The sequence below is a fragment of the Chelon labrosus genome, assembly GCF_963514085.1.
Source record: "Chelon labrosus genome assembly, chromosome: 23".
Lineage (NCBI taxonomy): Eukaryota > Metazoa > Chordata > Actinopteri > Mugiliformes > Mugilidae > Chelon > Chelon labrosus.
Window position 1 is genome coordinate 5359016 of NC_140356.1, and position 288358 is coordinate 5647373.

At 42.3% G+C, this 288358-nt stretch overlaps 13 protein-coding genes across 20 annotated transcripts in view; 6 read left to right on the plus strand and 7 right to left on the minus strand.

Annotated features, from left to right (window-relative positions):
• Positions 1-78354: 78354 nt before the first annotated feature.
• Positions 78355-87080, minus strand: pfkfb3 (6-phosphofructo-2-kinase/fructose-2,6-biphosphatase 3). The gene is made up of 14 exons (XM_084573282.1): positions 86642-87080; positions 84782-84907; positions 84495-84591; positions 84334-84400; positions 84169-84243; positions 84024-84080; positions 83780-83904; positions 83481-83688; positions 83207-83353; positions 83012-83116; positions 82775-82904; positions 82527-82654; positions 82125-82313; positions 78355-80159 (listed from the first exon to the last, which is right to left on the minus strand). The coding sequence occupies exons 1-14, from the start codon at positions 86709-86711 to the stop codon at positions 80106-80108; spliced, it is 1578 nt and encodes a 525-aa protein (XP_084429408.1). The 5' UTR covers positions 86712-87080; the 3' UTR covers positions 78355-80105.
• Positions 87081-92534: 5454 nt separating this feature from the next.
• rbm17 (RNA binding motif protein 17) lies at positions 92535-106353 on the minus strand. Of its 2 annotated transcripts, none has more exons than XM_084573114.1 (13): positions 106311-106353; positions 105742-105889; positions 104770-104886; positions 103378-103544; positions 103004-103128; positions 102838-102888; positions 102084-102222; positions 100080-100231; positions 99694-99744; positions 97875-97951; positions 97507-97605; positions 96980-97052; positions 92535-92838 (listed from the first exon to the last, which is right to left on the minus strand). In XM_084573114.1, the coding sequence occupies exons 2-13, from the start codon at positions 105862-105864 to the stop codon at positions 92735-92737; spliced, it is 1278 nt and encodes a 425-aa protein (XP_084429240.1). In that variant the 5' UTR covers positions 105865-105889; positions 106311-106353; the 3' UTR covers positions 92535-92734. The 2 variants fall into 2 exon arrangements, with proteins under 2 accessions (XP_084429240.1, XP_084429239.1); XM_084573113.1 differs by having other exon boundaries at positions 104755-104886.
• Positions 106354-107639: 1286 nt separating this feature from the next.
• On the plus strand, positions 107640-125368 carry il15ra (interleukin 15 receptor subunit alpha). Of its 6 annotated transcripts, XM_084573456.1 has the most exons (10): positions 107640-107965; positions 109552-109752; positions 111949-111981; positions 114223-114270; positions 115929-116129; positions 116732-116779; positions 119313-119402; positions 121897-121983; positions 122118-122196; positions 122277-125367. In XM_084573456.1, exons 1-10 carry the CDS (start codon positions 107884-107886, stop codon positions 122359-122361), a joined length of 954 nt encoding a protein of 317 aa, XP_084429582.1. In that variant the 5' UTR covers positions 107640-107883; the 3' UTR covers positions 122362-125367. The 6 variants fall into 6 exon arrangements, with proteins under 6 accessions (XP_084429582.1, XP_084429583.1, XP_084429586.1 ...); XM_084573457.1 differs by lacking the exon at positions 119313-119402 and having other exon boundaries at positions 122277-125368; XM_084573458.1 differs by lacking the exon at positions 115929-116129 and having other exon boundaries at positions 107702-107965; positions 122277-125366.
• A 233-nt stretch (positions 125369-125601) lies between these two features.
• fbxo18 (F-box DNA helicase 1) lies at positions 125602-145511 on the minus strand. Its single transcript, XM_084573742.1, has 21 exons — positions 145204-145511; positions 143184-143351; positions 142372-143012; positions 142053-142189; positions 141348-141495; positions 141078-141259; positions 140919-140993; positions 139743-139834; positions 137978-138146; positions 136950-137163; positions 136773-136860; positions 136591-136686; positions 136362-136498; positions 136154-136250; positions 135498-135664; positions 134473-134569; positions 133584-133778; positions 130570-130695; positions 130371-130477; positions 126309-126443; positions 125602-126218 (listed from the first exon to the last, which is right to left on the minus strand). Exons 1-21 carry the CDS (start codon positions 145220-145222, stop codon positions 126063-126065), a joined length of 3246 nt encoding a protein of 1081 aa, XP_084429868.1. The 5' UTR covers positions 145223-145511; the 3' UTR covers positions 125602-126062.
• A 271-nt stretch (positions 145512-145782) lies between these two features.
• nudt5 (nudix (nucleoside diphosphate linked moiety X)-type motif 5) lies at positions 145783-150761 on the minus strand. The gene is made up of 8 exons (XM_084573334.1): positions 150048-150761; positions 148910-148977; positions 148768-148820; positions 148586-148693; positions 148330-148425; positions 148036-148137; positions 147601-147654; positions 145783-147509 (listed from the first exon to the last, which is right to left on the minus strand). The coding sequence occupies exons 1-8, from the start codon at positions 150102-150104 to the stop codon at positions 147400-147402; spliced, it is 648 nt and encodes a 215-aa protein (XP_084429460.1). The 5' UTR covers positions 150105-150761; the 3' UTR covers positions 145783-147399.
• Positions 150762-150825: 64 nt separating this feature from the next.
• Positions 150826-160993, plus strand: cdc123 (cell division cycle 123 homolog). The gene is made up of 14 exons (XM_084573332.1): positions 150826-151308; positions 151579-151650; positions 151973-152036; positions 152570-152602; positions 153755-153850; positions 154072-154178; positions 154459-154510; positions 156637-156712; positions 157003-157125; positions 157414-157442; positions 157552-157656; positions 157746-157883; positions 160287-160370; positions 160865-160993. Exons 1-13 carry the CDS (start codon positions 151235-151237, stop codon positions 160347-160349), a joined length of 1032 nt encoding a protein of 343 aa, XP_084429458.1. The 5' UTR covers positions 150826-151234; the 3' UTR covers positions 160350-160370; positions 160865-160993.
• Positions 160994-164088: 3095 nt separating this feature from the next.
• camk1da (calcium/calmodulin-dependent protein kinase 1Da) lies at positions 164089-219169 on the plus strand. Its single transcript, XM_084573926.1, has 11 exons — positions 164089-164420; positions 192790-192921; positions 196356-196430; positions 207449-207587; positions 207966-208092; positions 212876-212951; positions 216217-216329; positions 217765-217843; positions 217985-218072; positions 218563-218830; positions 218948-219169. The coding sequence occupies exons 1-11, from the start codon at positions 164323-164325 to the stop codon at positions 219070-219072; spliced, it is 1320 nt and encodes a 439-aa protein (XP_084430052.1). The 5' UTR covers positions 164089-164322; the 3' UTR covers positions 219073-219169.
• Positions 219170-230976: 11807 nt separating this feature from the next.
• Positions 230977-239794, minus strand: ccdc3a (coiled-coil domain containing 3a). The gene is made up of 3 exons (XM_084573402.1): positions 239218-239794; positions 238582-238759; positions 230977-231408 (listed from the first exon to the last, which is right to left on the minus strand). Exons 1-3 carry the CDS (start codon positions 239622-239624, stop codon positions 231103-231105), a joined length of 891 nt encoding a protein of 296 aa, XP_084429528.1. The 5' UTR covers positions 239625-239794; the 3' UTR covers positions 230977-231102.
• Positions 239795-242079: 2285 nt separating this feature from the next.
• optn (optineurin) lies at positions 242080-249814 on the plus strand. Its single transcript, XM_084573196.1, has 13 exons — positions 242080-242088; positions 244136-244260; positions 244457-244665; positions 244780-244923; positions 245077-245240; positions 245339-245432; positions 245534-245649; positions 245780-245929; positions 246021-246105; positions 246220-246378; positions 246852-246994; positions 247271-247353; positions 248651-249814. The coding sequence occupies exons 2-13, from the start codon at positions 244140-244142 to the stop codon at positions 248761-248763; spliced, it is 1581 nt and encodes a 526-aa protein (XP_084429322.1). The 5' UTR covers positions 242080-242088; positions 244136-244139; the 3' UTR covers positions 248764-249814.
• Positions 249815-250347: 533 nt separating this feature from the next.
• On the plus strand, positions 250348-258701 carry mcm10 (minichromosome maintenance 10 replication initiation factor). Of its 2 annotated transcripts, none has more exons than XM_084573283.1 (18): positions 250348-250612; positions 251111-251154; positions 251250-251582; positions 251680-251898; positions 252012-252155; positions 252247-252451; positions 252575-252740; positions 253036-253203; positions 254286-254402; positions 254511-254707; positions 255106-255200; positions 255937-256050; positions 256160-256630; positions 256796-256926; positions 257041-257154; positions 257270-257415; positions 257539-257581; positions 257687-258701. In XM_084573283.1, the coding sequence occupies exons 2-18, from the start codon at positions 251148-251150 to the stop codon at positions 257768-257770; spliced, it is 2754 nt and encodes a 917-aa protein (XP_084429409.1). In that variant the 5' UTR covers positions 250348-250612; positions 251111-251147; the 3' UTR covers positions 257771-258701. The 2 variants fall into 2 exon arrangements, with proteins under 2 accessions (XP_084429409.1, XP_084429410.1); XM_084573284.1 differs by having other exon boundaries at positions 252015-252155.
• Positions 258702-258978: 277 nt separating this feature from the next.
• On the minus strand, positions 258979-265138 carry ucmaa (upper zone of growth plate and cartilage matrix associated a). The gene is made up of 5 exons (XM_084572972.1): positions 264986-265138; positions 263941-264000; positions 263760-263855; positions 260753-260851; positions 258979-259400 (listed from the first exon to the last, which is right to left on the minus strand). The coding sequence occupies exons 1-5, from the start codon at positions 265041-265043 to the stop codon at positions 259312-259314; spliced, it is 402 nt and encodes a 133-aa protein (XP_084429098.1). The 5' UTR covers positions 265044-265138; the 3' UTR covers positions 258979-259311.
• Positions 265139-268427: 3289 nt separating this feature from the next.
• Positions 268428-275217, minus strand: phyh (phytanoyl-CoA 2-hydroxylase). The gene is made up of 9 exons (XM_084573462.1): positions 274395-275217; positions 272858-272913; positions 272385-272495; positions 272002-272170; positions 271590-271671; positions 271163-271344; positions 270934-271083; positions 270709-270843; positions 268428-269298 (listed from the first exon to the last, which is right to left on the minus strand). Exons 1-9 carry the CDS (start codon positions 274458-274460, stop codon positions 269245-269247), a joined length of 1005 nt encoding a protein of 334 aa, XP_084429588.1. The 5' UTR covers positions 274461-275217; the 3' UTR covers positions 268428-269244.
• Positions 275218-276296: 1079 nt separating this feature from the next.
• cdk17 (cyclin dependent kinase 17) overlaps positions 276297-288358 on the plus strand; it is a 42853-nt gene continuing 30791 nt past the window's right edge. Inside the window, exon 1 of the mRNA XM_084573594.1 lies at positions 276297-276555. The gene's annotated coding sequence lies outside the window, so the exon portion shown is untranslated. The remainder of the gene's footprint in view (positions 276556-288358) is intronic.

The following is a 288358-nucleotide window of genomic DNA, read 5'->3' on the forward strand; positions in this document are numbered from 1 at the left end:
GAGAGAGGCTTTTTTTTATTTGTGCATGTGTGTGAGAGAGAGAGTACAAGAGCGCTAGAGAGTTGTCGGGTTAGATTGCCCAGTCAGATAACTCCTCAGTTCCCATATGGGAGTAGGAAGGTAACAGGTAACACTAGAATAAGTGGTCCTCCTGGAATAAATAAAGGCTTCTCTTCAATGAAAGAGGAAGGGGAATTGGGAAGGCAATTGAAACGTTTATAGAGTTGAGGTGAGCCCCTGAGTGAGCCGATAGTTTTGGGCCTCGAAGCAGTTAAGAAATAAAGCAGAATTTTGATAAAAAAAGTAATATTGTTACAGAAACTTGACTCGGTACTTGCAAACATACAGCAGGAAAGATTTACTAACTATTAGCCAAGTTTATTAGGTGACAAAACACTGACCAAGTGAGGATAGAAGGAGTAAAGTAAGACAAAAACAATCTATAGTTGTATTTCCAGCTGGTGCCCTTAAACGTTTGTACCAGGAACGTTCAAGGAACACAGCACCGGCAAAGAGCAAAGTTTAGCTAAAATATTCCTTTTCTCTATAACGCAACTATACAACAACCTGCTCCACTCCGGTCCAGTAGATGGCAGGACACCATATATACCACCATATAAGGTGGCGAAGCCTGGTAGGAAATTCAATCTGTGCTCATGGAGATTGTGACTGATTTACTGCTTTGCAAACGGGGTTTGAGTCAACACTGGAAAAGAAGTGAGCACAAGTAGCGTAGCAGACTGAAATCACCTGAAACCTGGACCCAAAGCAAGTAAAAACGTTACGAGGGATTGCAGAGACGACTGTTCCACAACATGGCGGAGGGGGACTTCTGCATTGAGGCACAAAATGGTGCTAGACTACCCCAGTCGTTCATGTACATTTGAAAAGTACAACCTTCCGAGCAGGGACTTTGTGGGGGGTAAAATAATTGACCTGGAAATGAATTTAGACCCTTGTTCCTGAAGTGGAAGTGCATTGAGTACTTTCAAGGGGTACTAATCTCTGCAAGGAAGGATGCTGCAGTTGAAAATGGCCTTTTAATGTGGATATAAGTTACTCTTACTTTTGTTACTTGGTCTAAATTGGCTGTAAATATGACCAAACTGCTCTACTCTATATTACAAATGAAACCTCAACCCGGCTGAGGAAAAATGCTCATTCTGAAACATTTCCTATGGTCATTAAACCTAATGTAAGACCTACAATGCATGCAATACACCTGGGACCTGTGGACTACATCAGGTCAATAGAACAACACTTAAAACGTCTGAATTTGCTTGCAGCCAAGCCAATACACATGAGGTGAAATTGTCCCACACAGACACGGTGCACCTGTTATTTGGTAGTTTGCAGCATTTCACGCAGATGACACAAGGTGTTATTGTACTTCAACTTGGTTTCCGGCTTGTAAATATGTTAATCTAATGCTTCAGATCGAGAGTCAAAGTAAAACAAAGAAAGGTTTGTTCAGGTGACTGTTTAACGGTCAGGGACCCGGCTGACAACAGAAAGCAGAAACCCTGATCTGTTACTTCACATTCAGCGATCATTTTTCCAAGACACAGGCCGTGGCAGAAATTGAACCTAGGTAAACAGGGGAGAAAAAAAAAAAATCCCCTCCCTACCAATACATTCTTCAGCTGGCACTGTGGCTGCAGATTTTCTGAGCTGTGGCAAATTAAGTCAAGCCACAACATGTGTTCTAGATAGTTTCTGTGAGCTCACATGAGAAACCTGAGCAAATAACAGAGAGTAAACTGTTGCTACCCAGGACTTCTGCTTAATCGCCATGACATATTTGGATAGACGCTAATACATAAGGAAAACAACCACGCTTAGCTTACTGTAAGACTTAGGAGATTGTCGGTCTCCCTTACTGGTCTGAACTTGGATGGATTGCAGCAAAGTCGTGCGCAGCATTTATGTTCCCTAGGTGTTAAACCCTCACTGTGGTGGTGCTGTGAGGCTGACATTTGTGGTTTTGAGTGAAATATGTCAATGACAGAAACTGGGATTGCCAAAGAATACAAATGTTGATAGTTTCCAAAGGGCTATTTTATTTGATCCAAAATAGGTTGCATGGCAAGTGTAGCTACAGTGTTATGTGGATATGTGATTTGTATGAGCAGAACATTTTTTAGAGGACACAGTGACTTTGACTTTTGACCACAACACAGGAAGTAAAGCACCATGACAGGACCTGTGTAGACGGATGGACAACACAAATATATAATGCCTAAAAAGTGTGTCATGCTCGCTATACACGCACACTGTAAGTGCAAACTGAAGCACATTTTTAGACTTCAAGGCTATTTCTCTCTGTTTCACTCAAGCACAGGCACACCGGTAGAGTACTTGTTGGTCCTGAGGATTTCTAAAAGTGCTTTAGGTTCAGTGTTTAAAGACTTTTGTGGCCTGCAAGTCAGACCAACTTCTTTTGCCTACATATTGTGTTAGTGATGGAAAGTTGGTTCTGGAGTCACTTTATTGGGAAGGCCAAAGATCTGTCAGGCCGAGCAAATCGTTTTGATGGACCATATGTGGTGATGGACAGAAGAGTGACAGCGATGTAGTAGTAGTCTGAGCGCCATAGAGTGTAGTTTGTTTACAATAAAATGGCTCTAATTGCTTATAGTACTGTCCCAATGCATGCAGATGTGATGAGACAGTTGTGGAGCTGTTATTGATTGAATTTGAGGATGTTTTTTTCAGGTAGACATTCAAAAACTTTCCCTAGGGGGTTAAACATGTGCATTTAGGACAAAACTATAGTGAATTATCATACTTGTGGTACACTTTTGGAACCGCCCACCGATCCATATGGACAAATAATGTTCAATAGGACTGCAATAGAAGGTCAAACACAGACTGGCCAAACATGCAGAGCACCCGCTCTAGCTGGGTCAATACTGTTCCCTAATCATTGTCTTATCTATCTTCAGTGTGGGTGCAGTGAGTTCTGCTGGTAAATGTAAGGAAGCCCAGATCTATAAAATAGTGCCATCGCTCCATTCCAGCAGTAACGGCATAATGCAATATCACCATTAGTGTGTTTTCACACACGGACACTGGGTCTGATTAAGCAACAAGTCATAAAGGGCACGCTGAGAACGGGAGAAACATACAATGGAGAGGAAACGGGTGTTGCCTGCCGAGAATTACGTGGGAATTTAGAGTGACAAAACAGTGGGTGATAAACAGTTGAGGTAAATGCAGACAGGAAGGGTGTAATGCATGAGGACAAACTATGTTGTATAGCCTTGGCCCTTGAGGACAGACAGGGAGGGATTTAGTAAATGTCCTCTTCCACTAACCTGGCAGTAGTTTCGTGTCTTACCCTAAGCAGTGACGTGCAACACGGCATGGCTGTTGGGTTGGTCTCGCCCTGACCTCATACCAAAGTAATAACCCCAAACATATTCAACAGATGAAAAAAGTTGACTTGAAGAAAGCACAAGTTTTTACAACCATCAAGCATAACGATAATATCACTTAAAAGTGAACACAGTGACAGCAGAAGATCTACGTGAACCAGACTTGCATATAAAGCACCTATTGCTTTGTCCTGTTGCGTGTCACCCCAGGGTGAGTGATGCTGGCCATCTGGGGTCTGTTGCAGGGTGTGGTCACACTGGTGGTTGTCGTGAGGGGCACATGAGAGTGTGATCTGCTGTTATCGTGTTTAAAAAAGCCAGTCTTGCAAACTGCAGGTTTTTTTTTTTCTTTTTCCATTAACTGAACTGACTACGTTAATAGACTGTTTTGAAACATTTAGGTTTATTAGAGATTCATTTAAGGTACTCCTCTGTGATCTTATGTTGCTGAGAACTCTTTGTGGTTTCGCCGCACCTGTGTCAAACACACAAAGAGAACAGAAGCAATGTGGTGACAATAGATCATGGAGCTGTAATGAGAAGATACGCAAAAAATAACCTTAGGCGACACAAGTTGAACTAATCTTTGAGGCTGGGACTAATGGAAGCAACTGATACAGCAAATTAACCGTGCTTTCTTGGTTCTGACAACCAAATTCACTAGGCTGATAGCAGACTTGGAGTGTCAGTTGAACTCAGATGGAGTGGCGGCACGTTTGCCGGTGTTTTCTTTTTCAATAGTGATGGCAAGAAGAGCCATTTCTTTGCAATCCCTAATGCACGACTTGAAACTGTAAGCTACTCGTCCTACATGTGGACTAAAAGAACACTGGGTGAACTGTTACTGTTGAAGCATAGGCTAGCCCATACACTAGCGATATATTTATGTTCTGATTGTTTCAGAAATAGACACACAGCCTGGAACTTCCAGTCAAAAAGCTAAAATAAAATAAAGATTCAGTCAGCTGCTTAGTCAATCGGGGCCACGGGCAAAGACGTATAGCACATGTTGCTGCATCACGCGACACTTACCATCAGAACCGCTCCCCCACCCTATCTTGGCTCAGCAATCTGTTAGTAGATATAATAGGGCACCGAGAGGAGATGTGGTGTATTGTGAATGCACTGTAGGCATCATGTGGTTAAGGAGGTTTATTGTTGTTGTTGATCATTATGCCCAAAGGTAGCTATCTGGGGCCCTCCCTTCCTCGATTGCTTGGTTTGCCTGTCTCAACAGCCACATTTATAACAGTTCTTGCTCGGCTACACAGAGCAAGAACGGAGGGTGGCAGCAGTAACTTTAATGCAGAAGACCAGGGCCCGTATTCCTAAAGATTCTTAGCGCTAAGAGTTGCTCCTAGTGGCCAAATTCTAAGAAAATTCTTAGAATCATGACGTTTCCCTCCTAAAGTTAGGAGTAGCTCCTAGTAAAGATAAAAGCTATTCCTAAAGAATCTTAGCTCGTAAGAGTGCTCCTAAGGTGAGATCTGCTAAGAGCAGGGAGGAGGACTTTTAGGAGCCTTAGGAATTTCTTAAGCAGAGGAGAAAATGGCTGAAAGAAGAGGCAGGAGAGATATTCTCCAAACACTGAATGACAATCAAGCTTGTTACAATCGCAATACAGTAGTCCCTCGTTTATCGCGGGAGTTACGTTCTAAAAATAACCCGCAATAGGCGAAATCCGCGAAGTAATCAGCTTTATTTTTTACAATGATTATAAATGTTTTAAGGTTGCAAAACCCCTCACTACACACTTTATACACTTTTCTCAATAACTTGCAAACATACCGCACGATCAAAGATACTGTATATGTAAATTTGGCAGGCTGAACGCATTCTGTACTGTACAACAGACACCGTACGGAGGAGATTGATTGATAATGGTCTACAGTCCCTTAGCCAATCAGGACGCAAAAAACAATGCGCTGTAAAAAAAAAAAATAATAAAAAAAAAAAAGCATGCAAAATTGCACTAAAAAAATCCGCGAGGCCGCGAAAGGTGAACCGCGTTATAGCGAGGGACTACTGTATCATCGGAAATAAAGTCATCACAACACTGAGGTTTTTAGCAACAGGAAGAATGCAAAAATGCAACAATGCAGCAGTGATGACTTGGAGCCAAATCTACTCTAAACACTTTTATTCTCATTGACCAGTTGATCCAGAAGCAAACACTGTTCCTCTGTCCAGTTGGGTTTCCTACTTCATTTCTTCTCCACTGCTGTATTGTTTTTGGAAGATTTGAACATCAACCAACCCTGCTTCTTCTAGGCCGGTTAGCAATCACAGAAATTGATGAAAGCTGAGCCATTTTACTCTTGTTAATACCAAATAGGTGAAGTGATAAATGTTACCAGTGTGGTAAATGAATGAAAGCAAATAAATAGAACTATCAGCATGTGAATACTGTGCAAGTGAGCCTGAGTTTAATCACACATTTTATAGGATACTTTTTAAAGTATAGCGTACTATTTATTTATTTTTATGTAAAGTATTATTTATAATTATACAGTCTTCATAGAGATTAGATTCTGTTATTAAGTCTATTAATTTGACGGTCCATTCTAGGCCAATTATCACCAAAAGTGTATTTTTATCTAGCTTTTAGGATCAACCAATCACACCTCTTGAAATGATGACTCATACCTAGCAACGGGGTCAACCACACCTCCTCACTAAGATAAGAGTTTCTGTCCATTCCTTGCTCAGAGTTCTCTGAGAATTTTCTGGAATCACTCCTAAGCTAAGACTCCTAGCTAGGAATTTTTAGGCTAAGATAGGAGCTCTCTGAGAGGATTCTTAGAATCTTTAGGAATACGGGCCCAGGTCTCTATGATACCTCCATAGATGTTGTTACAGTTCATATTGAATGTCTGACGGATGGAACCAGAGGGCATGAGTGTCAAATCAAGGTGAAGTTTCAGTGAAGTTGCTGCAGGCAGTGTAGGTAGAGTTAAAACTGACAACAACCGCGATGTTGCTAAAAAAAAAGAAAACAGGGTAAAGTGATACACCGGAGACAGAGAGAGAGGCCAAACGTCGACTTCAAGGAAAAAGGAAAAGAGAAAGGAACAGGCTTTCATTGTCAAGCTAACTTCCCGCCTCTTGTTCTCAGGGCAGTGTGGTGTTTTCACCTGCTGGAGGGTCAAAGGGAGCAGGAAGCCTCCTCTCAGGGTATAGGAGGGGTCACAGGGTTGAGGCCAACGCCCGGATTGTGTTATTGCCGAGACTGTGTTCATGCATTTGAGTGCTTTGAGTTAAGCAGCGCAGGCAGATTAATTATTTATCGGCAAGATAGTTTGCTCTTTGTCACGAAGCGTTTGTGGCCGAAGTGTTTCTTCTCTTCACTGATGTATGTGAGAGGAACCCATTGCTGTCCAGTGCCACAATAATTTAATACATACTGTTTAAAAGTATGTATTAAAGTATGTAAAGTAAGGTTTAAATGAATTGAAATCTTTCAGTAACTCACATTTCTCATGACTATTGGCTTTGCCTAGACATGTTTGAATTAGTGCATCTCAAAAGTCAACAAACCTCTACGTGACGTTTTGGACATGTGTACTGTTTCTGCAAAACTTCCATCTGGACAGTAACACTGTATCTTCCTCATTCTTCATGTGTGTAAAACACTTTTCCAGTGAATGATGTGCAATTTCATAGCACCACCCCTTACAAAATGTCATATTACCACATGTGCTTTACCTTCTGTTTATTTGTTAGTTTTCTGTTTGAGTCTGTTTGGCAATGTGCCACACATTCCTTACCTGGAATCACTGTGAATAACTGCTGCCTGTCATTGTCCAAGTCCATGCCAAAAACATCAAAGCCCAACTTGTTGGAGGAAGCGTATCACCGGCTCAAATGTGTGCCTTACTGCCATACCTTTCTGTACGGTATCTTTAGTATCTGCTCTTGAGCGATGCCATCCACACCCTGTGAAAGAGTTGTTTCCAGCCTTCACAGAGTTCTCCGAGAGTTGCGACTGCAGCTGCTTGATGTATGGCCAAACGGATGCAGTACTTAACTAGCTGTGGTATTATCCCATTTCTGATTGTCAAACTCCATACTTGATCTGCATCACAGCAGCAATTAACTCAGTTGGTTTTAATTACATAAAATGAAAAGCAGTATCCAGTGGGGAATGGTGCAATCTGTTTTGCAAGACAGACTTTCAATGTGAAAGGTTATTAACCTAGCATACAAATCAAGTATTAACCTGTCGGGCTAATAGATGAAACCAAAACAACAAAAACAACAGGTCCTCACTTGAGGCTGGCTCCAAAAACAACTTATTTCCCAGTTCACAACAACTGTATCGTGGGGAGATTTTCATATGCTACACCTGGATAAATTGCATAATTTAGGGTATGGATGCTTAGACTGACAGGTGGGTGCCCTTACAGGTCGCTATCTCCCTGCCTCAGCATCCCCATCCCGCTTAATCTCCATACATGCTTCCCACATTTTCCCATTTTTGAATCAGCTTGACGCCCGAAGCCGAGATGGCGACATCCAGAGTCACCGACACTGAGCTTCAAAACCGCTCTTCAGGATTAGGTGACGTCTCGGAGGGTTTGTCTGGCTTTATACACAGTCAGTGGGTGACTTTGGCCATTATTTGCAGTATGGTTGTCATGCTGCACCAGTATCCAAGTGTAGAGTCTTAATCCAACTTTGATCATGTTTGGGATATGAGTGTTTACACGGAAACATAGAAAAATCTGGTTGTTCATATTCTCACATACGTAATAAATATTAGCGTCCTAGTTATTGATGACCACATGCTGTTTATATAGGTAATCTTCACAACACAAACCAGCAATGGATGAATGAAAAACACTGAGGATATGCAGTAAATGTGATAATGTTAGCTAAGAAACTTATATTTGATGCAGCCATCTGTGGAAGCTCAGCATCCATTCCACAAGCAAATGTCAATGGCACCATCTTGTGTAGTGACTCGGAGCCATTTCTTTGGTTTTGATATTTGGCCAAGTAGTAATGTTTCTTGCTTCCTCCATGACCCGACTTTGCCCACACGAATCAGCATCCTGTAGCTTGATTATACCGACCTGAATGACAATTGTTTTCTATCTGAACTGCCAAGCATATCTTACTAGAGCAAGACACTTTCATGTGCATGGTTTCTTTCAGAGTACATGATGTAGTAGAACCGGGTTTCTCAGTACCCACTTAAAGGCTTATCCAGGTTTCTAAACTTGGGATATGAGGTTTGCATTCACAAATACAAAAACTGGATATTTTAATTACCAGTCAAAGGGTGTAATAAAGCATATGATGTTTTCCTTTTCAATATGTTGACAGAAGGAGTGTTTAGCATTGATTTTAGTCTTCTGTTGAGAATCCAGTTGGAACCAGAAGGCACATATCAACACGAAGACCTGATATCTCACAGGAAAACTGCTCATCTGTAAGAAAACAATAAAAGTTATCAAGAAAAAAAGATAGAAAACTGATGTCAGAATAAACACAGGACATAGAAAACAACTGCAACTGATGACTGCAAAACCCTTAAAGCTGTCAGTGACATTACTCTATTTGATAAAAACTTGGACAGCAGAAACAGAGAAAACTACTGTATACCACAAGAAGCAGCCTTCTTATCATCCGCAAGAATCAGACGACTAAATTGGAATTTGCCAAAATATAAACTGACAAGGTTTTATGGGTGGATAATACCAAAAATAAAGCTTTTCCAAAGAAAGTCAGGAAGTGGCCATGGTCCAGAGCATTCCAGCCCATCAGTGAGGCATGGACGATATCCTGCCAGCGTCAGGCTCGCTTGCATTCATTGATGAACAGATGACGGAAGCTGCAGGATGAATTCAGAACCGTACAGACACTGTTTGTTTGTACAAAGCAGTGAATCCGATCGTTAATGACTGGACCATCATGCTCCAACAAGACAACGAGCTCATCAACCAAAGTTTTTTTATCAGCGACAAAAAAAAAGACACTGGAAGGTCTCGGGCTCGCTGAGTCTATGCCCAAATTTACATTTACTGAACCGGCGAAAAGTTGATTGAAGTCTACTAAAACTTTTTGTAATCACTCAATTGCAGAACTGTCATTGGCATTCATCTCTCAGCTCAACTTTTTCTCCCATTGGCGTGTTTTGATCTCAAACTCAAACACCTAGAATAGCAAAACAAGTTTGACTTTACGGTACGAAGACACCCATTAACATCCACTCTCGTTTCCTCCACTCCCTTACTAAGAGAAAGGAGCATGTGTATATGTGTACATGTGTAATTATAGTGCATCCGTGACACTGCCTGTCTCCACATGTTTGACGAGTCCCTGTAGAACATTCCAATTAGACTAATTGCACATTTGATATAGTTTACATCCTGTTCTTTGGTGGCTTGATTTTGTCAGCCAGCGACAACCTTGCCAAGAACTCTTTGAGTTTTTAGAGTCATTAAAAAGTTCCTTCTAAGTTTTGATTTTAAGTCAAGTTTTCATAGACTATTACCTGTTTAGGAATAGTTACCCTTGGGCTGTTCCAACTAGATGTGGCGGTAGCAGCAGTAAGTGGCAGAGTATACTTCAGTCACAGTAAATTGTTTAATTGTGGATTAATTGTGGATTGTGGACAAATACCAGGCCATCGCTCATGACTCGTTTTTTGTGCCGTAAGTGAAACAATCCTTGCCATACCTTGGAGAGTCCATTCAACCATCAGCGTGTGTGTGTGTGTGTGAGGAATTCCTTCAACACACAATAAGCATGGTGACTAAGGCGTGAAGCATTTTCGCTACGCTTTCATCAAGCCAGAATGTTTTCTTTGCGGATTATTATCTGTCACTTTGTGTTTTCTGCAATGTTTTAGTTAGAGATAATCTCTCTAGTGCTCTCTCTCCGAGTTTATTTTCTTTGCACTGTTCATCAACCCTTCAACTGCCTTTGAAGGCACAAGGAACTCCCAGGCACTTTTTTTTTCAGCTGGCTATACCTTCATAGCTGGTGCTATAGTGAGAGAGTATTTGTCTCACATTGTCAGATATCTTTTCAAGTATTATTTGCTCAGAGAGCGTTTTCCAGCACCGCCCTGCTTCTCACGCAGAGTTTCCCCACAGTCTTACCTGGGCGTGAGCAGCATGTAAGCAATGTGTTGCTTTCTTATGTAAAACCTCAGCAACAGTCCATACGGATACCATTTAGGCTGCGCATTCAAGAGAATCATGTCAAGAGGAATGCAAAGTTTTTCATTAATTCACTGGTCATCATGAGAAAAAAATGGGCATGTTGTTGATAGTTTTGGGGAGGTTTCATGCTGTATTTGAAGACAGAGACAAGGAAATTCTGTTATTGTAATGCACGCTGAAAAAAGCAAAAACCATCTCAAATCATGGTCTTGCAGATTTGATAGTTGAAAATGTGTCATGGAACAAAACAACATTAGTTGGAGCCAATTCCAAGGAAATTGTCTAAGATTTACAACATTACTCCAGTAACTGACACACGCTGAGTCAGTAGTTATTAATACCACAAGCGAAAAAACGTACATGTGTAGAAAAATCAGTCATTGGGTATTATTGATGCACTGTGCACCTTCATTGAGGAGGTTTGCGGTTGTCATTGCATAGTACGTCAAAAAGTAGCCATCTGCGGGGCCCCTTTCTCATTTTCTTTCATGGGGCCCCAAACAATTGCTAGGTTTGCCTGTCCTGACAGCATGCCTTTGTTAATACCAGATGTTCCGGTGAAGATGTGCTGAAAATGTTGTGGCACTGCCAACGTTATTCTCGGAATGGCAGTATCAGTATCACTTTAACTGGTGCCATTAACTTAGTATATGTCCCAGAGGATGAATTCTACTAATGTTGGTCAGCCCAAGACTTCATCTGTTGCCCCAAACATGAAAAAAAATGTATTCATTCAGTAAAATAGTAAGAAATGGAAGCTATTGTTGACAATTGTTGCGTCATAGAATATAAAACCTACTTTTCATTTAGCATCTTTATCTGGTTAACCTTTCACTATGACAAATACTTTGCTTTAGCTAATAGCTTATGACCAAATACCTGCAAAGCTAATGCCATTCCAATCCCATTAACCCGTTATAGGATGAGGAACCATATTTTGTAACTTCAGCACACATTTTAAATTGCATCCCCGTGCCTCTCGGGGAGGTCGAGAAGCATGTGGTTTTCACCCAGCCAGTCAGCAAAGATCAAGGCAACATTCTCAGGTCAAATCCTGGTCAAATGCAGTCTGCAAGGTCCACCTCTGCATGAACGCTGAGCATAACTGCTTTATTAGGTACCATGAAGAAGTGGCCTAATGCTGTCTAATGTGATAATGTGTATGTTGACAAGTGCCTGAATCAGAACTAATGTTCTAATGGTCTAAATACATGATTACATTTGTTTACCACAAGGAAATATATAAATGGTAAAGTCAATGACCGTGAAAATATGTCATTTCTACATGAAAATGAAAAATTTAGTCTGTTCTAGTCTTCTTATGCCCTACAATAACACTCTATGACTGAATTTTTGGGTTCATAGCTGTATTTTGTTTTTATTGCTCATTAGTGAATGTTAGCATTGTAACACGCTAAGCTAACATCATAAACATGGTAAACATTATACCTGCTAAACCTCAGTTTGTTCGCATTTTCCTGTGATCATGTTTGACACTAGCAATTAGCTAAAAGCAACACTACGCACAGGGCTATATCACAGGGCTGCCTGGATATAGACTTTTAGGCCCCTTTTCAGAGCTGGTATTAGCATACACCCTGAGTGCAGGTGGCCGAGAATACATATAAGATGCACTGAGGAAGCATTTAAGATCCAAATACTAAGACAGTGCTGTACAGTGTTAGGTGGTGGTTGATAAGAGACAACAGCTGATTGCAACAATATTCTTCTTTGTCCCAAAGCAAGAAATTGAGATTGGATCGCAAGTGTTAGCTTGGGACCGAAACACCAACAGTGCACAGTGTTGTTAAGACAACTGGTTCTAATGTGTGATGCTACCAGGATACAACAAGGTGATATCTTAACCTTACAATAGGTGGACCATATGTGGGCATCACTTTTTTTCCAACACTCACTGTTAGATAAAGAGAACTGAGCTTGAGGTGATGAGAGGGATGCTGGGATAGAGAGGTGGAGTCAAGAGGGTGAGCAGACCGAGAGAGCGATCGACCTTGAGCCCACAGACATGCACACAGCCCCATCACTGGTCTTATCAGTGATTAAGGGATGAGGCATTGTGTATTGAATTGCGTCATCATCCCCCCTCCTTCCTTTTAATCACAGATGACATTTTCTCTGCCCACACAGTACCTTTCTGAACGACCCAGATACACTTACCTCGAATGAAGTACATGTGTTTACGCGTGACCTTCTTTGTGTCCTCTAAACTACCCTCTGATTGCACACTGCCCTAAAAAGCCAAAGAGTGCTTAATATATTTGTGGATTAGTAAGATCAGGAAGAAATAAGAGTATTATGTATATTTACATTTTATCCTCTAATATGTCTTTTTCCTAAGACTGCTGATTTACCTGGTGGGCACCAAATTGAACTAGCCTCAACTTTGAGGTGACACAATTGAGGTTCCTACCACCAGATTCACTGTGCTGATTGCAGGCTTGGACCTTCAGGTGAACCCAGATGGAACAGCCATTGGTCATAGCTTCATTTGAAAAAGTGTTTGGGCAACAAACACTCACGCATGAAAACTGCCCACCGTCAGCTTGGCGTCCCAAAGCCTTTACATTTTAGCAGAAAAGTTTTCAAACAGTATTTTCATCTTCAAGAAGATGGATTGCCAAATAAACATGTAGCTAACTTCAGTTGTTGGAGAATTCTGTGAGTTGAAGATTTGTCAAAAATATAGATTTTTAACCTAAGGGTCACGCTGAGCAGCTTAGGAATCCTTTGGGGTGGGACATGGGAACATCATGTGTAGCATACCTTAAGAGTCTACGGCAGTTGGCCACATTGCACTGATGTGCATGTGTGTTTTAAAGATATTTTCAAAAAGATAAGATTTTTTTAAATCTTATGCAAGTCTGGAAGACCTTTTGTGTGTCCGTGTGCGCAACACATAGTAAATTAATGACTCCAGAAATCAAAATTTAATTAGTTAAAGGGGAATTCCCGTTTTTTACAACCTGGACCTTATTTCTGGCATAAAGTACGATTGTTTACTCACCCATATAACTTTGGTGTCAGTCGTTCGGAAGATATTTAGATCCAGCGGAGCGCCACGTATATCCATATAGTGGGAGTGACTGGGGCACTGAAACGCAGCCTCTAAATAACACATTATCTGCCTCGAAATTCATTTCACCAATATTTTGTTATCATACGTTAGTGCTATTCCCCGTTGAGTCCGGAGTTACCTGTTGTCGTGCAGCGGTTTGCAGCTGTTCCTCTCTCTGCCTCCGCATCCTCCTTTCAACGAGCTCCTCATCCGTATACTCTGGCTCAAAATGGTAAGGATGTTCATCATAAACAAAGTCGTCGCCCACAACCTCAGAATCGGAAAAATATTCAGCCATGTTGCAAAAAACTGGCAGTAGCAAATTACAGGTAAGCCGCACAGGGTGCAGGCGGCGCTCAGAGATGACATCATCCAGGTCAGAGGTTAGTAGGTCAATCTACAGACCCCGGGTGATGATAACAGGTAACTCCGGACTTAACGGGGAATAGCACTAGCGTGTCATAGCAAAATATTGGTGAAATTAACGCGTTTCATGGCAGATAATGCGTTATTTAGAGGCTGTATGTTGGTGCCCCACTCACTCCCACTATATGGATATACGCGGCGCTCCGCTGGATCTAAATATCTTCCGAACGACTCCAAATGACACCAAATTCTTAATGGGGTAAGAGATGGTGACTGAACACCAAGCAAAGAAAACACACACACAATATGGGTATTTTAAGGTATGCACTGGCACTCCAAAACTCCAAAACTCTAACAGGTTTTCTGCCACATTCCTCCTCAGCTAACGCAATCAGACCTGGCCTATCCGCAAACATATACATTCATAAACACACGACTTGTCACTTGCTCTGTTTGAGTTCAAAATTTATCTCTCCTGTTCCATCTGTAAACCAGGAGAAGCAGAGTGTTTTTTCTGCACAGCTGAACGCTTTGTCTGCTCTGCTGATGAGGCAGAAACACTTAGAAACCCCAGCCGAGAAAGGCTTACCTTTGAAGCTAATTTCTGGCTTAACTCTGTGTTGTATTTTACATAATCTCAGTTGTTGTTTTTTTTTGCTACTGTGGTCCACCTTTTTGCACACTGCAGCTGAGCAAATGTAATGTTAATTCACTGTCATACCAGAAATGTTTCATTACGACACTGATTGGGTACAATTCGCTCAGATAAGGGCCAGTGGTGAGCATGAGCTCCACCACAACATTTGTAATTAATCCTCTCCCAGTACGATATTTCCAGAGCTCTTCAATAAATTCCCAAGGTCCTCAATAAAGGTTCTGGAGACTGGCGGAGATTCAGTTTAAAGGGTTTTATTCAGCAAGTACACAAGTCAAAAACAAGCGACCCTTCTTGAGCTGCTCGGAGACAAGTGATGAAGCTGTTTGATGTTTGAGTTCACCTGGTAGCCCACCATAGAATAGCAATCCTATCGCACCATTTTAGGAATTAAGCCAATGTTACAATTCACATTATTTCTCAATCAGAAATCCTATATTTTCTTCTTCTCAGGATGGCTACATTAATTGCTAATGTAGAATAAAACAATATCTCTTCTAAGAATTTATTCTTCCAGAGAGACCAGGTCAGACGTTCAAAAAGCTCATCATTCCTAAAACTTGTTTGCAAAGGATGTTGGATTACTTAATTTTCAAGAAATTCCATCGTCTTTCATTTCAGACGAGCGTTAAACGTCCCCACAGCTATGCGTCCTAACACGCAACACTCCTTTCCAGCAAAATCATTTTAGTAATCTTCCATTGAAGGCAGAACAAAGGTGCAGCAGTTAAGTAGTAAAATCTTTAATCTGCCAGGTCTAACAGCACATTTTACAGCTCTCCAATCTTGTTGGCAGCGCTCTGGTGTTTTTATGCCATCCACTCAGTGGCAGCCGGAGTAGATAAGTACACAGCTGCCTCCTTTTTGGCTCCGTCTCTGAAAGAGGAATTGTTTGGAAACTGCCACTGCTTAGACCTTATGTTGAATGTGCTGATAATTGGCTGTTCCTGTGCCATAATGAAATGGTTTGCCTTTGCCTTCGGTAATAAAGCCGGATTGATGGAGAACAAATGCACTGGAGTGCTACTCTCAGCATTTTACCGTCAATCATTACGTTTGGCAGAAAGAGGAATGACAAAGTGATTCCAGTTGATGAAATATATTGATGAATTTTTTTTTTAATAGTTTTAATAATTTATTGAGAGATCATAATTCCAACCAAAGAAAGACATAATATTCTGAGATAAACCTGTAGATCACAGAGTCAGATTCTGTTATATATTCGTCACTGGCGAATCAGCAGCAACTGTGTATTCACAGACGTTTCCATCAGCAATGGCCTACTCACCAGAAAATAGCAGCATGATATACTGTAACTATTGCAGCATAGTCTATTAAAAGGTAATGTATCGGAAACAGACTTATGTTGTTTCACATTGTGTAATTGGGTCCTGGTATGTTGGTGTTTATGTGCTTTAAGCAGACTTCATTATGAAGACCTAGATACCAGGTTATAAAATGCAGAACTGTACCACCCATACAATTCTAAGTCTTATCACAATTTAGACAGCTGAGCTATATGAAAAGGTTTGTCTCACTGACTTTCTTGAATAGGTTCTTGAGGATTTTTCTCCTTTTCTCCATCCAAGTAGCTTCTTCAATCTGCAAGTTTCCTCTATGTCCTCCCTCAGCAGTCAGAGGGTGCCGATCCCAAAGTGCATGGCAAGATGTCTGTGAAGGTTCTCAATGATCCAGGTGATGGAATATCCCAAAAAACATGCCAAAACAAGTCCTACTGGGCTTGTAGGGTGTCCAATGGTTTCTTTCTTTGAGAGTTTCCTGGAGATGTAGTAGCTTCTTCATGAAGTCCAAGACTAGTTGCCCTCGGTACAGCTTGATTTCTTTGTGTTTGGGAACATTTCTGCAAAATCCGAACCCCGAAAAACTTGCTACGCTCTTTTAAAATAAATCACAGCCATAAAATGTCACTGTTGAAACGATATGGCATGTTCTTTTAAGAACAAGAGCAATTGTTGTCAAGTAAAATTTCCTTTTCTTCTTTCCTGTAGTAACAGTCCTCGGCTGTCCATACGTAAGCCAGTCTCTGTATCTTTTGTTCGTCTGGGTTAATAAGCACTCCGTTTGAATGCACTCACAAGCAATATAAAGATAAAGATGTCATTATTAGAGTGTGGTCCGGAAAGTGGAACCACTCCCCAGAATAGTTCCTCGTTTCAGTGCGACGCGGCCGCTGAATAAAGACCAGGGAGAGGTGCTTGGGCTAAGAGGGTGATCCATCATTTACACTCGATCAAACAATACTACCTGACTGACGTAAAGTATGAACAAATAACCATGCCGTTTCCTTTTTTAGATGACCAGTTTGGCTGCCTCTCCACCGAGCAACAATAGCCAGTAATCTCAGTCCAATACACACACATACACACATACACACACACACCGGGTGATTTCAGCTCTGCCAAAACAAAACCAATAATGACGGGTGAATGTGGGGTCAGTGTGCCTCGTTACGTGTCGGCCTTCTGGGACTGCATTTTATTATGCAGAAATTAGATTATAGTTGATAATCTACACAGGGATTTCCACAACTGGAAGTTTTTTTCTGGCTCACTGCTGATGGGTTTTGCGTGCTCAGCCCAAAATGAAAAAGATCATACGCGGGTCATGCCACAATCAAATTCATTCCATCAGTTTGTAAAGCCATCCCTGGAACTCATTGTCATCTCCTGAAAAGCAGTCCATTCATGCTTGCTACTTGTGGAGCACAGTGGATCCTTTTGGTCCACAGGTCCCTTAGGGTGACACATGGCTCGGGCTGGTTCGGTCGGATTTGGCGCGAAATCGCAGGACGCAATCACAGGACAAACACTGGGAGGCAAGACTGGATGGAATAAGAAATGTTCACTTTAATAAGGCACACTTATAACAAAGGCACAGCAGAGCTGACGCAGGGTGATTTAAAGAGGGTCCAACAAAAGCAAGAGCTCACACACATATGTGAAAGTAATCGAGAAACTGGACAAAGGTGACACTAATGAGGGCGGAGCAAATAGTGAGAGGGAACCAGTGTTGCCAGATAATTATTGTATTTATACTATAGTTTCATGGCTTATACAATATAAAAGGGCAACATGGAGCAAGCCTCCATGTTTATTCCTTGCGTTATTGCTGGTCCATGCACACATAATAGCTTAGATTTTAAATGCACATTCCTAGTGAGTGATTTCTTTCAAGTTGTTTCAGTACATGCAATAGCTTGGGTTAAAATACAATTATTTTAAAGCAACATTTCCCATCTGGCAACACTGGAGGGAACTCACAAGAAGAAAAAACAGAAAGATACAAGGAACTTTTCAAGGACAACAACAGATACAGTTTTAGATGTTGTTGTGGTAGATGAGAGTGGAGCGGGTAATGGGACTGAGGGTGGCTTAGCTCAGGTGGTAGACTGGCTTGGCTACAAGTTTTGGGGGTAAGTGGTTCGACCCCACATGCTAAAACTGCTCCTCTTTGAACGGGTGATCAGAGTAGAAGAAACTACTGTGTGTAGCTCCAGATCACTGAAAGCCCTGCACTCAGCTGCTGTAGTTATACGTAATCCGAGGTCATTATATCATACGGCACAGACTGTAAGATATTGTGCTATGTGCCCAACGAGAATGCCCACTAGCTTTACATGGCTTCGGGGGGCAAGATAAGCTCGCCCTTTTAAAGGTCAGGACTAAAACTGGATAAAGCTTATATTTAGGACTGGGTGAGTTGACCTTGAATCATCCCTTAGTTGCTGAGGGACTTTCCAGGATGCTCTGAGCACAACTCCTCTACTTTCTTCCCTCTTACTGTTCAATGGATTCGTGTGCTGCTACTACATTAACTCTACAACGATCAGCCACAACGTTAAAACCACTGACAGGAGAAGTAAATAACATTGACCATGTTGTGACAATTCAATGTTCTGCTGGGAAACATTTGGACCTGGCATTCATGTGGATGTTACTTAGACATGTAGCATCCACCTAGACCAGACCAGACCAGACACCCCCACCCCATAGCAATGACACTCCTTGATGGCAGCAGCCATCCCCAGCAGGATGCAGCCTGACACAGACACACACACAAAAACACTTTAGGAACAACTAAAAAAAAAACATGAAGAACAGCACAAGGTGTTGACCTGGCCTCCAAATTCACTAGATACCAAACTGATCAAGTTTGGGATCTAGTGATCTAGACGATGGACTTTCTTGAAAATGAATCTGTGGGATGATCCACAGAGGCCCCTCCCCTCAACCCATAGGACCCAAAGGCCCCCACAAACGACATTCTGTTGTCAGACAGCACAGGACACCCTCAGAAGACCCATGTCCATTCTCTGATGAGTCACAACTGTTTTGGAGGCACAAGGGAGACCTACACAATATTAGGAAGGTGGTCATAATGTTATGCCTAATCTGTGTATTTCTCTTTCGTTGTTCTCTTCTTTTTCTCTCTCTTTTTTCTGTCTCTACCTGGTTGTCCTCAAGCAGATTGATTCCCATATGAGCTGGGTTCTTGTCGAGGCTTCTTCCCCTTCAAAGAAAGCTTTTCCTTGCGACCACCGCCTTATTGCTCGATTTGGGGGTTTCAGGCTCTGGGTTGTGTTATGCGCCTGGAGACAATTTGGATCATTACTGACGCTACATAAACAAAACTAAGCTGGTTTGTGAGAACTAGTGCCGTGACAAGTGCGCGGGAATATGCCGAATTCTCACAAAAGATTAGTGAATTACTCTAAATATCCGTCTATTTATTGAATGTGAAACACAGCACAGAGTGAATCCAGATGCGTCTTGATTAGCCGAACGTGAACAAACCTATCCAAAGCACTTTCTCTGTTATCAGGTCGCGGGTTTGGTTTGACAATATGCCACTTTGACTCCTTAAATAAAACTAACACGCTCGGATGAGGCCGGCATGCTGCAACACTCCACTCAGTTAGTGTGAACTGAGACCTCCTGCGGTTTTATGGCCGCCCCAGTTTGCTCCGGGCCGGTTACTCCTGTCAGTTCTCAGCGCGGCTCGGCGGGATATCTGTAGTCGATGATTTGACCGGCAGCTGCTCTCTGCTGACATTCTAACCCAGCACCAAGTGTTCTGGCCAGCGGATTACTACAGCTGAAATTACTAGAAACAGAGTTTCATCTGTTCAAAAAATACGCGTCTGAAACTTTTTCCAACTAGTGTGGGCTTTTCTATTTGTAAAAAAATAAATAAATCATGCAGCCTTACAAGGAAATGTATGAATGCTAAGTAAAACACACATCATTTAAAAAGACAACTTAACGATTTCAGAAAATGACTGATTGCGAAACACGAACATTAAAAACATTAACACAAGTCAAACCACAGCATACCTTCAGAGTGAAGGCATTCAAAAGTAAATGTGATTTTCGAGTGAAAAGCAGGAAAACTAAAATAAATGTGAGGCACTTTAAATGCTATCCCCCTCCCACACACACACATACACAAACAAACTCAAAGGAAATCACCCCATCATCTAGCTGTGGTGCCGAAGCCCTAAAAGTCCATGTGTGTGACTCCCAGACCCACGGCGCGCATGTGAATATGTAACCCAAACGACACTTTTCAGCTCTGACCTCAATGATTGCTCCTGCTGTCTGTCAAGATTTAGTTTTTACTCTTTCGGCGTCGAACACACACACACACAGAGACAGATGTTGGGCACAACCAGAAACAGATTTTTTCAGGGTCACTAAATTGAAAGCAGAATCATCAAGTCATCTAATTTCCATTTTCTTAATCACTACTGACAGCCCTCCCTCTCGCTTTTTAGTCACTTTCACAGGCATACCACACACTCCAAACCACACAGGGAGAGTAAAGCGTTAAGGAAGGTCAGAGGAAAGCACTGGCAGTCCAAAGTTAAAAATGTGCTCAGTAAAGCTAAGTGTAGGGTGAGGATTTCTCCGTCTGTTCTAATCCTTTTTACCCTGCAGGTGACAATACACATCATTAAGTCTACTCCAAGCCTGCCTGTGACCCTGATCCTAACCCTGACCCTGACCCTAACCCTGACCCTGACCCTGACCCGTAATCCCTTCCTGGACCTCTGGGCATGCCCAGTTACTCATCAGCCCCTGGATTGTGTTTCCGATTTGCATCTCCCTCCATTCTAATGTGCATATTAAAGTTAAACCGAAAAAAGTGTAAATGCCAGAAATAGAAAAGCAAGAAGTAGAAAAGTGAGTATAAGTATAGGTCACTCATTACTGAAGAGAAGAAGAAGAAAAGGGTGGCAGACAAAAGGTAGATCGGAGTGGAGCAATGAACTATGTCCTAAGTTAATATATGAAATAAACAATGATGAGTTTTCATCACAGACTGAGATGTGAACAGGCCTCTGTTAATCAAGTCACCTCAAACTGCCATCTTTTTCTGCATTATACTCCTCTCCTCTAATATTTGCATAACAGTAGCAAATGGAAACATTCATTTGAATTGTCTGTCTGGAAATTAGAACTTCCTAGAATCTAGTTTGTTCTTCCTCTGCCCAGTGTGACACTTCCACATCACTCAAAGATTGATCTCTGTAAATATCTGGTATTTGCATGTGCAGTGATCTGTAGGCAGGGGATGAGATGTCGCTACCAGGGGCTTTCCGGCTTCAGTTTGTAGTCGGAGCAGTATTGGGCAACCATGTTTCAGTGGACCGTGGCTGCAGGCAGGTAACCTGTCTATGGGGAGCAAAAGAGGCGGATCTTTCACGGCCCGCCGGCAAGTAAGAAAGTAAGCAAATACCTTAAACAAAACCTGTTAAGTGAGTGTAAGCTGGCTACTTGTGAAACAATCCTTTTGTAGACGTCGTCTCTCAGTTTCAACCGCCGTCTCGGGTTGCTGGTAAGACTGTAAACAACGACCAGAGTACGGAACAGGAAGCCTCGGCCAGGATATCTGTTGGCGACACTGGAAACAATGCCCCCAGAGGCTGAGTCATCAGATGCCCAAATGCAGATTGTGTATTTTTTTTCTTACTCTGTCCATTTTGTATATCATGACTATAGTGGATGTAATCCACACTTTTACACTAACAATGGATCAAATGACATTGTGAAAGCAGCATGACAGTGTGAGGGGTCAGTAGTAATCAGCCAAAAGAAGTTATCTGTGATGATTCGCTGATAAATATTTAATTGTTTTGCAGTTTGCCGATGGTTGAGGTGGTTAAAAAAAAATAAAAAAACATTTATTCTCATGTCTAGTCTGAACCATAGGGAGAGCCTCTCAAAAGTGAAGCCAAAGCAAGTAGCGCTCCACCTGTTGTCAACCTCCAGTACAGGTCATAAGCTCCACCTCTTCCATGTTGATGGATGGGCCAAATTAAAACACTAAAATACACGAGAGAGTCTGGCGGAAGTGTGGGCAGGTCATCGATATCGCGGCTCCGCCTGGATCCACTCTCGGACCGCACTGCGCAGGCTCTGGCTCCAAACTTGCAAGATAGTAAAGAGGATAGGAAAACAGCGTACAAATAAAATAGTGTTTGGCCAATGCAAGGAAATGGGGATGCAGTGTTCATATTTATATACAGCCTATGGTCTAAACAGTCAGAAGGCCTTTTTACATCCTTTTACGTGCAAAATCAGTGATGGAAAAAAGACACTGGTATTAGCTTCCACGGGGGTGCACTGTCAGGGCAGGCAAACCAAGCAATTGTTTGGGGGCCCGTGAATAAAATGAGAAAGGGGGACTGTTTAAACCGATTGCTTCCTTTTGGCATATTTTGTAGACTACCATAAAACCTCTGAAACCTATAAATGCCCTTCGGCACATCAACAATACCCCACAGCCATCCCCTTGGGCCCCATCTACTATGACCGATTTTGCTAGTTTCTGCTGGGAGGTTACCACATGAATTTCTTTGCCTGGGGCCCACCAGAACCTAGGATCAGCACTGATCTTCCTATGATGCTGCACATCTCTTCTGGGCCTCTTGGCTGTACTGTTTCTAGTGCATACAAAGGAAATAAAAAATCTGACAAACTTAGTTTATTTTCAGTAAAATAGCGTCTCTTAACAGGCTCTGGTCTTGTATCAAATGGCGTGGTTATAATGCGTGTAGCTAACCTACGTGCTGCCCCAGACAGATTTACGGAAAATAGTCTTGGCCCCATCGCTGCACCAAATGTGGACAGCTGGAAGTAATATTGTGGGGGGCGTTTATTTAAGTTTACACTGAATATTCACAAACAGTCAACACGAACCTTACAAAATAATGTGCTACGAGACATGGCCTGGCAGTCAACACCAATACGACCAGATGAGACGATGTATCATTTCCATCGCAATGAACATTTCCGTCAGTGTTTGTGTCATCTGGAACAATTCATTGCTTAAAAGTGTTTACTGTGTCAGCTCAGGAAAAAAGGGCAGGAAAAATAACAATTTCTTCCTTGCGAAAGCATCAATTCTTCATGAGGGTACACAATGAACGCAGTCTTCTTGACTTTTAGTGATCCATTCCTACCCGAATGCATAATTCTCCAGCCTGCTCATGATACCACATACATTCAATCATTATACCAGCTAACTCACCTGTAATAGAACTACTGTTGTCAGTTATATACTCTTCTTTAACCCTATAACGGTAGCGTTATTAGCATGTTGCTGTCAGATGTATGACATGTTCTTGCCTCCGTCGCATTGGTGCTTGCTCAGGAGTTTTCGGGCTCTGGGTTCTGTAAAGCGCCTTGAGGCAGTTAGGATTGTCACTGTACTGGCACTATATAAATAAAATTGAGTCAAACTGAGGTTATTTCACTCTGTTCCTGTACAAGCAGCTTAGCATGTGATTCATGGGTTGCGCGTGTCTGGGATGCTGAATAGAAAGTATCACATGTTTGAGTGGGTCAGGTCAAAAAGTTACAAAGCACTGTCACTTTTTGACCTGACTCACACTTTCTATCTATCTATCTATCTATCTATCTATCTATCTATCTATCTATCTATGCATCCAAAGTACAGCAGTTGCTTGGATTGGTGGCAGTTGAAACTTGTTGCATGCTATCAAGAAACTATCAAAAACCACCGAGCACAAGGGGTCACACTACATTTCAAACAATACCTTTATTATTAGTAACATTGACATATATTCAATATTAATATATGGGAAAGACAATAAGCCTGCATTTTATTTCAGGGTGCGGTAAGGGCAATGGGGAACCACTGTAATAAAGTATCTTTACTCTGACCTTATGCCTAAAGAAACAGCCTGAAGCCCCATAGTCCTCTGATTGAAATAATGCAATCATTGTTTGTTCAGTCAGTTATATCTGTACGTAGTGAGTGGGGAATATCCAAAGCACAGTCGTTCAGGGGTCACATGATACACAGAGTGAGACACGTGTGTCCTCTGAAGACCCATTCAAGGTTCAAGTGGAATGCATCATCCTGTCGCTCCCTTGTCCCACTTGCCTTTCTTTCAACATATGCATTGTTCATAATGCAATCGGGCCACCATGCAAGGTCTTCTTATTTTCTTTCCTGTGTTTTACAGTGAATTATAAGAATGTGTGAAACATGTGTGAACAGTAAAATGTGGAAACAGTGAGTGTGCTTACATGTGCAAAAAATACAACAAGATTTAAATCCTGGGTGATTAGGTAAAACCTGCAGTTACTAGATGTAACAACGTGATTTTACAGTGCAGCTAACACACTTCAAGCAAAGGCAGAAATACAGGAGCCCAGCAGCTGGTGTATGTATTGCCAGTGCAGCAAAAAACCTCAAATTGATTCAATGACAAGGTACGTTAAAAATGCAACCACAATCGGATTTCATGCTGCATAAGTTGTTTTCAATGCAGCGGCAAGGCACAGTAAAGTAAGTTACGTTATATGTTATGGGAAGAGCCGGATGTGTAGCCTGACCATTTTATTAGTTACCATGTCTTGTTCTCCAGAGACATTTTTTTAGGAATTATAACATTGTTTCCTCTGACTGTGCCAATAAAAGCTACCTTGTGTTTTGTCAGGTGAAGGGTCTAAAAATCAAGTTGCAGCAGTAAATGTTCAGATTACAATAACACATAAAAACAGAAACATGTCATTTAATCTCTGACTTTTTGTTTTATGTACGCAGGCTGACAAAATAAATTCTGTACAATGTAAATACTGTCCACTGTTAATGGAGCCCCAAACAACTGCTTGGCTTGCCTGCCCAGATGGTGCGATCCTGAGGAAGATAATACCAATGTCTTTTTTCCATCACTGATTTTGCATGTAAAAGGCCTTCAGACTGTTCAGACCATAGACTGTATATAAATATGCACAATGCATCCCACGCCCTCGCATTGGCCACACCGACACTACTTTCCCGGGCATACAGATGGCGCCATCTTGCGAGTTTGGAGGCAGAGTCTGTGTAGTACGGTCAGGGAGTGGTGGCTGTCATTTCTTTAAAGAACAGATTACATGTATAGAAATTTACTTCAAACTAGGGATATCAAAAAATATTTCATAGCGATTAATCGCTTGGTTTTCATAGTTAATGCGCAATTAATGGAAATTGATCGCACTTTTTAAAAATTTGTAACAATAAATGTACTAGTTCCTACCACTCCTGTCAACATCTCAGCTGCTCAAATTTGTAAATTTGTTCTTTCACGCTCTGCACAAAACTTTCTGTTCTCAGCTGCATGCTTGATGCTGCATTCACATCGACAGTAAATGAAGATTAAGCATCTGGCAGGGCTTTTGAAGTCAAAGTTGTTGTTCAAACAAGCCGTTTCTTAATCCATTTCTGCTCTTTGTTTCTGCTTGCAGTATTGCCAGATACAGCTGATGGCTTCCAGCCCAAAACCAACCACCGACCACCAAACCCACCCAAAATATAAGGCAGATTTTTCATTTAGCACTTCGAACACTCAAATTTCTTACGCTAGTGCAGCCTATCATAAAAAACAACAATGCTGTCAAATCATAGAAACAAAGCAGAACCCAACCACTCACATATGGCTACAACAAAGCCATCTGATGGCGCCATGTAGTCCAGTAGCAGATGGAACTGATGAAGATGGTAGTACTTTTGTTGCCAAATCGGCATGCTAATCTTTTTAAGTAATTAAAAAAAACTAAAATGATCCCAAAGTAGCCGTCCAAACAATTTTTACCTGCAAAATTGTTTTGATGATTTTTTTCTCAAGCGTAAGTGCTTCCTGACTTCCCAAAATACAGTCTGGGCCAAGGTCGTTAATAGTTTGTGTTAATGCTTTATCAGTGCATTTATTCTGACAGCCCTACTTTAAATGCAGTCTGTATAGTGTAAAGACCTACCCTCCACCCTTCAGATGCATTTTCTCCAATGGTGTTCTACAAATTGTCGGTGTGTCTTGCATTTTTTTCAAACGTCTGGTCAGGATCTTCAGGATCAGCATGTCTTCAGTAGGCAGTAGGTAGCTTCTCTGGCATGAAAGGCAGCTTTAGTCCACCTTCTACCAAGTCTACCTTCAACAATCCAACTTCTTCTCCATCTTCTTGGGTCATTTTGCCACCTGGGAAAAGTATACTGCTCAGTTGCAGGACATTAAATGGAAGTACCTGGTAATGTCCCTTTGGTTCATTTAGATGCTGGTATTCATTCTTCTTTACATCTAGCGACATGCTATCTGGCCATGGCTTATAGGCCACATGGCAAGTTTCTTTACTTTGTCTCTCGTTCTCCACAGTTTAACCACACGCCCTTCCAAGAACTCCATCATGTAAGTATGTCTGCGGTGTTTGTTGCATTCATTGACAGCTGACAGCAGAGGGATTATAATAAATGAGTGGAAAACAGTGTGGAATGTGATGCCACAGATATCTCTCGCTAGAAACAGGGATGTTTTTGCTCAGCACTTTAAAAGCCTTCCAAACCTCTGCATTTCTTATAATCATGCCACTCATGCCATTGTCCAAACACATTTTTTATTAGATGGATAAACCTCCTGAGATGAACTGCATAAAACACTTCCCATTTGCCTATTCAGCAGTTTAATTGAATCTTTGACCCAGGCAGCTCAGCTCTCTGTCACAGAAACTTTTCAGTTCTTTTCAATTTTCCGCTCTCTCTGTTCCCAGGGGGTGACCCTTCCTCCTCTTCCACATCCCTGATTCAGAACAAGAAGGGCTGTAACCCCAGACACACACACATAGTAACCTCAGCGCTGCCTCTCAGGATCAATTACTGAATTAGCATCTCAGACCGGAGTGCCAGGAACAGAATGGGAGCGAGAACAACAGAGGTTATTTTGTCAATCTTTACTCTTTCCCTTCCATTATCGTTTCCCTCGTGACTTCCCTCTCCATCGTCTGGTTCATTCCACCGCCAGCGCCCTGACACATGTTGCAAAGATTACATCTTAAGAGCACGCATGGCATCAGAACACATTTACATTTTCACGAGATGAAAACTATTGATTTTTTTTATTTTTGTTTTTGGAAGCAGGTGTGTTGCTAGTACAAAGCTGAATTTAGTTTTGAAAGTCCATGAAATACCATACCATACATAGACACAAGTTCTTTGCTATTTAACTGACTGATTAGAAACACACCATCAGAGTGAACTGTAAAGAAAGAATTGTTCATTGACAGTAGCATGAATCCATTGCTTTTTAATTAACTGTACAGTGTCATGCCCTAGAGAGGCTATACTGTGTAAGTGTGAGTGTGTGTTTGTGTGTGGTCATGTCCTTATTAAGTTGTGGGGAGCAATTTTTCATGTAACATTGTGGGGACATTTTGACTGGGCCCCACAACGTTTGGAGGGTTCAGACTTGGTTTTGGGGTACAGGTTACAAGGTTAAGGGTCAGGGTTCTGCACTTCTGAGATGGTTAGGGTACGGGGCTAGGGAATGTAAGGTCAATGAAAGATAGAAGCATGCGTGTGTGTTGAAGGGCAAATGGTCTTGTATGTATATAGCACTTTTCTACTATTGTTACTCACTGATTCACCAACCCACAAGCACACACACATAGTGACAAGCACTGGGAGCAATATGGGGATCAGTCGGACAACCTGCATTACCTACTGAGCCATAGCTACCCAAACACTTTCATCACAAGAGGAGGAAACATCCACACCATATTTAACGTTCACGTTCCTTATCAAAGTGGGGTCTCAGAACTCTACGTTGGTTGCTCCTAAAAATAAAGTCATACACCAGTATCAGGCACTGGGAGCAACTTGGGGTGTCTCGCTCATGGTCATTTCGGTATTTGGTCCACTGGAGATAACCACTAACTGCTAACCACTTCACGCACAACACACTCTACCTACTAAGTCACATCCTCTCCATTGCTGATCTGAAAACTGCTGCGTTTGTAAAAAATTCAGACAGCTTAAAACATAAGTTTTAAAAGGCCAAAACTTTAGTTTGAAACTTCTATTATTATGCATTATATTTCCACTCGTTTGGTTTACACTGTTGTTATGCAGTTGACTGTACAACACTCACTTTTGAGAGATCTGACCACACAGTTAACTGACTTTTTTTGAGTCAAGCGATGTTTCCCATGTTGTACTCTGCTGTGGTTTGAAGACCTAAAACAGATGGTCAGAGGCAAGCTGGGTTACTTTTGCTACGCTTAACCTAGCAGTTACAACATCCCCAAATTGTTGAAAGCAGCCTTTAAGGATGTCCACATATCTATGAAATGAATTCAGATGTTTCCTTTTAGCAAAGTTGAACATACCTATAAGAATTTCGACTGCAATAGTAAAAGAACTTGCTCATAAAAATGTTCCAGAGGTGTTTGAAAAGCGTATGTATGCTGTATGAAGGATTCCATAGATAGAAGACCAGTGGTTCTGGAAAGGTATTCCACCAATAAATATGAGCATATACCTACAAATATAGTACACACGTCACAATGTGAAACAGAAAATGGAGGACAACAAACGGTACTAAAACACAATATCATGACGCATACACAGTTTGATTAGAGCACGTACTGTATGTTATTTATTTCAGGCGACAGTCAGGTGAAGAAGCTGCAGACACACACAATGATGGCGACAGTCCTCCACATCTTTTATGACCGTTTTTAGATGGATATCTTGTCTGATGTATATGTGCTGTATCTGCCCATTTCTACTCAGTAGTTACACTCCCATGCCAGAAGTTGCGCATCGGATTTGACATAGCAGGGCACGCTACACACACACACACACGCATACACAGTGAGTGTGAGCGGGCGGTATGCTAAAAGCAGTTGGCGCAGCAGCAAAGAGGCCAAGTTTTGACAAGTCCCCCTCTCTGTCCCACACGCTCTCTTCTGCCTCGCTCTTTCCCTCTGCCCATCCGTCTCTCCCCGTGTCATCCCCTCCTCTATTTTCAGACGTCACTCTCCTCCCATCTCCTCTCCTCCCAGACATGTCGGCAGCATTTTTTCCCAGGGAGGACAGACACACCACATGAATTATTTCCATGGCCCTGTCCTGCACGGAGAGGCTGGGGGAACGATTCAGGACAGCAGAAGTCACTCCACATCCTCCATCTCACAGCAGGAGAGCTCTGTTAGCGGTTAGAGGAATTAAAAAGGCCTTCAATCCACATCATACCCTATATTCTGTATCTTCAAATTTTGCTCGTACCACAGGTTAAATAGTATTCCAAGTAGCATTGGAAATATCATTAAATTGCTTTTTGCACACAGCTAATCCTAACTTCCAGTCAACCATACATGGAGAGGTAAAACCCCTCTTGGTAAATAAACCTCTCTATCCAGCTCCAACTCTTTATTCACCAACAAAGACCACCCATAATTGATGTAAAGAAGTTTACTGGTTGACAGGAAGTGAGAGAAATAAATGGATGGATGAGAAGGATTGCAGGGGATGGGATGAAAAGAGTCGAAGGGGTGGGATGAAAAGGTTTGAGGGGATGGGATGAAAGGCAACAGTGACAACATGATTAACAGTTTTATGGCTGTGTTCACTCCATTTCTTGAGGTTAGAAAAATGTTTTCATCTTCAGTAAAGATCTGCTTCTATTCTTAACATGGTCTAATATTGACTTTCTTTTTAACTTAGTCTCCTGAGAACATTATCTCTGAAGCTGCTCATTGCTCCACTATGTTTTCCAGTTTTTACACAGTCCTCGCATAGGTAATTTGTGAAAGCAGCTTATTGAAGATGAACAGTTACTTTTCATTGTGGAAAAGCAAAGGAGGGGGGGGGGGGCTTACATAGAGGCAAAGTCTGTGTAGGGAGGAGATCAGGTCAGGTCAGATGGATGGGACAACACAACATTTGACTTTTTAATGCAGGAGACCGCTCTTCAGTTCCCCTTTCAAACTGAAAGAAAAGTTAAAGATAACTTTTTAGCCAAGAGTCTAGCCTCAGCTGTCCAGACACTGAACCAATTATGGCCAGTTTGGTAACCACTGAGGGCACCCTGTCAACTTTTTTTTTCTTTTATACCAATGTGCCTACATAATCTAGATATGACAGCCAGAATTCACTATCTTGACACAAATCTGCCCAAAGTTGTTCCTGTCATCATTTCTTTTGGCAATGAACGTTACATACTTTTAACCGCATGTTTGTTATTATAACCATGATCACAAATCACAAGTTGGTTGTGTGCCTAAATCTAGCTGTACAGGAGAATGCAAATGCTGGGATCAGTCAGACTGGATATTAAAAGGAATTTACCCTGACATTTCAGTCGTACTATGTTTGTGTACTATCCAACTGAGCCTCTAACTGTCTTGAGAATTGGGCATCAATTTGGGCTGTATTTGGTGGATAGGGCTGACTTGTTGACTCGTTGTAAACTGTCACTCTGGTGCAAAGAAGGTAGTGTATAGTGGGTTTCCTGTTGGAGTTGAAATGACTGCTGACGAGAGCAGTGAGAGTGAATCAGAACTGTAAAGTTGAAGGTGTGAAAATCAAAAAAATGAGCTGAAATACTCTAAAAACTAATTACGGTTGAGGAGAATGGCAAAAATGTTGATATTTCACCACTATGAGTGAATTTTCACATGACCTACTGTACTTACAAGCAGTCAAATGATCTGTTGTTGACATAAAAAAAATGTTAGCCAAACCCAAAACAAACTCACCGACTTGGTGTTGGAGCAAAATGTGCACAGAGAATGAAAAATGAGGTGGAAGAGCAGGACAAGTCGGCAAATGAGTGCAGAAAAAAAGATGAAGGGAGTGAGAGATAATGGGGAGGAAGCGAAGTGTTGGAGCTGCTGGCTGACAGCAATGACAAAACTCTGACGGGGAAATGTCAGAGACATAAACATAATGAGTGATTATGGCTTCCACGTAGGAGTATGTCTGTGAAGGTTCTCAGTCATCCAGGTCATGGTATATCCAACAAAGGTTCAAAAAAAGGCAACTGGACTTGTAGAGAAAACAAACAGATTTATTTCACTGTAAGACATGCTCAACCTATACTGGAGGAATCAAGCAAATACCAAAACCAAAAACCACAGGGAACTTAAAACAGAAATACACCCACTTACTTACACAACTGATGACAAAAGAGAAGAGCAGTGAAAAATAAGCATGTGCAACCTTATGAATGCCTCCTACGTGAAATATCCAACAAAGGTTCAAAAAAAAGGTAACTGGACTTGTAGAGTTTTTTTTTTTTTTTTTTTTTTTTAAGAAGACGTTTCACCACTCATCCGATTAGCTTCTTCAGTTCTGGGGGACTGATGGGAAGTCTGAGGTTTAAATAGGAACTCCTCCTGAAAAAACTTGCTTGTTATGCTAATAACCAGAAACTGGTGCAGCTAATTACCATTAACGACTGGGTACTTACCTGTTGTTGAGGGGGGACTGTTTTGTCTCCCTCCTCTTCCCTATGAATGGTGCTCTAACGACCCTTGTCCGTCAGCGGCTCCAGTGTCAAGGTGTGAATGAGATTGAAACTTCTTGGGGACAGAAGTTAAAACTGTATTGTAAATAGATGGCAGATTAAATCTCAGTCCACCTCCTCTGTTTAGTGAAGGTTTTTCCAGTCTGACAATAGATGGCTTCCTTTACTCCTCTTTCAAACCATCGGTCTTCTCTGGCTAATATTTAGACGTTGTTATCTTCAAAGGAGTGTCCTTTGTCCTTCAGGTGTAGGTGGATGGCTGAATCGTTTCCTGATGAGCTGGCTCTCCTGTGCTGGTACATGCGTTTATGGATGGGTTGTTTGGTTTCCCCAATGTATAAATCTGTACACTCCTCACTGCACTGAACAGCGTACACCACATTACTCTGTTTTTGCCTGGGTGTTTTGTCTTTTGGGTGGACCAGTCTTTACCTAAGTGTATTTCCTGGTTTGAAATAAACTGGAATACAATGATTTCTGAAAATTCTCCTGAGTTTCACGGACACTCCAGCCACGTAGGGGATGACGATGTTTTTCCTTTTGTTGTTCTCCTCCTCGCTGTCCTTTGTGGGGTATCTTTTTGAGCCTTTCACAAAGGCCCAGTTGGGATATCCACATGTCTTAAGTGCCCGTTTAATGTGTTTTTGCTCCTTCTCCTTGCCATCCAGTCTTGTGGGTACAGTCTGTGCTCTGTGCTGGAGCGTTCTGATGACCCAGACTACCTCTGCTGATGTCCTCCTGAGTGAACTTGATATTGCTGTCCACTGCATTGATGTGCTGTGTGAAAGATTCCACTTCCTGCGTCTTGATTTTAACCCAAGTGTCGTCCACGTACCTGAACCAGTGGGTGGGGTGTTTCCTGTGAAAGAGTTCAGGGCTCTGGTCTCGACCTCCTCCATGTAGAGATTGGCCACAATAGGTGACACTGGTGACCCCATTGCACAGCCGTGTTTTTGCCTGTAGAATCCTCCATTAAATTGGAAATAGGTGGTCGTCAAGCACAGATCGAGTAACACGCAGAGTTGGTCTGGGGTGAGGGTGGTCCTACCAGCCAAGGAGTCATCCTTTAGTAGTCTTTCCCTTACTACTCTTGTGGCTTCTCCGGTGGGGATACACGTCAGCAGCATAAACTCAGTCACATACAACATCGCTAAACACCTGGCATCCATCCTGTCTCCGTTGGTGGGCAACACTCCCCGCCACATTGAAAACTCCAGGGATTTCGTCCACAAAGTTAGCAACATCACACTGGGTCCACACTGGCTCAATTGATGTAAAGAAGTTTACTGGTTGACAGGAAGTGAGAGAAATAAATGGATGGATGAGAAGGATTGCAGGGGATGGGATGAAAAGAGTCGAAGGGGTGGGATGAAAAGGTTTGAGGGGATGGGATGAAAGGCAACAGTGACAACATGATTAACAGTTTCATGGCTGTGTTCACTCCATTTCTTGAGGTTAGAAAAATGTTTTCATCTTCAGTAAAGATCTGCTTCTATTCTTAACATGATCTAATATTGACTTTCTTTTTAACTTAGTCTTGGTCTCCATTATCTCCTGAGAACATTATCTCTGAAGCTGCTCATTGCTCCACTATGTTTTCCAGTTTTTACACAGTCCTTGCATAGATAATTTGTGAAAGCAGCTTATTGAAGATGAACAGTAACTTTTCATTGTGGAAAAGCAAAGGAAGGGGGGGGGGGGGGGGGGGGGGGACTTACATAGAGGCAAAGTCTGTGTAGGGAGGAGATCAGGTCAGGTCAGACGGATGGGACAACACAACATTTGACTTTTTAACGCAGGAGACCGCTCTTCAGTTCCCCTTTCAAATTGAAAGGAAAGTTAAAGATAACTTTTTAGCCAAGAGTCTAGCCTCAGCTGTCCAGACACTGAACCAATTATGGCCAGTTTGGTAACCACTGAGGGCACCCTGTCAACTTTTTTTTCTTTTATACCTATGTGCCTACATCATCTAGATATGACAGCCAAAATTCCTGTACAGGTGAATGCAAATGCTCGGATCAGTCAGACTGGATATTAAAAGGAATTTACCCTGCCATCTCAGTCGTACCTGAGCCTTTAACTGTCTTGAGAATTGGGCATCAGTTTGGGCTGTATTTGGTGGATAGGGTTGACTTGTTGACTCGTTGTAAACTGTCACTCTGGTGCAAAGAAGGTGGGTTTCCTGTTGGAGTTGAAATGACTGCTGACGAGAGCAGTGAGAGTGAATCAGAACTGTAAAGTTGAAGGCGTGAAAACCAAAAAAATGAGCTGAAACTCATTACGGTTGAGGAGAATGGCAAAAATGCTGATATTTCACCACTATGAGTGAATTTTCACATGACCTACTGTACTTACAAGCAGTCAAATGATCTGTTGTTGACATAAAAAAATGTTAGCCAAACCCAAGACAAACTCACCGGCTTGGTGTTGGAGCAAAACAGAGAATGAAAAAGAGAATGAAAAATTAGGTGGAAGAGCAGGACAAGTCAGCGTGTGAGTGCAAAAACAAGATGAAGGAAGCGAGTGATAATGGGCAGGAAGCGAAGTGTTGGAGCTGCTGGCTGACAGCAATGTCAAAACTCTGACGGGGAAATGATGCATGGAAAAAGAAACATAATGAGTGATTATGGCTTCCACATAGGAGGCATTCATAAGGTTGCACATGTTTATTTTTCACTGCTCTTCTCTTTTGTCATCAATTGTGTAAGAAAGTGGGTGTATTTCTCTGTTTTAAGTTCCCTGTGGTTTTTGGTTTTGGTATTTGCTTGATTCCTGCAGTATAGGTTGAGCATGTCTTACAGTGAAAGAAATCTGTTTGTTTTCTCTTGTAAAGGCTAGTGTCTCTGCAGGCTGTGCGATGACAGGGAGAGCATCTAATTTCAGTTCAACACAAGGACAAAGATCAGGAATTTCAACCCGTAAATTTCCTTTACAGCAGCAGAAAAAATGTTGGGTAAATTTACACAGGGGTTTTGTATAATCTTATCACCCTGCCAGATACCTTTTGCTACTACGTGACTGCGACTTAATTAGCTTTGAGTCCAATGTCAACATTCAAAGCTTCATTCAAAGACTCAACCTGAGACATTTTTATTTAAATAATGATGATTACTGATTATTACTTCACGGTCTTTGACCAGGTAGCTGAATGGTGATTGAGCCAATGACCCACTGATGAATTTATATTAAAATCTTTGCATTTACAGTATGGAAGTTGGTGTCTTTGGAGACATTCTGATTCTAAATCACAGTTATGGAATTCGGGATCCATCTCCCAGCAGTTATCTTTCTGCCAGACACAGTAGGCCACACAAGGGAAAGTGTTTGGATCTAAAACACAGATTGTGGAGGGTGCCACTTTAACATCTGAACAGTCATTATAGCATGTAAAATGGCTCAGGCTGTTAGGTGACTTCAGAGTTGACCTTAAGGGACTCCTTTGTAGATCTTCAGTAAGTCACATAAAGAACATGGCACCCTTCACTATTTACAGCCACACGCCTGGAACAACCCAAAGTTTAATTGATCCCTCGCCTGCCTCCCACCAACAACTAGATCCATTTGTTTTAGTGCATAGCCACGGTGGAGCTACTGCTGTCAAGAACTGAAACCAGAGTCTCTGCAGTTGATAGTGAAAAAGTTTTGAGGAAAAAAAAAAACGTGACTTCCGTTCTTCATAATCCTTAAAATCACAGCCTACACAGCGACTGCAAATAACCACATGCTGCTGCTATGATGTAAGACAGTAGCCTGTTCTGCAGCTGTTTTACGGGGGAAAATGACAAACTCCTATTTCCCAGGAGAGAAATAATACATTTTAAGAATAAGTTATGGGACCAGGAGCTAAAATTAGTCTTCCTGCTTGTCACAAAATCATCAGGAATCCACGACAAAATATGAATTTGACGCGAAAAAGCATACGTGATAACGTCTTTAGATTGTGCCTATATGTGAAGTGTTTTTTTTAGCCAGTAGTCAATGATCACAGCACATCTGATTTATTAAACTTAATCAGTTAAATCTGGACTCCTTTTCCAGTTTTGTTTGGATACAGTCACCCTGGTTCACCCCTGCCAGTTGTGAGTGAATCAAAGATTTGGCATATGGGAAAATGAATAATGTGGCTGGGAACAGCTCCTAAATTCTTTCCCATGTAGACAGATGACATGGATTGGTTCTGTTTTTCCTTAGCATACTATGCTAAAGCCTGCAGTGGCGTGTGTCCACTCAGTTATGTGTGCAGAAGTGCAAGCGATTATAAGTACGCGGCATGTGAAGGGAGGAACATCATTTCCAGCAGCTATGACCATCAATAGAAGAAAATGTTTCTGCAGTCTAACTCTACCCCACTGGAGTCGGCTCTCCGAGATCAAAGAAAGCTTAGAGGGGGGTTTTGGACTTCAAAAAACAGCTGTTAGAGGTAGAGACAAAGATTCAGTCATGACAGTAGGAAATATAAAGCACAGGACTATGTTTTGACAGGTTTAGTGCATCATTTTACCAAGGACTGTGGTACACCATCTGAGGTCTGTGGAGTCGATTTGGGCCCGCAAAGTCACTGATTCAATGCCCCTCCATGGCCGAGGTGTCTTGAGCAAGAATCTAACCCAAACCATTCTACTGTGTATATGGATAGATGAGTTAAATGCAGACAAAGAGTCCCCCATGAGGGATCAATAAATGGAAACTAAATCAAATTAAACCAGTGATGAACACAATAATGAACTGGTGTATGTTGTTGCATTTGGACAAAACAAAGCTAAGCTAAGCTAACAGATGGAGGCAAGTCAGCTTTATTAACGCAGTACTTCTCATCTAACTCTCGGCAACAAAGCTCTTTTAAGTCAGGCCAATGTATCACATTTTATTCCATTCATTCCAAAATGCAGCCACATTTGGATGCTTATTGGTTGCGACACTGAAGTGGAATGATCTGAGGGTGTGCAGTTTCATTTAAAGTCTGCGTTCTTTATTTAGATGGTGGGAAAGTAGAAATCCGGACAAGCTAGCTGAGTCGCAGCAGAGGAATCACAAGTGGGATTCAGTCCCAGGCCACTGGGAGAACATGTGTCTGTGCAGTATCTATGGAGACAAACTGCATGGGAGAGCCAGGAGCGAGTCCACATGGTTCCGATCAGAAAGAGGACTGGATTATTTCTGATCAAAGATAGCACCTTCAACGCCAACATCCAAAGTCATGTTTCAGGTCTTTGAGCTCCAGTCCAGTCTGTTTCTGCACCTCAGAAGATGAGAAAGACAGAGCTTAAATGTCAGGATGCCAACAGAATCATTATACAAACATTCTCCTTTGACACACAATGAGATTTTTATAGTACCATACAGTTTTTAAGAAAGACACAGCGTATCACAGTGGGAAATCAGGGGACATCAAAGATGTGCCCAAACCACTTCTGAGGAGTGCTTCAAGCTCCTGTCTTGTGTCAAAACAAGTCTCAAACTGCTGATAGCAAGCGTGTCATTGTTCTTTGACATCTTAGCAACAAAAGGAGCCTCAGATTTTATTCCTCTGACCTCTAGCAAGCACAGTCCCTGTTATGTAATCAAGATTTTCATAGTGAACCTCTTTCATGCGCATTTATTGAAATAAAACTAAACTGCCCTCTCTGCAGAGGTTTGATTCCAGATATTTCTACTGTTATGTCATTAAGGAATTGTGAAATATGGAAAAGTAATATTGTGACTTTTTTCCTTTTTGTTCATGGCTTTTTCTTCATGTGTGGATCATGTACTGTATATAGTCATCACATCTAAAACTCCTTTGTTGGGCAAAGGCAGAAATACATCTTTAAATTTTGCAGATTTGGAATGCCTACAACCCAAAAAAAGTTTGGTTTTATAAATATTATAGTTGCAGCCCTGTCCGCCTCTCTTCCGATGACAGCTGGAATAGGCTCCAGCACCCCCAGGACCCTCCAGAGGACAAGCAGTTGCAGAAAATGAATGAATGAATAAATGACATATTCTGACTGCATTTTCTTCTCTTGTAAATTCCTTGAAAATTTCCTTTTAAACCTCAAACCACTTCCGACAGTGGCAGCACCACAAATATCGTGGCGCGTTCACACTAACAGCGACAAAAGCAGTCTGGGTTGCCAGCGACAGCGTCACCAGTGTTACTCAAGCACCCGCTAACGTCACTGATGAAGGTGGATTGATTGTAAAATAACACATCGACGGGTGCTGCAAACGCATGGGACTGGTTGAAGCGTCATGGCTCCCTGAACCATTGTTATAAGGCTGATATAAGTTCTTTTTGAGTCGCTGACAAAGGATAAAAGACCGCTATTGATTCTACTTTAATTCTATTTCGGCATTGCCCTGAATGTCTTTGCCCAAAAAGAACAAGATTGTTCATTTGTAACATTCAACTTGGCAGTGTGAGAGTGACAAGCTACAACATATCTTCAGTGGAAGCCGGTGGTGGAAATTGATTCATAAAAAAAAAAAAAATCAAGTAAAATCTATGAACCCTCTGCATATTCTAATTTATTGTCTTATATTTATTAAAAAGCTGGTCTGTGTTCAGACAGCAGCCATTACAAAAGGACTCTATTATTGATCATTAGTGAACCTCGTGACGAGCATCCTGGTTTGACCTAAGGTGTCAAAACAAGCTCAAAAGAAGAGTGTTTATTGGATTACATTTGCATTAAAAATGACTGTACTGTACTGTTATGCAATCACGCTCACCTCTTCAGACATGTAGGGCAAGCAGCTAAAAAACTCGAGACCACCTCTGATCACTGACATAATAAGGAACAAAAGTGACCTACATTCCTCTTTCTGCGTTCAAGTCTTTATCTGTATATCTGCTCAGTGATACGGGTTCTCATACCCTATAAAATGACAAAACGCTCAAAGGCTGAACACGCGTTTTTAAGTCTCAATGCTTAAATACAAAAATTGTTTTTCATGCCATCCTCTCACCACATGAACCTACTGAAATCATTTTTGGAGCCCGTGGTGGTTTTGGTTGACATTAATGGAGCGAGCGTTACATAATCAGAATCGCAATGAGAAGCGCCTTTCACGAACACAAGCGGCCCATGGCGCTGTCCTTAGGCCGTGATCACACAAAAAGCCCATCTACATCGATAATGAAAAGGCTCTTGAGATATCAGATTGCTTGCTGACTCCACTTATCTACATAAAATAAACTGACGTAAACAAATTGCCCTTATAGACGTTGTGCGGTTGTTCATTCAAATGGATCGGGAGATAAAAAGATGTCTTGTGTTTCATCAGTCAAGTCACTTTCGTCTGGACTTGAAATATTTCATTGTATATGTGATTTAGCTCAGAATTTCACTTTGTCAATCAGTTTACGGCCAAATAACTACAGCTAAACTAAACTAAACATTCACAACAGTCTCTGCGGGAGTCACGTGAGATCACCGAGCAAGATGGTCGCATAGTTGGAGCTCTCCCGTGAACCCATTAAAGTTACCCGAAATTCGCTACTAAAGTGTGTGCAGTTGACATACTTGATTTTATAATTTGGTATTAATAGCCTACAATTTTAGTGTCTGACGGCCTGAATTGTGCACTATGTCGTCGTCGAGAAGAAATACTGAAAAAAGCGTTGCAGGAGCTAGCAAAGGAGAGAGTGAAAATGTGTTAGCATCTATGCAGCAGTCCTTGGAGAAAGCTATGGAGGAAATGGGAAGAGTTGGAAAGCTTCTAACAGCATTACAAGCGGACATATCAGAAATGAAGGATGCCAATGTTGGGCTACAAACAGATTTGGATGGTGTTTTGCTTAGGCTGGATGAAGCTGAAAATCGAATCTCTCAGCTAGAGGATGACAACCATGAGCTCCGCCAAAAAGCAGATAAATCAGCTATGAAGTGCGAGGAACTACATCGGGCTGTTGAGGACGCTGCCAATAGAGACAGGCGACAAAACCTGCGGCTTATTGGCCTGAAAGAAAAACTAGAGAATGGAAAACCGTCAGATTGTGTGAAGACTATAATTTCCGAGGCACTTGGGGTTGAGCTTGATGGGTCGCAGTTGCAAAGAGTGCACCGCGCTCCGGCGCCTGTGCCTGAAGACGGCTACCCTCCCAGACCAATAATAATTCGATTTCTTAGTTTTCTGGAACGAGAGAGAGTGTTGACAGCTGCAAAGAAGAAGTACAGGATCAAGGAGGAGATCGTATGGAAAGGGTGCAAGCTGTCATTTTTCCCAGATATGACAAGAGAGACGGCGGAAAAGAGGAGAAAGTTTAAAGATGTGAGGAATCGTCTACATGATCTTGACGTGCGTTTCACCCTAGCGTATCCAGCGGAGCTGCGCTTTACATGGAAGGGGAAAAGAATGAAGTTCGACGACGACAGAGAGGCTATGGACTTCCTTAATAGAAAGTCGAAGGGGCAAGGATCGCCGAACAAGACACCAGAGCAGGAGCCTGCAGTTGAGTAGCCTAATTTAACTATAGCCTACTTGTTTACCATTGATTCAACTAATTTTCGGATTCGAGGGCGAGGGGCTGATACAATAACGTAAAGATATTTCTTATCATGCCCTTTTTATTATTTTTTATAATTATTTCCTTTGTTGCCCGCTTGTTTTTTGCCCTGCGGTAGAAGAATAATCTGCTTTCAAAGACGGAGTAGGCTGACGCCAAAACAGGCAGCCAATGCGTGGCGCCTCCTTTTCTCCTGAATATTTTCTTTCGTACATACAAAGCACATCGTTTTAAAAAATAGGATAGCTTTGCCAAGATATGTAGCCTGGGCTAGATTCTGTGTAGAGATTGAGGCAATTATTTTTATGTTTGTCTTGGACTGCTTAGAAAGGATGCTTTGACGGGATTGGTGGTGGGGTTTCTGATGATGACCACTTCAGTGCGCCTCATGGACCGTTTTGGTGGAGGGTCTCTCAAGGAAGAGAGAAGGGTTAGATGGGGTGGGTATGGGATTGTTTTTCATGTTCCCTGTTCTAAAGGGGTTTTGTGTGTAGTTTATTGTGTGTTACTTTTTTTGATTGGCAGCTGGGCAGCACCCTGTCTTTTTTGTTTCATTTTACCCTTATTTTCTGTTGATCACTTATATAAGACTGTACCTTATCATTTCTTAAGTCATGAGTAATTGTGTGAGAATAGTGTCCTGGAATGTGAATGGACTACAAAGTCCCATTAAGAGAAAGAAATGTTTGTCTTACCTTAAGTCTCAACAAGTTCACATTGCTTTTATACAGGAGACCCATGTGACTGAGTCAGAGGCGGTTAAGTTAAAAAGAGACTGGGTTGGCCAAATATATCATTGCTCATATTCCAGTAAAAAACATGGAGTAGCTATTTTAGTGCATAAGAATCTGAATTTTCTCTTTATAAAAGAGCAAAAAGATGAAGAAGGAACAGTTATATACGTAGAAGCTAAGATTAATGGAGTAAAAGTCAATTTATGTAACATTTATGCTCCAAATGTGGAAGACCCAGGTTTCTTTCATAACATAAACAAACTAACAGGAAAGGCAGATGGATATACAGTCATAGCCGGGGATTTTAATCAAGTACTAGATGGAGCCTTAGATAAAACCACTTTTTCCAATCACATTCCAAAAGATAGAATGGCCATTGAGTTGTTGATAGAGGATATAGGTCTCACAGATATTTGGAGGCTTGTTAACCCAAAAGATAGAGAATACGCATTTTACTCTCACAAACATAAATCTCACTCCAGGATAGATTACTTCTTGATCAGTAATGATCTGGTTAACAGTGTTTCTGACTGCTCGATAGGCCCTATAGCACTGACTGATCATGCAACAGTGCATCTAGGATTAGTAATGGGGACAGATGGCAATAAAGGAAGTAGGTGGAGAATGAATGTTTCTCTGCTTCAAGACCCATTATTCAATAGCCAAATTGAAGAAGAACTTGATAATTTCTTCTTGGTGAATATGGGTACAACAGATAGAGTAGGGACAGTTTGGGAAGCCTCCAAAGCTTATATCAGGGGAAAAATTATAGCACATTCCAGTAAGAAAAAAAGAGAGCAAACGCGACAATTAAAAGAGCTACAATCACAACTCAAGGACTCTGAGAATTTATTGGCTCAGAAACATAGTGATCTCCTACTGAAGCAAGTATGTGACTTGAAATTTAAACTAAATGAAATCTACAATAGAAAGGCAGAGTATGCCCTATTTAGACTTAAAAGTAATTATTATGAGAGTGGGGAAAAATCAGGAAAATTATTAGCCAGACAGATACGCCAAAAAGAGGCTAGTTACGTTATACCAGCGATTAAAAATAACAAGGGGGACTTGGTGACAAGTACTAGAGATATTAACAAAGAGTTTGAGAGTTTCTATAACCAGTTATATAAATCTGAGGTTAACCCGGGAAGGAGTGAATACGATACTTTTTTCTCTAAGATTCAATTGCCAGTAATGTCAGAGGATCAGAAGACGTTTCTAGATCGCCCTATATCAGTAGATGAAGTCAAAAGGGCAATTTCATCAATGAGGATTGGGAAATCACCTGGTTTGGATGGTTTTCCATCAGAATATTCTAAGAAGTATAGTGACAAACTGGCTCCCATCTTAACAGAAGTGTATAGGGAATAATTTTCAGTGGGTAACCTGCCAGATACGTTTAATGAAGCGTTGATATCTTTAATTCTTAAGAAAGATAAAGACCCTATGGATCCAGGGAGCTTTAGGCCTGTCAGTCTTATTAATGTGGACTGCAAAATCCTGACAAAAGTTCTTGCTACTAGGCTAGAAAATGTTTTGCCACTTCTAGTACATCCTGATCAAGTAGGCTTTATAAAAGGCAGATCATCTTCAGATAATGTTAGACGTCTACTTCACCTCATGCAGATCAATCATAATAACAATACGCCTATTGCCGCCATATCGTTGGACGCCCAAAAGGCATTCGATAGAGTGGAATGGAGCTTCCTGCATTACACTCTCCGTAAATTTGGATGTGGAGACAGTTTTGTCAAATGGGTGAATGTAATATATTCTGACCCAAGGGCAGCAGTAAGGACAAATGGCATGATATCACCCTTCTTTAAGTTAACACGTGGGACTAAACAAGGAGATCCTCTCAGTCCACTGCTATTTACAATGTTTCTGGAACCCTTGGCCACTGCCATTAGGGCTGAGAGCAGTATTAAAGGGGTTTTACATGGGGAGGAGGAACACAAAATGTTCCTCTATGCGGATGACATTTTATTGACTATTGAGGATCCTCTAATATCAATCCCTAACATTCTAGCCACAATAGAGTCTTTCTCAAAACTGTCAGGCTATAAAATAAACTGGCAAAAATCTGAATGCATGCCAATATCAAAGGGATGCAATCAATCTATATTAACCAACTTTCAGTTTAAATGGGTCCATACTGGAATGAAGTACTTGGGTATTAAGTTGTGTCCAGACTTGGAAAACATAATTGCTATGAATATGTCACCTTTAATTAAGAAAATTAAGTTGAACTTGGACAAATGGCAGCTGATTAATCTGACTCTATGGGGGAAAATTAGTATCATAAAAATGGTGGTGGCTCCACAATTTAATTACATATCTATGATGATACCAGTAACAATTTCTGATGGAATATTTAAGCAATATAACAAGTTAATTACAGAGTTCTTATGGAATGGAAAAAGGCCCAGAATTAGACTAAAGAAACTACTATCCTCACGAGATTGTGGTGGATTAGCACTTCCTAATGTGGAACTGTATAGCATAGCTTTTGAGATGAATAAACTAGCAAGACATTGGGGAACCTACTTATCTGGTCCTGGGTGGATTAAGATGGAGGAGGTGCTTGCATGCCCATATAGTGTTGTTGAACTATTATCACAGAAAAATACAGAAAACCAGACAATGGGGAGAAACTTAATTCTGCGGCATTCACAATGGGCATGGGCAAGAGCACACAAGATATTGGGTATCTCACAATACAAACAAAGCTATTCCTCAATATGGAATAATCCCTTGGTTTGTATTGCAAAAAAAGTCCTTTTCTTGGCAAGCATGGCTGGTGCAAGGAATACGGGTAGTGAAAGATCTGTACAGGGAGCAATTATTTATGTCATTTGAGGACCTTAAAGAACAATTCCACTTAACAGATAGAGGGGATTTTTGGAAGTATTTGCAGCTGAGAAGCAGTGTGGGGTCTGTATTTGGATTGAGAAGAAAGGAGGAAAAAGAAAATGTGATACAGGGTTTCCTTGAGTCTCCACATATTCTGCACTCTGCCTCAGTATTCTATAAGAAGATGTCAAGTATTGAGACCAAGATGTGTGAAGGCTTAAGAATTATATGGCAGAACGATTTTGGTCTGGACATCGATGAGGACTCATGGCAAGATGTTGTTTCAAATTTAGGAAGGGCTACAAGAGATGCTAGGAATAAACTCATCCACTATAAAATTGTTCATAGATATTATTTTACTCCTAATAAATTATTTAAAATGGGGTTAACCAAGGACATAAATGCTGGAAGTGTAACAGGGAAGTGGGTACATTTCTCCATGCTCTGTGGGATTGTCCCTTAATAAAGCCTTTTTGGAAGGCAGTGCTGCAAAAGTTTGAAAGCTGGCTCAGACAACCCCTGCCAGAATCCCCACAACTGTGCTTGTTGTGGGATACATCTCAAATGCTACCTAACCTTGCTAAGTCAGAAGCTGGTGTAATGGTAACAGGTTTCATGGTAGCAGCTAGAATTATTCTGCGTAAGTGGAAGAGCCCACATAGACCAGAGGTTGCAGAATGGCTCACACTTATGACAGAGACAGCCGCTTTCGAACTTGATTGGGAGGGTGCAGAATAATCCAAGCAGAAATAGCGAAGCATGGCTGTATTTTGATTACAGCATTGGTACAAAAGATACTAGTGAAAGTAATGAATTAGTGTATATGGGTATACATTATGTATAGTTGTAATTGTGTATGTAATGAGGAAAGGGGTGCTGCGAGGGTTCACGTGAGCTGCCTTTAAGTTTTTTTTTTGTTTTTTTGTTTTTTTTTATATGTGTATGTGTAGGTATGGGATGTTTTGTGACATACCTGTGAATTTTGTGTTTGTGAAATTGTAAAGTTACTAAAAACTTTAATGACAAAAAAAAAAAACAACAGTCTCTGCTGTATCTAGCAGTGGTTTGTGCTAACTAGCAAATGTTGGCCTGTTAGCATGCCAATATTTGCTAATTAGCTAAACAAAGAACATTGTAAATGTACTTGCTAAACATCAGGGTCATTGTGAGTATGTTAGCATGAGATTAGAGTCTAGCTTAAACTGTCACTGCTCCATAGAAGAGCCTCACTAAGCTGCTAGCATGGTGCATAGGCCAGTAATATGGTCTCTCAGAACATGTTCTTAAGATGTGTTGTCCAACCACAACAGAAATCTTAACTGAAAAGTGTAATGAACAGCTAGCCATATCATTTAAAAGCAGGGAACACTTTAGAATTCCAGGGTGATATTGTAAGTGTTGCATTGGGTTGCTACTTAGGTATTTCGCAAATACATATTACCGATACAAGCTATTTATACTTACACACATGAACAGTCGTATTATATTTGCAGTTCAGCAGTTTGGGGTTTTCTGTGTCAGTGAAGCAGTGAAGATTGTCCAGAGCTCATATGTGGACCCACATGTTCCTGAAACCTGCTTTCTGCTTGATAAGAGACTGTAGCATCATGCTCTATGCTACTTGCATGTAGTACGCTGATTAAGCTACACTTGTATGTTTAGGAGTGGGAGTAGGCAGAAGAGACAGACTGTTCAAAAATGTTGGTATGTCTACTTAACTATTTTCTCCACCTGCCTTTTTAACCTTTCTTGGTGATAATTGGCAGTTGGCAAGCTAGCTTAGAGTTGCTTTAGCATCACCTGCTGCTGCTGCCTACTTTCACAGCTAAAAGGACCCAATACCAATTCTATTATCGGAATTGAGAGATCCTTTGGAAACTAGCGCTAGAAAAAGGTGTGCAACTCCCTACTCTTCTCTCACCTCATCACGGTGTAATGTGGGCTGGTGTTGGATTGTCAGTTTGATAGGATTACAGATAATGGCCAAAACAGACAGATAGACCATCCATATGACCTGCATTTTGGACAGGCCATAAATTCGTCCCCAGAAGTGTTTCTGTATCCATCTGACACATGCCAGAACACACATGCTTCTTTTTTAATCAATCCAACTATGTTTTCATGCTTCACTCTACTCTGACTGTGTGCTGAACTCTGCACACCGTCAAATCACAAGTGACCTGCACATGACACTGTACCTGAATGCATCCTGCAGAGAACTGCTGCTGCTCTGCGAACATGTGTGCATTCCCAACTTTTTTTTTTTTTTTTTTTATGAGGTTGGACTTTTGTTGCACATCACACACCCATTTCTCTAAATGCATTTCCTGTCCGTATAACCCCTCTTATACTGCCAAGTATGACGCCAGACAGCTGTCAGGATGAAGCAACACTGTGTTAAAGTATATTTTGTGAAATATGTTGGTTTGACCTGTTACCCTAGAAGACTGATATCAGTTTAATCTCTGCAGTAGATGCTTAGTTGATCCTCTTATGTGATTATGGGGTTGGCAGCAGCAAACAGGTGGCAGCAAACTTTTCTTTTTTTTTTTCCAGCAAGGATAATAATTTGCACACATCTCTCGGGTAACCACAGCGGAACCTCAAGGTTCATGGCTTCATTTATCACGACTGGGAGCAGATGCTGCGTTGGGTGAAGATCTGCCACAGCAGATACTAAACAGACCTCTGAGCCTAAGACCTGAAAATACTTCAGATTTTATTTCATCTGAGGTCATCTGCAAAAAGATGAGTAAGCCTTGTGGTGACTGTGACATCAAACACAGTATAATGACCTGGGATGTGTGTTTCCTCTAGGGCTGTCAAGCAATTAAACCCCAATAACCCTAAAGGTAAGTATCTAGTTATGTGAGTTCCAGGTGGGCAAAACCCACAGATATTGCTATTCAAACCCCAACTCCCCACCAGTCTTTTAGAACTCAAGAAACTACTTCGATGAATGAAGTGTCTTTGTTTCAGCTTGTTCTGCACAAATGTCAAATGGTTTTTAGAGACAACTGTTCATCAACTATAACTCCACCATAGCTGTGATTCCCTAGATATGTCCTGGAGCCATTAGTAGTCTGCGCATCATGGCTGTTACAACACAGCTCGTGTGCCTCCCATTCATGAGGCCTTTCTCCGTCATTCACCAATTCAAATGGGTTTAAAGTGTTACTAATACAATCTGATTCAATTTAAGGCTAGAGCGGCGTGCACTGATTTTGCAGCTTGAACTACGGGTGATTCCTAGGGTTACACAGCCCAGTCCAACAGGACTGGAATGTGGTGTGGACTCAGATTAGGTCTGTGAGTATGTATTCACCATTACTTGTTACAACACTTTTGAACACAAGGCAAAGACTTATAAATTGCTATGAATTGACAAGGGTGGTGGACGAGGAGTGGGGCACTGTCCCCAGAACAGGACGTATCCTCCGGCTGTTGTCGTGACGATACACACGACACAGACTAATCCATCAGGAAGTAGAGATGAGTGTTAATCACTGCCGGCACGCACAGATTACACACACACACTAACTCAAATGCAGACACACACATACATGTGCTTGTTTCATATTCATATGCTTTCACTAGTATGCTACATACAAATTGTAGTGTCTCACCCTGATAGATATTTAAGACATTCATTACTTTTCATTATACGTTTTTTTTTCCACGGGAAGTCAAGATAAGAGAACCACAACCACAATTTCAAGGGACCTTTGTGAAACATGCACCATTACTTCTGATTTTCTGCCAAATGAAACACAATTTAGATGCTAACAAGGGAAGTCCTTAACGGCAGCCTTATGACTGATCTGCCTCACCAGTCACAGCTGTGCCATTGGGGGGTCAAAGTCAAGTCGTTTTTATTTATTTATTTCCATCCTATGGGTGAATACAAGACATAATCCGAAGGTCATAATCTAGCAGAGAGGTGGCAGAGCGGGCCGTTAATCCTCCTACAACATCATCAGGGAAGCCCCCGCCATCAAAATCTCCCCACACACACACGAACACACACATCCCTCTTATCCCCGCTGGAGTGAACATATCCGTTTGGGCTTTACGCCAGCTCTCACTACTCTGATGAAGTCGGATTGTGGAAAACTGGGCAGCGAAGGGGAACGCGGTAGTGTATGGGAGTGCAAAGAGGACGGAAGAAGAGAGGAAATCGAGGGGATGTGGGCGGGTTTGATATCAGGTCTCTTTAAAGTCAGACATGCGGATTATGAGGCCTTTTCATGTGCTGAACAACGGCCGTCCATTCATAAAAAGGTTTGCACGTCACAGTAATTATCCTCTAGCATTTGTCTCAGTGGGAGACTCCATAGTATGACGTCAAAGTGTCTGGATTATACGGACAGCTGACGCTGTGGTGAAGGCAAGGACACATGGTGAATTTGCTGTATGTATCTCTCTGGATTCATTAAAAGGTATGAAGTCTGTTGCAGAAAGCTCTTTCTTCTTGAAAGTCCAAATCTCTTCCCAAAATAAACAGTACAGCAACAGGAACTTGGATGTGTTGGATGCAATCTGTTTTGTGGACCTTTGATATCAGCCACAATTGTTTAGCATGACGTTACCTTTTAGAACACAGGACTGGCTGAAGCAAATCTATTCTCAGACTATGAAGTCTATGCTGCAGTACTCTTTTCAATTTCCCCTGTGTGATTTCTGTGAACTTTGCCAGTGCTGCGAGGAATGGACTGCTTTGCTGGTCTTCGGAACAGTAATGGGATCCATGGCCCAGCCTATTACGTGTTTCAAATCAGATTTACAATAAATGCTGTGGAATTTTCCATTCACCTAAGACTCATTATGGCTGTTTATTCGTAACAAATCAAGAAACAGCTCATGCGATTTTCATACCAAGAACAACACGCCGGTAGCCATGGCGCCAATTTGTATGGCGTTCATTTCTAGACATGTTTCTAGGTGCAAACCCAACTGCACGTATATTTTGTCCCCTTTTTCTGTACGTCACTGTACGTCACTGCTGTACGTCACTGAAAGGAACTAAGATCAACTGACTGATCCGGGATCTGTTCATGCTAGTGACACTAATCCAGTTCAGTTCAGTTCACACAAGACTATGATTAGAGTCCCTGGATTCTACCATCTAATATCGCTACACATACCCAAAATCATTGGCTAAGCTATATTTTCTATATCAATACTGGAAGCCATGATCAGCACCAGCACAGAGCTATCAAAGATTATTGGCTGATGAATCAAACATTCAGTATTGAACAGTTCCAAGTAAATAACAGCACTAATCTTTGCACTCTTACAGTTTCATGGAAAAGTTTCTGTTACATAACTCATCTTTTGTTCAGGTTGGAGATTTTATGCTGCAGGACATTACCCATGATTTAGTGGAATAATGACATACAAGATCAGATGCCGGGCTTCCACATTCGGCCCGTTGTCGAGAGGGTCGTTGGCAGTTGATATGCCGAGGATCGTGCACGACACAAAATAAGTTACATAACAAAGGTTTCCCTTCTTTTCTTCTCCTTCCAACGGTTCTTAGGAATGCAGATTGGGGCATTGTGGTTAGATTGGCCGATAAGGAAGTCTCATTTATTTAGGGCCATTCAAACTGCTTTTAAGAGTAGTAAATATTACAGTGCTACCCTTCGGGAGAAGGGGACAGAAAGGCTGCCTTTGTTCTGTGGGGATTTCCAAGTTTCAGTAATGCATCTATTGATAAACCCAAACTAATGTAAGTCAAACATTAGAAGACTGCAGTTTATTGGAAAACAATTTGCCATATCGGTGTTTCTGAGTCTTCAGTCATCTATGTTGGAGATAGACTGAGCAGTAGCCAATTTTGAAACAAGTGCAACTGGATTTGTAGAGTTTCTTGGAGACATTTCGCCATTCATCCGAGTATCTTCTTCAGTTCTTCAGTTTCTTGAAGGATAAGTGGCAAAACGTCTTCAAGGAAGTCCAGTTGCCCTTGTTTTCAACTTTTTTTCTGATATACATTGACCTGGATGACTGTATGTACGATCATGCTTGGCAATAAAGTCTTTTCTGATTCTGATTCTGATTCTGAGAACCTTCACGGGCACCTGCAATTAGAGGAAGTTGTACTCTGAGTGGTACTCTGATGGCCCATCGATGGTCAGAAACTCCAGACAACTTTGGAGTAAATGGGGGTGAAACGTTTTGGGGGCACAAATGTTAAAATTGTGTTGTAAGTGGCTGATTAATGGTGTCTCAGGTCCACCTTCTCTGTTTGGAGGAGGGGTTTCCAGATTTACATGGATGGCTTTTTTCAAACCATCTGTCTTATCTGGCTAAAATGTCTACATTGAGCCCTTCGGGTATAGATGGACTGCCGAGTCACAAGTTTGTGAAGGGGTTCTTTTGTTTCCACAAGGGTTAGGGTTAGGGTTTGGCAATGAAGTGCGCTGGGATGACATAAACACCTCATTTAGAGCAGAAAAAGCTGCTTGGATGAGTCATGAAAACTCAAACAACTCAGTTCGCCTTTGTTTTAGCTTTGTTTTTGGACCCTGATGACCGAGAATCTTCACAGATGACGAGATGTTGGTATGTGCTCCACAGTGATTATGTTTATGGTGGCCTCTGTAGCCCACTGCAGCAACGTGCCAATGTCATTTTCCCATAACAATCATACAGTTGAGCTTGTACACCATGTGAACACAACAGCCTTCGACCTCTTACATGAAAACAACATAAACATATCAGAAAGGTGGTGAGTTTCTTCGACACTTTTCTAGTTATAGTGACTTGTATTATGTATTTCAATTCTGTTATCCCCGCATTTCACGTTGTTGCTATTTCAGATATATTTACTGCTGCATAATCCTAAAGTCCCTGTTATGGAAAATATCTTTTTTTAGTCCTCTGTACACAGAGAAGACAAATAATGAAAATAACAGATACAGCTAAATTTTCCCAAATTTGTTTGGCTCCGTGTCCTTGGAACTGATATGAAGAGAAGGGAGCGAGTGGGTCTTTCAGCTATTTCTCCTGGAAGTTGTTCAACTATTTCTGAGTGATTACTACCAAACTGGAACACAGTAGGAAGCTGTGGGCTCAGAGCCAAGGGCAATACATCTGTCAGCGACATAAGCTCATTCTGCCACTTGTTTCCTCATGTACTGCAGCACAAAATGCTCTCTGAGTCACACTGTATTACACTTGAAGAAGGCCTGACACCTGCCAGGAGGTTTCATTCTACTGTTTGGGAGAGGGAAATTACAAAATCATTGGCATCGTAGTGTTTATGAATGCTTTGGGGGGAAAATCTAGTCCTCATACTCATCAATCATCTGAAGCCCAAATTAAATAATGAAAGGAATGAGAAAGACAGGCAGATCACAACACAACGGCAAAACGGGTGACGTTGTAAAACCTGCATGTAAAGCAATAATCCAATATGGTTTCCACCTCTTTGTCTGACATTTTACTGACTCTCACAGGGGACACAAGCAGCTCCTTGAAAACTCAGGACTTGTCCCCAAGTACATAATGAAAAAGGTATTTCCTATAGTACTGCTCGTAATATTTTTTTCTAACAGCCTCGAGTGCTAAAAAAGTCATACATATGAAAACATAGAATACGTTCATGTTTATATTTAGTGATAAAATTACATATTTTTGTGCCTGATTCCTTTTCCGACCTGCATCCATCCTGGAGGTAGTCAAACACATGGCAGCTCTTTCCCTAAAAAACAGCAGCAGGAGATTGTACAGACATCTGACCGACTGGCAGAGGACAGGACATGAATTTGATGATTTCATGTATTTAACATTTTTAGGAAAAACACTTCTTTACATAGTTTCTGGTCAGTATTTATACTAGTTTAAAAAGAGGCTTTCATAGGACTAATATAAATATTTCTGACCCACCCTGGAGAGTTAGCTCTTTAACACTCCTCTACTGTCGACAACACCTCCGACTAATGTCTGTTTACTATACAACAACCTTGAATCCTGACAGTTAAATCATCACCCTGCCTGTCTTGTGACATTGATGGGTTTCCTTCCTTGAATCCAGGGTCTGAAGAGAAACTGGGATGAGCTGCATCATGAGTACCAGGGCCTCCCTCTCGTCATCGATACGCTGTCAAAGAAAGCCCACAAGGAGCGGCTTGAAGAAGCAATGAAGCAGCTGGAGAAGGACATCAGCCTTTTTGAGAGGTTCAAAAATATCTACATACCCAATAATTAGGACATTCGGGTCTCGGAAGAGATCAGATTCGCTGTGCTGAATGTCTTCCTAAATATCCCATGAGAAAAATAAAATAATTTCCTATTATTACTGCATTTTCTGGGATCTGTGAAGCTGAACCATAAGTTTTAGTTTTTCATAGTACATCAGATCACCCTGCACTTCAGCTTGAAATCACAGGTATGTAAATAAATTAAATAATGTAGGCTTACATTTGTCACAATTATCTTATGAATCATATAAACCCAACAAAATATATATATATATTTTTTTTTAAAGGTTCTAGCAGAATAATCTAGTCTCCTAATCTAATAAATTGAGGATTTTTGGGTTGTTGTTTTTAAACTGTTCAACCCAGAAGAAGAAGTACACAGGAAGCGCATTATTGACTTTCCTTCTCTAGTCCGATGCTCTAGTCATAGACATACATACAGATAATATATATGTATATATGTCTATAATATACAGTATATATGTATATATGTCTATGGCTCTAGTCATGTCCGATCATGTCACGTCTTTTATGTCTTGTCATTCGTGGAGGTTAAAAAAGCAACAAGCCTGTTTTTCCAATGTAAGGAGTAGAAAGTACAGATATTTGTGTACAACTGTAGGGAGTAAAAGTAAAAAGTCATCAGAAAAGGAAATACTCAAGTAAAGTACAGATACCTGAAAAATCTACTTAAGTACAGTGACGAAGTATTTGTACTTCGTTACTTTCAACCTCTGCTGTTCTCCTATTAAAAGACTTGACTAGGAGTTCAAACAGCAACATCCCGTTTCTAGGAACATGACTATTTTCTATACTACTTTATATTGCTGCATTATGGGGCTCCGGGACTGCCTAAATTAAATTAGAGAAATAAAATGAATACAGAAATATGGCACACCAATAAAAGTTGACCCCTTGTCAGCCTTGACTCTCATTGATATTTTGAATGGCAGAAGCCTCATCTACATCACAAAGCAGAAATACAAGAAAAATAAATAAATAAATTTGGGAAAATTTGATGGATGATAATACAGGTAACATATTAAAGAAATAAATACATAAACACGTAATTTGTACATGAATCAATCAATAAATAAAAATGCACAGTTAAAAGGGAAACAAAATAATGTTTACATTTCATATATTAATTCGTGCCTACATTTCTTTTTTAATGTTATTTCCGCACATTTATTTCATGTTTATTTGTTGAACAATTTATATATTTATGATTTTGGCGGTTCTGGTCCTCCATACGACATCACTTTTCCAAGGAAAATGTATTTTTTGTCTCATTTATCTGACATTTATCTGAAAGTGAACTACTATTAAGTCCTTGTTTTAATTGTTTTATTGTTTTTATTGCTTTTATCGATTTATTGTTTTACAACATATGTCGTATGTTCTTATTCTTATCTACAGCATCTACATCTACATCTTATGTACAGCACTTTGTCTCGGCTGTGGTTGTTTTTAACGTGCTCCTATAAATAAAGTTGAGTTGAAAAAAATACATTTTGAGGAAACATAGAGGCAGAAACACAAAAGGGGAAAATAATAAAAAACTACTTACATAAATATTATTTTTAAATGAATCAATTAATAAATCAGATGGTCAGTTATAAAACATAATCTTTTATTTTTCATAAATTAATCCATGTCTACATTTATTTCTAATCTTCTCTTTCTGGAGCATTTGTTGCATCTCATTATATTTGTTGAGTTATTTATTAATTTCAGATTTTGACGGTTCTGGTCCTCCATACGACATCACTTTGCAGTGTAAAATATTGTTGTTTTTATTCTCACTTATTTGACATTGTATGACATTCTCTGCAGATCCAGTGACTAAAGTACTTCTTACATTTTGCACTTATATAAGAGTATACACATGACTTGAATCTTGATTCAGTCAAGTGGATAGAAAGTATAAAAAGCAGGCAAAGAAAAAGAACAAAGATGAACTGGCAACTGGGAAGGGAACTAGGGAGACTAAATACGAGGGGCTAAATAAAAGGGGCATCAAAGAGGCACAGGTGAAACACATCAGGGTGAGGCAAACAATCAGGGGCAACAACCACAAGGGGGAAGAAAAGACATCTGAAATGACAGAGAGTTAGGAACTTAAAAAATGTAAGAGGAGATGCCCTAAACACAGAGATACAGTTAGTCGTGGCCATGTGACACAGACCAGCTTCCAACAAATAGATTCTAACACAACATTGGCTACCATTACACTACGGACAGAATTAGAGCATATCACTTAGAACATAATATGTGTCACTAACTGTCTCTCTGCGTGAGACTTTCATCACTGTTCTCACAGCAAAAATAGAAAGCACATTAATCCTCCTGACAGGCGGAACAGTGTTTTTCACCCTCTCACTTTCAGCTTCATAATAGTCCCTGCAATTGTTCTCGTGGAAATGAGCCTCTTGATCGTGCCAAAGATTGCTTACAGGGAATCAAGTGGTTCTGGAATAAATCCAGCTTTTTAAATAGTTTTCTCCAACAGCTTCATGAACCGTGGAATTCACTGCACCGCGGCAGAGCACCGCGGCAGAGCACCGCGGCATTGTTGTTTTATTACTGATTTGAAACACAGAATGCTTCAATCTTTTATGTGTATATCATATTTTACATATATCTAAGCTGAACATTGTTACACGAAACTGCATTAGTTAAAGTTACAATGCCAAAATGACAAGCCTTGTTCATTTCCATGTTGACATTTTGCGTCACTTTGATGATTAAGACACAAATTGGTTGACTTCTATTAAAATGCAGCAGGTTTTGTTGACCTGCTGTGCATCCAAATGTATGGCACCGACAAACACAGCTCAAATTTGCTAGCCTTTAGCACCACCTAGTGCCTACTAATTGACTGTATTAATAATTATTGTAGTCAACACTGGCTGCTTCGGTTTCAGGGTCCTGATACTGCTGTGTGTGCCGACTAACTGACTACAGTGTTTCTTCGATTCTGATTGGCAATTCCAACTTTTCCAATGTTTACACGGACAATAAATAAAATGACCTGGCTATATTTATGTATTCACAAGCCCTAGAACATCACTCAAGATGTGTGCAAAGCGGTGCTGCCCACTGTGGAGCATCAGCTCTGCGAGATTTGGGGTTAGGGGTTAGAAGAAGAATTATTTCCCCCACTATTGACAACAAATTAGATTTAACAGAAAACTGTCCACATAAACGTAGCCTCTGTCACAGAGTCATGGCTTACAGGGAGGCTTGAATAGTACAAATCCATTGGTAACATGCCTAGACACATGATCGGATGAAAAATGACCAGATGTGGAGTTTCCACTTACCATCCATATAAAAATAAAGCTGAATCACACAGATTATTGCACACTTTAAAAGCTATAACTTATACTGTATATGGTTTTCAGCATAAATAAGCACTCCTAGTCATCAGGACTGACAGTGGACCCAGACGGGAGGCGCCATCAAGTGCTTCTTCTGGTGCCCATGTTAACTTGTGATCTGCAGCACCATGGGCAAATCCTGCAACAAAACCCACTGACAGTCTATAATAAACAGTTTACATGAAACTATTATTTATATTACACGTTACAAAGAAACACATCATGATAAATTATAAAATATGCATCGCATCATAGTCAACCTATTTGGTTTTCCAGGTCCTCTCCCCATTGTTCTCCTGGAATTTCAATTTCCTTGATGTCTTTTATAGCTAACAGTGCTTTAGAAACAGATAAATCACCAAAAACTATAGATACAATATACATTACAGCTTTATTTATTCACTTTGTTCTTAGTATTCAGCAAAGTTTTGGCTAAAACATGTTAAAACATGTGCTTTGTATATACATACATCTTTTCTTTCTTATTCAACAGTAAACTTCAGAAAAAGTTGGATTTAGGCAGCTTTTTTTTCCCACCCACAAATTCATCCTCACCGTAGTGATAATCTCTGAAAAGGTCATAGCAAAGGTCCCTGTAAATGGGAACTACTGTTTTTTACAACCTGGACCTTATTTCTGGCATATAATATGATCGTTTACTCACCCATGTAACTTTGGTGTCATTTTTAGTCCTTCGGAAGATATTTAGCTCCAGCGGAGCACCGTGTATATCCATATTGTGGGAGTGACTGGGGCACCAAAACGCAGCCTCTGAATAACGCATTATCTGCGTATCATTATCAAAACTCGTTCATTTCACCAATATTTTGTTATGATACGCTAGTGCTATTCCCCATTGAGTCCGGACTTACCTGTTATCATCATCCGGGTCTGTAGATTGATCTATTGATTGTAGATCGCCTGGGTTTCAGGCCGGGTTTTTGTAAAGCGTCTTGAGACGATTTGTATTGTTATTGACACTATATAAATAAAATTGAATTGAATTGAATCTACTAACCGCTGACCTGGATGATGTCCAGGGCCGGTTTTTGCTATGGGCAATGTGGGCGACTGCCCAGGGTGCAACCTATGAAAAAATAAAAAATAAAACTCGCCAGTTTTCTAGACTACCGCTCATTTCCATGTCAAGTTAGTGGAATGGGCGCTGGGGCGCCCTCATTGTCATGTCAACTTGCTGCTGAGAGTCACAGGTTTTGTGTGTCAGAAGAGGCAAGGGGGAGGGGGGCGAGGGATGGACTGATCCCAGGCCACACAACACAAACTGCTTCCAAATAAATTGTATTTCATTCCTAAAATTAACATAGACCCATATACCTACATGTAATTAATTGGGTTATGTGAGAAATGAAAAAAAAAAAAAATAATAATAATAATCCAAGGGATGGTTCGCCCAGGGCGCAAATTTAGCCAGGACCGCCTCTGATGATGTCATCTCTGAGCACCGCGTGCACCACACGCGGCTTGTTTACCTGTAATTTTGTTACTGCTAGTTTTTGGCAACATGGCTGAATATTCTGAGGTTGTGGATGACGACTTTGTTTATGATGGATGTCCTTGCCGTTTTGAGCCAGAGTATACGGAAGAGGAGCTTGTTGAAAGGAGGATGTGGAGGCAGAGAGAGGAACAGCTGGCCAAAGAACAACAAACCGCTGCAAGTCCGCGAATAGATAACAGGTAACTCCGGACTCAATGGGGAATAGCACTAGCGTATCACAACAAAATAATGGTGAATTGAACGAGTTTTCGCGGCAGATAATGCGTTATTTAGAGGCTGCGTTTTGGTGCCCCAGTCACTCCCACTGTATACGTGGTGCTCACGCTGGAGCTAAATATCGTATGAAGGACTAAAAATGACACCAACGTTATATGAGTGAGTAAACGATCGTATTATATGCCAGAAATAAGGTCCAGGTTGTAAAAAACGGTAGTTCCCCTTTAAGTCTCCACGAAGCGGTGAAAAGGGCTGGAGATAAAATATAAATGGAGGAATATTACTTAATCTCTATGATCTCTATCACACTTAAAATAATAAAATAAAATGTAGGTATAAAATGGGCTACAAAGGCAGCCTCCAGGTGGACCGCATTGGCAACCCTTGGTGAATTGCAAGATTTGAAGAATTACTTTGTTCGTCCAGCAGGTGGCAGCATTGCTGCAAAGTTCCTTCCAGCAGGGAGGGGTGACTGAGTTCATATGCTCTTTCTCCATTAATCATGTTTAGTGATGGAATCTAGATGAAATGCAGCTGTTGTGGAAGCAAATTAAGCTGTATTCCTTTTCATTTTCCATATTTATTTATTTATATTAAATTGCATTAAACAAAATGTGCAGTTCTTACTATAAATACAAAATAAAAGCGTGGTTTTATTTCAGGTAAGAGTCCGGACCCCCCCCCCCACTGTGACGATTTAAAGGTCAGGTGGCTGCATGTCTTCCTTTTCTACTTCTTCTTCTTGTATTTTTGTTTAATTGTAGTAAATAATAACCTGTAATTACAATTAGACCATATTTCTGTTTTACCATAACTTTACATTTTCCAGAAACAAAGAAGAGCAGTCTCTTCGCTTGAAAAGGAAATGACTTCAATTCTGCTTTGTAATAAATTACAATAAACACTGACGCTGCATTGCTTGATGCACTCTTCCGCGTAGCTGACCCGCAATCCTGTTACTCAGCACATTTCCTACCTGACTTTTTTTTTTTATATTTATTATTCCTGTCTGTAGCCGAGGTGCAAACACAGTCACCTTGCAGCTGAGTTTGTGTGCAGTCACAGCTAGTGCAGGATAAACAGGATGTTGCCTCATTTCCAGACGAGGCTGCAGTCATGAGACTCATCTCCTCATACCGAAAGTCACACCAAGACACTTTTATTAAGGTTAAAAGTGCAGAAGGGCTTTTTCACCTCAATTTATTTGAGTATTGAATGCACATAGTGTTCAGTTACTAATTGTGAAATTAATTCTTTTAATACCGGCCTGTGATTGGATTTCAGCAGCAGCCTCTCTGGGATGTATTTTTGTGACATTTTTACTTTTTGTTACAGCAGTGGGGGGGGAAACAGGATGTGTTAGTTTGTTTAACTGATTGAATGATTGAAACAACCACATCTGAACAATCCGAACATGTATTCGTGGTTTATATGATCAGTGTTGACATCACTTTGACTCAGCTTCTGGTTTATTTTTTTGGTTTTACCTCTAGGGGGCGTGCTTTCCATTCATATGAAGCACAATTGAGTCAAACATGCACACTGCAGAGGAGACCACTCGGTTTTCCTTCCTGTCTCATGAGTCACTCCCTTGTGTGGTCAGTAAAAGTGAGTCATGCTGGGAAACATTCCAAAATAGTTTATCACTTTTTTTTCACCCTTTTTTTCTTTATGTCCTTGATAATAATCTCGGAGCTCGACGCATGTCTGGGAAGGCTTCCAGTTCAGATTAGATGGCATTATGAATTTATCAGGACACAGACAGACCATGAGACGGTCAGAGGCACAGATTAACCGTGACCTGCTACTTTACATGCACACACAGAAGCACAGATGCACAAATGAGTGGGGTCATAAATAACGATAAAGAAAAGAAATCCAGGTGTGGAATCGTTTTACTGGATTTGCTCAAAAAAGAAGCCCCATATAACCATTTTACCCCAAGTTAATAGTATTTAGTATTGCCCGTTCTGAAAGGGTTCCAACAGCATCTCCATTTGCTCTGTAATTAATTTCAAATTACACAGTCCTTTCCTGCAACTGCCTTGAGCATTTACTGTTAAATATCACTTCCTTGTTACAGGGGGGGGGGGGGGAAACACAATCAGTAATTAATGCATCAAGCAAGCAGATGCTAATGTTAGCATGCTATTGTTAAAATGGAACGTAATCAGACATAGTGTCATGAAAGAAACTTATTAAAAGCATTTGAACCCTTGATTTCCATTTCAAGTGACCCCCTCGTGCAGCAATGACAACAATGAAACAGCTGACCAGTCGTCTGCTGTAGTATGGGGCAATTTTAGCCAGTTCCTCAGTAGAGAACCGCTGTACTCTGCACTTCTAGCATCATATTCCACTAATCATTTCATGCTGGAGTTAATAAAACGTGTCAGCTTTATGCTGCCTTCAAACGAAACCCGTGAGCTTGTGGTTATGACACAGGAAGTCATGTATACAAAATGCTTAGAATTCAAGTGGTAACATTAGTCATGAGAAGCGGTAACTTAAGGTTGGAAGTCTAAAGGCATAAAGGATGAGGCATTTGGGAATATCAGTATTTAACTCATACATATTCTAAAACTACAAAGTAACCACTATACAACCAAACTGCAATATATTCATTGATATTGATCTATTCACTTCCGTCATTTCATGAAATCTGACCTCATCAAAAATTTCCAGTCACATGACTGTGAATACTACAAAAGGCCAAACAAACGTGTGACAGTCACCTCATGAGTAGAACATTATCGGAGAGGTCCAAGTTCACGAGTTCACGAGTTTTGACATGTTTGCTAATGTTTTCAGAAAGGGCGGAAGTAAATGGTAAATTAATATGTTGTAATGTATTCATATAGCGTTTAGCATTTAGTGTCTCAGGAAAATGTTGATATTCCACACTGCCTCACCTTTGCCTTTCACACATGTAGTTACCCTGTCGTGACCGACGGTTGCCTAGCAGCAGTAATCTCACGACTCGCGCCTGATGTTACCACTTGAACAGCAAGCATTTTGTGTAATACTGACTTCTCATGCTGTAACCACGAACTTCTGCGTTCCATGTGAAGGAAGCGGAAAACCACAAGAGAGGAATGTTCATACAATCGATCGCATGTTGTGAATACAGTAAACACAACCCCATTTGAGGGCAGCAGTACAGTAGCCTTGCACAAAATCACCACTAACATTTTATGCCAGCACGTTAGAGGTGTCTGAGCTAAGCTAAACATTAGCTGCATATTTGTTGTATCGATATGAGAGTCTCATATCAGAAGTTACAGAGGCTTAATTAGGTAGATATGGAGTAGTGCCAGTGAACATAGTCAACACAGGTCACCAAACATCCAGATAAATGGTTCATCTAACACACCAACCTGCAATCATCCCACACAGCTCACTGAGTAATATGCACCACATAACAAAGAATATCACAGGTTTAAAGAAAATGACAGCCTCAAAGGTTTAGTTTGTCTTCATCACTACCACCCACAGACAAACACTCACTCCAAAAACCTTTCAACAGTGCATCGCAGAAGTGAAAAGAAAACGCAGGATCGTCTTTATATCTGAAGATTTTGTTTGTATTTCACATGATCATTAAATTGGCAATGTCAAATTCACTGATGTAACCCACATTGGCTCACCGACCTTTGTATTACTATGTAAATTATTTTTTAGAATCAAAATGCCATTTCTAATAGACTTACATAGGTTTGTTTGCTTTGTCATATTCTTTGCAATATTCATAGCGCCCCAGTTAATTTCCCAGGATGCCTCCCTGCATTCAACAGACTTTAATTACAACACCATCCGTTTGTGCTCACAGCAGTAGGAGGAGGAGTGGGCAGCTGTGCATCTGAACCAGTGACCTTCCGGTTGCTTTTCCAACCACTGCCCCACAGCTCCCCCAGTCCATCCTGCTGCTGCTGCTATGTGTGGATGGACTCATCCTCTTATTACCTGTTTCACTTGTTTATTCTGTGAGGTAAAGTACATGAGAAAACATGCATAATGCTTTCCCACTCTGGTGTATGTTGAATACAACATGCTTTTCTCTACACACGCTTTTCCGGAGCTCTATCATCACTGATTAGTTTGAATGTGGTTCGTGCAGACAGAGGTATTTTGACATTATGCAACTGCATGCAAATTGTTCAGGAGCACTCTGGTTTCATTCTGCTTTTGAGACACACTGCCGATGGCCGGGTTTTATCAGCTCCCGGTGAGCTACAGCAACGTGCTGTCTCCTGTATTGACTTTCGAAGGTCAAAACAGATAGCGGGCTCTCATTTTCATCGGCTTTACATTCTTCTGCCGCCACCTTTTCTGCTTTCTCTAACTATTCGCCTGAAATGTCAATAAACCACATAGGACTTAACTATATCTTTATGACTAAACAGGAAAGAACGTGCAGTTGACCTCGCCCGTGTGACGTCCGAATTTAGTGATCTGATGATCAAACAATGTCATGTTTTCCCGTGGTGCGTGGCTGCAGAGGAAACTGCATTATATTAGGACAGTGTATTAATATGCTACAAGTAACTGTAAGAAATTGCTTGAACTTTATACTACATTTTATGCAGTTTCAGTTAAATTATAAGTCTAATTTGAACTCTTGACTGTCCGAGTTGTGTGCGTTGGCAGAGAGACAACCAAGGTCTAGCGCTAGTTTCTCTGTCACGTCAGACTGCAGCATATTTGAAGCATTAAAGTCAAATGTTTGATTTATACTACATGCATGATCTGCATTTGATGTGCTCAACGCCCCGTTTAAAGATCTGGGTTACATTAGTGGGCCGTGCATCCTGAGCTTAAGAGGATATACAGCAGCTAAGAGCAGGCACTGTCATGATATGTGCTGTGTTAGGGCAGCACTCGCACAACGTATCAGTGGATTAAGAAGATTAAGAAGTGTGAGAAAGTCAAGGAAAATGAGATACGATGAGTCCTGCAGAGTGGGTCTGGTAGAAGTTTCTTTCTTTTTTTTTTTGTTTGCAAGTGTGAAATACCATTGGTTTGCCAATCTGCTCACAGTTGAAAATGCGGTACCACTGCTGATAAAGGCAACGCAACTTAACTGAACATAGGATACATTTTAAATACTAAGGGACAGTTTTAACATTTTATGTTAACATTTGTAACGTCAAGGACTTCTGAATTGCGTGGTTTAGATGTTGAAGTAGAGAGGATCAGAGAGGTTATATGTTTCCTGGAACTGATCTAGCTGCTGTGACGCTGTCTCCAACCAGCAGCTTACCAGACTCTGCAGCTACAGTTAGCTTCTTTTGCTTTGGGTGATTTGCATTTATATGAATGAGGCACTGTGGCGCCTAAAATCCACCCCCAGGGTAACAGCTGTTTTTATCCCATGCGCGGGCAAAATAAACTGAAAAAATAAACTCATTCTCACCCCACACGTGACGATAAAATAAATATGAACCCACGCATATCCGACTCCTGGTATTTTTCATAGATATAAACGCGATAGCTGAGTGTAAACTTGAAAAGGTCAGGATCAGTTGAGATTTCTTAAGAGTTTTGCAGAAGTTGTCGTAACGCTGGGACACTTCTGGCTCTCTCAGCCTGTTGTGAAAGACACTGATGTAAAATCATTTATTTCAGCATCATCAAAGAAATCTGACGTTTTCTTTGTGAGAACGCGACTTTTTCCTGTTGGGTTCTTCCTCAAAGTTAATGATGCATTGTAGTTGAGAACAATGCAACGGTTGGAATGAATCAGGCTGATTTGGGGGATTTAAACCTCTGACGCAGGCAGCTTGAACAAACGGGGGTCAGGTTGAGTATCAGGCATTGTGGCGTCAGACATGAGGAACTGACATACAAATCAGTGAGTGTTTGGGAAAAGCAGTTCTGACATCAAAATATTGCTGACCTTGATGCAAAGAATTACTGCTCATTTTGTGTACCTCAACTGAGTCTTTGATAATGCTTGAGGGTGAATTTGAAATCCCTTTTTTGAGCTATTGTAACACATTCAGATTAATCTCAGTGAGGACAATAGCCTTCTTGTTTTCGCTCTGATAGAATTAGATTTCATAAACAATAGACTTAATTTGAAACCTTGTGGGGCACAGTCATCAATATCAGTATGACTGCAAAGGAGGATTCTGCAGCTGCCACAGTGTTCCTGGAAAGATTGTGCAGTAGGTCAAAGGATTTTGCAATTAAGAGTATCTAAGCAAGCAAACAGAAAAAAAACAAATGGTTTCAGTAAATTATAAAGAGCTGAAGTAGCTAGATAAAGATAATAAAATAAATGGTTATTCGTAAATGGCCCAAATTGTTAGCTAAAAGTACTGGATAAGGTAATATGAAACTGCTGAAATAGTAAACGGCTAACAATAATTTTGCCAAAGTTGGAATTCTTGGCTACAATAGACAAATAAACTGCTGAAATACTTAGCCTAGCTAAAAATAGCTTGTATTGTTTGCTAAGAGTAATCCTTAACCTGTTGATGTAATTAGCCTAGCTATAATAATTTAAAAATGTTTGATTCGTTAGCTCAAAGAAACTAATAAACTGCTGAAATAACTGGCCTAGCTAAAAATAACTTGTAAAAATTCGTATTGTTTGCTTAAAGAAATGAATAACTTGTTGATACAATTAGCCTAGCTAAAACAATTGAGAAAATAATTGTCTAAAAGAAACTAATAAACGGTTAGAATTATTAGCCTAGCTAAAAATAATTTTGACAAAGTTTGAATAATTTGGCTTCAGTGAACACAAACTGTTGAAATCATCAGCCTAGTTAAATATATTTTTTTTAAAAAGTTGCAACAGTTGTAGAATAGAAACCGAAACTATCTGCAGAAATAATTAGCCAAGCTAAAAATAGTTAGTATTGTTGATATAATTAGCCCAGCTAAAATAACTGAGAAAAACAGTTGTCTAAATTAAAAGAAACTAATGAATGGTTGGAATAATTAGCCTAGCTAACAAAAACGTTGAAATAAACTAAAGTAAAAAAAAAATAAAATAGATAAATGTTACAAATAACATCATTTAAAACCACTGAAATAGTTAACCAAAAGAAACTAACTGTTGAATCCTTTGCCAAGCTGAACGTTATTTAAATTTAAATATTTAAAATGAATAGTTAAATACAGCTAAAAATAAGGTAGAAACTAAAATAAGTAAATGGGTAAATGAGTGGATAAACAATCAGCTCAAAGTAAAGGATATGTCATTGATTTTCAGGGTGAGGTAGGACCCAAATGCTGGACACTAGGCAATGAGGCAAAAGTTGGCAAAAAATGAATTTAAATAGACAAAAGGAAACACAAAGCACTGCATAAGGCAGGAGATCCAAAAAACAAAAATCAAAACCTTCCAAAAAGACAAGAACATAACAGGACAAGACCTGAGCTTGAAAACACTGGGAACACAGGGGAAACAATAGAAAACACTGTGACACGACAAAGGACAAAGGAAAAGGCAGGACTATATATATATACACAAGGGCAGTGGAGACACAGGTGAAAACAATCAGGGCGGGGCAGACAATTACTCAGGTGGGAAATCACAGGACAGGAAGGTGACGAGAAACAGGTGAAACCAATCAAGACGGGGAAGGCAATCACAAAGGGGGAAGGAACACAAGACAGGAAACCAAGAACTTAACAAAAATAAAACAGGAAACTGAAAAACATGAAACATGAACGAAACTCAAAACATGAACACAGGAAATCAAAACGCAGAACCATGACAGGATAATTATTGATGGAAACATCAGCATTCACTGACAATTCATTGGTTTTGCCTCATGCACTGCTTATATCAGCACTACATATCGAAGAGGCAACAAGAGAGATGTTGACCTCTGAACTGTAGTTCGAACAAGTTTTGCAAGTGGCATTTCAAAATTCACTTAGAGCAATATTACAATAATGAAACTGTGTTTATGAAGTGTTGTTCTAAGACACCACTTCCCATGTGTGTCAAGTTTGCTTTTTCTAAACTTGGCTGTGGTACAATAATGTCAGATTCAAGAGACTCCTCGAGTAAGATACTTACAGCATGTACCTCCTGCTGCTCTGCAGTTGCATAAGATCATTAACTATAAGCCTGCAGCGTAAGTGAGTTGTTGTTGTTGGTACACAGCACAAGAGGTTGGCACAATTGGCTCCATGGTTGCTTTGCCAGTAACTCTTAGATGGATCTGAGTCTGTTTGGTGTATCTGGGTCTTGATACCATCATTCACCTTTGAGGCTGAAACATATATCAAAATTACTTTTACAATGAAGCCTGTAGTCATGTAACGTTGCTGCTTTTATTGTGTGTTTAGAATTCATTTTACCCCTTTTTTCTTCCATTGTAATATTTGAATTTCCTTCAATCCCTCACTGGTAGTATGATCCATGGACTTGGCCTCCTGCTGCACTTTGCTACAGCACACACACACACACACAGGCAAGGCCGCACACAAATATACACACACATGCAAAAACAATGGGTGGAGGCCACTCAGAATCAATGAGGTCTTGGTGTACCAAAGGATATGTCACCTCGTCCGTCTGGGTCACAGACTGAGGCAAATTCAATTCATTCCAGTGTTTTTCCTTTCGCTGAGCACACAGCGAGTCCTGTCTAAACACAAGCTGCTGCCCGCAATTTAGTCTACGCACTCTTTGACTCACAGGCTAGACAATCTGGTTGTCCCTTTTTGGGGAGGTGGTACTTTTTCAGTGTCTCTCTTTGTATAATTTAATATTGAGAATTAGTCTCAAAAGCAGACTTTGTTTTCGATGAGGTCATAAATGCAAACTTTTGCGAAGTGGTAAAACATTGTATAGATTGTGTAATGGCAAAGGTCAAAGCTAGGCTATAAATCAGGTATGTCAATATATATTTATTGGCACAGTTGGAATTGTGAACTTGTCATCTTACCGCAAATTGTCCTTTTAGCCATGTAAATATTTCCTGAAACCTGACACTATCTCATACCTCACTGCATGTTATGACCAAAATATTCCTCAGTTGTTGTCACGCCGACCTCTGATCATCACTCTGAGCTCATACCTCAGAGTAGTTTTTTTTTTTTCCAATATTCGCCCATAAAGATGCTAGCGCTGGTTTAGATTAATGGGCCCGATGTGCATGTTCACCACTGACTTACCATGTGACATAGCATGCAAAGTGTGATTCATAAATTACATGCTTTGATTAACTGAAGTGTGCATCTACACAAAAAATAATACACTATGAAACTAATGGAACACATGTAGTTCACATTGTTAAAGCTTTTCCTATAACGTTGGGAGCCAACAATAGGGAGCCTATCCCAGATGTCACTGGGTGAGGGAAGGGGTACACCTTGGACAGGATACCGGTCTATCACAGGGCTAACACATACAAACAGTCATTCATGCTTGTATTCACAAATACAGACAATTAAGAGTCACCAATTATAAATGCGAACTAAAGAGCACGTCTTTGGACGGCGGGAGGAAGCCACAGCACACAGAGAAAACCCGCAGAAAGTCAGACCCTTCTTGCATCAGTGCTAACAGCCCAGATGCCAGTGGCACAGTGCCACTCTCAGAGAGGAAGTATTGCTCACTTGTGTGAAAGTGACCGGAATTCACAGGAACAGAATTTTGTCAAGTGAAACTGCTGTGTTATTTAGTTCTTCATAAATTACTCAAAAAAAAAAAAATAATAATTCATGACGTTAGCACTGATGTCTCACAGCAAGAAGGTTCCGGGTTTGAATCCATGGGCTGACTGGGACCTTTCTGTGTGGAGCTTTTCTCCCTGTGTCTGCGTGGGTTCTCTCCGGGTACTCCGGCTTCCTCCCACATGCTCATTAGGTTCACTGGTAATTCTGAATTGGCCGTAGGTGTGCATGTGAGTGTGAATGGTTGTCTGTCTCTCTGTGTTAGCCCTGAGATAGACTGGAGACCTGTCCAGGGTGTACCCCACCTCTCGCCCGATGACAGCTGGGATAGGCTCCAGCCCCTCCGCGACCCTTCACAGGACAAACGGTTACAGAAGATGAATGAATCAATGAAAAACTTCATGAGTTCTCCATGAGAGCTAACCTAAGATACCTATTTACTTATATACCTATATGCAGTATGCGTGAAGGCTCATAGATGTAAAAGCGGAAGATCTCGCCTCACTTTTGTCGCTCTCAAACAAGATATGTTTGACACAAATGGGCGTTAAGCTGTGACAGATTTTTATCTTAAAGTTGCACAAACCAGTCTTGTAAACAGGTGTTGTGCAAGTTCACACTAAACAAGAACTAGCTAGTTCAGTTCACACAGACAAAAGTGAACTACTTCCAGTTAATAATTGACATTGTTTAATTTTGAACTAAGTTCATAGACTCCAAAATGAACAGTTCACGTTCATTGTTTCCGTTTTTTGTTGTTGTTGTTTTTAAATGAGTAGCTTCAAGCTATTTTTGTTCAAAAGAATCTCTAACTGACCTGCCCATCCATCCCCAAGCCATGATATTTTTTCCACCAGGATCTGTGCTGCTTTTTTGAATAACCATTGACTGTATATACTGGGAAATAACTCAAATGTTTATGTGGATCAGCTGCTTCTGTGGTGCCGGAGGCAGCTTCTCTTCCAGCTGCAAAAGCCATGCTGTATGCCGTAAATCACACGTCGGCTGGCAGCTCTAGAAATACTTTTTTTATTTTCCTTAACGGGGGTGAACGTCATCATTTCCCACTAGACTGAGCAAAACTCAGGTCTACACTCACAGCTGGAAAAATGACACATTCAGTTCACAGTTCACAAAAATCAGAACTTTCATGCACAACACTGCATATAAACTATAGGTCATATAATTACCCATAGTTCTGGCTGTGGGGGGAAAAAAAATCATCTCTGAACTCATTGCGTTGATTTCACAGCCTGCATCTTTGCTGTTTTGCTTCAGCCATGCCACACTGATCAACTCATCTTCAAGCCAATGCAGGCAGCTGTTTTTCTTGGCAATGTTTCTGATACCTGCACAGCATCTATGGACACGAAGGTGCCCAAACCTGGCAAATAAAACAGAACATTTATCAGCTAAAGGATAACATATTTCTTTCATGAATTGCTTTTAACCAAGTCCATAGTCTCAAGTCCATAGTCCAAATAAATGTATATAACAAAAACACTGTAACTTTAAGTCGATTCCTGTGCAAACAACCTGTTGCATCCATAGCTTTCCTCAAGCAAAAGCTCAGTTAGTGCTGTTTCAAAGTTGGCTTGAAGTGTCTTGTAAATTTCCTGTAGAATCGTAGCCTTATCCTACCCTCATGTCGTATCAGAATTATTGTACTAACCATTGTGTAGTCCTGATTTGTAAATAGTGTCCATCTCAACATCCACTTCAGAATTCTGGCTGGGAAATGCTTTTTTTTTTTTTTCTGTGAAAGCTCATACATTTTCAACATGGCACGTAACACAATATGTAAATAAAGAAATATGGATACTTTACATTGGCCAATGACTGTGAATTTAATAAAAACTCTCTTTACAAATATACTGCATCCTGTATCTGCAGGGACATTGATGTGTTTTATGTTAACCAGGTTCCGGGTTTGAATGCATGGGCTGACTGGGACCTTTCTGTGTGGAGTTTGCATGTTCTCCCTGTGTCTGCGTGGGTTCTCTCCGGGTACTCCGGCTTCCTCCCACACGCTCATGAGGTTCACTGGTAATTCTAAATTGGTCGTAGGTGTGCATGTGAGTGTGAATGGTTGTCTGTCTCTCTGTGTTAGCCCTGAGATAGACTGGAGACCTGTCCAGGGTGTACCCCGCCTCGCGCCCGATGACAGCTGGGATAGGCTTCAGCCCCCCTGCGACCCTTCACGGGACAAAGGGTTACAGAAGATGAATGAATCAATGAAAAACTTCATGAGTTCTCCATGAGAACTAACCTAAGATACCTATTTACCTGTATACCTAGTATATGCAGTATACGTGAAGGCTCATAGATGTAAAAGCTGAAGATCTCTCCTCACTTTGCTCTCAAACATACAACATTTGTGTCAAACATACCTTGTTATGTTTGACACAAATGGGCGTTAAGCTGTGACAGATTTTTATCTCAAAGTTGCACAAACCAGTCTTGTAAACAGGTATTGTGCAAGTTCACACTTAACAAGAACTAGCTAGTTCAGTTCACACAGACAAAAGTGAAGTACTTCCAGTTCATAATTGACATTGTTTAATTTTGAACTAAGTTCATAGACTCCAAAATGAACAGTTCACGTTCATTTTTTTCCATTTTTTGTTGTTGTTGTTTTTAAATGAGCAGCTTCAAGCTATTTTTGTTCAAAAGAATCTCTAACTGACCTGCCCATGCATCCCCAGGCCATGATATTTTCTATATTTTCTCATCCTATATCTGCAGGGACATTGATGTGTTTTATGTTAACCAGCAATGACTGTCAGCAAAAGCTGAAGAGGGGACCGACTATGGTGGAGCCAAGGAGGAAAAAGTAGTTATGAATGTAACCTAAGTTCTATGATTTCACCGTCTGTGCTGGTCGGGAGGAATGAAACATAACCTAGGGAGTGTCCAAGATAAGATCTTTGACTTTTCTGTCATCGGGAGCACTGAAAGGGCCTACACTACACGCACTCTGTGACAATGTAATGACTCCCACTACCAGAAGAGGGAGACAAAAATTCTACACTGTAGCTTTAATTGTGGTGTTAGGCCGGGCATACACTGTAAGATATTTTAAATCCTTGGATTCAGCCCCATCTCAAACTGCACGACTAGATCGCTGAGTTCAAAAGTTCACAGCCTACGAATCATGTTCTCACACCATACGGTCTGATGCTCTGATGCGACTTGACTGCTCACACTGTACGTCCATATACCACACGTCGGACTTTTGTATCCGGAACTGCAACGGCAAAAAGAAGTAGAAGAAGAAGAGGAACCCGGAAGTGGGAGACACACATCGAAGTTGTTTTGACGTAACTTCAGCGATCGCACATACTCTGTGCGAGAGGTTGAGGCAAATCGGCTCGTGGCACTGCTTCTACTGTGTGATATCTTCACGAGGAGCGACCAGGATTTCAAACAAGTTTGATTTTCTTGCGAACACACGATTTGTGATCGGGAGGTCGTCGTGAGGTGTTAATCTCTGCTCGTTACCCAACGTATACTGCACTAAGCACGAAAGGCGATTGAGCCGAAATTCGGCCCGATTCAAAAAATAGTCGCACGAGTGGCAAATCGTCTGAAAATGAGCCGACAATCGCACAGTGTATGCCCGGCTTTAGTTGGGTGTCAGCTGGGAAATAAAACAAATAAAAAAAGGAAAAACTGACAGAGCACCTAGAAGTATTTGTGCGTGTAATACTGTCAGTGTAGGGAAGTATGTAAGTGAATAAGTTTGTCGTTGTGGTAAAAACACAATGGCATTACTTGCAAAAGTGACACAAAGTGACGATTGTTTATGGGCGGCAGAGTGGTGCAGTGGTTAACGCTGAAACCTCACAGGAAGAGGGTTTTGGATTCAAACCAGAATGGGTTAGGGCTATGGCTGGGGCTTTTCTGTGTGGAGTTTGCATGTTGTGTGGGCTTCCTCCCACAGCCCAAAGACATGCTTGTTAGTAACTGAGGATTCTTAATGGGACATAGGTGTGCATGGGAACGGTTATTTGTGTGTTAGCCCTGTGTTAGACTGGTAACCTGTCCGGGGTGTACCCTGCTTCTTGTCCAATGATAGCTCGGATAGCCACCCCACCCTCCTTCCCCTCCCCCCACGACCCTCGGGAGGACAAGCGGTAATTGAAAAGGAATACGATTACTTCTCAAGCCCACACTAAACAAATAACCAACTGTTACACTCCGAGCGGTGAAGTAGGACCCAAATGCCGGACACAGAGGGAGACGGGAGCAGGACACAAAATGACTTTAAGAAAAACTTAGGAACAAAAGGCAGGAAAATCCTAAAACAAAACCAGGAATCACTACACTGAAATGAAATACTAGGAACATCAACAGAGGTGAACTCACAAGGGTGAGAGCACAGGGGCCAACGGCAGGACTGTATATGCACATGGGCAGAGGGGTAGATGAGACACAGGTGAAACTGAAGGGTGAACTTTAAATGTGTCAGTGTAGAAAGTGTGACAGCAAATACTGCAATCAGTTTGTCCGTAACGCTTCTTGCAACAACATGTGGCTACAGCTGTCTGTAATGGAAACAAGCTATTCAAAGGCGCTTTTCCCATAGACGACTCCGCCCGTAGAGGTTCAATCCAAATTGAGCCAATTCGATTATTTCTGCTTGTGAGAATGTTATTTCCGTGCGTGTTGAAATCCTGCCAGATGTCCCCATCTTTTCTCAGCCTGCATGTAGGTGTGTAACTATTTCACCCACCAGTTGTGGCTTTTACTTCCCTCCACATCAGTGGCATGACTCCGCCTTGCATTTCTCTCTCTCTCTCTCTGTTTCTCTCTCTGTCTTGCTGGGACTACGTGAGCCTCCACACATCACCCTCCGGGGATGAAATATTCATGCAGAGGGGGAAGGGGGTGGAAGATGGGGAGAGAAGCTGGAGGAGGAGGAGGGATGAGAGTGGGGTGTGTTCAGGTGGACGTGACTTTGCTCACACTTCATCCTCTTAACTTTTTCCCATGATCCCATCCCCTCTTTACTCCTCATCACTTCTTCTCTTCTCCCCTTTTGTCTTCTCTCTTTCCTCTTCCCCCCACTCGCAGCAACCCTAGTGTTGTTGTTTGGATCCTATTAGTCATCCATCTCTAACCCATTAACTTGGTGGGGATTTAGAAAGAGTCAGGACACTGATATAACAGGAAGTAAGCCGTTGTTGTCTAACCATGTCAGCGCTCTGACTCGCTCTGGCCACCTTGGCACCTTCCTCTGCTTTTGAGGTTTACCTCCTTTTCAGTCCAGCGACTAATCCAGTGGCTGTTTGTGCCTGAAGGGAATGATGGTATTGTGTCAGCTGCCAAGATATTTGCCACCTCAATCTGACCTATTTGCTGTGCTTGGATGAGAATATTTGCAGCTTTTATGCCTTTTTTCATGAAATGTTCAAGCCACTTTCCAAATGGACCAGTCAGTCGGTTAAATCAGCTATTATTTGTTTCTTATTCTTTCTAGTCTGGATGTCCCCGGCTCCCAGCAGAGTGTTTCACATTCCATGTAACCACAGCATCCTGGTTTCAAATCCACTCGGGGACTATTGTCACCGCTCATCCCTCTCTCCCCCTCTGTACTTCCTGCCGTGTACATTTTTGTAATGAAGGCCACAATGCCAGTAAATTTTCCAAAATAGGTGCTTCTTCCACAAAGTATGCATCACATATTCTCATATCCTTCTGCACGACGCTCATGACATCATGCCGCTCAGTGGAATCCCTTATTCTGCAATTTTGGTCCAGTCTTGGTCAACTGGAAACTGAAGCCTTTGAAAAAATAATTGTCATGCACAGTTCACATGTTCTTCTGCAATTTCTTTTCCTTTTCCTTTTTTGTTTTTACAAAAGTGCTGAAACCCCGACCAGTGAGTTTCTGAAAATCTTCATCCTGGAAAGCTTTCCAAAAGATCAGTTTTCAATGACCTACCGGATTTACATGTGGGCATAAAGCCAAAAAGCACAAAAGCTATGATTTAAAAGAAAGTATTTAGCACATAGCACAAGCAACCAATCAAAGCTTTTTTTGTCAAAAACTAATTAATTAATTAATTAATTAATTAATATTAAAAAGACATAGAGTCAATAGCAAATTCTAAATAAAGGATTTTCCTAATTCTTTAAGTCAACATTTCCAGCACAGTGGTCTTCAGCCTTCTATGAGATTAAACTATAAAGTCACAAAACAACAATTTTATATTTTGTTTTTGTTTTTAATCTAATCTAAAACTTTGCTTTCAAAGGCAAAATCTTTAGATTAAAATTACTACAAAGGTTTGTTAGAAACTAGTCAAGTCAAGTCACGTTTATTTATATAGCACACTTAAACGCAATTAGTTACTGAAACTAATACTACTAGAGAAAGATGTACAGTAAAGTTAAAGATGCCAGTTAATATAATACTGAAAAGAAAAAGAAATAAATAAACAAACAAGGGGAGAAATTAATGGACATTATAGGCCAAAGAAAATAGATGGGTCTTTAAATTTGATTTAAAACTAGTGATGGTGGGACAGGACTTAATTTCTATAGGGAGATTATTCCAGAGTCTAGGGGCAGCAACAGAAAAAGCCCTATCCCCTTTAGTTTTTAGGATTGCATTTGGGACTGAGAGAAGATGTTGTGAGGAAGACCTCAGTGGCCTAGAAGGACAGTAGGGACTTAAAAGGTCACAGATATACTGTGGTGCCATTCCATTTAGGGCTTTGAAAACAAAAAGTAAAACTTTAAAATGAATTCTGTATTTGACAGGTAACCAGTGGAGTTGGGCCAGCACAGGACTTATGTGCATATGTTTCTTTGTTCCAGTAAGAAGCCTTGCTGCTGCATTTTGAACTAATTGAAGTCTAGCAAGGGTAGATTGGTTCAGACCTAAATACAGAGAGTTACAATAGTCCAGCCTAGATGTAACAAAAGCATGGATTACAGTTTCTAAATCAGTATATGACAGCCAGGGCTTTAATTTAGCTATTGTTCTTAGTTGAAAAAAGCTTCCCTTAACCACACTACTGACTTGCTTATTGAAATTCAAAGAGGAATCTAGGAAAACACCTAGATTTCTGACCTCACTGTGGCAATTTACAGCCAGTGGCCCAAGTGCATTTCTTATCTTAGGAACAGAGCTGTGTGGACCAAAAATAATTATCTCTGTTTTCTTTTCATTTAATTGTAAGAAATTTGCAGCCATCCAACTCTTTATGTCATTAAGGCAGTTAAACAGGCTTTCCAAAGTGCCAGAACTTTCAGCTGCTAATGGCAGGTAAAATTGAGTGTCATCAGCATAGCAGTGATATTGAATGTTATGTTTGTTAAAGATGGAGCCAAGAGGCAGCATATATAGGGAGAATAGCAACGGGCCTAAAATGGAACCCTGAGGGACACCACATTTGATAGGAGCAATAGACGAAGAGCAATTACCTAATCTAACAGAGAATGTTCTATCCTTCAGATAAGATGTGAACCAATTCAACACCACCCCTTGCAGACCAACTTCAACCTCCAGACGTTTTAAAAGGATGCTATGGTCAATGGTGTCAAAAGCGGCACTAAGGTCGAGAAGTGCTACCTTACCGCTAAGGTTTAATTTTGGTTTTATGTCCAGATTTGCGATAGCCAGGCTTTGCACAGGAGAAGGGAATTTGATGAAATTGCTGCAAATGAATAGCTTTAGTTTCAGCCATTAAGTGTTGCAGTCAGCGTCCGTCAGAAGTGGACTGGCATCGACAACATAGAGGGGAGAGTCATCTGCGTAGAAGTGGAGCTTTATGCTAAGAGCTACACATTACACATGACTTTACAGGAGAAAGCACATGACTACAAACCACTAGCCATTACATGATGCCACACACTACCTAGCCTATATAAACTGTTAAATAGTTAGTTCCTAGCTGCTTTAGGGTAAACCTGCTAGTTCTGCCTAACGTCTCTTTGATTTAATCTAAGTCGTGTCCCATCTTCAGAACACAATGTTTCATTTGCATCTAAATGAACATATTTATACACCAGCATTTAAATTATACATGATAATTTGCTGGTGCACACCTAACAGGACTCGGGCCTCAGATGCAAGACCTGCTTTTTACGATGGTCTGCAGCAGAACACATTGTGCTCCAAAATAAGGTACCACCAGCTGGCTCCTTGCAGGCGTGAGCAGCCAAGCATCATCATGGATGACCTGCTATCTATTGGAGCTAGTCATCCCCTCAGAGTATTTTGGCAGGAAAACAAAAGCTTGCTTTTCTGCTCTGGCCCTCACAGCACAGGTCTACATCTGCGCTGTAGAGGACTCTACCTTTACGTGTTACAAATGTACATGCCGTACTGCTTTCTAATTAACTACCCAGGATCAGTAATTTAATTAGCAAACTCAGTTTAAGTATAAAAACCCTGTTGTGTACAGTGTTGTGAACTCTGTACACCCTTGCATGTGAAAGTGAATGATCTGAGGTCTTGGGACAAACGTTCTGCTTATGTGACACTAAAGGAAGCTGAAAGTGAAAGGACGTCACGCACTTTACTCAAAACAAAACCATTCACTTTCACTGTACTTTGGTTTTACAATGACCCGAAGACATTTATAGGTGTCATTCCTTGTTAGTAGCAGTGGTGATAATAAAAGATTAAAGCGCTGAAGACTCACTGCAACAAGCTTTTGTCTTTAAAGTCATAACTGACAATGCAAAAAAAACCAAAAACGGATGACTCACTACTACAATTTTTTTGGGGGGTGAGGGGAACGATGCAGCGGATCACGTAAAAGGGCTTTTGTTTCACCGGCAGTGTAATCAGGGATAACTCGTGGTCTATTTAATGTGCTCCGCTCCATTCAAGGCCCAGCTGAAAGACTTATCCTCTCCATTCAGTGCAAAATCTCCCCATCAATGGCCTCCGCACAAAGAGGGAGGGATGAGTTTTCACTCCACCGTACGGATAATGGCACAAATACGCAGTAACAAGAAAAAAAGAAGGGAAAAAAAAGACACAAGTTCAAGTTTGGCATGTATGCTCCATAGCAACACGTCGCTTCATAGTCATATTGTTAATAGAAATTAAGGCCCACACTGAGCATTCCTTGCTTGGAGTCAAGAACCTGAAGCAGCCATGACTGAATGACTGATGTCTTTTAACCAAAGCTGCCTTCCAGATTAAATTTCAGGTATTATAATTACTGCAGTGAGGTTGGACCAGTAAACTTCCACTCACGACAGACAACATGCGACGTTGCTGTGCCTCTGTGACGTCGCCAGACTGATTATCGATGAACAGCAGCCATAAACACATAAACGTGCATTTACCGATAGTGCTGCGAGCGGGCAGAAGGGCGCGTCCCTGCATTGTCAGATCATCAACCTCATTTCAAAGTATACTTTAAACAAGGTAAACTGGACGTTGTTTTAGCAGTTAGTTATTGGTTTTCTCAGTCTTATTTTCTTATTCATCAAGAGCCACAATTTGTGTGCCTATGAAGGGTCAAGGGGTTCGTATTTGGGTGTGTCTCTGCAGTTGTGCATGCATGTGTGTACATAAACTGTGTATGGGACAAGATTACTTTTAGCTCAAGTGGGACGGGAACACATGACTGGTTAACTGGTAAGATCTGAGCAGGAGGAGGATGAGATGAGTCATGGCAAAGAAGCGACACAGATGGACAGCGAGACGTGAGGCCCCCGGTCACTTGGTAACTGTAAATCAATTCAGTGAAAAATAGTGACTAATGTGTTAGCAAAACTGCCCCCCCTCCGTCACCTCCAACGTCCATGTCGGAGTTTAAAGTATTCTGGCGTCCATTGTCCTATTAGGCTCATCTGCATCGCTCTCTCTTTGACTGATTGGGATCGCACACAATCCTCCGTCAGTGCAGCATTAGACGACTATTTGTGGAGCATGCCGGCTTAGCGCAGCCCGGTAACACCATTCAGACGTCTGACACAGCAACTCCTCTCTCCCACAGAGATTAGGCACGCACAAACACACATCGGCAGCAACGGCGAGCCACATGCAAGACTTCGTTAGGCTGTAGCTGCCAGCTCAGCATGCCGTTAGTGCGTGGAGCTTTTCCATTAAGGCAAAAAAAGAAGCAGGAAATGTGATGCAAAATTCCCTACATTCATAAGACACTTGCATAGGTAAAGTGGGCCAATGTGAGCGACAACAACATGCAAATTCAGAATGCAAAGCAGAGTTTCAGTGACACTGCAAATGCTGAAGAGTCATGTCAGGAGTTGAATGTGTGTGTGTGTGTGCGTGTGTGTGTGTTACTGTGGGGCATCAGGGAGGAGGAGCAGAAAGTGGTGAACCTGAGAGCAGTCACATAGGCCACTCTGACCACAGGATCAGCAAACTGAGCCAAGAAGCCAAGTCTGCCCATGATTCAGACCACAGACTAGAGGAAATACCGCGTTGCACTGGGAAATGCAGGGCAGTATGAGTGTGTGCGCGGTAGGAGGGAGACAAACAGAAGAAGAGGTGTCAACATGCATCCGGAATGACACATTTTAAGTTTATTTCAGGGTGTATTTTTGCCAGTTCATTATCAATCATCCTTGGAAAGACAGCTCACAGCAAGCTCAGCTGTCTTTGAGGGAAAATAGTTCACCTCTTATGAAACCAATATTGGAAATCAGGAACAAGAGATTCATTTCTAATCTTGTCACCAGAATTCTGGTGAACTTCTGCCGCAGCCCGCAGACATCTGGTGTAAATTAACCAGTGGATGAGAGCCACACCAGCTGCAACAGCTCTGATGGTTAGAAAACAGCGAGTTTCTTGATTTGTAAAGTTGTCTTTCAAAGTGACGGGTTCAAAATATTTATTTATTTATTAATTTTTTCAAAATCAGGTTCCACATTGTCAGTCTGACATTTTCAGACAGCTGTTTTGAAAATCAGGTCATTTGCTAACGCTAATGCTAATAATAATAGATCCAGCCTGCTGACAGATCTGTGCGTTTCCTCTAACAATGCTAGCATGCTAACGTTGAGCAGTGTGCACCATCCCAGCTTGGCGTTAGCATGCTGAAATTCTCTGGTAGGCAGTAAACACGAGTTACAGCTAAGGATGAGCGTACTGGAGGAATTAGATCTGTTGGAAGGAATAACGGAAGCTGTTGCAATTCCTTCTACAGAAGTCGGTCATCACGTAATAAATTTGATGGAAGTCCTCAGAGCTGCTAATATTATCCATATGCTGGCACAAGAGGTTCAAGATCTCAAAGCATGGCGTAAGAAATCGGCTACAAATGTAATACACCATGTGGTGGCTCTTTGAGATCTGAAGTACATATGGGGGTTAAATAGTGCCCAAAGAGCCTTTGTAACAAGTTGAGATCTGTGCATTATTTCAGAAATTCAGCCCACATACATGAGTCATTTCTTAACTATTGTTAAAATAAAGCTTAGGCAAAGGCGCAGTGAAGAAGATCTGTCTCCTCATGCGCTAATCTCCTCTGCTTTTCCACGCCGTCTTCATTCTTCGCTCATTCTCGATATCTACGTCAACACTCTCGTCCAGTGATCTGTTTGAGCTCCCATTCCTCGTGCTTGAAATTCATTGTAAATCTGTCACTCTGCCTTCAGGCTGCCTGTCGTGCGACCCTCCTGCTCTTCTCTATCTCCACCTCTTCCTGGTCGTCCTGTGACTCCTTATCAGAGATCTCCATCATCCACCTGCTGGCTTCATCTGTTGCTAGGGCAATGGAGCTCCGGGGTTGGGGGGGATCCTGTCCCCGTCATTCTTCATAGCCTGGGATTCAGCTCCATGATACTGTTGCTCTTCTAATTCTAAACCTCGAAGATACTTTGCTCTCTCGTGTAGTTATCTCTCTCTCTCATAAAGTTATTAGTCATTCATTTCACCAAGCACTCAGGCGTGTTGTGTTTTGTTTGTTTGTATTTTTTTTTTCCTACAATGGGCATGACATCACTGTACTTCTAAGAGCAAGGATTGTTTTATTGTATGCTTTCACAGGCACTTCCTGTTTGCACTGTCACAATTAGACTGGTAAGCAGCACGTGAACCACACCGTGTGACTCATGTGAATGGATGAGATAGTGCAGGCAGGAGTGCCAGAACACGCTGCGTACAGTACACAGCAGATTAGATCCATATATGGGAACACAAAAGCCGGCTGGAATATTAATGTCGGATATGGGCAGACGAAAACAAGCAAACAGCAAACACTGCGTATTTTCCCGTTGTGAAATTTATTGGTCCAGCAGATGCAAAAATCAACTGCACAACATCTTCTCATGCATAGTCCTCAGATTACAACAAAGGTGCCTCTCGCTCCAAGCGTCATTCAAAACTACATAAAAATAAATAAAGAATATAATAAAACAGTGTTTACAAAAAAACTGATTTCAAGTATCTCAAGCAAACATGTTAAATGTTTTTTTTACTCATTGAGAGAGAGAAGTGAACTTCTTTCCCAACAGACATGGTGCTTTCCATTCAGACCCAACACATAAGTACAAAAAGAGTTACACACATCTTCATTAAAAGACTCCCATGAGAGTACCAAGTCATCCATCCATCCATTTCCAGTTATACCATATGTACACTAAGATTTACAAAGTTATTATTAAAAGCACGCATTGTTATAACAAAAATATAGGTGCTCACATTTGTGCGTAGCAGACGACGACAGCAAAAGGTCAACAAAAACAAAAGTTTCCCGTCAATGGAAAGAACTCTCTTTAATGATCAGAATGCACTGTAGTGCTAAAACTAAATAAAATGAAAAATAAATATTTAAAGTGTGAAAAGTTAAATATTGAAATGATATGGGGGAGTTTGTAGGTGGCGCCTCCTCGAGCGACCAAGTAGAAAATAGCGAGAGAAGCAGCGTCAGGCTTGCGAAACAAGCACTACAGGCACTCTACGGCGAACAACCGCCTCCATTACTGTGAAGTAACGTGACATGGAAAACACACCGTGACAAATTAATCAAACGAAGGACAAAACCTATCACCACTGTGCAAAATATCGCTTATTTTGTAGCGTGTCAGCATATAAAAAAGGAGTCAAATATATTGTGGCGCATTTGTGAAACACACATGAGACGCCAATCCTTCCAGAGAAGTGCAAGAAAGTTTACAGTGTAAACTAATACTTGATCCTCTTGTTGTTTATCACAACCATATGTACATGGTTGAGCTGAAAGTATTATCTGGGCATGAGTTAGTCTTTGGTCTTCCTAAAATTTTAAACCACCATGAATTGGTTTTACAAAGAGCCATCTGAACTGTAACAGGAATGACACTTCAAGGTATGAATGTCTCCCAAAAATAACTTAATCAGTCTCAGGAAGAAAAAAACTGTCTAACAAGAGCAAGAAAGTGACAATTAAGAGCCTTGCTCTGATAAAACAATTATATAACCATGATCCTGTATAGTAACTTGAGTTCTTAGATGACAAAATGATGACCCTCGACGTTTTTCCGACAGATAAATGTTGCTTTTAGGAAAGTAACGCTCCAATTTTACTTTCCCTTGTCGTTTCATGTTGTTTTCTGTGAGTTTGTCAGTGATCCCGTTCCTGGCTTCTCGGTCCACAGGACACATCGGTGCAGTTTCACTGGCAGGGCTGCAGGACTTCACGGCGGCCGGAGGAGCTCCTCCTCAGGTTCTGTAAACACACAAACAAAAACAACAGACTTTAGATAACTCCTGTACTGCAGCACACCAACTGTGCGCTAATTAGTTGCCAGAAGCTCACCTACGACGCAAGCCATCACCACTGTATAAATATCCCCTGGCCAAATGATAGCGTCAAGTGGTGCGTAATCCCTAAACAAGAAGTTACATCACCTGTGTTTTCCAATTTCCTCCACGATATTTTTAGAGGACGCGAAAACTAGCACTGAGTTCATGAGTGTGTGAACAGGCTGCTGTAGCCGCACCACGTTAATCCTCAGGTGATTATGAATGAAGTCGACAGGAACACACACGCAGCAGTGTTATTCACACTTTCCACTGCACCAGCACAACTAGTGCAGGAATGCCGTCTCCACCCACGCAGTCAGTGACGGTTATTGAAACTGCGCGTTTATTTAATTATGTGATGTGGCTGTCTATAGTCAAGGGCATTTTCACATGACACAGCCTAGTGAATGTTATGGGTGGCAACTATTCTTCAAAAACCTCTAAAGAGTATCTGAATAAAAATTGAACTAAAAATATCTAGATTAAGCCAGCTGCAGCATGTTACGTTAACGCACTGCTAAATTAGCTTGTAAGCTAGTTATTAGTTGATAGTTTGGCTCCTGGTAAAATGCTAACTAATTAATTAAGAATATCTAGTAGAAGCTAGCATTAGCATGAATTTTAACTAATAGCTAAATGAGCAAGCAGTTTTTTTTTTTAAGTTTCACACTTTTTTTTAAGTTTCGCACACATAACTAAGACTACTAGTGCGGAAGCTAGCTTTAGCATGTTACATTAGGCCACTGCTAAATGAGCAAGCAGGCTAATTAGTATTTAGTTTATTGTTTGGCATTGATAAAAGTATTTTAATTGTTCATAACAAAAACACTACTTTTCTGAATCAAATAATGCTAATATAACATGCTAACTAAGTCTGTCTAGTGGAAGCTAGCTTTAGCATGTTAGATTAGTGTCTCGCGAAGAGTTAATAGTGCCACAGCAGCTTAAATTTGTGGTGGGGCTGCAGGGAGAACTAAGAAGCAAAACTTCTACACTGCGATTACCTTTGCAATACAAGCGTAACCACCTTTAGATAGTGCAGGATGGTGCATCTTTAAGCAGCACAAGACAGACCAAAAATAAACACAGATAAGATCAGCACAGTCGGAATGAGTCAGAGGAGCACAGGGACAAGCAGTCTGGAGATATGACATCAGACAGGAATCACTGGAATGGTAAACTGGGAAGTGGGAGTACCAAAAGAACAAATACAGTAAAAGGTTTTTCCCTTCCTCATTACTTCCAGGACCAGTCCAAAGTATCATTAACAATGAGTCAAGGCTAAATCAGTAAAGAACTTGTAATAAATGTCATAAAAATAAGGTAATAATATAATAACAGCATAATTGTGTGTTTATTACTATTTGCTGCCCGTATCAAAGATGTTACTATTTTAAGTACAATATGAGCAGTGCCATTCCTTAACATAATTATATTAACAGAGATTTAAGTTGAATGAATCATCGCTTTAAGTACTGTCGAAGTTGAGGAAAAGAAATTGAACACAACAAGATAAAAAAAGATAACGGACGGAGGAGACTGACACAGCAAGGCAGCCAAAGACAGAACAAATACTTACAGGCAAACTTTGCCCAGCCAGTGCTGTAAGGTGCAGAGGAGAAGGAGGAAGCAGAGGAAAAGGGGACGAAAAACAAGTGAGTAAACATACATGCAGAGGCTGTCGGGAAGGAAACAGATGTTGCCGAGAAAAGAAAGGTTTCCGTGTCATAGTGTCCTAAAGGGTGTTCATAGGGATTTCCATTGTGATTAAAGAAATAATTGTCTGCTGTTTTTGGTTTTTTTTGGTATAAATGCTTCCAACCAAGCTTCAAAAACCCATATTGGCTGAATCCTAGGATCTACTGCTTGAAAGTTTTTGACAACCCACCTGTCCAGCCAGCGCGAGAGGGAGATGTGAGGGGCTGCAGAGGGCCAGAGAGGCAACAGAAGGGGGCATCTCCTGGATCGGAGGCTCGTCCAGGTCGTCGATGCGTGGTTTCTTGATGTTAGACTCTGGGCTGGTCAGAGGAGTCACACTGTTCCTCCTGATCAAAGTGCCAGGACCCCTCTTAACCTCCTGCAGGGATAACAGAGGATGCAAGACTTAGACTAGTCAAGCAAATACAGCTTGGGGTTTCATGTAAAAGAAATGAATAAACAAGAGTAAGAAAACAGTGGTGGTTAAGCTTATATTCTGTTACAATATTTCCCCTGCAGTTCTATCTGCTCTGACTAATACAGGAAGTGGTAACGTATTGAGTTCAGTTCCCGGTAATCACACAAACATTACCTCCGGTCGGTCTCTGTGGGTGTTGACTGCTTCCACATTCAGAGAAATGGACTCCACTTTGCACCCATAGGCCACTGGGGTGAGCTTCAGCACAGTGTGGAGGGGACACTTTAAGTAGGTCATCTCATCTGGAGTTATAAATGGCAAGAAAACATAGATTTAAATAGAGATAAGATCGAGTTGAATAACACAACTTACATGTAGACATGACCCTAAACTGTGAGGCTGCTGTTAGCTGCAGGACCCACCTGCACTCTTATCCAGGAAGTAGGCGAGTAGGCAGCGCATGACGGCCTGGTGGCAGATAACCAAGACATTCTCCTGCCTCTCCAGTTCCATGATGACCGGTTCCACCCTCTGGACCAGGTCCTGGTAGGACTGTGATAAGGAGAGCAGAGTTGATTATAGATTTTGACGAATGCAGAGTATTTTATCATGGAGAAGAGGATACGATAATAAAATATAGCTGTAGCCTATTCAAGTACCTCTCCAGCAGGGTAGCGGTAGTAGTATTTGTCTTCATCTCTCAGACAAAACTCTTCTGGGAATTTCTCCTTCACCTCGTCATATGTCATCTCCTCACACATGCCCTAAAAAGAAGACAAAGTATTTAGTTTCGCAAAGTTCGGCAACAGCAAAGATTGTTGTGGACTAAAAGTGAGTCTCAGAGTGACACTCACAGCATCAATCTCATTGAGAGCCTTCCACTGCTCGTATGGGACACCCAGGTGCTCAGCGGTCTGGATGCTGCGGCACAGCTGACTGGTCCAGACCTTCAGGTCCTTCAGCTTCTGCTCCTCGACAAATCGAGCCAGGGCAGCTGAAAACTACAGCAGGGAGGGAGCAGCAGTCAGCACCGGATGCATCTCATCGTTCAAGATATATTTCAAATGCAAAGAGTCAACCAGCACCTGTCAACATCTATTCTGTGGTCTGGTCTACAGTTGTTTATACCTGTTTGCCACGTGCTGAGAGGCCAGAGTCCCCACCCAGCCGTCCCTCCAGGTTATCTGTGCTCTCTCCGTGTCGACAGAGGTAGATGGTTCGTGGCTGGACGTGGATGTTCATCAAATAGTAGACAATCTTACTCTGAATGTGATCCTGGATCCGGTTGACGAGAAAGCGCCGGCCAACATCTATTACCTTGATGAAGGAGTGATCCCTAGAGGCAGGCGGCAAACAGGACGATGTGAGTGATTTGTCTGTAGGTTTGTATTGGACGAGTCCTGACTAAATCTTTGCTGCGGATTTACCGGTCATACTGATCAGGGTCCAGAGGTTGGTAGCTGGTTTTGTAACATTCAATTCTCCTCTGGAAATCCAGCATGGCGTCAGTCTTGTTGCAGTCCCGGTAGTCTGGACAGGACACCTTCACTTCCTGCATAGGGAGGAATACTGTCAGACGGCAAATAACACGCCTGATGCCAGAGAGTTAACAAATTTTTAGGTTGTTTAACACAGCCCAAAATGTAATACGAAGTCATGTTTGTGACTCACCATGATGTTCGACGCAATGACGCTGGGATCATCGCACACAGACTCGATGAAAAAGACCTGGGCAGAAAAAGGAGGTGTTCTTTTAATGCGCTGCACTGGCAGTGATGTCCTACCTTGGCTCATCTGGTTGCGTAGCAACACGTACCTTGAAGCTATTCTCATTGCCAAACTGGAGGATCATGTCTCGTCTCTCTCTTGTCGTGTTAGTGGCGTCAAACACCTGAAATAAATATCAGGCAGCTCTGTAAGACGATGTTGCACGTGAGGATAACGCTTTGGAAAAGGACGAGAGGCTCGACGGGAAACTCACCGCCACTTGGCCTCCTTCGTCCTTCAAGTAGGATTTGACATCCCTCAAGGCTGCTAAGGCACACTGCCTAAAGTACAAACAATGATGCAAATGTAAATTTTGTTAGGGTAAAAAAAAAACATTACAATATTATTTATAAAATGTTTATGATTTGGACTTACTGTCTGATTTTCACAGCACACTCGTTGTCAGGCTTGAAGAAGTCATAGGAGCTGTAGTTCTTAACTGCCTCCCTGCGGTACTCTCCAACGTTGAAGACTACACACACGAGAAGAGAGAAACAATTATGAACACAGTGTCCTGGAGTTAGAAACATGAGCTGATGCTGTCCTGGCAAGGCACTTCTAGGAAAAGAGTGTCACTGGGTACCTGATAAGTTACTGAGAAAACTGTACTAGCATTTAAATGTGTGTTGGCCGTGTGTTGACCGTGCAGGAGTATCATGTACCTTTGGTGGGCATGCCGATCCAGTTGAGGTAGCGGGTGAGTTTTTTGGACATGTATGTCTTGCCTCGAGCAGGCAGACCCACCATCACGATGACGGTGGGGGGGTTGACGAAGTGCGGGGCGCCAGCTGCAGCAGAGAAGGATGGCAGAGGTGAGGTGCGTCCATTTACAAAAAAAGTGAGTATTGCACTTAATAAGTCTTTTAACTGTGGACATTACACAGTAGTCCCTAAGGAGAAAGAAGAAGGATGGGACAGAATTTCTAACATTTGTGTCACTGAATGATCTGAAACCAAGGATGAATGCAACCTGCCTGGAATGATTTATTAACACCACCAACCCATCATCTCTATTTCTCTCCAGCGAGCATGTGGCTCCCTGCTGCAACCAGATTCGCCTTTGACTTCCACCTCAGTGCACATTTGACCCACTTTGTGAGCTCTTAACTGCCCTACATGTGCCAAGATGAGTTGTTTTCACTTTACCAGAAATACAGTAACCCCACCCCTCAAGCATGTGGGGATCCCACACCATGCAGTGTGTCTCTGCAGGCTGTTTCATGTTACCCTGGCCGCAGAGCGTAGGAGTGATGGCAGAGGAATGCAGGGGGACTGGTGCTACATGTAACGGGTCTTCTGTAGATCAGTGAAAAAGATTTGCTGCAGATCGTTTTACTGAAGTCTAATTCACTCAGCTCCTTTCACTGCGGTTGCAAGCACCAGCGCATATAGTTCATTGCCCGATATCTCCCTGAGGGCTTTCATTTACACTTCCTCACAGCGTAGCAAATGTTTTTTTCCACAACACAAGAGCCATGGTGCTTAAAAAGAAAAAAACAGATCAAACTCTGTTTTGATGTTGCGACACGTGGTTCATCCTTACGGAGCCTATCAGATCTCTTCTCCTCCATCTCAGCTACTGCTCAGCTTTCCTTTGGCACTTCCTCTGCACTTCACTGATCATCATTTTATAACTGCTGCCCTTATAGAAGACCATTAGAGAGTGATTGGATAAAGGTGTCAGGTAAATAAACAATGAGCTGCATTATCAAGTGAGCAAATCCAAATGCAGCTAGTTAGTTGGCTGTATAAAACATTTACACTTGTGTTATTAAGAGGGCTTACGTTTTACTCAAAACGTAAGGTTCCTTAAATATTTCTCAACCAAATATTTTAAATTTCTATTTTTAAGTAAAACCGATAATTTGGGTTTAGGACAGTCGCTTCAATTGTCTTTTACTGGTTTAAATTTGAACATATTTGACTTTCGTCTTTTTGAACAGTCAACTCTAATAAGAAATTATTTCCCGCCGAGTATCATTTTTCTAAACACTAATCCCTCACTAGTTGTCTCTTTGCTATGGTCTGTTGAAGACAGAAACGCTTGTTTACTACACACGCTCAAAACTTAGGGGAAAAATTGATCACGCACGGGTTTTACGCATTACGCATACGGGGAACAACGGTAACCATGGTGACAGCAGCCTCGTGCTGCTTGTGTCAATGAGGACCACCAATCAATGACTCGGTAATTTAAAGACGGGTGTAGTTCAGCAGGTGCATTTAGACTCTAACCGGCTCCATCACCACAACCACTGATATATTACAACAATTAAATCCCACGAAAGGTAACACGACACCACGTTATTGTTGAGCAGTAATGGCAGTGGCAGACGGAACCACAAATACGCATGTCGTCAGCAATTATAAAACGATCTGCTCAATAATTATCACTCTCAATAATGATGTAAAAATAATACTTAAAATTACAAATGGGGGGGGGGGGGGGGGGGGGGTTCTTCTGTAGCGAAGCACACACAAGAAAGCTAGAAGAATATAATCTAAATATTTTAAGGTCTTACCTCGCCGCTTGTCATCCTTGGTGGGAACCCAGATCTTTTGGATCCTGTTCTGGGTGAGCTCTCTGGGCATTCCTTAAAGACTGTGGAACTGCACAGTACACGGGAACCGAGGGTCTTAGATCCCGAAAAGGCTTGGAAACAAAAGAGCCGGTGTCATAGCTGAGCCGGAATTTCGTTTCGTTTCCTTCGGATGCTGTTCAGTGTAGCTACAGGGTTCGTTGAGTCGATCTGATCTGCGGTCTCCGGCGCACATCCGCTATTTAACTCCGCCCGCCCTCCGGGAGCAACGTGACTGCCATGACGAAATACGCGCGCGCGCACGCGCAAACACGTACACACTAGCGTTTTTATTATATACACACACAGAGACACGCGCAGGCTGCCACGGCGCCACTCCGTGGTCAGTATTTTTATTTTTATTTTATTTTTTTAAATAGAATAATTGTTCTTAACATGAGGTTTTTATTAACATTTAAAATAGTCACTCTATAGCAGCAGCTCCATGTTTATATTATAGCCTAAAGATTTTAAAACAATTTTTAGGCTATTCATTCATTTTATAGTTTGAAGCAGTCCTTTGTCTGTTTCTAGTAGAGTTAATAAATTTAGCTTTTTTATGCAGGATAATTATAGTATAAACAGTTTCCGAATTTTTCGAATTATTTTTTTTTATTTGTTTATTGTCTAATGCGACATTATGGCTTATTACGATAGCAGAATTCAGTGTTTGAAAACAACACGGATGTATTCCTCCAAGTCTTAAATTGAATTCCACTTTAAACATTTTCAAGAAGTTCTCTACTGCTAACGCAGTCTCACAATCAAACCCGGAGTAAACGTGCAGAGCCTCACATCAGCTCGCTCTGCTTCCTCATAATGGGCTGTCCATTGAGTCATAAATGGATGAAAGCCTGCATATAACCTGTGATTGGGCATAAACCTTAAAAAAACCCGCATTGACCAAACACTCTTTCATCTATCTGAAGACATCTGAAGGAAAATGCTAAGGTACAACCAGACTCCCTTTGAAATAAGCTCAACCTGAGAAACTAAGTATGCAGGGTAAGTGTTTCTTGATTCACAGCCAAGGGAGCTGGAAGAAGTTTTATAATCTCCTGTACAGTGTTAAAAAAAAAAAGAAAAAGAAAGAATGTTCCCAATTTGTCAAAAGTGTTATAACACTGTTTTCTTGAACCATCTCCCCTCAGCATCCAGGCAGCCTTATTTAATACTGACTAAATATAACAGCTGGCGTTCTGTTTGGTTTGCAGTTACAGCCTGAACCGTATGACACCCGGCCGCAAACGAACAGTTCAGACTGAGAGATGAAGACACAAACATGCAAACACATACACTCACACTCTGACCCATTACATTGCAATATTTTTTTTTTTCCAAACATGTATCAAACTTTAAAAGCTTTCTGACAGTCTGCGAAGCTCATACCGAGTTCAACGTGGCAGTTATTTTTATTTTAGGCACCTGTCACGTCTCTCCAAAAAGTGCCCAGTCACAAGATTAAACATCTGACTTCTCTGTCCCCAGTATAAAATATTATTTCCTGTAGTGTACTGACTTTCATTGCACCTGCACTGTAAAAAAAGACAAAAAAAAAAAGTATCCAGATTACTTGAGCTAATGCGGCATTTCTTCAGGGTTGTGTGTGGTGTGCTGAAATTCTTCTATTGCCTCAGACTTGCAAACTGAACCTTTATGTCTTTACCCCAAATAATTATTCTTTATGTCAGTCCAATATGTTTTCTGTTTACTGAATAGAGTTTCTTATTCAAATTGACAGACTCGTTTCTGTAGACCACCTGAACAATGGGGAGCTGGCAGATAAAATAGATATCTGTAAAGTTCTAGTATTTGTACCTGACAGCCTATTAAATATTAAAATATGACTACAGTTTTTTTTTTTTTTTTCTTTTAGTGCATTTGGGTTAAAGGGGAGCTGAATAGGGTCTGGTTATGAACTTTGCCACAGTCTGAAGTGTTCAGGTGGAGAAACTGCGGTTGTGAAACCAAACCAACTCTTTGCCTCAGAAAAGAGAACATGAAAGATAAAGTTTATTTCTACACAGATACAGTTGTTGGGTTTTTATAGGATAAGATTATGGCCTTCCTTGAGTTTACTTGAGCACAGAGTTTTACTCAATACACCGAAAGAAGAAATCAAGAACAAAGGGATGGTGACTCAATAAAGTTTAAGTATCCTGGGTTAATTTTCTCACATACTCCATAGAGCTGGGTTAGAGTGACAGCACTGTAGATTGCAGTTTGTCTCAGGAGGGTAAACTGTCTTGGAACAGATTTCCATAAAAATAGATGTCAGGCCACATGGGGCTTGGGCTGTGTCCAGTAATTAAAATGATATTTATGAGGAAAACACTTGATTAAGTTCTTGGATTGTAATGAAATTCGCTTTGATTGACGTTTCCTTTCTGAACACAAAAGGCTTCCTGGTTTGTAAGACATGACATTTCAATTAAAAAATACACAGAAAGTATGTAAAGAAGATTAGGGCGGGAAAAAAAATGCCATAAAGAAGAGAAGATACTTTATTGTCCAGTGCAATGTAAAAGACAAATGTTCTTCGTATTTGACCCATTCATTCATACACACCCAAGGTCAGGAGGTTGGGATCGGGACCGTTTGGAATGATAGTCATTGGGGAAATTGCAAGTGTAGCTGCTTTCGAGATTACTGAGAATTTTGTTAATGAAAGGAAGAAGTGATTTCTTCTTGGAAGCCAGCGTAGAGCAGATTTATAATTAGCCACATTTTAGCCGTGTTTCTGTGGTGGAAAACTATTTTTTTGTCACTTTGTCAATATGGGACTTGAAGCTTAGATAAGGAGCTATGGTAGCACCGAGGTTTGTAATATCTGCAATTAACAGTTTGAATTTATAGCTGTTGCATCATTTGGCTTGGCAGAGACATACAGTTGTATATCATCAGATTATGAAACGCAACACCATATTAGGTGCATATACCCATCAGCCACACCCACAAGGCACACCCCCTTTTAGAACTGAGGAGGATACTTGGAAGAGTGGGGAAACGTCTTCACAAAACCACATGCCCTTGTTTCTTCGTATTGGGCCTTCATGGAACAGATTCAACAAGGTGCCGGAAGCATTCCTTAGCGAGTTTGCTCCATAATGACACAAGAGCAGTTTTTGCACTTGCTGCAGATTTATCAGATACACACCCTTGATACTCATCTCCTGTTCCGCCACATTCACATGTGGTCTGCTGCATTGAGACTTGGTGACTGTAGGGGCCATTTGAGTTCAGTCAACTCCCTGTCAGGAAACCAGTTTGAGATGTTTTTAGTTTTGTGACATGGTCCTGCTGAAAGTATTAGAAGAAGGGTACACTATAGTAATACTCACTTGGTACTAAGGGACCCAAAGCGTGCTAAGAAAAATTATACCACCACCACCAGCCGGGACCACCAACGAGGCAAGATGAATCCATGCTTTCATGTTGTTTACACCGATTTTTAACCCTACTGTCCATTAGGTAACAAATCTTCTACTGTCCAGTTTTCGTGCGCCCTTGTGAATTGTAGTTTCCTTGGTGAATTGATAGCTCAAAGTTACTTAAATCACCTTTCTTCCCCATTCTGATGGTCGGTTTGAGGCAGATCATCTTTACCATGTCTACATGGTTAAACTGAGTTGCTGTAGTGTGGTTGGCTGATTATACATTTGCATTAACGGACAGTTGAACAGGGGTACCCACCTACTAAAGTGTCCAGTCACCAAGGGGCAGGCAACATAATAATACATTTTATTTGTGGGCACCTTTCAAAACATTCAAAGTCACTTTACAAAATCAGCAATGCTTTAAACATCATAATAATTAAACAAACAAGCAGATTTAAAATGTATATAGTAATGAGGTAAAGGGAATGCAGGTTAAACACCTATAGTAGGAATGGCAATGGACCCAGGCAGCTTCCTTGTGGAACCTCAAAGCCGGTGTCATATTTCTCAGAAAAATGATTACTGAGAGAAGTAAAAACCTTTTGAATAAGTTTAACATACAGTCAGACCAACATTTTGAAGACAACTGATAAGAGGACGAAAAAAATCCAAAATGATTTCAGTGAGAACTGGTTCCGTGCCTTTTTTTGTCCAGATAATTGTTGTGACGAGTCAAATTCTTCGAAGACATCATTTTCTTTGAAAGAGAAATTCATTTGAAAGCAAATAAAATTTTCCATCATTAGATATTGGCCTATAGTTGTCCTGAGTCTTGTCTCAGGTCCTCAGTCGAGAGCCTTACTGCCAAAGCTGGCCTTCTTCTAAAATGGTTTTACAAGACCTATTATAAAGACATCTGGGCAAATGCCAGTTTTGGTGATAAAGGACATGACCATAAAAAGCTATTGAAGACGTGATTGAAGAATCACGTGGGACTGGCTCAATACGTTATGTTGAGAAGCTACACTTGGAGACAACCTTGTATGGTGCAGTTTTTGTAATACAGGTGATTTTACCTTTTTGTAGGGACTTTTGTGGTTGCCCTCAACAGTATTAGTAGCACTAATTGCAGCATTACATTTTATTCAAGAACAAGGAAAATTCGAGTATTTCCATTTTCTATTCTAGTACATTTCAGGGAGTAATACTAGTTTTTAATCTTGCCAAATTAGGAGTTAGTTGTCAGATATTGATTTGAAATAAAGGAGCTTATTTAACACCATAAATAGGCAGCACATCCTCTTGTTTGAGAGTCACTTACGGTACTGGCCGACATGTTATTCATACAGTAACTCGATTAAATCCACTTCAACCAGCGACCACAGCCCAGTCCAATAGTGTAACAATTCTTCCATTGCTGTTTTTACCCTGCAGTCTGACTAGTTTTAATTCATTTAGTGGGTTAAAAACTGTCTAACCTCAATTACTGAATGGAATAAACGGATAAACGGTACGTCTTTACTGGAAAAGATGGAATATCGTCCTTTCTGTCATCTGTTTTGGTCTTGTATATTTTTTTCTTTCCCCAGGTCAACCTGCTGTGCCATGCAAAACAGAAACGGTGACCCTCAGCCACTTTAAGCTACCCGTGTCGTGACCCCACCCCCGACCTCGTCTCGAGTCGCACTCACTGGTATTTAGGTCAAGGCTTAATGGGCAGCCTGATAGCCAATCACTCCTCTGTGCATGTCCAGGACACGGTCTCACCACTGGCCTTACGCCTGGGTCATAAACAAACACGGACCACAAGGACCACACACACACACACACACACACACACACACACACACACACACTACATCTACAGGCCTGCTGTTGTTGATCCTGAAATCCTGCATGTACACTTGAATGTTTTTGCATTGACTGTATGCAGCTCGTAGAAAATCTTGGGCCTCAGCTTGGGCCTGTTAAATCGTATGACTCTGCCCTTTTGGCTCTGCACCTCTGCAGCGTGCACGAAAGAACTACTTCTTGGAAATGGGTCTCTCTTCTCTTCTCTGTTTCTCTAGCCAACCTGTTTCCTTGATCAGAATTAAACCTTCTCCGGTGGGATCCCTCCTGACGTTTTTCACCGGAACCTCCGGGGCCCTTCAGGCGCACTTACGTAAGTTTTGAATGAGGCTGGGGTTGCGTCCACCGTCCCAGTCCCCTTCCCATAATCCAGCAGGGCTAAGTTAAGACTAGCACACCCTGGGGATGTGTTAGCATTACAAAGGAACCAGCATTATGTCAGATAGAATTCAGACTGGAAAACTAGGCTTCTTGGATATTGGATGCTGTCCCACCACGTATGAGGATTTCTGGAGAATGATGATTACAAAAACAGAAGCATGACTAAGTAGCATGATAAATACTGACTTCTGTTGACATACAGCTGCAGAAGAAAACAGTAAACGGGATATAGTTTATACCCTTTATTTTGTCTCGACACAAAGGTATTTTTATCACAGGAAAAAAACTGACAATAATCTACAGGATGGACTTGTTATCAATACCCACAGACACTGCTCTTCAGGAAATATAAAAAAAAGGTTATGTACAACTGGGGAGATGACGTGTGCTCTTGGTGTCTGCATTCCTTCAGCTTCCCTGGGAGATATCAAACCTGCTCGCCGAGGTTCAACACCCGAAACTTGTCTAGGTTGTAGAAGCAGGCTTTGACGACTCGCCCGCCGAAATACCGTCCGTTCAGATCCACCACGGCTGCAGAGGAGTCACAAACACAATCAGCTTTAAGTTACTCTGTGATTAAGATCTGTAGTTTTCATTCATTCATTCATTCATTCATCTTCCGTACCTGTTTATTCCTGTTAAGGGTGATCTGTAGTTATAAAATGTTCAATTTTTTTTTTTTAGTAACCTGCATCTTATTCTGGGGCGTTCCTTTATATCCCAGGACGCCTTTCTACATGTTGAAAAAGCTTCAACACAATGCATCCTGTGTGTCTCTACACTGCATGCTGTTAAACAATGGTGCAGCATATCAAAGCCCTAGTGGCGACAAACATTTGAAAGTGATGTCACATCAGTTATCCAAAGGAAGAACATACAGTAAGTAAACCAAACAGTTACGATTGTTTTAACATGTTTTATGGACAATCTGCCCCTGCGACCTAAAAAAGACAACTTTAAACGATTTAATTGTGTAGAACTAACTGTTGGGAAAAACAGCTGAATCACGCTGACGGTTGCTGGCTTTGGCCCTCATGCTTGGCCCATTCTAGTAGGAATGTGACATGAGTGTCTGACATGAGTGTCTGTAAAAAAGCACAACTCAGATATTCATACGGTCCTCCTCAATGATGGACCTCGTGTTGTCTCTGTATCCCAAAACACTAAAAAGCTCCAATCCATTTTGCTTGAAGGACGTTCAAGATCGCCTCAGTCATCACTCTGTTGTACAGTACACAACACAGTGTGACGACACTGGGTGTACAAAACAATATTGCACTGACTAAATTGTGTATCACCGCCACTACACGGTTATTTATACAATCTAATCTTTTCCAAGAATAGTTACGGTTATTTTTGGAAATCACAACCACGGCAGCAACTATAAAATGTACAAAGCCACAATGTCCAGTGGCGATCCTAGGTTCAGGGGGCCCAGGCAAAGACGTATATGTACCATCCCTCTAGTCCAAACTAGTGAAACCTGTCGCAGGGTAGATACAATAAAACCATTCATAACATTATGACCGCCTTCCTAATATTGTGTAGGTCTCCCTTGTGCCTCCAAAACAGTTGTGACTCATCAGAGAATGGACACGGGCCTTCTGAGGGTGTCCTGTGGTGTCTGGCAACAGAATGTTGTTAGTGGGGGCCTTTGGGTCCTATGGGTTGAGGGGAGGGGCCTCTGTGGATCATCCCACAGATACTTGATCAGTTTGGTATTTAGGGAATTTGGGGGGCAGGTTTTTTTGTGGTCTAGGTGGGTGCTACATGTCTAAGTAACATCCACACGAATGCCAGGTCCAAAAGTTTCCCTGCAGAACATTGAATAGTCACAAGATGATCAGTGTTATTTACTTCTCCTGTCAGTGGTCATAATGTTATGCCCGATCGGTGTAAATGAGGGGCTGTGGTGTATCATTAATGCACTGTAGGGCCTTCATGGGTTTAAGGATGTTTAGAACTGTCAATGCAAAATATGCCTAAACGTTTAGTAAACTATGTTTTCTCACGGGACCCCAAACCATGGCTTGGTTTTCCTGTTCTGACTGTGTGTCCCTGACAATGTCGCCTAAAAGATGCCTAAAGAATAGTTTTGAAACTGAGTGTGTCTCTCTCTCTCTCTCTCTCTCTGAACTGAGGTAGTGGATAATGCCTAGGCAGACAGCAAATAACTTGTGAGGTCACCCACATGTCACTGAAAGTCACTAATGTGGAAATTGGCTATAGGGAGCAAAACCACTTTTTGTAGCAGGTCGCATTGTGTTTATTTCTGTTGTGAACTTGGGAAATTTAACACAGAGGTCTATGAGGATTGACTCAACTTTTGGATCCAGCCTCAATTGGCCTTTCAAGGATCTGCAGTTGGTTTATTTGTTCAGCCCTAGAGCTTCCTGTTGGTGGCAACACAGACTGTACAAATATGGACAACGTGTCCACACTTCCTTGCACTGGCTACACTGACGCTATTCTCCCAGGGGTAGGGGCAGCGCCATCTTCGAGTTTGGAGCCAGAGTCTGCGCAGTACGGTCTGAGAGTGGAGGCATGCGGAGCCGTGATATCGATGACCCACCCACACTTCCGCCAGACTCATTCGCGTTTTCGTTTAATTAATACTACGCTCTGCTCTACAGCCACCAGTTACAAAGAAACATTGGATTATACACTTTTTTTTTTTTTTTTTTTTTAATGATTCTTCAGTTCCATGGGACCGCTTTACGAAGCAGTTGGCATGGCAACTGGTAGTTGTCATTATGTCACATCCTGTTTCTATAGCATCAAATAACTAATCTAAAACTAAGCTTATCCAAAAAAATGACACTTGAACATGCATCATCATTACATTAACTAACTAAAATGACAGAAACCATCCTTGAAAAAAATTATATATAAATTATATACATTTAAAAGTATTTTAGTGTTTTAGTTTCCCAAGTCCCATCCACTAACTGGAGGGGGGTAGAGCTTATGACCTATACTGCAGCCAGACACCAGGGGGCGCTCTACTTGCTTTGGCTTCACTTTTGAGGAGCAGTTCTACCATCCTATGGGTGGCAACCACAGACATATATACATAGACGCCTCATTGAGCGCTGGACTGTACGTCAACGTCGCCGCCATATTGGAGGAGGCAGCTCTGTACCGCGAACCAATACGAGTCAATGGAATGAACTTTATTAAGCGTCTTCAACAAAGTACTATAAGCATTTACACATTCACACACGAACGTATATATTCAGGAAACCGATAGGAACCAAAAACGTCTGTGACATTCTGAGAAGTTAATGTTACAGATGTTGTTTTTGGCTCCTATCGGTTCCCTGAATAGATACGTTCGTGTGTGAATGTGTAAACGAGAGGCATTAACTTACAGCACTTTGTAGAAGACGCTTAATAAAGTTCACTCCATTGACTTGTATTAGTTCGCGGGACAGAGCTGCCTCCTCCAATGTGGCGGCAACGTTGACGTATCGCAACAACGGGCCAACCCGCTCAATGAGGCGTCTATGTATATATGTCTATGGTGGCAACATCGTCTCTGCTGCAGTGCATTGTGGGATGTTTATGCCAGCACAGCATCCACTACTTGCTTGCATACTGCAATATTTTCCAAGAAACAGAACACTTTCTAGTGTTTTTCATACTAAGGTTTCAGACAAACTAAAATTCTGACTACAACAGCAAATTAGTAAACTATTCCTTGAACTGTTCCAAGTTTCTACTTTCAACTTGATAAAGGCATGGAGCTACCTGTTTTATATGTATACAACTGCGCACCCATCCAGAACACGTTCAAATAGAGTTTACGCTGCAAGAACAACCTGTCAGTGTTAGATAAATGACAGCTGACTTGATGGCACTTAAAGACGTTTCATCATGAGACCTGATAAAGTGACTGAATCAAAATTTCATGGTGTTACAGAAGAAATCAGGTTAAACCAAGTCTCGTGTTTATAGCTGCCCCGTTGGACATAATAAAATGATAAAAGGATTATCGTCAACGTGTTAGTAGGTGAAGTGGCATTCAGATCTCTTTATAAAAAGAGATCTGAATGCCCCTGCAGGGAGCAATAAAATGTTTCATCATCATCTACAGAGACACTATAAAACAATGTCTTATGACAGAGTACTGCTCTTTGATCGTCTGTCCTGCTTTCTGAGAGCTGTGATACGAGCGCGGTTCTGCCGGTGCCGCAGGGACACGGCTGGGTTGCTGGGCCACATATGATGTAACACCACAGGGAGCAGAGTCTCACCTGGTTTCTGATCTGGGCCAACCCATTTAGAAAGGGACACACTTTCACCCACAGTATTAGAGCAGTTATACAACCGCACAGAGGAATATTATGCTATTACATAAAGTTGATCTCGCATCAAGAAACCGCCACAGGTGTAACGACGACAGTTCAAATGAACGGGTAAAAGTTCAAACACATAGTATATGAGCTGATGTCCCTGTTCAAGGTCAGTTAATCACGTTACAAGATGAGATTCTCTGAGCTCATGTGACATGTGACCCATTTTGAGGTAGCGTGATATGATGCAGGTGCAAAGTGCAAAGTTCATACAACTTGTGATCTCTTCTGATGGATTCAGGATTATATATACAGCAAAAAATAAAACTATAAGTAGCGATGTGGATGTACCCATAGTACAACATGTAAATACTGACCTTTGATGGCTGACTCCACCCTTTCAAACTCCAGAAATATCCTGACAGCTTCATCATCTGGCACATCTGCAATCTGAGAGAGGAACATGTCTTCAGAAACTCTGGGTCAAAAAGATGCACTTGAACACATCGCAAAGACTACAGCCATCGGCCTAGATGGCCAATACTGAACCATGTTTATCAGCCGGTCTACAGTTTATTCATTCTAGACTAGAGGATCATTTTGATCGTACTTGTGTATTTGAATGTTCAGATTGAACTTTGCCGCTTTGTTTTCTTTTGTTACTTCTCTTTCTCTCCTTGTGCAATGGTTCTCTAAGCTGAGCAGCCAATCGGTGAGATCTCTCTCATCGACTTGCTACTTCCTACGCCAGTTCAACAAAGTGTGGCAAGTGCCAACGGTGCAGCGCGTGACTCATCGGCAACCAAAAAACGGCCAGTCGGCGGCTTGGTGCATCGTGGCCCTTGGCCTTAGCGAATTGATGATCAGCAAAGACAAATAAAGTGACTTCATTCACTTCTCTCACCTCAAAAATAACACATTTAACCACTTTGCCGTATTTCTCGCACTCTTCTTTCGTCTCTCCCTCCAAGTCTTCGTCCACCTCTCCCCGGCCCACCATGTTCTACAAAACAAACAGGGACATTAAACTCAGCACTGTATCAGAGAATAATGAAATCCAAATAGAGTAATCATTTTGTAATATCACAATACAAGTTACACTATTCTACAAGATCTTCCTTTGCCTCCATATTCTCACTTCGGACTGATTCCTGTGTTGTAACGTTAAATGTGCCACTTATGCTCCATTTCTTTGAGAAATATTTTGTGGGTGAAAGGTCAGGGACTCGATCTCCGTTATTCTGCAATGCGCACACAGTGACACACACATACCCTGAGGAGGACCACTTTGGTCGGGTTTTTGAGGATCTCTGTGAGCGGGTTCGCCTCAGACTTCTTGGAAGGGTCCGCTGATTGGATGGAAACAGATGCAAAAGTCACACGTTGTTTTTTTTCTCGTTCTTCCGACAAAGAATATTCTCGAGCTGCAGGTATGCTGGATGAAGCAACCCAAGCAGCGCGACGATAAGCTGAATGGTATATTGTTCAAGACAAGGGGCTTGATTCAACACAGGTGATAAAAGAAACAATTCAGCCGTTGTTTTGCGATTGCTGAGCTGACGTGGTATCAACTCTTTCTGTCAACAACTTGGCCGTCTTTGTCATGTCTGAAAGAAGTGCTTTTATTGTGTTATACAAGCTGAGAAATCTGACTCCACATAGGTCACTCAAGGGCAATGATACGGGTAGTATACCTGGAAAACGACCAAGCAGCAGAGGTCTTGTTCACTCGAATACGCAGAACAAATAAAAACCTGAAACGACTATGTGACTTGCTGATTGACAAAAAAAGATTAATTACTTGTCACATGTCAAGCAAACAGGCCTCGCACTAGGCTTAGGTTTGAGGTTTGGATGCGTCATTGAACCAAACAGTGAATGTCACCATGGCAATTGTTGTGAAGTTGTGATCTGTTGGTGAAAACAATACTATGTGCAGTATATTTAAACCTTTCAGCTAATTATTTGCTTTACCTCAGACACTTAGTAGAATAGCAGAAGTTGGAGGCCAGGGCAACACCTTGTGTTCTTAATGTTTTTTTTTGTTGTTCCTAAACCAAAAAAAGGTCAAAAAAAGGCAACTGCACTTGAGTTTTTTTTTTTTTTTGGAGAAGACGTTTCACCACTCATCCGAGTTGCTTCCTCAGTTCTGCTACTCGGATGAGTGGTGAAACGTCTTGTCCAAAAAAAAAAACTCAAGTGCAGTTGCCTTTTTCGAACTTTTTTGGATATACCATGACCTGGATGACTGAGGACCAGACTTGTTCCTAAACCGTTTTCGTGTGTGTGTCTGTGTGCATCCTGCTGGGGATGGCTCCTGCCATCAAGCAGTGTCATTGCTATGAGGTGAGGGTGCCAACATTGAATTGTCACAAGATGGTCAATGTTATGTACCTCTCCTGTCCGTGGTCATAATGTTATGCCTGATCAGTGTATATATAAGCTGACTATGTTTTCATTTATTACATTACATTCTTCATTCTGTATAGCATGTAGTACTTATAGACACCAACTATGAGTAACTCTATTTAGAATTACTAAGCATTACTAGTCTAACGTTGACATCTAGTGGCCAAAAATAAACACTACACCCAGTAATCTGGGGCAAAAATTACACATGTTCGCTTAATGTGGGAAACATGGTGTTAGAAAAACAAGTTGTATTTAAAATTTAAGCTCAAATAGTTCCGTTTTGGTTATGTTCCTTGACTGAATGAATCCAGTGTTGTTAGTAACTTTGACTTCTGTTTTATTTCCGGCAGATTAAAAACTCCACAGCCCATTTTGTTCCATGTGGAACAAAATGTATATTAGGATTGATGTTTTGGAGTCTGTAAAACTATTGCGTTGAAATGAAAATGTGGCCAAACGATGTTTAGCACTGTTAGCAGATAAATACACATCATTTCATCTGTAGTTTATGTGAGCATACCACCTGGTAGACAGCCCAGTCAGATTTTATATGGTCAATAAAAACCTCCTCTGAGTATGAACTCTAATCTTTACGCCATGAACACATGTGTGCCGTGGATTTACCTTCACTTGATCATTAAAAGTGAGAAAGTGAGAGAAAATGTGAAGGGGGGCCAACCTGCAGAGTTTCCGCCTGAAGTCTCACCAGCAGCTGACTGGCTGGACCCTGCTGCTCAGTCACACAGAGAAACACACACACACACACACACCACACACAAACACACAAAATGAATTAAATCCTTGCAAACAGTCACTGAAAAACAACAAACTGGTGCAAATATGTGCGAAGATATAAAGAAAACAAATACATGAAAAGTCAACGCGGACTGAGGCGAGCTTGAGGCGGCACAGGCAAAGTGGACATTTACACAACTGACAGATAAATCAGCTAAAAGGCAAACAATGTGAACGGAGAAACGGGAAAGTAGGGAGGGATATAAACAGCAGAGCATCAGCTGGAAAAAAATAAATAAAAAAAAGCACAAACACAAAACAGACACTTACATTTTTCTGCTGCGTCGCCTATGATGATCTTTCCGCCTCTCTTGCTGGTCTTCTCCACAGACAGGGCCGTGCTCAGGCCTTGCTCGTGCTTCCCCAGGCCCTGGCCTTCTTTGAAGCCATACTTCTGCATAATCTTATGGGCAACCGTACCTCTGTGGACGAGGAAGAGTTGAAATAACTTAAAATTGTTGACAAATTCCAGCTTAATGTCACCAGTGTAATTTAAAAAGACTTACCACAAAAAAAAAAACATACTAGTGGGTAGTCTTTTCTTAACTAATGCAGAACTATATGCTTCTTTCACTAGTAATTATTTATGTGACTGCTGACCATGTACAGTTGAGGCCGAAATTATTAGCCCCCCTATGGAAATTTGATTCTTTTGAAAATATTTCCCAAGTGCTGTTAAACAGAGCAAAGAATTTTTAACACACGTCTTTCAAACATCCGCCTTTTATTTTGGATGCTTACATTATTTTACTTTCCACACAGAAATTAAATTATTTCATAAAAACCAAAAATTAACAGGGTCAAAATTATTAGCCCCTCTGATGGTAATTGTCAATTGTGTATCCTTTTTGCTGGATAACAGCCTGTAGTTGTTTGTTGCAGTTTTAAACAAGTCCCTGACACGTCTCCTGAGGAATACCAGCCCATTCTTCTTTGGCAAATCTCTGAAGCTCTTCCAGATTTGATGGCATTCTGGCATGGACCTTGGTCTTTAGTTCACCCCACAGATTTTCTACGGGATTCAAGTCAGGGCTTTGTGCAGGCCATTCAGTAACATTCATCTTTGGTCTTCTGGAGGTAGTTCTTCACCAGGAGTGACGTGTGTTTTGGGTCGTTGTCGTGTTGGAAGACAAAGCGATGACCCAGACCCAGTTTTGCTGCTGACTGCTTGACATTTTCTTTAAAAATCTTCACGTATCCTTCTTTCTTCATGATTCCTTCCACCTTGACCAGATTCCCAGTTCCAGATGCACTAAAGCATCCTCACAGGATAATACTCCCACCACCGTGTTTCACTGTGGGGATGGTGTTCTGTCGGTTATACGCCTCACCCTTCTTTCTCCAAACATAAGCAACGTCTCTGTGGCCAAAGAGCTCTCGTTTCGTCTCATCTGACCAAAGGACATGCTTCCAGTATGCATCATCTTTTTCCAGGTTGTCCTTAGCATACTTCAGTCTGCCTTTGAGGGTCTCTTCTGTAGAAGTGGAGTTTTTCTTGGTCTGCAACCTCGCAGTCCATTCCTGTGCAGAACTCTAGTGATTGTCTTCTTTGAGACTACAATTCCCGACAAGGCTAAGTCATTCCCTAGTGTCTTGGCGGTTGTTCTGGGGTCTTTAGACACATCTCTCACGAGTTTTCTTTCCAGGGTCTTTGAAATACTTCGCTTCCTACCTCTGCCAGGCTTGTTCCGTACAATGTGGCTCTCTTTTAATTTCTTGATGATGGTTCTCACTCCACTTCTTGACACTTGGAAACGCTGTGATAACTTTGTGTAATCTTCTCCTGCTCTGTGAGCATCAACAATTCTCTTTCGCAAGTCTAAACTGATTTCTTTTGTTTTTGGCACGATGCTTCCTCAAGTGCCAGCCAAAACCCTTACTGGAGGATTTATACTGTGTGTAAATTGGGAGATAACTCTTAATTTTAACTTGATTTTACAAGCTTTGAGCAATACAAAGTCAAAGCACATCATTGCACAACAGTGGTTTGTGCTATGGCTAAATAAAATGGTCAGTTCTTAAGGGGGCTAATAATATTGACCGTGGTAATTTTTTATTTTTTTTTAACAATTCTGTTATTGTGTGCAAATTGAAGTAATTTATGGTTTCTAAAGAAAACTAGTATGTTTAGAAATGCTATGTTGAAAATTCCATGCTCTACTAAAAAAGCACTTGGGAAAATTTTGAAAAAAAAATTAATTTCATAGGGGGGCTAATAATTTCGGCCTCAACTGTATAGCTCACTGAGTCCCTATATATCCGAGTACCACTCACCCCATGTTGGCCAGGAAGGAGCTGGTCGGTCCAGGCGGAGAACGAGGCCGGTCTGAGTCCTCATACATGGGCGGAGGGATGGCCGCCTTGGAGCCTCTGGCGGGCCGGCCTTCGTCCTCGTAGGAATATGGAACGGAGCCTAAACACAAACACTAAACATGAGCACTGTTGACACGTTCTACTGAAGATGAATTTTTCTTTTCATTGATGTTTCACTTGAGTCACTCATTGCTTCATACTGTTTACTTTTACTGAGCCAGAGGTTCTGCTGCTATGTCCCCTTTCACACCGTCTCAGACTGATAATGGCTGAAAGTTCAGTGTATAACTCGTTTGCCTATAGTCCCTTCTCTTATTTTAACACTCTCCAACAAGGAAAAGCCCCACCAACAGGTGAGTTTCACTTTTATTTGGAGTCTCACAAATTTTTCTCAGACACCTCATAGGTTGTTATTCTTCTGATTTCATGGAACCTAGGTTACATCCGTAACTCCAGTTTTTTCACCATAGGCTGAGCCATACTGATCCTAGTAGCTTCGAACTGCTTCGTCTTTGTTGCTATGGTTGCTCCACTCATCAGATTGGGCAAACAACAGTTGCTGCCTGATGTACAATGGGGGGACATAGGAATGACACAACATACTAGCACAACACACTTACCTGATGCTGATCAGCTTAACTGTGTGAACATTGTAATAAGATAATGTATGTGTGCACTATAGTTTTAAAGGTGTGACGTGCTGGATATGACTTACCATCTCTGTCAACAAGTGATGAAGGAGGGGCGATGGCTGCTCCACCCATACCTGGGAGAGAAAGCGAAAATTAGATTTCCTTTTGATTACAGACTTGTATTACTAGTTAGTCAGGGCCAAAATTTCCCAGTTACGTTCTCTCTCATTCAGTATTTTATGCACTCACTTCGTTTCCTCCTTTCTTTCTCGTAATCCTCATCCTCATCCGAGTCTTCCTCTGCTGCCGGGAAACGAGAGAAACCACTTGGAGCTCCGCTCGGCGCTCCACTGTCATGCCGGTCTTTTCTCTTTCTGCAACGCACAAAGGATTTAGTCCAGAGTTTATTTGGCTTCTTACAAATTACTGTTACGTTAAAAAAATAACTAAAACCCACAGAGAATTTTTTCGTCTGTTCAGCTTTATCAGGATTCCTCAGGCTCCAATAAATAACAAAATAGTGGACTGATTTATTTCACAACATTCTCTAATTATAAAACTACAAGTCCTCGTGCGCTAGTCATTATCTGGCTACTAGAGCATAGTAACAAACACAACAGTACTTTTCTCTCTCCTCGATCTCCTTCTGCCGCTCCTGCTCCCTCTGTCGCTGTCGTTCTTCTCTGTGTCGCTTCACCACCTTCTCGTAGTCGTTGGGGAACATGGGGTCGTATTCATCTTCCAACGGGATCAACACATCACCGGACGAGAAACCACTGGGAACTGAATCCTGAAACAGGCACGAACACAGTGAAAGCCCAAAAAATAACAGTGAGGCAGAGATGGTATCCATTGCTTTTTGTGCCCCTCGATCACAACCACTGCTCTCACCCTGCATTTTTGGTCAATGTAGGGCTGGGCGATAAAACGATAACGATATCTATCTCGATAGGCACGTGATCGATATCAATAGAAAATACGTTCGATAGAATGTTCGATAGTTTCACTTGAACTCTGTTAGAGAAAAATAGGAAGAAAACCCAGAGCCAGAACTGCAAGTCATTATGGGGGATGTAGGCAGAGGAAGGGCTTTAGCCTCTCGATCTATCACGGCCCAGCTAAGCCTGGTTGGTGGCATCAACAACAACAAAAAAAAAAAGAACGGCGTGGAGTGAAAGGAGAATATGAGTGCGACAGCGCGAGAGGAGACTGTAGATAAAAAAGGAAAGGTCACGTCACCAGTTTGGCAATATCTGGGTTATTTTGAGTCAGACAAGAGTCAGACCGATGTTGATTAGTCGGTTAAGAGTCGGTTAAGCTTCGTTTATCTGCCGGCCGAGTGAGTGGCTGCTGACTAGGTTAAGCAGGGATCCACGAGCAGCGGTTATGAGTCGGTTAAGTTTCGTTTCTCTGCGTATTGTGCGTAAGTGAGTAAGTGGCTGAGTGCCTTAGTTTGCTAGTGGTCAAGTCAGGTGGTACGTTTTGTTTCTCTGCTGAGTGAGATGTAAGATGTTTGAATGGTGCCGTTTATTGATTATATATCAATCAAACGTGGTAGGACTCAACTGAGCCGGTCAAACAGACTCTAGATTCATGATTCGTGAGTCATCTTTGATGGCCAGTTATATGAGCCGATTCTTTTTTTCCACCGCTACTGAATATTAATTAAAAAGACAATGAAAAAGTCTAGCGCAACCTCTGATAAAGAGGTACACGGCAGCAGTGCCATACGACAAAACACCAAAGCGATATAAGAAAATAACGGATGCAGTGGCGTATCATTTAGTGAAGGACATGCTCCCGCTCAGCACAGTTGAGAAGTCTGGGTAGAATAAGTTAAAAAATGAATCAATAATCACCGACTGATATGAAACACTTATGTCGTGATCCATTTTTCAGCCATATCGCCCAGCCCTAGGTCAACGTACTGCATATTTGAATCAATTCTAAACCAAAACACAATCAGCTGATCAACAAAGAAAACGTGGATTGCATTAAACCTGAGTGAGACGGACCTTGAGTCCAACGGCGGAATGCGGAGGAGTGTCTATGATCTGTCGGTCGTCACTGGAACCCCCCCTCTTTAGATCAATGACAGGGGCCAAGACAGTGGTCTGCTTCATCCGCTGGGTCTACACACACACACACAAAGAAAATCACTGGTTTAGAGTCTTTTCTTGTTGTAATTGTACAGTGCTCATTGGAAAACAGCTTGCAGCTTTCTTGAGAACTACTCATCTTAACCCTCAGTCACTACTTCAGGCAGAAACGACGTATATATATATATATATATATATTTTTTTTTTTTTTTTTTTTTTTTTTTACAGGTAGATAGAGTCTCCTTTAGAGTAGTTTCCCCCTGAATGTAATTGCAAATTGTGCAATGGTTGTTTCATAATAATAATAAGAAGAAGAAGAAGAAGAAGAAAACCTTTATTTGTCCCACAATGGGGAAATTGCAGTTTGCAACAGTATGCAGAAATGACAGAGATAGAACAGATAACACTGCGGCTGAAACACTAATCTTAGTGTAGTAAAGTTTTTCAGTGCTTTCCTGTCCTGACTCTTGTGGAATCGTAATAGAAAACAACGTCATTGTGCATCAGCAGCACGGCCGCTCTTCCCAGCTACTTCAGTCAACTGGGTCCCCAGCAATGCACCCACTTTAGTGGGAAGTAGATCGGATGAACGGTTGGTTAGAAAAGTACATGCACAGAGACAAACGGAGATTTCTTGCTTACGTGATGAGGTGGTATTCAAATTATGAAAAGCAACTATGCACATCATCACACATCTTTGCTATGGACTCATCAGCATGGAGCAGCATTTGTATATCTTTAACATACATACATATCTTATGCACGTTTATTTTTTAATATATGTGAATGAGTCGTTTGTTCTCATCACTTTGTTACACATTCACGTATTTACTCTTTTTTAAACTATTTTATGTAATACTTGCAGACAGTTATGTTGCATATGCCTACCTTGGCCTGGGTCAGAGCCGCCTTCTTCACCTTCAGCTGGGACTGCAGCAGCTTGAAGTTCTTGGACCATCCTTCGGTCTTGGTGTCGCTGGCACCCACACCGAGGTCATCGTACAGCGACATTGCTGCCGGTCAGTGCTTCTGTCGGCTTCAGACACAACAGAGACGTGTTTACTTTTTTATTCACCTAAACCAGCTTCGAGAGCATCAGTAGCACCATGCCGTTTGTCATATAATCAAATAATGTCAAATAATAATAATAATAAAAAAAGACTGAGACCACTAATTACAAAGCTGCTTCCCAAATTTCAAATCAATAATTTCTCAGTGATATTCAAGTCAAGTTATCCAGCACGAGAGGAGAAACTAGCTATTAACGCTAGCTAACTAGCTAAAGCTAATATTGCTACTGAACTGTCTCCCCAGAAACACATGAGAGTGAAAACACCCATTTAATCGTTCATGCAGGTGCTCATCCCAGCTATGATACAAATTACCGTAAGTTAATTAAAGGTAAATTGGGCATAAAATAACATAAAATTATCTGTTTAACAGTTCATTCGGTGTACCTCCTCGCTGTATGTGTCTGAAAGCAGTGGCACAACAACAGAATCCAAGCGCGACACTGGACAACGTTTGACGACACTTTACGCCCTGCTCGCGCCATCTAGCGGCTTGGATGACTTGAATAAATAGATCGCCTTTATATTTTTTTTGAAAGTTTTGAACTTTATTAAAGTTAACACAGATACAGTAAAAAAGAAAAAAGAAAAAAGAAAAAAAAAACAATAAATAAATAAAGGCAAATAAATAATTAAATAAAGTAACAAAATTAAAGTGGAGACGATCTTATCCATACTACTGTATGGGGTTGAAAGGACGAAATTTTGATTTCAGAAGTGGGGGACACACTTCTATTTTTAATAAAACTCTAATCTTTCAGTTCACTGTGTTTTCTAGTAGTTCTTCTAGTTTTCTATTGCTACTTTTAGATAGATAAATGTCTCTGTTGCAGCAGCAATGTACAGGCATTCAACACCATACATAAATATAACAAAAAGCTAAAAATCAACAATAAAAAATAAAGAACTAAAAAAAAAGAACAAAAATCTATACACAATATTTACAAAAAATTAAGTTTAATGTTCCCTTTTTTGGTTTGACTGGTTGTAAATCACGTAGCAAAACATTATCACCCAATTCTGTGTTTCGCCTTGGTAGTCAACTTCACTCCAACTCAGTACCACCAATTTTACACTTATTTATGGAATATATGATAAACAGAGCTCATTTAGGCTACATAGCACCACCAAGTGATGGTGAGCAGGTCAAACTGGCATCACAGGTGGAGACAAATTGAATAAAATGTCGGCACGCACATACGTACATGGTCACCGTTAATGTAAAGGAAACCTCTGATATTACAATCCTTCTAGCTGACGTGACCCAGGCAGAACAAACGAACAATTTACTAACCGGCCGCAGACTAGCAGACCTCTAAACTAAAGGAAACAGGCTTCAGCTTGAGCGGCCGTTTTCCGCTTGGTCCTAGCGCTTGACGCGTCTGTGTTTACTGTAGCGTAACATTGTTTTTGGACGGTAAAGAGTGCAGGGGACCAAAACGGCCTTTTGAAAAAGTGCCGGGGACATGTACCCTGTGCCCCCCCCCCCCCCCCCCCCCCCCCCACCAATTACGTCCGTGAGCACAGGAAAGAAACTAGTAAAGAAGAATGGCATTCTTGGACACACAAGAGACAACTTTAAGGACTCTACAAAAAAATACATAACAAAGAATTTTAATTTGTGTAAAAAGTATTTGGCAAGTATTATTTGTTAAAGTAATACTTGCCACTGGTGTTATTTTTATTCATTTAATTTATTTATTTTGCTGAACTACAGATATGGTGCTTGGGGTCAAAGGGCGTGCGACAACTTCTGAAAGAGAGAGAGAGAGAGAGAGAGAGAGAAAGAGAAAGAGAGAGACAGAGACAGAGACAGAGAGAGAGAGAGCAGTGAGAGAAAGTGAAAGTGCGTGTGACAGGAGTAGTGCTTCACGGCAGCTAGACGCCTCGCAGTGAGGATGGTCTTAAACGGTCACACTTGGCTTGGCGAACATGTTGTAGGTCACCGCAGAGCTGTCAGATGGATCCGGGTTCGCTCTCTTTCCCCTCCGCGATGGTCGTGATGGTCTGTCTGCTCGGAGCCGCGCGGATCTCCAGCGGAGGTATGCGCACCACAAATTAACTCCATTTACGCGTCAAATCCAGGACCCCCAGTCTATAAACACCAGTTTGGCTTGAGCGGACTTGAACGGAGCAGAAGTAGTAGCAACTGAATAAGGAGAATGTGATTTTATTTATCTAATATCCGCTTTTTTATATAATTATTTATTTACGCGGTCTTTGCCACTGCAATCTGAGATTGTGGTCTAACAAACATCCCTGATTCTATAAATTCTATAAGATTTAGTCAACAACAATTACACAGACTCTAACAGTAACACTGTAATAACAATGTACATATATGAAATCACGTGTTTGGGGGAGTTCAGACCAATTAGTCTTGTGAGAAGATCAGGGACTTGACACAGAGTCATGTCTCATCAGTCTAAGACTTTCATTTTGACAGAATGTCAGTATGAGGAAAGACTGTTTTAGTTCTGGAATTTTCAAAGAATGTTCTGTATAGAAAACACAGACGCTGCTTTAACTTCAAAGTATCCGAAAAGCGTTTTTTTTTTTGTTATTTTTTTTTTTAAAAAAAAGGCAACTGGACTTGTAGGGTTTTTTTTTTTTTGTTTATTTTTTTTTAGAGGACCTTCGCCACTCATCCGAGTTGCTTCTTCGGTTCTATAGGGCACTGGTGGGAAGTCTGAGGTTTAAATAGGAAGCTCTGTGGGTATAACCCATCACTTGCGTGACTTGTTTCAACCAGAGACCAGTGCAGCTAATTTCCACGGTTAGATACTCACCTGTCGTTGAGGGAGGGGGGGCTGTTTTGTCCCTGTCCTCTTGCCCTATGACTGGTGCTCTAACGACCCTTGTCCGTCAGCGCCTCCAGTGTCAAGGTGTGGATGGGGTTGAAACTTCTTGGGGAAAAGAAGTTGAAACTGTATTGTAAATAGATGGCAGATTAAAACTCAGTCCACCTCCTCTGTTTAGAGAAGATTTTTCCAATCTGACATTGATGGCTTCCTTTACTCCTCTTTCAATCGGTCCTCTCTGGTTAAGATTTTGTTATCTACAAAGGAGTGTCCTGAATCGTTTCCTGATGAGCCGGCTCTCCTGTGTTGGTACATCCATTTGGCGGATGGGTTGTTTTGTTTCCCCAATGTACAAGTCTGTACACTCCTCACTGCACTGAACAGCGTGCACCACATTACTCTGTTTCTGCCTGGGTGTTTGGTCTTTAGGGTGGACCAGTTTTTGCCCAAGTGTGTTACCGGGTTTGCAATAAACTCAGACTTCCCACCCGTTCCCTAGAAATGAAGAAGCGACTCGGATGAGTGGTGAAACGTCTTCTCAAAAAAACTCTACGTTGCCTTTTTTAAACGCTTTTTGGACATACCATGACCTGGATGACCGAGGACCTTCACAGACTTTAACTTCAGTGGCTCATGATCGGTCTTTCACCACATTATATCTGAAGTAATAATTACTCTATTAATCATTGGTACCTTGTCACTTATTAATCCAGTCAGGCACCTGAAAGTGGAGCTAATGTAAAGCAAATGGTAAAATAATTGTGTATGGAATTCCCTGCTTCAGTTAAAAGAATATTCATTTTGGAATATTGTTTGTTTTCTTTCAGACGAACAAAAGTGTAAGTGCCCAGAAATACCTCAATGGCCTCAAACGGAGACTCCAGGAAAGACCTGCTACGAGGTCGGCGGCAAATATCGGTACAAGTGTGTGGACGGTCGTGTGAGGGAAGCAGGAACCTCCAATCTCATCAAATGCGAGCAAAGCGAAGGGACAGTATATTGGACCAAACCCACCCTCAATTGTAAACGTAAGATTTGCTGTTTGTTTTTGTTCATGCATTTGAACTGCTTATTTATGAAGCCTTTGGCTAGAGGATGCATCTAATTGAAGGGTTAGGGTTAGGGTTAACCCTGTTGACGAGTCCAGCAGTTTCAGATACTGTTTGTCGCGGCAGAGTGCCAGGGATTTCTGAGCTGCTGAAATGTTGATATGACACACTATAAAAACTCATGACACTTAATCTTGCTTGTAATGACAGTCGTGAGAGCTGTGGTGAAACTCTGGATCAAAGTCCATCCTGAGACAGAGCTCCCGGTTCAGACCTTGCATTAACATCAGCCCCGGGCTATCAGATCACAAGTAACCAGCTTAAAGTGGCAGGATGCACTGAGGCTGCATTTGTACGATGCGACCTCTGACCACATTTGCAGGTGGTCTGTGACACATTTAACACACCCTTGAACACACTATGAGTCACACAAAACTGGGTTGATCTGTGGAAGAAAAAAAAAAACACACGCACACAACCACTATTACAAATGATCGCCTCGTAAGGAAAAACAAACATAGGGGATGTCTGAAATATTCTGAAATATTCTGTCCATGTAGACTTCACAGCTTGTTCCAAAGCATACATCTTGTCCCCACGTCATGGCACACACACGACAAACAGCTGTTGGTGTTTCTGACACAGATTCACTGGAGACGGCAGCTGTGAACGATGTTGGTGTTCATTTGCATAGAGAAAAACGAGTCTGGAGAGCGGCTCTCAAGTGTGGAGGCGCATTTTGATGCCACATGGGCCCGTATGGTTCAAGGCTAATTAACACTAACCCCACGATCTGTTCCATAGGTAGGTGGCCCCTTTAAGAGACGGTGTAATGTAAGGCGAGATGACGGACTTTAGATCGCTTCAGACTCGTGTAACCGGTGTTTAATCCAAAGAAAACATACAATACAGACAAGTGCGTGCCAGGAGGGCTGCAAAAATAACTCTCAGATCAAGGTCCCGTATGCTGCTGGGATACGATAACTACATATTGCGATGCAAATTAAACAAAAGATTATTTAGAAAAACTGACAGAAAGTACATTCTGTACAGCGTCATGCTTGACTCATAACAATACGCTGTTGTCTAAATGCTGTGCACCAATGCATGTACCCACATGTACCTACTTACACCCTTCAGTCAGATTAAAACCACTGATAGAAGATATAGAAATAACTTTGACCATATTTTGACAATGCAATGATCTGTTGGGAAACTTTTGGACTTTCATGTGAATGTTACTCAGACACGACCCACCCACCTAGACCAGACGAAACACCCCCACCCCATAGCAATGACACTCCTTGATGGTAGCAGCCATCCCCAGCAGGATGCAGCCTAAAAACGCTTTAGGAACAACTCAAAAAACACGAAGAACAGCACAAGGTGTTGACCTGGCCTCCAAATTGACTAGATCCCAAACTGATCAAGTATCTGTGGGATGATCCTCAGAGGCCCCTCCCCTCAACCCATAGGACCTAAACGCCCCCACTAACAACATTCTGTTGCCAGACACCACAGGACACCCTCAGTGTCCACTCTCTGATGAGTCACAACTGTGTATCACAAACTGTTTCATGGGTGTAACTCAGTTGGTTTCATTTCATTTTTTATTGTTCAGCTGTAATGCTGTGGACATTTGTCACCTTACAGAGATCATGCTGTGTGTTTATAATAGTATCTGTTTAGCTTCTCGCTGAACGAAGCCTTATATCTGTTCATTTCTTTTTTTAATAAAGTTAAATCCCGGGTAGCAACAGTTAAATCATCTTCAGCAAGCAACAGACAACCCAGAAGAACATTAACATTTGTTGTTTCCGTATTAAAACATCATCCCGAGCTTAGAGTAGTATATCATCAGCGTAAAGTGAAATGTTCTGCTCGGTGTTATGGATAATAAATTAGTTGTTAAGTGGCTTGGCCACTGATCGACCTTCGTCAACTCTAGGATACTCAGCTTGGCCTCAGAAATGAATTTATCCCAGTGTGTTACAATGTGGTCTTAACTACACAAAAGACATGATTGAGTTTCATCATGGGAGGTGTAGGATACCTTGTTTTGGGAACTTCATCTGTAGCAGGTTCCCTGACTTTTTTTTTGTGCTCTAGGAATGCATTTATTTCCACTTTTAAGTCTTTTTTAAAAATAACTTTGTCTCATTTGTTTCCTTTCAGCTGACCCGAGACTGCCCATCAACACTGTACAAAGTAAGTGTCTGTTTCCTGGAAACAACAAGATTGTTGTTTTAGCTATAAAAGTGACACACCATTAAATTTGAATGAGGCTATTTATTGTAAATGAGTAGGAGAAAAGTGTGTGTGCACCACACAGATAAAAATATTTAATCCGCCACTGGGTGTGTGGTGTTGCATATTTGAGCTGTGAGCCAGTGGTTTGTTGCTGAAAGAGATATGTGAGGGCAGAGAGTTACGTGGAAATGGTTTCACGTTTTTTTTCCCCCACAGATAATGGTTCTTAAAACATAGAGACAAAAGGACTGCAGCTGAAAATTTGCCAGCTGGCTAACACTGGCACATTTTCTATTAAGTTGATTGATGCGCTTGATGTCCTTTTTAAATAAATAAATGGAAATGGGAACTTGATTAGTACGCTCCCCAAGTGCATGGCGAGTTATCTGCATTTTAAAATTGCTGACTTTTGTATATTGTATGGCTCTCTTCCCAAGGAAGTTCAATGGGTTTAATGGTGCATTTGATGACAGACCTGCAGTAACAGGTTATTTAGCTCTGAAATGGTTTTCACTGACATTATATTAACCCTGGGACCAAATGCAAATTGTCACTCATTTTTTGTTTGTGTCATCAAGAACATCTCAGTGGAATTCAGTTGTTAATAATGTTGTCAATAGAACACCAATGACCAATTTTCAACTAATAAGTTGCACTTGAACATGCCGCTAAGAGGACAGATATCGGTCAGCTTGCACGTGCGTTCTGCATGAGGATTTTCCCCTCATGTGGGTGCAGAACGTCTGTATTCACCGCTCAGAAAGGGGTGACGACAAAGCTAGGCTCTGCCAGGAAGCCAGTTAGCCATGATGGTCTACATTTTATACATTTTGTGTACTGGAATGTTAAGATAAGAAGAGGATGAAAAACTAGAATAGCCATTTATGTTATTTTTATCATGTGCTGGTCCACTAAAACGAACAGCCAGTCTTTTTTCTTAAAGGGGAGTTACCGTTTTTTACAACCTGGACCTTATTTCTGTCATAAAATACGATCGGTTACTCACCCATATAACTTTGGTGTCACTTGGAGTCATTCGGAAGATATTTAGATCCAGCAGAGCGTCATATATATATAGTGGGATTGACTGGGGCACCGAAACGCAGCCTCTAAATAACACATTATCTGCCGCGAAACTCGCTAGTGCTATTCCCTGTTGAGTCCGGAGTTACCTGTTGTCTATTCGCGGACATGCAGGGGTTTATTGTTCTTTGGCCAGCTGTTCCTCTCTCTGCCTCCGCATCCTCCTTTCAACGAGCTCCTCATCCGTGTACGCTGGCTCAAAACGGTAAGGACGTCCATCATGAACAAAGTCGTCGTCCACCAATTCAGCCAATCTTGCAAAAAACTAGCAGTAGCAAATTACAGGTAAACAAGCTGACCGTCGTGGGTGCGCGTGACGCACAGAGATGACATCATCCAGGTCAGAGGTTAGTAGGTCAATCTACAGACCCCGGATGATGATAACAGGTAACTCCGGAATGAACGAGTTTCGCGGCAGATAATGCGTTATTTAGAGGCTGCGTTTCGGTGCCCCAGTCACTCCCACTATATGGATATAGGCAGCGCTCCGCTAGATCTAAATATCTTTTGATCGACTCCAAATGACACCAAAGTTATATGGGTGAGTAAATGATCATATTCTAGGCCAGAAATAAGGTCCAGGTTGTAAAAAACGGTAATTCCCCTTTAACTAGTGTTAATTGTCATTTTAGGCGCACACTCTAAAACATAGCTAAAGTAAAGCACGGGGTAAAATAATCAAACAATAATCAAATAAAGTTTCCCGCTTCAGTTAAGCTACAGTTTTAATTTTTGCCACCTGAGCGTGTGGATCCCTGCCCCCACTACGCTATTTTGACTTGATGATTTTTCTTCCAGACAAAAACAATTGCACATGCCCCGAAATATGTCAATGGCCTCTAACACAGCCTCCAGGGGAGACCTGCTTCTTTGTCAAGTCCACAGTACTCAAGGCTTGGGTTTAGAGACAACATAGGCAAAAGACGTGATTCAGTTCCGTCATGGGAATTATAGGATCCATAGGGGAACCTGATTTGTAGCAGGTTCCCCAACTTTATTTTTTTTTTTATTATTCAAGAATAAGTCTATCGCTGTTTTATTAGTTTATCCCTTCTATTGCTATTTATGCTTATGAGGCTGTTAAAAAATAGTAAGGTCTCATTTATTATCTTACAGCTACCCCAAAGAGAAATGCAACACAATCGCCAGGGAGCACTGTACCAAGTAAGTGTCTGCTCGTGGTAATCGACATGACAACGCTGTTAAGATACAATAGTGACGCAGCATGTTATATTAGGATGCTCATCATATGTGAGCAGGGGAACAAATGTGCGTACACTGCACGTGTATAAGAACATTTAACACTGCGCATTGGGGCGTGTTTGGGCCAAGAGCCGGCACTGCTGATGGTGAGGGAGATATGCAGGGGGGAGGGCCTTTAAAGTTCAAGACAGCGTTTTATTGGACGCATGCTAACCTATGCCCCCAAGTGCAGGATGAGTCATCAGCACTGTTTTTTGATTTGTGCTGTCCTTATTGTGATGTTCGGTTCTATATATGCGCAAAATAAATGCAGTTTAAAAAAGATTTCCTACAATACTGGGCCAGATTATAGATTATATCCCAGTATGTATCATATGAAAACACTTTAACATCAAATTTGACTTAATGGGGATTTAAATATATATGATAATGTATATGATATGCGATTATGATGGTCTAATTTTGCAGACAGTCTCAGCAATATGAAACAGTCTGTCCAGATAATTTTTACTGACAGTGGCAGAAGCAGTAATGTTTGTAGCAGTGATCACAATCACTGCTTCCAGTGGCCATATTAATATTGTTGTAGTTAAGCTGTTGCTAGTTGCAGGATATGGTCTTCATAAAAAGGTAAAAAGGTATCAGCAGCACTAGTGGTTGAATTATTATTTTTCTTTTTTTTTTTTTTTACTGAAGTAGGAATACAGTGAAAGTACGATATAAATTATTCAAGTGTACAGAGGGTAAAAGTTAATACATCATCAACACTGGATAGATTTCTCCTCAGGGCGGTTCAAGAGAAAGGCCATTGTGCTTCATAACAGCCCTATAGTACTTGGTTCTTTCTCTGACAAGTTTTTATTGGCGTTATATAGAACCTTGGACCTGGGAGTTACATTTCAATTCAACAGCAAGAGCAACAGCGAACAGATTCGGCAATGGCAAACACATTGGAGCAAGAGTCGGACAACGAGACAGATATTGATTACCCCCATCCTACGTTTCTCAGAGGACGGGAAACAAAGCCTCCGACGAATGCTAATGCTGCTTTGTGTTTGACGGATCAGTCAGTAACCTTGAGATTGTCAAGCGTCTGCCACGATTCTAGTTAAAAAGGTAGCTTGTTGTTACTGTAATGGCGCGTAGTTGTGTCGTGTTGTTGCAGGAACCAGTTGATTAACAATCTTTAAAGAACTTTACAGTTCACTTCCATGAGTAGAAGTACAACAGTGGCCGTAAAGGTAGTAGCGGAACTAATGATAACAGTAGCAGTACAGCAGATGCACCTTTAGCTGTAATAGTTGTAGAATTAGAAGCTGGGTTACAGCTAATTTGTGTGGTAATGGCAGCGGTTGAATGTTCCTATTGAAAGAAGTAGGTATCAGCAGTCGAAATGTTAACAGTGTATAAAAAACTAACAAATCTTGTACGTATTTTCCGCTTTTGTAATTTACGTGGGCACACACTCCAAAACATAGCTGAAGTAAAGAACGGGGTAAAACAATCAAAATCAAATAAAGTTTCCCACTTCAGTTCAGCTACAGTTTTAAATTTTGCCACCTGAGCGTGTGGATCCCTGCCCCCACTACGCCATTTTGACTTGATGATTTTTCTTCCAGACAAAAACAATTGCACATGCCCCGAAATACCTCAGTGGCCTCTAACGCAGCCTCCAGGGGAGACCTGCTTCCAAATCAATGGCACATATCGCTACACATGTTTGGAAGGTTACGTGAGGAAAGCAGGGACCTCAAATCTCATTAAATGCAACCTAAATGGAAGTGCTCTGGTTTGGACCACGCCCTACCTCGAGTGTATACGTAAGATTTATTTTATTTTAGTCCATATAAAGTGTACAAAGTGTGTCACATCCTTCAGAATATCCATCTGATTGACAGATCAGACTCTCTTAATTTCAGATGTTAACATTTTCACACCTCCAACTCCAGCAGTTGTTTTTGAGTGCTAGAAATTCTAGTTTCTGTGCAATTTCCAAACCTCCTGAGAGGGAGATTACTTTAGCGAACATCATTTTAATTTAGATTTAAAGTGATTTAAACAGGGACATGCCGATGACATACATGAAATAGTATGTCATCGGCATATAGTGAAATACTGTGTTGTATAGTGAAACGGCTGTGACTGCCCCGTTGAAAAATAGCCTCGATCAGGGGTGGGGGTGGGGTGGGGTGGGGCTCAAGGCTTGGGTTTTGAGACAACATCGGCAAAAGACCTGATTGAGTTCCGTCATGGGAATTATAGGATCCATTGGGGAGCCTGATTTGTAGCAGGTTCCCTAACTTTATATTTTTTTTATTATTCAAGAATAAGTTTATTGCTTTTTTATTAGTTCATCCCTTCAATTGCTATTTATTCTTATGAAGCTATTAAAAATAGTAAGATCTCATTTATTATTTTACAGCTAACCCAAAGAGAAATGCAACACAATCGCCAGGGAGCACTGTACCAAGTAAGTGTCTGCTCATCGTAATCAACATGCTACAATAGTGACACGGCATGTTATATTAGGATGCTCATCATATGTGAGCAGGGGAACAAATGTGCGTATGCTGCACGTGTGTAAGAAGAATATTTAACACTGCGTATGGGGCGTGTTTGGGCCGAGAGCCAGCACTGCTGATGGTGAGGGAGATATGCGGGGGTTCTATATATGCGCAAAATAAATGCAGTTTAATACTGGGCCAGATTATAGATTATATCTCAGTATATATCATGTGAAAACACTTTAACATCAAATTTGATTTAATGGGGATTTAAATATATATGATAATGTATATGATATGCGATTGTGATGGCCTAATTTTGCAGTCTCAGCAATATCACTCATCCTTCCACCATTACCATCCCACTCACTGAGTTCTGTATTTGCATGAATGTTGGAGTCAATACCATACTAAATGAATAACCCATACTAATCACAATCACTGCTTCCAGTGGCCATATTAATATTGTTGTAGTGAAGTTGTTGCTAGTTGCAGGATATGGTTTTCATAAGTAAGTAGCAGCAGCACTAATGGTTGAATTATTATTTTTATTTTTTTTACTGAAGTAGGATATAAATTATTTAAGTGTACAGAGGGTAAAAGTTAATACATCATCAACACTGGATAGATTTCTCCTCAGGGCGGTTCAAGAGAAAGGCCATTGTGCTTCATAACAGCCCTATAGTACTTGGTTCTTTATCTCTGGCAAGTTTTTATTGGCGTTATATAGAACCTTGGACCTGGGAGTTACATTTCAGTTCAACAGCAAGAGACTACGGTAATCATTTTTAGAATCACATTCGGCAATGGCAAACACATTGGAGCAAGAGTTGGACAACGAGACAGATATTGATTAACCCCATCCTACGTTTCTCAGAGGACGGGAAACAAAGCCTCCGACGAATGCTAATGCTGCGTTGTGTCTCACGGATCAGTCAGTAACCTTGAGATTGTCAAGCGTCTGCCACGATTCTAGTTACAGAGGTAGCTTGTTATTGTAATGGTTCGTAGTTTTGTCACGTTGTTGCAGGAACCGGTTGAGTCTTTAAAAATTTTTTTACAGTTCACTTCCATGAGTAGCGGTACAACAATGGCCATAAAGGTAGTAGCGGAACTAATGATAACAGTAGCAGTACAGCAGATGCACCTTTAGCTGTAATAGTTGTAGAATTAGAAGCTGGGTTACAGCTAATTTGTGTGGTAATGGCAGCAGTTGAATGTTCTTATTGAAAGAAGTAGGTATCAGCAGTCGAAATGTTAAAAGTGTATAAAAAACTAACAAATCTTGCACCTTTTTTCCGCTTTTGTAATTTACATGGCATGTAATCCAAGGGTGTGACTGACTTACACACTGCCTGGCCAAAAAAAACAGTTGCCACTTGGATTTAACTAAACAAATAGGTATGAGCTTCCTATTTGATAATTACTGCATGAGTGATTATCTTTCAGCTGGCAGCAAGTTATTTAACCCCGACTGATGCAATGAGTAACTTCTCCTTTCTCAAACAACCATGTCGAAAGACATATCCCGTGGTCAGGGAAAAGATGTTAGTCTGTTTGAGAAAGGTCAAATCATTGGCATGCATCAAGCAGAGAAAACATCTAAGGAGACTGAACAGACTATTAAAATTTGGTTAAGAACTGTCCAACGATTTATTAGAAACTGTAAGGAAAGTGGGGAACCATCGTCTTAGAGGAAGAAATGTGTTTTGATTTATCAGGATTGGCAATCACTTAAACATTTCGTGAAATCAAATCAAAGAAAAACAACAGTAGAACTCAGGACTATGTTTTAACAGTGTGTAGCTACAGTTGTGAAGCCTTAAGAAAACCACTAATCAGTGAGGCTAACCGTAAAAAAAAGGCTTTAGTTTGCTAGGGAGCATAAAGATTGGACTCTGGAGCAATGGAAGAAGGTCATGTGGTCTGATGAGTCCAGATTTACCCTGTTCCAGAGTGATGGGGGCATCAGGGTAAGAAGAGAGGCAGATGAAGTGATGCACCCATCATGCCTAGTACCTACTGTACAAGCCTGTGGGGGCAGTGCTATGATCTGGGGTTGCTGCAGTTGCTCAGGTCTAGGTTCAGCAACATTATGTGTCCAAAGATTTTTTACTTCCCTGATGGCACGGGCATATTCCAAGATGACAATGCCAGGATTCATGGGGCTCAAACTGTGAAAGAGTGGTTCAGGGAGCATGAGACATCATTTTCACACATGAATTGGTCACCACAGAGTCCAGACCTTAACCCCATTGAGAATCTTTGGGATGTGCTGGAGAAGGCTTTGTGCAGTGGTCAGACTCTCCCATCATCAATACAAGATCTTGGTGAAAAATTAATGCGACACTGGATGGAAATAAATCTTGTGACAGCACAAACAATGAGTGTGTGACCTTTTTTTGGGGGTGACGGAGTTGGACTTTGTGATATAATAAGGAGATGCAGTCATGCTTTTGGCACTGAAAACAGAAGTAAATTTTTTTTTTTTATCGGCAGTGACTTCCTCCAGCCCACAGACAACATGGAGCGTAAGCAGCTTAGCTACAGTGACTGGGGAAACAGAAAGAGAGGAGACAACCATAAATGGTAAAGACTTCACATCACTCTCTCTGCAGTAATACTATAGTAGCCGAAAAACTGGTGGGTACCAGGAGAGATGATTTTATAGAGCCAACCACAACCCTCTGTCTTGTTCAAGGGCTCACCTTGTCTGTCAGACTATGATGCTTAGTCTGTATTAGTTAGTTGTTAAAGACTCCTAAAAAATAAATATTAAATAGAAAACACTAATAAAGAAGAAAAGTCAAAATATAGGAAGTGGACTACACAAAATACCTTTAAAACAAGTTTTGTACCAGTATTGTATTTTTAGTGATTAGTGTAGTTAAAAATATCAGGTGCAGGAACAGGAAGTTCTGGTTTCACTTCAGCTCTCTTCAGAATCCATTTTAATTCTATGTGCTTTATCAAAACACATGGTACATGTACCATATTATATAATTTTTTTTTTCTCCATTTTTATCTAATCAGGCAATGTTTGAGCAGGAGATATTTTTATTTATCTGACATTCATCATCAGATAAAGATTAGCCAATAGCAAACACACAACTAAAGCCTGATATGAGAAGATTGAGAAGATTGAGAATGAGAAGGAAGTTGCAGGAATCATAAAAAAAATGTAATTTAACGTGTGCAAAGGGAATATGAGATATACAGCTGAAAAGCGGTTTGCCCTTCAGTTCATTTAAAAAGGTGCACATTGCCTGTACTGTATTTACTAGATTCATATATGAGCAGAAGTTATCGGCAAACACAACATGGATATTTCTCAGTCATTTTGACAACACATGCAAACGTTCGTGACACCAGCAAATACAGAAACGCGCTGCAAGAAGCGCAAACGACAGCGGACATGTTTCCAGGGGACCTCAAATTGTTGACGTTTTTTATTCTAGCATCCTGATTGCATGATTCCTTTTATTAGCTTGTCAGTTCAGATAAACTGGAGACATACAGAATAAATTTAAAGATTGTCAATTATGAATAACATTCCTTCTGAGCGTTTTCATCACTTTTTGGGGTACCCTGGAAATACTTCTGTTGCTGCTTGTGCTGCTGCTTTGCAAAGCTTGTGGAATGTACATTTGCATTATGTTTCTGTGTCTGGCTGTGTTGTGAGTATTTGCATCCCATGTGTTGTCAAAATGATCTTGACCTTTTCTTCACTTGGTTGTCTATTTGCGAGTGTTTTCTTAGGTCGCAGTGTGTTGAGATTTACTGGCCACTGCATATTTATGGTTTTGGGGGATTTGAAACTAGTCTTTGGTTAAAAAAGTAAAATAAAAAAAGAGTCAGGGTCGAGTCAGAGCCTGGGCTAGGGTGGAAACAAATGGACACTGAAGTAATGAGCAAGAAGGACGTTGTTATGTGTGTTAAGTGGAAATAATAGTAGACCAAGAATGGAGCCCTGTGGCACTCCATTACTGTTGGTAAAAAGACTTCACTGGGCACCAGCAGCAGCAACAATGTGACTTCTCTCTGCAAATGAGGGATGAACCAGCGGAGTGAAACTTGACACAGTATCCTCTTTGTGCAGTAACCTCTTTGAGAGGTTACTGCACAAAAGTTTCAGGGCAGAGACAGTTTTGCTGACGCAGCTCCTGTTGCTATGGTGTAAGCTGGCAAAGAGTCGAACACTGTGGCTATAGTGAGTTTACTTTAAAGTGAATTAACTGATTCTAAGATGTCTGCTTAAAAAAAGGACATTTAGATATTAGATCTTGAGATTACTGACATCATCAGTAAAAATACTATTTAGCACGTTTCCGAGTGCAAATTGTGGCCGTTAAAAAGGTTTGAACAACAAGGCCTACTTATGGATATGGACTGTGGTTATATCTGGACTTAGGGTTTCATTAACTTTTGATCCGGGCAGAGCATTATGAACATTTGCACCGGTTAAAAAGAAAAAAAGGATGGGAACAAATTCCAGTCAGATGTTGGTATACCTTCTTTTCAGTGAGTCTGAAGATTCTCAATCAAGTCATGGTATATCTAAAAAAAACAAAGCTAAAACAAAGGCAACCGAACTTCAAGCAGCTTCTCCAGACTAATGGGTTTTGGTAATTATAAAGACATTATTAGAAACATCTCTCGTAGCTGCTCTCCTAGAACTCACATGACGTAACGAAATGTCTTCATAAAAACTCAACAAGTCCAACTGCCTTTGTTTTAGCTTTGTTTTGTTTTGGATATGCCTTGAGTAACTTTACCACAGCCACACTTACTGTTTCTCAAGGATATAAATCACGACTGAAGATGAAGACTTGTGTTTCACACTGACTTTAATCTGTAACTGGGTCCGATGTTTTCCCAAAGTTTGATAAGTCTGTAAAATACCTGAATATGCGCTGAAGTTGTTTTGAGATCTGGGTGCTGCAGGAACACCCAGAGCACCACAGAAAGTCTACCATCCAAGAAAATGATTTTACGTCCAACTCGCGCTGCCTTTTATTTGCAAGTGTTCTTGAATGATTTTCATGCGGGGAAAGTCTTATTCAAACCTTTTATTTTCGCACAGCAACGTTACAGACACAGGCGCCTACGGTGAGCAACCAGACAGATACGAACTCCACATACAAAGGCGCACTTCATGAAGCCCACAAAGGTAAGCCGGAAAGATTTACAAATCTAAATCTAAGTTTTGTAAAATAGGTAATATATTTTATTGCTTCCAGTCAATCAGGAGCATATATACTTTTGGGGGAAATGCACGTTTAATTTTTTCCATCTTCTTGACAGGAACTGTTCCAGCAGTATGCATCAGCATCTTTATTGTGATGGCCTGTGCTTTGATCATGATCTACGTACTGTATCGAAGGTAAGCTAGAGCAAAGCATCATAAAGCCTTGGTGAACCTCTTACTATTATCTCGTTCCTGACTGCCCCTTTAAATTTCAGGAAGTTGAAAAACATTGTCAACAGTCAACAGTCAACAGATGAGCCAGACGAGCTCCAGCCCATGAAGGGTGCACCAGAACCGTAGTCCCTCCACCGTTGGCAGTGTTATTGGAAGGATGATCCGTCCGCATGCAGTGAAGAATACAATGACTGGCTTGATGTGATATGATTTATGGTTTTGCACATTCCAGAGAAGCGCAATCTGCCTCTTTCTATCTCTTATCAGATATCAAGACAAATCTCGGAAACGTATAAAGGGGCAGTCCGCTCACCATAGGAAAATATTTAAATGTTGTTTTCCTGTCCTCAGTATGAACTAATAAGCAGTACTGCTGGCTTCCTCCAGTTTGATACAGAGTGAAAGTCCCAGTACCGACTCTAGAGAACTAATCTGCGACCGATACAAATGCGTAAGGTCAGGTTGACTGATCAAGCCACATGGCACTGTATGCTAAATTATACTTAGCTTTAGCTATGAATGCAGCCACTGTACGAAAGGAGCGGGACGGAGAGGTTACATAGGCTTGTTGTTTTACTGTATATAGAATGCTTTGTAGGCCAACATTTAGTAAGATAAGCTTTGTTTCTATAGGGCAAACAGTTTTAAGCGGCTAATTGTCAATACAATGTACAGGATGCTTTATCTGCAACAGTCATTTCTGCACCACAGGCTTCGGAAATAATATAGCTGAGGAATATTTTACTGGACTGATGTGATCCCAGGGATCGAAAACTCGCTGCGAGCTGAACTCATAAGTCGCGGCCACGATTTTTCTTTTTTCCCTTCCAGAGAGTCACCGTGTCACGATATGAGTGAGACGTGAATCATTCTCCTTCCAATGTAAAAACTCTCATTCTTGTGTGCCTTGAAACGACCACAATCAGTAGGAGTGCGTGACTCAAGCAGCACAGGTGCAGGAAGGGGATGCTGGGAAGCATGAGACAGACTAATTGTTTATGTTGGCCTTCTCATGGGAGCGGTAACAAAAGTGAAAATGGAAATTAGAAGGGCTTGGCCGCAGTTTCGGTTTTAGCTGTATCTGACAATTAGTGTTCGGCCAGTGAATAGCCTTTGAAAGACTGACATTGTGTGTGAGCAGGCCACAGATCTTAAGGTGAATGTTGTACAGAATGAACTGGTCAAATTGGAAATAAAAAAATAATAATAATAAAATGTGTGCGCAGCTACTTCTTTTAGTCATTCATGATTTTATACGGTTGGCAGGTTACCAATGGAAGGAGGTGGCCTGGATGCAGGACTGACGCGCAGTTTATGCTTGTGCGCAGAAAACAGCGCCGTGAACTGACGCGCACCTCCCCAGAGTTTGGTTGGTGTTTTTTTTCAGATAAATGTTTCTCACCCACGTCCCAGAGGCACAAACCATGCTTTATAGTCTTGATGTCAGATACAACAGCGGAGGTCTACTGGAGTCCATGCCATGCTTGAGCTTTTCCAGAGAAACAAACACGTTAAGTTTCTCTCTCATTTCCGCCACATCCGTCATCTGACCCAGTTAATGTGCTCCGCTCGTGCAGATGGTTTAGTTGGCCTTGTTTGATTTCTGGCACTGGAACTCGCTAAAATCCAGTCAAACGGGGCAATTGCAGGTTTATGCAGTTAAATGGTATGTGAAAACATTTCTTGCATACATTCCAGTGCCGGTAAAAAAAAAAAAAAAAAAAAAAAAAAAAAAAGGTACGGTAGTTAGTTTTCGGTAGTTAGGTACGGTCCCCTAATGCTTTTAAAAATAGAATCCTGAAAACGAAAAAAAAAAAAAAAAAATATACAAATCTTCTGGTGCTGCAAGTTTCCAGTCTCTGCAAAGCTTTCAGGGTTAAAAGGTGAACAGCCACATATCTCTATTGGGCTGGGGTTTCAAGTTTAACTGCACCTAGCTTTTACCGTATGCTCTGAGTCACGGTCTTGACATCCTCTGGGAATTTCGCTGTGTTTTTCTGCATCCATTTTACCGTCAACCTTTACAAAGCATGATGCCGTCACCACCGTGCTTCAAAGACGGGATGGTGTTCCATTTGTTCCTTTGTTCTGAGCCGCTTGGTGTGTTCTCTTATAGCCAGGAATACAGATTAACCAGTGATATTCTAGACACAGGTGTCTGTATGCTACACCCACATGAGACACATTCACCACTCTCAGGGGATCTCCGTTGGAGACTACCCACACCAGATGTCTGGATTTCTGTTGTATTTGTCGCTTTGAAGGAGAATACTCGTCGTTTTACATTATATATTTTGAATTAATCGATATTACTTTGTAGATACCCAGTTTTTTTGGTTTGTAAAAGAAACAACCAAATGACTTTGACCATGATTCCATTTTCTAAAGGGGTGGATCCTTGTTATAAGCACTGTAAATATTCTACAAACGGACCTCGCTGTTAGTTGAAACCACCCTAATGACTACACTTTTGCCTCACGCACAAAAAATGGTCGAGCGGCATTTAACACGTGGACCCCGTGATTATCTAGCTACTGATGGTAGATAGTAAACTGACCGGGGGGTTATCAAAATGCAGAGGAAGTTACTTCAGTTTCCTCTGCAGCCCCGCTTCTGAAATAAGAGATAATATCTGTGGCTATGACAGACACGATGAAAGTGACATCAATTTCCAAACGCAGGCGTTGTTAATGCACGTGTCAGATGCAGCCACTTGCACACTCCCCACTTCCCCAGGTAAAATTTGAATGCTAAAAATAGAAACGTTTCACTGTAAGGTTTTCAAGTCTGGTTACTTTCAACAGTAGTGTCTCCATATGAAGAGACAGCCGAGAACCTTTTATACTTGCAGGGCATCTATTAATCGCCACATTTTGAGCGACCACATTAACTAATGTATGAGCCGCTGCTTCTGTTTAAATGCAGATAAACGGAGCGGTTTTTTTCCCCTCCCAAACGCCTCACACTGAGGTGATAACGTGAGAAAAGCGCAAAGACCGAGATAAGAAAAGTTCCACAGCGACCTCACTTGTGTAATACGTTATGCGTCAGTGCAAAACACTTATTTAGCAGAATTCTGGGGAAAAGTTCCAGTGGGAAGAATGCTTCGAAGTGGGAAGTTCCCACCCTGGATTAGATTTTGTCACAGTTCCTTCCTCCTCCTGCTCCTCCATTTGTACAATTAATAATATGTCAACAGAAGATTTCAGCTTCAAGTAGGACGAATCAGTCTCGGGTCAGTGTTACTTCCTCATCCTCTCCTTCCCAGATTTTGTTATCTCCCCTAATGGAATTGTTGTTTGATGTCTCTGGGACACAAAAACTAAGCGCAATTATAAATGAATACATAACATCAGCCAAGATGGAGGCTATTCTCCTTCTGCAGATACCACTAAATCCAGCGAAGGCATTAGTGGATCGCCTGTTTTCCAACACACAATGTGGATTATTGTTGATACAACAGAAGTAGTTCAAACACGAAAAAGTTGTATAAATCCTTGTATTGATCACTGTAATGCTACTGACTGATTTAAGAAGACATTCATAACATGTAACCGCAAAAGTGCAGGTTATATTTTTTCAAACAACAATCGCTTAATGCTCTGCAGCTAAATGTTGTGACTAGGCAGTTCAATGCCCGTCTTATAGGAATCACACTGAATTCAAATACAAAAAGTATAAAACGGTGACACTGCAAACACGACTCGTCTCTTACAAAGACAAGTAAACGCAGTTCTTGGCCCGTTTCATGGCACGTCTAGGGTCACCTGACATCCCGAGACGACACCGGTGAGGCTCCTAGGTCCTTTCAAATGAAATTAACGGTGTCAGAAAATGACAATTGCGTAGTGGACTGGTTCGTTGAGCCTCCGCGGTATCTCCGCCATGGAGAGCACGTCGTCGGTCATGAGGAAGGCGCCGGGCCCGATGCGCGTCCACACGCACCTCTCGCACAGCGGCCCGTGTTCGGTCACGCCGTCGGTCTGCGCCAGGACAAAGGAAAATAAAAAGAAATAAACAAATCAAAAAATATCAAACCAAAATGACGCGCTTTGCACTGCTGGCGTTCTTACACATTTTAATCGCTGTTTGCACATGGTGAACGCCGAGCCGGGGGTGATGCAGTTGGGACAGGAGGAGATGGAGCACGGGAGAGGCTCGCTGTCCGGCAGCGAGGATCTGGGCATCTCCGACTTGAGGAAGTACTCCTGAAAAAAAGGAAATACATGGCAGAGAATTTAATTTAGAGTACAAAAGTCCCTCTTTAAATAGGGGACGTTTAGAGAATTCCTGCACTCTTCACTTCAGGCTAATTTAAAGCATGAAATCTGTTTTTGATTTTTGTCAAACAACAAAGAATCCTGTGCTTTGTGACTGACTTAGTTTTTATTCTGGCTGAAAGATCACGGCGTATGAAACCGTGTCAATAAGCAGGCATGTCCAGCTCCTGACATCACCACTTAGTACTTCAGAATCGATATCCCACAATTACAGAGTGTGCTGAGCTGCACTAGCGGGGGCAGAATATACTCCAGAGAGTCTGTCTTCTCCAGCAGATGCATCTAATGGTGTGTTCAGTGTACAGCCAAAAGTCATTTTCAGGGAAGCTGGTTATATGAAACCACCAGTTATTTCCCGGGGTGGGTGCGACTCGTATCAGATCCAAATTCAGCTGGTATTTGGCTAACAACCGGAATCCCAATCAGAAAAGAAAACTAACTACCTCAATCAGCACTCTACTAATGGCTTTACGGTCTATGTCTAGATAAGGTTATTGTCATGTGAAGTGGCAAACCTGGCACAAGGAGGAAAACCACAAATGGATTCCCGGGGTGGGCGTGACTCGTATCAGATCCAAATTCAGCTGGTATTTCAATCAGAAAACAAAACTAATTACCTTGATCAGTACTCTACTGATGGCTTTACGGTCTATGTCTAGATAAGGTTATTGTCAAGGGAAGGGGCAAACCTGGCACAAGGAGACGCGGTTATTTTTGCAGCAGAAAGTACTGCAGTTTTTAGCAAAGGGCTATGTCCAGCCCCATGAAATCAGTCTGAACTCGCACGGCACCCAGAATCAGACTCGAGTCTGTATCTTTTTAAGAATAAACTCTGACTGCATGAAACATTGACTTCTCTAGTGATTCTTTGGGACTTTGAAGATATTCCAGATACCACCAGACTCCAAGTACAGGCTACAGCTGGCCGTGCCTGGTACCTCGCATGTTCACACTAAAGGATATACATGCTAAAGGAATGCGGAAACTGTGCCATTGAAAAAATGGATCTGCCTTGTTCAGCGCCTTCTATTCTAATAAATTCACAGAAAAGTCAGACTCCAGTCAGAATTATCTCAAGCAGTTTGTCCTTTTTTTTTTTTTTATGCAATATACTGTAGCGGGTCACACTTGTCGCTCGTAGTGTGAACACAGATTCATCAGTGTTCTATTATGCCTCTGTGCAAGCAACAGCTGAAGCCTAAGGCACTGTGTTTACAAGTGGCGCATGTGCTCGTCCATCCGTTCCATCCTTATCAATGTGGTATCTCCAGAGCGCCTGCGCAGTTTCTTCAAATTCGGCACAAACGTCCACTTGGACTCGGTCAAAGGTCACCGTGAGCAGACAAAACACATCTCAGCACACCCGACACTCAAACACTTCCCCTCCCTGGATGATAATGCAGCGTTAAGTTCAAGACAGCTGCTGAGGCGGTGTCAACAGTTGCTCTTCCTCTCGTCATCCTTGGCCTCTTTCCACTAAAGAGAAGGGCAGACCCTTCCCATGGGCTAAAAAAAAGAACGAAATAATATATAAAAAACGCCACACAAAGCCTGTCTGTTCACTTACATTACAAACTGTTGTGGTCCAATAATTCTTCTTCATCAACAACAGATGTGTCTCTGAGTACACTGACTACACGTCCAAGGGGGAAGAAACTCTACACCGACGCATCTTACAAAACAGCTGGGTTTAGGTTTGGTGTAGCTACAAACACCACCAAGAAAATGAGTTTTGCTGAGGCTGGACCACCAGGAGCAGTACAGTAATCACTTTATATTTGAGTCCAAGTGGACATGTGTGCCAAACACTGTGAATGTGCTCCAGAGATATAGAGCTTCTATATAGAGATATAGATGTTGTGCACACAGCTTGTTTAACAGAAATGCTTCCTGTTAAACAAGCTATGTGCACAACATCATTTATCATACCATGAAGTTTACAGTATACAGAGCCTGCAGGATAAGGCCAGTGGTGGGCCTTCAGGGCCAGCTCGGCCTTCTCTGCTGGCCTAAACTTTATCAAAATCACTGACTTACATTTTAATATTTTCCCATTAATCTTATTAAATTATTCCCAATATCCTATTCTTTTCATTTCATGGCTTGTCTGTCTCTCAGCTGCGGTGCTTCTGGCAGCGTAACTTCGCATTAGAGCTTTTATCCAATCATATTTCAGCCATCACGTGTTGCCGGGGTCAAAGAAATCTGCCCGGGCCTTCACAATTAAAACTGCAGGCGGCTGGAGCTTGAAACACATTGGAATGACGCCGTTCCTTTAACCAGTCACACTTCAAGTTCGTACTCTTAGGTCTCCTCTGCGGCCTACGGTAGCGTCAGCGTTTTCGTGCCGCTCCGTTTAAGCCAAGCTAGTGGTTCATGTTCATCTGTCGCGAGCTCCACAAGCAAACGGTCCCTGTTAACGTTTCCATAGCTATTTTTTGAACCCACGACGGCGGAAGGAGGAGAGGCCATCGATTTGGTTGCAGATCCAATCCTGGAGATGGCTAGCCTGGCCCAGTCGGGAAAAGGGTGTGTCCGCCACTTTCAGGTCAGCAGCTATGAAGCGCTACCTTTGGCTGACAGACTCTAAATTGTTTCTTAAGTTCTAGTGAGTAAAATGAATTATATTTACATCCTTTATGTATATTTTTGCCATTTTATTGGGTCGACGTTGATGCTTCTGCTGGATTTGACGTATGTGGTGCTGGTGCACAGCTGGTGCTACACTGAGTGAGAGGAGACTTTAAGAAATGCTCTAAGTGAGTTTCTTGCTTTAGTAATGGCATTCACCTCACTATGAGATACCCCACTTACGATGTAACATCCTGTTTTATTGCATATCTGTATGATGTTGATGGTTTCCATAGCAGTGGTGTCATAACAATCGTATTAAGAGGTGTTTTGAATAGGAGGGCATTGAAGGCCTCGGTGGAAAATATGTTCCACCGCAGGCTTAGGTTATACAATGACCTTAAAGACGAGCTGCAACAAGGGTGGAAAATTTATCTATTTTCAGAATTAATTGACTAATTGTTCGCTCATTACTAAGAAAAGTAAGAAAACAGGCCTTTTAATAGATGACATTTTGTTTTATAACGGTCAGAAAAGCATGGCTTTAATTCATGTCTCTATTCCAATGAGTGTACCAGTAACACTTCAGTCTATGTTTAAAGACTGTGCTCCAAAGAACGACAATTTGTTTAGAATAATGAGTAGAGATCATTGAAGAGATGCTTGTGAAGCTCTTCAATCTCGCTAAACTGCACTTCCAGAAACAGCTGGTTTGTTTACGTCAGCACAGTTCAGAGAAAATAATTTATACAACTGTCTGACAGCAATAGAAACAACAAAAGAAGAGTGAAATGTACACAAATTCAGCTGCAGCCGACTTCCATCAACTTCGGTTCTTCTTCTAAGGAGTTTATCCATCACCGCCACACATGTCACAAATGAAAATGCACAACGCTAGCTGGATCCACTTAACATGAGGTCATTAATGGGAGCTCAAAGAGCTTTGAAGTGACTGAAAGTAAATCCCGAAAACCAGTTGGTGCATATCTAACCCAGGCTTCAAAAAGTCTCCTTTTTTGAGGATTATTAAATGTTTAACAGGAAGTAGTCGGTTAGTTTTGCTGACTGTGCTTGGCAAAGGAAGCGCAGGAAGTGAAACTGTGTTGAGAGGACAAAAGAAAATCCAATAACGTAGTCAAGGTGACTGGACAAAAAGTTCGGGAAACAAAATGTCGTGGGTTCTTCTTGGTTAATTTTGTATTTGTCATGTGTGTCATATGCACAGACGTCAGTGTAACAGCATAAGCGACTAGAACAAAAAGCAAGTTGCACTGTGTGTCCTACCCCAGCCACGGTGAGGATGCGGCGGATGTTATTGGTTATGATCAGAGAGCTCTTGGCACGGGTCACAGCCACATACAGCAGGTTCCACTCATCGTCAGGAATTTTAGCTGTGCAGGGAAAGCGGAGACACGTGGTGATCATGGAATCGTGATGCGAATGCTGCGCAGAGAACAGAGGACGCTTAAAAAGAAAAACAAACCAAATGAGAAGTCGGGATGATAGCGCAGGTCGTGTCTGGAAGAGGGAATCTTGACAAAGTCATCGTTGACTATCACGGCCTCAAATTCCAGACCTTTGGCCTTGTGCACAGTTCCAATTATGAAGTCTGGGAAGAAGAAACAAAAACAGAATATAGGGGTTGAAGGGGACGCATCAGCGCCAAAAAAAAACAGTTTTAAAAGTGTAATCTTCAACTAAAGCTATAAAAACCTCCACAGCTTATCTAACCGCACCCTAACCCATGACAATTGCTGACCTTAAATCAACTTACTGACCACATCTTTTCCCATTAAACTTTATACGGTTTTACTTAAAACAATACACACAAAAAAACTTTTAACTGCAGATCTAAAATGCACAGGTGGATGGACAGGTGCCTTTTAACTACAACTAAATAATAATAAATGTGCATGTCTTAAACTTGTTATTCTTGCTGGGAGAAAACAAATTACATTTTACTTAAACCTTAATATTAAAATTCAAGTACATGTTGCTTCAGTAGAAGAGAACTGTACAAATACACTATCTCAAGTAAATATACAGAAGTCAGAAGTTGACATAAATGCCATGAATAAATTTTTTCTCTTTTTTCCCTCCTTTAAATTATTTAACTTCTGTTTTGGGTTGACATCCACAGGTCAAAAGACACAGTGCCTAACCAGCGACTAGCGAGCCAGGCCGATGAGCGCACAAGTATAAATGGCTGGCACCGGCGTAGGCTACGTGCGTAGGGTATTCCGTCTATGTCCCGCAGAGGTATAAACTTATAGTCAGATTTGTAGAGGTCCACGCTTGCACACATTTTTTTTTTTTTTTTTTTAAATTCTGCCAGTTCTGTATTTTCTATTGGACTGAGGCTAAGACCTTGCGACGGCCTCTACAATGTTGCCAAAATGTTGTATGCTTGGGTCCGTTGCCCATTTGAAAGACCCACGAGAGACCTGCTGACCCGGAGCTCTCTGCACTGCAGAAGCCCCAGTCGCAAGCCATCAACAACCCGAAAAAGCTCCATATTGGGATATATCGTATATTATACCATGGTCTGGGTGAATACTCGATTCTGATTGGCTGGAGGGTGTGGGTTAAAAAGTGATAATGTACACCTAGGAAAGACGTTCCGTCAAATTGCCTGATGACAGTTCTAAATTATTGCGCTGGCTCAAACGCTAGATGGTAACCATGGCAACGGAGACTCAACGTTATTTCACAGTTTATTCATCGCAAAACAGACAAAACATGAGTGATTTTATCATTACTTTTTACTTATTTGGTGAGTTTGACAACTTTGAAGACTGGAATGCAGCACAAGGAAAAGACAGAAGAGAATATGAAAAGAAAAAGGGGAAGCGACACAAGGAGGTGACACCGGAGGAATTGAACGAATTAGAGGATGACAAGGACGAGATAAACACAAAGAAAACGATTTAGGAAACTATCTGTGAACTTTGATTCTTTGAAACAAAATTTCGCATCATCCTCTGGACACACACAAGTAGCACTGGCCTTCTGAAATGATACTTCGTATCACATAACGTAAGGTTAAGCCATCATCTCACTTCCCATCACTGATCAACTGCTGCGGTCGGGTCGCTATGGCCAACGCCTGCATACGGGAGATATTAAATAGTGCGCTCGACTTGTAAAAATAAAAAAACGCTCACGATTTTAACTCTAAAACACGTTAAAGTATTATCAATTGATTAAATATTTATTTCTTTCGTAAGTGACCATGGTATAAGCGGGATAATGCCCTTCGAGGTGTCCATTAACAGAAATTAATGGACTTCGCGGAAGCAACCGTCCTCCGCTTCGCGTCGGACGGTTCACGCCTCCGCGTCGTCCATTAATTTCTGTTAATGGACACCTCGTCGGGCATTATCCCTTACTTGATATTCAGCCTAAATATATCGGGATATGACTTTTGGTCCATATCACTCAGCCCCATGAGAACATAACAGAGACTCCCGGCAACACAACATATAAATAAAACACTTGCGACTTCCTTCCTTACACTTCCTGCCCGTCTTGAGACGTTGCATCCATATATGCACATTATTTTCCTTTCTGGTGATGCCATCTAGTTTCTGAAGTGCACCAGTCTCTCCTGCAGCAAAGCCCCACACAACATGATGCTGCCACCCCTATGCTTTAAGTCTGTGATGGTGTTCTTCGGATTGCACCTCATTTTTCCATCCAGGCATAATGGTCGTAGCGGCAAAACAGGTTACTTCATTAGACCGGGGGAAGTTTCTCCAAAACCAAAAGATCCTAGGCCTGTATGCAGCTACAAAAACCGTAGTCTGATTTTATGGTGGTTTTGTAGCAGTGGCTTCTTACTTACCAGGGAAGCCTTTCAAGTTTTGTCAATGTATCGTCATGTCAAACAAAGAGGCACTCACTGAAAGAAATCATTCCCCCCGTATTTCCATGTTACTACATGCAAACAGATCCCACGAACAGACCAAAACCCACAATTAACTGATTCTGCTTACGAGTATTGTCAGTATAGCCCAAACCGGATCTTTTTCTTCACACTTACCACAGCAACCAATACAGACAGATTGGTCTAGACACACAAATGCAATCGGATCCCTTGCAAATTGCCTTTCATGTTCATAGTTTGTAGCTTGTTGTTGTGCTGTGATATAAGCTATTTCTAATATAATTTTTACTTGTGTTTGATATGAAGGGCTGTAATCTTTTACAGTTTTTGTTTACTTTTTTTGTCACTGAGAGACGGACAGTTGATTTTGAGTTTTTCATCAGAAAAACCACAGACGTAGATATACGGGTGCTCAGAGTGAGATGTCACTACCCACTTCCTTTTTCCAAGTATATACAGTCACCCTCTAATCATGGAATGAGATGACATAAGTAATAGAGATATAGTCACGTATTCATATTTTGCAACAGCAGCTCAGGCTTGACAGATTTCTTTCTGGATATACGCAACGTCCAAACGCACATCATGTGTGTGGATGTGTGCGTGAATACCCGCTTTGTGATGGTCCATTTCAGAACACCCTTTCAGGCGCGTCACTAGTTCGGGGACACGTCTTCTGTATTTCTCCACGATGGCGACTTTGCCCTCCAGCTCCCTGTCCTCAGTCTGTATGGCGTACATCTTCAGGGCCCAGAAGGGATTCTCACTTTTCTTCACAAAGGAGCGAATAATGGGATCTCTGATAACTGAAACAAGAGACAATTCAGTGTCAAAAATGACGTTTTTTTGAAGGACACTTATGTTACACTTGAGGGGCATTGACATAGGAGGACTCCAGCTGTGATGAGGCAACAAAGACCGTGAAGTTTCAGTCAAATTAAGTGAGTTGTAGCGAGGGAAAGGGAAAAATGGACTGGTACCAAATTGAAATACGACACGCCCACGATTTTTGTTGCTACAACCAAATGCACCATGCTTTTACATTTCAAATAAAGTGACAACGAGAAGTGCTAGCCCCGTCCATACACCAGCATGTTTTATGTTCCGCTTGTTTCATTCACGGTGAAAAGAATTATACACGTGGGTTATGAGAGTCTGGAACGTCTACTAGCGACCTGCAGTCAACTACAAGGCGAGACTCAATGAGCATCGCTTTACATGTGGACAACTGATAATGTACTAGATAGCAACATGTCAAAGCAAATGGCATTTATTTAAGAGAGAGCACGAGCACATTTGTTCAGCAAGATATTTAACAAAAATGTTTGCTCTGTTTTGGAAAGCACAATCTAGCAAAAGAGTCGATTTACTCCTGCTAAAAGATCGCCTTTTGTCACTTGAAACATGTTCTGGCAGATCTCCTTAAGTGTGCATTGAAACTTCACAGCCAGTCCGGGCATCACTAGTGCATGCGCAGTATGAGTGGCGTACGAGTCTTACATCTAGGCTGCTGGTCTGGCCCTGGGAACGGAACCCTCGGATGCTGCATCAGGCACCAGATGTCCAGGATCTTATCGAGGCCGATATTTTTGACATCCTGCAGGGAAAGATTAACATCGTGTAATTATTTATTAAAATATTAATCTTTAATGTTAAACAATTTCGAATTAGTTCTAATTCACATGTTTCCTTCTTTTTCCAGACAGTGCAGCCCTTTAAGATTACACAGACTTGAGAACTTTGATGTGATCTGACAATAACTGGCCTCCGCTGTCTGAAGTAGTTCTGAGAGTTGGGGCAAAAAGACCTTTCCAAAAAATATATCTCTAATCAGATGACTTCCTTTTTTTTTTTCAAAACAAATACATTTATTGTGTAAGAAAGTCCTATACAGACCTCTTAGTCATGATGAAACATGTTCTTTTATAAATTTTAAATAGATCTCAAAATTAACACCAGCCGTGATGTGTTTTATCACAGTGAAGTCATATTATTAAACTTAAACTAAAACAAAAAGCAAGACTTCTGCATCAATTTGACAGCACAGTGCAGAGCATATGCAGACCCTAGTGCCGTAGCCGACGTGCACCTCCCCAGAAATGAAACTACACACCGCGGCGACGCAGACCGCAAGAGCTGTGACTGGTCTGCTTGGTAGTAGCGTTTCTGCTTTAGTATTTCTGGCTGCTTCTCCACCTCTGCAAATTTCCAATTGATTGTTTTGGATCAATAAAGATGGAACACATCGGGGAAAGGTTAACTGAGGAGATTCGGAGATACAAACATATGTGCGACGCGCCATTGTTGAAACTGAAGCAGGAAGCCGACTGGGTGGCGTTTTTACAGAGCGAGCCAGACTGATGAGTGCACAAGTATAAATGGCTCGCACCGGCGCTGGCTATGTGCGTAGGCTATGGCGTCTACGTCCTGCAGTACTCTAAAAGAGCCTGAACCAAACACGTTCATGATGTAAAATACACCTGCTGCTACATCCGCGTGTCAGAGGACGTTGTTTGCACACTCACTCCTACGAAGTGGATCCTGCAGTGTGGGTTGGTGTCAATCAGCCGGACGGCTTCGCTGAACACTCCCAGATTGCATCTGCACAAGATGGCTATCTTCCCCAGGCTGTAAGTCACACCCGTCCTCAAAGCCTCCGCAACCTTGTCTGTGGTCTCATCAGACACGCCGCCTACGGAAGGAACATGTTGCGGTGGCAAGTTAATACTAAAGGTATTAAAATCAGAAAAGGACACTTTATTTCCAAGAAGACAACCTGTTGCGGTACTTACCCTTCAATTCAATTCAATTCAATTTTATTTATATAGCGTCAATAACAATACAAATCGTCTCAAGACGCTTTACAAAAACCCCGCCTGAAACCCCCAGAGCAAGCCTGAAGGCAACGGTGGCAAGGAAAAACTCCCTTTTAACAGGAAGAAACCTCGAGCAGAACCCAGCTCATATGGAGGGACCCATCTGCCTAAGGCCAGCCGGGTACAGACAGAAGAAAGAGAGAAGAGAACAGCAAAGAGAGAAGAGAACAGCAAGATAAACATACATCTGTCATAGATACACATATCTGACTAAAGTGTACATGTGGAATCTTATGATACAAACTGATGATGTTACATGACAGTTTGAAAATGTAAGAGGAATCATAGGCAGGTTGGAGAATTACCCTTCTGTTTTCCTCCAACAAGAATCTTCTCAACCCTCTTGCAAACGTTGAGGATGGTGGCACCCACATAGGCAATCTCAGGTCCAAACCGAAAGCTCTGGACAAAGATATAAGTGGCAAGAATGATTATTTTGCAGAAACCTAATTCGATCAATAAAAAGGTTGAATCGGCCTTTCCTAAAACTGCTCCCGTTTAATTTGTGCTTACCTGCGTCAGGTAGTAGATGTGTGTGTGGTCAACAGTGTGCAAGGCATTGACGGCTCCCCTGAAGGTGTAGATCTGCTGGTGAGGATCTCCCACCAGGATTTTCCCACAGCTCTGAGACAGCAGCACATCCATGACGGCTAGAAAGGAAGAAGACAGAGTTACAATAAGACAGCCGAGCAAAATTATCAAAAAATTTAAAAAGGCGGCATAAGAAGGGCTACTTCAGTACCGGGAGTACAGTCCTGAGCCTCGTCGATGAAAAGGGCATCGTAATGGTCAGACAAGCAAGGCTTGGGGTGCCGGAGCTGCCACAACTTGAGGTAACCTGGGAATGAAAAGTTCCACTGACCATCTGTGCTACATGATATTATAGCAGAATTACTTATATTAACTCATTTACAGCTGGCGTACCATCATGGGTAATGTAATAGGCCTGTTTTGATTTGTCGTAGGGATCCTTCATTTTCCTCCAGATCTTCTTTGCTTCATTCATGAAAAACTGAATGTCACAATAAAAAGCATACAGTTTAGACGGAGCCACAGGGCGCTCTCGCTCGTTATCAACTGAACACACCAATACGTTCATACCAGTTTTTCGTCTCCGACTATATCAGTCCTGACGTTGTTATGGGATACATAAGTGTTGGGAACATGTCTGGTGGTGATGGCCTCGTCGGTCGAGGCCATGAAGGTGTTGAGAGTCGTGGCTATCACTTTGGCCCTGACGAAGCCGCCGTGGCCTTTGGGCAGAACGCAGTTGATGGCGAACGGCTTCACGCTTGGCGCCAGCTTCGTTTTGTACCTGGCACACAGAAGATCACAGGCTTAGACCACATCATGAGGTTTTAAAATAGAATATAATCACTTACATCAAGAAAAAGAGGGGCTATTATAGAAATAATGTTAGCGTGTGTTTTAAAATTTCCTTTTGGTTGTCAGCATGAAAAGTTTTAGTAGTAAAAAAGTAATTAAGCCGAGGAACATTTAGACCAGAGAAACACAGGGCTTGGGAAAATTAGCCCAACAAGAGGTTTTGGGATAAGTGGAGACATGCTGTAATCCAAATCAGGATCACATGTACATATTTTCCTGACAGCTGGATGACATCTGTGAGAATTAATTGGTGGCAGTGGTTTGCAAACTTTGAGCGCATTTAAAGTAAGAAGTAAAACTAAACTGGGTGTGTGGCTCTAGGAAACAATGCCCTGCAAAAAGATCTCAGAAGACTTGTGACCTTTCAAATGCAGTCTTAGTTTTTGTTTTTGTACTGTTGACTGATCTGCACTTTTGCGTCATTCATGAAATAGCGATGCCGTTGCTACAGGGAAAACAAGGACAAGCTGGGGCGAGCTTGTAAGCTGGCACCATGATACTGACTGAAAGCTCTCACAGAGGTTAAGAAGTCAGAGATGTGGCCTACAAAGTATTTCATGAGAAATTAAGAAAATTATCTTTTAATTTCTGGATTTTGGAGTGTGTGTCACGACATTCCCAAAGCAGAAGACTTGCACACCCCCTATGATGTTCAGGCAGATTTAAAAAGTCCCCTCTTTGTCCATTGTACGCACTCCAACGACAGAAGCTGAAACACTATGAGTTTACGACGTAGTTCGCACCTCCATCCGACATCTTTATAGGCCAACGAGTGGACAGTCCTGCACTCCACGTTCCTGGGAAAGCGGCGCGTTGCCTCGCGAGCCACTGAGGTGTTGAAGGCCACATACAGGAAGTGGAGGTGTGGTCGCTGCTCTGCATACTTCACCAGCGTGGTCGTCTTCCCTGTACCTGTGTGACACGGAAATATCTTTTGAGGTATACCACAAATATCACTGACCCACGCAACACCTCCTACACATCTACGCACTTCAGATAAATATGTGCTATCAAGTATCCACATCAGGATGCATAGATTAAATAAGTGCAATGATGCCCAACTGTGAGATACGTAAGGGATAATGCCCGACGAGGTGTCCATTAACAGAAATTAATGGACGACGCGGAGGCGTGAACCGTCCGACGCGAAGCGGATTAATGGACTTCCGCGAAGTCCATTAATTTCTGTTAATGGACACCTCGAAGGGCATTATCCCGCTTATACCATGGTCACTTACGAAAGAAATAAATATTTAATCAATTAATAATACTTTAACGTGTTTTAGAGTTAAAATCGTGAGCGTTTTTTTATTTTTACAAGTCGAGCGCACTATTTAATATCTCCCGTATGCAGTCGTTGGCCATAGCGACCCGACCGCAGCAGTTGATCAGTGATGGGAAGTGAGATGATGGCTTAACCTTACGTTATGTGATACGAAGTATCATTTCAGAAGGCCAGTGCTACTTGTGTGTGTCCAGAGAATGATGCGAAATTTTGTTTCAAAGAATCAAAGTTCACAGATAGTTTCCTAAATCGTTTTCTTTGTGTTTATCTCGTCCTTGTCATCCTCTAATTCGTTCAATTCCTCCGGTGTCACCTCCTTGTGTCGCTTCCCCTTTTTCTTTTCATATTCTCTTCTGTCTTTTCCTTCTGCTGCATTCCAGTCTTCAAAGTTGTCAAACTCACCAAATAAGTTAAAAGAAATGATAAAATCACTCATGTTTTGTCTGTTTTGCGATGAATAAACTGTGAAATAACGTTGAGTCTCCGTTGCCATGGTTACCATCTAGCGTTTGAGCCAGCGCAATAATTTAGAACTGTCATCAGGCAATTTGACGGAACGTCTTTCCTAGGTGTACATTATCACTTTTTAACCCACACCCTCCAGCCAATCAGAATCGAGTATTCACCCAGACCATGGTATAAAATGAAATAAATGACACCTAGCTTCGTCTCAGCGTTGAAGTTAATCAAATATGGCTTTAGAAATCCAAACTAAGTAGTCACAACGTGGTAAAGAGGTGAGGATGTAGAACAGTGGGTAGCAGAGACAAACTATTTAAAGGAGAAACAACACCCTCCCATGATGTTTCAACTATTGAACATCTCCGTTATACACAAACCACACGTGGAGGGCTAAATGTGTCACCCTCTGCTTCTGATACCTGCATGCCATTTATAACAAAGTTGCACGCATTTTTCATTTTTTTTTTTTTCCTACCAATAATAGGCTGGTTCGGAAATGGGTATCAGGACGACATTGTCATCATGACTGTGCACTAAAGCTGTGAGAACAAACTAGCTAACTGAAGAAGAGTTGCCTGCATTGCCCGGATGTCCGTAGGAATTCAACTTTTAATGCCAACACCTGCCAAACTGAGTGAGAATGCAGGACCTACTGACGCTACCCTGTTGGTGGGAAATGTGCTGCGTGTGTTATGAATTCATTTCAGTCTGCCACGCTGCATTTGGTTTCGTTAAAGGTTTACGAGGGTAATTCAGTGTACCTGCAAACGCTATTATCTTGACCACGTGGTCTTGCTGGATGTCGTGGCTGAGGACCTGCTGCTGTTCACGCGTGAGGAAAATCTGAGGCCGCCTAGCAGAAACACAAACAGAGAAACACTTGGTAAAGATGTTAAAGCTCCAAAGACAAGTATGCATCAATTTACTATAGGGGTGCACAATAATTATCGGCACGATAATTATCGGCCCGATATCTGGAAATTATGACGTCATTCCGATTAGTCAGATATCATAACGAATGGCCCCGATAATATATAATATATATTTTTGTCAGTACTGCGGTGTGAGTGGTTGTTTTAATCAATTGTCCAACTCCCACATGAGACCTGAACGGCCTGAAGTGAACGCTGTGTTCAAGTGGCATCGGTATAATCAAAAAAAGAACATTCTGGCTGAAAAAAAATCCATTAAAATACTCCCTCATGTCGGAAAACAACTCGTCATCTCGGTCATTATTTTGGTAGCAGCTGCCATTACCCAGGATGTCACACATAAACCACAGAAACATAAAAGGTCGGAAAAAACACTCTCAAAAGGCTAACAGGGAACTTCCATCACCACTTGAATGCGGACGCTTGTAAACAAACGTTTGTAAACAAACAACATGGCGGCGGCGGCGCCGGTGTGGGACTTTTTCAAAGTTTCCGAGGATGACGTTTCTCTGGCTGTTTGTAATAAATGTTTAAAGAAAGTGCCACGAGGTGGAAAAATCAGCTTTAATACCTCGAACATGAAAGGTCATTTGAAACATAGCCATCGATTCGATGGGGTTTTGAAGGCGTATTAGGACGCCAGCACGGCTTTTGCTCATTAGTCTTCCTCATGTATGTTTATCAGTATCGGCCTTTGGAAGCGGAAAGTTATCGGTTATCGGTATCGGCTTTTGCATGCCTAATTTACTATGAGCGACTACAGGCTTGTAGCAACTTAGTCGGTGATAATGGATGATTTTAAGCACGCTAAGCTTTGTGTAAGAGGTTTTATTACCTTTTTAAAGGATTGAGTGAACCAAATGTTTTTTTTGAAACTTCCAGAATGAAAAACAGACCTCGAGTTCTTTAACCCTACCAAATCTTTATTGACGATGAAAAAAAGATGCAAGCTAAAACAGTAGCGTGCATTTATTGCTCTGTAAAACTAATGAATTTTGACCTCACCTGGTCTGAGGAGAGCTGACAGAAAAGGGACCGTTCTCCATCAGGTGGAGCACGTAGTAGATGTTGTAATGCAACCTGAAGAGACAAAAGAGAAAAGAGTAAAGTGTGCTCGGAAAAGAATATTGGGCCGTTATAGATGATGTCTTTTATGGGTCTTACTTGTTGCTAATTTGGATGTTGTTCTTTGCCAAAGCAAGCAACATCATGGCCATGCGGCTGAGGTACTCAGTGATGGCCAGGTGAGACATGCAGCTGGTGAGAAGAGAAACCAAGGCCTGCACGTCATCAGTGCTCTCACTTAGGATCAGTATGGTGGCCATGGCTGCATACGGGTTAGGACCCTGAGATCAGACACAAATTAATGCAAATTAGCCCATATATTCTCCAGATAATTCCCCAAGATCCTTTAATTGTGTGCATGAGTCATACCTCAATTCCAAGGTTAAAGGACTTTTGAATATCAGGAATACGTAATCTGATGGAGGCCTCTGCCTGAGGGAAAAGGCGATGTTTCCTTACACACTCCAGGACGTCCTCTGGTGCCACGCGATCTCTGACCTTATGCTGAGCCATTAAACTTAACACATACACACAAATGATAATTAATTCAATAGACAACTAAAAGGTTTTCCTCACACCTTTGTAATTGCTTGTATATTGAGAATTTAGTGACATCTAGTGGTGAGTTTGCATACTGCAACCAACTTTACTGTATTTCTGCCAATGGATCCCCTAAATCCAACACACTAGAACTTTAAAAGGCACGGAAACCAAACCGACACCGAAGAACTAGTGGCAAAGAAGGCTGAATGTAACGTCACATCATATGTGTCTGGGTCAAATATTTGCACTTGAACACACCACAAAGATTAATAACTAGCAGTCGGCCATAGTATTTGTGGTGTGCATACGGCCGACCATTGGTACATTAAAAAAAAAAAAAAACATAATCCTAATGCTACTTAGATTTGTGTTTTATAAGCTGGTCCATTTAGTGTGAATAGGAGATTATACTGCTGCCACGGGCCATGAGATACTCAGACTTTTTATCATTTAATGAGGAGTGAAAGCTAAGATTAGTTGCAGCCCAAGATAATAATAATTTACAGAAACTCGAACTGATCAGACACTTACACCACAAGGTTTCGTATGCTGTGCTGTGACAGTGCTGGGTCCGTGATGCCACTGTTCTTCAGAATAGAGACGATCTCCTCCGTGGTTTCCTTCTCTTGCATCATGTAGCGGTAGTATTGTTTTTTGAAAGGCACAAACTGTGAAAAGGAACATGCTGTTAACCTTCAGGTGGATGTGATCAGAGGTGTAACAGAACACACAGTGTGCCTGCTGAATCAGGAGAAGAGACTGTTAAAACGTTCCACAGCTCTTTTGCATTACCCCACACTGCCTTCTAAATACAAAACGTAACTTAATGTAACTCTGTTGTGTGTCTAACCATGGTGTCCTCGACAATGTTCTTCCAGCGATGGCAGACGAGGCTGACATTTCTGTAGAGGTCCTGAGCGGGGACATGGCACAGTATTTGCCTCAGCACCTCCTCGGGAAGGTCGTCTATGCAGCCCTGGGGTTGCAGCAAGTGGTTTCCGCTGCCCAGGAGCCCGTAGTGGGCGTCAGGGAGGGCCTCCACCTCTTCTTCATTGAGAATGCTGCACTGACTGAATTCGTCATCACCCCCAAACATCTCCGCCGTCATTCCCTCCAGGTAATCCACCTCCTGCTCCTCTTGTGGCTCTGGCACCATCGCAACAGCTAGCAGACTGTCATCGTCAATCTCCTCCTCCTCCTCGGGGTCCGGCATTATCACAGCAGCTAACAGGCTGTCATCGTCAGTCGCCTCCTCCTCCTCTTCTTCTTCTTCTTCTTCTTCTTTAAGTTGTGGCATTAACGGGGCAGCTAACAGGCTGACATCATCATCCTCCTCTTCCTCCTCTTCTTCTACCACACCGTTCACCTCTTTGGAACTTGTGGATGTGCAGGGCAGGGAGGATTTGTGCGGACTGGAACGGATGACGCCATTCACAGAGAAGAAGGCGTTGATGCTCTTCTGTTGCCCTGATGGACTTCCAGAGGCAGGTGCTGATAAAATAAAGATTTTGAAGGACAGAGACAGAGACAGACATCAGCGTTGTGACTTCCTGTCCCAAAATGGCAGTAAAGGCTTTCACTAGATGAAACAGCACCTATACATTTTCATTTCATTTCAAGATTTGTCACGAGGTTTCAAGCTGAATGTTCAAAGCGTATTACCACACTTCCGTCTTTTGGTGGGCGTCCTGGGGTAAAGTCCCCAATTGGGGTCCCGTTGGCCCAGGCCCTGGGTGGAGGTGTGGGGCTGGGCGAGGACGTCTGCAGCCCCGGCGCTTCGAACCAGTTCATCACACTCCTCTGTATTCAAGTGCCTCCTCTTGGCTTTCCCTAGGAAACCACACAATATTAGGCAATGTCAACACAATACAAATCACGTATTAGGATTGTGCTTAGCAATGACTATTTTAATTGAATCTACAGCGGTATGCCAAATCAGCTTGAACACAAAATGTTTGAGGGTGTGAAAAGTTGTTCTGGAGTCTCTGTGTTGGAAGCTGCTCCTCCGAAGATCTGCAAGGCCAATCTAATCTACTGAATATTTTGAAAGGCTCTCACCACTAGTGAACAGACATCACTTACTGTGATTATTCATAGAAGCGGTAGTATGTTTTGAAAGACAGAGGCAACAATGCTGAGTAGGCGGTCTTTAACGTGACCCAGGAATCACTGTGTGTTCACACTACCAAAGGAATGTGGTCAAATGAGAGATAGGATCTTTCAAATGCGACCTCGGTGTGTTCACACCTGTAGTTTTCACTGGTCACTTGTGATTGGATGCCGCAGGACAGATGTCAATGCAAGTTCTGAAAGGGGCCAGGGACAGTGACAGACCTGCTGTTGCTCAGTCCTATAATTCTGGGTTTCTTGAGGACCCTCTTGAGAGTGTGCCCTCGTGACTTTGTCACTTGTTTGCGTTCACCGTCCATTTCTCTTCTCGTGCACTCGGTCAGTCTGATCTCCCTGTTGCCAATTCTAAAGGCAGAAAAGCCATTAAAAAGGGGCAGGGCTGGTGCCGAAGATGCTGCACACGCTGCAAAAACCAACCTTCCAAACCTGTGGTACCACTCTCAGCTCGAGGCTCGGGTTGAAGACACGCTCCATAACTCCGCACAGTTTGTTTGCACAGGGCCTAAGGAGCCTGGAGCTGATACCATCCGATCCAGCTGCTTTCCCCGCTTTTATCTTCCTGAGCTCTTTTCTCACCTGGTCTACTGTGAAGGACAGGGGTGGGGGATGAGTGGCTCCATCTTGGTGTGAAGTGGTTGTATGCGTCTGGTCTGATGACCCAGAGGTGTGAGGGGCCGAGTGAGGTGAGCATAAGCCAGGTGTCAGCAAATGAGGGACCGGCTGCATTGGGGGAGGAGTGGGTGCTTGATCAAACCTACTGAAAAGTAGATTTAGATCGTTGCCAATCCGATATGGTTTCCAGGCTGATATTCTGCCTCTGCAGCTGCTCCTCCATCTTCCTCCTGTAGCTGGCCTTTCCCTCCCCTGATCTTCCTTCTCAGCTCCCCCTTATTCCCCAATCTGAAAGCTCTCTTCTTCTCCTTCAGCAGAGCTTTTAATATCAGGGTTAATCCACGGATTGTCATTTGAGAAGCGCCCTTACACCCTGGAGGGAACAGTGTTCTCAAAGCAGAAATTTATGCGGTCCGTTATGCAGTCTGTCATGGCACTGATGTCCTCCCCATGTGGATCACAGAGTTCTGTCCACACAGTGGTGTCGAAGCAGTCCCCGAGAGCTGCCTCGCACTCCGCAGGCCACCTCTGCCTGTGCACAGTAGGCTTGTACACAGGTCTAAAAGTATAACGTTAGCCAAGTTACTTCACCTGACTAACCTACATGATCTAGTTTAATTTTATAGTAGTTAGGCTGGTAGTTGATTTTGAAGGGGCAAAACTGAGAGTACACCCACTTCTCCAGACCTGTGTGAGGCTTAGGGCCAGGGTTCCCTTCCTTTCCTTCTCTACACAGCCTCCTTGAATGAATGCCATCTCTTCATTAAATCTCAACCACAGCTAGCTACTGCTGCACGAGGTTTGGAACACGTCTTCTCTGCAGCACTGGTTCGTTTTGGATATTAAACATGCACTCGGCGAAATAATGCTGAGACCAGAATTATAACAAGCCCAATAATTGAGCAAGCAGGCAGTCTTTGTTTGAGGTTTTTTAACTCACCTTTAACAGCCACCTCCATCTTGGCGTCCAGCGCATCCGTCCGTTACCAGCAAAGCTCTGGACTCGAAATGTCAACAAAGGTAGCTTCCATAGGTAGCCCCCCTGCTTACGTTAGCAAACAACGACAGCTGCTAGCTTAATAATTATTTTGACATTTGCGTTTCTTCTCCCACAAGTCTTCAAACAGCAGCCTATAAAAAAACTCAGACGCGCTAATGTCACCAGACCAACTTTTACTTTAACACGAACTTATTAGGGAGAACATGCACGTTCGACACCAAACAAATTTCAGTTTCGAGTTCTAAAGTTTATACAGAGGAAGAAGCCACACGATTGGTCGTTTTCTTCTTCTTCTTCGAATTCTATTTGCGGTTTACAAAAAACTCATTATCGCCCCCTACTGGAAAACAATATTATACGCTTGGAAATGGTAAAACCTCTTTGAATTCAGTTATACCGCTTAAAATGACTACCCTTAAATAATAATAAATTTCTTTTAAAGCCGTGTTTTTATGTTAAAGTGATAGAATATAATGCACATTTTGCTGAGTTCGATCATGCCCTCAGTTTATGAGAGAAAAACAGCCAGAAACATTAATTTCGAGCAAAGGTAGTTTCATATTTATTAATCGGTCAGTAATTTCTAGTTGCTAGGGTAAATACAGCATTAGTTGTCCAGTTAGCTGCACCATAACAAGGCTGGAGGAACAGCAGTGACTGCTTTTAGTCAATACAGTACCGTCATTGTACATCACATTACATTAAGAGACAAATTCTTTTCATACTGTTAATAAACTAATCAAGTATGTCACAATCCTTATGACAAGCTATTTATCGTCAAATTGCTTGTCTGCTTCCTCCAAAGTTAGTAAGTGCATTCCTCCATTGCCCAGAGTGTGTTTAGACGAAAGCCAGAAGGAAGACAAGAACTTGAATGAACCTATGGAAGCCACTGGTGCCACTGTGACGAACAAAATAAATAAATTGTTCAAGTCATTATAACATTACAATGAGAAATTTTCCCAAAATGATGAGTTAGTTCTCAAAATAATGAGTTACTATCTCAAATTAATGAGTTAGCACCTAAAAATTATGAATTAGCATCTCGAAATAATGAGTTACTATCTCAAATTAGCAAGTTAGCATCTCAAATTAACAAGTTAGCATCCCAGAATAATGAGTTACTATCTCAAATTAGCAAGTTAGCGTCTCAAATTAACAAGTTAGCATCCCAGAATAATGAGTTACTATCTCAAATTAGCAAATTAGCATCTCAAATTAACAAGTTAGCATCCCAGAATAATGAGTTACTATCTCAAATTAGCAAGTTAGCATCTCAAATTAACAAGTTAGCATCCCAGAATAATGAGTTACTATCTCAAATTAGCAAGTTAGCATCTCAAATTAACAGTTAGCATCCCAGAATAATGAGTTACTATCTCAAATTAACAAGTTAGCATCTCAAAATAGCGAGTTAGCATCTTTAAATTATGAGTTAGCACCTCAAAAATAATGAGTTACTATCTCAAATTAACAAGTTGCCATCTCAAAATTATGAGTTAACGTCTCAAAATAGTGACTTTTTATCATGTATCAGTGCATGAACAGTTTTCCCTGTTGGATTCTCTTTATTGTGAGAAAGCTGGAAGAATACATGATTAACAGTATTTATTTCTTCATCGAATTGGCACAGAGTGGCTTCCATTGGATCTAACTTTGGGTTTACAGTAGGCCTTTAAGGAGACCGCATACATCAGATTGGGAGTAGGATGAAGCAAATTCTTCTCCAAACAGTATGTCAGAACATGTACAGGAATGTTATTCAGTCACTAAATAAAAATGCCAAAGCAATCAACTTCTTAATTCATAAAAACGTCAAATTAATATTTGTCCTTCTAAGAACACAAGACTAAAGCCTGAAAGATATTCTGAATTAAGAGTGCAGACAACTAACTATTGGTCACCAGAATACACATCAAGCCAGGCATGGTGGCATCTCCACTCTGAGACACAAAAATGGTCCAGTACACGTAGTGTAAATAGGACTCCTTCCTACTGGGTTGTAGAATTTCTGGTTATAATTTGACTATTCAATTTCTTTCCGAGGCTTTTTTGGAATTTTCTACTACTGCGTAGGAGCCCTATGTAACATGACAGACTACTTCTTCCTCCCGCTCTCATCCTGAACAGTTTCCTTCACTGCTTCAGGACAGGGAGCTCCCTGGGTTTAAAGAAGGCCTGAACCATCCCCATGGCAAAGATGTAAACTTTGGCATCCACCACAATTTTTTCTTTCTGCAGCAGGTCTGTGGGATAAAACAAGTGTACGTTAGTGTATTTCCCACAGTCCAAATGCCCACGTTGCGAAACCATAATCCTGAAATGCAGAAGACTCACCGTCTATCTTCGTCTGAAACTCATCAAGTGGTAAAAGGATAACTTCAACGAATTCTGGAAAGAGCGAATGAAAGTTTGTGTAATGATCTGGACTTGGATTGATGATTATTTTTGAAAATGGTAAGGTTATATTACTCACCTCCATCACCTGTGGAACCGGGAAAGAACAAAAGAAGAAGATTAACAAACTAGACAAAGCAAGTATGACAGGCATGAAGCATTAGGAAGACATTATGCCATATCCAAGAGTGTTTTCACATTCACTTCTTAGTGCAGATGTGCAGAGAAAAGAAAAATGGGAAGCATATATAATAAGCAGGGTTCTTACGAAAGAAAATTCGAACAACATGGACTCTTAGATCACTCATACTGAATGAATTAGTCATACAATGAATAAATAAATAAAGAATATATGATTAAACCCTGTCTTCTCACCTAGCTGCTGCGTTGGGTTGACATTCTCCATTTCGTCTCCATTGATGTTGACCAGGACGATCTGGGTGGTGCAGTTAGACAGACCGGGGTCCAGACAGGTCACTGCAATAACAGCAGCGAGGTTACTACCACAAGATAGTCACACTTTGAAAATCTATCTCTGGCACTGCACTTTCCAAAGAGAAAATATAAGATTCGGACACTTGAATCTGTGCAACACACAGAGGTGATAAGATGCAGCCAAAAGAGGCAGCTAATGCAATCAAATGTACGGTGCAGTGTGTGTAATGATACCTGGAGTGACTCCTACTACTTCCCCTTTGTAGCCGGTTTCTTCCTTCAGCTCCCTCAGTGCAGCCACCTCTGCAGTTTCTCCCTCGTCGATCAGTCCTGACCACAGCAGAACATAAGGAAATATTAAGAAAACATAGACGTGGGATCAGAAACTACGGAAACTTACTGGAAAAGTAAGGTGGCGGCCTCAAAGGCTTCAAAATTTAAAGTTTCAGAAGCAGCAACACATCAGATGAGCTTAAAAATAACTTCTGACCTGCTGGAAACTCCAGAGTGCAGCACCCCATGGGAGGACGAAACTGCTTCACCATCACTACGCAGTCTTTATGAAGCGTCCGCTTCAGCAGAGCGATGATTCCCACGCCTGCAAGGGACACAAGTGTTAAACACCTTGAACAACTGTATTGAATGCTGAACGGGCAGAAAAATAATGCTCACCGTCTGCTTCCGTGTTGGTCTGTCTGGTCGTTCTTTTCACAGTCTCCCAGGTTCTGGGGGACGAAGGCAATGATTGAAAGACGTTTAAAGGGAACCTGCGTCGTTTTTTTAAAGCAAACAGCAGTGACGGATAGAAACGTACCTGGTGTTTCCAGCAGGGTCCACGTAAGTCGTCTTCTCCAGCTTCAGCCATTTACCTGTTGCCAAAAGCTGCAACACAGACATGGATTGGCTCAAACTTAATCCAGAGAAAAACACTACCAGTGTTCACAATGCTGCAGCCAGGTATCTGACTCCCATCATCCCACTGCTAACTTCACTGCCATTCTTTTTGAATTGGTTTTAAAGGAATTTAATTATATACGGCAAAAAAAACACCGCTGCCTTTCTGCAAGAAAGTTTGCCACAAGATCTAAGCAGTGGATCAGGCTCGATCTCAGAACCACAAACTCCATCCGTGTTTTTTGTTAAAGAAATGGAATACCAGTTTGCATTTCATTTCGTTTTGATAAAATATACAATACATTGTTAGACATTAAACCAGCAATTACAGATCCACCCCCTTATAAAAATAAGGGTCAAGATGGGATCAATCACGAGTGCAGTTCAGAGTGGTATGTTTTGGATCTCCCTCACACGTGGGCTAATCTGCGCGGTCTCATGAGACTAATCATGCAGTCATTTGAAAGTGGAAACTATTGTTAAATTAAATTATTTTTTACGTTACGCAAATGTAACCTAAAGTATCCGTGATGTTTAAGTCAAAGTACCAGCAATTTACAATCTTGACACTGATGTAACTATACCAGTATTTTGCAAAAGTGTTTTTGAGTTAAATAAATAAAATTGTATCATTGCTGCAGCCACATCCTGCATGAAAACTCCAATTTAAGCAAATCACAACTAAAGGAAACATACTGGATTAGTAGCTCAGACCGACATATTTTTTATATAACATATAATTAGATTATCAGCACTGAAGCGTCAGTGTGTAAGCAGCTGCTGGAACAGGCAACAGATGTGAACTTTATTTAATATAGAGGGACAGAAGATACATCAGACACTATAAAAGGGAGTTGATAGAAGAAGAAGAAGAAAAGATCTGATCACAAATCTGTTTTTGGACTTTACCTATGAGCTTTGATTTTTGATTGGATCATTGATTGAAATGAAACCATGCGATAGGCTTGGATTTAAAAATCACTACTTGGTGCAGCCTCTAACAAACACAAAGTAGTAGTGTAAAAGATTAATGTTGAAAAGAACTATAGAATACACACCTCTTCTTTCACTATGTGCGGGGTTGTAGTCACTTTGGGCTCCTCGGGGTTGCTCATTGTCAGATTCTGTACGACTGAAAATGGAGGACAGTCCAGTCAGAAAGCCTTAAAACAAATCTAAACACATGTCAATGCGAGCTCAGCTGATAATTCAAACAAAACACGCAGTACAGCAGCAACAGCTCTGCAGAAATGTTTAGCACTCTAGCATTTAGCACACTGATTCATTCTGATTGTGAGCCGTTAGCTTTCAGCAGGGCAACTCCGAACAAGTTCAATGCCCCTCCATTATATTCCTTCGTTTAGCTTTTCTCTTGGTTTCTTTTGTTTATTTGAGGGTAACCAGCAGCGACGGTATAAAGGCACCAAGGCCGTGTATTTTAAACCTTGACGAAAAATGTAGAATGAAGAAAACTAAAGTTAACTCACGTGAAGTCCCACCCGTGCGTAACCAATAGCAAAGACAGTGAATGAGCAGCGAGGAGTCGCTCTGCTACCACTTCCTGGTACCGCAAACGTCAAAGTGTACTTTTTTTTTTTCTTCTCTGAAGTGAAAGCGTAAACAACGCTCGAGATACTAAAGCATTTGGTGTTTCGTTGGAATTTAGGAATATTCAAAGTAGAGATTTAATGTCTATTTTTCAGTTTTTATTAACAAATAGTGAGCAAATACGATTAGTTTAACAAATTTCAATTAGCGTTTAAATATAAGCCTAATTAACTGACCACATAATCTATATAATATATACTACTTTATTTACTTTAATATAGGCTACTTTATTTGTTTTAATTGCATTAATTTACAATGTTACTCTGAATTTCTCACCCTTAAACACGCACAGCAGGCGTGTTAAGGTTGACATATGCTTGTTAAAAGTGACGACTCTTCATTAATAAACGATCTATGTCGCTAGTTAGCAAGTTTACGTCATGTCACGCCTCTGTGTGCACCTCTAAAAGTCGTCCCTCTCTGAAAACAGGTATCTATCAAATATAACTCCTGTAAAGACAAATTTCTCCACTGCTTGTCGATTAAAACCCAACACACAAAACTCTTTATAATATCGCTAATGGGGAGCTGTGTTATGTCGGAATTTTAATACTCGGACATTAAAATTAAATTAAACATTTGAGGGATTCGGAAGATATTTACCGACGAACACATTTCCGTTACAGGATATTGCAGCATGAAGAAGGAGCAAGTTGTCAATTGTCAGTTTTCGGTTTGGTATCCGATTTTCAAGAAACATACGATTAAAAGGTAAACGGCCGCCTTTAGTAGAGGAGGTCCAAGAAATACTTTCATTATTGTTGCTGCAGAACGCTCCTCAGTTAGCCGACAGCTAACGTTAGCTACCAGGCATCTTGTCATCTCTGACTTCAAACCCATCTTCATATGTATCTTGTTTATTAAGACCTAGTCAGAGCAGCTTCTTTGAACTCCTTTATTCCCGACACCTCCGTCGTCTTGTTGTCTTTTGTTCAATATTTACATGTACCTAACTATGATGTTAATTGTCTTGTCTTTCAGTCAGATTCTGCCACTGCCTCAGAATGTAATAGATTATTTACTGGACGATGGGACACTGGTAGTCTCTGGAAGGTATGAGGCTGCAAACACACGCTCACACATTAATGATGTCCAAGTTGTCCTCATTAGAATGACAAGAGATGATGATTTATCTTAGTGGTCGCTGAAGTCCTTTTATTTTAACTTACTGTGAGGGATCTCACTGGGGAACCAGGGGATCTCACATGGTGTACCACAGGTAGATCCTCAGTTAGTCTGAGCGTCAGAGCAGTTTGTCTCAATCAAAAATCTGCACATCAAGTAGCTCAGAGCTGCTTTTTGGCGTCTCTTCTTTAGCTCGGATATGTGGGAGCCTCTAAATTTAACGTCTGTCCTCACTTTGTTGTCCTGACAGTGACCATAACACACAGCAGACACACACGAACAACAGCGACTCGGACGCAGAGGAGGACGTTCAGGTAAGATCGCAATTTGACAAGAGGCTTGTCCAGTTGTTTTTCCAAACAGAGCAAAAGGAAATTATTTAGTGATGCACTCATTTACTAACAAGGGCTGAAGGGAAGGAGGAAAACTGTAATAAAGATGGAGGGGCCTCTGAAAAAGCATCCCTGGGCATTTTTGGCTCAGCAGCCAAATTTGTATTGGTTTTAACAGCTTGAAATGCGTGCAATAAGTTGTGTGGGTACACATACCAGTGGAGTTTAGAAAAAGAATGATGAACAATAAAACTGATATGTGTGTTTATAAAAAGTAGACATACAAATAAAGTGATGATCTATAAGAGGTCATAGGCTTTAATGCTCATAGTTTGTTGTGTGGAGTTTTAGCTGGTTTTCCAAGCCTGTTATTAGGGGCTAATGTCATTACATAGAGTGACTGAACTCGGCATCGTCTACGTCCCTAGACATCAGCCCAACGTAAAGTTTGCATCAGGTCAACATGTCCAGTTGTTACTCTCCAATCATGTTTCTCATTCTCTGCTCCCCTCTAGTGGTCAGACGATGAGACAACAACCACTGTCACTGTAAGTACACCCAGTAAGCATGTCATATTTGCTTAAATCTGAAGCCTGCGATGCGTTATGTCCATGTATGACCTGGTAATGTGTCTTTGTTGGCTGACACCTATCTGTTAAAAAAACACAATAGCTGAAAATAGAACATGCAGAAGCAAAGTAACCTCAGTATTTTAAATAGGCAAGTCATCCACTGCTTTCAATGGAAACATGTGATATCCAAGAAGAGTGGGTCATATTGATATGTTTACTCTCTAAACCTTAAAACAGTGGGAGGAACCAGGATAAAAAAAAAAAGCTGCAGTATAAACTTAAGTGATTTTTAGTGCATTGTATATTCTTTCAAAGACACTTGGACCACATACAGTGATGCTTTCAAGTATCTGCACAAAGAGACACCAAAAGCTGCAAAAGTAAGCGCGCTTCCAGAATTACAAGTTACCTCCGAGAGCATCTGTTCATGAGTGTTTCCACTTAATGCCACGAGACTCAGCTGATTGCGTTTAAATAAAATGAAAGGATTTGTCACAGTCTGATTTTCACAACATGTTGACACAGACAAAAAGAGCTCAGAAAAAAGAGAGTTGTTGTTGCTCGCCGGGCTGGGAAAGGTTAAGAAACCATCTGTGAGGAGTCATGCAGCCGGACAACAACCCCAAGCGCACAAGTTGTTTATAGAGATGTTGTGTTGTTTTCCGGTAACTGCTGATCTGTCGTCTACAGCGGCAGATCAGCAGTTACCGGAAATGTTTATTTTCGGTCACTGCTGCGCAAGGGTGTCGCACTGGATACGGATACTTTATTACTTTGTTGTTGTTGTCTTTTAAACATTTTTACACAATTTATTCTTTGATATTTAGGGATGCATTGTGGGTAATGAGATGTACCTTTCTGTCTGCTTGAGATTTTTAATCAAGCTGGGCTTGTTGGATGGAAACCAAGCAATGAACCACCAGCGTATTTTAGCCCCCTTAAGAATGATGATTAGCTGGGTAATACATTTCGTTGCATCCAGCCTGCATCCAGATATTACTTTTTTTCCATTTATGCTGCTGTATATCGTACCTAGATGTGAAATGTCTTAACACCACCTCAAAGCTTGTGGCGTTTGATCCTAAATGCGGTGATTCTGACGTCACGGTGTGGGTTTGTGTGTGCCAGGCTCCAGAGTTCCCAGAATTCACCTCTAAAGTGCTGGAGGCCATAAACGCCCTGGGCGGACGCGTATTCCCCAAACTCAACTGGAGCGCTCCTCGGGTAAAACACACCACACTGAACTGCTGTTTGCTTGGCTTAGAAGTAGCGGAGCATTAAAGCTAATCCGTGTCGACGTTAATTCTTTTTCATTTGTACCCTAAGTAAATCAGTCGTTGCTTTATTTTACCTTGAAAACTAAGAACTGCTTCTTGAGCCGCTGTCAACGTTAAGGATTAAGGCGTCGTTGAGTAAGCGCGTCTGTGCTTTTTTTTCTCCTCCAGGATGCAAACTGGATCGCTCTGAACAGCTCCCTGCAGTGTAACAGCCTCAGCGATATATTTCTGCTGTTCAAAAGTTCAGACTTCATCACTCACGACCTCACGCAGCCGTAAGTCCCGTCGTCAACACGTGCGCCCAAACACTCTTTGGCTTGTTTTACATTTAGACGACGAAGCGAATCGGAACACGTCCAGGTTCTCTGAGAGATGTGCCGATTTGAGCGGGCAGTGAAACACACTGTGTAGACTGATGCAGATTCACGCCTCTATGATCTATGTTGGTTTTAAAACTTCCCTTTTAAACTTTTAGCGAGCAGCATGAATACTCTGACCATACATTCATTATTCTACAGAACACTACGTTCTAATCAATTCATTTATTTGGTGCAGGTTCCTCCAGTGCAGTGACCAGGACTCCCCAGATCCAGTCATCAACTATGAGGTATCTACAGCCTTCTTGAAAAACACTATAATACCTGATTATCTAGCTTATTGTTATTACGCTAGATCTCAGAGGCTTGTTTTAGGATGCTTTCACACCTATATTTGGTTTTAATTCAGGGAGTAATTGATAAATTATTGTTGGAGTGTTGCATTTTCAACAACGTTCAGACCAAAGACTGTGTATAAATATGGACAATGTGTCACCACTTCCTTGCATTGGCCAAACTTAGTGTTTTTGTTCTGCCCAAGTCCCACCCACTAACATGGAGGGGGTGGAGCTTATGGCATATACTGTAGTCAGTCACCAGGGGGAGCTCTACTTGCTTTGGCTTCACTTTTGAGGATCAGCTCTGACACATCCTCAACGTTACATTCTTGCAAACAAAACCAAAAAGTGTTGAGATTGGTTATAATATAATTGCTCTGCTGTGGTTCATACACAGGAGTTCTGTTTATAAAGAACAGTTTTTTTCGGAATACAAAGTTTACATATATACACTGATCAGGCATAACATTATGACCACTGACAGGAGAAGTAAATAACTTGACCATCTTGTTACAATCCAGTGTTCTGCTGGGAAAATGTTGGACCTGGCATTCATGTGGATGTTACTTAGACATGTAGGACCCACCTAGACCAGACCAGGCACCCCCACCCCATAGCAATGACACTCCTTGATGGCAGCAGCCATCCCCAGCAGGATCCAGCCTCACACAGACACACACACAAAAACGCTTTAGGAACAACTCAAAAAACATGAAGAACAGCACAAGGTGTTAACCTGGCCTCCAAATTCACTAGATCCCAAACTAATCAAGTATCTGTGGGATGATCCACAGAGGCCCCTCCCCTCAACCCATAGACCCAAAGACCCCCACTAACAACATACTGTTGCCAGACACCACAGGAAACCCTCAGAAGGCCCATGTCCATTCTCTGATGAGCCACAACTGTTTTGGAGGCACAAGGGAGACCTACACAATATTAGGTCATAATGTTATGCCTGATCGGTGTATGATGAGAAGCTGGACTGCTTTTGCCACGCACTTCTGCAGGAGCAGCAGTGTGCTGCCAGACTCCCCTGTCAGGAGTACAGCAATACACACTTTCGAGTGCTCACTCTTCCAAAGGTAGTTTTATCGGTTTGTGTGTAACGTGTTCCCACTCCAAAATGAACCACTCCAGGGGGCAATTGCAATTGGACTGAGATCCTCTCTAACAGGGCTCAGCTCGGTTCATTTGTTCCAGAATGGTGTGGGATTGCCGTGTTCTTAACAGCAAAGTCAAACCAACCTGAAAAACAAACACTCCTTGATTTCAGAACAACGACCCTAGGTGTGAGAGCAACGCTTAGTCTTAATGCTGCTGGAAGAATTCACATAATTAGGAACCATACACTGATCAGCCGCATCAATAAAACCACTGTCGGGTGAAGTGAATAACATTGATCATCTTGTTACAATGCAATGTTCTCCTGGGAAACCTTTGCTCCTTGCTATAATTACTTGGACACATACCTTTCGCCTAAACGTTGCTGCTGACCAGGCACCCCCACCCCATAGTAACACTCCCCGACGGCGTCAGCCATGTCCAGAAGGGCAATGCACCCTGCCACACCACAAAAACTGGGTAGGAACAGCTTAAAAAACAGTACAAGGTGTTGATCTGGCCTCCAAATTCACCAGATCCCAAACTGATCAAGGATTTATGGGATGCACTGGAGCAAGCCTGATCCACAGAGGCCCGCTACCAACTTCCTGGTGCCAGACACGATAGAAAACCCTCAGAAGGCTTGTGTGCATTCTCCTGTGAGTGTTTTGAGGACTCAATATGAAGCGGGGAATGTTTAATGTTTGTGAATGTAATCCCTGTAAGCCGTGGAGCTCAATTTGTTTACAACAAAATGGCTCTCATCGGTTGGTTGGAGGATTATCCAATTGTGTGCAGAGGTATTTTTTCGCTGTATCAGTTGAGAAGTGTCCCATAATTAAATCAAAAATGCATTGTTACCAGACTCTGTATATTCTGATACTCCAGTGGAGTCACTGAATTCAAAGGTCAGAGCTGGAGATGAGCACGGTGGGCCCCCTCTAACGCTTGTGTTGTCTCCTGCTCCTCCTCAGCTGGTGCTCAGAAAGTGGAGCGAGCTGATTCCGGGCGGAGAGTTTCGCTGCTTCGTCAAAGAAAACAAGCTGATCGGTAACGACCCTCACACTCAGACCAAAACCCCGGCACCGCAGTCATTTTAAAACACGACTCGTTCTTTTTTACTTCTGCGCCGCATTTGACACCCCGAGCCGCCGAGCTCGATGAAAACGGGTGTCAAGAGAGCACTGTTCTTTGAGCTGAATGTGAGCGAGACGGGAAACGCTTTGGAGAAAAAAAAAATAAAAAAATCTCTTAGCGGTACATTTGCTCGGCCGTCTAATTTAGAAACAATTATAAAATGTAATTTGAGCTCCGCTGATGGTGGGTGTGTGATCTCTCAGCTATCTCCCAGAGGGACTACACTCAGTATTACCACCACGTCCTGAAGCAGGAGGAGCAGATCTGCCAGGCCATACAGGAGTTCTTCAACCAGCACATCCAGTACAACTTCCTGGACGAAGACTGTGAGCAATCGACTTGCTTTTTGATTCATTTTTTCCTCTCTCTCTTTCTCTCTGAGATGGAAACGAAGTGCTTCTGCAGCTTTTCTCCATTTTAAAGTCATGAAATATTTACTGTTAAAAATGGGCTGTTGAGTCTGGAGAAAATGCAGGGAAAGATTAATTATGTTTAGCCTAATTGAGATTTTAATGTTTAATTTGAGTTGGCATTAAAAGTTCCTGCAAGTTTTTAATTTGTTTGCGTGTGACTAGCAGATACAGTAACTATACTGATGTTTTTTTTCTTTACAGTTGTGTTTGATGTCTACAGAGACAGCCAGGTAACTCACAGCTAAACTATTATATAGTGACATTTAAAAAAAAAACAAAAAAAAAACAGCCATTTTCTTATAAACTTTTTCATGCCGTACGTTTCTCTGTGCGTTGCAGGGAAGGGTGTGGCTCATTGACTTGAACCCGTTCGGAGGTGTGACGGACTCGCTGCTGTTCAGCTGGGACGAGCTGACGTCCGGTGAAGAAATCGCCCAGCAGCAGGTGAGTCGCCGCGTCACGCCTCGACCCCGCTCCGGCGGCTTTGCTCTCCCGTTCTTTGGCGCTCAGCCGGTTTCTGTGCCCGTTTGCAGGAGGGCCCGGCGTTCCGCTGCACCACCAGCGAGGTGACGGTGCAGCCCAGTCCCTGCCTCAGCTACAGGATCCCGCGGGACTTCGTTGACCTCTCCACCGGAGAAGACGCCTACAAACTCATCGACTTCCTCAAACTGGTAGGTAGCTAGTGATGGCCAAGCTGCGAACGGTGCCGGGAAAACTGCAGTTCCTCAAATGACCACTTGAGACCTGCTCTAAAGGTGACTCCCGTAGCCCTCCATGATAAAATATCCCAACTTTACACCATAAATAAACACGGTAACGACCTTCATCCACTTAGCCTGCATTTCAGGCCAAGATGGCGGCCGCCAGAGCTACCACACTGAGCTTCAAAACCACTGTGGAGGAGTCCTTTGCGTGACGTCCATCTTTATGTATAGTTTCGGTGGTTAGATTAGCCAGGTGAAGATGGAGAGAAGGGCAAGGAAAACGTAGAAAATCTTTCACATTTGTTTATTAATCCCAAGCCATATTATTTCATTGGAAATTTTGAACTACATGATTGTACATTAGCGATTCTTTTGACTCGTTTTGTGCCAAGCTAGTCGCTTCATTTAAAGTACTATAAATAGTCTCCTATTGATTTTTTGCCAGCTATTCAAACACTAAAATAAAGTGGAGGGTGATTAATCCAACTATTGTTTTTTTTTTTTCTCAAATGGATACTTAGCTAGCTGCTGAAGGAACGCTAACTTTGCCTGACTAACATTAGCATCAGGTCAACAAAACTTGAGACATGCAGACAAGAGGAACATGCAAGAAAAAAAAAAACAATCCGCAGTGTGATTCAAATCTGAAGGCCATAATCCCGAAACCAGTTTTGTTGTTGTTTACTCCGCCAATAACCGTTAGAGGTATTTAATGGACGCCATTTATGGACGTCAGTCAGCTTTGGCTAGCAAGCGTGAGTGAGAAATTATGGCTAGTGGCAATGATAATGTTAACACAATGTTAACACAGGCCTCATAAAGGTAGTTTATATATATATATACACACACACATACATATAAGAAAGATCTATACATGTCTCTAAGCCCTCTCGCATTAAAATTGCATTTTGCCTGCTGAGAAACTGCATGCTAATCATGCTAATGGTAACGCTAACGTTAATTTTGTGCTTTTAACGCCACACACCCTGTTGTCCCTCCGAATAAACCAGACACTGGGCATGTGCCACGTGCCCTGCGCTAACTCATATCAGAGACGACTGCAGCGTGAACAGGCAGAGCTCCGTCCTGACAGACGGAGTCAATAGAGAATTTAATCAGGGCCATTGATCAGCCGCAGGATCGCGGCAAGAGGCTCTGCACGATTACTACAAGCTCGACAACATTTTCCGTCCAAAGGAATCGCTCCGTTGCCGTATCAGCTGTCACGGTCGGTGACTTGGTCTTTAACAGGAGGAATGACTCCTGAGTGAGGACACTTCAGTCACAACTGTGACATTTTTCATTATCCACTTGTCTTCCCTCTTTCCACACTACAGTTATTGTATTAATGTACACATTTAAATCTTATGCAGACTGTTTATTCAGGCACTTATCTCACAATACAATATACACACAAGGCCGTTTAAAGCCGCATGACTCTTTGGGGTTGTCATTAAGGTTCAGGCAAATTCTTGGTATTATAATTCAGATTTAATTGAATTCAGTTCCTCTCTACCTCCCTGTTTAATGTCCACAGGATGTGCGTCTCAGTAATTCTTATTTCCCTTCTGACATTATGAAGGTCACCACCGTTTATGTAACTGTAACAGCTCAACACAGCAAGGGCATTACTGTATCCGTGGAAATGTCTCCCATAAAATAAAACAGAAAACGTTTCAGTTATCTTTGTCTGGGCTGTATTTATACAGCAGCACAGACTCTATTGAATAATCCTAGAATCAGTTTAAGGAACGTCTGGGGAATGCTACATGCCTCTGTGATCCGTTTCTGAGTCTACACACTGCTTCTTGATACTTTTATCATGGAGGTGACTACAGTACAGTACAGTACAGTACAGTACAGTACAGTACAGTACAGTACAGTACAGTACAGGACTGAGTATTCATAGTATGTAGCGTAGAGAACGTTATAGATGAAAGTGACACGGGGGCGGGACTGAAAATGGTGCCATTGCAAATCCATATGCTGGTTCAGCACCACGGACAGCGGCATGGATTTCTCAGCGCACAGCACAGCACAGTTGGCTCCTGATATCACGGAGCCATCGGGGCCATGGATTTGAAAGCAGAGGCAGTCAGATGAAGGGTAAAGGCAGAGTAGACTAGAGCAGCTCTGCCCTATGTCACTAGGGGACTGAGAGAGGGGACGGCAGATTTACAAGGAGAATTAAATTAAATAATAGTAATTAATTCATTTAAATGAATATAAATAATAATATATTATTATAAATACTGAAATATAAGTGACTTCTATGTATTTTAAACCATTAACTGAGGCTATTAAGCATTAAATAGAATGCAAAAAATACATCGGGCTTAAAACTACCTTTCTCCTTTCTCCTTTCCACAGAAGAAAAGCCAACAGGAAGAGTCCGAGGAGGAGGAGGACGAGGAGGAGAGCGCTCCGCAGTGACGTCCCCGTCTTCAGCCGTCTGTACGATGTCGCCCGCATGAAGCGACTCTTCCCCCTCTGTCCTGTTTATTTCCCTCTGTTTTAGCGTAGTTTCTGTCACGCTCTCCCTGGAACTGTAGCTGGTGTCCCTAGGATTTCCCGTTACTCTAAAGAAACGTGTTAAATGAATAGATCATATGAAAAGCTACTTAAAGATTAACTGTTGTCTGCCTCTGACACTCTGACAGAGGCCTATGCCGTGTCGCTAGGCGGGTTATTTTAGTTTTTTTGTTATTATTTCAGTTTTCTAATTGCTGACGGTGTAAGGAATGCCTGCTTTTATACTTTCTAATAAGTGTGTTCAATAGTTTCTGTTCCCTTATTGCTGTCCAAATACTAGATTCAAAATGTACCAGGGTGCACACTCTTGTTGTGTCTACGTGTTTTGAGGCTGACAGACTTCTGTTTAACACTAAAGCCCTTCATCAATGAGTCACCTTTGATTTTTTTTCTTTCTTTTTTTTTTTTCTTTCCAGACATCCCCGCTCCTCCATCTCTCCCTGCCAATTTTCTCTGAGCAGTTTTGACACACTTATTGCTCCCAGCCACTCTGGGCGTTCATTTTGAGTTTTTTTTTTTTTTTTTTCCTCCCGTCATGCATCGCTGTAGACTGTTGCTCCAAAAAAACACCATTAAACTTCTTGTCGTGTATCGACTCGGCTGTCAGTCTGGTGGGTGCTGTAAACTAGCACGTTAGAAATTGATTACGCTGGGAGCTAAATGAGCTGTGCGTGCTCAGCGCAGGGCAGTTCATTTCGAGTTTTTTTTTTTTTTTTCCTTTTTTCTCCTTTTGCTGGATTGATAGAGCAATTATTCTGAAATGGAAACAGCGGGTGTGGTGCGAGTTATGGCTCCCTGGGTGAAGCGCTCGCCGTGGACAGAAAGCGGTGTGCGGGGCGCAAATTGTGTGAATGTTTCCGGTTAATCATCATTATGAAAATGAAATCTTGCTGTAAGCGCGCCGTGCAAACACGGAGGAGGTGCCCTGCTTTGACCTGCCATGGAGGATGAATCCGTACTCATGGTCTGGCGCGTTAAAGGCACAGCTCAGAGTCTGTAGTTTCCGACGGTAATGCAGTGGAAAATGCAAAACCGAAATGATGACTTCCAGCCTGCAATCAAAAATTGAAAAGATGCTTGGGTGCACCAAGCTAAAATGAACCCGTGATGCAGAAGCTCTGCCTTCATGAAGCCCCTAATGTTGCTTTCAGTGACACTCTGTTGTATTAAACCTCATTGTTTTGGTTTAACTGTGTATTTTTATGTAAATTAAAGCTGCACCGATTAATATTTTCACATTAACAACCGATCAAATGACTACATGCCTTTAAAAGCTGTCGCTGACGGCGATGAAGCCACGGAAGATCAACCCGCCACGCCGCACCCTTCATCTACAGCGAGCGTTTTTTCAATGTGCAGCTTTAACGTTTCGATTCTTTTCCCCAAGTGGTTGGAGGAGAACCAAGCGGAGCAAAAATGAGAGCCAATCACAAGTCATGTAGCATAATTAAACATATGCTATTGGTGCACTGTAAAAGGCAAACAATTGCTAACATGTGTTGCTTAACCACAATGGACAAACGTGAAAATTTGCTAGCTTACACTCCTAGACTTTGGATCGAAAATATGTTTCAGCCTAAAAAGCTTTTCTCACCAATTTAGTAAAATCAGCTAATGAGATAATAAAAACACAAAATGGATCAGTTGACCAGCCTTTATAACCAATAATATTATGTTAAAAATATCTGTAAAAAGGTCTAGTGTATGATTTTTGAGCTGTCACAGATGGGAAAACCCAGGCGTTACCAATACCAAGGCCCTGAATCAGCGAAATGGGATTCAGCCACAGACCTGTGGTTTGTTGAGCTGCGCTGCGCTGAGATGAACTAATGTGACAACCCCAGCTCCTCGCTGCGGTGCAATAACAATATTGTGGTAACGGTACAACAGTATTCCATCAGCAGCTAAGGAAGTTGGCATTGAACGGATCCGACATCTTTTACATCAATCCCATGCTCCCTCATTGGTCCTTTGGCTCAGCTCCTTAACGGACGGCTGAATTATTTCTGTTTGTTTGCGACATTCAAACGTATGCGCTCAAGCTGCAAGCAATAAGCGCCCCCCCCCCCCCTTCACCCTCCTTGACCTTGATCCTCCTTTTAACCATCGCTCTGACGCCCTGCTCTCCTTCCTTTGCAGCTGGGTAATCATCTTTCATCAGTTGGGGAGGTCAAATTTGCTGACTCAGCATAAAGGATGGGGGGGGTGGGAAAGGAGTTTTCCTTGGCTGCTGCTGCTGCTGCTGCTGAGGAAGAGCTGCAGTAGTTTGCAGCCGGAATACTCATGAGCAGCTGAGGCTGCAACACATTGTCCTCCCCCCTCCCTCTGCTCACCGTCTGTGTCTCCCCTCAGGATTACACGCACACAAACGCAACAAGGCCAGAAGTAGTAGTAGGGTCCCCTGTGTGCGTGTGTGTGTGTGTGTGTATGTGTGTGAGCTTTAACTCGGCATGGGCTGACCTCAGCCCTTGCAGCTGTCATAGTCCGGGGGATCACCTCTCCTCTGCAAAAATTAATCTCTGTAATCCAGGTGTTATGCGGGCCACTTAAACCCAGGTGGACGCGCAGCTGCTGCCCGCTGATCCCGGCTGAGCCGCGCAGACGCCTTTGGGGATGCCAAATGGAAACGGATGCACGATGGTGGTTGCTGTCAGGGAGTTGGCGCATTGCGAATTCACTGCTCCGGCGTCCTGGCCAGACACACACTCTCTCTCTCTCTGTCGGACAGGGTGCATCCGCAGCAACACACCACATGCCTTTACTGTCACAGCAGCACGTGCTGCCACCCCAGGATCACACTTTGTTGTAGCGGTCACAGAGAATAACCGCAGTAGAGAAATTAGAAACAAGAGTTTTAACACAGTGCATCTCATGTGGAAGATTGGAACTCCCCAAATACGCGCCGACGTCAAGTCAATTACCCCCACGTTTAGACAACTGCAGGTGGCAGCGGAGCCGCAGTCAAGCGAGACGCAGGTAGCAAGCCCAATACAGGAAGTTGACGGGCAACGTCTTCAAAGTAAAAGCACGGCATAAATTAGGCGTTATTGCGGAAATTTGTGGACTTGGTCTCGTCGGATGGAACAAGAGATTCATTGTCCCGTCAAGCAATAACATCAGAGGAGAAGGGTCAGGTGACTTCTCACTTTTGAAATTTCTAACAGCATACAAAAATGTTTTCTTGAACGTTGATGTTGGTTTGTTGTTGTTTTGTGTGTGTTTTATTTTGTTGTGGTTGCCTTGTCATTTTTCGCATGCACTTCTGCTCATGTTTGTGCATTTATAGTCATTGTGCTCATTAATTGCAAGAATGTATTTACTATTTGTAGTGTTTGTAGAATTATTTAGGATTATTCACCGCCTGAGTATAATGATGATGATGCGGTTGATTTTGTATTTTGCGTCTATCTTAGCAGGGGTCATGGCTGCATTAATTGCAACTTGTTATTAAACAGTCTGAAAGTAAATTGCTGCCAGTCTACGTTGAGTAAATCAAGGGGATTTTATTTTGAAAGGTCGGGACGGAAGCGCGGTTGTTTCTTCGCGGTTTTGACGGCTGCTGGAGGAGGAGGGGGAGGAGGGAGAAAGAAGAGAGAGAGAGAGGGAGAGAGAGAGAGAGAGAGAGGAGGGAGGTAGCAGGGACACGGTAACCTGCAGGAGGACTCACATGGTCCTGCTGCAGCGGAGCACAGACCACCGGGACTCTCCGAACCTCTGACTCTCAGCTCGGCTCCAGTCCTCTTTCTTCTTTCTTCCCCCCTCCCCTGCACTCATCCTCCTCCTCCTCCTCCTCCTCCTTTATCCTCCTTTTATTATCGCATCCCCTCCTGCCGCAGCCCAGTCTCGCTCGGACTTGGGCCGGTAAAGCAGCGCCATGGCTCGGGAGAACGGAGACGCCGGGAGAGGGGAGACGTGGAAAAAACAAGTCGACGACATCAAGAAGATTTTTGATTTTAAAGAAGTCCTCGGAACGTGAGTACCCGCGGCTCTGACTAACTTCACCTCACGTACCTCTGAGATATCCCAGTGACATCCTCTCTGGGTCCCTGTCTACATTTGGGGGCTGCTCGGAGAGTTTTCCAGTGACCTTTCTGCACTTAGGGCCATGTTTAAATGGTGTTACAGTAGGGACTCACAGTGTTCTTCGTTACTGACCTCACACGCTTCATCTGCCTCTTTATCAGTATCACTGCAGTTTTCCTTTGGAGGCTTGCTGGGTGTCTGGTTGCTCAGCAGGGGGGCTTAATCACATCGCTGCTGGTTAGCAAATGTTTATTTCTGCTCCGGCATCACTGTAAAAATTTGTATAATGCAGTTTATATTGTTTTAATCATTTCTTATACGACTTCGAGTGAAGCTAAAGTCCCCTTTTCGTAATGTACAGCATAAAACAGGAACTTTAACATTATAACTGATAATGGCGGTATAATTTTGTCAACCATTTGTCATTACATTTAAATATTTAAGCCGTTACTTTTAAGTATTTCAGCACTTTAGCTATTAATATATTCGTTAGTCATTAACACTGTCGGTTCTTTTGAGTTGTTTTTAAGTCTTCTTTTTTGTCTTTTCACCAGTTTAGTCATTGTTTTTAACTATATCAACTCGTATGCCACTAATGTTAGCTTTTCAATTTCTTAGTCGCAACTTTGACTCAAAATCTTGAGTTGCTATTATGACTTTTAGCCACTTCACAAACCACAACTCTCGTTGGCCGTTACTTTTAGCAATTTTAACTCCTTCAGCCTTACTTTTAACTCTGACAGCTCTCTGTCAGTTACTTCTAGCTGTTCTAACTTGTTAGTCATTACTTTTTTTCTATTTCTATTTATTAACCGTGTCTTTTTCACTATTCCATCTCCTTGAACGCACATTTAGCTTTTCCATCTTGTTAGCCGTTATTTTTAGCTATTCCAACTTTTAGCCGTTGCTTTTAGCTTGACTCAGATTTTGAGCTTTAAATTTAACTGATTTCTTCTGCACCATTTTTTTATTCTGATATCATCAGAATTTGCTGAACAAATTGCTAATGATTGACAGTTCTTTTGTAGCCTGCTACTTTTAAATAATGATGGGCGTCACAGTTTTGAAGCTCAGTGCTGGTGGCTATAGTCGTCGCCATCTTGGCAGTGCCTGACTCCAGCTAACTCTCAGATAGTTCAAGTCTGTTTATTTGATTTCTTTCGTTTTGTTTATTGTTTTAGTAAGAAAGTCTTGTAAAGAATTTTATTGTAGGGCACATGACAATAAGCATCTTGAATCTTGAACTCATTATCCATTTACTTTTAATTATGCCATCTTATTAGCCCTACCTTTAACTATTTCAACTTATTACCCATTACCTTAAGCTATTCTAACTTGCTAGCAGTTACTTTTAGCTAGCATGTTAACTAAACCATCAATTACTATTAGCTGTTTAACAAAGCAACATTTTTCATTTATGCACCCCTTACTTTTAGCAATCTGCTGACTACTATTTTTCATACATTTTCAGTGTTATGTTGCTCGTGAATAGGCATTTCAGCAGACTTAATATGCGACAGTTAAGCAAGGTTTCTCCTGATTGTAAGTTACATGGTATCAACACATCAGGTTTAATTTTTATTATTGCAGTTTTTAAAATATTGTGTTTTAGGGCTCTGTAAATTGTCTAATCAGTGTTTTGCTTTATTCGATAGAATGGTAGCTATGTTGTGAAATTCTTATCACTGGCTTTTGTTTTTGTTAACAAATCTACTCAGTCATTTCTGTGGTAAATTAATACGTTCCATAATGAGTTTATGGTAATTTGATCATGACCCTCATTGTGTTCTTGTGGCATTCCCGTAGTCAGTCCAGCTGTATGTAATGTTTATTTATGGGTCTGTTCAAAGACATAGAATGAGCATGATGCTTAATAGCGAGCTTAGGCTACAATGATGTGAGGGTGGAGGGGATTTTCTTGTTGATGACAGCGAGGCTTTAACAGACCACAGGAATTTCAGTCTTTCAGAAGCGACAGCGGCAGTTTCACTGATGTACTGACAAGCTTTTTCTAGCTGAAATTAGACTCTTTCATGTACTCTCCTACGCCATCTTGGGAAATATCCTCCTAGTCTTCCTTGCCCCCCCCACCCCCAATCTCCCCTTTCCCTTTTCATTTAAACAGCGGCAGTAAACAGGTCCACTCCCCCTAAATCTCAGACAACCAGTCTCTCTAAGCTCCTGCGTGGCCGCTCTGGTTTCCTGCTGTGAGGAATGAGCAGCGTCTGTTTGGACTGCAGCCTGGAGGGGAACGCATGGGGCGGATGCAGATTGGGATTAACCGCGCACAGATTAGGAAAACTTCGCCTAAATAAAAGGAAGTTGAGGGATGTTGTGTAATGACTAAATGAGGATGGACGGCTGGCTGTCATGTGGTCTGGTAGAGACCAGTATGCGAAACGCACAGACACGCACAGCCACACAGGATAGGATGCTTAAAGGGCTCAGTGATCCGAGTCGGCCATGTTGCAGCCACACATTAGCCAGAGCTGCTGACGGATCTTTGAACTTGATGCATCAGCAAAAAAGGGGAAAGCAGGGAGGGTGATTGTGCACGTGCTTAATGGTGGAGTGATTCGCAATGACAAGAGGAAGAAGAGGAAGAGGTGGCAGCGGCGACTCAGGTCCAAACTGATTAAATTTGTTGAATGTGATGAAGCGGACAGAGTGCGAAGGTTTTCACTGGCAGCAAGTGGTGGCGTTTTGGTGTAGAAGCTCAGGGTAGAAAACTTGAAGACTGGTCAGTGTTACTGCAGTGTTGAATATTATCCGTCTCAGCGTTTCTGAGCTGCATCTGATCTGACAGGATGTACTGTCACAGTCCTGACGATGAACCTTCAATGACGCTCAGACAGCCTTGCCTCTTCGTGTGCATTCATGAGCACCTCTTCTGTTCTGGGTTTTAATACAGTTTTTGTGTCACATATATTGTTTGTCCCCTAACACTGGATAAACCCCGTAAGGATTATCTTAGGCTGCAGCTGTGCGTGCATGGGTGCGTGTTTGCAATCATGCACACGAGGCTCTTTTCGGTGTCTTATTACCCCACCCCTCCCCGGTGTGTATGCTGTGTGCGTCCCTGACGCTCACCGCTCAATAATTCAATACGAACAGGAGTGTCTTCATTGTGTGTACAGGTGTGTTTGTGTGTGTGAGCTTCTGGTAGGCTACAGCCCTCAGCAGGAGGGATCACAGGGAACACAAGAGGAACAAGAAAAGGTTTTTTTTTTTTTTTCAGCGATTAGGTGTTCCAGTGTGGGCTTGCTGAAAAAATACAGCGGATTTAGCTGGTTTAGAGTGGATGTAGCTAACACATACCATAACGTATATTCCACATAGAAGAAAGCTAATGATGGGAACAGCTTAGATTTTAGGGTGTGCTACTGGCTGAAGGAGTTCCAGGAGTTTTGGAAGGAGTTTTTGTCTATTTCTCTTGAGCTCATTCATCTGTTGAACTCATTCAAAACAAACCAAAAATAAGAAATGCAAACCAAAAGAAAGGATGAACAGGGTGGGATATTTTAATTTACATCCCACACAGATTATGCTAAAAAGGGAGCTTTTCTTGTCACCGAAACTTCTTGCTTGGAGGGTCTCAGGCTCTGGATAGTGTGCAGCATTTGGAGACAGTTTTGATGACGCAGACAGTTTATGTATCATTGGTGCTGTAAGATAAATGGAATTACCTTGGATTGTCTGCCAATTTTTATTTACTGTCGAAGTGAATCAGTATATGTGTGTGTGTTTTTGAATTTTGTAAGTCTTCATGCAGGTGACAGCTGCGGCTAGAGACATCATGTTTTCAAGTTGACTGTCCATACGTCCATGTGTTTTTGGGTATAACCCAAGAATCCAGGTACTGTATAAGAAAAGTTCACACTATCCAATACAATCCAGTACATAGACTGTATGAAGATGGACGGAGGAACAGCTCCTCAAAAGTGAAGCCAAAGCAACTAGAGCTCCCCCTGGTGGTTGACTGCAGTATAGGTCATAAGCTCCACCCCCTCCATGTTAGTGGGTTGGACTTGCCAAACTAAAATACAGTACACGCCAAATAATTTTTTTTCAAGGATGGTTTCTGTAATTTTAGGTAGTTAATGCTGATGCATGTTCAAGCGTCAATTTTTGGGATAAGTTTCGTTTTAGTTAGTTAGTTGATGCTATAGAAACAGGATCTCCATGTTTTGGAGTCTGGTATCAGGGTTGGACGTGAGGCACTAAATGGACGTAGTGGACGGTCTTTTCTAGTAGGCCTACAGGAAGTCAAAGTGTATGTGCTGGGTGAGTAAGAGACAGAAAGCAAAGCGGTGGCCGTGATGGTGAGGCATTCCGGGAACATCACTGAGCCATCTAGGGCACGCTGCCCTTAATTGATGCTCCAGTTCCCTGCTGCTGGCACCGTTCTCTCCACTGTTTCTGGGACTTAACAGCCAAACCTTTACGTGTCTCTGTATCTCCTCTTTATGTTTGGCTCCCTCTGTCCCCTCGTCCCTGTCTCTGCCTCGCTTCTCCTGACAACGCAGCGCTGCGACGCCAGCGCGCACAATGCAGATTTAAAAGTTTCTTTGTCCTTGTTATAAATAGCCTCTTAAAAATAGAACAAAAGACAATTGTTTGCTTCATCAGTGGACTGACGGCCCACGTTTTTAACAATGTGTGTAGGAACGCGCGTGCCTGGATGTGTTGTGCCGTTGGATACACAACCACACGTGTATTTGTATGTTTCTAATTTGACGCAAGTGTGTGCACATTTACACAAGTTTCTCCACTCGCAGTATGCTGTCAGGCCTGTCCTCCGTCCTCTAGCTCTTCTGCTGAGTCCTTCTGTCAGGTTGGTAAACTGTGACCGGTTGTTGAGTTGTTAACAACACAAACAACACTGTTATGTTGCTCATGGTACTCCATGCTTTACTTGTTTTATTTGTCAACTTTTAGGCCTAAAATGATCTTTGCCAGTCAACCTGGGTCTGGCTATATAGCTAGCTGTGTGCAAGTCAACTTTTTAGCCAGATTATCTGAACCAGAATGTAAAACTGAGTGTGAGACCAAAAGTCCTTCAAGAAAAGCATTCTTCCACAGTTATGGCAATGTTCAGAGGTTCGACTTAATATAGGAAAATGTCTAATATCTGTAAAATGTCTTTAGGGATACAGTCTCCTCAATGTCCTCTGTTATTGGGCAATGATTCTGAAGCTAAGCTAGCATCCTCAGGACAATAGAAGAATACACTTTTATACTGTTACTTAGACACAATCTTACCTTTCCGAAACATCGTACTGAACTCATGACCACGATGTCTCCAGCCGCAGCCGGTGCTTGAAATAAAAAGGCAGTTACAGGAAATCAACCTACTTAATTATTTATTAGGTAGTAATTCAATTGGCTGGAGGTCAATCTGGGACCACGCCTTGAGACAATCACACTAATTGAACCCAATTGTAGACAGTTAAATAGCTTGAAAAACTCTCTTGCCAGAGGACAGAGTGGAATCTAGGATGTAAATCTAAAGATAATAGAACAGATATGTTTAAAGCAGACTGAGTGTTTATAAAAAAAAGTCCCGAAAGGCCACGAGATCAGATCTTGAAAACCTGTCAGGTTGTACTAGTTAACGTGATGAGTGCAGTGTTATTCTTACTGAGAGGAACTGTGGCTCAAAACCTGTACAAAATGAACTATTATTATTGACCTTGTTGTTGTTGTTGTGTGTTTGTTGTGGTCGTCTTTAAGTCATGGATGAGTTGAACGTTTCAACGCAGATTAACACTGAATATGCTGATCTCAGGTATACACACAAACTGAGCTGCACTAAAGCAGCAGGGAGGAAAAAGTCACTTTTCTTCTTTGTACATGGAGCAAAATAAAACTCGTGGTTAGCTGTCTTAACTTTCCTCATTACCAAATGCATTTAATGGGGAATTGCGTTTGTGTGTTTGGTGTGAGAAGGGTTACATGCATCTCTCCACCCAGATTGACACGTGCACCCAGACCTCTGAGTATTAATGATCATAAACTTTAGTCCATTATCGGATCACCGCTCTATTTTAAGCCTCTCTGCGACCACATCCAGCTTATAATGGCCCCGAGCTAAAAGCCTGTTGTCTCTGTGCTGCGCTGACACACGCTGCTCTGTTCCACAGCTGCGTGCGCACTGGTGTTGCGTAACAAATTCAGAAAGGTGAAGAGTGTGGAGAAAGTTCATCTAGGAACATTTGATAGTTAAGTCTCGGAGAAAAGTCTGGATTAAGTCATTCCGGTCTTTAAATGTAAGTAAGGGCATAAAAGCAATTCCCCGTGCTCTAATAAATGTTTTTATCCTTTTGCTGCCAATAGTTTGACATTTAAAACATTTTTTATTGTAACCTTTCACTTCTTCACTTTATTCCAGTGGCATTTAATGTAGATGTTGTTGTATTTAAAAATGTCTGATATTTTTCAGGCTTGGCGTTAAACGCTGGCTGTCAAACGCGTCATGTTTTTTCATTTTTGTTTAAGGCACCTAGCCCTGATATTTCACGTCATTGTTCTCATTTTTGGAAGACAAAATCTTGTTTCTTTATGACCTATTAAATGCCAGCTTTTTCAAGGAAGTCAGTTAAACTGCACAGAGATTTCCCATCCTTTGCTCTCTGTCACTTTCAAGAGATGCGTGAACTCTGCAAGGACACAAAGTACTGCAGGTGGCGAGAGGAACTCAGCGATCATGCCTCAGTTTGTTTCTCCTGTGCGGAGGATTTGCTTTTAGTCCTGTTGCACAATCCCAGAAGGTCTCGACCCAACATCTGTTTTCCGAGAGGTGAATCGGGGATAGAGCCTGCTGCTGCACAAATACTTGTTATGATGAATTTAGCAGTTGGTGGCTGACCACATATCAGGGATCAAGGGCGACAAGGGTGCTGGGAGTCCGTAGAGTTGCGGCGACACGGCCAGTGTTGCTAACTGTTTTCCTTCAGGCTATTGGCCTCTCAAAGCATCATTAGAAGTCAGCTGAGGACATTGTCTGGTAATTTGTTCCTACACAGTATATTTGTTAAACCGCTGCTCTCTGGACAGGGGAGCGACACTTTGTTGAGTAAGTGCAGTTTGTTGTTGCAGCTTAAAGCTACACAAATATTTTCATATCTTCAATTCAATTCAAATTTATCTATATAGCGTCTATAACAATACAAATTGTCTCAAGATGCTTTACAGAACCCAGAATGAAACCCTCAGAGCAAGCACTAAGGTGGCAATGTCAGGGAAAAACTTCATTTTAACATGAAGAAACCTTGAGCAGAATGCAGTTCATGGAGGGGGGGCTATCTGCTTGAGGCTCCTGGGTAGAGACGGACACAGAGAGAGGATGGATATAACTGATGAGAGAGAGAGAGCAAAGTAGTGGACAGGTGCTCAGTGCATCATGTGAAGTCCCCCAGCAGCCTAGACCTATAGCAGCGTAACTAAGGGATGGTTCAGGTTCACCCAAGCCAGCCCTAACTATAAGCTTTCTCAAAAAGGAATGAAAAGCATTCCTTTATATACTCTATAAGATGCCACTTGTTGTAACACATCCACCCAGAAAATAACTCTATTTTGCAGTTCTCCTTAGATCTGTGAAGTGTCTTTCTCTTCATTGTCCCTTCTGCACCTTTAACATTTGGCTTCATTGATCTCATCAGTCTTGTTTCCACCTTCATTAGGTTCCTTTATTTGGCGAACAAGCCCTGATTGACCTACTGCAAGCTGTGTGCACAGCACCAGTCAGCAGACAAACAATGTTAGCGATGTCAGTGATTTGATGTGTTAATAGATCATTGTTTGTTAACAGTCATTCTAACTTTATAAGTCAATATTATATCAGGATTGCATTTACAGGTTGTTGGGCTGGCCCCAAATACCTCAAATATTTGTTGAATCCCCTAAAAACCTGCTTTTAAATCTCAGGTATTCATCTCTGATCTTAAACACTCATTGCGAAGGAGTAAAGGTTAAAGTTGAGTTAAAGGTTAAGGTCATGCACTGGAGCAAATAGCCCGCCGTGTTAGCTGGCTGCTAGCGCATCGAGTAGCAGTTATTTGAAGTTAGTGTCCTTAGCTGGCATGGGAGCTTGGAGTTGGGTGGACGTGTTCCAACAATGTGCCTTCGAGTCAAGCACAGCCAAGATGGTGGCGGCCGTCCCCTCACACTTTGCTCTTCAGAAAAACAATAAGTGCTTCTTTTATATACAGTCGATGCTCAGACTGAGGTTATGTCCTCTGTATTGTTTTTGGGAACTGTCTGGATTCAGTGACCTACGAACATTTAGCAGTGCAAACAAAGCTTGTAAACAGCAATTACAGCCCCATGTATCATACCGCTGTGATAATGTAGTTGCTGAAGGCATAATAACAACAGATGTCTTTGCAGTATTTGACAGTATTTATGGTTGCTAGTCAAAAATATGTGTTGTGATGTACTCGGTATGCCTTTAAACCTGGATGCGAGCCCCGTTAACCTAGTTTGCCTCTAAGTGGAAAGGAATGTAATCTGTCCTTTGAGCAAGGCATTGAGAGCGAGCTAGACATCGAGGCAGACGCCGCCGACATCGAGCATACCTAGATAAATCAAAATTATGTATCTGTCATCGAGTGTTGTGGTTACCCTCAAGGAAATGCTTTTACACGGCATTACGTGTTGGAATTATATTGCTCATAGTTTTGCTTCAGGCTTCTGTACCTGACCTGTATATCATGTTAGAACCAATCAAACAGAGCCAGCACCCCTACAGAGCAGCCTAACACCCTCAGTTGGCAGAACCACAGTTGTAATTAGATTAAGAGTCACACTATATACCACATCTAGGCGTCAGTTTGATGCTCCTTTCATTTTTTCACGTTACCCGTGATTCACTGCATTGTGGCACGTGAAGGTTTAAAACATTGGCGAGATGCTGTTGCCTCTTAATTGTATTTTGACCATTTAAAATGTTCACAGCAGAAAATGGAGGAGTGTTTGCGAATCAGGAATTCACTAAACAAATCACTGCCAAAACAGGAAAGACTAGGACAAAATGTACCTAGTCAATATTTTTTAAATTTCATTTAACTTCAACAGTAATCCCTGATGGCTGTGATACCAGCAGACACTAACCAAATAGGCAGCCTCTACCTGAACAGAAAGGCAAGTCAGAAAGCAGCTTAGCATATTTTCCCTTAAGGCTCTGCTGCTTCTGACAGAGCCAGTGAAAAATACAACAAAATACTAGAGCAGAGGAGGAGGACAAAGAAGAAGAGATAAGAGAATGGAACTGAGGAATGAGGGAGGGGAATAGGAGCATATATAAGCCTGAGGGGGGCTTGGCCTCGGGGGCTCCTAGCGGTGTCCTGGAAGTGATTTCTCTGTCAGCCCTTCACTCCTTGCACCATCTGCTGTCACTAGGAAAACAGAAAGCGTTTGCCGTCTTCAACCAGGAAGCTCATTATGCAAAATTGCAGAGCAGAAGCTAATGCAATCTTCACATTAACGATTAGAGCAGTAATGAACTAATGGTAAGCTGCAGTCACGTTAAAGGTTCACCTCAGCCTCGGATGTGGGGCACTGTTCAGAATCCAGGAGGTGTTATCCATCAGGCTGCGTCTGCCTGAGTCTGCCCATCTATCCTCTCTTTGTCTACTGCATGAACACAGAGGTCTGGGCTTTCTTTTCTTCTTGCCTGTCTCCTGTTGCGAGCAGGGAGCGAGAGAACAGGTTGCACAGCTTGGATTGATTTTCAGAGCAAGATGAGGCAACGGTTCAAAAAGTGTACGAGAGCTATGCAGTATTCAGCCGAGTCCAGTGCCGGCAGTGGTAAATAAAAATGTGTGTTGGCTGGTGTAGACTTTTGACCATGACTATAACGTAAACCTTCAGTCACAATAACTGAATTTTATAATCAGTATCATTTGAACTTGATATACTGTATGTGAGGGTTCCCCCACTGACTAAATAAAGATGGATGAACCCATGTAGTCACTCATAGGTTTTTTGAACAGAGGTTTTGAAGCTCAGTGCGATGGTTATGGTCGGCGCCATTTGGCAGTGCCTAACTCCCAGCTTATTAAAAGAAAACGGCAAAGAGGGGGCATGTGAGTGGAGCTGAGGTAAGTGGGTAATACCTAAATGCAGAACCTTTCACTCAAATTGACAATTGCGTTTAAAAATTTTGTATGTTTTTTTTTGTATTTAGTATTTTATATTAAAAGTTTCCCTATGGATTCTTGAACGTGGAGGTAACCAATAGAGACTAGAACCCTTTTTTTTACTATAACGTGTTTATTTCTGTGAGTAAAGTTCGTCTCTTTACTCTTGAACTGGTCTTTCTTGTTTTTCTTTCGTTGTACAAATAAAAACTGTGCCAACGCTAACACAGAATAACTGGATCCATTACACGATGTTACCCGGACATGATGAAGTATCACAATTTACCCGTTTGCTGAAACCATCTCCTCTCCACCCCCCCGCTCTACGTGCTTCGGTTTCAGTGTCGTCTTTTCCTTTCCTTCGCTGCCACTGAGTGCTGTTCAAACACCTAGAGAACCGTGAAGTTGTTGCCTTCAGCCGGTTTTACGTAAATCTAACAATGTGTGCGCCATCATGCCTTGGCTGACAATAGCTCTAATCCAGGATTGTCATACCCTGCGTCGTGGTCCCATCAAAGGGTTGAATTGAAATGTCAAAGTCACCGCGGGGAAGGCAGCATGGATTCTTAGCAACATCGGGGAAATTTGTCCAGTCTCAACAAGATTAGTGTTAAAAATAAATTTCAAATGAATGAAGCTGTAGAAAACGGGAATTTTGGCGTTTGACGTTGCACGGCCTGCATTTTGTTGTTCATCTCAGCTTAGATATCAGTTTTACGACGCTGTTCAACACATTGTAGAATGATTGTACAATGCTCTAAGTGTCTTTTCTGGAGTATGATTAAAACGTTATTGTTTTATTGTACTGGTGGTTTACAGGTGAGATACTACTGGATGCTTGTCTCTGCCAGCAACTCTCACCCTTTATCTGTGAGTGATGCTGCAACAGCGTGATTAACTTCCATTAAAGTAATCTGCAGTTATGACCATAACACTCTTGGAATTTCTGGCAGTTTATGTCCACAAACAAACTCTTTCCCACCATCAGCTCATCAGTAACATTTCATATCCCTTTAAATAATAAAGCAGACTCTCCTTTGTAATTGTAGCCAATGGACAGGACATTTTTGCTTCCGTAGTTAGCTTCATATCGCTGACATTTTCATTGGTTAATGATTCACTTGTCTCTTGACTTCGTTCAACATTAATTTCAGCAACCTTTTTAGGGCCTTATCATATAGCAATCAGATTAGTTGTGTCGTAACAACATGTACCCAACTACTATTTGGCAGGCGTGGAGCGGGGTTGCTGTGGTAACAGTTAACTGTTGCCCATCAGATTGTGAATGATCGCTGCCGTTAATGGAAGCAGCACCGCAGCGGCTCCGCTGTTTGCGTGCACACACTCTGTCTTCTGGACAGGTAATTTAGGGCAGCGTACACAAACAGAAAACACAAAAAAATAAAAATGACACAGAGGCAGTGTGTTGTGCCAGAAAATCACTGATATTTATGTTAATCTGCGTTTAAAAGATGCTATAACTCACATACGCACACACACATAATGATACTGTAAAGTGACACACATGCATTCTGCTCTGGCAAGGATTACACTTCACAGAGGAATGCACACACACACACACACACTCATCTGCACCTTGAGGCTTTTTCTGTATTATAGCAGACCTACTTTTACAGAGTCCCTCTACTGTACTTAGATCAGTGTGTGTCTGTGTGTGTGTGGTTGTTTATCTGCCTCAGCTTGGCCCAGTTACACTCAAGTCGTCCTTGAGCGGAACACAATGCCACATACACACACCTTCAAACTCAAATCTTAAAGTCCCAAAGTTTTAAAACTCTGAAACCGGTTTTGGAGGAGCGAGCGAGAGACATGCAGCGTGTGAGCTGAGGTGATATCTGCCTCCAAATCCTCCTTTACCATTTGGTATCCACCAGCTGTGTGTGCTGTGTTAGAAAATGTTGCGTGCGTCACCAGTCCAGCCTGTGAACTGGCTGCACCGTCTAGCCATTTGTCTGTAAGCCACTTGACGCAACGTTACCCGTAGTCCAGCCTCCTTAACAGATGTGTGTTACGTCATTTAATTTGCACCTTGAGCTGGTGACACCATCGTGACATGATAGCTGATCATCCACAGCTTGTCTGTATTGTGCAAAACCACCTGTTCTCCCTGAAGTATCTCAGATTCTCACTGGATTGAGACGGGAGAAAATGGTTTGGTATATTACGCTGATAAGACAGAAGAGGTTTAATTGTCACAGGAGGGAGTGAAAACTGATCAGGGATCTGTATTCTCAGCATCTGCACCAGAAGCATGGTTAGTCTCTTTTTAGAGGTCCTTGAATTTGCTCCCTTTACCACCCCTAAAATAATAATAATAATGATTATAATAGTAGTAATAATAATAATGCATTTCATTATTATTTTCTGACATTGTCTTCTAACATTGCATTTAGCTGTCTATTAGAGATGGCACAGGTTCAGCCGCTTGACATTTAGTGCTGTGTGACGCACATCGCGTTCAAACGCGCCTTGTGAATTAGACTTGCGCTGCTCACGGCAGAAAGGGCAAGAGGTAATTGCATGACACAAATCCTGTTCTTTTAAATCAGTGGTGCAGATTTAAAATGCAAGCAAAAGCGCGGAAAGATGTATGGGGGCTTTGCAGCTACTTCAAAGTGTCAGTCCATGCATATTCTCTAAATAGTGTTGAAAACGTCAGCTGACAGAGGCTAGTTCGCTCTCTGAGCTCTGAGTCTGCGGTCTGCAGTCAAGGATCCAACCAATGTTTGCGTACGACTGTCAGCGCTAAGGAGGGCGCAGAGAGAGAGAGAGGACAGAGATTATACAAGAGAGGGAAGAACCAGATGTAGATCAAACTTATTTCATTGGACATTCTACACGATTAAAAAGCTTTCCTAGTTAATCATACATACTGTTTGTCTAAATTCACAGGGAGAGTCGCTGGGAGTTAAGAGACGAAAAGAGCAGATCAGAGAGACAAATGAAGGGACAGACATAGAGCAGCATGCTGATGATCGAGCCCAAGCAGCAGGGTTTGAAGCTATTTTACTCCATGTAAAACTCAAGTGACTAAAAGTATTTAATCAAGTGTTACTGTTGTATTACAGTAATGTGTTGATGGAAAGGCACTATACTGTATGTATGAAATTCTGACAGAGGGTGAGAACCTTTAAGAGTCTAATCCTACAGTGGTCCCTGGACTGCATGAGTTTGGGAGGTCTGGTAGAACACTGAGGGGGAAAAAGCATAGACTATCCTTCCTCTTTATGAAACTACACTGACATGTGCACATATTTACTTATTTCTGCACGTATGAATCAGGTGTGCTTGGGTCTGCTCTGAAATGTCCAGATTACCCTTGGCTTTCTGCAGTAACCTTACATTATGTCACAATGCTTTGCAAGGAAATCGATGTCCCATAATTTAGATTATGGAATAAATGAATAATTTTCATGTAGGAACCAGAACTGGGAGTTGAGAGGCGAAAAGAGCAGTTCAGCGAGACAAATGAAGAGACAGAGATAGAGCATGGCCACCTTAAACCATTTGTTTTAGCATTAATATGTTGTCGTACCCCTCTTCTCCAGTTCCTGGTTTCCTTTTAGAACTTAAGCTTGCTACATACGCCGCAAGAACAGAGAAATTTGTTCTCTCTCAGCAGAACATTTTTCTTGCGTGGTATCTGACAACTATTCTGTGATTGGTCAGAAAATGGCAGTGGGTTGTGCAGTGGATCGTTTTGACAATCAGCCTTCTGAGGCGGTGAGAAGATTTGAGAACCTGTATGATACATCATGTAAGGAATACAAAGACACAGATGGCTAATAATTCTCAAGTATAAATGATCTGTCCAGAATGAACTTTGTTCTCTTCTTGCCACATCGAGAAAACAAACAAATATCTCTCTTCTTGCGGAGAATGTATCAGTCTTTACAGTATGTGTGATCTGGCCATCGGCTGTAATCTGTGCTGCTTTTTGGCACAAAAACGGACAACTCAAACATCAGTGTCAGCTTTTTGATGTTGGTTTGGTGTGTCCGTACCTCATGATGTTAACTTAGCTTTGCATTAAGACAGGAAACATCCTGATTTCATCCAAAGGGAACAGAATCCACCTTCCAACTTACTAATTAGCATGATATATCTTGTTTGTCTAATTGCTGCAAAAACTAAAGTATAAAAGAGACACGGTGCAGTTCAATGTGCCTCAATATTTCTTTGCCAGGTGCCACTGCTTTGTGTTGACTTTGCAGGTTGGCCACAAGAGTCCTTGTTAAACTACAACTTCTTAAAATACATCTAACTGAGTGCAAACCCTTGTTTTGTGCATGCATTGAATAGCACTGCTAAGCAAAGCGTTTCAAGCCTTTCTGTGCAAACCAGACAGTTGGGAGGTGCTGGTTTCTGCTTGACTAGCCTTAGTCAGCATTATTTGGGAGGTGACTTCATTTTTAGGTCATGCCTCCAACCCTGCTTCAACCCTGATAAGGAATTCACACTTCAGTTGTGTAATTGTTTCCACAGTCACTGATAATAAGCCTGAGTGCCCGTGGGTACCTTTCACCCCTTATAACCACAAGGCCAGCCGCACCCTGACCAACCTTCTGCTGATGTTTTCATGTCATGTCTGTGTGTTTTTAACTTCTGCTTCTGTGACGTTAACGGTGATTAAATACATTTGTAATCCACCGAACTGGAGCCAAGATAAAGCTCACTGAGTAACTGTAACGCTGTTACCTGTTCTCTTGTGTGCGGCTGCAAGGGTGTGACAGCGGCATATTTGGTTAGGTGTGTATGTGTGAACAGATACCGCGGAGCATGTGCTGGGGAAGTGATATCATAATTTAATCACGGGGAAAAACACGTATGGGCATGTAAGTGTGTGTTAGTAATAGAAACTCCTGCGCTAATAATTGACTACAACAAAAAGGCTTTAAATATTTACAACAGGCTTATGCATACTTGCAACCACTGAAAGCACTTTTTGAATGAATACAAATTGGCACGGAAGGTTTTCCTGTAGTTACTAATTTCCATGTCATGAGACAACAGAGTGAAAGTAACACAGCTACACGTCATAACCTGTTGTGGTGAGGCTGTAAAGCAGCATATTCATCCACAGTCTCATTGAAGACACATTCACTCTGATAGAGCTTACTAAAAAATAGTGTTATGTACATACTGTATAGATTTTTTTTAAACAGATGTGTGCTGGTCTGTTTTAGAGTGCAGTCTGCTTGGCATTTAATTATACTGTAGATGCTTGTCCATTCGTAGCAAAAGGTTAGACCCTTAGATTTGGTGGAATATGGCTCTTCTTTCCTCTGCTGGGAGAAATAATCCTCCTTTAATAAACATTTAAAGGTCAGAATATATTTGGCTGTGCCGTACACCCTCATGGATGTGGCTGGACATCAGATGTCAGTCACGCAGCTGCTGAATGAGCCACTGATGGTGGAACATGAATGAAACTTGGCTGCAAGACGGACTTGAGCTTCACAGATCTCCGTTGTAAATATGCTACCCTTTGCTTTTAGGTCGTGGATACAGTGAATAGACTTTGTGGAAGTCAGTATGTTGTGTTCTTCTGAACCAGACTCAACCTACTATTTGTTCCAAAGGTTGTGACCATAGACTGTATAAAGATGGGAGGTGGAACAGCTCCTCAAAAAGTGAAGACAAACAAGTAGAGCTCCCCCTGGTGACTGGCTGCAGTATAGGTCATAAGCTCCACCCCCTCCATGTTAGTGGATGGGACTTGGGCCGAACTAAAACATTAAAATACACGTCAACTGCTCCGTGAAGAGTTATAAAAAATAAAATAAAATAAAGTCATTAATTAATTAAACAAAAACGCAACTGAGTCTGGTGGAAGTGTGATCTTCACACCTTCACATGGCTCCACTCTCGGACCATACTGTGCAGACTCTGGGTCCAAACTCGCAAGATGGCGCTGCCCTTTTCCCCAGGAAAGTAGCGTCAGTTTGGCCAATTCAAGGATGTGGGGACGCGTTATTTATACAGTCTATAATTGTGATACATGTACACAACAATCAGCTGTTGTATAGCTGTTCTGCTAGCATTAAAAAGTGCTCATTGGATGACCTCCAACATGGCCTTTAATGTGTCGTGTCAGATCTTATTATCTTAAGTCCTTGCTGCCTCACTCTCCTCAACCATCCCACTTCTTTCAATCCTCCCCCCGCTCCTCTCTTTCTCTATCTCTCACCATGTTTCTTGCTAAACAGACTGAGAGGCTCTGGTGCTGTGCTGGCGGCGTTCACGTTGCAGTCACTGCAGTCAGCCACGCTCATGCTTTTGTAGGATTTCTGTTTTGTATTTAAAACAGTGCTGTTAGAATTTGTTTGGTATTTTAGTCACAAAGTCCTCTCAAAATGCGCCACTTCCAAACAGATGCTGATTGCAGCGTAAAGCCTTCTCGAGAACTGCTCGTTCGAACAACAAGGAAAAGATTGAAGGGGGCTGCATTCAGTGAGTTTTGTCCTGCTGATGAAGTACAAAGAGGGGGGAAAGAGCTGTCATGGCTCTGTCCAAACCTGACAGAATCAACGTACCAGCACCTCTAGTGATTAGCTTTATCTGGGGGAAATTGGAAGAAACACTTAAATTGAAAACTATGGTGAACGTGCTTTCTTTAAGGTCTTGTTGATGTCATTTTTTAAAAGGATTTGACTGACCATGAAGCCAAACCTAGTCTGCTCTAAACCAAAAACAAACTAGCATATCTGCTGTGTAGATGTTTTCACTTTGTAACGTTTGTGTAATGTAACTGTATAGTTGATGCAAGGTGTGTGACGGTCGACATTGCAAAAAAAAACATCTGCATCACTGTAAAGCTAGTTAACAGCAGTGAGCCAGGCTACAGAAGCAAAGATATCCTAAAACCAGCGGTATCCCTACCACAGTACAGAGCCATGAATCTGGGAACTTAACAAACGGAAAACAAAGCGAGGAGATCGGGATACGGATCAGCCCATAGTCAATACGAAAACACCAGGATCAGATCGGTGCCAAAGAACCTTGATTACGTAACGTGAGACTATTTGGCCTCAAATAGTGCTCTAGCTGTTCAAACTGTGTGCCAGGGCAGATTTATTTGAGGAAATGCAGTGACAACTGTTGAGAGCGCGCTGACCGAGGCCCGCTGAGGACGCCATATTTGAAAACAAGCTGGTGTTAAAGAGTACCAGATAACAGCAAAATATGAGGACATACTTCAAACTCAACACTGCACCTCCTTGGGTCCTGGTGATGCAACTGATGTGTAGGCAAACAGTTGATCTACACATCTTGCAGAGTAACATCAGCATTAGAATAGTTTGTAATTGTATTCCTAACCACCAGAAAAATCTTTGGTTACTAGTTTTCAGTCAGTGCTGGAGTTACTAAGCTGAGGGTTTTAGCTGTTAATGTTGTACAGCAATCAAAAAAACATTTAGTCTACAAACATCCAGACATTACTATAATAAAGGTTAGTGGTGAATTATTAGTAACCATTGTCCACATTGAGTTTGGACGCGCTTCCTCACGCGCAAGATGAGCCTGTTTCCACGGTGATTGATGTAAACATAAGGGAAGTCTCCTGACATCCCCGTAGTGGTCGGGGCTGTTTCCATGGTAAATCCATAGTACCTTAGGGGCTAAGCTTATGTGTGTGCGAGTGTGTGAGTGAACAAGAGAGAGATGTGAACACACAAAGCAGAAAGACAGGAAGCATCATATGTCTTTCTCGCGCGGTCACTCCCTTTTTCCACTGAATTATACTCCCAGAGCAATTTATGTCTCTCTTTTCTCTGGAACGTGCATATAAGTAAACACCACAATGTCTAGGAACAATTAGCGTAATCAGTTTCTTAATATTTATATTGGCTATAAATTATCCATAAAGTTAAACACTGACCCTAATTATTTGAAATAATACAACATGATAATACTCCTGCTGTGATACTTAAACTTCTATACACCGTCCAGTCTTCTAAGGTCTAGTAAAGTAGGTGTATGCATCATGTTTGTGCTCATTTTGTTTTAGATTCGCAGTCAGAGAGCGACTCTTGCCTGTCTTCAGACCACACTTGGCAGACACAGAAAGGCTGATAAGAATTTGGATGTGTACGCAAATTTCTGAAGAAACAGATGGTGCAGATATTTGCTTTTACTTAAAAAAAAAAAAAAAAAAAAAAAAAGACAGAGAGCCGAGGTTTGTTGACGCCATGTCCTCACCAGAGCTGCACCCGGTTGAATTTGGTGGAGCGAGCCTTTACAGCGACAAAATTAGCAGTTGTAGATGCTCTCCACTCATTCATGTTCCACTTAGGATGCACTGAAACAACTTCGGATATCCTGATTACCCACAAGTGTCATATGTTAGGTCATATGTTACAATATCCAGTGATTTATTATCAAATACCTGCAAAACTGAAGACCCATCAGCCTGAGATGTACATTATGTGCATTGCTAATTAGCAAATCTCAGCATAACTGACTGATTCTATCAGTTAATATTGAGTTCTGACGAGGTAGAGCATTGAATGCGCGTACAGTGTGCCTGTAGACTTTAGCTTGAGAATGATTCTGGGTACAGATCCAAGCCTTGGCAGTTTTCCTGTGAAAAAGTGGTATTAAATCTGATAGCGCTTTGTTTTATCTGCAGGTTGGAGACACCCAGCGTCTTAACAGACATCTGTTTTTCTGTTGAATCTATTTTAGTCTCCACAGAATCATGTATTCTCAGGTAAACATCCGGATCTCCGCAATCCATGAATTCATTCATCCATATCCACGTTATGTATTTTGCGCAGATAGTGAAGCATGACTGGGTTCATGTTTTTCTGTAGATGTTTCATTCAGTCCTACAGAGCATGCATGTTCCATCTGTTGTGGTGTTGGTGATGGAATGGAGCCCATTTTTCACACCCATATGGACAATGGGGTGGATTACACTGCCGGGGCATTTAGAGCGAATTCTGGTTCAAGTGTGTGTTTTGTGGATTTTTTTGTCCTAATTGCATAGAAGAGTGTACAGACATTTTCTTTCAGCGCTCTCCGTGTCTCATCTTCATCTTTTGCTGTCGGAGCCACAGTGAGAATACAGACTATAATTGGCACTTAATTGCTGCCGTGGCAACAGTGCTATTTAAACCTACGCGCTCTGCAACAAAAGCATATAGCGTCCACGCACACACACACGTGAGGAAGGAGGCTCTTAGCTTTCTTTCCCTCATTTCACATGTTCAGGTGTTTATGTTTTAACAAAACCGAGACTAGTTAGGGTAATGGCGCTTTGCTGGAAATTGTGTGTCTCTTTGCGTGTGTGCTCCGCTGCATTTACACGGTGGTCATAGAAAAAGAATCCTCAGCCATTTGTTCAGTTCACTCCAATAAACATGAGAAACTGTGTGTGTGACTGTTAATATTCAGTAGTGCGTCTACATTTGCCTCTCTCCGCTTTATTTTTTGTTACCTCCCTACCTTCTGTAATAAAAGCGCTAAAATGCTCCCCGAAAATGAAATAAATACCAGTATGGCAGATGCCTGTGTAACTGAGTTATCAGTGAAAAATTGTTCTGTAAGGCCAGAGAAGAAAAAGAGAAGAAATATGCCTGGGTCTTTTGGGAAATTCTTGTTTGAAACTGCTTCAGGCTCCGTGTGGTTCTATTTATTTCGGGATTTGTTATGAGACTTCAGAGTCCGGGGAGCGGCTCGGTTAATCTGAAGGTAGACCTCAATCGATAAATCACAAATTGCTCGGAACTTGACGGCATTGCTAAAAATCTAATGGGCCATCAAACACAAACAGTTGGATTACTGTCCATGACACGGGTTGTTTGTCATTGTCGTTTTCCTGCTGTGAGTTACATTCATTTGATCATGTATGTGGGCTGGATAGGGTATTATAAATGGTACAGAGACTTTAGCCTAACATAGTGACACATTGGTTAACAGGTTAACATTATGTCCTTGGTCTGCCCTGTAGTTTGCTTAATCAGGAAGTGATCAAAGCTCCAGTTACGCTGTGGAAAGCAAGCAGAATATAAAGTGCAGTGGTATTTTCGCCCTGCAGAGGGCAGTAATACTCCCTGTGGTGTCAAAACTGCCAAAACTTCCAAAAGAAGCAGAAATAATTGAGCAGACTCGGATAAAGAAGCAGATTTCAGCTTCAAAGTCCTGCCAGATGCTTCTCCCAACAATGAATTATTTATTTGCATTTTCTGTCAATTCAAACTGAGTTATTAGCAGTGCGAATTTCTTTCTGAGAAGCTAAGATTAAATATCCATTCGGTACATTTAAAACAAAAGAAATAGTAGGTAAAATAGGTGTGATTAATTTGAATTCCTGTGCGAAATTATGTGATTAATCGTGATTAAACATTTTAATCTATTGACAGCCCTCATTGAAATGTGTTATGGTGGTGGGCTATGTTACTGTACGCTTATTTCATATTGCAAGACAGCTTGGCTTCACTTTATCGCTAGCAACTTCATCTGTGAGATGATTTCTCCATACCCTGAAAAGGGCTCATTGCTCAGGCTGCATGCAAGGACTAAAAGTCAATATATGGCCCCAAAATGTATGCTGGATTAGAGGTTATTACAACTGAATTTATAAGTCAAGAGACAAGTTAAATTTGCAAACCTATTGGAACACATTTGGAACCTAACACCACACAATTAATCAAAGAAGTTGTCACTGTCTCAGACACAAGGTTTGATGACCCCCGATCCTTGAGTTTGAACACTGTCAAGGTCATGCATTGCTTTCCCTGTGCCCCAAAATCATTCAGCATGCTGGTTAGTGAAGGATGCTTCTGACAAAATGTTACCCTAGGACGGCCAGATGGCTTGTGTTCAAAATTGAAGCAAGAGCCTGCCCGGCCTTTTTTCCACCAATCAACCCCACCTACTTGCCAACTACATTTCATCTCTCTCTCTAAGCTCTCCCTTTGTCATTGTCGTTCTCTTTCCAGTGCGCTGCACCCAAGCCCTCCAATTATTTCACAGTCATTTCTCCCAGCCTCTTCTTTCTCTGTGCGCTTTGGGTATTTCTAGCTTCTTTTTCTCATTTACATCCCATCCACTTCCTCCACGTGCGTGTTCTGGGGAACGGTCTATCTTTTGATTGACACCAAGACAATGGCACACAGTTCAAGCAGATTACTTTGTATTCAAAGCACATGGAAATAATGGTGCGTGTGTATGTGATCTGCCCAGCGATGACGTTAGTTTTGCGGCATGTAATTGCCCTTGTCCATGCTCTGGTATTATCAGGCCTCCTGCTGTGTGTGTGTGTGTGTCTATCCATGTGTGTTTGTGTGCAACAGTCCATTCAAAAGCAACCACCTCTGCTTTGATTAAACTGCTAATTATTGATCGGGCAGGAGCAAACCTACAAAGCTGACGTTATCCCTCTCTGCATGTGTGTGTGTGTGTGTGTGAGAGAGAGAGAGAGAGAGAGAGAGAGAGAGCGCCATATGAATCCAGAAAGAGAACTGCTTCCTTCCCAGATGCCTTTTATGTAGCACCTTCTGTCAATGAGCTCCCATAGCCATTTGTTAAACAAGTGTTTGCTGAGGCTGTGCTTTCATTTTGGTAAACAGGACTGCTCATACCCAGCATTTAGACTTCAAATAGATGTTGTTACTGTGAAAATCCAAACTATAGATATATGTAATAGGGATAAGAGGACAGAAGATAATCTTAAGAAATATTAGGACATTGTTATGAAACTAATAATCTGGGTTTGTGTAGTGTAGGTCGAATAATAGGGAGCTAACAACAGGGATGCACATTAGATTGTGGAAGGAGAAGATTTGTATTTGCAGATCCTAATCTTTCTCACTCAATGAATTAATGTAATCACTATGCACCATTAGTGACATTTCAGAGGCTCAATTGTGTTACAATTCCACTGTACTTGACCACTTATGGAGCCAGCAGATGGGCACTAATGGATAGTGTAGACCTTCCTGGTGGTGGTACACTATCAATGAACACAGTTTTCAGAAAACAAGCTGCAGCAAGGCGATATAAATGTGCTCTTGAAGACGTTTTACCGTTCATCCAAGTAGCTTCCTCAGGACTAAAAGACTAGTGAGGAGTTTCAGTTTTAAAAGGAACATCTGTGGGTGTTGCCCGCATGGAACTCACTTAACAGACCCTTGAACTAATCCTTACGGATCTAAAGGCTCAATTTATACTTGTGCGCTCGTCGGTCTGGCTCGCTCTGTAAAAACGCCACCCAAGTGCTAGTCTTCGCTGTGTCTTTTTTGCCGGTCGGGTTCATTTTTGTTTCTACTTCCTGCTTCGCTTCCAACAATGACCACTTAAACTTTGGCTGAAATTTCTCCAAAGACGAGTCATACAAATGCCTGTATCTCCAAACCTCCTCAGTTAACCTTTGTTTGATGTGTTCCATCTTTATTGATTCAAAAAAATTAAAAAAGTGGAGAAGCAGCCGGGAATACTAAAGCGGAAACACACCACTACCATGCGGACCAATCACAGCTCATGCGGTCTGCATTACCCTTCCGGGGAGGGGCCCGTCAGCTATGGCGCTAGGGTCTGTGCAAGGTCTGCGTATGCTCTGCGCTGTCGCTGTAGCTATGGCGACAAATTGACGCAGAAGTCTAAACTGCCTATAATAGACCCTAGCTGTATGAGTTCAGGGGGGTAACACCCACAGATGTTCCTATTAAAACCCCAACAGGTCCTTTACAACTGAAGAAGCTATTTGGATGAGAGGTGAAACGTCCAGTGGCCCTGGTTTCAACTGTTTTTTTGTTTGTTTGTTTGTTTTTTTGGCAGGTATACTTGGGCCTGGATGACTGCGAGCCTTCACAGTCAATGAACACACTTCATTCTCTGAAATACTAGTTGTTGCATTGCTGCTGTTATTGACTGCTGGTATTCAGCATCTTTCCTAGCACCTTCAGCTTTAGTTTGTTTGTGGTGTTGATTAGCACATTAGCATGCTATAATAGAAAACTAGGATGGTGAAAGTATTTATACTTGCACGCTGGTTTGTTGGCCTTGTGTGGTAATTTTGGACCAATCACAGTTGCAGCGCTCTGCATGTAGTTACACTTCCCCAGAGGAACACATCAGACTCCTCTGTAGGGTACAGAGCTGCAGTGTACTCAGATTCAAAACAGAAGCATAAATTCTGCTTTATCTGAAGCCACCTTTGGTTTTATTATGACACTTAGTCGGTTTTGATTAGAGTGTTTATCTTTTTATGATAGGGCAACACTTTTCTTTCACATTCAACAGGTGTATGTGTACTTTTTCGATCCACCGTACCACCTTAACATCCGTATGTTGCCACTGTGAGCAGCCTTAGAAGCTCTTTGACATCCAAACCCATTGTTAACCACTGCTGTATCAGGTAGCTGAAACCTTTGAAACGTTTCCCACTATCACAGTCTACCGCCGAGTCATTTAATGAAGAACTTAAGAGCCCTCTTTAGACAGGGCCGCTGTGCATCCGGCAACAAACACCATGTAAGGGCATGCTCCGCTTGGCTGAACGCCCATAACGTTTGCCTCGCTTTATTAGCACCAGCCTCGGTACAGGAAACACTAAGATGCTATGCCATGGCTTTCTAGAGGTTTAGACTCTCACAACAAAGAGACAATTACTCACAATTAAAGGTGTAGTTTTGTGATCTTCTTGTGTTACCTTTGTTATGACAAACAATACAACTAAACCCTGTAGTTGCTGAGATATACTCCATTTATTTTGGGCATGGCATGTTATTTTTGAGCAGGCAGAGAACGAGCAGGAGTGAGGCCTAAGGATTAAAAGATTAAAAAAAAAAAAAACAGTAAAAATCAGTAATGTTTTTAGCAGTTTTTACCTGATTCTAGCTAAAATCTTTGTTTTCAGTAAATCAGGGAAGAATGTGATGACTGCACAACTCTTTTTTTATTTTTTTTGGACAAATGTATTTCCAGCTTGACATTGAAAAACAGTGATGGCTGCTGTCAGTCGCCACGTTAAATGTGTCACTGTCACCTTGTCAGCCTATTCTAGTATCTCTCTCTCTCTCGCTCTCCAACTCTGCCTTACGCTGAGTGTGTGTTCGTGTGCGTGGATGTGAGACAGCCTGTTTCCCTTTTGGATATGTGCTTCATGGGGAATCACACACACACACACGCTCGCACGCACGCACGTACACCGGCACCCTGTCTCTGCCAATACATTTCCTGCTCGAAGCCCTGATGGAGGCAGCGGAGCTCAACTGACACAATTACGCAGGTTCATACAGGAGGAAATGCAATCATTGTTGCCGCGGGAAACGGCAAGCGGGGACTGCCAACTAGTCAAGCTCCGCACACACTCGCAACCCATTGTGCGAACTCAGCTGCCAGATGTTGTACAAGTTCCCTTCCTCTAATCAAATGAACCCCACAGGTCCTCCAGTGTGTGCATGTTCGTTGCAAATGAGTTTAGGTTCGACAAAATATGACCATGCTGCGCTCCTGCTGTTGCGGTCTTGACGGCGTGTGTGTGTGTGTGTACGTGTGAGGCAGCGGGGAACTTTGTTTATTAGGCCCATTCTGCATCCATTCACATTTTTAACTCCGTTCCTCTCTCTTTCTCTCTCTCTTCTGACCTTTTCTGTCATTTCAGTAGCGCTCAGCTTCATTTTTCTCTGGCTTCTTCCTTCCATTCATAGATAATATTCATGCCCGTACATGAGGGTCTGTGTGTGAATGCAAATGGCGACAAATCTTTTCGCTCCGGATGTTGGGATCAATATCTGTTGCATTATTACAGCTGATAAGCTAGCAGATCATATTAGCGTTTTATTCCCCGTCACGTCAGTGCTGGTTTATTGTGCATCAAGATTCGGCTTGTTGTGCAGCAGAGGTGCTTGAGATGGAGACTGCAGATGATTTTTATACTGAGCAATATAATCCACTCTCTGTATGGGTTAAATGCAGAGAGCAAATTCCTTGTATGTGTACTCCTGTATTTATGGGTGGGTAACCCCGCTTATTTCCCTAATCAGTTTGATTCCAATTCACAAGGTCCCGATTCATTCAGAGATATTTCTGTTGCTGACATTTGTAACACAAGGATGCAGGAAAGGGCATACATGGCCACTAAAGCAGAATAGGTTTACGACTGTGGGAATATTTTTTTGTAGAACAACAATTCCGTTTACATGTACATCAACATAAATTTTTCTTTAAGTGCTGATTTCCATCTAATCTCGTGGGAAATATCCGAGTCTTAAGCTGCTGAATTCTCCACTGCGTCCCTCAGCTAACCGTGTCTGGTGCTGAGCAGTTGCTGTTTTTTTTTTTTTTTTTATAACTTTATCTCTAAAAAATTATTGCTGCTGCCATAAAAATAACAGTGTGAAAGCAATGTAAAATGATAGAAATGTAAGCTGCAAATCCAAAAACAACAAGTTGAGATATTCTAAAATGCTCAGTGACGCGTACACGCAAATGGCACACACACACACACACAGGCCAGGAGTGTGTGTGTGTGAGACTTTGAGAGCACATGTGCGTCTGTATCTCCGTGTGGCTTTTTCCACAAAGGATGCTCATTCATGTATGTCTCTGTCTTTCTGAATGAAAAGCGCCAAGCGTGTGTACGCGCCTTGACGCATGTGATGGAGTGAAGCAACAATACAAACAGCACGGCCCGCTTGCTTTGTCTGGCTTTGACGTCACCAAAGCCCACAATGGCCATTATCTCTGTTTGTGTGCGTGTCAGTCAGCTGGAGTGACCTGATCATTTAGCTCATTCACAGCAGCCTCTTTCTTCATGAATGAGGAGCTTCAAACACACTTGTAGCGTCAACACACTCACCAAAAAAAACACATGAATGATACAGGAGATGAATGAAAACCTCAGGAATAAGGATGAAGGGGTAATGAAAGTTTAATGCCAGGGTCGATGATAGGAGAGGCAACCTGATGTGAAATGAAAAAAGAATTCATCTGTGGGTTCTTGAAACCTCTGAATAAGTCTGAAGTGGTGTAAATAAAAGGCCTCGGCAGATATTAGAAATGAAGTGTTAATCCACAGAAGAGTAACCGTGGGGTTGCTTCCACACCTAGTTCGTGAAATCGCTGAATCACTTAGGAGATTCTAGTAGCAGCAGTGCACCTTCACAGCATACATCAGATTTCCCGCAGAGTTATGACCAAGCGCAAACTAGTTTACAAGAGCGTAGGGTTTGGAGGCGTGTGTCAGAACTTTGTCTGATTGCTAACACAAACCAAATCAAGGCTAAATGCAACTTTTCAACATTAGGGCTGAACGATTTGGGAAAATAATCTAATTGCGATTTTTTTCCCCCACTATTGCAATTGCGATTTAATATGCGATTTTTTATTTATTTTTTTATTTTATTCTCTTTTTTCCCGACAAAACATAATGAAATTATATTACTCCATGAAGTAGCAACGGGAGCACGGCATGCTCTGCACAACACCTGACGCTGTGCAGCATCTTATTTTTTGAAACCAAAATAGTTCCACACCACCGACGTGCTGTTTCTCTTCGAGACTAAAGTCTCAGCTGTGTCAGTTTCTGACCGTTCCGTCGAGCCAGAGGCCATTGCGCAACAGGTTAACGTGACCACCTTGTAATCGCGCAAGAATTACGGTTAGAAAGCCCTATTCAACATATCACCTTACTCCCTGAATTGGAACCAAAATATAGGTATGGAAGTACCTTTAAATACATGCATTGTTTTAGCAGTAACAGTAGTGTACTGCAGTTTTGCATTCTTCCCTAAACAACAAAAAAAGCAAATAATTGTCAATGGGATACGGCCACAAACTGACACACTAGCTTTATCTCAAATGTGACAAGCTACAAATCATAGTTGACCTGGTTTCGCCAAACAATCTTATGTGTTTGTTTCAGCTATTAAGACGGACAACATTTCAACAGCGACTTGCTGGCAATGTAGCTGGCCATGCTCGGCCGTTTCGTAGTGTGAACATAGCGCAAGAGTCTACAGCACAGGTGTCAAACATACGGACGGCGAGCCAAAGGCGGCCTGCCAGAGGGTCTAATCTGGCCCGCGGGATGAATTTGCAAAGTGCAAAAATTGAAGACATTAACTGCAATTTCTCCAATAAAAGTAACTGCTATTCATCTAGGTTTCACGCAGTTTTACACTAAATGTACTTCTTTGCACTAAAACAAAGGGAAATATTTGGATTTGCCATTATTTATAGGTTAATACACTATTGTGTTAATGGTCCGGCCTCATTGAGATCAAATTGGGCTGTATGTGGCCCCTGAACTAAAATGAGTTTGACACCCCTGGTCTACAGCCATGCTAGTGGCTATGTGACGCTGTACTTACTGCATTCACATTGCAAATGGGACTGGGCCATGTCAACGTAATGCCGCTGTGCATTTTTTCAGGTTTTCTAAAGTTTCTAATTATGTCAGCGGCAGGTAGCCTGAATGCTGACAGGAGGAAAAAGTAAGAGACAAAACAAGGAGAAAGGAGAAGAGATAAGGACAGAGACACGTTCGCGCTAATGCATCAGTGAGTCTGATGGCAGATCAACAGAGGAGTCAACACTCGGTTCAGGCAGATTATCTGACAATAGGCTCATCTTCATTCATCACCCCTGCTCGTCCTCATGACGCACTTACACACATGCACAAACATACACACACTCATTCAGGAACTGAAAGCCGCTGCTGAATTCTAACTCCCAATTAGTTTGGCTTAGATTGACGCCCGTGATTATTATTACTGTTGAGAAATGAAAAACACTTGAAATCGCTGGTGCTTTAAGTGAATAAATAAAAATATATTGGAATGTTTTAATGTTTCACTCGGTAGATCCAATCACATTATCAGTGCAGTTTAATTTCCTGCATGTTGAGATCATCAGATGCAGACTGTATCTGTGGCAGATAGGATCTTAAAGGCTTAAATCTGGTGTTATATGGACTGAATCTTTTTTAATTTAAGATTTAGCTCTGGTAAGTTTAACATTACCAGTGGCAACAATGACACAGAAGTAAAATCTAACTTTTTCCTGTGCACGTACTTATTTTATTCAGAATGATAAGCAGTTTGTCTTCAGCTCAACATTGTGAAAAGCGGCTGGACTTCAGAGCACTCAAGGTCTTATCGACCTGCAAGCTGCCGGTAACTCACATGACTTTTCGAATGTGTTCACAGAGGGGCGTTTTCAGAGGTGGTTCTGGCCCAGGACAAGCTGACCGGACGGATGTTCGCGGTGAAGTGCATCCCTAAGAAGGCTCTGAAGGGGAAGGAGAGCAGCATCGAGAACGAGATCGCCGTGCTGAGGAAGTGAGTGCTGTGACACAAAGACACACACACATACACACACACACACAAGCCTAATAATTCCCGGTTACCGAGGCAACTGTGCATCTCCTCTCTCTTCCACGCATCATATCCCCCCCATCAACCCCCACCCCCAGGTCACGATCCACAGCCCACCTACCACACACACGAACACATACATAAATACACACACTTCTGGACCGAAACCTGTGTATTACAGAGCACAGAACAGCTGCACAGTATTAACAACTAGAATCAGACTTGGGGGTAAATCTTTCCTGCGTTACACAAAGAGACCTCAGGGTACATGAAATGTTTCATGATTAGCTTCGTGTTTTGTGGTTGCAGGCAACAATGACATCAGCTGTGGGTATGGTATTTAACAGACAACGCACCCGACTGAAATCTTTCCCATTTGCTGTTTTAAACACTTGAATATAAGTCTATATACACATGTCTTGTTGTATAGAATCACATCACTCACTGCCTCATTAAGACAGAAGAAGTCAAAGCAGATTGTGCCACTTCAAGGCGCAAATGTGACGTGTAATTACTGCTTTTCTGAAATGTTGATGCTGGGTAAAGGGAAAACTGCAATTCACGGTAAAGTAACACACATCAAGCAGTTATGGAGCGTGTACTGATGCCACTGGTGTCTGTGTTGATATATGAAACCACACAGTGAAGCTGGCGTTTTGACACATATCCTATGCTATCAGTGTGTGCTGCCCTTTAAATGTGTTACTGGACGTTTCTGCTTCATTTTAAACCCCAGAAAATGTACTTATAAGTTGATGAAGACACAGCACTGAGTGTCATACATACACTCGAAAATGACTGAAGATCTTTTGGCTTGTGTGCTACAGCCGAGCAGATTTTATTAGAATGGATGAGCTGCCATCTTGGGGTGCATCCCCAAGCTAAAGTGTACATTTACAGTCTTTTCAACGTCTCCGTCTTACACATAAGCATGTAAACACATAATTACAAAGAAATACAAAGACTTTGGACTTCTCTGTGCTGTTACAAAACAGATATTTGATCCCATTAAATACAATAAGTTTGCTAATTTGGCTGTACAGTAGAACATTAGGAACATTAGAGAAAATGAGAATTGCCTCCAGTAATGAGGGAGCGATCCAGACATTCATTTAGACAAATGAGTGTCATTACTGTAAACGATTTGAGAGCATCAATGAGCAGACTAGCAGTCTCTATCGGCCTGCACGCTGACGGTTACCAGGTCTGCTTTGGAGGGAAATCTGCCACATCACTTTATGGCACAAAACAGGAAGATCCCGCTGTTATTCCACAGAAATCAGAGCTCAGATTTCAAGGATGTTACTGCCAGCAGATGGTGGAGTGAACTGTAAATCTGGCCTCAAACCAAACCTGTACTGCAGGAGATAAAGGCCATCAACATCACATCGTCTTGATTGTTGACATTTCATCCTCATTTCATGTGGCACAAAACTGATAAGGAGTGGTCCTAGCCTGTGTGCAAACAACGAAAGCTAAAACACTGCTGACAAAACAGATTGTACAATCCACACCCAGAGTTGGAAGAGTTCAGTTTGGATTTACAACTTGCATTTTCAATAAATAAAGGCAATGTTGAAAGTTTGCAGTTGCTGGCACCAGTATATGGTTGCTACTTTAGCAAAAGGAGTTCCATGTTTTTGTTCTGCTCACTCTATAGGCAACAAACATTACAAAAGTGTGGCAAGCTACGGTGTTGGCATGTCACTGAAGTGTTGGCTTGATCGCTGGAACATACACATGTGATTGGTGGACGTGTCTCCAAACCTTGGCGCGTAAAAAATACTGATCTTTCATCGCTGGTTTGAACACAGCATAAGCTTCTTGAAGAGTGGATTTGAAGCTCAATGTGGTGGCTCCGGCAGTCGCCATCTTGGCGCGCCTGACTCCGACTAACTCTTTGCTAATCCAAAATTGGACGAAGAGGTGAAGCCTGAGGTGGATCTGAGGGGTGTGTGTGTGTGATGCCTAGACAGACAACCAGGAACTTGTGACGACACCACATTGCACTCAAGAGGCCACGCCCTAATTATGCACAATGCACAACAATTAGTATCATGAATATGGGGTGGTGGTTAGCTCTAAAGACCAAGATTGTTTTTGGTACCAGGCTTTAAACATGTAAATCTCAGCTGTGACGTTGAACATTTTTGGCAGCTGACTCACTTGTGGAGCCAACCTTGAGTGGCCCTTTGAATAAAAGCGCTTCTTCTTTGTGCTATTTTGATTATGTTTTGACTAACTGACTCATGTTTTTGTTGTTTTTTTATTTGTCAAAATGGTGAAAATGCCCATTGCAAGTACCTAGAGCCCAGGTTAACATTTTAAAATAGCTTGGGCGTTTTTTGTCCATCAGAGCAGAGATCAAAGGTACACAATACTATTAAAAAAATGCCACATGCCACTCCAGCTGTGCATATCAGAAACAGTGTGCAGGGTAAATCCGTGAATGAGAACGACCAACTGCAGCAGAAGGTCTGTAATGTAAGTGAGAATTTTTCTGAATGGACGAATAGCTCTCTTATGCCATTACACTCAGGCTGTTTTCTGCCAGCCCTTCATTATCCCAGGCAGAGCTTAAATACACGCACATTATCCCTTTTCAACCTGTACGTGTGTGCGTGTATGACTCATGTCTCAGCTCTGTGGTTCACCGCCCGGCTGCCTATGCGGAGATCATACGCTCCATAATAAGTGTTAGATGCTCACCTGTGCACCTGCTGCGCACGCTTATGTGTGTGTCTGTGTGTGTGTGTGTGTGAGAGAGAGAGACCGGGGGAATTACCTCTGTTCACAATGCAAAAGATGATTAACTCACACACCCACGCACAAAATCAATCGTGTTGCTACAAGGTATGAGGTATTAGGATAACGAACAGGCACCTACACACAGACACACACACACACAGGATCGTGCAGCCGTAACCATGGAGAAATCAGAGGAGAAGCAACGGAAATGAGCAGAAAGTGTGATGGGAGGAAGGAAAGAGGTTTTGGGTGAAAATGGATCCTTGATAAAAAAAAAAAAAGATTATTGCTTTGAATTCCGTAAAGTAAAAGTATTAACATTCATTCCTGACATTTGAAATTGGAAAGTGATCCCCAGTCAAAGTGTCACTACTATTTACAGTCAATCATTATTTTCCTGGAAATTTCAACCACATCTCACAGTCTTTACCGGATGTACTGGAGCAAAGCTACTCTGCTTGCAGTTTTAGAAGTTCACAACCTCACCTTAAGGTCACAACATCACTATGAGAGGATTATGAGAATGTAATAGAAACGTTGTGCAGTTTAACAACAACCATTAGGATTAAAAATCATTTTGGTCTTCTTAATGGGTCGTTTTGTTAAAAGCACGTTAAAAGCTTTACTAATGTTTTGTCTTTGCTTTGCAGGATCAAGCACGAGAACATTGTGGCGCTCGAGGACATCTACGAGAGCCCCGACCACCTCTACCTGATCATGCAGCTGTGAGTTGATGTTCTTTTCTGCTGTTGCGTTAGGGAGATTGGTGGGTTGAACAATAGAGCTGATTAGAGCACAGGCCGCAAAATCATCCGCATGTCCCTGGAAAACCACTTAATCAGGTGATCCGGTGATAGACACTGAAGGTCAGTTTAGACTAGGTTTTCTGTGGCTGAGGAGGTTAAGGAGTTCTAATGTTTTATTAGAGGCGAGAGGAAACAGGAAATGGTGGGGTAGATTGAGGGGTCTCAACCATGAACTGTATGAACAAACCATCAATATCTCCCATTGGTTTTCTGAGGAGTGGTTTCAAAGCTCAGTGGTGGCTCTTTCCGTCACCATCTTGGCAGTGTCTGATTGTGCTTGACTAACCGAAAATAATAAGCGTTTTTGGCTACGTTTAATGTGCTAATTATCACACAACTTTACATAAATGTCTAATTGGATAACATTTTGATTCCATTTTTACATCCAAATGGTCAACGGACAACTGTGACGTAATAATGTCCATCAAAAACCCCAAAGCATGAGCATGTGTAGTATGTAGGTACGTCTAGTTGAGAATGTATTTAGTTAATTACCCGGTCAAAGTACAGCTATTTATTTGAATCTGGCTTGATGAGTTGATCATTTCCATAAAATGAAATCATTAAAATGCAATGACTTATTCATAAAACAAATGAGCGCCAAAAATTCATGATACCTCATATTTTGTCTCATTCTTCTGCCAACCCACCTATCAGCACCATAAAAACACACACACACTAACATTTTGCAACACACACCACACAGCCGCTTTGATGGCCAACACTGGAAGGAAACACGATCGCCCGCAGTTCACCCATGGGTGCCCCACTGACCTCCTCTTCAAGGTTAGAGCTGCTTATATGAGAGGAGAAGTTGGTTTGGAAGTTTGGCCCTCTGTGCTGGAAACGTTTCAGTCAAGTTCAGGTGGAAGTCGTAGCTGTGCACAACAGTAGCTACGTTTACGACCCACTGTCAGCACAGTATGTGCTCGCCTACCTGATGTGTTTGGGTTCTCGGATTTATACACCCACTCTTGTTGACACAACGGGTTTGCTCTTGTGGTACTGTAAAACAAAACTTAAGATAAGACAAGGTAGAACTTTATTAATCCTGAAGGAAATTCTTGTGCCAGGGGATGCATAGAGAGATATTTCCAAAGGTGCAGTCACCACCTAAAAAAAGGAGACTGCTATTTAGATTTTGGACTGGTTTACTGGATTCTCTCTGATCTAGTCCATGTCACAATAAATAAAAAATAATGGATGACTGCGCAAATGTGCAGATTTAAGTCTGAATTAGGTTTGGACACGTAGGAACCAAGCCTATCAAAGGTTTACAGCAAACAGAGCCTCATGAATAAAAGGTACATTCATATTCCCTAGCTATAAAGGCTTACAGCATGTCACGTATCTTATTGTAACTTATTGTAACAATACTGTATCATGAAGGAGAACTGGTAAACCATCAGCAGCGCTCCAAACACACATCTATCTCAGAGAGTTTGATGTGCTGTGATCGTCCGCTCTACGATAAGGCCGAGCTGAACAGATTGATGTGACATAGTTAGGTCAGACCTCATCTGATCGTGGAAGTCTGAAGCGACATCACTGGTATTTAATGGTATTTATGTTTAGCCTCATGCAGAGCCGTGCATACACAGCTGAGACATTTTCCATCCAACTTAAAGGCATTGAGCTCAGAAAAACAGCTGTGTGAATGCTAGACATGCACATTAAAGACCAGTTAAAACAGAGCTAGTTAGCTTTAAACAAGACATCTTTTGCTGAACATGCTGCTGTAAGAGATAATAATGAAATAACTCTGACGTTAAATTATGAAGTGTTTTGTAACAGTAGCACAAGTTGCAAAGAATCATAAAATTAGTGAATTGATTTCTAAAAACTCATGTCAGCAACATCCCTGGAAAGCTTTCTAGCAGTAATTACCATTAGCTGCAAGTGTTACTGAATTACAAAGATTTATTTCATTCCACATTAATTCGATTTTTATTTTTTTTGGTAAAAATGTGCCAGCATAAGGATAATAGCTGAAGAAACGATCACTTCCATATCACGTCTTTCCAAGCTTTTTCTGACAGACTCTGAAGTTCAACCTTTCACTGAACTGAAGTTTCATCAACAAGTCTGTGGTTACATCACTTCATCCTCCTGTTGGCCAGACTCCAGTCAAAGGTCTTAACTCTGTTTACCTACAAAGTTAACCTTTTGACTGGGTTTCCTGTTACCCTGAATACACCAGTGATGTCCATTAGAAGACATATTTATGATTTTAAGTACCTACTCTGTATAGTTTTCTTCTCTTTAGGGCTCTTACAAGAACAGGGTGTTTTGTGTCTGTGTCATTGATGGTGATGGACCTCTCTTCTGATTGGCAGACTTTTCTCTGTGACTTGCCAACGCCAGGTAACCATAGCTTGGTATAACTCACATGTAAATGAAAGTCTTTTAGAACCAGACACAGGCTCCATTCACACTTTGCATTAATGTCTGACCTGGGCAATACCAATGAAAGGTCCAGGGTAAATTACCTGTGATCACACCTGATATTAAAATGCCTCTCCACATGCGTCGCCAGCCACCGCTCAGGATCTGATCTCATTTACAAATGATTTGAGTTCAAATAAACACCATCAAGCATCATTTGCTGCGCAGTAGAATTATACAACAGCTGCTGTCTGCAATGAATCGCTTGTTATGTGTGCGTCATGACTTCAGGAAATGATGCGTATTCAGGAACAAGCGGAAATCCCTGAAATGAATAATTAACCACATGGCGATATGTTATTTTGTGTACACATTTAAACAAAAAAGATTGGACGGTGGGTCCCGGTGAGCTGTATTGGGGGCACTGCTGAGGACAGTGTCTGTGTGGCCTGTTTGTAGGTATAGCCTGAATATGGGCTGTGTGCTTTCCTCAGTGGACTGAGCATTTTGTTAGTTTCCCAGTATTTATATAGCACCTTGACCTGCTTAATATCACTAAAACACATGGACTTCTCACTTCCTACAATATGGGACCAGCATGATAGTGTTTCCTGGCCGGCTGCCGCCACCTCTTTGTTACTTTTACTACTGTTTGTTTAATGTGAAGGAAATGATAATATCCCTATCGATTTTACCGCGAAATAACTGAATCACAGTTCCAGATTATAGTATGTTCCGCGTAACTGATTATGCGCCAGGCATCAAGGTCAATATTTGTCTTACGTCATTAGACAATATGAAAGGGAAATAACACCACCGTTTCCGTCCTTTGTAGGTGAAAGTTGAGGATCAAGGCTGACTTGATTTGTATTGACCCGACGTCTCTCGCTCTACAACGCAGGTTTTATTTTTCAGAGCAGTTTTAGTTGTGTCCAACAGCGACAGTAGCAGGAAAGACCCCGCCTCTGCTCTCTCGTCCTCCACACTCATTCATCTGCCGCTCTTTCTCTTCCTCTTACACCATCTCTTCTTCTTTCACTTCATTGCTTCCTTTCCCCTCCCCTCGCACCTTATTTCCACCTCTTGCCTTCATCCCGCTCACTTGCATTTTCTCCTCTATCACTGTTTTTTTTTTTCAGGTGCCATCTGTTCATGGAAGGTGGATCAGTTTCCATAGTTACGGGGTCAAAGGTAACATCTGGGTTATAACATTTCAGGGTAGCCTTCAGAATGGTAGGCGTCGCTGCGTTTCCATTCACTGAATTTGATAGTTTTGCATATCACAGGTTTAAGAAAAGAGTGGAATTGTATTTATCTACATTACAAGTCATTACTACGTTAATCATAGTATTCTTTATATGCTGATCAAATGCTATTGGAATTTTCCACTGAACATTGTCACTCAAAGCACCATTGTTTTCAGTGAACTCAAAGCTGCAATAAATCAGTATTAATATGTTAACAATGGAACAGAGGACTGTTTTTATGATGTGAAAGGGTTTGGTCACAGGGATGAACCCGCTGACAATTATCATCTGACTCTCCAGTCACCTCACTTCTTTGTTGTCTCGTCACGCAGCTGTTAGTTTTACAGCACACCTGCTGCTTCAGTCTCACCTTAGAATTATGTCCAGCTGCAACAGGCTGCTGTTGACAATGAAATAGCTCTGATAAAGCCACTGAACAAATGAATGCGAATGTTGCTGTGCTAACAGTGGAACAATTAAAAGGACAATAGTGTATATATATGATGTCTTTAGCACAAAAATATTGCATGCGGTTTTAAAGTGCACTAATATGTTTAGCTTGACAGGTTAACTAATTATAAGATATATTTATTGTAAAAGGTGTAGCTGACCCCCAGATAATTCTCTCAAAAGTTCTAAAGAGATTTTCAGCAGTTTTTAACTTTGTGCGCTGCATACCAGAGGCTAAAAGGCATAGATTTGTTTTTAGCCTTCTTGTTTTCATCCTGACACAGTTAGTTCTAACCTCCTGCATGTTACATGTGCAGAGGACCAGAGCCAGAAATGTGTTTCAGTGGAAAAATGCTAAAATATAAAAGACAGAGTTAAAGCATCAAAAGAGAGAGCAGTTTCTTCTTCATCTGGCATCAGCGCTGCACACTGTTCTTCCTTCAGCAACACACAGTACTGCAGCGTCACCACTGTACAACTAATCTGTTTTAACATAATGCATCTTCCCTGTAAACACTGACAGCTAACCTGTGTTTTATGTGGACGCAGCAGTTCTTCAAACATGTGTCAGAAAGTGAAGCTTTTGTAATAGATGCATTTGTACCAGTCGCTACAGTTGCAGCATCATTTGTTACAAGTTTGAGCATTCACTTAAAATTGCTTGTGTTGTTTTTTTCTTTAAAACGGACAGAAATCTCACTCAGGAACAAGGACTTCAGAATTTTGACTGTGTAGTACCGCGGCAGATCGATTCATTCTGACAGCGTTTCCTTCGTTCCCGTTCATCACAGCTTGTCTTACGTAACCTCGACCGCAGGGCGGCAATCAGCCCGTGCTGCTATGAAAATCGATGCAACCGAGTGCAACGTTGACTTTTTGTTCATGCCGTTTGCGTTGTGAATTGCATATTATTAAATAATAAATAAGTAAAAGCACATTAAGTATAGTGAAAATCTTGAAGAAGAAAGTATTCTTGAGCATTTAGTCGACAGTATGCTTTTTGGAACAGAGCCTCTTTTCAATTTCCCCGTGGGTTGACAGGAAGCCTGTGAGCAGCAGGACACATTCACAAGATGACAGCTTTTTTTGTTAGTGTTCATAACTGTAAACCTTTGACAGCGGGGGTGCTGTCGTTGCCGGCAGTTTATCTGAACTGGACCGTACTTCTTAGGCTAGTGTGGACAGCTAAGGTCTGAGCGTCATGTTTGGGTAGCTTCAAAGCTGCGTCGCAAACCTGGATATCTGTTCTCTAACTGGAGACCTGATGTCCATTTTGGATTCAAATTGACAGTAAAGCTACAGGGTTTGAGGCGGAGCGCTGCTGGTTGGCTCGGAGTTAAATCAGGGCTCCTGCAAACACTGAATGTCAATTGTAATATAGATCTTCAATGGAATGAGAATTGTACTGGCATCCAAAAGCTGTCATGCGTGCTGGTTTATAATTGAGTTAGAACCATTAATTAACCAAATGGATTATTGCTGCCCCTGCATGGTCTTTCAAAGAGGTTATTTTAACTTAGGTTGCCTGGAGAAACTGGGCTTGACTGACTTCTTCAGTCTTTCTTGTAAAGAAACAGCCCTAAACTATGAATACCCATTGATTCATGAGCTTTGTGACATAATAGCTCCATTCTACTTCAACCTGAGTACAAATCTGCTCTGGTTGTTGTGAGGGTTCCCCAAGGCCTTTAAAGGATGATTCATCGGTGGGCCATAGGCACGCACGATCAGTGATGTGTTACCTTATTCAGAAATAGATGAATGAATTAACTAGGGCCGGGACTCGATTAAAAAAATTAATCTAATTAATTAGAGGCTTTGTAATTAATTAATCGAAATTAATCGCATTTTAATCGCATATAAATATTTGACCTGAGAACAGTGAGAAGTATTTTTTTCATATGGATTTTTAGTATACCATTGAATAATGACTAAATTTCCCATCCACGGGGCCAACCAAAGCGGTCTCATCAGCTTCTTCTTTCATGTTCACTGTGGTTTGTTGTTGTCTGAAGTAATGAACAGTGTTGCCAACTCCTCAGGAAAGGAAAGTAGCTATTGGCTGTCCTAAAAGTCGCTAGAAGTCGCTAAATGACGTCATCGGCTAATTTGCATAATTTACCTTTTGGATGTAATTGTGATGGACGCTGTATTATTAACGCGCCTCCTTTATCAGGGCTTGGTATTGGCAAAATGACTCTAAAGAGACACTCTGGCACAGTAACTTAAGTTTTTTTTTTTTTTTTTTTAGTTTTTCTTAAGTTTGGTTTAGTTTCTAGCCTACAAGTCACAGGCACAGAAGAACATGAGCATTTTTTGCCATAACTAGAATATTTTTAACATTTTTTGTACAAACGGTTTTTACTTGACAAAATTAACAATCTAAATGGATTATTATTTTATTATTTATTTTAGTGTGACAGTGAAGAAACATTTACATCCCGCTCTAAACCAGGGCGCGATCAGCGGCAGCTTTGCGCATGCGTCATTCGTTTGCAGTCTGGACGCGGTGGCGTGGTTCTCCCTCTCTGCTCTGACTGCTGCTGCGCGGGGGCGGGGCTACTGTGAGACTGACCACCTGTGAGTGCTTTGGGACGGGAGAGGGGCTCACGGCAGCACCCGCTGCTTGTTGAGGACACTGGTAATGAACGCTAGTTGGTGCTCCAGTATAATCGGTCCGCCGAAACTCATCCAGTGAGAAACGTTCCGCGGTGCAAAAATAAGTGTGATTAAAATGCGTTAAAAAAAATTAACGCGTTATTTTTGTGTAATTAATTAATCTTAATTAACGCGTTAAAGTCCCGGCCCTAGAATTAACAGATATTTATTTAAATGACAATCTTAGGGAGTGGAAGTTTTGAACAAAATGAGAAGCAAGCAACAGAGAGATTTTATTAGCATCACAAATTCATACAAGACACTAATAAATGCCCATATATAAGAGCTTGTTACCTAGCTATAGCTTAATAGCTGTGTTAATCAGGTTATGTTGACATAGATTAGGAGTTTAATGTAATTAGAGTAATTGTAGTGTTTGCATGACAGTCTTCACTGTGTCGCCTTAATCTGATTGAAACACTCATGTGAACAAATGAGGTCTAGATCAAAGCAAGCAAAGGTATAAGTGCATCAGTGGGTTGTTTTTTTTTTTTTTTTGGCCCTCGACGGCAACTAATGACTGCAGCAGCTCGATTGCTCCAGTCAGATCTCTGACTCTGTGGTGTGATTAGTACAAGGCTGTGATGGCTCTTCATCTCTGTCATGGTGAACCTCACGCACACACACACACACACACACATGCACACACGCACACACACTTGAAAATAAGGCTTGCTGTCAGGCATGATGCACAACCCTCGTCTCAAGAGAGCGATAAGGCTGTCTGCCTGTAAACGGATCAGCTGACGGAGGAGAAATGGATGGATGAGCAGTGAATTGGAAGGAGGGAGGAATGTGGCAGCATTTACTCCGTAAAAATATTTTTGCCCTGTGGGCAAGGAGCTGATTTCTGTGAATCCTGCAGCACATTAGTAGCACCCTTTCCATTGTGTCAGAAGTGTGTGATGTGCCTCTCAGCCACAACATACTTGCATTGGTCAGATTATAAAATATACGTCACAGATGAGCAGTTGTGTTGTATTGTAATTAAAATGAATTATTGCAGTCTCCTTTGGTGGGGGACAAGAACAAACGGTCCTCAAACAGGCAAGTGTAACCAGCAAATCTGGCGTGCGTAATTGTGTCTTGAGAGAGTGCTGCATCTCTCCAGTTGCATGCTTAGTAGATGCCTACAGCGCTTAGATAGCTGTAAAGAGACTTACAAAGTAAAAGTATGTCAGTGTATAAGGTATGTTGTGATCTAATGGAAGCAGGCCCGACTGAGCTAACATGAAAGACTGTGGCTAACCATGTCTGCTGTTAGCTCTAAGGAGAGATTTCTGTGGCATGGTTTTATAATGCAGAATACAGAATAGTGATCTAAGTGTTTTTTGTGACATACTTTCAGTTTCTTTCTTGAAAAGTGCTCTACAGGTATCGTGCAAAATAAAATGAAACCCTGCGAGGAAGAGCTTGGAGGCAGGTATTTGTTATGTGTCCAGATGTCAGACATATAGCTCTACATTAGATTGATTTTCAAGTTTATTGGACTTAATGCATTTGCACATATGTGATCTGGGAGAGTGCAGGTCAGATAAGAAAAGCATGTATGGATCACCAGGGGATGAAGTACTGTTTATTTACCAAACATGCAAAAAATGATTCATCTAAAAAGATTAGCTCGTAACATTAACTCATTCAACTTTTTTTTTTTTTCTCTGTGGCATCAGATTCAGATTCAGATTCAGATTTTGAGAACTTTATTTATCCCAACAGGGCAATTCATTTGCAGCTTTTCCACATGCATTCCACACACAGTCAATCAATCAATAGACAAACCAGTAAGCCAAGGAAACAGTAGTGCATGGGCACATAATAATCAATCACAAATTGCTGCCATAGTTGCAAAACGGAAAGCTTTTTTGTCTGTGTGATTACATACTCAAGTTGAAAAGCAAAATGTGAATGAAGGGCATTGTGTCATTTCAGGAAGGTGGCTGTGCCTTAAACCGGATAAAGTTAGGAACTTTGCAGAAAATCCCAGCTGTACATTCATAAAAATAATAGAGCCCTTGATATTTGAGTGTCTGTAATTCATCTTGGACTGGTGGATCCTCTGTATACACAGCACATACAGGCTTCTCTTGTTGGTAACATGGGTTAGCACTTGTATCGTGGCTGACACGTGCTTTATTGTTAACGTTTGACTTTTTTAAATTTCTTTGCTTTGAAGGTTAAAAGCTTTTAATCATGTTCAGTGACCGACAGCTTTTGTCAACGGACTGAGGTGTGGTTCTTGATCAATTATGTTCACTCCGGTGTGGGCAGGAAGAATGTGTTTAAACTGATCGACGGTCAAAAGATACAAGTATGACGCTGAACTCCTAGCAGTCGATAATCAAACAACGGTTTATTTCTCTTGTCTTTCTAGAGATAACACCCTGTAGACTAAATCAGTGTGGAACGCAGTGAAGGAGGTTCTCTGATCATTGATCTTCTTTATTTATTTATCAAATGAAAAAAGATGAGTGGAGGTTCTCTGCGGTGTAAACGTGTGTGTGACCTTGTGTTAGATGTTTTGCTTTAGACGTGTGTGCCTGTGTGTACGGTGTGTGTGCCCTTGTACTTGCGCCTTTTGGTCTGCTTTGTACGCTTCTCTGCTTATCTTTTGATAGGTTTTGTCTGAGTGTGTACGTGGTCCTGCCCTTGCATCTGTACATCAGTGCTTGTGTGTGTGTGTGTGTGTGTGTGTGTGTGTTCTTGTGTGGGAGCTCCTGTCTGATTGCCACGGTCTCCTTACGCAAACGCTTATGCAACCATGCAGCCTGGTGGCTGATCTCCCGCTCTACGCGCGCGCACGTGTGCGTGCGTTTATCCCTTCCCCGTCATCCTCAGACATGACTGCCTCTGAAACGGAACGAGCCGCTGCCCTCTTTGATGTGAGGGAGGGAGAGGATTAGCAATTAATTCTGATCTCTTTTTTTTCAGAAACTTCATTAGAGTTTAACTTCCACGGGCTCTAATCTGATCTGTCGCTGTGACGACGCCACACAGACGCGCTCAGACGCTGTGTGTGCCCTTGTTAATTCCTGTGTGTGTGTGCGTGTGTGTGTATTGTACATCCTACATTGTTGTCTAAAGTCTAAAGTCTGAGCATGCTGTATATAGAGGAATACTACAAGACAGGTTATTACTACTAACACTAATTGTCTTATTTCTGTTACTGCTACTGTGTGGCTGCAGTAACTAAGTACTACTTAAATGCTACTTATATACAGTCACTTGCCATTTCATTAGGTACGCTAGTGAAAATAAGTGCATTCTAATATATCAGTCCTGCACTAAATCCTGCAGCCAGAAAGGTGTTAATTCAACTGTAGGATGATTGGGGGATGTTAAACTGAATTAAGTGTTTCTATTATTTATTTAGCTGAGGATTGTTATATTCAAATGCATTTCTTTTCACTAAGTGTGCCTAATGAACTGTCTAGTGAGTGCATATTGGTACTTTCCCTACAAACCCCTATTGAAAATAGTCCATTAGTGAGGCGGTTATGAGGTTATGCTCCAGCAGGGGGAGCTATGCGCTTGCCTACTACGTGAGGTGCCCATTCTCACCTGTACTGTATAAAGCGTATGCTGTGTACACATCTGGACAAGTTATTTCATGTGGTCTTGAGTCATAAAACATACAGTAAAACTGAGTATTGAAAGAATCTGCCAGAGGGGAGAAATTTGCAGATAAACTTCTTTGAGTGTTTTTCTTGGGTCTAATGTGAGGGTCACTGGTTTCACTCTGTCTGCATACAAGAAAGGGTCGCATACATTTCAGAAGCTTTCGCTACTTTTACTTGTTTGTTTTATTTTAAAAAAACTAGTAAAGTCTCAAATTAATGGATATCAATGGTCTTAGGATGAGGACACAAATTTACTGGGGCGTCTTTACTGTGAGATTTAAGACACACAAATCACACGCATCAGTCCTCCTGCTGTTGTTTCTCTCCCATTACTCCCCAGCGATGATTTAACTTAAGCTTTATCTTTTGCTGCTGTAGCTGCATCTGAGTGTGTGTGTGTGTTTGAAGTAGCACATGGCTCACAGCTTCCAAAGACTCTTGGCTGGAAATGTCTACAGCTCATAAATTACATTTTTTATTTTTTTTTTTAAAGCCTGTTGCCAGTTACTGCCATGTGTGTGAACGGGGCACACGCGTATGCTAATGTTTTTCACACGCGCGTTCTCACTTTGTTCCGCAGGGTGTCCGGCGGCGAGCTGTTCGACCGAATCGTGGAAAAAGGCTTCTACACGGAGAAGGATGCCAGCACGCTGATCCGGCAGGTCCTGGACGCCGTCAACTACCTGCACAAGATGGGCATCGTGCACCGAGACCTGAAGGTAACGCGTAGGCCTTGCCACATGTGCATAAACACACGCTAAGGCACTCTCCCCCTCCCACAGGTTAGGTCCAGAGCGGTTAGTTTTCACTTGACAGCCAATGATTTACTGCTGCAATAAGGGCAGTGGCTCGACACATGCAGTGCATTGTGGGTCAGTGTGGCGCGTGCCGGCTGTTGGAAGAGATGCAATTGGTTTAGAGTTTCTTAAAGTGGTAAAATGAGGAAGAAAAGCAGGTTGGGTCTGTTGGTGTACTGATTAAAGTTGCACTTTGTCATTTATTGTGTTGATTTAATGGTAACCCATAAGAATTGAATTTAATTAAATCAATCCTTCTTTCTTTCTTTCTTTCTTTCTTTCTTTCTTTCTTGCATGCAGCCAGAGAACCTGCTCTATTTTAATCCTCAAGACGAGTCCAAGATCATGATCAGCGACTTTGGTCTTTCCAAGATGGAGGGCAGCGGTGACGTCATGTCCACCGCCTGCGGAACGCCAGGATACGTGGGTAAGTCGGTAATCTCTCCCGCACTTCTTCATCTTTTCCCCCCACCAGAAGCCGCCATTTGTCAGCTTAGTTCTTGCTGTAGGTCCCATCCAACCTTCCATTCCCACATGGCGCGCGCGGTAAATGACACCAACGGCAGACAGATTTGCCTCTGCAAACTTTGATACGGGCTGCGGGAATAATGATATAAGGAAAAAGGCCTGAGGAATTAGCTCGACTGGTTTAAAACACTATCTGAAGCTTTCTTATTATGTTTTAGTCTTACTGGTTTTAAAACCAAATCATCTAAAAGGATTATTTAAATGATGGCCGACTGCCTGAGAGCTGATTTCTTGAAGAAGATGCATACAAATAAGGGGACATAATTTTTCTTGTATGTACGGTAAAGCTAGTTAATCAAAGTTTGCCATGTGTATTAAGTAGGTTAAGGTACGGACACTGAACTGATATCAAAGAACAACCGGCAATAAAGGCTGCCTGATATCACATCACGTTGCCTGCGTCCTGGCCAAAAAGTTGCGCTTGAACACACCGCTGAGACAACGGCCAGCTGGCACAAACGTCCTGAAAGGAAATATCTCTTCTGGAAAACTGGAAGAGCTGCTATTAGCTGGGAAGCTAGGAAGAACTACACACCATCGGATCGACAGTTTATTCATTCTCGATGATCACGTCGCGATATACTGTAATTCTGTATGTGGACGTCCTGATAAGATAAAGATTTACAACAAGGAAAGTACTTTATGTGGCCTTTAAGCTTTGGCACTTGTGACTTCTGTTTCTTATCTGGTTGAACAGCCAATCAGAGAGATCTCGTTACGATTCATCCGGGTCTGATTAGTGCCAAATAATACAACCTTGTTTTGCTGTTTAGCTTAAATATGAGCAAAACAAATTAGGTTAGCGTTGTGTTAAGTGTTTGCATTCTAAAACACTACACTACGCTTTTCAAGATCATTTAAGAAAATGCTGTGTTGGGCGAACATAACCCTTTTTTTTTTTTAGATTGCCGTTTAAACCACTGGACATAAATTTCCAACAACATCCGCGACGTGTTTTTATACAGGAAATACTACAACGATGTCTGAGTAATTGTGAGCAAGGCTTTGTTTAACAGGACCTGCAACCCAAATAGTGAAGTAATGAGCATAAATCAATCCCTGCTCCTGCATGTAGTCCTGGGACGTGCTGTGAGTTGCACGCAAGCACAGGTGGAAGCACTACAGTTTGTGGCTTCGGTAACGGCAAATCATTTCCCTCAGAGGCCTAGACTCAACTCAGCTTGCCTCTCAGTCTTCAGATTCCCATTTATCATTACGTCCCTACATGGTGGAGTAAATATGAGCCGAGCTGTTTTTATTTGGATTCCTGCGGGTGCCAATCCAACCAGCGCAGGAAGATTTCACCATGCTGTTTCCATCTGACACCATTTATACTTCCTGCATCATCTTTGTTCATTCCGTATCATCTGGAGCGCCGTGTGTGTCCTGTGTAGTCTGCGTGCACGTTATATTCACACACCTAAGTCGTGCTTATCACTCCTAGACAGACAGCCTCCCTCTGTGTGTCTGTGTTGTTGTGTGTGCATGCTCTATATATATATATACTGTATTTCTTATTTTGTGTGAATTTCTGTGTGCACTTATGTCCATGTGCTTGTGTGTGAGATACTCTGTCTGCTGTTTGCGTGTTTTTATAGGATACAGATGTTCGCGCTTCCTTGTTGCAACACTAGACGGGTTGCTCTGTTTGTATTTCTGACAAACATCACTCAAACCCTCGCATAAACAAATCTGTCACGGGAATAAAGACGGACCGGGACATAAATGTTGAAAGATTGAAATTAATTTTGTAAAGGCGCATGTCAGGCCAGCTTCACTAAATCCAGCTGGCCTTCAATGTTGTGCAACAGCTCTGATTTTTTATTAGCTCCTCACAAACTTGACGTCTCTTCTCTGAATCCAGCGCAATAACTCACAAATTTGACTCTTATAAAACTCAGAAAGAACTCACATCAAGCCCGGACTTTACTTTAAATGGTCAGACTCTTGCATCAGTCGCTCTCGCATTCCCCTCTTTTTACCTCTCTCATCCATCTAGCCAACATCCTTCTTCACCCGTGACCCCCTCCCCGCGTTTGTTGCTCTCCTGCAGAGGATTGCTGGTCTGCGGGGGCATTTCCACTTCAGACATTTTGTGTCTAAATATAACCCAGGTATAAATAACCCCGGAAGGCACTAAATGAAAACCAGAAGTGAAATATGAGCGCGGGGAAAGCGAATCATGATGCATTTAATGAAACTTTAAATCTGTGTGTCAACCCTAAACGCACGACCCTATACCAGTAATGACTGCAGTGCTGCAATAATAACACGCTGACAGTACTCTGAACATGTAAATAAATCTATATAAACTGTATGTACTGCGTCTTTTGCAGGCCCAACTCCTTTCAGTGTACACATGTGGCAGAATTTACTGCTTTAAATGCACTGAGTCAACAGAGTCAACAGCAATACAGTCAACAGCTATATTTCACAAGAAAGTAAGAAAAAACATCCAAAACAGTATTTTAACTAGATTTAAATGTTAACACCAACATCAGTTTGTTTAGAGCAGTGGCAGGCCGTGCATTTTCCACATAAACATTCAGTGGCCTCCAACCTTTTTCAAAACACCTCTTAATACAACCGTTAAGACCCCACTGCTATAGAAACTATCATCAACATCATACGGATACGCAATAATACAGCACGTTGCATCTCTTATATAGCGAGATGAACGCCATTACTAAAGCAAGAAACTCACTCACAATTCAAAAAGTCTCCTCTCGCTCACTGCAGCCCCCGCTGTGCTACAGCTGTGCACCAGCGCCAGAACCAGCAGAAGCATCAATGTCGACCCAATAAAATGGGGAAAATATACATAACAGAACAAAATATGATTCATTTTACTCACCACAACTTAAGAAACAATTTAGAGTTCTGCTCATAGTTGCTGACCTGAAAATGGTGGACACACCCTTCCCCCGGCTGGGTCAGGCTAGCTAGCTAGCTAGCTCTGGGGTTGGGTGGCCTGTCCTCACAATATCCAGCTTTTGTTTTAAAGTCTGCCGTGAAAATGTCTTCCTAAGCAGATCTGCAACCAAATCGATAGCCTCTCCTCCTTCCGCCATTGTGAGTTAAAAAAGTAGCAATCAAAACGTTAACGGGGATGATTTGCATGTATTTCAAGCTTCAGCCGTCTGCAGTTTTATCTGTGAAGGCCGAGGCAGATATCTTTGACTCCGGCAACGCGTGATGGCTGAAACATAATTGGGTAAAAGCTCTACTACAAAGTTACACTGCCAGAAGCTATTGGGATTCATTTAATAAGATTAATGGGAAAATATTAAAATGTAAGTCAGTGATTTCGATAAAGTTTAGGCCAGTAGAGAAGGCTTTGCTGGCCCTGACGGCCCACCACTGGTTTAGAAGGAGGACTGTGCATCCAAAAAAAACAAAGCTGAAACAAAGGCAACTGGATTTGTTGGTTTTCTTGAGGATTTGAAGACTTCCCTTGACTCTAGGCTCTGTTAATGACCAGATACTCGCCTGAATTAGAGAATATTACTCAGATTTACATTTATTATTATTCTTTTTCACAATGCATGGTACTCTGACGTCCCATTAATGGTCAGACATTCAAGACACATGCTGGTGAAACATTTTGGTGTCTCAGTCCACCTCCCCTGTTCAGTGACAGCTTTTCCAGTTTGACATACTGTAGATGGCTTTTGTTACTCCTCTTTCAAACCATCTGTCTTCTCTGGACAGTCGTTGGCCTTCAGGTACAGGTAGACCTTTAACCTCTGACCCCATGAACCTTAACTCCCCACCAGTCATTTAGTAATGAAGAAGCCACTTGGATGATTGAAACGTCCAATTACCTTTGTTTTATCTCTGCTTTTTGGATGACCTGGATGACTGAGAGGCATCACAGACATATGAAGCCTGAAGAGGTGATGGAGAAACGCAGATTTCACCAGCAAGACATCCAAAGTTCATATAGCAAAAGAGAATTTAGCTAAATTAAAAGCAAAAAGTAAAAGTATCATCTCTGACCCTGAAGTCTGTTTCTGAAGTGGTTAACATCACAAATGATGACCTCAGTGTGTAAAAATGCTTTAATTCCAAGTCCAGGAAAACAAGAGCCCCCCTCACACACCGTCACAAATGAGTCAGGGTAGACCAATAAACAAACTTAAGCACTCCAGTTCAAACGTGCCAAATCTATTTCGAGGCAGCCTTGTGTGTGTATGTGTGAGATGATGTTATGGTGAGCTCACTGTCATTAGTAATTTGCTCTGTCCGCGGCCTTCTGTAATGAGTCGCAGAGCAAGGTCAGGCCAGGTCAGTCTGCCTCACAAACAGCATCAGCGGAGAAAATGGGTCTGTAGCTGACTAGCTTTATGTTGATGTGCAAGAAAAGTAACTTGAGTTTGATCTCTACAGGAATTGTTTGGACTGTACTGCGCGCAGACAATTTCCCACCATTAACCACACTCGCATGTTAGTTTTATTTGGATAGACATGGAGTGTCTGCACATTTTCTCGCTATTCTGGCTCATTAAACAGCTTCACTTTCACGTAAAAATCACACAGCAGTTTTTACTGGGTCTCAAGCTTAACAAAGGTAAAAAAAGTAGTCAAGTTTACTGCCTGGCTACTGCTGAATCTAGGTACAATATTTGCCAATTTTCTCTCTAAGTTGAGACTCTAACCAAATGTCTTTCCATCTCTTTCAGCTCCAGAGGTTCTCGCCCAGAAGCCCTACAGCAAAGCGGTGGACTGCTGGTCCATCGGCGTGATCGCCTACATCCTGTAAGTACCAACTCTTTGCAGAACATCACACACTGAGCCAAGTGGTTTCATCCAATTGACTCTTTCAACAGGGACCAAAAAATCTTATGTCATGTAGTCAAATTGGTAGATCTGCACCCCCATAAACTGCTATAACTTAGGCCCTGTTCAGACCTTGCATTAACATCTGTCCTGGGGAATCCAATTGCAAGTGACCAGCGTGAAGTACAGGTGTGAACAGCTACAAAGCATATTTTATCTTCATGGTCGCAAACATGGCTGATACCACATAGTTTTGTTCAGCCGTATCCATCAACGCAGACTTGAATCTGCAGCAGTTAGAAAATGACTCAACCTGGCTTCATTTCTGCAAGACTTGACCCTTGACTGACCTAAAACCCACTCAGTACATACCCATAGTCCATCAGTACAGGCTTATTAAGGTTGATCAGACTTCTCCTGAGGACTGTGTGGTAGCAGACCGTGTTTGATTGACATAAATGCCCTGATGTGAGATCATTATATGCGTTCTTGTCTGCATTTGTGTTCTCATGGACCGAAGCACTTTTTTAAATTCGAAGTACACATCTGACTAGTCCAAATGCCCGAATGTGCTTTTGCACTGCCCGTTTTATTGAAGGCCCTACTGCTTCCTCTCATCTATATTTCAGGGTCGAATTTGTCGAGTCCAAAGCACCAAGTACGCCCTCCTTATCAGGGCAGGACTTCTATGACTCTTCTTAGTACATGAAGTTTAGTTCTCGACATAATTTTGCTTTCCAGGTCTATGGTATAGTGCATGTTGGCTTTGTTTTAAGTTTTCAGTTAAGCATTGTGACATACAGTATTTCTATCAGGTCTGACCCATGTTTTTAGAGCTCCTTTGTATATTGCCATCGTAAGCTAACTGGTTTGTTCTGAACATGTGAATAGTCAGGTCCGTTGTTTTAATGAGCCACTGACAAGTTGAAATAGTAGAACGCCACCTCCTCTCAGCTCCGTTTGACGCTGCCAAATGAAATGCACATGGTACATTGTTTCCATTGACATGGCCGGCATTTACACTTGATTTGTGATTGGTCCTCTGTCAACACAACTCATAACTGTTTATATCTCTTTTTATATCTCCCTTAGTCACCAGGACCAGCACTTCAGCTTGTGAATATAAAAGCCAGACGCACATTCTGTGTGACGCAGAGTTACTCATCTCCATTTTAGATTCAACTCAAACACAAAACCGCAGTCTGAGTGGTAAAAAAAAACACCTCCTGTCACACCGGTTATCATGCACTGTCACATACTATAACCGCTGACAAAGTGGACAAAGCTTAGCACTGCTAGCTTGGAAACCATCCTGAACTCCAGCCACAAACTCTTTGCGAGGAAAAGTTTGTCTTGAGTCTCTCTGTTGGGAACTGATTATCCTCTGGCAAAGATCTGTCCGAACATTCAAACTGTTGGACTAGTTGGGCTTTATCCAGTGATAAATAAAAGAGCAATAGCGCCGTAGTCATACACATCATCTGAGCATCGTGGAGTTAAATCGGCCCTGATTTGTTGTCGCTTGAGTGCAGAGGTATTTTTTCTCTGCATCGGTTAAAACACACCCCATGATGAAATCTTTACTTTGGGTGCACGTGTGTGTGTTTGTTGATTTTACCCCTGTCTGTGTTGTGCGAGGATGATGGCGATATTGCTTGTGTGCCGTCGTCAGAGCCAGAGCTCAGCCGAATGGCCTTGTATGGACATGGGCCAGATTTCACTTTCTCTGCTTTTTGTTTTTCCTCTTCTGCATCAGCCCCACTTCTTACCCCTCACACTCACAGTCTGTATGCGTAGGTGCACATGTTTGCAGGTGTGCGAACAACGAAATCAATGTCAGTATGCTTATTAGTTTATGAATAAGGGGCACAGGAGTGTGAACAATCCTGCTGAGGTCCATGTCCGTGTATGCGTGTGTCCTCCGCCAGACCGACATTACTTTCTCAACTGGGAGGTCGCTTGAGGGGGTTAGAGGTCAGAGGTCAGCAGCAGGTTAATGGGATACAGAGGATACGAGGTGGCTGAAAGGAAGGCACGTAAAAACGTAGCAAATGTTTGTGTATGTTACGTCTTTGAAGTGTGAGGTGAAGTTTAATGTGTGACGTGAGTATATCTCACCCTCAGTCTCTTCCTTTCTTTTTCTGCTTCTGTAGATTGTTGTGCTTTTGTGCGACAGAAGTGCGTGTGTGTAATTTAAAATGAAGCTTTTTATATGAAATTGAGTAAAATGAGCTTTTGGTGCAGCTGACTGTGTGTTTGTGTGTGTGTGTGTGTGTGTGTGGTAGAGGGAAAAAGCAGCTCCCTGCTGGCAATTAGCACAATTAGCGATGGGATTCAGACCTTGTTAGCTTTTAGCCGCTGCTCAGGTGGAAAGATCACATCAGCTAATCAACCATAATAATCACCTGAGCGTGTGTGTGTGTGTGAATGTGTGTGTGCATGTGTGTTCGGGGGGTAGCCGATGGTGAATGATTGCCTTTCACACTATCACTCTCTCACTTTTATCCCGGTGTAGGCGTGTGTGTCCGATGGAGTGGAGGATCAGCTGAGTGGCAGGTGAAACTTTAGGCAAATGAGAAAGCAGAAAAACGAACAGAAAGTCTTTATTTCTTCACGGCAGGCGGAATCTAACTCCCTCTCTTCCCGGCATGATTCTCTTTTATTCCCTTTTTTTTCGGTGTGTATCGATGGAGAACGGCATTTTAATGAGTTTTTATGAAACTCTCTTGGTGCATCCAGAACTTTGGTAATGAGGTGCAGATGATGTTTTTGGTTGAGCAGCAGCTCTGCCAACTGTTGGTTCAGTTGGCGCATTATGGAGAATCAAACCGGGGCTTGAGTTCATTTTGTTTTCACCTGCGCTGGGTTATCTCACGTGATTAACGAGATTCAGTCAATTACGGCTCACACTCACAGTGAAGACACTGTAGCGTTAAGCAGACCAGAATCACTTGGTCCAATGGTCTTTATATTCACAGCTGCCTTTGGATTATAGTTAGAACTGACAGCAGCATGTCTAATGAAGTTGATGTCTGATGCAAGTGTTTGTTACTTCTGAATATTGCACATTGTATCACTGTCAATTAAGTCAATCTTCACTGATCAATTAACTGACCAATTGTTTCAACCCTCTAGAAATGAGTAAATTATGTGAGTGAATTCCATATAAATCAATCAGTGAGGGACCGACCAAAAGAATGGACAATTAAATATCTAGGTGACAGAGTGAACCTCTTGTCTGCAGGCTGTGTGGTTACCCCCCGTTCTACGATGAAAACGACTCCAAGCTGTTTGAGCAGATCCTGAAGGCCGACTACGAGTTTGACACGCCGTACTGGGACGACATCTCGGACTCAGGTGAGCCTTCCTCTTCCTCGCGACCCTTTGCCCTTCTTCCTCCTCCTCCTCCTTCTCCTCTGGCCGCCATGTGGCACACATGGACCACACAGCACCCCTCCATCACAACCTCTGACCTCAGCTGTCAGGAATGAATATATATGTGTGTGTGTGTGTGTGTTTTGTGGGGTCATTCGTCACCACCACAGTTACGTGCCTGGCAGTAAAACCAGCTTTGTGTTGGCTGTGTGCCTGGATACCCAGGAGAATGTGTGCTTTATATTATATATACCTCTGAACCAAAAGAAATCACTCAAATTAGACCCAGACATCAGGTTCTTTGCAGGGATTATACCATATTTTTGTAAAATGTTGTCTTAGCCCATTTAAGCAATTTGCTGCTTGGTGATAAAACTTTCAGCTGTTGTGATTCTTCTTTTCAGAAAGGTGCGGTATTGTTATCAAGGCTGTTTTAGCCATGCTAGCTGCATAGCTACAGCACCTAGAAGGTCACAATCTTCTGGATGGATTGACATGAGATGTTGTACAGACATTAACGGTCCCTTGAGGGTGATTTTAACTGACTTCGATGCCTGGAATCTTCCTCCAGCCCTCTCATGTGATGGACATTCGTGCTTCATTGTAATGCATAATTTGACAATGCCATTAAAATCGACACGTTTATTCATGTTCCCATGCAGATGTATTTTTATTCAGCGTCACCAAGAGGTTATGTTCAGGTCAGGATTATAATTTGCCCAGTGCTCTGGCTTTGGACCAGTTTCCTGTTAAAACTAATGATATTCACATCATCAAATGTTTACAGGCTAAACGACGACCATTAGCAATTAGCATAAAGCGCTGCCTAGCACAAAAATAGTCCCACAAAACTGCAGGCTTTGCTGAAATCGGAGAGGGATCACGATTTAATGCTGTTTAGAGGCTCCCTCATTTTGCCACCTTTGCTCATTCGCACTGACCCAAACAAAGCTGGTGTCACGGCGCCTGTGCTTTCAGAAAACCTGCCGGTGTTTTATAATCAGAAGCGCAATGTGTAGCACAGAAACGTCGATGCCTTACAAGTCACACCGTGCCAGCTCTGCCTTTCACACAGATGTCGATTCGGCTCCGTGGCAACATCCACTGCAAACTCAAACTTGGAGCGATAGCCATTTTGTATACATACCTTTCATATAGAACAGCGTGGCAACTCCCACCCGTGCACTCCCTGAAGAGGCTATGTGAAAAAAGGATTGTGTCTCAGATACCAGGGTTTAGCAGAAACCAACAAACGATGGAAGTCCATGCAGAAAATATCCATACCTGACTGAAATGTCATAGATTATCAGTGTTATTTGGGTTCCAGAAAGTGTTCAGAAAGTGCCGTTTTAAGTTGCTAAAGTGTGACGTTTGTTTGTCCAAATGCACTGACGTTTTATGGCCACTTGTCTCCCAGCCAAGGATTTCATCAGCAGCCTGATGGAAAAAGACCCAGCCAAGCGCTTCACCTGTGATCAGGCGCTCAGACACCCCTGGTGAGAAACACACACCCACACGCCGTGAAATACAGACGTCACAAAAAGGCCTCAAATCAATATAGATATTGACGTGCCGTCAGAAGTGTTAACAGAGAATTTGTGCATGCCTGTGTGTCCGTGCTTGTGTGCGTGTGCTAGGATCGCTGGGGATACGGCTCTCTGCAAGAACATCCATGAGTCAGTCAGCCGCCAGATCAAAAAGAACTTTGCCAAGAGCAAATGGAGGGTAAATATTGTTTATTGCAGCTTGTTCTCTGCGGATCTGGCTCCACTTCAGCGGACTGTATTACTCTATTACGGCTCCTCAAACGATTGTGTTTTTGGAAGGTGATTCACTCAGCAGTAAAAACCTGCCGTGCCATATGTTCAGGAGTTGCCCCTCATCATCTCAGTTCTCCCTGAAGGCCTTAGAGGAATCTGCAAACCTCAAACGTGTTTCCACTTTCCTCAACTTTAAATTCAGTATGAAATGAGAAGTCACTTTTTGGAATGCAGTGCCCCTTCTAATCCGAATGCCCCTGCAGTGCTTTTCCTACTGTGACAGGTCAACATGTGTGCCAACAACTAATTTGTTGTAACACTCAAAGAGTGAGATAACTAACTGTTAACTAACCTTTTAGTGTAGTGTCAAACAAAACATTTAATTTTATGAAGACACACTTAAATGACTCCTTTTTTTCATTTTTCACATCTTCTTATTTCCTTCCCCTCTGCAGCAAGCATTCAATGCCACCGCCGTGGTTCGGCACATGAGGCGGCTGCAGCTTGGCAGCAGCATGGGGACCAGCATGGACGCTTCCAACCCGCAGGCTAGGCCGAGTCAGACGCAGAAGCCGGTTCAGAGCCAGAGCCAGAGCCAGGCGGGCCAGAACCAGGCGGCGCAGAGCCAAAACGCCGGCCAGGCGGCGCAGGGCCAGAGCGCCAGTGCTGCCACCAGCAAAAACTCTTCCACAGACAACAACATAGCAGCTCCACGCAAGGAATGTGAGTATGACTCATTAGTCGCACCGAGAAGTTAAGAGAACATATGTGATGATGTGGTGTATAAGGGATTGTAGTAAGAGTGATAGAAAGTATTGAAAACTGACTCGTTCCTTTCAGGTGTCACCGCGCCGGTCACGCCCTGCAGCCTGGCGTCTGCAGCCTCCTCTCCCGCCTCAGGGACCGAGCTGAACCGGCCACATCCCTCAGCGGTCCCCGCCCCGGTGCTCACGGAAACCAAGTGACGCCAGGTCCCGCGGGGAACCAGCTGGGAGGCCACAGCGCTGTGAGGCAGAGAGACGGGAGGACGACCGGAGGGGAGGAAGAAGGAGACGTTCGCCGTCTTCTCCGCCCTTCCCTCTCGTCACCGCACTCCCTCTTGGAATGCGCCCCCCCCCCTACTCCCCCCCAGCCGGTACCCCGCCCTGCTCCTGGGAGAGCAGAGGACTTTACCTCCACCCCACTGATTGAAACCACCATTGCCATACAGTACGCCCACCATCCACCGGGATGACGTGTAGGCTTCCTCCGTCTGCAGCAACAGCACGTCCACTGACTCTAGTGGAGGATGTTCGTACGGTCGACTGTGAATTCTACCTGTTTAGTGATGAATGGCTGTGGTTCACGGTGAAGCGGGTGGTATCATATTATTCAAATGTCAGTGAACATCAACTTCCCTCTTGAATCTGGTCTTTCCTGCACCACTTTATTTAGCTTTTTTTCAAGTTAGGTTTGACTGTTGGCAACTGGATTGTTTTCTTTTTTATAATTACTGTTCATTTTAAAGGTGGTATGTGTAACTGTTAACCAACACTGTCACATTGAGAACGCCACTATAGTGTAAGTAGTTAATAGCCAAGTTGAGGACTTCTTCCCAAAAGCCCAGACCCATATTCTGATAAGAATTAATAAACAATCAAAAAGATTTAATTCCAAATTTAACCTGTTATCTGAAGAAAAACCAAAACAGAGGCTGACAGTCTTCTGAGTAACGATTTCTCTTGTTAACACAAGTTTTCCTTGTGTTGCAAGCTAACGTGGCAATGACAAACCCAGATGCTACACATAGCACCTTTAGGATAATGTCTGTGACCTAATGGGCTCGTTTGTCTGTTTGTTTGTGCTTTAAGAAGTGCTTTAAAAGTACCATATGACTGTTGAGATGTCGAAACATGAGCAAGCGCTTTATCTATTTTGCACAGAGAGGGTCAGATATGTTGTCAGACACAGATTAGCTGCCATCCACATGTTTTATCAGACGGAGAGTAGAGATTGTAAACCTTTATAAAAACCCAGAGTGGATGTCAGAGCATCGTAGAACATGTTTGCTGTCTGAAATATGCTGATTCGTTTATTATTTTCTTACTTGCTAAGACTTTTTATAACAATCACCCTTTAAGGGACACACTCACAGGTTACTATGAAACATGCAGCACGTTTAGGGATGGTAGTGATGTGTATTTACTGGAAAACTGCCTCCGGTGGAGAATGTTAGCGAAGACAGCTCGCCATTCGACTCCCCAAACAAAGGAACCGCAAGCGGCGCGGCGTAGTTTCAGGATGTCTAGCAGCCCGCCACGCGGGCCGTCAGAGTCGCAATCCAAGACGGAGAAGCTGCTGCCTGCCTTTGTTCCTTTCCCACCTCTAATAAAGCCATGATCTCACCTTCTCGTTTTGTCGAGCTGCACCCAGTCCAGAAGTGCTCAGGGAAAACTGCAGCTGCACTGTGCGCTGGCAAACACCAGTTTCCTGGTTTCGTTTTAGGCTTCGTTTTTAGGATTGTCGTGGTCCAGGCATTCCAGGTGGCATCACAGTTAATGATCCAGACCTTGAGACATTTGCCGTGTGCTTAGTAGTAGTTATGACGAAGTGACTTGATCTTTGAGGACTGAATGCCCAATCAGTCCTATGAGTTTTGGACCACTTGAAAGCTAAACCTGTTCAACCCGTAGAAAAGTTAGATAGCAACACGGAACATTAGTCCACAGCTTAGCGTCTCATTTTCACCTCTAAACTATATGTTACCATCATTAGTCTAGTTATATTATTTATATATTTTTGTGTTGTTCTTATTAATGGAACTTAATGGAACTTAAACCGTTGTGTCACTGAGGGGAACGGCCTTCCAGACACAGATCAGAAAGCAGAACAGCACGACGTCGGATGCTCACTCAAACATATCAGATCGCCATGTCTGTCCGTTTGATGCAATTCTACTTATCCCTTTATTGTGAACTGTAGCCAAAGACTACTGCTTGGTTCGAAGACAATTAGGTTCAGTCTGCTGTACTTGATGAATTAGTTAGAGGAAGACTAGTCAGACGGGTAGCTGCTCAGTACACGCTATCTAAAGCTAAGGGCTGATCTCCAGCTGCACACTAACCTGGAGAGAAGGTTCTCGTCCTTCGATTCCTTCCTGATCTGTTGCCATTTACCTTTTTTTTTTTTTTGGTTATCTACAGTATTCTGTTCAAAAAGAAATGAAAAAAAAAAGCTATCCACATCCATGTCAGATGTGTGCGGGATCACATCTGGAGAAAAGTCAATCCAAGGTAGAACGGACAGTAAATCAGCTCAAACACAAGCTTTCTGGAATTCACTTTTGGCTCGCTGCGTCGTCCTGTGTGTTAGAGTCCACGTACCTGGGGTTGGAGTTGACTAATACAAACCATGTCGAGACGATTGTGAATCTATGTCTGTCTCTTGCACTTTTTCTCTCTTTTTATTTTTTTCCTATTTTACCAGCAGCGTTTTCTTCGGTAAGCTCTTCAAGAACAACTGCAGGGTCATGGGATTTCCAGCTCTTTTACCCTGCCCCCTTAAAACACTAAATGTCTTTTATCAATAAAAGAAGTTAATGTTCAAAAATCATCTCTACTTTTCTTCTGATGAACTAATCCCAAGAATAGGCCAAAATCAGCAATGTGTAACTCTGTCTCTTCACGCTTACAAACCTTCATACCCTGCCTGCAGCCCAAAGAGTTCCTCTGTCAGTCTTTGGATACGTAGCTAGAGAGGAGCACCTCGTGCATTTGCCGGGGACTATTTTCGGCTAGGGATTAAGAAGCTCTAAGCTTCGTATTATGAAAGAACATTTCGCTCAGTCTAACCTATGCCTCGTGGATTTGTTTCGGGACAAAAATGGGAGCTCTGTGGCTCGGCTTTGTATGCACAGACAATATTTGATACCTGGATACATACTGTACATCGCTGGTTTTGTTTGGGGTTTGTTCTCAGAAGGAAAAGTGTAGAGTATTGCCAGACATTTCCTCAATTAAGTTTTCCCAGGTTGTTTTTCCCAAAGAAATATAAAACCTGTTCAATCTGTAGCGACAAACTTAAAGCTTTGCAGAAGTTGGAGGATTAGTCTTGCTCACGGTTGTGATACAAAGACGAATGTTCTAGAAATTGGGGCAGGTACTGGTAAAAAGTTGAACTTTTTGGTGGTGTTTAATGAGAGGCGCCACTGATTTGCATTGTGGGATATGTAGGATCCATGATTTTGGGGAGCTAGACCAGTACTAGAGACTCAACTTCAGGTTATCTAATCTTCGTATTCTTTCACTTTGACTAGTCTTTAATGTTTCTGTCTGTTGTGAATCCCCTGATTGATGGATGTTTAACGTTATATCCCTGGAATCCCCCTTTAAATCCTGGAAAACTTCTATAAAACCTCTTATAACGCTGGAAGATACCTATACATAGCCACTCTGCTTAAGTATGCATCTTGTCTTAGCATCAAATCCGGTCTTAAATTTAGTTAAATTAATATGTGTGGGAAACAGTCTGATTATTTTTTCTATTATGTTAAATGTTGACGTGTCAAAGCAGTCTTTTTTTCTTACTGAATAGTAGCACCCACGTGTCTCGGTACGAGTAGCTCAGCTTTCAAATTTTAAAATCTACACTTATACCCTGACCCCCCTCTGAAATCAGTCCGCGTAAGCTTGACGTTACTGAGGGGAACTTTCAACCAAGTAAGGGCTTTATTCCAGCGTTCACCTTAAACTAATGACTCACTGTAATCGTGTATACATTACCCATTGATTGCTATGCATTTTTTTAAAAACACTTAAGTGTGTTGCTTTTTTTCTTGAAAATGTGATCAGGAAACTCAAAGGGAACATCAGCAGCGCTAGTTAAACAGGTGCGAGACGATTTCAATCGCTTATTTTCGAATTATTAACTACTAATTATTATTATTGTTACAGTATGAGCTGCGTTCTCCGGTGCGGCCGACGCTGGAAGAGTACGTTTCATTAAATGTGACGTCGTCCACTTCAGTCTGGACGCTGGGGTTTTACGAATGTGCTGCGAGGCAGGCAGAGGGTTCAGGTTTATGCTCCTCTGTGTATATATATATATAAATATAAATATATGTCTGCTGTATTTGTTTGCTAAAGAGAAATACTTGTTATCTGAAAGACTCATTTCATGTTCAAGACACTACTGTAAATAGATTGTGAATATGAATGATCATTTTCAAGATAATATTTACGAATGTTTTGCTGTTCAGGCATGTGCGAATGACTGAATGGTGTGTGTGCATCGAGGGAAGTTGATTGTATTCTCTATGGAATGTTCAATGTAAAAAAAATAATAATGATAAGCTAAACTCCCCTTTACTCCCCAACTGCAGTTAGCTATCAGAAACTCTCCAGTCGTTTATTGCCATCAGTGTTCCACCTCCACCTTCAGTGTCAGTCCGACTTAAAGTGAAAGCATCGTTTACTGAACTCAGGCTTACGTTTTTTGCCATTCTAAAGGAAGAAATCCAAAGCTGTGACCGACTCAGAAACACACTGTTAACGGCCGTGGCGGCGGCGGCAGCGCTCTCGTCCTCTCTTTGCCCTTCGAGCTCTTTTGACCTTTTTTTAAGACGCTGCCGAAGTGCAGCGTCGTGAAAATAAAACAAAAAAAACACAAGCATGTTGGGGAAAAAGAAAAGTGCTTCGAGAATTCAACTTCACCGTGAGTGTTTGCATAACCTTATATGCCCTTGTATGATGTTAGTATCTCTGTATTATGTAAAGACATAACACAGGTTGAGATGCCCGAGTCCATGAATACTGTAGATGAGTTTACGCAGTTGCAGAGTTTCAGTCCAACAGACAGGCGGAGGGAATCCCAGAGACTATCAGCTAACTGGCCTAGGTTTTTACATTTCTGAATATTATTTAGGAGACTCAAATGGCATAAAATGTGATAATACAAAAATGAGAAGTTGTAATTAGGCTTTTTTTGTATGAGTTTATTCTATCACGCTATTAGCAGATTAGCATTTCTGGCTGTGGGTACCAAGACAAAAAAAATAGCCTCATAGGGCAAATTCTGCTCAAATTCAGTCAAAAACTGAATAAAAATAAAGAATGTTAAGTCTTTTCCTATTACATTTCTTCATGACTTTGGAAATTATTGGCTTACAAAGTTAGCTGTAGACTTTCATGGCTGGTTGGCGGGTTAGCTAGGCTGGATAGCTAACGGAGATTGCGTAGCTCAGCGCTTCAATGTTGTTGTTTTTTATGTCTCACAAAGGCTACAAAGCAAAGTACCTGTTTTTGTATTTTACATAGACTTCTTAGCAAGAAGTCATGCTTTTACTTGGCTAAGTGCAACTTACTTGGCAAGAGGTTTTGTTTTTTCAAGCTAACGAACAGTCAAGCTAACGCTAAGAACTGTCCACTTCCTCTGCCCAAGATTTAACTCAACAGCCCAGAGAAGCTGTAGGACCTGTTTGTGGGACTAAAACTCTGTGCATGCTGCCTGATGGGACCCGGTGTCTCCCTGTGGGTGTCCTCGTCCAGAGCCCGCTGAGCTAGCCGGCTGTATTTACTCTCTGCATGTGACCACAACAAACTCCCATCCTGTGCACCGTCGCCACGTTGACGACCCCCTCATGTCTCCGAGCGGGCTCTGCCCGCCGCACTTATTGTGGTGTGATGATGACTTTCTGTTGATGGGGCTTGTATATCAGATGCCTTCGACAATCATGTGCACATATCAGAGTTACCATGACGACACAGGCCAGAGCGACTGATTGTGTTTTGTTTGTCTTTTCTCCTGGAATAAATCCTGAATGATCGTATCAAGACTGTTTTATTGGTGCGTGTGTTTATATCTGCCTGGGCCATTAGTGCTAGTCTCAGAAAATACAGTATGCCTACAAACATAAACGTGCGTCATTGTGTTGGTTCTCAGTATTTCAACACTTGCAAACTTCAAAATCCATGCACGTGGGAGTTAAGTGGGCTCCAGACACTCCTTACCACTTCAACCGACATTTAGCCCTAATGCTGTGCCGCAGATGTTTAACAGACAGAAGACAGATGTTGTGAACACTTGGGGCACATGCAGCCTTGATTTGCACATGCTGGAAACCATTATTAGGGTTAAACTGTTAAAAACATACTGGCTACAGATGTTACTTCCTTGTATAAAAGTGCGCATTCAACTTGAAGGGCTTCTCCTTTTGGTTTACACTCCCATGTTCACACTTGCATGTGCGGTTGTGACTGGGGGTTCAGTAAGAGTTCAGAAAAAGACTTCTTTGCGCTTTTGAATGTTTTCTTCTCCACTGGTTTCCAAACTTCTCCGACCCTTCAGCCCAGCACCAGAAGAAGATATAAATATTTACCAGGTATTGGCCAAAATAAACACTTTTTCTTTGAGATATCTCAACAACTACTGTGATGGTTGCCATGAAATCTTCAGATACACGATTCCCAGACTCCGACTTAGGTCATCCTCTGACCACCATGAGACTTGGCTATCTACATACCTGCTAAAGTGACGGCATCCCCATTGGTTTCTACTGTTAGCATGCTAACACATGAAACTAAGAAGATGAACATGGCAAACGTCTGCATTAGCATTAGCCTGTTCATGTTGGCATTGCAAGAACATTTGCAAGTGTGTGATTGTTGCGTCTCCACTCATATCCCTTTAGTCTCTGCTGTATTTTTATGTTCTTCTTAGTAAAAGTTAACATGCTAACATGCTAAACTAAGACTATAAACATGGCAAACATTGTAACTTATTGGCATCAGAGTGCTAATAATGTCACTGCGAGAATGTTAGCATGCTTGTGTTAGCGTAGCTTGTCATAACACGTCGCTCTGCTTCGGTACGTCCACAGAGGACCCCTGTGGTGCAGCTTGGCTGGAAGTGTGTGAGTTCGGACCACCGTGACCGGACCTCAGTTTCACACTCTACGTGCAGGTAAATGCGTGCATCATTTGGGGCAGAGCAGAGTCTCCAAACAGTGGATCGATATAGCTACTGCTGTTTCAGAACCATGTGCATCGGGATTGTGTGCCACAAGATGACGATAAAAAAGTGGGGGAAAAGCTAGGAAATTGAACATTCATTGATTAATTTACCTCCGCTTCTGACGTAAAAAAAAAAAAAAGGTCATTACTGAGGAAATAAGGGTACTTGACGTAGCACAAAATAGGCCAGAGGATATCAGTTGATAAGGTGGTCTATGAATGTGATCCAATGTTCACTTCGTTGAAAGAACGAGCAACTGGATCTCAATGTGTCATTGGTGCATCTTGGGTATGTTCACAACTATACTTGGATCAACCAGGATATTAACATTAGGGCCAGAGCTGCTAACAGGGCATACAACTTCTACTACTACTACTACTACTACTACTACTACTACTAATAATAATAATAATAATAATAATAATAATAATAATAATAATGGTTTCTTTAGAACTTTTTTAAATCAACATTACAAAGTGCTTCACAAAAAGAGATTTAAAGCAGACCATAGAGTCAGATGACCTGATTTCCTCGGGCTGCGCATTGCACAACCGCGGGGCCCCAACTGCAAAGACCCTGCCTTTGGCTGGGCCCCTGGAGCCCCTGGTGCTTTAGTTGTATAAGTTGCTCGTTTTGTGCAGTTACACAATAACAGCAAAACATTTCCTTCTCCTTCGCCTTTATGTATTATTTAGTGCCTTGAATCACACTCCAGCAGACTCCGGCGGACACAGATTAAATTAATATAGCACAGCTGTAAATATATTTGCTCCTGGTAAGATGTTTTTTCTGCTATATTTAAATCAAACTCTGCACTGAATACAACTTGAGACAGGGGAATAATAGCTGGGAGCACAAGAATGAAGAGCTGCAGTCTCCCTCTAGGCCTTGAGTCACCTTTCTCAGCGCTACAATTGATAAGCTAACGTATGACACGTAATTTTTAAAAAAACAGTCTAATTTTGAGACTTTTTAAATTACTTGAAATGTGACTGGTGGAGATAGTGTTGACTTTTCCCCGCAGAACAGCGTTGGCCTTGAGGTCTGTTATTTGCTCATCACAGATAAGCTGTGTTAATGTTGCTCCTTTATTGCCAGAGTTTGGCCTGTTGAAGCTTCCCCGCGGTTCAAGAAGTCACCCCACTTCCTCTGCTCTCCTCTCCGTCTCAGTTGGAGCTTTCCCCCACCGAACTGTCTTTCCTTCGCAGCTGAGTGCAGAGGACTGAATGTGCTGGCTCGTTCAAACCGTTTATCCCCTCTGACACACATACAAAATGAAAAGCCCCATCTCTTTCACGGTCGTGCCCAAGTGACGCGCTCCAACGCGCGCACAAACATCAAAGCAACAAAACTGAATTTCTGTTGAATCAAAATTGCACGCCGTCCTCAGCTCAGAGATAAATACACTGATTGTTGACATGGGCTGTGAAGCGAGCTGGAAACGCACTCGCAGCTCTGTGGGTGCGTTTGTGCTCCGAGTCACTGATCTCTGCACTTCTTCAACGGATTCATCTTTAATTCAGTACTTCACCCTCCCTCCTCTTCTCTCCTCTCCTCTGTAACCCATCCTCTTCCTCAGCCCTTCTCTGCTGCAGGGTTTCCTCTTCTCCTCTCCACGTTAGACTTGTTTCCCTCTTTACAGCACATACGCGCCATTAAACTAAAGACAGGCAGATCATCTGAAAAGGTGAGATAGAACGCATTCTCTCGAGGAAATGGAGGTTGGATCGCGTCGCGTCGTGGTCCATGACGTGCGCAAAGATCATCTGTGTCATCCGGGCCGACACTTTTGGATGCAGCCAGCAGGGGACTGACGCACTGTTTCCCTGCACTGCCACAAAAAAACGAACTGTAAACTGAACAAAAAATCCTTTCGAGCCGCAACAATTGCACCAGTGATGACTAGGATTAGAAAATTACGTTCTTCAATTTGCAGGTGTAGACTGCTCAGGAGCATCTTTTATTGTGTCTGTGAAGGTCCTCGGTCATCCAGGTCATGGTATGTGCAAAAAACAAGTCGAAACAAGGGCAACTGGACTTGTTTGGTTTGATGAAGACGTTTAGCCACTCATCCAAGTAGCTTCTTCAGTTCTAAATAACTGGTGGGGAGTTGGGGTTTTATTAGGAACATCTATGTGTGGTGCACACCTGAAAGTCACATTACTAGAGTTAGTAATGACCAGCTACTTGTCTGTAATTGGAGGAATTAGCATTTCTTTTTGATGGGAGGTGCAGAGTCACCACTGTCAGTTATCACTAAGTGGACTGGCATGTACCATTCCACTACGCTACTTTAGGAATGTGGAGGTGATCCGGACCACCTCAAAATGTGGTCTGAGGGATCTGATGTCAAACGCACTCTCAGTGTGTCTGAGGCGTGTTCACACCTGTGCTTTAGGTGGGCCACTAGCGATCGAATCCCTCAGGTAGCATGTTATTACAAAACAGATAACAACAGACTTTAGATGTCAGAAGTTCTTTGATCGTGTGACAGGGGTAGGAGTGTTCTTTTTGTTTTGACCGATCTTTTCTTTATTCAAAGTGGCAGTACAAAATATCTGTTTGGTTCTCTTTGGCGACACCTATGGCGACAAATGGTAACTGCAGGTTTGTTTGTTTTTTAACCCTACTTCCCGGAGATCCAGCCAGTGTCAGTCTGTGTCATTCGCAATCAAGATTGAGTGTTTGAGTACATAACCGTTATTTGCGAGCATTGTTTCCAAGAGCACCGTCTGCTGTCTTATTCTTCATCACAAAGCGCCTGGAGACAAACAAGACAAAGTGCTCAAATAAGTTTTTGATTAGCGAACCCCTTCCTGCCTCTCATTATGTCCCTCCTTGGTGATTTGTTTTCCTTACATCCAGTGAGGTCTCGTGATGCGATGGCCGCTCGCCTCCCTCCGGAGTTTTCCAGACAGAATTAGAGGAATATTTCCGCGGCATCCCGCTGCTCAGAACACTGCTGCCCACACAAACACATTCCAGTCACTTGATGGACCAGACACACACATTTCATTCTCTCCCCAAATACTATACAGTGTCTCCTCTGACCTCAACGCCCCTCTTTGCACTCTCTGTGTGATTCTGCAGAGCTTAAGTGACCCTCTGTGTTTATGTGGCTGTTTGAGTTTCGCAGTCCAGTGACCCAAATGTTAAAACACACTCTTCAAAACATTGTCACGTCCACACTGGTGTTGGTCTGACTTCACTTTTATATGCAGAAAGTGTTCATAGAAAAATAGTCACATGCAAGTTGATGTTCCAGACTAAAGCCTAATTGTATCATAAACAAATATTCTCCAACATCTCAGAAATCTGTCACACAAACATCTGCTTGAAATAAAACAAAAGATGATTCATCGCAGCGTCACTGAAATGAAATGCATCTCTGCTTTGCCCCGCGCGGCCATGGTCACACATGTTTGAACGTGCCTTTCGTAAGTTCCGAGTTGATCTTCAACCATTAAAGCTGCTGTGATCAAACTTTTCGTATCACTTCTGTGTCAAATTACTGCAGCTACTGTTATAAGCATCGCACACACAATGATGAACCCACAGGAAATTAGGAACCAAGAACGGCTACTTACAGATCTACAAATGGTTTTAGTGTCTTTCAGTTTGTTGTTTTGATTTCTCTGCAGCCTTAATGTCTTGGTCCACTCCAAGTAGTGATCATAGGAGCAGCAGGCATTTGTTTCCAGGGAGCGAGCACTGAAAATGGACCACGCGTGTACCTGCACGGCAGCAAATATAGCATATCAAATTTTGCAACTAGCTGGGGAACACGGTGGAGAATTTAGATGCGAAAGAGCCGGTATATTTTCAGTTGCATTCACAAAGTATCCAGAAACATGACTCCAAATCATTTGTAAGTGCAAATTTGTAACTCCAAGTTTGCAGTATCAACCTAAAATGCCACAATACTGCAGTGTTCTGTTTACAGTTCATTTCTGCTGCCCCCAAGTAATTCAAATAAAAACAAAATGCATGTTTTGACACCTGCGAAGGCTAGACTTTTGTGACTTTTTTGAACCAACACTGATCAGGAATAACATTATGACCACTGTGATCCCCAGCAGGATGCATTCTGACGTAGACACACACACAAAAACGGTTCAGGAACGACTCAAAAAAAACATGAAGAACAGCACAAGGTGTTGACCTGGCCTCCAAATTCACTAGATCTCAAACTGATCAAGTATCTGTGGGATGATCCACAGAGGTCCCTCACCTCAACCCATAGGACCCAAAGACCCCCACTAACAACATTCTGTTGCCAGACACCACCTCTGATGAGTCACAACTGTTCTAGAGGCACAAGGGAGACCTCCACAATATTGGGAAAGTGGTCATAATGGGTGTATACTTCTCATGATGCAACTCTCTAGTCTTTAAACCCCATCAAGATAACAACAACGGGATCACTAGGCCTGTCTGAATGTGGACTCCTTGTTAAAACCGATACATAAAAATGGGTGTCATTCCCCTTTAACTAAATTCCACACCTGCGTTACCGTGCCACTTTTTGTTTTGAGGGATTAAACAGTTGAATGGCCACTAGACTAATTTGCACTTTGCACTCTAATAAGACCCTGCTGTTGCTGTTACTTTTGCTCACGGCAGTGCTTAGCTCTGGAGGAGGAAAACACATTGCGGCCCGAGAAGAGCACCGTGCAGCCACTGAATCCAGTCACGAAGTCAGCGGAGCTTAATTCCAGCTCCACCTGTGAGAGGATTGGTCCATTCTCTCCCAGGAAACTTTTATGCTTTTGTCAGATGACTGGTAATCGGCCTTATCCTTAATAGGTTAAGCAATTGCAATTGAGGATGCAAAAGACAGAGATAGTAGTTTATTTACAAGGAAACTATGTCGACTATTACTTTAAAAGTGTGTTAACATGTGTGCGATTTGTTTGTCCCTTGCACAGAGACCGCCCAGCAGTCTCTCCTCCTTCACAACCAGTTTCCAGTCCAGTTGCGTGGTAGTTTCAGGCAGGTGACACGAGTTAAAGCTGCATCCTCTGACGTATCGCCGCGCTCGTGTAATGCCCGAGGGGGGGCTCCTCCTGCGTGATGCTGTTGAGGTGGTGCCCCGCCCTCCTCTCGACGGCCTTCAGTTTCTCCTGCAGCTCCTGCACCTGCTGCTCCGCCTTGCGGGAGGCCTTGCGCGCGTTTCTCAGGGAGCGCTTCACCTTGCGGACCCGCTCCTTCAGCTGCCGGTTCCTCCTCTCGGACGCGGCCAGGCGCTCCTGCAGCTTCCGGCCTCGCTCCTCCTCCTCGAACAGCGCCGCCTGCACCGAGGAGCACAGCAGCTGGAGGAAAGAGGAGAGGGGAAAGTTGCGTTGTTAGCCGGCGTGCACGCAGGTTTGTTTTCTCAACGGGCTAACCAAACTGTTGTAAACTACCAGCTGCCGTCTTGTCAGCTGGTTGTGTAGTGTGAGAGCACCGGAGTGTACTTTTCCCAGCATCCTCTTCAGATCAAACCAAACAGGCTGGCAAGGAGAATGAAGGAGGAAGGAGGAAATAGAAAGTAGGTCCTGACCGCCAGTATTTACATTTTATCTACACAGGCGCCCTGCTCCTAGTTCAAAAACACAAGAGGACAAGAGCATGCACGTATAAGTGTCTGTGTAACATAAATGTATCACCCTGTGGACCCCCCCCACCCCGCCCCATCCCTCTCTGACAACGCCAGGGTCACAAACTTTGATATTTCTGGGGCCCTAATTTTCCATCTCATTAGTCGACCCCAGCTGACCCAAACCAGCGGGGTTGACAGGCGTGTGCTCTGTAGTCCCAGTGGGGAGTGCGTGCTTTAGTTCACGCAGTGTCTAAACACAAAAGGAACACATACAAACAAAAAAAAAAGTCACCAAAAGACAGCATGTACTGCACATCCAGTATTTGTTGCTCTATAGATACAAACACGCACCCTCCTGACTTATTGGTTTTGCTGGGACAATACCAGAACAACGGGAAAGTATCCCAATAGCCTCCTGGTGTTGTTACATATGTTTAGTGCTTGTTTTAAGAGGACATGTTAGGAATGCAAAAATAGACAGTCCAATAAAACAGTCCTGTATGAGTGTTTTAGGTATGGAGCTAAAACCAGAGGGAACTTTGTTAGCTTTAGTCTAATTACTGGAAACAGGGAAACAGATGGTCTGGCTCTCCTCGGATATTTAACTATCATCAACCTTATATCTTAACCAGTGGTCACGTTACCCGAATACTGTGACGGAAAAATCTGAAGGCAATCTGTCATTTTGACAGATTGCAATTCACACCCGTGACCACTTGGCGGCGAGTGAGGTTATTAATTGGCTCTTGTCTCTAATCGCAGTTTGCATTCTAAACATCGCAGCACTTTTGTCAGTGCACGATTTCCTGGTACACCGATTACACTGACGCACACGTCAGAGCTCGGCTAACCATAGACATGTATACAATATACGTATATGTATACATGGCTATGTCTATGTGGCTAATGGCTACCAAAATGGAGGAATCAGATGAAAGCATGTTGCTATGACTGATGGAAGGCAAATTTTGTTTTAAAAAACTACGTGATGGAAGCCTTGATAAAAGCGGAGTTTTGTGCAAGTTGTGCAAAAAAAAGTTGTGCCATCTAAGAGTTGTTAGCGCTACTTAAACTTAATGCAAATTTAATGACAATTAAATGCTATTGAATATGTCATTATTATCATTTTAAAAAATTAAAGGGCGGGTAAAAATAGATTATTACGGGATTTTTATGACCCAGTCAGTCAAAATGACAAACAACGGAAAAGTCTAGAGAAACCTATGATCTTAACAGAACATTACTTATTAATTTATTTATTTATTTTTTATCTGTACCCAAACCCAAGTGTAAAAACTAGGGTTGTCAAAGTTAACGCGTTAATAACGTCAAAGTTATCACGACCTCTATCGGGCATTGATCAAAGCATTAGTAACGCTGTGGAAAGCAAGTGGAATCTGAAGTGCGGTTGTAGTAAACAATTTGACCCTGCAGAGGGCAGTATTATGCACCATAGTGTCAAATTTGCCAAAAATCTTTCAAGAAAAAGAAAGCAAGGAGAAACAGACAAGGAGAAACGGATAAAGTCTTTTGAAGGATTTGAAGTTCAGCTTCAAATCCTTACAGATGCTTCTCTACACAGGACGGTGATCTTCTTTTACTGTTGATGTGAGTTATGAACCAAGCACTGAGCTTCCCCAGCAGCTGAAATGCTGATACGAGTAACACGAATTTGAAAAACATCCCTTCCAGGTACATTTAAGATATATATAAAAGAAAAGTGCAATTAATTCACTTTAGCACATGCTAACTATGGAAATTGTGAGATTAATCAAGTGTGAATATTTTAATGTATTGACAGCCCTAGGAAAAACATCAAGTTGAGACAGATTTTCTGACTATATCAGCCGGCTCGGAAGCTGAAAAATGAAGCCACCAGTCAAATCCAGATTACATAACATTACTTTTTTCTTTCTTTCTTTCTTTTTTTTTTTTTTTTTTTACAGTTGGATCCCGTCGTTATGCTGGAGGCTCTCGGTGGGATGCCTCCGACACACGCGCGGGCGCGCACAAACTCACACCACCTGTCAAAACATCCGGGTGTTACCTGCCTGCTGTTCAGCATCATCTGTATAAACAGTATTGAGAGGAGGACACACACCCACGTACATGATGTCTTCCAACACAGGCGAACGAAAAGGCGCAAGCATACGATCTAGTATGTCCGATAGGAGGAAAAGGTTATAGATTCAAAATCCACTAGAGTGTATTTATTTAACGTCATTTTTACATTAACATTGAAGTGAAATGACATTTTAGGGTCTTTTAGCTCATTGTTTTTCTTACATTACTGATTCATTCTCACAACAGAAACTTTAGTCGGTTAAGAAATCCTGATTAACCCAGCAACCCAGCATGCACAACCTGCACAGCATCCCATAGAATTCATTGGGGATGGTTGCCGTTAACCGATCTGTGTATATCCAGGAAGTCAGACTGTGTAAGCAGGGACTAACCTTGAATGGCTGGACAGGCTGTTGGGGGATCTGTGGTGGTTCAAGCTTGCAGGACTTAAAGGATCTGCTCCTAAAGTCTTGGTACCTGATACCACAGCATACCTTCACAGGTCTAGAGGAGTCCACGCCTGGTAGTATCTCAACAGGACATGACAGAGCGACAGGAGGTCCATGTTGTTTTAGCTCTCAGCTACTGTAGACGTCTGTCATCGTTTGTGTGATAATGTCACTCAGGATTTTGACTATGACACCAGCGTATATGCACTTTTTTGCCTCCCTGGTCTGGCTTGACAAAGCATGAACGAAGATCGTGTCAAGTAAAGATAGAAAAGGAGGACAAAGGAAGCAACCGGAGACTTTAATCAGGAGTGAAGAAATCCAGAGGTGTGTTTTTTTGTGTGACTGACCTGAATGTGGGTTCCCCTTTATATATAGACTCAACAGGAGCCCCCCCCCCTCCCAACTACAAACACAACCCTACACACAGTCCTTGTCTTTAGAGCTCCGTTATTGACATCAAAGAGACAACCAGGGTCTTTTCCTCCGCTCGCAGAGGTTTTTATTTGGTTCGTGTGTGCGCAGAGAGGGCAGGTTCGAGAAAGGAGAGCGAGAGATGACGAGATAAAAAGAACAAAGGGGAGACGGGGCGAGGAAGAGAAAGAAAAGACGAGACAGAGAAAATGGGAGCCACGGGGAGGCATTTCTGCTTCTGCACTGTTCCCCTTTATTTCCCAGAGACACACACAATGTCTGACATTGTATTCATCCCGGGCTTTGGTGTTCCTCTCCAGACTGAAACAGCCAAACTGCGCTGTCTCCCCTTTTATCCCTCCGAGCCTCCGCGTAAAATGTTAACGAGAGGCAGAAAACTTGTTAAAGGTGTTTACATGACAGTTAGAAGCGGGGTGTCCCCTCTCGGTGGTTAGGATCAAATCATCACGGTTCACATGAACGTGGAAACGATCCAGGAGTATTTGGGGAATTCGTCTCTGTCTTAGTGCGACCTATCTAATAACGACTAGGGGAGAGGAAATCTAAATAAATGAGACGTCTTCCAGCACAAAATAAATCTGTGTTTAGAAGGTTTACGAGGCTTTCTGACCTGATTTGCGGTAAAAGTGGCTCTGAGTGCTGCTGATAAGAGGAGGCTTTGAACACAGCCTAATTGAAGGCTTTGGCAGAAAAGTGTAGTGGAGGAAGTCTCTTGTCTACCCTTCTGGTGGGGCGTCTGGTTCCCATGAAGTTGAAACCAGAAGCAAACCACCTCCCGGCTCCCATTTAAGGGATGCTTTGTGTTTAAACTCCAGCTGAAGGCTCATCACAGCACAGGAGGAGCAATGAAACCAAGGAAACTAACTCTAGACGCTGAGAAAACAGAAATAGGATCTTGGTTCTTAGAGTAAGAAGGGTAGCCATCCATTTTATACTTCTCCATAAATTCCCAAAGCCAAACACCTGTTTTGTGCTGCCTCGCCTTAAGGTTGCGACCTCTGCATGCGGGTGCTCGTCCTCTGAACGAGCAGCGCTTTTAACCCCTGTCAGACTGACCCCTGGCCCCATAGCTCAGAGGCCAGACCCCGTGGGTCAGACCTGGTCAGAAATGGAGAGGAAGTCACCACACCGCTGCACCTTTATTGATTTAGTTCTGCAGCTTTAACTGTGGATAGTAAAAAAAAGAAATCCGTAAATCCATTTAGGAAACTATTAGCCATGACATCTTGACATCCGTCATCAGTGCTGCAGGCGGTGCAAGGGTCAGCTTGGAGCATCTTTCAGAGTTTGATAACGTTGGTATGTGTGTTTAGCAATTCTGAGAAGCAAACAGGATAAAAGGATACAAATATATGGAAACGCGGATTAGTTTAAGGATGTTAAAAGACTGAAGTAAAGGAAGTGTGGTCCGGACGATATGAAGCGAGTCTTCTGAGGCAGGTCAGAGTCAAGACTAACACAGTTAAGATAAGTCCAAAACAGCTCATTTATAAATAAATGTATACAAGTCACACTTCTTTCAGTACGGCTGGAAGCATTAAGTCGGCGGAAACAACAAAGTCGGGTCTTGAATCAGTTGAAACAAGTCAAGTAAATGATTTATGTGACAGCAGTCGAGTCTCAAGTGCAGACAAGTCCAGTCTCAAATCACTCAAGAAAAGTCAAGTGTCACCGCACTGAGCCCGAGTCCCAGTTGAACTCCACCCCCAACGCCCAGTCCTACGTTGTTTTGAGACAAATCAAGGAAAAATGTATGAATCGTTCCAGCCTCAAGTCCTGGGAGAGATTTCATATCAAATCTCAAGTAATTCAAAGCCGGGTCAAAGGGCTTTAAAACTAATGCGAGTACAGTCTGAAGTCGGTGGAGACGTGTCTTTAGTAACCAGTCCAAGTATTTGAGAAAGGTTATGGTCATTTGATACAAAAGCAGGTTTCACTAATCTCAGGAAGAAACGGCAAAACGGCTGCAAGGCTTTTGGGTCTTTAAAACACGGACCAATGATTAAAGACCAACATTTCCTTTTAGATCTATTTGAATGTTGTCTTTAAAGTCTAGGCTTAATAAATATTTAAGAGAAATTGAGACAGTCAGCGCTAAGTCATAGACGTCAAGCAGTCAAAATCATTTGACCTGATGATGGTTAAGGTTGCCCGTTCAGTGGGTAAAATAACATCGGGCTAATTACACATTTTCACATTCCACTTAACGGTTGTTGTTTTTTGCAACTCGGGTAGCATTACCACCAGTAACCACTGGGTGGCTGCCACTTATCAGATTTGCCGTTTAAATCAACAGGCTACACATTACGTCTCATTCAGACTGCACTGCAGCAGCCAACACGAAGTCTCTTAGACTTTAGTATGGGGCGTGTTTCAGCCAACACAGTGTCCATTAGCACATAAAGCCCATTCGAACGACCTGATTGGCCTGGCAGATCTTTGCTGGAGCATTAACAGTTCCCAGTGGAGTGACTCCATAAATTTTCGGCCACAAAAAAAAACAAATGTGTAGGCGGGGAGGTTGGTCTGGCGTCCAGGCTAGGAGTCTGTGAGAAAGATCTGGATGGTTTGAACCCAGACTAAAGTTCTAAGGAGCAGCACTATGTGGTACACAGCTTTACACTGATAGCACTATATTCCAATTCAGACTAATGAGTCAAATTGTGTATCTGACAGCTAGCTAATCACTGCGGTTGAATGTTGTAGAAAAAATCTCTTTCTACTTTGACAGGGTGACTCATGAATTCTACCATGGAGAAACCACTTACAGTTGATACAACTTACTATGATGCAACATGAAAACATCCGCTTTCTAATTACTGGAATCAACTTGTAGACTAAAGTGATAATGAATCTTTTTTTTTTTTACATCACCACAAGTGACAAGTGATAAATGTGCTTGTATCATCTGTGTCCTTTCAGGATGACAGTGAAGACTAGTGCAGCTTCTTTTCCAGCCGCCGTCGTGTTCTGTCTTGCTCGAAGTGCGACCTGCTCAGCCCGGTCACAGGAGGTGTCATAATGAATGCGAGCGGCGGACCTCTGCGCACGGGGTTCCGCTTATCTCTGGTCCCAGGTCAGCAGGGTAGGTTGCTTCACGCTGATATGGAATCGGAGCCGCGGACCGGCACGTTCTCTCAAGCGGCCGCCTGTCAAAGCTGGGGATCGTCGGCTATTTGATCTCTGACCCCTGGGCGGCCTGCGCACCCTGCCCGCCTGCCTGAGGAACCAGACGGACGGACCTCGACCGATCAGTCACTCTTTGATCTTCCACTGGCTGAGGCGTGATCACATGGGACCAATCCCATGCTGGGAATCCATTAAAAGTGCGATCAATTCTTCTGTGTCAGTGTGTGGGAGTATTTTTTAAAATCTTTCTGAGGATAAATCTATAGTGTGTGCGTGTGTGTGTGTTTGTGTGTGACTCTGCTGACAGGAATGCAGTGACGATCAGTAGAAACGCAGTCTAACTACCCTCTGGCACCGTGCAGAGCTGCACACACACACACACACTCTCTCTCTGTCACGCGCACACACACACACACACCAAGACCTCGCTCTGTTCATACAGCTGAGCTACCACAGTTGTTTCAGCATCACTTTCTGAAGCGAGAGTTGCACACAGAAACTACAGCCCCCCCAACACATTACTTGTTAAACCTCTCCACCTCCAGTTCTCTGCTCCCTGCTGTTCGTCTGGACCCTTAATCTGTTATCTCCACGGTAACGAGATGGTGTCGAGTTTGTTTACATCCTCCGCAAACACCACAAAGAAAATAAATAAATAGCTGACCTGACTAAAGCAGGGGACATTTCCAACTTTAATTCTTCTCAGGAGCTAATGATGTTCTCGTTTCATGGAAAGCAGCGAGCATCACTATTGCGACCAACTATCCAATCCAGCTGCAAGCCAGACAGTTCTAGGTTTAGCCTTGTCGTAACTAAATTCGCCTCACCCTGCTGTCCTCCTGGGTGTCCCACTCGGGGCTGAACGTGTGGAACGGCTGGCTCCCCTGGGTGCAGTTGGAGAACTGGAAGAGGCTGGAGAACGTGCGCCTGTTGTCCGTCGTGTCCGAGAAGATGGCGTCTTGGAAGTTGACGCTGTGAGGCAGGATGTTGTAGTTCTCGTCCATCCTGCGGAGGAGATAAACAGGACAGCAGTGAGGAGAGAGAAATCCAAAACCTGGCGCAGCTAAACAAACACAAGACGCGGTTTGTGACTCAGGTTGCAATTTGAATGCTTATGTTTAATGATCTTAAACTTTGGACTGTAGGTAAAATCTTAATCTGGAATTAAACTCCCAGCTAGAGCAGTTAGATTTAGGAAAGAAATAACACAAAAAAGTTTATCTTGATGGAAAAAGTCAAGGTGGCAAGCTACTTTAACTATGTTTGTGGTCTGTAATTGAGGTTTCTCCAACACAAACAGGAAGATAATTGAAGAATTATACTTAAAGCTTTTGTTTTGCAAACTGATCCAAGCAAAAGGGTTTATGGAATTTAATAAAACACCTTGCAAAAGTTCTTCGATTGTAAGTAAAGTCTGAATTTGTGCATTGATTGGCTGTTTTTGCAGAATTCTTGCATCTCACCTAAGAAAAAAGAAGTAGGAGTAGTTCTCCATCACTGTATGGGACTGGCAGGACAGGTACCCCAGCCCGGTCAGGTTGAGTCTGGACCCAGTGGGCACCTCCAGCATGCTCCCCCAGGCTTGGTCGCAGAGCAGCTCCACCTCCGCCGAGTACAGCAGCCCTTCCTCTGCGCCCTCGTACCCGTACCCGAACCCGAAGGGCAGCGAGTTGTACAGGCTGCTCGCCCCGACGCCCATTGGCTCCCGGTGGATCGCCAGCACCCGGGCGTACACGATGATCTCCGCCAGCTCCGCCCGGCAGCCTTCGCTCAGCGGCCGCCACTCGGAGGGGAGCTGGCAGCCGTGCGTAAAAGCGTCCAGGTGCGCAAAAAAGCCGAAGATCACGAGGAGGAGAGTCGTGTCGAACATCCCGAAGAGTCCTTTAAATCCTCTCTGGTGGTCTTTTTAGTCAGAGGTCGCCGTGTGAGGGACTTCAAAGCATCCAAGTTGCAAAGAGTGAACTCAGTTTGCACGCAAGTTGTATTTAAAAACTAAACTCACGTGATTCGTACCTGTGAGGTTAAGGATGCTGTGCAGTTATCACAAGCACCTCAATCGTGAACTAAAACTGCTCAACCAAGACCTTGCAACTTTTGCAGAACTTAAACGAGAATGAGAAATCAGATCGACACTGATGTGCAGAAACTTCAACAACTCCAACCTGTCGCTGCTGTCTTCATTCCTCTGAGGTTCGAATGAAAAGCTGCACCAGAGCGCGCCGGTGCTGCGTTCGCGGACTGATGCGTGGCTCAGAAATCTTAAAATTCCACTTGGGCAGGTCGAAACCTTCAAGTGTCCTAAAAAAAAAAACACAACCCCGGAGTGGTAAGTCAGCAAAAAAACAGTCCACAAATACAACCTAATTTATAGTTATGTGTTTCAAACAAAACCACACATTTCCTCCCAGAATCGCCAGCTCTGGCTGTAATGGTTGTTGCACTTCTGTGAGGAATCCATTTCTCCTAAATAGCACGTGAAGGCATTCAAGAGGATTAAAGAGAAAATCACAAAGGTGGGAGAGGATATCACAAGTGCCTGAGAGGGTTCCTAGAGGAAGTAGCATGGATCTGAGGGGAGTTTTCAGGGGTCTCTCAAGGGGGTGCTTGAGGTTTTTCCATAATCCTTGAGTGGGGACTGGGGAAGCCTCTGAATGGGCTCTTGGGTACCTCCAATTCATTTCGGCCCCTGGGGGAATGACACGGGCCCTCCAGGTTATTCAGGATCTATCATATGGGGCTCAAGGGGGCATTGTGTGAGTTCTGCGTGTGAGTAGTCATTCACTGACGTGGTTCTTTAGGTGCCTGATCTTAGAAAGAGATCACAGCGGGCTTGAGAGGCACTTCTGTGGCCGAGCTTTATGAGACCGTGACAGGGTCCCTCGGGGCTTCTGCGGTGCTTATGAACCATAAATGCTTTCTGGAATTCAAACGCATTATGGGGATGCACTCCATCTAACTTATGCGGATATAAGTCATTATTATTTCACTGGCTGATAATTGTAGCCCAGATGGAAGATTATAATGGACGTGGGTGACGATGTTCAGCTTTTATGTTTTTAAATGTACAGGATGTAGTTCTAGTAAACTGTAATCTTGTGCGATGCATTCACACACTAAACAAGAAGAGTAGCTCCCATACGTTTTAATGTGTGGCAATTTCTTTGGGCAACACCGCCATCTAGTGGACATTACTATGAATTGTACATTTTTTTACCGTAAAAAATGACCAGAATCAGATACTGTAATTATATTATATTATATGATTTATATTATATTATATTATATTATAATATTATTTAAATTATATATGGATAAATATGTTTCTATGAAATTGAGAAAAGATTTTTTTTAAAACAGTAGTGTTGTGTGAGCTTGATGTGTTTTTGCACGACAGTATTCATCTTCGTAATTAATTATGTCACTTAAAACAATGCTCTACGGGAAACTCCAGTCTTTCCTTTTCCGCTTACCAGAGCAAGGTGACACCTGAAGGGAATTCCCGCCGTCAGCTGATGCCTGGCCCCGCCCTTTCAGCGATCAGGAATTCACTGATGTACAAAACAAGAAGATGGGACGGTCCACTCGGCGGCCCTGGTTGTGCGCAGCCGCCGTTCGCATTCAGATCCGTTCGCTGATCAGTGACGTCTTGCTCAGTTAGCGACATAGACAGGAAGTAACACAAACCGGACTTCAAAATAAAAGCACACGCGTCTGACAAATTGGACAAAGTTGCGTTAAACGCTGAATTATTAGATTTTAGAATGATGTTTGGAAACACAATTACTACGGCAAATTTCATTGTCAGGTCTAATAATTATGTCCGGCTGCACAGAATATATGCTAATGGTTAAATATTAACAATATGTCTTGATGTGCTTCCGGCTACCAAACAATTTAGGGAAAAAGTTTAAGAAATAGGTAAACAAATTATTTAATGCTATGAATTCCTGTAATGAAATAAAATGGCCACAGGTATATGTTGTAAGTAATACGTGTTATATTATTATTATCATTTAATACAACAGTTAGGACAGCTGGGATAGGCTCCAGCAGACCCCCGCGACCCTTAACAGGAACAAGCGGGTACAGAAGATGAATGAATGAATGAATACAACAGTTAATAAAGACTAATAATAAAGAGCATATTCATTTTAAAAACAGCTGTTTTATTTTGAAAATGTTGACCGGAAATTCTCCCCGCTATGCTAAACGCGAGTCGACGCTGCTACGAACCAGAAGCAGCAGACAGACACATTTTGACATATCTCCGAGAGCTCTCCGTGTGTTTTCGTAGCGACCAGCCAGCCCGTGTCTACACCCAGAGGAGACAGCAGGTGAGTTAAAACCTTTAAACGTGTTCAACGTCTGGTGTGACGCAGTTTATCTCAGCCTGAACCACGTCCGACTCTGTTTGAGTTAGTGGTAACTTTTCAGTGTTTTCCAGGAGTCGCACACTGGATAGGCCCACCTGAGGAAAGTGAAAGTAAAATAATACGAGACAGAAAACCAAAATAGATATTTACGGGTCATTTATACCGGGGACGTGGTGTCCTTCAGGCTAGTAGGCTATTACACGATACCTTTGAATAAGGAAATGTTCACTATAGCCTCCTAAAATAAGTTACATATTAACCTTGATATCTCCTATTATATTCTACTAAATGCAGTATTTATTAGAATATACTAGCAAGCTGTGGTGGTTATTCACTAAGTCACTGTGTGAGGGCACAAGTGGACAACAGTGTGAGCACTCCTCTCTGTTATTTTAATATAATTGACTTATCTTGTGACCCGCTGATTAGACACTTCCGGTTTGGAGGCTCATTATGCTGCTGCATGACACAGAGTCACTGATGATGTCAGTGAGCATCGAGGGGTTGTTATCTTCACCAAAGGACAAATTATTTACAGTTGAAATTAATTCGGAGTGTTTATTTTTATTTCCCCATTATGATAGGAAAGCAATGACGAACAGAAATTAGGTTTTGAGCCTTAAATAATTCTTTAATTTCTAGAGAAGCCAGTCAGAAGTTTGCCACTGAAGGTACAGAATATTATGAATTAACATACTGAACAAACATATCTTGAAATAAATGCAAGTAGCAAAATCTGATGAACATTGTAGCTGAATAACTGATTGTTAAGAATTAATGTTCATGTCTATACACTGCAGCACCTTTCCCCAGGGACAGGAACCTTTGTACTTCAGTAGGCACTTTCAGACCACAGGAATATACACCGATCAGGCGTAACATTATGACCACCTTCCTAATATAGTGTTTGTGCCTCAGAAACAGTTGTGACTCATCAGAGAACGGACATGGGCCTTCTGAGGGTGTCCTGTGGTGTCTGGTAACAGAATGTTGCTAGTGGGGGGCCTCTGTGGATCATCCCACAGATACTTGATCAGTTTGGGATCTAGTGAATTTGGAGGCCAGGTCAACACCTTGTGCTGTTCTTCATGTTTTTTTTGTTTTTTTTTAAGTTGTTCCTAAAGTGTTTTTTTGTGTGTGTGCCTGTGTCCTGCTGGATGTCATTGCTATGGGGTGGGGGTGCCTGGTTTTACTTCTCCTGTCGGTGGTCATAAAGCCTGATCAGTGTATTTTCTTTACCATTTGGTGGAAGTTCCCCCCTTTTATTGCATCAGCACTGCACGAACTGTAAACTATGGTCTTGTTTTAAGGGCCGTTTTTAGTTCCTGCTTCAGGCCAGGTGCTTTTTCAGGACCAAAGGAACCTTTATTGATGAAAGAATATGGTGATTTGTCTAGACATAAGTGTGTGGTGATTGGTTGAACACATGAATGCAAGACAGGCAACCGCGTTTTAATAGTAAAACGTGTAAACGTTGGTAAAACATTTGCTGTGCAAACAAGAGGCGTTAACATTGAAGACTGCAACAAGAGACAGATGTTCTATGTGGCACAGAACGTTGAGAGACGTTGCTTTTATTGCCACTATGTCACTTCAGTGTTCATGTTAGCAGTGTAAATGTTAACGGAAGTTAAATATCCTCCATTTTTACTGGGATTAGTGTTGTTTAGTCGCCTGCATCCTTTTTTTAAGTCCCTGGGACTGGGAGCAGCTCCAGGTGCTCCAGGTAGTCCAGGAAAAGCAGCTTATACGTTTATGCCATGATGTGAAGATTTGAACTTTAGCGCCCTCTATTGGCAGTGACAAACGCCAGCGCATGCAACCATTGTTTGGTATTATACTTTACCTGTATGAATAACTTGTGGTAATATTTGAAATAGTGGGGGGGGGGAGTAAACCTGACACATGTTATTATTTAAAATCTTAAAACTTCTCTATAAAACTGTAGCTTCAAAAAACGATTTCAATACACAAAATGGCTAATTGAGAACTGTCTCTTTCCTCTCAGCGTCATGGCGTCTGGAGGCCCCATGATGAACGGTGACATCTCTCGCTCTTCCAACCAGCCTGGCACGCTGGAGGAAACCATTCAGCAGATGAACATCCTCATCCAGGAGAACAGAGACCTGAAAGGTTAGAGCGGCTCTCTGGTGTGTTTTTTTTTTAGGGGTTAGGAATAAAGCTGTCCATGTATAGATAGTTCAGCTGCAAAGAAATCTTATCAGGTTAAACTTGTGGTGTTCTTGATTTGAGGGTGTGGGTGTGACAGATCAGCTTGGGAAAAGACGACTGATCGTGTGTGTTTAATCCCTCTGTTCCTCTCGCTCAGAGGCTCTGCGTCAGACCAACCTGGCCATGAAGGAGCGTTTCGAGGGTCTGACCGTGTGGCGGGAGAATCAGCGGAAAGAGCGGGAGTTCCTGGAGGGAAGGCTCGAGGAGGCCCGGGATCGCTTGGGAACGCTGACCCTCCAAAACCAGGACATGAGCAAGAAGCTGGAGGAGGCCGAGAGGGCAGGAGGAGCTACGGGAGGATATCAGGTGAGGGTGCCCCACTGATCATAACGCCCTGTAAGGGTTTGCTTGCACCGATGTCCTTCCATTTGTACTGAAATATCACTGCAACTAAAGTTACACTATCCGTCCAACAATCAGAGTGCAGAGCTGAACGCCCTGCGTGTCCAGGTCGCTCGCCTGCAGGCAGAGAAGAACGACCTGGTGGCCATGAACTCTGAGCTTCAGCTGAAGGCGGAGCAAGACTCACGAGACGACTCATTTATTGAAATCATCAAGGTGTCGGTAAGAACCGGTATTCATCAGTTCTGTAGTTATCATATGATGTAGCAGAGAAATTCTGATTTTCAAATAAATCACAGGTTTATTCTCGGATTTTGCGCTTTACATGCAACAACACGTGTGAAAAAGTTTGGGCTGTAACGTCTTTCTTGTCAGGACGAGGCGTGTGGCGCCGAGCGCGGCAAACATCCAGAGCTGAGCATGACGGGATCCCGTCTGGACAGCGAGGATGCGACGGTCAGCCAGCTGCTGCAGTCCCTGAGGAACGAGACGCAGAAGGGAGAGAGGCTGCAGGTCGAGCTGCAGGCCTATGCTGCCAGGTAGAGGACCGTCCCAACAAGACAGTTTACACTCCAACCCATTTTAAAAGTTGTTTATATTTTTCTCACCTCCCGGGATCTGTGACTTTATCCAACAGAATTCGAGAATTGGAACAGAGGAGGTGCAGTGTAGAAGAATCGACACAGACAGCGCCAGAGACTACCAAAGAGGATTCTAGGAAGGAGGATGAGGTATTATAGTGCTGTAAATGTATAGAAAGGGAGCGGTGTGTGGCTTTTATTTGTTTTTGTTTCGTTTCTAATGTCTGTGAGTGGTTGTGAAAATATTTCAGGCGGCGTCTGAGGTGGAGAATCTCAAGTCTCAGATGATGACGCTCTTCAAAGATCTGCAGCAGACTCAGAGCAAGCTGGATGAAGCGGAAGGCATGAAGAGGAACCTGCAGGACAGGTTGGGGCCACACACACCCACACACACACACACACTCTAACCAAAGTCTGATCTTGTGTTCAGCAACCAAAACGTCTCTTTTGTTCCAATTTCTCCGTATAATCTGCTGACGCGCCGTGTTTTTCGCTAGATGTCGGGAGGTGGAGCAGGACGTGGCGACCCTGAAGGCCCAGCTCCTGCAGAAGCAGGCCGTTCAGACGGAGAACGACCGGCTGAAGCTGCAGCTGGACAGCATGCAGTCCCAGAGCCTGATGGAGCAGAAGAAGACTGATGAGGAGAAGTCAGAGCACAAATGCAGAGGCATTGATTTGTTACGCATCAGTCGCGAATTTAATTAAGTTTTGGCTAACCCCTTCCTTCGCCTCTCACAGGAACAACCTGGCGCAGCTGAAAGATGCCTACACTAAGCTCTTTGAAGACTACAATGAGCTCAAGGAGGAGAAGAAGAAGAGAGAGGTAACTGTGTAGTGTTATGAGGACTTCCGCCAAAGCTAGTGCATTTTAAGAGCATAAAAAACTAGAGCTGAGACCTCGTCGTGTTTGACCTCAGTTCTCCTGTTTGAGCTGCAGAATCTGATGGTGGAGAAGGGCATGTTCGATGACCTGCAGATGCGCCTGACTGCCGCCGAAGAAGCCCTGGCCGTTAAACAGAACAAGATTGATGACATGAAGCAGGAAATATTCATGAAGGAAAAGGAGCTGGAGACAATATCAGTCTTCCAGGCCCAGGTGAGTGGGCGTATATGCAGGGAGCACTTTTACTATTACAGTTTCCATGTCAAATCAACGTGACAAAAAAAGAGAACGGTAATGAGAAAACGTGCGTTCTCGAATTTTATATGTTCCTACTTCCCCTTTCGTCTCTCCTTCACCGTCAGCACTTCTGTCTTCACTTCTTGGCTCGAGCATGTACAGGTAGTGGCTGTCTGGACCGTTTGACCTGGCCTTTATTTTGACAGTCAAATATGCAGAAATACTCCGTTAACCATTCTAAGGGGACTTTAATACTGGAAATAGTCCTGAATATACTCACACACTTTGACTTAACATTTTCAGGACCTGTACCAATTTTTTTTTTTTATCACAGTGTGGAGTCTGTACTTTAGTAAACTGTCTAGTATTGGACCCTACATACCTACTTGGCTCAGCATGGCTTCCTTCAGTTTCATCGTAGTCAGCGTTTTGTCTTTTGTTTTTTGCAGGCCGAGGTCTACTCCTCGGACTTCTACGCTGAACGTGCGGCGAGGGAGAAACTCCACGAAGAGAGGGAGCGTCTGGCCGCTCAGCTGGAGTATGTGAAGAAGCAGAACAGCCAGCTGCAGGAGGAAATGGAGTCTCTGGGCCGGTATGCAGACAGTCACAAGACAGCTTGTTTTCACGGTTGTTCAGTTCAGCTTGTGTGAACCAGGAGAGAAAAAAAAAAAAATACACTGCTGTCCTTATGGTCAGGATGAGCTCACACAGAAGTAACTAAATTATCATGCCACAGAAACACTGTCTGGTTACGAATGCCACTAGGAACGCGCTGTAGAAAACCTTCTTCAAGTGATTTTACAGATTAGTACGATATCCTGAGTTGACTTATGCGACCCTCCTTTTCGATCCCTTTCTTTCTCCACAGGCGTTCTCTGAATGAGATGCAGAAGAGACACGTGGCACCAGGAGGAAGTCCACATGGAGCTGGTGCAAATCTGGTTGGAAGAGGTATAATACATTAACACAAGTTTTTTAGGGTTAACACTAAACTATGCTCATCAGCTAGGTGCCAACCTTATCTGTATGATGGATAGACACAACCCAGTAGCAATAACTTTGAGATATTATATATAAACCAGAGGCGATTGCTCTAAGACTACAGGGGAAGCTCAGCCTCCCCTAAAATATCACTGGCAATTTCGTCAAATACTACGAATTTACATTACTACTCAAACTAAAATGTGCTAGAACATGATCGACTTCATGGCTACTTCTTATAATAACACAATCGTTAATAAGTTTTAGCCGTTCGTCTATCGTGATTTTTTTTCTCATATCACGGTCCGTTTAAAAACCCATTGAGGCTCGGCTTCAATGACTTTCAATGGGGCTTCAGAATGGGCCGATCTCAGGGCAAAAAAGCTCGACATTTATTGGACAAACGCTCCAAAATCGTCACTTCCAGGGAAGCCGGGCGTCTCAGGGAGTGAATGGGCAGTGGGATGTACCAGGACGCCGAGCTTCTGTATGATGATTGGATGAACTGTTAACGTGGCTGGAACTCGTCGTGATTGACAGCGCTTTAAGCCTATACCAGACTATACTTCTGCATCGAAGGATTTTAGGTCAGTCCCATGCGGATATTTGGCGAGAGAAGTTACAGTACAGGTTAATACTAAGCTACTGCTCATTATCTGTTGCGATATCGCACTATTTCCATCTGTCAAAATAAAATCGTGAATAGCGTTATTGAGTTTGCTACTTGTTTTCATTTCAGTTTTAAAAAGTTCGTTTATTTGCAATTGTAGGGAGTAAACTAGCCAGCCAGCTAGCTAGCTGCACCCACTTTTAAAAGTTGATAGCTTAAAAGTTGAATGAAGTTTCTACGTTAAACGAATCAAGCTGAATTAATTAAATGAATTTTGGTTAGAAGAATGATAATAATAATACGAAGAACACTTCTGATAACAGTAGAGTGCATTTTCATGCACTGTAATTAACTAATATTAACTATAAACATAGGCCTATACAATATAAGGAGAATTAGTAACCCTGTTAAATTTAATGATGTAATAATTGGCAAATTTTACAAAACTGGGCTTCCCCTATTTGAAAGACCAGCAGCCGCCACTGATATAAACATATACAAGATTAATTATTTATACACTTGAACCTAAACCATGTGATGGGTGAAACCTTTCTACACAATCTGGGATGAAGTACACCTGGAAGACTTAGTACTGTATAATTATAGCATCATATAGTTAAGGACAAGAGCTGTAATCTGTGTTTCCTTCATTCTCAGGTGCTGACTGGCAGCATCACGGGAATATCCCTGAACATGCCTGTCCCAAGTGCAACGAGATCCTGCCGGACCTGGACTCCCTGCAGATCCACATCATGGACTGCATCAACTAGACCCCCGTCATTATAAGCATTCACAAAAGCAGCGGCTGCATTAGCACCTTAATCGGAGTCTTCCTCTGCTTTGAGCTGTACCTCTTATATTGGATCCCTGCGACAACACTCCACAGATCAGTCATATTCATTCTAGGACGGGAACATGCTGCTTTTGGAGGAATTAGTATGCAATCTATTGTGTATGTGAAATCTGCTGAAAAACATTGGTAAGAGTATAGTAAAAAAAATAATAATAATAATAATATTATATAACACTCGTGTTGTAGGTTCTGGGCCCGTACCATCTGGCACATGGTTTATTAGTTGCTGCGATGACTGAAAATCTTCAGGGCAAAGCAAGTCTACAACAGCAAAACAGACTGAACGAACCAAAGTTGAGCTTTACAAGTTGCATTTATTACAAGAGTACAGTATGCGGTTGATGAAGGTGTTTATATTTTTTGAAAGTTTACTTTTCAAATTAATTGAAGTTCCTTCTGTATTTTACTCAATAAGGACATTTTAGTTCAGAAATGGGTTTTTGGTGTTGGAAGACGGCGCATGCACGGCGTGGGCACTTTAATATGAAGATATTTTATTTGACTCCGCAGACGATGCCTAGTATTTAGAACATAATATATCTAACCTGTTAATCGAGCTTCTACTGTACGGCAGGAGGTTTCCTGTGGATTGTGTAACATTTAGTTTGTAAAAGGTCTTCTGATTTTATGTTGTTTTTCTGTGAAAGAAAATAAAAAAAGACCTCCAAAGTTTTGTCTGCTTTCAGTCATACAGAGACGCACCAGAGTGTATGAATAAAACATGATAAAAAGCAATTAGTAGACAGAGGAAAAAAAGACTCAGCCACAACACCAAGACTAGCAACACCAGATATGCCCTCTCTGCAATGTCCATACAGTATGTGATATTATGGCATGGATGTAACTAGGTAGATTTAAAAAATAAATAAATAAAAAGACATGGCTGCAAGAAAATGCAAGCATGGCATGATGTCCAAGAAATAACAATAAATATTTAAGGAATCTAAGAGTGACACCTACTGTTTGTAGATGTACCTGAAAGGTACATTGCATGAGATAAGATTGAATTAATGATTTATTCTGCAAAGTCTTTCATATCTGACAAGGTTGTTTTATAAACTGTTGTGGGACTTTTCATTGTGTATTTTCATAATAGCAGTTCCTAGCTAAACTATGGGGATTTCGGCTTCTGTGAGAGCTTTAAAAGTTTCTCAGACACATTAAAAAAAGAAAAGAAAATAGCTTCCTGAGCAGAGAGTTATACATAGAGTTTATTTATTGCCCTATTTTTCTCTAAGTCAAAGAAATAAAAAGAATTCTTTTCCCCATCTTCACCACAAAGGAAGAGACAATTATCCGGGCACTGATTGCAGGCTCCTGCTTTCCCTGCGGACAAATATTATAACAACATCATTTATCAGTTCCAGTTTTTATAATTGTTTATATTATACATGTTAAGCTTATATTTTCATTTGCTGCTAAGAAATTAAGTCCTTAATTCTTAGTCTAAAATAAAATCTTATCATTTAAAAACCTAGTTTTAGTCAGGCAAATCGTTGGGCACCTAGAAGCATTTTGACAACACAACGGGGTCCTTCGTTTAGCGCCAGTTTAGATTTTCTCCCTCGCTCTGTGTTTGGGTTGAGGAAATTAAGGCGTAACTCTGCTGTACAATTTTTTTTAATAAAATATATCTGAATGGCTTTTACGTAGCCGCAAACAGTGTTAATAACTGGACAATAGGTCATATATTTATAAGTTTTAGAATCTGTCAAAGTCGCGTTAGCCCCGGCAAGATACGCAAAGTTGTGCCACTGGAAGCCGAGGTGAGTTGGCTCTCTCACTGTCTTTGAGGGATTCAGAAATAAGCACGGTTCAGGCAGTTTATAAACAATGCTTCATGTTCGCCACAGAAACAAAGTATTTGCGTCTTCAAATGTTGACATTTGTTCACCGTGTTAGACTGCTTTTAAAGTTTAAATGGATCTGCTGAGCCAGGTCCCCACAGGCCGAACCCAGATGAGTGAACTGTAATGCTTTGTTATTGTGTCCTGAACTTTAACGGTTGTTACATTCATCTGAACAGACTTAGGTAAGAAAGGGGCAAGACTTTAACAGTCGCCTACGACACTGTTTGGAAAATAGATTGTGTCTGATTCTTGAATACCTAAAACTAAACACATGATTTATATTTCAGTTGTATTCTTTTTTTCAGATGAGATGCAGGGCAGGCGTGCAGATCCTTTTCACAGGACTAATTTTAAATACACAAGCTGTTTATTTGGCACTTAATTAACCTATTAACTGCATTACTTGTTCTGTAGGTCATCTGAAATCAGCATCTCTGTTAAAGTCTTTAAAATGGATGGTAAGTATTATGAGATTTAAAACACATCAGAATACAGCTTTTTTTGCAGCTCAAGACCCACGAGAGTGTATGTCTTTTTCTTTTTTTTTATGCAGGTGAGAATGATCTGGACATTTTGCTGGCGCTGCTGGCTGAGAACGAGGGGATTGGTGAAGAAGGAGAAGACAATCAGCAGCAGCAGCAGCAGCAGCAGCAGGAGGAGGAGGAGGAGGATGACTTGGATGGCCTGTTTGATGAGGAAAATGGGGAAGAGGAAGAGTACAAAGACGGCGTTGACGAGGAGCAGCAAAACGCGGACACGGGGGACGTGGTGTCGAATCTCTTTGGAGACGTGGATGACATTGAAAATGACAAGGAGGACACTGAAGGAAAAGAAAGTGGAGGAGAGGCCCGTGAGAAGATGAACAAGTCACAAGAGGATTTGCAAGGTTTGTGCCGGAGCGGTTTCTTATTAAGTCTGCCGTTTGGCTCAGTTCAGCGTTGCTTGTTGGGTCTGTGTTCATCACCTGCTCTTTGCGTCTTCAGAGGAGCTGAGGCGGATGCAGGACCAGATGAAGAAATTGCAGCAGCAGCTGGAGTCCAGCCAGAAGGTTTCCAAACCGTCATCCACTCCGGTCAGGGCCGCAGGAAGCTCGTCAAGTCCCAAGCCAGCGACGCCCAAACCTGCACCTAACCGACAGCCGACCTCCAAGCCGGCGCAGGCCAAACCGGCCGCCGCCACGCCGAAGACCAAGACACAAGCAGGTTAACATAACTTCTGCTGTTTTGTTTTAAACATAAAGTACAGAGTAAAGTGATAAAGATGCATCAGTGCAGCAGCGACAAACTGTGCTTCTGTTTTCCTTGTTCTCTAATAGTAGCAGCTTCTTCGTCCACTCCAGTCAGACAAGGAAGCCTGAAGCTCCAGGAGTCCTCCGACTTTTCCTCTCAGCTCGGCTTTGCTGACTCATTCAAACGCAAACCAAGAGAAGCTCACCAGCCCAAACCCAGCACATCAGCAGGTGACGTTAAACATTTAAAAACCAGATTCAGAATTTAAAATTGATTTTCAGGAGGCTTCATGTTTTTTTTTCTCCTTATTCCTCTCTGTAGAGAGGGGGCCGCTGGTGGAGATAAAGATGGGCAGCTCCTTCCTGCCAGCAGAGAGCAGCAGCAGACTTCCCGATCCTCTGCGCTCACCTCCAGCCTCCCAAAGCAGACCTGCACCTGCAGCGTCAGCGGCACAGCCCAAAGCTGCTTCTCATCCTCCTCTTCCTAAAGACGTGGCTGTTGAGAAGTACTCAGGTCTACGGCTCAGGTCAGAACACTGAAGTGATGTGTTGTTTTTTTTGTTTGTTTTTTTAAATGAGAATCAGCAGGGAAAAGTCTGAATTTAACTCTCATACTTTTTTGGTGCTCTTTTTTTTTTTGTTTGTTTCAGAAAGCCACGTGTTTCCTCCAGCGATATGGACCGGAAGATGGCCAGCCGCCGCCTCATCCGTCTGTCACAGGTGCCAGAGCGCTTGACTCGGGAGAATCTGGAGGACAGCGACTGGGTGACGTTTGCAGTGCTGGTGGGCAAGGCTACACAGCAAAGCAACACCAGTGTAAGTCCATGCTCCGGACTCTGGCTTTCTCTGTAATCCTGTTTTGTTGTGCGTTCTGATGTGTGATGAACAGCTTTACCTTGCTGTACCCCACAGTACTATTAGTTACTTTAATATAAGTAATAACACTAATAGCAAAGTGAATCCAAAAATTAAATACGTTTAGGTGCAAATATCAAAACGCTGGATGCAGGCAGATAGTGAACTTGATGTTGTTGGAGGTTTATTTCTCATATTTAAGTATATTTCCTGGTGGCTACTGGAGCAGTCCTGACAGATATCTTTCTACCTGCAGGGTAAAACCTTCAGCATCTGGAAACTGAACGACCTCCACAACCTGGAAGTGTTTGTGTCTCTGCTCCTGTTCGGCGAAGTCCACAAAGACCACTGGAAGACTGAGCCGGGCACCGTCATCGGAATCCTCAACCCGAACCCCATGAAGCAGAAAGATGGATATGACGGGGTGAGTGGACAGTCTGAAGTCAAGCTGACTAGTCGCCACCTAGCGGTTTAGTGGTGTAATTGCAGAACAACTCAGCCGCACCAGAGCACAGGTAGAAATGCTTTCACCGATACAGCCTCCACATAGACCGGTTGCAGGAGTATTAACTAAGCTTCGGTGATGGTAATGAGGGTGGGGCGATAGTTTTCTTTTTATTAACTCAAATGTTTCCTGCAGGACTGAGAGTCAAACCATCCACCTGCAAACATGCTTGTACAATCATTAGGTCTGATTTTACGCTTCCATTTGAATCAACTGTTAAATATCTCCAAAAAAATCTCCTCCTAAACATTTCCAGTGTTACAAGGCAGTCGCAATTCCATGAAAAAGTTAAATGCTGCTCTAAACGAGAATGCTTCTTTAGTACCTTCCTCTTGTGGTCTAGCTGTTTCCAGCTTTCATAAAACGGAATGAAGGAGAACTAACACATCCGAGAGAGAGGAAGACGAATCAAAGATAGCTGCATGTCAGTTTAATTTGGGATCCTTAAGTATATCTTTGTTATTTCCTAACAAGTCAAATCTCAGACGCTGCCAGCATTTTGTCTTACGTCGGTTTGGCTGCCGAAGCATCTGCTAATTAAATCAGAAAACAGGCCGGCGGTGTGGGTGAAAATAGCCAGTGAGGGTTGCTGGTGTCAGGATCGCATGACAATCTGAGATGTTGCAGGGAGAATGTGGTGGTGTTTGTGGTCGTTCCCAGCTGCGCTCGCTTGCACACGGACGCAGGGACACGGTTTGAGGATTGATGTCCTCTGCAGTCGTTTCTGAATCTTACTGAAACTCTACTGCAACGCTAATGTTCATATCTAAAACAGGCTCAGATTTGTATGACAAAGTTAATATTATCTGGCTTTGGGAAATGTGTTTTAGAGGCGAACGTCCTGCAACTAAGGATAGTTTGCATAATATTTTCATCTACAGATCATTTCCTTTTGGGATCTGATGAATCAGTTTGATTTGCAGAGTATAAGGCATGTGCTTAAACAAAAGAGCTGAGCAACTGGGCTTGTTCTTGATTTGTTCTTTCTCCATCACTTGCAGGTGAGCCTGACAGTGGATCACCCGCAGAAGGTGCTGGTGATGGGTGAAGCCCAGGACTACGGCACCTGCGTAGCCATGAAGAAGAACGGAGACCCCTGCTCTCAGATCGTCAACATGGTGGGTCCGATTTCCCCCGCAACACAGTCCACCTCTAAGGCTTTGTCGCGCTCCTCGCTTGTCCCTGTTCCTTTCCCCAAACATTGTTTTTTTTTTCGTTCTCCGCAGTACGAGTGCCAGTACTGCCAGTATCACGTCAAGGCCCAGTACAAGAAGATGAGCTCGAAAAGGGCCGAGCTGCAGTCGTCGTTTTCTGGAAAAGCCCCCAACAAGTTCAAGGGGAAGGGAGGCAGCCTGAAAGAACGTCTGTGTCAGGATGGTTTCTACTATGGCGGCGTGTCCTCGGCTGCCTGCGCCGCTTCACTGTGAGTCACGTTCGTTGTAGTCTTTTAATGGGTTAGGGTTTAATGGTGGGGTCTTTAAAATATGTTTGTTTTTTTTTGCCAGTTTTCTTTCCTAAGACATTGATATACACTTCTACAGACCTTCCTTTTAAACGTTCATTGTATTTAATGATAAATAATACAGTAATAATCAGGATTTCAAAACTCCAACCACCTCGTAACGCTGGCGTCAAAAAAAAGATACTGCAGAAGGTCTTGCGTGCCGTGGTCACGGCCCTGTCCAGTTTGGATTCCTGCTGAACTTGGATTTACAGCAATTTGTGCTAGCTAACTGCAACTTACAAGGCCAGGAACACAGTGTGGGTCTGGGCAGCGTCCGAGCCGCCTGACATTTTCAGTAACGTGTCTGTGCCTCGCAGAACTTCGTCCAAACCGAACAAACCCACCCAGAAGACTCTGGACAAGCTGTTTGTGAAAGGCTCGGCTCAGCTCGTCGCCGAGGCCAAGAGGATCGGTGAGGACTTCATCACACTGTCATACGCACACACAAAAGTTTAGACTAAAGCCTGCTGGAAGTCTTATGTCAATAACTGATGGTAATATTGTATAATAGCAGTAAAACCTTTACAGTTTCACTTTTGCATATCAAGAGCTAATTCTTTACCTTTTCTCCAACATTCGCGTTTTTTTAGACCACGGCTGTCAAACTCGTTTTAGTTCAGGGGGCGTTTTGATCTCAATGAGGCCGGACCATTAACACAGTAGGGTATTAACCTATAAATAACGACAACTCCAAACGTTTCCCTTTGTTTTAATGCAAAGAAGAACAAGTATGTTATGAAAATGTTTACATTTAAAGAACTGTACTATTGCAAAACACGTAATGAACAACCAGACATTTCTTAAGGAAAATAAGTGCAATTTCTGTATAGTTCTAGGTCTCAGTGTTGTGTTATGTCCACATATCTTACTTAAACTGTGTGAACCTAGCAATAGCAGTTACTTTTATTGGAGAAATTGCAGTTAATGTCTTCAATGTAATTTTTGCACTTTGCATTCATCCCACGGACCAGATTAGACCTCTGGCCGGCCGCTTTTGGCCCGCGGGCCGCATGTTTGACACCTGTGTTTTAGGCTGTCTACAATGAAGTAAAAGTAATTTGTGCATAAATATGACAAAAGAAATCACTGAGTGAACTCTAAAAGCAGAATAGACCGTCTAAATAGTTTTTTCCTTGTGTCCTTTTTAGCCATGCAGTCTGGTGAAGTTTCAGGTTGTTCAAATGAATTCAAGGACCTGCTGTCGATGCCAACACCTGGAGCTCTGCAGCTGAAGAAGCACCTGGGACAGGGCATTAAAACAGGTACACAGCCTAGAAATATTTAGCTGTCTTAAAAATGTTTCCTTTGTATATTAAGAATCAACATGAGCTGAACTCTGAGATGTTTCATTGAGCTGTCGTTCGACTTCAGTTTCCAAAGATGCAGCTGCAGCTCCGGTTCAGTCCATCTCAGCTTCAGATCTGCTGAAGCAGCAGAAACAGAGGCAACGGGAACTTCTGCAGAGCCGGCGACAGAGAGCTGAGGAGATCCAGAATAGGGCGCTGCAGAACGCAGGTGGCGCTAAACCAGCGCCTAGCAGAGGCGGCCTGATGTCCCCAAAAGCTGCTTCCGACGTCCCCAAGGCCGCGCTAAGCCCCGCAGTGCCCCACACCCCGACCCTGGGCCGAGGTTTCTCCGAGGGTGATGACATCCTCTTCTTTGAGGGCAACCATCCTCCAGCTCCCACCCTCAGCCTGTCGGCCGCCAAGCTGGTCGCTCTGAAGAAGCTGAGGGCCAAAGGGACGGGGCTCCGGAGGGAAGACCCCAACGCTGTGAAGAGGAAGAGGAGTAACGACAGTGAGATCAGCGCCCGAGTAGAGAAGAATCGGACCTCACCCAATGGTACACACCTCACATTTCAGAATGATACTTCTGGCACCAAACCTGCTTTATGAAAGTCATTCAGCTGAAAGAAATGTGTTCACGACAGGTCAAGGCTCGCACTAACAAAAGTGGTAAAATTTGTTCAACAAGATTCTTTGACTTATCTTTGACTTATCTGCGCAGGTGAATCATCCACTGCTGAAGAAGAGGAGCCGGCCCAGAAAAGGAAACGAGATCAACTCGCCTACATCCAGTCAGAGGAGTTTCAGAAGATCCTCAACGCCAAATCTCGCCACGGGCTGATACTTCAAGCGGTACGGCAATGGAATGACACGTGTCATTTGATTTACAGGTGTCAGAATAGATCTTGGCTGCATGCATCTACGTATTAAATGCTGCAAAGTGTGTGAGAGTCTCCTCTCTTTCAGGCTGAGTACCAGCTGCAGGAGCGCTACTTTAATCCTCTGGTGCAGAAGGAGCAGATGGAAGAGAAGATGAAGTCCATCAAGGAGATGAAATGTCGAGCTGTCAGCTGTAAAAAGGTACTGAGACGAGTGTTAAGTATCCACCTTAACTAAATGAAGAAAATTAGTAGCCCCTGATTGTTCCTCAGGTAAAAGCTGGACAAGTAAACCCATTATTTCCAACTGCTTCCAGTGTAATTACACCTACTTCAAGCCGGCGGATCGCTGTGTGGAAGAGAATCATGATCTGAGGTGGCACGATGCAATGAAACGTTTCTTCAAATGTCCCTGTGGACAGAGAGCCATCGCTCTGGACAGACTACCACACAAACACTGCAGGTGAGTCCTCTCTTATTCTTCCTTTGATGAGTTTGAAATAACATGTGAGAAGTTCAGCCTACTGAAAGTCAAACAACAATAACGTCAATCACATGAACAACTAATGTTGTTTTGCCATTTCAGTAACTGTGGTCTGTTTAAATGGCAACGCGACGGAATGCTGAAGGTAAAATGTCTCCGCTTCATAGATGACTTTTAATTCTATATTTAAACGATCGCATTGCCGTGACAAGAAAGCGGAGCTGACGTCGCTCTTTACGTTTTATTGCAGGAGAAATCGGGACCAAAGATCGCCGGCGAGCTCCTCCAGCCTCGAGGAGAGGAGCACGCCAAGTTCCTCGGCAGCATGCAGTGACGTCTGGTCGTTTAGGACCAGATTTATATGTTTGTAATTTAAGGGTTTTGAATATGGGTTTTAAACATCTGATGTGTTTTTGTTTTTTTTGTGGATTATAATGATATAAATGGAGAATAGTTGATTAAAGCAATAATGCGACGACTCAAGTCAAATGTTTCCGCTGTACTGATGTAAAGCAGAGCAGGTTCTGGAAATAATTAACTTGGGGACTATATATGCATCGGAGCTGAATTAATTGAGCAAGATTTCTACATTTTGTGACTAAATGGTCATGATCGGTTTCCTACTTGACGCGTAAGAGAAACAAAGTAGTAAATAAGAATGATCCACGTCTGAATTCCATTTAGCTGTTTCAGTTTTAGGCGCACAAATTTTAGATTTACTGAGGCAGTAAATCTAAAATTTGCTAAAATATGTTCCGCCCACAATCTAAAGTCACAGTGTTGCCTTGAAAAGTGATAAATAAAAGCTAATAAAAGTGACATTTTTATTAGCTACTGGTAAGAGGTTTGGAGCTTAATCCAGCACATAATATGAGACAGATCGTGTTTGAAAGTACAATTATTGTCATAGAAGCCATATCCCCACTGGTTAATGAGCCCACCCAAATACTGTCCTCTCTGTTGGGATTTTAAGACACGCAAGAAAGTAACAACAGCAAGCAATTCTGTAACGGCAGGATATGTGGTTGACAGGGACTGATCTGCTCTCCTCTGTCAGCACACACACACATCCCCTAACACACTTCATGTGTTGGCGCCATGACTGCCGAGGCCAGGTGGCGCTCACTCAAGCCTCCAAGCCGATCCACATGGCCCCGAAAAGCAAAAGTCTGCGGTGGAATCGGATCATAGAGATAAAATAAGGTTGGGTTTGCAGGCGTGTGATTAGCGAGTGCCGAGTGCCATGCCACATCATTTTCAGGGTTTAATTTACGCTCATTATACTGCCGCTGTTTTTTCTTTCCCTCCCGCTCCCTCTTCTGTCTCCCCGCTGCCCAGCTTGTGTCTAATATTTCCACTGTGGAATGTGGGATTCATTTCAGCCTGATGACTTCTGCAGCTCACCTCATCTTCTCTTTTATTGCGCTCCACGTCCCTCCCTAGCTTTCCTTCAAATTCTCCAAATACCAGACCAGATGCTAGTGTGAGTTCATCGGAAACTCATCCTCGTTTTGATTTAAAGCAAAAATGAAAGCCGCAGCCTTGTCTGGCTTAATTGTATAGGTAAAAGATGGCTTTATTGCTGGTTATACAGTACCTCAGGATGGAAGGGCAGCAGTGTGTAGCTTGTATGTACATACAATAGTAAAAAAATCAGTAAAAACAAAATACAAAAACTGTACTTTGGATTTCACACATTTTCACACGGAGACACGTCTTTAACAGTTTAGGGTGTATAAAAATAACAGAAGAGCTTGTATCATGACGATTAATGTTGGACAAACAACTTTAGCACAGCCAGTCACCTTTGGTACAAGGTAAAGGTGATATCACTGAGGGCTGATGTAGCCCGGATCACCACGGGACAGGGTGCGCTCAGTGGAACCAGTAGTAGCGAGGGTAGAGGCCGTCGTAATGGTATTCTCTTATCTGCTCGTTCGTCTCCATCGTTCTCTCATTTGTCTCTGCAAATTTAAAAAAATCAAAAAAAACACTAAAGTTAAAGCAGCAATATTCAGTATTTTTATATTAACAATGGACCGCGTATTTGTATTTGAAAAAGTTTGATCTTAGCAACACACCGACGAGAATAAGCATGTGACGCAGAATTTTATAACGTCGTTCAGATTTTAGTTTTCCGATTGATTCCGATGATTCACTCTCTAGGCTCTCACCGCATTTTTAGCCTAAAACAGGCAGCTGTTTACGACGTAAAGGCACTGATAAACCCACTATGCCACCTTTTGAGGTTTTGGAGCTATTAAACCGTAAAATGTCACAATCTTTCAGATGCAAAGATAAAAACGGGCGGCGACAGACCAGGCCAACATGGTTCAGGAGAGGCCAGCTCTGTCCTACCTCCCTAGCCTTCGTAATGGCTCTCCTAGTTTCCCCTTTGAATGAGGACTTTTCCGCTAGTTATTTGATGTTGGATTGGCGTGTCATGGCACAAAAACAATGAACATTTTTATGTAAGGTGGTCTGATGCATGACCTAAAATGAACGCCAACAACTTTCCTAAAACATTCGCCATATCAGCTATTAGTATGCCTATTAGTATTGGTAGACGTAGTACAGCCACATATATATATTCTTCGCAGAGCTTACTTAAAGGTGGTCAAAAAGTAAAAGCCACTCTACATGAGTCAAATATTCATTAACAAATCGGTCAAATTCTTCCAACTTGAATCTCAATGCAATATAAAGTGCAAAAAGATCCGGAGACTGTGTTCGGTTGTAAATGGAACCAGCAGAGATTTTTTTTGTTTTCCTATAAAAACTTTTCGACCTTAACCACCTGAAATATTGCATGTCCTTCATTGAAAACACCAAACACATCTTTATGGTCAGCAGTTCTTAGTTTAGAAACTGTGACTGGAACTATATCACAGCCGAGCGCCGACCGCACGGAAGATTGTCAGCTATGGGTCAACCACAAATGGACACCTTGATTTGGTGTGGATTCTCAACCACTTTTGCTGTGGTTCGGAGGCTCGTGGATGCATTCAAGAGCCAAACTAAAACTCCATCCAGCAGTGTGTTGTCTGTTGAGCCCTGACTGACATTTATGTAAATTTCAGGTATTCCGCAAGACCGTCTCAGGTTAGCCCTCACAGCTTGACTTAGCCTGTACTATGTTCAGTGCATCCTAGCAGATTGTAACTGTAAATGTTTATTTTCAGCCCTATGTGGAACTGATGGAGGAATACTTCCTTCCTTTCTGGTATTTTTCAGGAATTTTTATGCATTCCTAAGGATGACAGACGAGAGGCAAGCATTTGACATGGAAGGGAAACCAGGTGAATCCACGTCTTACCGTCGCGCTCCTCCTCAACGTAGCTCTCGTACTCATTCCTTTGCTCCTCATTGTAGTCCCTCCTCCGCTTGTCGGCCGCCATCCTCACCCTTTGCTCAGCTATTGATGGGAAGGGGGAGAGAAAGGAGAGATGAGAGGTAAGACCTTAGAGTACCTTGGAGTCCTATCCTTGAGGCTTTACACAAATGAGGAGTTGGTGGTTGACTTCTACAAGCAAGTAAGGTTTTTGAAGCGTTACATGATTTATGTGACACATCTGATGCCACCTTGGCATGTGTCGCTCACAACATCCCATTTCTGAAAGTTCAAGTACCGCTGGTTTTAGCCCTGTTCCAAATGGGCTGTTTCATGGGTCCGCAGCTTTAAATGCTAATGAGCTGGTGCTTCCCACACTCCATTCTGAACCCTTATGACGTCGTAAACCTAGATGGCTCTTTTGGACACACTTTTTTGACTGACTGAGCAACATTTTCTCACTGTTTTTGCACCGAAATGAAAAATTGGCTTATGGCATGCCGTGGCATGTTTAACAAGCAAGAAATAACACAAGTTTTTATTGGATGGGTTAGGGTTAGGGTTAGGGTTGGGGGGGGGGCATATCATCATTATTCTGTGGCACATCATCACTATGCCCCAGCATGTCATCAGTCTATGCCGTGGCATGCCATAAGCCACTTTTTGATCTCTGCATCTTTCACTTTTTAGGTCTCTAGACATTTTAGGGACACCAAGTTATGTTCAAAAACAATATGTCCCCTTTAAATCCTTTAGCGAGCATCAAAAATGTTAGGATTTTGTAATAACTAGATCTACACGACTCTAATTTAAAAAAAATACCTTAAAATCTGAACATCTAAGACACTGGGTGAATTGTGTTTGACTCACTCTACACCTTTCTTGAAAACCAGACGACCCCAGTCATACAGGTACAGGGCAGCCTCTGTATACATTAGACATTACTACTCTGTCTGTGTTTTTCTTTCAGTTCAACGTGAATTCCGACAAACATGTAAGTGTAAGGCTTACATAACAACATTTCACGTTAACACATAGACCTGCATCCACATAACACAACAAGCTTATTTTCCCTCAGACAGGGCCAGTGATTTGTAGCGTGGCTGTTCACACTCAGCTTCACACTGACTTCATTTTACATTAACTTGCTTCTGGGTGTATTTCTTCCATTCTGTCGTACCGTCAAACATCTCAAGTAAAAGTTCTCCTCCAGGTCCTGTTTTTTGTTTCCCAGCAAACTTACATTTAGCTGGGAATTAAACTACTGAACCACTCATATCTGGATATATTTAGTCTGATGCTATGGAAATAAGCTCATGCTTATATTTAGATCTACAAAACATAGAGATAATCTCTCCATCTTCTAACTTGATTTTATTTAGCTGATTGTCGCTACTGTAGTGGCCACCCCTGTTGTTTTCACATTAACATTTAGTCTACTATTACCAACCGTGAAGCATGCTAAAGCGATCTCTGTGAAAAAGTATCTTTGGGCCAAACTATTCTAGGAGGTCTTTATGTCTTTATGTATTACGTACGTACTTTCAAGGGCTTTTTGTTCTGTTTGCGCTCGCAACACCATTAGGAACTCTTAAGTGGTGCAATGACCTGCTTGCCGGTTGCCAGTGCTGTGTTCAACCAGTCAGGGTACACTTACCTCACCGAAGGTTCCTCTTTTGCTCTGAAGATTATCTAAAAAAAGATTATCTAAGAACAGATTATCTAAGAACATGCCCAGGCAACCCAAAAAGGTGCTACTTTTTTAACAAAGCTACGATGAAGTTCCTCTGGTCTGCAAGCACCTCGATTATATGAACTCCACAGCTTGTCACAAAGGAAAATATCACAAGAAATGTGTAGAGAAATATATAAAGAGGGAAATCATAAGAATGTTTTAAAACCTTGGCTTCAAGGGAGCTGCTCTAAAGTCAAACTGGGTTATGCAATCATCCAACATCTGTTTGAAAAATTGCATATACTTGATTTGTGTGTCTTTTGAGTAATGGTAACCATGGAGGTAGTATTTTCTTATAGAATGTCCTTGCATCTCAGCATAAGACTAAGTACAGCTGTCTTTGCTTTACTTTTCTCTCAAACGACACTGCTGCCTCAGGTCCTCATGGACCGAGCTGGCAAGGAACATTATCAAAGTTTTTCCTAGATTGTGGACCTGTGTGTCCACAGCCAGGCCCTCGATTAGTGCTCTGATGTTCGGCCGAGGTTAAATGCCCCACGGCCTGTCTCTGGAGGCCTGCTCAGGGGCACACATGCTTGTCTGATGTGGTCTCCGTTAGAAGAAGGGTTAAACCGACGAAAACACACTTACGGGAAAAGCTTAAAATCAATATTCTTAGCTGTATTTTGCAAGGTTTCTTCATTTTCTTTGTTTCATGTTCGCCAAAGGAATGCATGAGTCTGACCAATCATTGAAAACATTGATTTGGAGATTTGAAAGATTTTCCATAGACATTTATCATCAGTGTTCAGTTGCACTCAAGGTACGTCCCGTATCGAACCGATGCTGGCGGTGGAAGAATGAGCTTATTGTGGTGAGAAGCTCGGAGAGGGAGAGCCTGCTCCGCAGTACCCTGTGACTCCTTCTGCTGCCTCCAGCCTGCGTGTGTGTGTGTGTGTAAGGCTCACATTTAAAAGCTGCTACTGTATAAAACTACACCTGCTGGAGTTTGAACTACTCTGCTGAACTCACAGCTTGCAGTCAAAACAAGCCATATCCTCTTCTGAGTCCAAACCAATAAACCAGCATTATTGAAGGCTGCCCGCAGTGTGGCCGCATCAGTGCTCTGGGAAGTCAACCATATGAAAGACCAAATATAAATAAACATCATCCGTTCCCTAACCACGCAGCAGCCACTCTATTTATCATCCAGCATCATGACAGGCAAGCCTTCAGCTTTCACAGAATTTGGATTACATCTCACACTCTGATTTTCGCTTTCAAATGGACGTGTTAACCAGACGCAGGGCAGCGTACCTAGGACCTCGGCGTAGTAACGAGGCGAACGGCGACTGCGGCGTTTGAAGAAGTTTGAGGCGTCCGCCCCGGGCATGAACACCTGCCGGGCTGCACCTAAAGGTCAGAGGCGGAAAGGTCAAGACCACATGAGGAGGACACGGCACAAGAAATAGCTAAAAGGGTTTAAAATAGGTGTCACCTTTAGCATCAGCTGGTTTTGAGGCGTCCCGTACAGCCGCGCTTTTCACCACGCTGGAAACTAAGGGAGAAAGCCGGAAACATTGTTTATCCTCTTTACTAAGGAAAGCTATGGAAACTCCTAAAGTTGCACTTGCACCAGATTATCACCAGATTTTCTTTAAAGAACGCACTTCTTTCTGTAAAATATGTATTGTCTCCTATTAGTGTAGGGAAATTATGTCATGAAAGAACATCTGTTCTCACTAATCCATGGAAGGTTATAATTGTCACTTTAAGAAGAATTAAAGTGGCAGCAAGGATCAGAATTTAAAAAAAGCAACAACAATCATCCATAGTTATTGAAAACCACAGGATGTGTAGCCTTGCACCAAATTTAATTTTACTCACTGGTTGGAGGTTTTCGTGGTACAAAAGCAGATATTTTATAGGATCTTTTGCAGAACCAGTGAATGTAACTTAGCTTAGAAAAGTGTCACCAAACTATAGGCTCAGTGACAGTGACAAATTTGTAATATTTGATTGTAATTTTGACGGAGCTCACTTCATATTGGTCATTGTTATTAAAATCTCTGTGCCACCGCCAATCGCTCACAATTGATCCGGATTTCTTAGTGTTTGAGAATCGCCTTACAGACTACTGGATGCCATCGATTGAAATCGCAGCTGTTATTCCAGCCTCGGAACTTGAAGAAAACATGTTCCCTTGGCTCGCACAGTCAGACAAATAGTACTTACCGTCCTTGCTCAGCTGACAAATGTCAAAACGCTACTTGAAACTCTGAGGAATATGTGGGTCCCTTTAATTATACATGCGATGCAACGATCACTTAGTTACAAACTGGTCCCTTCAAACAAGACTGTATACTTCATGCATATTATTGAAGGGATTTTTTGTTGCGCAATTTACTAATTTACTTCCAGACTATTATCTATCTGCTACTATCCAGAATATTTCCCATACTAAGGGACGACCGTGCAAATCTTTGTGACTGCAAATCCATTCTGCTCATCTCCTCTGAAGATGTTGAATCATTGGTACTCACAGGTGAAGATGAAGAGGGCGGTGAGCAAAGACAGGACGAGCACTCTGGTCCAGGACATCTTGACTGAGAAAAGCGAAACGCTCTACGGGACCTGACAGCACACCTAGCAGAGCTCAACTGAGTGAGGAGACAACGATGAGGGAGTTGAGGTGAAGGAGGAAGGTTCTGAGAGGCAAGGAGGGAGGAATGAAGTGGGAGGAGAAAGGGGGGAGAAAGAAGGCACTGGGAGGGGAGGGACGCTGCTGGAATTTCAAACTGCACAAGAAAGGGGAGATGAAGGAGAAAGCAAGACGGGAAATAAGGAGTGATGGGCTGAAGTTAAAAACAAGCAATCAAAAGAAGAGAATGGAAACCCAGATGTATTCTGCCCATACGTGCTCCCTTTAGGGCCTATATTTAGGAAGTCCAGGATCGCATTCAGTTGTTATGCAGATGACACACAACTGTACCGAAACGGAAATATGCTAACTCATTAAAACAACCGTTTGACTGTCTCAAGGAAATCAAAGACCGGAAGACCTTAAACTTTCAACACTTCATGAGAGAAAAATTGTAGTCACGGTTTTTGGTCCTAGCGATGTTGGCGAGGCTTCTCACATGGACATCACTTTGGTCAACTTGGTCAACGACTATTTGACCAAGTTGCCCAACATAAAGTAGATTATGGATGCTGACTCGTCTTGAAACAAACCCGAAAATGTGTCCCTACTTGGCTGGCTGGCTGCGGGTCCGTCAACTAAAGAGAAAGTGACAGTCTCTGCCAGAGTGCCAGAAGGTTTCCACGGGGGTGTCACTAGCTGCCAGTGTCCCTAGCAGAATCCCACCCTTACTGAAATACTGACAAAAGCAACACAGGGTATTAAGCCAAAGCCGAAAAAGTGAGGATGCTTTCAAAAGTAATACAGTAGTAGAAAATATTCAAACATTTGGTGTGGCCACCCTTTCGGTTCTAAACTGCATCGGTTTATCCTCAGTACTCTTGTACAAAGTGACAGAGGATTCCTGTGGATATGTACAGTGCTGGCTTAGATCAGGACTCTGTGGGAGGCGCACCGCTTGTTGCTGGCCTCCTTGTACTTTGCGTAAAGATAATTCTTCATGACTCTGGCTGTGTGTTCAGGGTTGTCATGCTGCAGAATGAATTTGGTTATTCGTCTTTTTTGGCTTTTACTGTTGTGCTAGTTACAGCAATCATTTGCTGTCAGTGAAATTTCAGCCTTTTCGGGGAACTATCTGGTCTTAGCAGCTAAACATGCGACAGTATGTTGTACCTGGTGCTGGGTAGGTAGTGTTAAGCGTTACGCTTTTGTAGCATTTCATTTCTACAACTAGCTGTCTGCTGTGGCTAGTTTTGGCGACACGGCTGAGGCTGACTGAAGAACAGAGGCTGATCGCCAAAACAATGAGCCTAAAGACGCTAACCCGCTCCATAAGGCTGCTGACGAAATGTTGAGCAGGTGAAAATTTGCTGTTTTTTTTTTTGTTTTTTTTTACGAGCAACTTCTTTTACATTCTAAATAAGAATCTGACCCACTCTAATAAATATATATATATAAGTTGTTTTAAAACACACGTTGAAAGGCATTGTACCCAAGTACATAGTCATAAGATGTTAAAATTAAGCTGTAGTCTGTCACAGGAAAATCAGCAATGAACTAAAGACTTCTGTTTCTAATTCTAAATGGGGGTCAGGATGGAATATAACCCGAGGAAACGGTGGCTGCTCTTCCGATTTTGTGACTGCTGAGAGACATTAAGTAATTATACCAGCAGACAGAACCACAGACTACGCTTTCTTGCATAAGAAGTAAGCGGCTTCTTTGTATTTCTTCTTGCTTTGCGGGTTTATGTGAGTGAAATCCAGTTTTTTATAATTCATTGGTCATATCCAGTCTTAAAAATCTATCGATGAGCGGACAAGTAAGGACAAGTTACCAAAGACTCATCCTGGAAGTCAGTAGCCCTTTTGTCTCTTGGTCATACAGTCTTCAATTGGAGGTATCTGGGCAAAGTTCGTCAAGCTCGACCTGGTATGAGTTAAGTGGGACACACTGCAGTTTGAAGATTAAGAGGACATTTTCCATAGTATGTGTAATGAATGGCATGCTGCGTTTATGTTTCTTTTGCAGGCAGAGCGCGCAGGTGGCAACATCTTGTCGCTGCACCGAACCCCATCATTATCATTCGTGGTAAGAATGATCTCAGGCTTGAGGGTGCATACCATATCCCACTGACCTTATTGTGGCAACCTGGTGAGACCAATTGGACCACTTTCAAAGCAGGCTGCTCTTGGGAACCCTCTGACTGTGCGTGATCCCCTGAAATGTGAAATCCGTTTCCTTTGAAGGAAAATGGGCACACATGAATGGCCACTTTAGCTCAGAAATGCCACAGCAATCTGGGACGCAGTTACCAGCAATTGAGCCTCGATTGTGTGAGAAACTATTCGCTGGGTGTGCATTTGTACACTTTTGCGAACGTGCCGGTGTTTTTATATGCAACATTTGTATTTTTGGTACGCGCACAATTCAGCAGCTGCTGGATTGACGTCTTTTAAGGTTTTGAGATAAATTTTCTTCGCATGAGTGTGCAGATACAAAGATTGTGCGTAGTGTGCGTACGTCAGAGAAGCAACGCCTTCTTCCTCTGTGGTGTTGACAATGGCAAATACTCTACGTTTCATCTCCCCTGCATCTGAATGAATGTCCTGCCGTCCTATCTGAGCTTAAGCAACATGTGCGATCTTCCTGCGGTGTTTAGAACAAAGACCCTGTTTAAACACACACACAGCCTTGGCTTTCAGTCTGGGGAGCCAGGAAATAGTCAGTTGCCTTAGAGACCAACATGTGACTCTTCCTGTCAGTGAGTATAGTGTCAGTAAAAATGTTTTAATATAAGTGATTTACCATTGTGTTTTCTGCAATTTGCAGCCGTTTCGACTTCGAGAACTTTTAAACTTTTAAAAAATCTCATATAGTCAGCCAAACTGAAAAAATCTGTTCATCCCTGTGTCGTAAGTGATGATAGTAGAATTTTATAACCATAGTGTTGCTGCTCGCCTTCGCAACAAAATGTGGAGAAATTCCTATAAACACATGCCGCTACGAGAGAGGTGACTCTATTCTAAAGACTCAACATGTGATTTCGTATTTTGGGATTTTATACAGAGTAAGAAAAGCTTGTTTAGCTTAAAGTCCCCATTAAAACAGCTATGAAGTGTATATTTGTTTCCTGAGCAGTCGCTGCCCATGCACGTTTGGGCGAAAGCCGACAATGCTACTGACTTTTGATTGGATGCAAAATTAGTACACGCCCACAAGTGCAGGATGAGTCATCAGCATTTTTAAACAGTTTTCCAGAAAATTACAAACTCAAAAATGCTATTCAGGATACCTTCAAAACAGCTTTTTGTCGATACCCAACCAGCTACTACTGTACAGGTGACATTTCAAAACACTCAAACATCAAATTTGATTACTTTATGACGAAATAAAGAAACTTGAAGCTCTTGTTATGGGGACCTACCCGAGGAAGGTTTAAATCTTGTTTTTATCTCTTCTTTAGCTTTCTGTTGCAAGTTCCACACCAACCAGGGCTTAAAAACACTAAATGACGTGGCTCTCAGGCCTCATTACTGGACAGTAGCCTGTCTGAAGCTTCAGAAGAAATCCAAACAAAGTCATCTCATTTCTGAGTTTATCACTAATTTTAATAAAACATTACAATTCGTATGGAAAACAGCACAATCGCCGAAAAACAGACATTGAAAATCACATTAAAAGGCACAAGGACATGGTTTGAAATCATTAACAAGAACGCTAACGTGCGCATTTATAAGGCAGGATGCTTTCAGATCAAGGCCTCCATTAGTGTTTATTAACAAGTTTTACAGATCATTTACACATTTATTATTAAAAAAATATATTTTATTGCTCTCTTTCTCTCTCTCTCTGTTATCATCCTCTCAACCTCATTCCAACTCTCTCACATCCTCACCATTTCTCCTCATCAACATGCAAAGATCATCATATTTGTGCAATTAATATCCCCTCGCTTTCAGTAAATTAGCTTAATAGACAAGTTCAAATAAATGTACCGTAATTCATTTTAAAAGTAAATTCTACTGAAAGGATAGAGACTGGACATTAGAAAAATAAACAGGTAAGATCTTTTAAACTTAAACAGTGCTCATCAGAAACCTGGAACACTTTCTTCTAGCTCCAGCTCCGTTTCGTCGGCCTGAAGTCCTGTAGGCGTCTTCACAGCGAAACCCTCTCACCCTGCACCAGGCGACCTCGGAAGGCCCAGGTATCCTGCGGGGTGAACAGAATTAAAGGGTCAGTTTGCCGGGTTTTCTCATCTGCATGGCCTGATTTCAGTCCCATAACGATATGCTGAGCTGTCAAACCAATGATGACTGTAATCTTGTTTTCACCCTGGATGTTCAGGTTGGAGGATAATAGCCATAGACACGTTTAAAGCAGTTTATGTGGATGTTGTATTCTACCAGACACTCAGATAATTTTCTCCTTTAATACAATGAAATTGGTCTGTTATGTATGTTTGATTTTTATTTCATACGGGAAGAATGGGACTTATATCCATCTTTAACCAAAAGCCTCTCTCTGAAGTGGTTTTCTGGTTTGCTGTAATTACATTTCCCAAACTACACTTAATTACATTCTTAAGATGAAGATCATTTCAATGTCTCGCTGCGCTCAGTTCCAGTTTTATGCATAATAATGACATGTAAAGCACAAACACAGACTTACTGCTGAGCTTCCTAACAGAGATGTTAGTTGCTCTGTAGAGACTGACCTCAAGGTAAATGTAGCTCATGACAGGGGCATACAGTACAATGTAATGCAGTAATCTGATCTTCTGCTCGTAAACAGCAACAAGACATAAGCTGGGGATGTTATTATTACTGCCAGACGTAAAATACTGTTAAACCATGCTACTGTAATTTGACAATATTATAAACAGATGCTCTTTGATATATGCAGAAACCTCAGCATCCCTCACTGTACCGAGAGAACGTTGGATGCATTTGACACTGCTGTTGAATACAGCTCGATTAGAAGAGAGTGTAGCCACAAAGCATGTAGACTGGAAAAGAACGCTTGGTTTTGAAGAAGGCGCCTGTGATTGGATCACAAGTGGACAGCGCTAAATACAAGTGTAAAGGACCACCAAGAGGCATCATGACAACTTGCAGGGGTGGTTTGGGACATTTGCACTTCTATTGTAAACGCTAATGCGTCTTGATCCATCCCTGATTAGCAGGAAAATACACTGTCATGGCAATAGATGGTGGTTGTTTTTGTGGTCAATGGTCAGAAAAATGCAGAGGAGCACTGCTGTATCTTTTAACGGCCTGTACATGTACGTTATATTAGTTTGCCGGTGCGAGCCATTTATATTTTTGCGCTCGTCACTCTGGCTTGCTCTGTAACAACGCCACCCAAACACTAGTCAGCGCTGTGACTACTTCCTGCTTCACTTTCAACAATGGCGACTGAAACTTTCGCCAAAATTTCCCAAAGGCGAGTTATACAAATGTTTGTACCTCCGAACCTCCTCAGTTAACCTTTCGTCGATGTGTTCTGATGTTTTGTCTGACTGAAATTGTACGATCATATAGGATTATGTAAAAACATTAACTGTAATCACCACTTCCTAGAGCTGTTTAAAAAAATGACACTTGAGTGTAAATGTCTGACCTTGAAGGCGACGTCGTCGGCCAGATTATACTTCTTTTCTGCGATCTCCTTCACTTCTTTCTCGATGTTCTCCTGTGTGGTTCCCTTTACATCGATGTAGTAACAATCCCCGCTGGCGTAGTGGCAGGAGATGGCCTGGGAACACACACATCACATTACATGTGAAACAAATACAACTACAGGCACACAAACAAAAGCAGCAGTGGATTGTGGGACGTGCAGTACCTTGCGGAAGCCCTGCGTCTGGTTCATGCCGGAGCCGTGGATGAGAATCGGGTGGAAGAAGACTGTGTCGCCCTTTTCCATCTCCAAGTGCACCCTGGGGTGGTGTGGGTCGTAGTCTCGCACTCCGTGGTACATCTTGTTCACCCCACCCTGAGAACACACACAGTGGTTAGCGTGTGGCTACCCCCCCCAGAATGAATGACTCTGACAGAGGCTTTTCTTTTTGTACCTCCCAGTCAGGATAGTCGTGCTCCTTCAGCGTGCCCTTGTGTGTTCCCGGCAGGACGACCAGGCACCCATTCTGCCTGTTCACCCTCTCCATTGCCGTCCAAGAGCAGACGATTCTGTCGGCTGGTCGAAACGGGAAGTAATGCAGATCCTGATGCATCGGGTGACGGGATGTCTTCTTACCTGGAGCAAGGCAAGACAAGACAGACATCTTAATACCTGAACCCGATTAAGGAACACACACAAAATGTATGTTGGTTGTTTCAATGTAGATCATCTTTAGTTTTTGTTCTGGTCATGCTTTCAGCCTGATATTCAATCAAATCCTGTTTAGGGAAAAGAAGTGTGACTGTGTAGCAACTGATTTCAGTATACTCCCAGCCCACTAATTGATTCATCGCTGATACTGTTATTTCCTCGGCTCTTACCTGCATCAGGAGGCTTGTTGATCAGCATGGTGTGCATGGCCATGATGTTCGGTCCAATGAAACACTCCACATACTTCAGGATCTGACACAGAAAGGTACACGTTTTTGTTCATCTGTTTTCATGTTTGAATCACTTTAAACTTAGGTTTGAACTTGGAAGAAAAAGAAATAGTTGTTTTTGTGAGTGGAAAAAAGACAGATCCTGGTAAAACAGAGTGTGGCCTCAGTAGTGATTTTTGTCTGGGTCAAATCTGGGTACTTTCTGAAACCACCACTGCAGGGCACCAAAGTCTTTTTAACCAGTGTGTCAAAAACAATTTGCCATTTAAGTAAATAGGTTTTAAAATGTGACATTATTAATAAAGGGAAAGTTTGAAAATACAACTGTATGTTTTTGTGAGAGTTACTGTACCTCGGGTAAGGCACAGTACCGGAAGAGTTCAGGATCTTCTTGGAAGTCCTGGAGTTTGGAGACGGCTTTCTGATCGGGAACAAACTCCGACTTAGCGATCGCCACATCTCTCATCACCACCAGACCGGGAATCTTCACTTCCCGGCGACAGATGCGTTCAAACTCCTTCCTAAAGAAGACACCAACACACAAAATCAAAATTGAGTTACACATGTACTTTTTACATGTCATGTTGACAAAGATATTGTGTAAGTATCACAGACCTAAACACAGTAAATATTAAGATTTGTATCTCTCACCCTGAAATGCAGTTACAACAGTGTTTTTGCACTCATACCTTGAGGAAAAATAACATTTTATTTGCAGCTGTCAGAGTTACTCACCGGAACCTGTTGATGTCCTGGTCAGACACCAGGTTCTTGATGAGAAGGAAGCCATTCTCCTCATAGAAGAGCCTCTGTTCTGGGGTCAGCAGGTCAGTATCGAGAGTGTATCTGCACCCAGAAAAAAAAAAAAAAAAAACAGATTGGAGAAGTTACTTTAATATTAAACAGGAATAAAACGCTACTTGGGATAGGTAATATTTGTTTGACATGTGACAAGTATTGTTGTATTTGCAATAAATTCCATTTGGTGGAAGTTAAGAAAACAGTCTCTCTCTGCAAGTAGTGAGAACATGTGATACTTTTAACTTTGCACCTATTACGCAGAGAGGGCAGATAAGTGGGACACTACTGAGAGTGGCCAAAGGCAACTCTGGATAAACGGGGTCAAATGTGAGTGGTAAATATGGATTTTTAAATGTTTGTACAAGAACTTTTTGCCGGAGGCAACAAAACTAAAGGCATGTCCCTACCTCAGTCTCTGTGGGTGACTGTAGGTGAAGGTTTGAGTAGAAGTGGGTGCAGCTTCCTAAAGGAGATCAGTCAAGGAAAATAACAACAATATCCGGAAAAGAGACGCTGAGCGAGATGTATTCGACCAGATGCATTTCCAGATTTGAACATGGTCCACTAATATTCCCTTAAATACAGTAATATTATCCACAAGTGATGGGAAGTTCGGCTCTTTTTTGGGAGCCGGCTCTTTTGCCATAGCTCCCAAAGAAGAGCCGGCTCTTTTGGCTCCCAAATGGCTCTTTATTTAGTATCGTTTATAGCGTAATATTTTAGCCCAACACAGCAAATACATATGGTTTGTGTGTTGATAAGCCCTTTTGCATTCAATGTTTTTATGAGAAGCCTAACAATTGTCTCATTTTGTGCAGTTATGTTACAAAGGCATTTTTACTTTTGTTTAATATTTCACTAAAACTGTAATTGTGCAAACAAATGAACAAAACATTGTAATCAAATCCACACGAGCAAAAACAGAACCAAACTCAGTAAACAAACAGTATAAATGTCCTTAGTGAATATTTGCGCAAATTGAGAAAAATCAGATGCCTCAGCTTAGACGGCAGATTTCTCCTCTCAGTGAATATCTGCCCTGTTCACCGCTGTCTGTTGTCTTACTCAGTCAGCCACAGTGTCTGTCCCCCTCTCTGCTTTCACGTAACTGTATGATCCTAATTCCTCACAGGCAAAAGGAAAAGTAGTGGGGAGCCGGCTCTCACTCAGTGGGAATCGGCTCTTCTGATTCACTACCAAGCATCGGCTCTTTTGAGCATGACACATCACTACCACCTACACTTTCACATTACTGGCTCTCTACCAAAACACACAGCTGTTGTCCAGCTGACTTTGACCTCAGGGCGTTTTTATCAAATCGTGCCAGTGCAAAATCGATATCAGCTTGCAAAGAAGGTTACAGTACAAAGTTTTTCATAAAGTTCTTTTCCTTTTATGTAAAAAGCTGCATTTGATATTTCAACTGGAAGAATAGCACGACAATATAAGTAACGGAAACCGTGCTAAATTAATGTAAGACGTAAGCTAGCCTAAATACAAGCTAGCTGCTGAGCTATTTCGACTGCTAAAAGTATGTTCTAGTACTTGTTATGTAATTTATCTATATATATTTACTATTTATACAGCATACATGTTTCTGACGTGTAACGGCTACATGTAACTAGCTACAGTGCTAAACCTGCACCGACACACCGCTACACAGTTAACACCCGCCGTTCAAAATAACAGCAGCAGTGTTACTGTGTCGGTGTATATGCGTACAAGAAGACAATTCATTAACAATGCATTCGTAAGGAATCGTTATAAACACTCTTATTTCTGTATTTCTCTCCACGTTACGGAAGGCCTGCTGTCTACCCACCGCTGGGTCCCGACTTGGACCACCAGTCCTATCCGCCGCTCGGAGCGCTGCAGTCGAATGCAGGGTCGTCTCCTAACGCTCTAACGACACGGTGGGTTTGAGGGTCATGATAAAAAGGATACGATCGCTGTAGGGGGTCGATCAAGATGATTGATCAGCAGTCGTAGTCTCTCCGCAGCCCGAGACATTTTCACACCAGGCAGTAGTCTGGTTTGCACCCGCTATAAAATCCAGAGAAGTAGAGCAAGCGGGTCAGACAGTCCGGGGGAAAGGCTACAGTAGTGACGACACACGCACACAGACGTACAGGTGCCTGTTTGAAATAGATCACATGATATAAACCTGTTATATGGATCTGAAGTAATGTACACATTCCACACCATGTGGGATGTTACAGGGCAAGTAAATACTTACTTCTCCACTATGACTGACTTGAACAGAGAACATAACTCAGAACCAACTCTGACAAAAGGAGAATAGAAATATGTACACCGATCAGCCACAACATTAAAACACTGATAAGATAAGTAAATAGCAGTAATCATCTTGTGACAATTCAGTGTTCTGCTGGGAAACTTTTGGACTTGGCATTCATATTGATGGTACTTAGACATGTACCACCCACCTAGACCAGACCAGGCACCCCCACCCCATAGCAATGCCATCCCCAGCAGGATGCAGCCTGACACAGACTAACAACAAAAGGAACAACTCAGAAAACATGAAAGACAGCACAAGGTGTTGACCTGGCCTCCAAATTCACTAGATCCCAAACTGATCAAGTATCTGTGGGATGATCCACAGAGGCCCCTCCCCTCAACCCCTAGGACCCAAAGGCCCCCACTAACAACATACTGTTGCCAGACACCACAGGACACCCTTAGGAGGCCCATGTCCATTCTCTGACGAGTCACGACTGTTTTGGAGGCACAAGGGAGACCTACACAATATTAGGAAGGTGGTCATAATGGTATGCCTGATTGGTGTATAATTTCCACGTGATTTACTGGCCATTTAAACATCGGGATTATTGAGAAAATTACGCATTGTAAATTTCATGTTTTTTTTATGAAAATAACTTAATTTATATTCTTTATAACTCTTTATGACAAACAGAATGATAACAAAAGGATTACAGCAGGGTTGAATACTAGTAGCTGCAGCTTTTATCCAGCAGGTGGCGCTAAACGACCAACAAAAATCAGATGAATTACGTTTATAGAGCGTCTATTGAGCCACTCATATTAATAGTCCACAGTAATCCTTTAAGTAATAATCTAATTAGGGTTCATTACTATTATTTTGGGTGACATAACCATCTTCTCGGTATGAAATGAAATGTTTCTTTCAGTATTTCTATTGTGTGGATAGTCAAGTCATTTGGAAACTACAGTGTTGCAGTGTTAGTGTTGCTGTAAAGACACTGTGTTGTAAGGTAATAATGTTAGCGAATGACTTACAAGAAACAGCGGAAAGGAAAGCCATTCAAATAATGGCACCCATTGTTTCGTTTTCGCGTATTTCACACTAAAGTTGTCGATCAGTTGAAAGGAAGTTCTGGTTTGTCCCCCCTTTAATGTGGACACTATAACCCTGATGATGTACACATGTAAAGCATGTTTGCTGTCTATCTCTCTAGAAGTTCTCATCTCATCTCATTTTCTGTAACCGCTTGTCCTGTGAAGGGTCACAGGGGGGACTGGAGCCTATCCCAGCTGTTATCGGGCGAGAGGCGGTGTACACCCTGGACAGGTCACCAGTCTATCTCGGTGCTAACACAGAGAGACAGACCTATCTAGAAGTTATTGGATCAAATTAGTTTAATTATGAACACCGTGACCGGAAACTCCCTCACATGAAAACAGCCATTGCCTCTTTTATTTTGAAAGCTATGACGAAATATAGCCGTGGCTGGGAACGGTGTGATTTTATTTTGAAACGGCACAGGAAGTCCCGTTATTGACGGCAGTTAGCTTGCATGTTCGCACCCCTCCCGTCTTCTCTGTCGACATCAGATCCTCCTCCAGCCTCTTTAAACTGACTTCACCGCCGAACCAACGACATTTTCGGGGTCTGGTCTTCATCTCTCCGCGCGCACTCTCCATTATCTCTCTCTGTGTTTCGGAGGATATTTCTTTCTCTGTCGGAGCGTCTGGGACCGAAGCCGAGCACAGAAGGAGCTGTGTTTCGGGCTACTTCAGTGGGCGGATAAAGCGGAGGAGGGCATCCGGGCCTGGCAGCTCCGGAGAGTCGGCTTGAAACGACGGTAGTCACCATTTTCAGGTAAATTTGACCAAATGTCACTGCTGGACAACAGTCAGCCTGTCCGATAATGGACCCCGCGTGGTTACGTTTTGTCCGGCAGCGATGGACGAGGTCTTAACGGCGGCGTGTGGAAATGACAACACAGAGGAAACGGCAGCTAACGCGTATTTTAACCAGACTCTAGCTCTAATTCATATTTTACAGCTACACGATTTACCCAGTGCAGTTACCAGTGTTGCTTTCACGTCACGTGGCAAAAGCAAGACCTCCTGCGTTGTTTTAGGTGCAAATATGTTTGTTTACATGATGTCCGTCTGCCACCGGCGACACCTGGTCAACCTGTACATTTAGGAAGGATGTAGGAATGCCGTTTAAAAATATATAGATATAAAAATTTAACTTAAACCTTCTGAAAACTCAAGATGCAACGTTTTGTACAATTATCAGTCATATTCGAGTCCAACCACTCATTCGTCGTGCTCACAGCATACCTGTACCGTAGTTTATATATATATATTTTTTTTTCAAAATGAAATGTCCATTTGCTTATATTAAAAAGTTGTATTTTAAGCTAAAACAATACGATTTTATGCAAGTATAAAAATATGACTCTGTTAAAGGAAATGTGTTTAGTTCTGTTTGTGCTGCTTTCAAGTCAAATCGGGAAAAAAATGAAGAAGTGGCTGGATTCCCGCTGATTTGGAAACATTCTGTTGCGAGTCTGAATTCTCATCTTTGAAATGACATTATTTCAGGCATAATTCATCAGAGAATGGACATGGGCCTTCTGAGTGTGTCCTGTGGTGTCTGGCAACAGAATGTTGTTAGTGGGGCACCTTTGGGGCCTATGGGTTGAGGTGAGGGGCCTCTGTGGATCATCCCACAGATACTTGATCAGTTTGGGATCTAAGGAATTTGGAGTGTAGGTTGTTTTTTGAGTTGTTCCTCAACCTTTTTTGTGTGTGTGTGCCTGTGTCAGGCTGCATCCTGCTGGGAATGGCTGCTGCCTAGACCAGACCTTGGGGTGCCTGGTCTGGTCTGGTCTGGTCTGAGTGGGTGATACATGTCTAAGTACATCCACACGAATGCTAGGTCTAAAAGTTTCCCAGTAGAGCACTGTATTGTCAGTAGATGGTCAGTGTTATTCACTTCACCTGTCAGGGGTCATAATGTTATGCCTGATCGGTGTACCTGCGCGTGATTTCTGTCGGATGCAGCGAAATGATAGCAGGCAGGTTGGAGACGGGCAGCCGTTTTCCTCCAGTCTATGTAAATCTAAAGCATCCCGAACGCACCATCACCTTGGAAACAGTGAGATGTAAACTTGTGTCTTAGCACTTCATAGTCATATTAATTCTTTTAACTTATTGAGTAAGTTAATGTGTGTAAAGTGCGGCTGTCAGTAGCTGTGTCATTATATTGTCACAGTGTAAGTCAACAGAAAATGAGTGTCCTTGGTGCATTATGACTCTTTTCTATTTCCTGTTTGACCTGGATTTACTTCCACTGTCCTTCATCTGGAACAACTGGCCACTCAATTATATGTGTATCTGCATGTGTGTGCGTATTGACCCACATTTAAATCTAGGCTGTTGGTTGTGGGAGTGATATTCACCCCCAGAGGACAAAGTAATTACCCTGACAGCCCCCTCCCCTTCCCCGTGTCTGTGGGCCATATAGCGGGGCTTGTATCGATCCGCCTCTGCTTTAGGTCGCATATAGCAGGAACATGGGAGCTGAGAGCATGGAACCTGATACATGGATAATATCCATACATACGCTCACTCTCTGTCACTTTTTCTCCGGGGTCTCACAGACGAGGCTACGTCCCGTATGTCAGAATGGTTTGAAGGTTTGAAATGGGTCGGTGGTTTCGCTTTCGGCCCAGCTGTTGCAGCAAGAGTGTGTGAGCTGGGGATCAGAGTAATAATTTATAAAGTCATAGCTTTGGCCCAGAAACAAATATGAGGCGCTCTTCACAGCAAATAAAACATTCTGCTTAGAGCCAAACTGCGCTGCTGTTCAGTCTCAGCTGTCTTCCTTGACGTGCCGTGCCGTGACTTTACGCATTAAGGTCAACTAATGGTGCTCTGGACGAGCTTTCCAAAGTCTAATCGGCGGGCTGCAGTGTTTTCGCGTCGCATTTTGGGGCGGCGTTTGGCTGGTGGCACGCGGTGGGAAAGGCCCGCGCTTTCACAGCTCGGGTCAGCGCTTGAGCAGAGCAGCAACATGTTCTGTACACTGCTGTTTCAAAGTGAAGTGGTTGTTCGAAGCTGAGCATCGTTAAGGCACGTGGATGAAGGAAAGAGTGGAGCAGACGCATTACTGATGTATATATCTTTATGTCTAGTATCTAAATACAGTGCGCTAAAGTAATGTCATCAATCAACATAAAGCTGTATTATGTTGATGATAATAGTGGTGATTTCCAACCATTCCTAGCTGCAGAGCTGCCTATACATGCTGAGGATCAGCCTCTGAAACACTGTTGCTATTGACAACCATTCTAGCAGCTTGCTCTCTCTCTCTCGCTCTATCTCCCTCTCTCTCTAACTCTCTTCCTCGTTTATATAACTCCCAACTTGTGCCATGTTTAATTGATGAGAGAGGTGTGTGTCTCTTTGTGTCTTCTTTTGTCTGTGTTCTTGGGTTCCGTGTGTGTGTGTGCGTGCGCGCGCGAGCGTTGTATGTCTCTTCACATGTGTAACGTGTTCCAGTGAACGCAGCACTTCACGGATGAACATCTTTGCCTGCGCGTGTTGTGTAGGGTGTGTTCATATTTGCGGCCACGTAGTCAGGTGTTTGCGCGTATCCATCCACGTTTCTGTGCGAGTGTTCGGGGCTTTTTCTCGCCCAGCAGTGCGGTTGGTGAGAAGCGTCTTGCGGCCCCTCTGTCTCATTATTTCACCAAAGTTAGTTTAAAAAAAAAAAAAAAAAAAGAATTTGACAGGAGGAATGCCCAGGGGGCTGATGGGAAACGTCTTGCCTGCTTGCTGCACCGCTCCAGGGTGGGCATCATGTAGGTGAGGTAGCAATTACTGGATATTTTCGGGGTATGGCTAATTCTAGGGTTTTAAAGAGAACACAGTTATTGTTGAGTGGGCTGGGTGCAGCGCAGAGACACACTTATACACATTTATAGCCATATAGACACAAACACACACCAATGAGAAAGATATGTGAGCCATGCCAGGAATGTGAGGTGGTGGGAATTCATTGTTCCTCTCTCTTTCAAACACACACACACAGTTTGTGCTTCGCTTTGGAAAGTGAAAGATACAGGTCATGTCATCAAACACTTGTCAGCCTGGTGTGTGTGTGTCATTTAACAGTAAAACAAAACCATCTTGCAGTGTGTGTGTGTGTCATCTTGAATGTGTTTAGGTGTCTAAAGGGGATGTTTGGTCTTGTAGGGTGGCTGCGTGTGTTAATGTCCTTGTTAGCATAAAAAAGAGTGATGATTTTTTTCTTTTTGCTATTTCATATTCTGCTGTAACACAAATTTTGTCTTCATTAACATTATCTCTACCCACACACAGTCCATCTTCCATAATTTCTGCTTGTTTTGGAGTCACGCCTTGTCCAATTGCCCCCAGCGTAAGCCATTTAATCGAGCTTTGCCGTGTTTGTGTGTGGAGGGTCGACTTGGCTGAGATTGGCTCATAATCTGGGGATTAAGCAGTGGCGTTGTTAGAGCAGCAGCGGGAAGGGATTACGCAGACTCGCGCGCACACACACGCAGGCAGAGGACGCACATTGAAACGTACGCACGTGTGTGCAGCTCGTTCAGGAAGTTACTTTCCCTCGTGTGGCGACTGTAAACTCAAGTGGTGTCGCTTGACGGTGAAAATCTTGAAATATTCATCACACACACACGCTGGTGAGGGGCTGAACACAGCATGCCACTGGGATGATGTTTCACGCTGCTTTCTGTTTATTGACCGCTGCAGCTGCGTTTGCACTTATTTGGCCGTAGTGTCAAACAGAGTGGCAGAATCATGTGTTTTACAGTAGAGACACTTTTCTTCAAAACAGGCGGTCGCAAGCTACAAGTCATGAACAGTTAAACAAAACTGGCACATTCTTGTCCAATAATGTTAATACTTAATAAATAAATGAATAAATAATGAAAAATTTCTCATTTCTCATAATGTCTCATGTCTAAAAAAGGTGATATCTTGACAACATTTCTGATGTTTGGCACCATAGACTGTATATAAATATGGACAATGTGTCGGCACTTCCTTGCATTGGCCAAACTGACACTCTTTTCCCAGGCATACAGGCAGCGCCGTCCTGCGTGTTTGGAGCCGTAGTGTGTGGAGCCATGCGGTGCCGCGATGACCCGCCCACACTTTCGCCATTATGTCACATCCTGTTTTTAAAGCGTTAAATAACTAAACTAAAACGTACAAAAAAAAAAAATTGACACTTGAACATGTATCAGTATCATATTTACTGCCTAAAATGACAGAAACCGTCCTTGAAAAATTTTTTATTTGATGTGTATTTTAGTGTTTTAGTTTGGCCCAAGTCCCATCGACTAACATGGAGGGGGTGGAGCTTATGATCTATACTGCAGCCAGTCACCAGGGGGAGCTCTACTTGCTTTGGCTTCACTTTTGAGGATCAGTTCCGCCGTCCATCTTTATACAGTCTACGTTTGGCACCTCTCCACTGTGGCTTCTTCAGCTACCATTAGCTCTACAGACTAAAAGGACAAGCCAGGTCACAGCCTCAAATCCCAGCGGTCCCAATGGAGTGCTTTCAAGGTGCTAAGCTTCAAGCAGCCATAAGATGTGATTAGCAGTGGGAGATTCTGACTGCTGTGCGATCTGTCAGCAGGCACCTGCATAAAAATGATGTCATGCAGCTATAGGGCTGCAACAAATGAATATTTTAATCAGTTAATATATCTCATAATTATTATAACCATTTCATATTCACCACCAAAGATTTACTCACTGTATTCTGCTATTAAGTAGCTTAGAGTGCTTTGAGAGTGATTAAGCTTTAATGGTTTGTGTTGGTTGTAATTGTAATTGCAGTTGTGTTATTTATCTGCTAAAGGTTGTTTACACCCACTTTAGAGCAAAATGTTAAAGGAAATCTCAATCATTTATAGGTCCACATGTGCACGGGAAAACAGCTCACAACTTGTAAACGCACTGGAAAGCAGCGCTGCCATGCTAGCCATTAGCATCCGTTCAAGGGAGTCTTTGTTTAGTTCTCGTCTGAAATACATCACGGTAGGACACAGTGATGAGTTCATGGCACCGAGCACTAACCAGAATCAGACAAAACACACTGATAGTTTGTAATAGTCCCAATACGGACTCTGCTGTCTCTTTGTTTTGAGGTTAAAAAGCCGGCGGATTGTCGTTCTTGAGCTGTTCTTTCATAGCGGTTGTGCAGGTTTAAAGAATTCCTACGTTTTAATGACAATTGCAGTATTTTAAATTGACTTTTCAACATAAAAACAACTAGTTGTTCCTCTCTATCAGTTCAAATTGTTCTTCATAATACGATATTAATAATGTTATGTGCACACAAACCCAGAAATAAACAGTAGCACATTTGTGCCAAGTACAGTCAGCTGTAGTTGACATTCTGCTGTTCAGAACATCCCGGCCTACACAACTCTCACCATCTGCCTACTTCGCTCAAACAATTTTTGCAACACGTCTCACATAATCATAACAACGAAGTTATTGTGCCTGCTGCTGAATTTTACCTATTTAACTAAGTTCATCGTCAAACACTTCGTCTCTCATTGGGCATCAAACGTTTGAGCTCGGGGACTCCAAGACAAACTGTGTAACGTCTTTCTCGCTGCTTTTTCTTACCACGACGCTTCCTCTAACTTTCCTTTTTAATCTCATGTTGGAATCTCTAATTATCCTCTTTTCTTCCCGGCGGCTTAATTGTTGCCTCCCAGACAGACGGTATCTACAATCAGTGCCAACAAAGTGCATTAAAAGTTCACAGGAAACAGACACAGAAATAGGACCACAGACACTCGGGAGAAAATAGAAAAGCCCGTAGCTGTTTAATTCAGCCACTTGTAATTAATTCTTTCCCAAATGTTGCTGTAATGGCTGGAGTTTCTGGTTACCCCTCTATATAGTCCTCCGCGGAAAATACTTCTTCAGAGGTCGGATCAGTTCGAGGTCAGTATTTCCAGGGACGCTCTGGTAATCTGGTCTAATCGTATTAAAGCAACACCCCAGCACGAATAGGTGATGCGACTGCGCGGAAAATGAAAACACAGGCGCTTCTAACCTGTTTATTTGACGGCATGTCCCTGAGAAGTGCGCCACCGTTGAGAGCGCGGAAACCAAAGATAAGACGCTGGATGTAACCAGTCAACAGACAACAGTCGTCCCTCGTGAATGCCGCAGAGATGCAGCGAGGCAAGAAATGGAAAACCTGCTCTGTCGCCTTTCTTGATTTTCGGCTGCAGGGAAAGAGAGAGATGAGCGATTGGTCCTCGCTGTACATGATCTTGTGTTAGCGAAGCCATGCAGTGTCACTAACAAAAAAAAAGATAAGACAAATCAAATCAGTGGCATCAGGAGATCAGTATACAGAGCCATGAATTCAATATCATACACGTGAAGACAATGGGCTTTTTCCCCTGGCTTCAACACCATAAAGGATTTTAAGAGTTACTTTTTGGAAATGCACTCATTCACTTCCTTACCATCTGTCCGTACAGTACGGACACTCCCAGCAGCACCTAGTTAAGTCAGTCTAATTTAATGTTCACAACCAAGAGAAACTAGCACATTGACTTCCTGGAGTCTTATAATACTCCAGCACAGAACCCTATTAAAAACCGCAAAGTGTCATTTTGACACGTACAGTTTTGTGCAGACGAAACAAACCTCACCTTTTGAGAGAGACCGACTTGCCATTTCCCTGTTTTTCTTCTATTCAGCTTAACTGGCTGCTGGTTGTAGCTTTGTATTTACTATGCAGACATGGGAAATATTGTTTTCTCAGTGTTTTTCCCCCTAAATGTCAGGGTGTTCCTTCAAAAGGCAATCAGTCCAGCCAGTTTCCTACTTTGTTTTTCTTACATACTGTATTGAACCAGTTCTTTGTGCTGCCAGCCGTCTTTTGTTAATTGTTTGATCAATAGTTTGTGATTCCATTTATTGCAATGAAGCTTTTGTGTGTAACATTTGAACACTTGTTTTTATTAAATGTCTGTTGGAATCAATCGTTTTATTCTGTAGCTCTGAGCTCCATCGGTTGGAAATGCTCTCTCGAAGTCGGCCCGGTTATTTTGGAAGGTTTTGTTGCAACGCTTTCATGGAAAACTCTGCATGTCTGGAGCTTGGACGTCCCACCTGGTTTGGCACAAAAACAGGAAAGAGCCAAAGCCGTTGGTAGATGTGTGAGCGACACACACACACGACACAGAGCACCTCGGGCGGCGAGCACCTGTTCCCGAAGGCCCCGGGGTGAGTGGAGGTGGATCCGGAGTCTTTGTGGAGGGGAGTGGTGGGGCGTGAGAAAGAGGACACGCGATGGAAAGCCGTAAAACAGACAGAAGAGGAGGAGAAGAAGTGATAATGGAGGGTTGGAGAAGCCCTGGTGTTCACTTGTGTAAGACGACCTCAGATCTCTCTCGTGGTTAAGCGTTGCTTTTGTTTTTGTCTTGTTGGGTGTCAGTAACTCTAACCATTGCTGCTCCTACTATGACATGACTTCTAAAGCTGCAGTTGGCAATTTGCACGTTGACTACATGATTTGTGGAGCTGTAACAAAGCGAGACATTCTTGATCGACTGAAATCCAACCACATCTATGGCGTCGGCATTGAGTAAACCTTTAGTAAGTGGTTTGGGCTGTGGCTCAGTAGATAGGGCGGGTTTTCAATGAACCAGGGGGTTAGCGGTTCGATCCCTGGTAGAAGGACCAGATGCCAAAGTGTCTTGAGCAAGACACTGAACCCCAAGTTGTGTAACTGGGTAGATGTGCCATTGTGGCTGTGAAGTGCTGAAAACCATAAACGAAAACCATTATAAACCATTTACTATGAATAAATTAGACCCTTTAAGAATTAGGTTGTACGAGAGCGTATTGGTCAACCAAGGAATATAGCCCTGTGACTTTGGACCTCTCTCCATTACTGCAAACCTCTGGTTATCATTTCTATGCAGCCTTTAAGCATTGACATTTTCAAATATTGGGCCGAATCAGCCGTTCAGTGAGAGAATTGGTGACTCAGACTTTTGCAATTTGTCATCCGTCATACAAATCACTGCTTTGTCCATATTTGTCTGTCTGTATGTATATTTATATATATGATTTGCGTAATACTTTGCGTTGTTGGCAGCACAGCCAACGAGCTGTGTGTGTCGTCAGAAGCTCGTAGAGTCCCCCCCCCTTCGCTGGAATGTGCCATCCCCAGCTGTGTGTTTGGATTCCCCAGCCAAACATCCAGACAGGAAAACACACACTCTTGAAGGTTGCGTTCACCCAGCTGTGTGTACGTGTCGCATACTGCAGACAGGAAGCTCTTCGTTAACCCCCGTTTATCCGCTGTGAGTTTCGAGGCGAGCATTATGTAACAGACGGCCGAGGGGAGAAGAGCGGTGTTGATTTCGCAGACGCGGTGGGAGGGAGGGCAGTGTATACGTGAGCAGATCGGAGTGGCTGGGTGAGCAGAGGAGGGTTTACAGCAGGTGGTTTGTTTTCTCCTTAACGGAACGATTATTGAGATGACTGCCCCAAAATGATCATCTAATGTATTTCTTTGAGGGCCAACACAACGTTAAATACATACATTGATGAGGAATTAAACGCATCACAGAGCAGAATCCAGTTCGACGCAACACAAGCAAATTTTCAAGTTGCATCTGGATTAGTTTTGCAGCACAGCGTCCACCTATCCAAACAGTCAGTTATGGCAAATCGCTTGTTTTTACAGGCAGAGGCTAAACTGAGTTACACAGCTCCACATGAATAATGGTAATGTGAAATAAAACTGCCTCTCATATGTAGCACTGGACAGCTCTAGATAACGAGCACTTTCACTTCTACAAACAAACCTGACTGTTTATGAGAGCACAGACTAAAGTAGGATTTGTCACCCCGATCTGCACAAGAGGTACTTGGAGCACTGACGATACAATACACACATGGTCTGACGGATATCAGCGGGGTCAGCATTATCACCAATACTTCAACTTGGCTAACTTGGCAACAAGCCTTCTCTCGCCACCGTAGTTTTGTGACCTTATAAAGCTGCTGTTGAATCTATGAGCTCATGTTCCGGGCTACTTGGTGAACGTAAGTTCAGTATTCACTTTTCTTTTCGCTGTACTTTCCAGACAAGCACTGTAGCTACTGCATGAAGAATAACCAGCTCAACGCCCGGTACCGCCTGAGTCTTTTTGTATCTTCCGTCCTCAGGCTTTTGTGCCATCAGGCCACGACAAAGAAAATGGTACTTGCCGAAACAGACTCCTTAAACATCCACATCGTTACATTGTAGGATTGTCTTGTACCTTCTTGTAGAGACCTTAGCTTAAGGGATTCTAGACCTGTTCTATTTAAATAATCAATTATTTCCCAATGACACTTGAAATAATGGATTTATCCTAAAATCTACTGATGTAGCACTTTTCTCCTATTGGTGTGGCGATATTGACCTACTAGTCAACTAAGGGAATGTAGCCATATGTTAAATTAAAATACTGGGACGGCTCTCTGGCATCTTTACCACGTTACTCACTGTAGAGTTAAATAATCTGTCTTGCTTCTCGGCCTCAGTAATGCAATTTTTCTTTCTTTGGCTCCACAGTTATTCATAACCATAGCAACTCTCGCTAAGTCAGAATGTGCCAGCGTGGACGTGCAGCTCCTTCACTCTATGTAGCTCCGGTAACCGATCGTGGTTCGACCGGTCTCCGCATGTCTTTACGTCCATGGGCTGCAGAGGGTTCCGCTCACACCTGTTCACCAGCTAGTCAGTAACTTTGTCAGTCTGTTGTTCATCAGAGAAGAAAAAAAAAAAAAGATGTGGTGAGATGAGAGTTCACCACGACTGTGAAAACTGGGCCATGAAATCAAAAGGGTAAGCCCTAAGGTGCATGCTTCCTGTGTAGAGCTGAGGGGAACTACAGAGTTGTGCGATAACTCTTATGTGGGGTTTGTCACCGCGATGAGCTCCTTTCGCATTAAACTTTTATTTTCGTTGCTCTGTTCACTTAAAAATATTGATTTCTGCAGTAAAAAAAAAACAGTTCTACTCTGGAAAATGTGGTCAAACTCAAGCTTCTGTTGTTGCCGTTTCTAGCTCTGCTTCCGTGTGTGTTTTTGTTCCCAATTGTCATTCACACACACGAACACGCGTACACGCATTATCACTTCGATTATTAGTCCCCAGATTGCACCAGAACTGTCTTACCTGCTGCTGACAGCTCTGCCTCCTACCAAGGTGTGCACGGATTGATTACAGCACCGGTGTGAATCAGCCGATAAGAGGATCAGCTATCCCGCACGCGATCTCTGTTTTGTAATTGGAAGACGGATAAAGTGTATTGCTTCTGGCGTGACCTCAATCTCACCCTCTCGCCCAAACGCACGAGTACGCGCGCTCTCGCGAGCATATGAAATTGGTGCGTTTGTTTCATCCCAACCTCACCCTCCTGTTGCTGCAACCAGATGACACTGGAGGGTCTGGGCGTGCAGTCAAATTGTGTGGATGCGTGCGCCTGTGTGTGTGTGTGTGTGTGTCAGCTGAGTTCCCTGTATGTTTTGTGGCCTGTGGGCATTGCGTTTGTGTTTGTCATGTGGCAAGAGAGCGACAGGCTAATGGTGCACCATGTGCCGTGTTTACATTTGTGTGTGTGTGTGTGTCCGTGCGCGCTTGTGTGTGTATTCTGCTGGGAGATGCTGCAGTCTTCTCGCCTAAAAATAACGTCTTCCCTCCAGCTCGCCCTTCCTCTCTATCTTTATCTTCATTCTTTCAATCTCCCCCATTATACCCCATGATCTTCTTCTTCCTCAGCTGTTGTTTTCTTCTTCTTTCTGTATCGTGTTTTTGTCGAAGCCCTTGGTAGATTGTTTGGTTTGTGCTTCTCCATGGTAACAATTTAGCATGTGCTGTTTTGATATGTAACTTCATAACCAGATAGGATCCAATAGCAGTAGAAATGAAGAAATACTTTCTGCCTTCTAGTCTGAGTTGCAGTAGCAGAAGGGTAAACAAGGTAGCCCAGACATGGATCCCATTGGCAGATGGTGTGCATATAATCCCTGTTCTTGGGTCCACCTCCTGGGGCTTTTCACAGTTGGATTTGCCTGAAATACCTCCGCAGGAAGGCATCCTGCCGTTGTCCTGATCACACTACCGAACTACCTCAACTTTTCTATGTGAAGGAGCAGCGTTTCTGGAAGTCAAGCTCCCCGCCCTGCCCTGAAGGCCTTTTACTCACCTGCATATGTGAGCTCATCTGTCAGGGCGGCATGGGTTAAAATGCAGATCATCTGACACAGCTGTCGGCTTTAATTGCCGTCTACACAACACCTTGATGGTGCTTCACACGTAGGTCGTTGTATCGAAACCCAGACCGTTTCCCCTCCAGGTTAAGTTCATTTGGACTGGTGTGAACACAGCAGTCGCACTCGGTCCTTGAACATATCAATCGAGTTGGGACCGGGTAGAGAGGGTGGTCTCAACCTGCTGTTTGCAAGCATGTAGTGTGGAAGGCGTGTCAGAACTTTTGACTGCTTTGCCTCGATTGCACTGCGAACGCAAAACACAAACCAAGGTTAAATGCAACATTGCCACGATCGGACCAAAA

Bases quoted from the DNA above. Each gene is read 5' to 3' on its own strand.
- camk1da (XM_084573926.1), top strand. From the start codon at position 164,323: ATGGCTCGGGAGAACGGAGACGCCGGGAGAGGGGAGACGTGGAAAAAA. The intron at 196,431-207,448 runs GTGAGTTGATGT...TTTGTTCCGCAG, and splicing joins CTCTACCTGATCATGCAGCT to GGTGTCCGGCGGCGAGCTGT. The intron at 217,844-217,984 runs GTGAGAAACACA...TGCGTGTGCTAG, and splicing joins CAGGCGCTCAGACACCCCTG to GATCGCTGGGGATACGGCTC.
- phyh (XM_084573462.1), bottom strand. From the start codon at position 274,460: ATGTCTCGGGCTGCGGAGAGACTACGACTGCTGATCAATCATCTTGAT. The intron at 272,496-272,857 runs GTAGGGACATGC...TTCTGGGTGCAG, and splicing joins AGTCACCCACAGAGACTGAG to ATACACTCTCGATACTGACC. The intron at 271,084-271,162 runs GTACAAAAAGAA...GTGTGTTCTCAG, and splicing joins ACGACTATCCTGACTGGGAG to GGTGGGGTGAACAAGATGTA.
- ccdc3a (XM_084573402.1), bottom strand. From the start codon at position 239,624: ATGTTCGACACGACTCTCCTCCTCGTGATCTTCGGCTTTTTTGCGCAC. The intron at 238,760-239,217 runs GTGAGATGCAAG...TCTCCTCCGCAG, and splicing joins TCCTACTTCTTTTTTCTTAG to GATGGACGAGAACTACAACA. The intron at 231,409-238,581 runs GTGAGGCGAATT...TCTTTCCTCCAG, and splicing joins ACACCCAGGAGGACAGCAGG to CTGCTGTGCTCCTCGGTGCA.
- il15ra (XM_084573456.1), top strand. From the start codon at position 107,884: ATGGATCCGGGTTCGCTCTCTTTCCCCTCCGCGATGGTCGTGATGGTC. The intron at 109,753-111,948 runs GTAAGATTTGCT...GTTTCCTTTCAG, and splicing joins ACCCACCCTCAATTGTAAAC to CTGACCCGAGACTGCCCATC. The intron at 121,984-122,117 runs GTAAGCCGGAAA...TCTTCTTGACAG, and splicing joins ACTTCATGAAGCCCACAAAG to GAACTGTTCCAGCAGTATGC.
- rbm17 (XM_084573113.1), bottom strand. From the start codon at position 105,864: ATGTCGCTGTACGATGACCTCGGTGTGGGTGCCAGCGACACCAAGACC. The intron at 99,745-100,079 runs GTAAGTGTCTGT...GTGACTGAGCAG, and splicing joins AGGCGACGCAGCAGAAAAAT to CAGGGTCCAGCCAGTCAGCT. The intron at 97,606-97,874 runs GTATGTGTGTGT...TTTGTTTTGTAG, and splicing joins CCAAAGTGGTCCTCCTCAGG to AACATGGTGGGCCGGGGAGA.
- ucmaa (XM_084572972.1), bottom strand. From the start codon at position 265,043: ATGTCCTGGACCAGAGTGCTCGTCCTGTCTTTGCTCACCGCCCTCTTC. The intron at 263,856-263,940 runs GTGACACCTATT...TCTGACCTTTAG, and splicing joins AAAACCAGCTGATGCTAAAG to GTGCAGCCCGGCAGGTGTTC. The intron at 259,401-260,752 runs GTAAGACGTGGA...TTAAATTTGCAG, and splicing joins CGTTGAGGAGGAGCGCGACG to AGACAAATGAGAGAACGATG.
- mcm10 (XM_084573283.1), top strand. The intron at 256,927-257,040 runs GTACGGCAATGG...CCTCTCTTTCAG, and splicing joins ACGGGCTGATACTTCAAGCG to GCTGAGTACCAGCTGCAGGA. The intron at 257,416-257,538 runs GTGAGTCCTCTC...TTGCCATTTCAG, and splicing joins CTACCACACAAACACTGCAG to TAACTGTGGTCTGTTTAAAT.
- nudt5 (XM_084573334.1), bottom strand. From the start codon at position 150,104: ATGAGCAACCCCGAGGAGCCCAAAGTGACTACAACCCCGCACATAGTG. The intron at 148,978-150,047 runs GTGTGTATTCTA...TCTGTGTTGCAG, and splicing joins CGCACATAGTGAAAGAAGAG to CTTTTGGCAACAGGTAAATG. The intron at 147,655-148,035 runs GTGAGAAGACAG...CGCTCTTTCCAG, and splicing joins CAACCCAACGCAGCAGCTAG to AATTCGTTGAAGTTATCCTT.
- fbxo18 (XM_084573742.1), bottom strand. The intron at 143,013-143,183 runs GTAATACGCTTT...TTATTTTATCAG, and splicing joins CACCAAAAGACGGAAGTGTG to CACCTGCCTCTGGAAGTCCA. The intron at 126,444-130,370 runs GTAGGACACACA...CCTTTTTTTCAG, and splicing joins GCATCCTCACCGTGGCTGGG to GAGTACTTCCTCAAGTCGGA.
- pfkfb3 (XM_084573282.1), bottom strand. From the start codon at position 86,711: ATGCCCAGAGAGCTCACCCAGAACAGGATCCAAAAGATCTGGGTTCCC. The intron at 83,354-83,480 runs GTATAAACAACT...TCCCTGCTGTAG, and splicing joins TCTCAGCACGTGGCAAACAG to TTTTCAGCTGCCCTGGCTCG. The intron at 82,314-82,526 runs GTAATGTTTGTG...TTATCCCTGCAG, and splicing joins CCCACAGAGACCGACCGGAG to GAGGTTAAGAGGGGTCCTGG.
- cdc123 (XM_084573332.1), top strand. From the start codon at position 151,235: ATGAAGAAGGAGCAAGTTGTCAATTGTCAGTTTTCGGTTTGGTATCCG. The intron at 152,603-153,754 runs GTAAGTACACCC...TGTGTGTGCCAG, and splicing joins AGACAACAACCACTGTCACT to GCTCCAGAGTTCCCAGAATT. The intron at 153,851-154,071 runs GTAAAACACACC...TTTCTCCTCCAG, and splicing joins TCAACTGGAGCGCTCCTCGG to GATGCAAACTGGATCGCTCT.
- optn (XM_084573196.1), top strand. From the start codon at position 244,140: ATGGCGTCTGGAGGCCCCATGATGAACGGTGACATCTCTCGCTCTTCC. The intron at 245,433-245,533 runs GTATTATAGTGC...AAAATATTTCAG, and splicing joins ATTCTAGGAAGGAGGATGAG to GCGGCGTCTGAGGTGGAGAA. The intron at 245,650-245,779 runs GTTGGGGCCACA...GTTTTTCGCTAG, and splicing joins AAGAGGAACCTGCAGGACAG to ATGTCGGGAGGTGGAGCAGG.